Here is a 240318-nt window from a genome sequence, read left to right on the forward strand (position 1 = left end):
TTTCTTTAACCCTGGACCAAGGGTCAAATTTGGCCAATGTTAATTAATGCTAAGAGTAGGGTTATTGGGTTCTCCAGGGTTAAGCACCATTGGAGCCATTATCCACTGTGGATCATAAATTAATACTGATGTCTGGTGAAACTTTCATGTGAATAACATCATTGGAAATATATGTAATGCATAAATTGTTGATGCGTTCAATACTTATTTCCCCCACTGTAAGATCATTATGGTATGTGTTTATATTGGAACATATTATTCTGTTTACATGGGTCAATAGGCTGTTTCATGTGAGACACACACAAGTTGCCACAGTTATGTGCCTGGCCCAAAGTTAACTTCCAGTCTGTGTTTGTTTACCATATGGCTAGTGGCTAAACTGACATCTGGAACAATATCTTGTCAAAAGTATAATTGTTTCCATTTCCCAAAAATGAGGGGAGACGACAAGCATTGATTACCGCTGTGCGTTAAGAGATTTGGCAGCCAGTCAAGAATTCAAGGTAGTTGTATACATTAATTTTACACAGTAACGTTAGCTCAGTATAATAGTTAATACCCTAGCTATGATTTGAACTAAAGTGATCTACTTGTTATTTATTTCGCATGTTTTCAGAAATAATCTACTCTAAACCGAACTCCGTTTGTTACTGATTCTTTGCAGAACTGGAACTTAAGTTTGGGCCACAACATTTTAGGGGATGGGGATGTGATGTTATGTATTTTAAAGTTGATGTACAAAGTCATGTTCCTAAATTTAATTTCATAGTAAAGTTAGTTTCTTTACAGTAATGTACATTTTTACAATGAAAAACATTTGTGTTCTTCTCATATATAAGCAATTAAAATTGTACAGTATTACTACTAAGCTACTGTCTGAATCCTTTTATGTCATGTGATTTTGTTTTTGTTGTGGTTTCTCTTTTAAATTGTTATTGTAATAAAGTCCTGTTTAATATATTAGAGAGTTGTTATGTGGTGGTACTTTAGTAAAACCATGATTAAACTGTAGTTCAATTGTAGTTGAACCATGGTTTCAAAACTATAGTTACTACAGTTTTACTTTAGTATTACTACAGTATTGCTATAACAGAAGCATGGTTTTTGAAAACCATGGTTTTTTGGTGCAAACCATGGTTGTAGAAAACCATGGTTGTAGAAAACCATGGTTTGCACCAAAAAACCATGGTTACTACAGCCATGGTTACTACAGTTTTACTGCAGTAAAACCATGGTTAATTTTCGTAAGGGATAGTGAAAGTGTTAAAAGCATCTTGAGTAAGCAGCACTTATATATTTAACAAAGCACACAGCCTACAAACCACATGAACCGACACTGGTGCATCCTGTTTTACAGAATACTGAAGTTTGTTTTGCATAAGCCCTATAAAAAGGAAAAGTCACGTGTCTTTGTCCCTTTAACAGGGCTGCGTTCAGCCCCGACAAAACGTTGCACAACGTTTATTAAACTGAAACGGTGATGCATTGAACACCCTGTTGTGATGACGCAAGAGTTGCAACTACGGTAGCTGAGAGGCCATTCTTTGTGTTCTTTTTTAAATGTTTCTAAAGCCTGATGAAATCGTTATAAATGTGTGTTTAATACTGTAAAATACCCTCGATGTTACAATCACTGACCTTGCTGTCCAAAATGAAAGACAACATTCCAACTTGAACCCATTGAGAGAGCTGTCTCTTTACTATCGCGTGGTTTTATACATCTTGCCGCTGATTGGGCCGACATTTCTGACACACCCACCAAACAAGAGAAAACGCTTCTAAAACCTGTTGCATTCCGTTGCACACCGTTTCCAGGAAACATGTCGTTCAACCCGGAAACCGTAGCAAAACGTTGCGCACCGGTGTGAGATTGAACATGCCCCTGGTGAACTATGCGTATGCGCACATGTTCCACGGATGACGTTGCCCATTGTATCGGTTCTGGCTAGAGGGGATACAACTATGGTCAAATCTCGCGAGATGTTGTTTTAGGGTTAGGTTTGAGGGTAGTATTAGGAGAAACACTAGGCTTGTTTGAGATGCAGCTTGCCTCGCCTGAAATATAGGCGAGAGTAGCCGGCTGCAGTGAGGGGAGGAGTAAAAAAAGTGGAGGCAAGCCGGACGCTTCATGAATCTCGCAGTGTTGTTGACTGCAAACGTCAGCAATGGAAGAGATCGCGTTCGCGTATTTTATCGCGGATTAAATAGATGCAAATGAAAAACCAACAAATGCATTTACATTAAGATGTTTATAAGGAGAATCAACAAAGCTGAACTGTTCATTATTGGAAAAGGCTTCTTAGTAAATGTTAGGATGTAATCTAAGTCTAGACGTAATACAAATTCGTTTCTGTGTGAAATATAAACAGCACACTGTACATAATACAACACCAATATATAAGTTTAAAGGAATTTATTAATAATATAAATGTCATAAGTCAAGAACAAGTTGAATAAATATAAAAACTACTGCAGGAAGTGGAGTTTTTAGAATTAAAAAGTCATCAGCTGACATTCCCGGGCAAATCAGCATTAAGCTATGTCGTCAGCAAGTCTTTTCCCATCGTGCTTTTCGTCAACGCAGTCGGTGGAGAGCAACTGCGCTCGGCAGTAGAATCCGACGAGCCCGCCTCTCCATCGCGAGAGTTATTTTGTACACGTCAGCGTGACATCAGAGCAAGTCGGACGTAAGTCGGACACTTTTCTAACCGGAATGCATCTTGCGCTGATCACCGGTGATCGATTCTGCGCAGAATTTGCTCATCTCAAACAAGCCTTATGGCTCATCCGGCGAGACTTCACGAGATTTTTGCCGTAGCTGTATCCTTCTAGCCACAACCCATTGGATCCTCCTTCACCTGCAAATATAGCGAAGTAAGCTGCTACCTCGTTATCTTTTTGGTTTTGATTTAGCTTTGTAAGATAAACCGATGCTAGTTAAATTGCCTAAAAACCATTGGAATGTTTCGTCACGTAAAAACAAGGTAAGTTTCGTTTATTGTTGAACTTTTGTTTTGTTGAGACAGGCTGGACGGGAATCGAAACCGTGTATTAGACAAACCAAAAAATTAAATGTTATATAACATGGTTAATTTATAGTATTGTGGGGAAAACGGACATAGTAAGTTTCTCTCCATGTTCCTCTTGACTTTGTCACTTCTCATGTCAGTAGTTGCGTTTCCATTATCGTTAAAATTGCGCAAATTGACATTGCGAATTGAAAATATTGCCAATTCAGAAAACAGCAAAGGAAACCATTCATTGGCATTTTCAGGCAACTGATGCAGTCACATAGTAGTCATTATTTGAAGATGACGCGATGTACTAAAACCTCACAGAAACACCTCAATACGTGTCTGCTGCCAAGGCTTTCCTTTGCATTAATGTTTGGATAATACTCTTATGTCCTCTTTTGTTCAAAATAGCCTATAATGTCTAGTGAGGTGGATGTGATAGTAAACCTACCGACATCAGTCGACGTAATGTTTGGAATTTCTTATCGCGAGAGGAAAACTACATTTCAGTCACATATGGAAACACATGTTCCTTCATTTTTGGCAACATTTAAAAATAACGCTAAAGTTTTGCGCAAATCTATATTTTGTCATCAGAACCTATTTTATTTGTAAGATTTATCGATTAAATCTAAAAAAAAACATTAAAGTGATCATTAAGTACAGTCCATATTTCTTATCATAAACATTATTATTAAACGAACCTACATTTTCGTAATCTTCATAGACCTAAATAATATAATATAAAATGTTTACAGATGCATTTCTTTGATTGGAATTGTGCTCTTTACTTTCATTTATTTACCCATATTCTAGGGCAAGGTGGCACATTTTTATAATTTTCCAGATTTTGTCCTGCAACAACTACATTAGCAAATGGTTATTTTCATTATGCTTGACTAATAATTAATTATGATACAAGTAATCAGTAGCCTATGCATTGCCTTAATAAAAATATATTTAATATTCGCTTATTAACAGGGCATATTCCCCCTCTTTCCTTAAATGGAATAATACATATAGCTTCTCATTCTTTGCAGTTGTACAGAGGATAAGCTTTTGACTACAGAACTAACCAAACAGGAATGTCACTTCACATGGAATATGAATAAGAAAGACACAAACATCACTGATCATTTAATTAAACTAGAGGACAATCTTGACTTAGGTCTGGGTGATAAGGCAGGAACCGCACGCACACACAACTCTGTGGCATACGTTAAGTATTTGTTGGGTTCTTATAAAGAAGCTCTAACAAACTTGAAGAAATCTGTGGAGCTCACTAAAGATTTTTATGGGGACAACTGCGATGAGAAGCTCATTGTCACTTATGGAAATTTTGCCTGGTTACACTTTCACATGACACAGTATGCTGAATGCAAAAGTTACCTGGAAAAACTTAAGGATATCAAAGAAAAAAACTCAGCCGTCTCCCCTTCTGCTCTTCATACTCAAGTTCTTGGTGAGAAGGCCTGGGCCTTGTTTAAATTTTCACGCAAATACTACAGCAGAGCACGGGAGTGTTTTAAAAAGGCATTGGAGTTGGAGCCAGAAGATGGTGAGTGGAATGCTGGTTATGCCATTGTCCTATACAGGACAGAAACTAAATGTGCGAGTCTGGAGGATTCATCTGCCTTAAAACAACTTAGACGGGCGATGGAAACAAACCCTGATAATGATGAACTGAAGCTTCTTTTAGCTCTGAAACTCGCTGAATTTAAGCTGTTTCATGAGGCTGAGGATCTGGTGGAAAGGGCTCTTGAGATGTCTCCAGATAGTCCACGTGTGATTCGATATGTGGGGAAATACCTTAGAAACTATGGGTCTGTAGACCGGTCTATTAGCCTTTTAAAAAGAGCATTGGATGTTTCTCCAAATTCAGCATTCATACACCATCAGTTGGCTCTTTGCTATAAACAGAAAAAAGAAAAATTCAGGAAGCAGCCTGAGAGTCAGACATTTTGTCATTTAAGCATCTCACATTTTGAAAAGGCAATCACTCTAAAGAGTGGGTTTATCATTGCAATGACACAACTCGCAATTCTCTACGGTGAGGACGGACAAATCGATCAGGCTGATGAAGTTTTTCAAACAGCCTTGTTCACAGCTAAGGAGAAAATGGAGGGAGTTCAAGCACTTAACTTGTATTATGGGGAGTTCCTGCAGTACAGAAAAAGAGATAAACATCAGGCCATCAAATACTATAAAGATTGCTTGAAAATGAATCCAGGTACTCTAGATGGGAAGAAAAGTGCTAAGAATCTGAGGAAGATTGCTAACAAGCGTTTATCTTATAACATAAATGACACAATGGCTTTCGAGATACTTGAATTTATCAAGCAGGTAACAGGTAAGAAACAATTCACTGCAGATGGCTGTGAGCATCTTCTGGAATCTACAAGCAGTTAAACATACCTGTAGTACAAAAACAGATTTAAAAGGTTTAAGATGTGTATTATTGGACACATACTGTAGGGGCCTATATATGAGCTGCTATGGGCTTGTTTAGTCTGACGTCATGCACCGCTTCTGGGTACAACTGATCTCAAATGCCATAGGGAAATTACAAAAAATCACGCTAATATTCACTTGTATCATAATGCAAAACTACCAAAAGCACACAATCCTTTTTATATTTCCAAAACAAAATCCAAGATAACCAGACATAGTGATTCCGTGAGGTTATAGACTATTGTGTACACTGCGAGTTTATAAAAGTTCAGCTTAAATGTGTGATATGAATAAATAGTGCTCATTAATTGCTGTTAAAATAAGGCTTGGAGCCAGAAACAGTATTTCCTACAGGATGACCAAACAAGCCCATTGTATTTGAGTTTCCAAGTGCAGTTGTAGACTGAAGACAAGTGAAGCTCATACTGTATATAATCATATATAACATAATCACATGTCAGCTTTCTCTCTAAATCACCTACTAAAACAGCTTTACAGGAAACCATGCCTTAATGGAATATCTTGATTGCTTATAACATTTTATGACATGTCTTAACATCTTTACCTTCATCATAAACTATGAATTCAGATCTAGCTATTTTTTTTGTTTACTTTACTAAAATATCACAAGATGACAGAAAAACAACTGGCCAATTTCATGCAAATGTCATCATTATTATGAAAGATAAAGTCTTTACCCAACGTTTTTAACCACACTGATAATGTCAATATTTGATGGTTTAATGTATTTTGTTTTATTATTTTCCATAGTTAAGTAAGTGTACATTTCAGAATTTACACATCCATAACATTGTTTCTTCATCATAATTGCACATACAAACATTTAAATAAAAAGATTAAATATTCTTTGAAGAGCCTTCTCTTCTTCATTTGTTGGGTATTGTGGCACCTGGTTTGTGCCTTTAAAATCACATAATTCCTACAAAATATTTTGTCTCCCAAAAACGTGTCACTTGTTTGTCACATCAATGCATGCATGTTTCCCTCATCTTAAATAAACTCGTTTATAGACTGGTATTTTTCTCTTATTATCTAGGGGCAGCTTCTCGGACAGGGATTATCTTAAGACAGGACAAGGCCTTAGTTTAATTAACATAACTAGTTTTAAAAAACATGCTTTAATAAACTTAGTTGCATTTTGAGGCAAAACAAAGGGCTATGATGTATTTTAAGATATGTCAGTACAAGTTGTTTTCAGTTTGGACGGCTCTTACATTTAGTTTAGTCAAGGACTAGTCTAATCCCTGTCTGGGAAATTACTCCCTAGGGTTTAGGAAAATATAAACTGATACAAACCGTATTTAAAGACTGCAAATGTTACATCCATAACACTGGAATTGCTTAACTGAGCGTAGTATGGACTAGTGTACTGCTTTTAGCTGAAAACTAGTTGTTTAAAAATGTCTGGTTCAGGAGAATAAGACGGTCAGACAGAATTTCACATACAACAAAATCTTTCTAAAAAGAGTTAAAGTAAAGCAGAATACAGTACAGTTTATAAAGTTGTCAAGAAGAACCTGAATGTTTACAACCTGAATAAAATGAACAAGTGTTATTACATTGTATTTTTAACACGTCCTTTAACATTCAAATATAAGATTTACATCAACATCGATTTACAGCAACATAAATGTTTGATAAATATATTGTATATATTATAATCGGTTATATGCAGTATCACTCAAATATGCTGGGTTGTTTTTCATTGTTGGGTCAAACTTTTTATAGGTTAATCTACCCAACGGCTGGGTTTATCCCTTTTTGACATTATGTTGACTAATGAAAGTATAAAGTGCTAGAAATGTATTTTTGTTTATCAGGTGTTTAGTATTTGTTGTTTGCTGCAGCACATCAGGGCAACTAAAATATTACATTCAGAGTTATATCTGGATATCTGTAGCTACAAAAATGTGTGGAAAATAATGTTTTTTGAACCATAACCACGCAACACATGATATTATATATATTTTAGCAATGAAATAGATGCACTTAAAGCAGATAACAGGTGGGAAGCAAGCAGTCCACATCCAATAAGAAACAAAACAAAAATATAATGTTTGGAGATGTACTAAATGTGTAATTTTGGAGATGTATTGAGTTTGTTATCGCAAATGAAAGTCACTTAACTTTTTTCTATTATGTGCCAATTTAGATATTTTACTTTCAACACATTTCTATATCACACTGCCATCTGCTGGACAGAAAAATGACTTTAATGGAGACTTTATGCAGTATTTGTGAATATCCAGAAAGCTTCTAATGTATGCAACCACAAAGTCATATGCCTTATTATGATTATGTCCAGTGTTATTAACAAAACATATTGCTTCAGAGATATTATACAGAACATCACGTTAAACAAGCCTTTGGGTAACTACAGTACAATAAATCTATTACAAGAAAATAGAGTTTATATCAAAGCACATGTTTTGTAACTGTATAAAGAAACAATAATAATAGACTGAGCAGAGATAAACAGGCAGTGTTGGGCAAGCTACTTGGAAGGGTGAGGGTGGAGCTTGATGCTCGAGAATATCTTTTAAACCATAAATGTTTATGAAACTGTTTCTACAGTTACAAATTCTTAAAATTTGAATGTCTAAGGCAAAAAATTAAAACGTAAGAAAAGGTTGTATTTATAAGCTACTGCTGCTAGAGGAACAAGACAACCACCATGAGGACAGACAGACCAAAGATAAATACCAGTTTTATGTTTAAAATGAATATCAATGAAAGAATTTGCTGTTTGTGGGGGGCCAGCTCCCCTTCCCATCTGACCCTAGCAATGCTTCTGCATCTATCTATAAATGGATATCTATTCTCGTCTCGATTCTTCGTGTAAACATACAGGTATGTGAGAAATGAATGTCTTTGATGAATGTTAAATATGAAAAGCTTGAAAGGAATTTTATTATCTGACGTGTGTAAACTGAAGAGTTATTGAAAACACCTTTAGGTGTGTGTCTCTTACACATATCTCTCTCTAGTTTGTTTTAGTTTCCATTCTGAGTTTGACCCTCCTATCTCCAGGAGAGTATATAAAGCAATATCCGAACCATCTTCCTCAACATTTATGATACATGCATCCAAGATTAAGTAAGTATTTGGCAATAATCTATCATGTATATTTTTATGGTGTAATTTCAAAGCTGAACGTGTAAGATTTTAACTTCTTGCTATATATATACTTTTAAGGTCACCATTTTAAGGACAAACATATAATTGTAAAAGGGAGCAGACTATCATGAAAATGTTTTTGTTTCTGTGGGAGCTTATTTATATGATAGAGGGTTTTCGTGGGGTCTAAAAAAATCTTGCATTTCAAAATAAAAATGTAAGTCTTTAAAATTATATACGTCTTAAATATTTATTATTTTTTTATTAATTTTGCTACGTCCATGAATGCTAATTCTAATGCTGATTAAAATGCTCCAGCAGAGAGTTAAAATGTTTTTTTATATATAATTTATTTTGCTGGAACCGCAGTGATAGTTGAGATGTCATTCGCGTTACTATGGTTGGACTCAACACACACAAAGAGTTTATCTGTGATTGTAAACACAGACTGAGCACAACTGAAAAAACTAGGGATCGTCAGTCGTTATATGATTAATTACATTAATAATTTCTGCGAAAATCATTAAGTGTGTCCCCAGCTTATTTGATGACAAATATAAATTGTCCCTTCTCTCACGTTTCCCTAACGTGCAGACCCATCAAACACAAGTCTGCACATTAACTATGAATTTTTCATTTGCACAAAAGATAATAATTTGTTGATTAATAATAACAATTCTGAATTAAAACTTAGAATAAATAATTACATAATTAAATAATTTCGATTTTCCATAAAATATATCACTACCATTGTTTTGTCTTAAGATGCACCCCAGGGGGCGTATTAAAGAAAACGTTCTCTCTTAGATCTTAACTTCATATATGATATGTTAAATTCATATTACAGAAGCAAATCTTACGTCAATTTAGGATTCTTATCTCATCTCTAGTTAGAAAATCTTAAACTGCTTAATCATGTTTGGCTATCAACTTGGCGGTAACCAAGCAACCAACAATGCGTGAGCTGCTGCTAGGCCTACAGGCAACAAAATAAATGTTATTACATTCATTGTGTTTTTTATAATTATTGTTTAAGCATTAATATTAAACATTATGCAAATGTGACTTACAAAAATGGGAAAACTATCCTTCTTAAGTGCTAGGATACTACATTTTAATGTTTGATAAGAGACATGAGAAGAAACGAGTCGAGTGTGTACTGTATTCATTATGATACTATTCACCGATAAGATAACCAAACTGTTTTGTTTTTTAATATTGAGAGATGACAGAGTTTGAATGATCAAAACATTGAATGTTAATAATGGGAGTGATGTAGTGGCCATTTGTGGTTAAAAAAAAAATCACATTACAATTTTTTATAATGCACAGAATAAAAAAGCAGTGTCATTCTAAATAGCGTTTGTTTTAAATGAGGTCCTAACAGAAATTACCATGTCAACCACGCAGAAAAGAAAGATTTTAAAGATACAATATTTCTGTAATATGCCCCAAGAAATGTATCTTGTAAGGTATGTTTCTAAGAAACTCCTTAATTAAATAATGTAAATAAGAACTAGTCCTAAAATAATCTAAACCTTGTCTGGGAAACACCACTATACATTTTAATATTTTGTTGTTAAATAGTCCTGACTTGAACATGTCAATAGTCACTTATGGTCATAGCGCCACCAGCCGGTAACAGGAAGTGACATGTTTTACACTGATTATGCAATGTCCAATCTGCCCCACACTTTACATGATTGATAGGAGTCCTGACCATAACACATCTACATGCCAATATTCACTTAGTCATAGCGCCAACAGCTGCAAACAGGAGGTGACATGATTTACACTGATTATGCAATGTCTGATGTGTCCCAAACATCACGTGATTGATAACATTCAGGACCTGAACACAACTACAATATTGTCAATAACAATTTCGATATTCAGTTACAGTCATAGCACCAACTGCTGGCATCATGAACAGGCATGTTTTACATTACCTTAAACATACGGGGTGGTTTCCAGACAGGGTTTAGATTAATCCAGGACTAGGCCTAAATTAAGGTTACCATTTCAAGGACAAACATAAAATTGTAAAAGGGAGCAGCAGGCTATCGTGAAAATGTTTTTGTTTCTGTGGGAGCTTATTAATACAAGGTTTCCGTGGGGTCTTAAAAAGTCTTGCCTTTTAAAATCAAAATTGAAGTCTTAAATTAGCTGTTCCAGGTCTTAAATAATTTTAAACACGATTACATTTTCCTACGTCCATGTAAGGCTAACCCCGCTGATTAAAATGCTCCAGCAAAGCGTTAAAATGTTTTTTATTTTGCTCGGACCACAGTGATAGTTGAGATGCCATTCGCATTACTAAACTTACTGCCGCCAGCTAATGCTATAGGGACACCTAACACACCTACTGTAACAACTTGCTGAAACATTCCAAGACTGGACTCAACACACATAAAGAGTGTTTCTTGCACAAATGATTTTTATATGATTAAATTACATTAATAATTTCTGCGAAAATCATTAAGTGTGTCCCCAGCTTAATAGGTGACAAATAAAAATTGTCCCTCCTCTCACGTTTGCCAGTGCGCTCTTTCTCAAGATGCGTGCGTCACGTGCAGACCTTATCAAACACAAATCTGCACATTAAGTTAACTAAATTAATTTCCCATTTGCAAAAAAAGATAATAATTTGCTGATTAATTATAACAGATCTGAATTAAAACTTATAATTAATAATTATATAGGTGTAGACCCTTTTACAGCTCACATGATCAAATAGCCTGCGCTCGCATTTTGGCATCAGAACCCGGAAAGTTTATTAAAATGGTTTCCCAGCATCAAAATGTCTGGTTGATGCATTTGGTTGCACTAATATAATATACTAATATACGTATATATGTATCTGGCAACTTTATTTTTGGTCATCTGCTAACGTCTTCTATCGACTCCACTATAGTACACAGATCTGGTAGCTGTGTTGAAAAAGTTGATAAAATCAACTTTTTAAAATAACTTACTCTGTGTTGCTTCACTGCTGATTTTTGCCGTACTTCCGTTGCCTAAATGCGCGCGCATACGCTGCCACGTCATCATTGTGTACAAACAGTAAAAGGGCCTATAATAACTATTATATAATAACAATATAATTAAATTATTTCGATTTTTCCATAAAATTGTTTTTTCTAAAGACGCACGCCAGGGGGCGGATTACAGAAACTTTCTCTCTTAGGTCTTAACTTCAGATAGGATATGTTAAATTATCTTATCGTTAGTTAGGAAATCAAAAACCCGATTTCTGATTTCTTAAATCTTAAAAGTTTTCTCACTGGTGAATGAGACATGAGATGTGACAGTCTGATCTGTGCGTGTTCATGTGTTTTGAAAGAGGCGTGACTTTGGATGGCGATTTGACTGGGGGGTGGGATCATGATTTCATTGCTAGACAGCTACCATGTGATACCCTACCTTTAATCATGTTTGGATATTAACTTGTCTGTTACCAAGCAACCAACAATGTGTGAGCTGCTGCCGTATAGGCAACAAAATAATTGTCCTTTTCATTTCAATGTGGCAAAAAAGTTATTACATTCATTGTATTCATAGTCTGTGTATTTTATTATTATTATTGTTTTAGTGTTACTGTTAATTTTAATCATTTACCAATTGTGACTTACAAAAATTAGAAAACTATCCTTCTTCAGTGCTAGGAGACATGAGAAAAATAGAAGTGAGTGTGTACTTTATGATCACCGATAAGATAACCAAACTGTTTTTTAATAATGAGGGATGACAAAGATTGGATGATCACTCGGGTGCGAGGGGCCTTGTATGCAGCTTTAATTTGGTTTTAATACTTATTTGAATCAATTATTTTTCTCTCATAAATAAATCCCATTTCTTTACCTGATATTTTTTACCAGTATGGATCGTGACAGAATTTTAAAACCAAAACTTCACCAGCTGGAATGCCACTTTACCTGGGCTCTGATAAAAGAAGACATAGATCTACTTGATCTTCTCATCAGGCTGGAAGAACAGCTCAAGTTAGATTTTGGAAAAAAAGAAGCACTTGCACGTGTTTACTGTGCTATAGCATATGTTAAATTTCTTCAGGGGTTTCAGGAAGAAGCACTTAACAATTTGATGACATCTGTGAAGCTCTACATGGAGTGCCATGAGGAGGAATTCCACAAAACTCTCATTGTCACCTATGGGAATCTTGCCTGGTTAAACTACCACATGAAGAACTATACAGAGTGTGAAAGTTACCTGCAGAAACTACAGACGATAAATGAAAAACATTCAACTGAGGCTTCATCTGTTCCAGAGGTGCTTGGTGAGAAGGGTTGGACCTTTCTTAAATTTGCTCGCAAATATTATGGGCGAGCCAAAGAATGTTTCAAGAAGGGTTTGGAGCTGGAACCAGAAGATAATGAGTGCAACGTTGGCTATGCCATTGCTCTGTTTCGGACAGAATACAAGTATTTCAGTTACACAGATTCACCCACAATCAAGCAACTTAGACAGGCCATCGAAACAAATCCTGATGATGATGTTCTTAAAGTCTTTTTAGCAATGCGACTGATTAGATACAAGAGATATGATGAAGCTGAAATCTTAGTAGAGAAAGCTTTTGAAAGATCTCCAGATCACCCACACGTCATGCGATATGCTGGAAAATTCTTCAGGATAAAAGGATGTCTACAGGATGTGGACAGGTCTATTTTTCTGTTGAGAAAAGCCCTTGAGCAGTCACCCAAATTAAGTTGCATACATTATCAGTTAGCGCTCTGCTATAAGATAAAGAAAATACAACTGCTGCAAGAAGGAAATCATCATTCTGAAACATTACAGGTTCAACAGATTTGTGATCAGATCCTCTATCATTTAAAAATGGCTACCACCCATGCACCCTGCTTCATTCCTGCAATGAGAGATCTTGCACTACATTATGGTGAACGGCGTGAAATTTCACGTGCTAAAAGAGTTGTTTCAGAAGACGTTTCGAACAGCCAAAAATGATAATCTATACCTGGTCAGTTTTTACTGCGCTGAATTCCAGTTGCACTGCAAAAGATGTGAAGCTTTATCTATCGAGCACTACATGCAATGCCTGAAGTTGTGCCCAGGTTCACCTGAAGGGGAAAAAAGTTATTACAGATTGAAAAAGATTGCAGAGAAACGTATTCGTGAAATCACCCAGGATGGTGAAGCTTATGCTATACTAGGATTCCTTCACAAAGAGAAAGGATAAAAGCATGAAGCCATTGTGTGCTATGAGAAAGCTCTGAGTTATGTAGATAATGATGAGTACCTCAGGAAGCTTTGTGATCTCAGGATGTCCATACACTAAAGTTACATTCAGTACAATCATACAGTGAAGACATATGTTTATGTCATCATTGCCTTTTATTATACGTTTCATAACATTGCACTTTAATTACTTGCACCATTTTTGATTCTTTATTCATTAAGAAGGTATTAATTTAAGACCATTTTTATTGTTAGTCTTCTGTCTGTTTTTTAACTATGTGTAAGAAAATAGCATACCTGTTGCACAATATTAACCTGAATAGTTAAATAGTTACACAAGTTTTCTATAGCCTATTAAGCACTCTATATTTGTAAAAAAAAATGGAATTCTGTGAATTAATAAATTGTTGTAAATTATTTTTAATGCCTTTCCCAATAACATAATTTTTTTCTTGTGAAAAAAAGCTTTGGTATTATAAAAAATGGATATTATTTTTTTTTTTTTACAATAGATTAGACCAGGGGACCTGCTGATATAAATAAACCAGCCATGTTATTTACTTTTACATAATTGCATATACAATTATAAGAGATTACATTGGTGAAACTTCTGTTTATAAAATATATAACAATAATTTTAATATAATTTTACAATAGTTCTGAAAACATTGCAGTAGAGATTTTAAAAACTGTTATATTATGTTAATATAAATTATGTAAATTTATACAACTGCATGCAATATTGTACTGATAACATAACAGTAGCCATGTTTCCATCACCATGATTTTATACGGATTTTGAAGTATCGCATCAAAAACAAGTGATGGAAAAATCACTTAATGGAAAATCAATAATATATAAATATGGTTTTATTAACTTTTACCTCACGCCAACACAATAACAAAGACAAAATATGAATAAAAGTGACAAGTAATAGATTCATGAGACCAAATACTGATAGTTTGATCAACCCAAAACAAATAAAATTTCATTTTTGACCATCAAACACAGCTACATCAGAGCTAGGGATGTAGCCCAGATCAGGCAATGGTCAGCGCGGAAGGCGAACTGACTGTCTCTGGTTTTCACGTCCGAAACTTTCTAAGCAAATGTTCAATTAGGCGTTGTCTTTACTAATCGACCGCAGATTTGAATATTATACATACATATTCTTGCCTGAACTAATCTTAAAACTACACTTTGTGACCAAGAAACAAACAACCGAAAGGGTCATTCTGTGCCTAGTTTCATGAAAGTTCTTAACCTCCTTAGACATGTTGTGTCCACATACGTGGACATCAAATTTTTAGTTGTTTGCACCATAATACTTATAATACACAAACATGGACAATAACACTGCTTCAAGTTCAAAGGAAAATATTTGGTTATTATATTTATTGGTTCTTCCTAACCCCAAATAGCTGGAAGGAAGTTTTAAATGCTAGCAAAACCAAAGCTCGGATCTTAGGAGGTTAATCCAAGAAATCCCATAGATATAAGGTTAAGGCTACCCTTAATGGAAAACCACCACCGTTTTTCAATATTTTACTATATTTTTACCTCAGCTTAGACGAATTAACATACCTATCTTTCTATCTCCATGACTTAATCTTTGTACAGCGCGTTGTGAATGTAAGCATTTATCTTAGCCCCATTCATTCCATAGGATCCAAACAGGGATAAATTTAGAAGCCACCAAACACCAGGTTTTCCCTATTTAAAGTTATATACACTCATCTAAAGGATTATTAGGAACACTATACTAATACTGTGTTTGACCCCCTTTCACCTTCATAACTGCCTTAATTCTATGTGGCATTGATTCAACAAGGTGCTGAAAGCATTCTTTAGAAATGTTGGCCCATATTGATAGGATAGCATCTTGCAGTTGATGGAGATTTGTGGGATGCACATCCAATGTACGAAAGCTCCCGTTCCACTACATCCCAAAGAAGCTCTTGGGTTGAGATCTGGTGACTGTGGGGGGCATTTTAGCAGAGTGAACTCATTGTCATGTTCAAGAAACCAATTTGAAATGATTCGAGCTTTGTGACATGGTGCATTATCCTGATGGAAGTAGCCATCAGAGGATGGGTACATGGTGGTCATAAAGGGATGGACATGGTCAGAAACAATGCTCAGGTAGGCCGTGGCATTTAAACGATGCCCAACTGGCACTAAGGGCCCTAAGTGTGCCAAGAAAACATCCCCCACACCATTACACCACCACCGCCAGCCTGCACAGTGGTAACAAGGCATGATGGATACATGTTCTCATTCTGTGTACGCCAAATTCTGACTTTACCATCTGGATTACATTTATCTTTTTTATTTCAATTGTTACATTACCTCCATTGTTTCCCTAGACATATAGAGTGGTATTTAACATTAACCGATTAACATTGTGTGTAAGTCAGTGGCGGCTGGTAACTGCTCTTCCGAGGGGCGTAAATTCCAATGATGTGTTCGAAATGTGTCACACAAAATATGTCTTTGTTGCGTCATGTAAACCATGTGCATCACGTGTTTTGTCAAAATAAGTGCCAGCTGCAGACGCGTCAAAACCGCTTATGATAAAAAACACGTTTTGAATGACAAACCACACACATGGTGGACTACACAGATGTTGTGACGAACTTCGCATTGTGCACCCTTGAAAAAAGAAGTCACCGGCCGCCACTGGTGTAAGTTGTAAAAAGTTAAAGTTTACATTTTAAGACCCCCCCAGAGCCGGCGCCAGACCATAACTAACAGGGGGGCATTTGGCTTCCAACGGGGGGGGGGGCACGCAATAGCAACAATAACTTGCAAAAACAAGACATTAAACAACAAATACAGTGCAAGCACACACTCATACAACTGGTACAGACTGTCAGCTCATTTCCTGTATAAAGTGCAAAGACCACAAACTATGCACAAAACTATTGAACTTCGACCGCGGCGTGAGCGCAAGCTGAGCTATACTGCGCTCGCGCTTTGCTCTACGCAACAAAAAACCGCCCTCGCGCGGCGCAAGCCATTGAAATGAATGGGTTTCATAGCGCAGCGCACACCGCGTCCTGGCTTGAAAAAAAACGCTTTACCATAATCACGTCGTAATGCTGTTAACGGTCTATAGCCACACTTCACATTTAAGCTTACGTAATTTAAAACAACGCTAACTTACCTTTAAAATAGCTGAAGACGGCGTGTACGAACAGAAACTTCCTTAAAACAGTGTCCTGTAGATTTGTAAATTCCACCTCGACCTCTAATCTCTGAGTTTGAGCCAGTCTGTGTTTGCATGAAGTCAGATGAAGCAGGGCAGGCGGTGCTGATTCGTTCTAAATGTTCTAATATCCATATTTTACACGATCCATAAAATGCCACGAAAAAACACGTTGCTAGTATCAAGTCACAAAAGACGTAAGACGGGTGAGACGCGGCAATACATCCAATCAGAGAAACTGGTCTATTTTAATTATAGAAAACATATATCAACTATATTTTCCTCATTTGATTACATTACAAGTCACGAAACATTCAATGTTTAATTTAATTGAATTATTCTTGATATATATTAAAGTAATAAAAAACTTTTTAGGGGGGCACAACAACCTGTTTAGGGGGGCACTGCCCGCGAATGCCCCCCTTGACGCCGGCCCTGCCCCCCCCTAACAATTAAGTGTAAATACATGTGCACTTGTTTTTGTCAAATAAAAAATTCATTAAACGTGTGTGTGTGTGTGTGTGTGTGTGTGTGTGTGTGTGTGTGTGTGTGTTATTTTAAAAAACATTTTAAAACTGCAAATAATTGTTACTAGTTAAAATGTTAATTCTTGATATCAATAATTTGATTGTCACTAGTGACAATGTTAATTTCTGTTATCTGAATAATTTACAGGGAACTGCTACAGAGCACTTGATCAGGTAAGTTCATATTAAAACATGTATCTTGAGTATAGAGTTTCATGTTTGTGTGTAAAATAGTAATTGGGTGATGAGGTTGTATAGTACAGATTCTTTGTCCACTGTGATGTTTTTTTGGCATGACATTTATTATCCACAGTAGCCTGACAAGCCAGACCTACATTAAAATGTAGGGTCAGGAAACTCTCCATAGGCAGGGCTCAATCGAAGGGGAGCCAGACCTACATTAAAACTGTAATGTTGTACACACTAACTAATGTAACATCAGCCCCTATAAAACTATGTATAAAACATCAGAGCATTTTGATGATGAAAGAAAGGGTTTTGTACGGATTATCCCAAGCACAGACAAAGATGGATAAACACTTTATTAACAAAAACAGGAAAATAAAACCCACGAGGGGACAAACAACTATAACAAGATAAATAAAAAACTAACAGGACTTGACTAGGAATTGGACTTGACCTACACATTAAACATACAATAAAATTGACTTGACTAGACTATAACTCGACTTGACTTGACTAAAACTCGACTTGACCTGACTATAGCTCAACTGAATACTCGAGACAATACAAAACAAACCTGTACTTAACAGCAAACAAACAGACTTTAAATCAGGACAAAATAATGAGGGCAACAGGTGAAAACAATAAAGACAAACGAGGATCACAAGGGAGTGGTGTAAAAGAGACGAGACAAGGAAAACACATGGGCTGCGTCCGAAACCGCATACTGTATAGTAGGTACTGAATTAGATGAAGTGCCTACTTACTTGGCGTTAAAACAGTAGGTACTGTATAGTATGAATCCGGGTAGTATGAATGAGATTCGGACGTACTACATCCGCCATGTTGCTACATCACGTGACATACGTCATCATCACGTCATGTCATTTCAGCGCGAAAACAGCCGCGTGCCTCTTCTTCTTCGTTGGATAACTCCTCGTCCGGGGCATCATGGGATAGTGAAGCGTCCATCGTATGCACACTGCAAAATCTAACCGGAAGTAGTAGGTCATCCGGGTACTTTTCGCATACTGTTTTTCGAATACTATGTATTCGGACATACTACTCGCCTCGCCTACTGCTTTTCGCGTACTATATAGTATGTAGTAGGCGGTTTCGGACGCAGCAATGGCCTGATACAAACAATGGCCAAGTGTTCCCACACAAAACATGGTACCATCAGACCCCTGCCACAATTAACTAGAGCCGTTTCTCAATATGCGTTCTTGTCTGTACTTGTAAAACGTCATCAGTCGCGGCCCAAGTACTGTTCCAAATCAAAGTTCGCATCAAACCAAGTTCACATAACATCCCCGGATGTGTTCTTGATCCGCCCATTTTATCGAGGATGCATCAGGAGGTGACTTGTGGGGACTTCTGACAGCCAAGTTTCCCAGAATGCATTTCGCGTCAACTGCAATGAATTCAAAATATTTTAAATATAACTTTTTCTGTGTCATAAAATTAAGTTTTAAGAGCTGTTTAGTCGAAAATATAGATGAATAAATGTCAAATATGTGGTCAGTTAGTAAAGATAGCGCCTATATTAAAATTTCCTTTTGGATATGTGAGTTCCGGTGACTCAGCGGGTGGCCAGCAGTGTATACACCGACGAGGGCAGCCTCATCTCGGCAAGTCCTTCTGAAATTTGTCGTGATCTCAGTGCAGCTGCTCTGCCCTCCGGTGTCTGTCAAACATAAAATATTCTCTTTGGATATATATTTCTCTTTATTATTCATATGAAGTGTTATTTGTTATCCTTTTAACTGATGGTAAAGTTTCATAACTTAAATCACATATATTTTTATATAATCTTAACACTGTATTAAATTACTGCGCTTTACTTTAACTGGGTGTTTTTCTTGTGTTTATTTCATGTTGTACAATCGTATATTATAGTTTAGTAGTACTTAAATAGATGGTTTTATAATAAAATAAATAAATAAATGTGTTTTATATCATATTTTATTTTGTAATAAATACATTAAGCTAATCAGCGTATTCACGTGTTGCAATAAGCACATATTAGGGTTTTTGCATTTCATATATTTTGTTAAAAATACATTAAAATAAGTAGGGATGGGCATGATTAATCGACGATCGATAATTGATCGTTAAGAATTTAGTCGATGACGTTGATTTGTTATTGATTAATCTAATACTTTTTTTTATCTAATGCAGGTTGCGTTGCCTAGCGTAGCGTGTGTCTTGAAGCAATTAAATAAATTTCACTGTGTGGCAGCAATTCAACATTTTACCACCAGGGTGCAATATTTGACACCATACTCCGTTATCTGTGACCTTCCGTTTTGATTTCAAAAAAATAATCATGAAGAGGTCATGATTTTTTGAACAAATGAGGTCTCTGTTTAAGAATGTGGCTCGCAGCTGCAGGTTCCGCTGCTTTAGAGCGCCGCATATTCAAGCGCATAATATGGTCCGTTTGTCTAACTAAATGTAGTTTAACTGTTTGCCACAAGTTGATCTTGTAATAAAGTTCTCATGGAGGAAAACAAGCTGTATTTTTGTATTCAACATTTTTGAATAATAAGTTAAATAATTGTTATTTATTATAAAAAATTAATGATTAATCGATAGTCGATCGTTAATTCTCCCGACAATCGACTAAAAAAATTTAATCGAATGCCCATCCCTAAAAATAAGAATTGCCAGGACTCCACGTATTGACGACCTCAAGTACTGTTCTGTTCCATTTGCAATATAACCGGACTCTCGTCCTCCCGTCCTCGGTTTCTATATTTAAAATACGAACGTCAAGTCAGAAACCAATGTGTGTGTGTGTGTCTGTGTGTGTGTGTCCGTGTGTGTGTGTGTGTGCGTGCGTGTGTGCGTGTGTGTGTGTGTGTGTGCGTGCGTGCGTGTGTGCGTGTGTGTGTGTGTGTGTGTGTGTGTGTGTGTGTGTGTGTGTGTGTGTGTGTGTGTGTGTGGGTGGGTTGAAGGATGACATCAGAAAAATGTGCAGTCTTTTCCAGAGCTGTATTTTTGCAAAGGTCATAAAATCCCGTATTTTACATACTGAATATAAGATATTACCATGTGGGAGGCAGTTTAGAGCAATTAGTCACAAGTAGCAAGTCATCCAACCTTTTAAGTTTTGGACATTTTTGACTTAAGTTAGGCAATCGATTGTTGTCAATGTCTTCTTGTGTCTGTGAATAGGGTTAAAATAGGAAAAACATAAAATTAAATAGCAGAATTTAAATAATTATTTGCATGCACAGAAGCACAAAGCATGTTGTTGATCTAACTGAAAGTTTGCTTAACCCCTTAGGCGTCACATGCAAAACACTGAAGTAAACGCAGTGTTTCCCACACATTGACTTTACTTGGGCGGGCCCCCAGGTATATTAACAAGTATATCTGGCATCACATTTTGTCTTTTTTGTTTTTCTGTGATAATGCCATTCTTTAATAATGACATTTTGTTCACGTTTGACCGCTTCTGTCCTGAATACTGTGAGGGGGTGGTCTGTCGAGACTGTGGGCGAGTCTCTTGTTATTTAAACGGGAGCAGGAGTAATGACGATTTATATGGACGCAAACTAATATTATGTTGGAGTCCGCTGCTTGTGTTGTAAGTAAACATACTGCACCAAGAAGGGCACCTCCCTGCTGAAAAAAACAGCATACCAGCAAGATCAGCATATGTTGTGTTTTGGTGCTGGTTTGCTAGTGAACACCAGCTACCAGCACCAGCATTAGCACCAGCTAAACCAGCACCAAACCAGCATTAGCACCAGCATCCCATGCTGGTCATACCAGCATATGTTGTGTTTTGGTGCTGGTATGCTGGTGACCACCAGAGGTGTAAAAAGTACTCAAAAATGTTACTCAAGTGAAAGTACAAGTACTGAGTGTAAATTTTACTCAATTAAAAGTAAAAGTATCTGGCCAGAATCATACTTGAGTAAAAGTAAAAAGTACCACATTTAAATTGTACTTGAGTATTAAAAAAGTAAAAGTAACAGGAAAAATTTAAACTAGAGTTTCTTGTTTAAGCTTTTAATCTCTAAAAAAATGAAGTGAATGCACCACATACAGGGTTTTATCCTGCTTTACACTGTTTGTATTTAATTGTATTTCATTATCAAACTATAAAACAACCTAATTTCAGTATGCAACATGCTACTCAAAGTTTTGAAACCTCGAATTTAACTAAAGCTGATTTTCAAAATTGAGTATCAAGCATCTCACAGACAGCCAGTGCAGAAAGAGTTATTAGTTCTTGTTCACACTGTCAGTCCAAATCTGATTTTGGTGCATATTCGATTGGAACCCAATCACATTTAGAACGTGTGAACGGCCAAAAAACACATGAAATCTGTTTTTTTCTTTTCTGTTTCAAGCTATATCCAGAGGTGGTTTGAAATACTTTTCAAATCACATTTCCAGAAATACATTTAAGTCTGACCGCTCTGATCGTATTTTTGTAGCTTTTCGGTTACGTCATGCTGTTGCGTCACGTAAAATGTAAACACGATTGTTGTGCCAGTGTGACGTCATTGCCATAGAAACAGTGCAGATAATCCAGAAAATTGCAAAACCCTACAAGAAGCACAGATCGGATCTAAACAGTTGTTATACACAATGTGGACAGTGAGTCTGTCCAGTCAGACATGCAACAAAATCAGATTTGGACTGACAGCGTGAACAAGGTCTTAGTCTTGATAGAGAGGCTGCAAATAGCAGGGAACGTGAGCAGAGACTTCCTGGTGTCTGAAACTCAGGCCAGATATCCATCCAACTCTTTGCTGGCTTAATGTGTTGTCGCTTTCAAAGAAGCGAAAAAATCTTCTTCCGACGGGCCCAGTCGCGAATCTCTAGCCCTTTCTCGGGCCGAGATATGGTCAACCCTTCCCGGATTTTTCCTTGGTCTTAGCTCAGGCACCTTAAGTCCAGGGCGTTCGCCCTTCGGGTCCCTTATCCTACCCAAGAGGGCCTTTCCAACAAGCCACTCACGAGTCTCTAGCCCTATCCCCGGCCGAGATACGGTGGTCCTTTCCCCGATTTTTTCCACGGCTGTAGCTCGGGCACCTTAAGTCCCCTCGGGTATAAGCAACCCAAAGGCATCCAAGCTACGGTTGTGGGAAAATCAGGGGAATGACCGCTGTATCTCAGCCGGGGAAAGGGTTAGAGCGTCAGGTTTGGCTCATTGGAAAGGCCCTCTCAGGTAGGATAAGGGACGCCAAGGGCAAATGCCTAGGACTTAAAGGAGACCGTCGGCCACAGAAAGTGTTAGAGAGTCGGGTGAACACCCCGGACTTAAGGTGCCTGAGCTACGACCGTATGAATTTCAGGGAGTGGCACGCTGTATCTCGGCCAAGGAAAATAAATAACATTTAAATTAAACTGGCCATCAGCACAATTCAATTGGTTTGATAAGAGTAAGGGAAAATAGAATAAAGTGATCTCTAAAAAATAAGTACTTTTTGACTGTAAATAAAATTGTAAGGAGTAAAAAGTACTTTTTTTTCTTAAAAAATGTAATTAAGTAAAAGTAAAAGTACTGATTTTAAATTGTACTCAAGTAAAGTAAAAATTCCCAAAAATAATACTTAAGTACAGTAATCAAGTAAAATTACTCAAGTACTTTACACCTCTGGTGACCACCAGCTAAACCAACATAGACCAGCATAATTCCCATGCTGGTTTGATGCTGTTTTTTTTCAGCAGGGCTTGTCAACAGGCAAGGCAGGCAACTGCTTGGCCCCCTAGACTATTAGCACGTTTGCCTGTGGGATAAGAGAGAATTTTCGCCCATAGAAATTCGCCATATTTTATCATCTGAAGTGCAGTCACACTTTGCCTAGATATTGCAAAACTGTACATGTGTCATTTTTTTCAAGAAGTGTCTTAAATTTTCAATTTAGGATGAATTTTAAAAAGTATAAAAGGAGTTCATATTTAATCTGGGCTCTTATTGGCTGCCTTTTCTTCAATATTCAGTGATAGTCATAATAATAAAAATAATATTTTAAAATAAAATGTTAGTTTTCTAATAACAGAAATTAATCTGTTTGGCACAGGTATATTTTTGTAATTTAAAGCATTTAACCATACACATTCAGAATAAATGATTTTAGTTAACGTTTTCATACATTTTTGACACTGATCGGAAGGGCCCCCTAGGTCTCTAGAATCGCCTCTGACTGCAGTGTTTTGTACATGTATATGTTAGCGCTTTCTCTGAATTTTCAGCGCAATTGATGAAATAGGATCGCGCAACTTTCACACTCTTGCAAAATGAAACTGCGACGATCAGCCGCTTTAGTTTTATAAATGAAAGGCTAAAAATAGCGCTGTACACCGTGTGTTCATGCCAGAAGTCAGAAAAAAAAGTAAAACATTGTATTTAGTCCCAACTCTCTGTTGCCTGCTGGCCTCTGTTGTCTCTATCTATATATGCAGACGGTTGGTCTGGGAATGCCCCCAGGAACGCCCCTTCAAGTAATGTGAATTAAGCCCATGGGGGAAAACTTTGCCTTGGCGTCAATAGAGGGTATGCATTGACGTCACTTTTCCATGTGACCACGTAGGAATCACCCTGTTGAGTGGCAAAAAATTCAACAAAATGGCTGATTTTCAAATTGGCTGCGGCGAAAATGCCAGTAAAACGGACTATTATCAGCTTAAATTGAATTTAGTTTGCCTTACAAACAACCATTAGTCTGTGGACATTGGCATATGGCCAGACATTGCTTTTCCTGACATACATGTTGTCTTGCATAACACTATGGACTGCATTTATATAGCACTTTTGTAGCATGTAACGGGTTTAGCGTATACACACGTATAATGTTCAAAGTGGGCCTGTAGTCTTGGTTTCTAATTATTTGAAGATTTATATTGGAAAAATTAATTTAAGAAATTGTTTCTCTTTTTTGTAACTTGCTTTAGGTATATAAATCTCAAATACAAGTAACAATATGCAATAAATCCCAATACATGTAATTAACACTCTCTTTGAATTTACCAGGTACCTGGATTTAGCAGATTGAACCATTCAACTCAAGATAAAAATCACTTCTCATACACTACAGTGCAATAACAAAAATAAAATAAACTACTTGTAAAAATGTAACACTGTTTCAGTTTGTTTGTAAACCAAATTCATACATTTGTAAATTTTATAACACAATAAACAGTATTTTCAAAGACAAAATATTGCACTCAACATTTGCTCAATATTTGTGTCAGAATATTCAATTCACAGTATGTAATTCTGAACATTTACTTCTCCTTTAACAAAACAATACAATACAATAACACAAATTAATTATTTCTTCCTCAAAACTCAGTCGTTGTTTCAGTAAGACAAATCAAACACTCAAGTTTCACTTAAATGACTCAGTTGAGTTCATGAATCAATTGATCAAATTGAAAGGACCGTTTGTTCATATAAATCAGTGTTCTTCTCTCCCAACCCTGGAGAGCCAGGGTGCGTTCCACTCCAGTTTTAGACACGCACTCGCAAACTTCCCTAAACACTTCCCCTCGGGGGAATCCCTGTCGGCATTTTGAAGTGCGTTCCACTTCTTCAAGTGAACGAGGGAAGTTTATATGGACAGACTCTCGCTCCCTCGAGTCTACTTCATATGTACACTTCAGGTAGCTTCATATACCACAATGCAACACAATTGTGACGTAACTTCAGCAGCTCGCGCTTTGCAAAGTTCAAATGATGGAGGGGGCGGTCTCCACTTTCCATGTGATCAAGGGCTTAGGGCGATCCATTTGAACCCACTTCAAGTGTTCCACCAGTAGTGGGCACTCATACAACGTATGCAATGACGTACATATGAGTGAACGAGACTGAGGAAAGCAAGCGAGGGAAGGTCATAAAAAAACGAACTGGAACACAGGGCGGTTCTTCAAAGCAACTGTTAACTTCCCTCACCACAACGTAAGGCCCGCCTCTCCCCTCATTCGATTGGACAGTGGAAAGACGCGAATGACCTCAGGCGCTTCTCCGCTCTCAGCGCTCCTGCAACTGCCATAAACGCCTTTGGTGTGATCAGCCCCTAAATGTGAATAATGGGAGATGGAAAAGCATTTGCCGAAATAATTCTGACGTAGCAAACATTAAACCCACGTGACTCATCGTCTAGCTGTATCAGCTGATGTTGTCTTTACCATATATGGGGCTGGACGTCATCGCAATGTCCTGCTGCTAGTGCCTTCATCAAAAATGCTGCATTCCTTCTTGATGCACAGCATTCAGTTTGGCAATTACAAGCTGCACTGCTAATAAATTAATCACTACCCAGATAGCAAAAAATAGCAATGAGTCGGCGGACCACCGGCGGTGCTCTGGCGGCAGTAAGCGTCATAAGGGCGTAATCGCAAACAGGTCTGACGGCGGACCACCGCGGCAGCCGCTTTTGCATAAATTAAGCAGTCGGTCCGCCGGCTGCATGCTGGCGGCATCTCGCAACAAATGAGAGTGACGTATTCAGCGGCAAAAGTTTCATCCCTGCCAGCGGGACGCACCTATAGCCGACAGCTTGGGGCTGGCGGCATATAGAAGCCATGCGGATATTTTTTGCTATCTGGGTAGCCCCTTCGTGACTAGATGCAGTCCTGTCTCCATTTACATTGTTTTGTTTACAGTTGGTTACTAGGTTACCAATACCACCATCAACAACTTATTGGAAACGTACCTAATTCGCATTTCTGTGTTATATTTTTTAGTGAATTTTTGAAAACATTCGCTTCACGTTTGGATGGAAACCCAGCTAGTAACCGCTTTGTATCATTCTGCCACCTACTGGTCATTTTAGAATTAGCGAGGGAGGCTTCTTTAAATACGTGAGCCATATGTTCACTCATATCTCTGACCGGAAAAAGCTGCCACCAGACAGGATGCTCACACCGCACACATTCACGTGCACAAACGCTGTTTTTAAACACTTTCTGTGTGTCTCAGTAAGTTCCCTAGCTAGTAAATCACTCTGAGAAACCCAGTGGGAAGAGCATTATTCCTTTGCCATAATCGCTCAAAGATCAGAGCTGGATGTAAACTTTTGAGGGAGTGCCGCAATAATGTCACATCGTGTGACGATTAAAACACATGTCAAATAAAGCAATGAAAACAATAATTTTCTCTTCATTCAACGCATCTCTCCTTCCCTTAAAAGAATGCAAAACACCATTTGGAACTGGTAATGTAGGGACACTGGCTCAATATTCATTGGGACACTTGGTGACTTCTGTTCCTGTGATGTGACTACAGTGTTTTAAAAGCAGTTCTGCTTACCGTACGTCCACTCGCTTCTTTCTCATCTCTTAATTTACAGATGCACATTGCTCCCAAAGAGCCTGAAAAGTTTTTTAAAGCTGCGATTGGGCTAGTCAAATGTCAAATAGAAAAGAACCAGTGGGCTGCTGATTAGATGTCTCATGGGCCGGTCTGTCCGGAAAAAAAACATCTTGAAAATTCAGAAAAGAAGATCTTGAAAAAGAAAGAAATTGGCAGTGATGTGCCATGTATGGGCTGGTCAGACAAAAATATTATGAGATGTATCCACCCAAAAAGTACGTCGGCTCCCCGAGAAATTGCCTGGTCTGCCAGATGGACAGTCCACCCCTGATTTAGTCATTATTCTTTAAGATGTTTACAAAATATGTAGAACAACCTCAAATAAATGCCATATTGCACTGAGATCAGTGCAAATACCAATTCAAAACGCATCTGGTATGCGTCAAAACCATAAACTTGACTCAAATTAAAATTCCAAGATAATCCATTGATCCATAAAATTCCATTGACCATGACACAAGTCTAGTTCACTACCAAAAAAGTGATGCCGGTCAGCCTCCCTAGACTTGGCGATGCCTTCTTTGAACTGATATGCACTACACCTTAGCTATCCCAAAGCACTGACCAACACTTTTGATTCAAAAGAATTCACTCAAGAATTCATTTGAATTCACTCAAAAGATATTACTTGGTCTAGAAAATGGTTAACTGTCACCCAGGTTGCAAACCCTCAAGAATGACTTGATGTAGAAACTCATCTGAAAGAAGCCTGTGGGGTAAAAGGCTAGTTATCTCCTTTTGTCTACATAATGCCTCAAAAAGTTACTGCACTACTTTGCTACTGTTTAGTCAGTAGGCCGAAAGCTACACAATATGCCCTTGTTTTCATTAATGTAATGCAAAAGTAATGCTAATGTTTTGTAGGTTTTAATATTTTTATCAACCATTGTGGGATGTGCAAGATGACCCACATTTCACTGTGCATTTGAAACTGGTTAATGTAAAACATTTACATTTTAGAGTTTTAGGTGAAAATCTTCTTAAACAGTCTATAAAATTTTTGTAATTTCATCCAGATTGCTAGCCTGGCTAACACCAGACCAGTCTCATGGAGAATGAGACGTGGTCTAGGAACCATATGCTAATTTTCTCGTATTTGAGGCCCAGAGACGTTTATTGGGCGCTACGAATGTCTATCAAATGCGTCTGTACGTAGCTCATAGCCAATCGTTTCAATTATACCAGATGACGTATGTAGAGTGACATCAATTCAAACGTAAACAACTTTTATCGGTAGGTGTGCACACAGCTGACAGCTATACAACTAAACCGAGCTGTATTGATATTAAAAAGCAACACAATTTAGTGGAACTGTGACAACCACAGTACAGGCATAATGACAATACGATATTAATAAATACCACTTACCATTTATAAGTTAATTGTACTTCGTCTACGACGATGCCTAGCAGGTTGGTCCTATAAAACTCAGTGTCTATCATGTCTTGCCATACATACAAACATCCTTCTTGGATATGAAATTGTTTAACGCCAAAGTTGCTCTTTTTTTTTAAACAAACTTGTGTTCAAAACTACTTAGAACACTATCTTAGGCTGCATTGAAAAGTAACTTTGTGTCTGCTCCTGCGTTGAATAAACAAAACTGCTTTGGTGTGGACGTCGACATCGTCTGGCTGCCCCCTTCCCGTTCTATGATTGGTTCCCTATTTCAGGGGCAAAAAAGGTCCATAGTTTCCATGCTAGACTTGCAGCGTGAATAAATTTGTGTGCAAGGCAGCATGGGGAAACCCAGGCTACCAAATTGCTGCCCTGTTACATTACTGATGAATTAGTCAGAAAAGCCAAAGTGTTTATTCTCTTATAGCTACAAGGGAAGATATTAATTTTGGTATTATTTATAATTGTTTTTGACTACTCATTGTTTTCCTGACAATCTGATTAGTTGTCTGGTCAATATGAAGAATAAATAGAAGATAAACATCAATATTGTGTTCTTCTTCTTAAACTCTCAAATTTGTGAATACAATTAGTTAAAATAACCAGTTAATCTGTGAAAACTCAGAGCTTTAAGTCATAGTAACTGAAGATAATTTAGTTACCCTAGCAGAAAACATTGAAGTCATATTAAGTCAATGTCTTCTTGTGTCTGCAATAGAGTTAACAATGATGATAAAAATAGGAAACATACAATACCAAAATTTTAATAATTATTTGCATGCACAGAATCACAAAGCATGTCACTGGTCTAACTGATAGTTTGCTTACACTTCCAGTAAAGTGGAAATTGTTTTAAAATAACTACATAAGGCTATACAGACCTTGTTTTAGTAATGGTAATAGTTAAAGTTATGGTATTTTCATTAGAAGCATGAACTTGCTCATTATCAGTAATAAAATCTCAACAAGTTATAATACCTTACGATTATAAATACTTCTTAAAACAAGTGAAAAGCTCTTACACAAAAACTGCTGGTAGGAAGAAATATCTTGGCAGACAAGCAAGCAAACTTGGCATAGATTGAACATTTCTAATCTTAGTTATATTTCAGTTTTTGCAGTGTGTATGTTAACATTCACGATGTTAATATTTACCATTCTGTTTTTTTATGTATGTTGTCAATGTCTTCTGAATGGACTTGTGTCTGGCAATAGAGTTAATGATGATGATGATAAACATAGGAATTATAAAATAAAATAGCAGAACTTATTTATTTGCATGCACAGAATCACAAAGCATTTTATTGAGCTTACTAATAGTTTGCTTACACTTTCAGTAAAGTACAGTTGTGAAAAATCATTTTAAAATCACTAATAAGAAGGCTGGATACAGACCTTGTTTTAGAATATTAAGCTATAATACAGTTGTTGCTGAATGTAAATGCTTCAGTTAGACAAGTATGTCGATGATCATCTCTGAGTCTTCGGCCCATCTGTGTGAAGCCTTAAGGTCCAGGTCATTCCTGATCCAGTGATGTGTCCCCTCGTTCTTCCCATTATAGTCAACGTAGCAGTAGAGCTCGGAGTAGATGTTAGAATCACTAATCATACTTTTGATGAGGGTGACACTCTCTCGCACTTCAGACCACGACATGCCAAACTTCGCTGCTATCTTGTTATTCGCCTCAGTATTGTCACTTGCTTTGACGGTTATATCCTGACCGATTTCAAAGTTTGAGGAGTTCTGTTTGGTGACCTTGTAAGTCCACTGGGATTCAGCCACAGTTTTCTTGAAGACAATGCGGCCACCACACCCCACCGCTGCACCATCCTTCTTCTCCAGTCGTATCATGCTGGTGGTCGTGTCCACAATCTTTCCAGACTCCATGTAAGGGATCCCATGGTCCAAGCTGGTTGGGTGGTGAATGGTTATGGCAGCGTTGCCCATTCTAAACAAAAAAGGAAATGATTGAATGAAAATGGGTGTGGAATAATACTCAATGATGCTCAATAAACCTGACGACCATGCAACCCTTCCCAATTGACTAGTTGCACAAAAGGCTCTCGATGAGCTCAATTTTTCCTGTAGAGCCAGGTGTGTTTGAACCTGCTGCTAATCTGAATGTAGTTGGTGTCTTCTATAGCATTTAACCAGACCCAAAAGTTACACACACACACACACACACACACAAAACCATGCGCGGGCGAAAGATACGAGCGTGCAGAACACTATTCGCGGAGGAAAACCACCTCAGCTCGCTAGATCAAAATGACTTTTGGGACTTTGGGGCAGGACATTTACTGATGTCCCGGTGTTGTGTCGAACTCAGTTCCCCCTATGTTTCCCTTTAGTGTAGTGCTTTTATAGCGTTTTCATCACGTTACATTTAGAAAGATTAAAGATTTGAATTGGTTATACTAAAAAGGCATAATATCATGTATTTTATAATACAATTTATTAAATATTTCATACATTTGACAGTTTTCTATTAGGGTATTTATTTTAAAATATAGTCTGTCTTTTTCTTTTTTTTCCTTTACTGGTTGTTTTAAAAATGTAATGTTTGCATACATAATTAAATAAATATTATACATATAATATGATTCATACTGTAAAAATAATTGACTTACCATTAAGAACAATACAGATACATTACAGAAATGCACACATATAGATCTCAGTAGCCATTAAAACTTTAAATATATAAATAATAAAACCTATAACGTGATAAAAACGCCATAAAAACACTACACTGAAGGGAAAAATAGGGGGAACATAGGGGGAACAGACTTCGACACAACACCGGTATCTGTGATTAGTTGTTTGATTTAATCAGTGACACGCATAATCTTCTGTTTCTCAATTCGTATCCTGTCAATCTAGGTAGAGAAGACATGTTTTAATATGACCTATGTCAGAGAAGGTAATTTATTTTAAAATATTATGCAAACAATAACACTAATTTTAAGGTATTCATGTTGTTTGTAGACAATAGATATAGAAAATTTCACAAAATTAACCATATTATCAAATAAAACAAGAATAAAAAAGTTATTTTGACTCTGAAAAGGTACAGAATACTTCTTTGGCAATACATGTACAGTCTTTGTCATGCTAATAAGGTACACTAAAATTGAAATGGTTTGATAATATCACCTTGCAAAGCTTTGTACAGGACTATACTAAAGCAGTTTGCGATTGCTAATTTAGTCTGAACCAACTCTGTGACGTGACAATTTCAATAGCCTACAGTATATATTGCAAAATTATATTATCTAATTAAACAGTAAACAAAATATATAATACCTTAAAAAGACTAATGTTTTAAAATGAATTACCTGCTTCGACATTATGGTCATATTAAGGCTGCATCCAAAAAATGAGGCAGCTTGTTGCCTCGCTGCCTCACGGAGTCCTCACGAGGCACGAAAGCAGAAGAGAAACGCTTTCGGACACACTTCAAAGTCAGCGTGTTTGAAATATAAACAAACAGCGTGATAACTAATCACATATTTGAACACTGCAATACTAATTTCTTGCTAGAAATGCAATTAAAATGTGTAAAAAGTGAAAATATACACTTTTTAACTCGATCAATCACATTCCCTATGCGCGCACACGCATAGAATTGTGGGACAACACATGATGCCTTGATGTCTTCCTGCCTTGGAAGTTTTCGGACCCTTGCTCGTGTGACTACATTTGTGGGCGCTGGGCGGAGGTGCGCATACTTCCCCGCACGCGAATAGTGTGGGCGCTTGTATATCTCGCTCGCGCGTGGTTTTTGTGCCCGCGATTTTTTGATCTGGTTAAACGTCACAGTCTACACGGACCCGGTTCGGTGTGAATCGCGTTACGATAAATGGACGTGAGTAGACACACTATACATTCAGAATAGCAGGTCACAGAAACGTCACTCAAATGACTCCAAAATAGTTGTAATCATTTGTGTTTTGTTTGTACACGATTGTGTAGGCAAAAAGCATAATTGTTTCATATGTTATGAAAGTTATTTGCTGACACGTGACGTCACTCGGCACCCAAATGACTCAAGTGGTTGAAATCATTTGTGCAGGCAAAACAATATGCTTAATTTAATTTCTAAGCAAGGACCCTTTCAAAAACACAGAGACCGCTGCACATTTTCCAATATCATCCTACGTTGCTGAGCGACATTCAGATGAGTCATATTTAAATGTGCAGTAATAGACACAGGCACGCTTAATTATATGACCGTCAACTCCTAGAAGTGGTGGCGTGCTTTACATGTTTTAATATGAACTTACCTGATCAAGTGGGCTGTAGCAGTTGCTTGTAAATGGTCAACGGCAGCTCTCTGTTGGCTATAAATGGTCCTTTAGTCCCAGGTCTCTGTTGACTGCTGGCTTCTGTGGTCTCTCTTTTAAAGGTCTTTGTCAGGTGACGTCACGCTCGCAAAAATTGAAGTAAATTATGGGTGTCGCCGCCGTTTGTAAGGTATCAAAGTCGAAGAGTTCTATAGACCATTTCAAAAAACGTAAACAACACTGGTCCAGAAGCACTTCCTGTTTCATTTTTTGAACACTAGATAAACATTGGGATTAAATACGTCCAACAGTATAGAACTGAACCAAAAAGTTAAACAAACATCCTAAAGATAAGGATATATGTGAAATGAATAAAAACAGTCACAAACTAAAACAGGAAGTGTTTCTGGACCAGTGTTGTTTACATCTTTTGAAATGGTCTATAGCAGGAGAATTGTCCTTTTTCATTCACTTTATTTCAATGATAAAATGGTATATTATTTTTGTATTATCAACTGCAATTTAAGTCTCATAATAGAGGAGGTTAACTTACCAGTTTTAGGTTTCCTATGAGCTTGAGGTGTATTGAATTGGGGTTGGAGCTGGCCTCGTGACACAGCTACGATAGCAGGATTGGACACTGTAGTATTATGTATATTTGATACATTTATTCTTATTATTATACATTTTATTTAATCTAGAATACGTCTTATGCTAATACTTTTTAATGCTTGACCAGCCTTGCAATCATGTATACGATTGTACAACAATTTGATGTTTTTTATTATTATCTTACTTATTGTCTTCACTTCACTATGCATACCAAGCATAGTATGGTAAGCTAAGGTTTAATGCTTGAGGCGTTTGCGTCATATGGTGACGATAACTACAAAAGTGCAAACTAAAACAATCTGAATTGATACGAAACAGAATATATATTTAAGCCCTATTATATTAAAATGTCACGAGAACAGCAAAAACAATTATAGATGTGAATTATAGAATTTGTAAGGATCCTAATTCCCAGGCTGATGATAATCCTTTCAATCATATGTGGACTTTTAATCAGCTACTCTGCTTCATTGAAGTTTGGGTCTATTGTAGGACTACTGTCACATGTTTTTCACGTGTCCACAGAAGTTAACTTGGACCACCAAATGTAATCAAATGTATTGTCATGTCTTGATTGATTCACTTTAATGCTCTCACTACAACAATGGGCTCAGTCTCATCAACAACTCACTAAGTGGGGTTGGTAAAGTAGGCTACATCGCCACGGCGATCCTTTACCCCATGACCACGAATGTCATATTTCTTTTATACAAGAGTTTCACTACCAAAACACATTTAGTCTTAAGATACACATTTGTTTTTTCTATTGTAAATTTGTGTTTTTGTTTATCCTTCTCTCACAAAAAATATTTCCAATCTTAGCCTTAGTGTTTCTCATTGCCAAGCAGCATAACACCACTCGAGAGTCAAGTCCAGTGAAAGGGCAAACTCGAAAAAATAATACAAGATATGGCGGAGGTAACTCACAGCAGTATTTCTGTATTAACAAATAAATTCAGGGGTTGTGCCCTTTTATTTAGTTTCGTGAGAAATAAGCACTATTAAAACTAAAAATGTCTGTGCTTATTTACAATCTATCTGCCAGCCACCTACACTGTAAAAAGTGAAAAATTGGATTAACTTAATAAAATTGAAGTAACCATTCACAATAAAGATTTTACATTTACCTAAGGTCCAGAAACCATTTAGTTCAAACTACTTTTCTTTATGCAAACTCTTTTCTGAATTTCAAAAATTCATTTGAAATGCACTTCTCATACTAGAAATTCAGTTAGAATATTTTTAAAGCTTAATCTTACTGTTTAATAGTAATTTAGCATATTAGAAATATATTAGCATTACACTAAGAGAAATAGCATTACACGAAGAGAAATACTAGCATTCAGAGGCGGACACTTAAGTAAAATTTCCAAGCATCTGTGCTTTATCAGAGTGTTTGTCTTGGGAAAAATTTTACTTTACTAAAAATTTTTCACTACATTCTAAAGCATAGAATCATACTGTATATTCATTTTATATTGCATATCAAAATTGATTTAATACCTAATTACATAAAAATTTTGTGCTTTTACTTTTCTTGAGTAAAAGTACAAAAGTACTTTTTACTTAAGTAAAAAAAATACTAGATGTTGAATGTACTTAAATATTAAATATAAACCAAAAACTTGAAATTATGAAATGTAGTGGAGTAAAAACTTATGAAAATATGCTTTGGAATGTATGTTATAATCTCTTGACCAGACTGGCATTCTATCCAAAAGGCATATGTTGAAAATGTGGAAAGCTTAATCTATTTATAACACAAATAAACACATGCATTTCAAAATCTTGTATAAATTGGTACAAACGGCTCAATAGCAAAACCAAATGGGTACAACAGGGCATGGTTCCTTAGTCAACTTGAAAGGCAGTTTGGAAATTCTAAAAGGAAAGACAATTTTAGGAGATACCACATGAACCTGCGGTTACAAATTGCTTCAACAAACTGATTCAAATAATTCCAGCCATTTCATTTACCAGATGATTTAAATATATATATTTTTAATGTTTATAAAAGGTATATAAAATATTAAACCATGATGTGATGTCTATACAGTATATAAAAAATGATACAGTTTGAATAATGCTTAAATGTGTGTGCGCGCATATGATTATGGCAAATATAAAAGAACCAAACATTTAATTTTCAAAAGAACGGTGTGAATGACACATCAACAAACCGAAAAACTGGTCTTACACTATTGCATCCGTTTGGCAGTTTGTTAAAAGCATCTAGAGTAAGCACAATATATTTAACAAAGCACATACAAAACATCTGAATCAACACCGACGTATTTTGCTATACAGAATATTGAAGTTTTTTTTGCATATCCGAAAGGAAAAGTCACGTGTCATTGTCCCTTTAACTTGAACTGTCCCTTTAACTGAAATAATTATGTGCATGCTCACGTGTTTCACAGATGACGTTGCACATTCCTCACCTGCAAAATTATCGACGTACATCTCTATTTTTTTGGTTTTAGCTTTGTGCTGGTTTAATTGTCTAAAACCATTAAAATAATTGAAGGTCACAAAAAATGAGGTTAGTTTCGTTTATATTGTTAAGCTTTTGTTTCGCTTTAACCCATAGCCTACTGTAAATTGGACACGACGAATCGAAACTGTTGCCGTTTCTCAATACGAATGCTGCATTCTACGGAGGTCGTATTTGCAGGCTGCATACGTCATCAAGCCTTGTTTTTTAACTGAGCATTACATTCGCAAGTCATAAGCATATTACAACAATTTACGAATAACTAAGAATAATTGTCAGCTTTATAATTGTTAATATTCTGAAATAAGCCACTCTTTATGACGTACGCAGCCAAATACGACATCCGAAAGCTGCAGCCTTCGGATTGAGACGGCCTGTATATTTGACGAACCAAAATATTAAACATGTTATGTATAAGCTGTTTATTTACATTGTGGTGAAAACGGACGCGGTAAAAGTGTCTCAATTTTCCTTTGACTATTGTTGGCACGAAATCTCATGGGCACAAATTATTAAATGTCTGTTTCCTTATTAATTTAGTTAATTTAGTTATCAAACTTAAATTTTCGTAATAAGTAAGCCTATATTCATTGACCTATACAATACAACTGAAAATGTTTAATTACAGACACATTTCTTTGAGTGGAATTGTGCTCTTTCCTTTCATTCTTATTCTTTTATTTTAAGTGTCATCTTACCCCATTTGTAGGGCATGGTGGCCCCTTTTCATGATTTTCAATTTTGTCCTGTAACAAATGTTCCCATTTATTTTCATTGCATCAAACTATTTATTAAATATTTTACAATTTATCAGTACATATTGCTTAATAAATTCACTTTTATAGAGTAAATATAGCTTCTTATTCATTGCAGTTGCACAGAGGATAAACCTTTGATTACAGAACTGACCGAGCAGGAATGTCACTTCACATGGAATATGAATAAGAAAGACACAAACATCACTGATCATTTAATTAAACTCGAGGACAATCTTGACTTAGGTCTGGGTAATAAGGCAGGGACCGCACACACACACACACACAACTCTTTGGCATATGTTAAGTATCTCTTGGGTTCTTATGAAGAAGCCCTAACAAACTTGAAGAAATCTGTGGAGCTCACTAAAGATTTTTATGGGGAGAACTGCGATGAGAAGCTCATTGTCACTTATGGAAATTTTGCCTGGTTACACTTTCACATGACACAGTATGCTGAATGCAGAAGTTACCTGGAAAAACTAAAGAAGATCAAACCAAAACATCCACCTTTCTCTACTTCTGCTCTTCATCCTAAAGTGCTTGGTGAGAAGGCCTGGGCCTTGTTTAAATTTTCACGCAAATACTACAGCAGAGCTCAGGATTGTTTTAAAAAGGCATTGGAGTTGGAGCCAGAAGATGGTGAGTGGAACGCTGGTTATGCCATTGTACTATACAGGACAGAAACTAAATGTGTGAGTCCGGAGGATTCATCTGCCTTAAAACAACTTAGACAAGCGATAGAAACAAACCCTGATAATGATGAACTGAAGCTTCTTTTAGCTCTGAAACTCGCTGAATTTAAGCTGTTTGATGAGGCTGAGGATCTGGTGGAAAGGGCTCTTGAGATGTCTCCAGATAGTCCACATGTGATTCGATATGTGGGGAAATACCTTAGAAACTATGGGTCTGTAGACCGGTCCATTAGTCTGTTAAAAAGAGCATTGGATGTTTCTCCAAATTCAGCATTTATACACCATCAGTTAGCTCTCTGTTACAAAAAGAAAAAACAAGGAAAATCAGAAATTTTGTCAGTTATGCATATCTCATCTTGAGAAGGCTATCACTCTGAAGAGTGGATTCACATATGCAATGACAGACCTAGCATTTCTCTATGGTGAGAACGGACAGATTGATAAGGCTGATGATGTTTATCAAACAGCCTTGTCCATGGCTGAAGGGAATACTGAAGATCTGCAAGTAATATATTTGCATTATGGGGGGTTCCAGGAACACAGAAAAGGATGTGAGCCAATTGCTGTTGACTACTACATGAAATGTTTTAAAATGGCACCAAACACACGATACGGCATTAAGAGTGCTACGACACTGAGAAAGATTGCTGAAAGACATTTGTTTAAAGCACAAATGACACAAGCGCTTTAAGGATAGTTGAATTTATTGAGCAAGTAACAGGTAATAAACAAACCACTGCAGAGGGATGTGATACAATGGGGAGTATTGTAACTGTTTAGTATAACATTGTTTAAGAGGTACAGTAAGATATTGTAAGATGCTGGAATTTATTTGAACTTGTTATTCTGATTTTTTTTTCTAAGTGTAGTTTTCATCATTAAGCTTTTACAAAGTTTAGCCTTAGTCTCAAAAATGTGTTTTTTAAACAAGAGAATACATCAGTAAACTTTGTTTTGCCTCAAAATTCACACAAGTAATGTTTTTATTAAGGCAGGTTTGATAGAACTAGTTATATTTCCTAATTAAACTGGGAAAACCACCCCAATAACTTTAAATTAACAAATAAAATATGCATGCCACGATATATATATATTGTGTGTGTATGTGTGTGTGTGTGTGTGTGTGTGTGTGTGTGTGTGTGTGTGTGTGTGTGTTAGGCATTTTGTGTACAACAAGTGTTTCGAAAGTTCGGTATAAAGGCAATCCCGGGTTAAATACTGTAGCCTATTAGCGCTATTTATTAGAAATGTGCCTGTATGCCCTAATCTATTGTACCAAATTACTTTTTTTGTTTCAACACACTTTTTATTTCTTAAATAAAATCTATATTGTGACTGACTCTAAATTTGTTCGTTCAGTGTCTCTCTGTGATGAAAAGCAATGACTGTGGTGAAAGATCACGAGTTTATTCTGCATTTAGAACTGTTAGTTGTGATATAAAACCTTATTCCTAGTACGATTCAACACCTTGCCCGACCAGTAGATGGAACTGTTGTCACGCCGCAGTCCGAGTAATGCTCTTAACTATCCACTCCTAAGCAAAATTATTTTAAAGAAGACTTTATACGTATTTGGGATAAATTATGAGAGTTAAAACGTATGTAAAAAAAACATCTATTGAACATTGTTCTTTTATAAATGTAGATGTTAGATATTAGAAGTAGCCTATTATAGGCTACTGATTTTATGTCTGTATCAAGTTAACACTCTGATGACGTAATTTGTAATATTTAATAACAGTGTTGGGCAAAACAATTGTTTTTTAGGCTGGCATGCAAGGTAACTCATGAAGCTGTATTTAATTTAATCATGACATCTTGCCTGAGGCCTACCGTGTTTGGAGTTTGCTACAAGCAGAAGGCTATCACTTCTTAAAGCATTACTGTAAATAATTTCAGATGTGAAGTCATAGACAATATCATAAAGTTTTTTTTTCTAATAAAATTTAAAGTAAAGAAATAAATCCCAATCAGGATACGGCTGAAAAAAGAAATCAGAAAGTAGGAAAAGACAAGTTTAATAATGACATTGAAATTGGGTAGACCACATTATTGCTGTTATTTTTAATGTTGTTTAGGCCTAAAAAAGCTATTACTTAGTTGTGTTTTTCAGATTTAGATTACTCACAAAATATTTCTCAAAAGCAAAAACGTTGGTTATCCAGCACATAAAACTAAATTAAAAACGAATTGAACTTCAAAGATAGCATATGCACACAGCAGGAATAAACTATTAAAATAAAGAATAGCCGGAAATATCGTCTACATTTATAGCGCAGCAGACTTGGATGCAGGTTCCGGCCGTTTCTCGATCAGCCTCCGGAGGTCGTATATGCAGGCTCCATGCATCATCAATCCTGGTTTATTTTGGTTAACTGAGCATTACATTCCCAAGTCATAAGCATGTTACAACAATTTACGATTAACTTAGAATAATAGTTAACTTTATAATTTTAAATATTCTGAAATAAGTTTAGATGACGTATGAAGCGAGCCTACATATGCGGCCTCCGGAGGCTGCGGCCTTTATTGGGTTGAGAAACGGCTTTGCATCGAATTCACTTTCGGTTTCTAAATAATTGTTTACGCAGGATAAAATGGTTAATTTATGGATGAATTGTTACAGTTTGATCTAACATTTGATTTTCACCGAAAAAATGAGGTAGGTCATTGCACTTTGTCTAATCCTGTAGATTGTCGGAAAAAAGGTTTAGCCTAACTGTACCTTTTCTGTCGTTTGGGTGGTACCATAAGGTTCCGTTTTGTAGCTGTACCTTTACAGGTATTCAAAACAAAATACAATGTTTTTTGTGTACATTACTGTACTTTAATGATCTTGTATACCAAAGGTATATCAAAGTGGTACAAAATTGGTCCTTAAACGCACACAATTTCAATGTGTTGTCACACATGTAAAAAAAATAACAGTTGAGGACACCACCCTCACCGTTTAGACCTTTTTCTGACAATGTAGATGTTGATCGAAAGTCTGAATTACTAAGAAAATATTGAAAGAAATGTGGCCTAATATGACTGAATAGATTAATGCAAGACTTTAGTAAAAAGACTCTGTGTAACTGATTAAATATATGAATTTAATAAATATATATTACATTTTAAAACAGTTAGCCTACTTAAAGGACAAACCTGCCTTTATGGAACTGGATGAGCTGGAATGTCACTTTACTTGGGTTTTGAAAAAAGAAGACACAAACATCACAGATCTTTTAACAAGACTGGAGCAGCGTCGTGACTTAAATCTGGGGGATGAGGCCGGGACCGCACACACACACAACTCTTTGGCATACATTAAGTATCTCTTGGGTTCTAATGGGGACGCCCTAACAAACTTGAAGAAATCTGTGGAGCTCACTAAAGATTTTTATGGGGACAACTGTGATGAGAAGCTCATTGTTACTTATGGAAATTTTGCCTGGTTACACTTTCACATGGAACAGTATGCTGAATGCCAAAGTTACCTGGAAAAACTGAAGGAGATCAAAGAACAAAAACCACCCGTCTCTACTTCTGCTCTTCATCCTGAAGTTCTTGGTGAGAAGGCCTGGGCCTTGTTTAAATTTTCACGCAAATACTACAGCAGAGCTCAGGAGTGTTTTAAAAAGGCATTGGAGTTGGAGCCAGAATACGGTCTCTGGAACGCTGGTTATGCCATTTTACTGTACAGGACAGAAACTGAATGTGCGAGTCCAGAGGATTCATCTGCCTTAAAACAACTCAGACAAGCGATAGAAACAAACCCTGATAATGATGAACTGAAGCTACTTTTAGCTCTGAAACTCGCTGAATTTAAGCTGTTTGATGAGGCTGAGGATCTGGTGGAAAGGGCTCTTGAGATGTCTCCAGATAGTCCACATGTGATTCGATATGTGGGGAAATACCTGAGAAACTATGGACCTATAGACAGGTCTATTAGCCTGTTAAAAAGAGCATTGGATGTTTCTCCAAATTCAGCATTCATACACCATCAGTTGGCTCTTTGCTATAAAAAGATAAAAGAAAAATTCAGGGAGCAGCCTGAGTGTCAGAGATTTCGTCATTTAAGCATCTCACATTTTGAAAAGGCTATCACTCTAAAGAGTGGGTTTATCTATGCAATGACACAACTGGCAATTCTCTACGGTGAGGACGGACAAATCGATCGGGCTGAAGAAGTGTTTGAAACAGCCTTGTTCATAGCTAAGGAGAAAACTGAGGGACTACAACATCTTTCCTTGTATTATGGGGAGTTCCAGCAGTACAGAAAAAGATGTCAACATCTGGCCATCAAATACTACAAGGACTGTTTACAAATGGCACCTGATACACGAGATGGAAAGAAAAGTGCTAAAAATCTTAGGAAGATTGCTGACAAGCGCTTATCTTATAACACAAATGACACAAGGGCTTTAGGGATACTTGAATTTATTGAGCAGGTCACAGGTGAGAAACAATTCACTGCAGAGGGCTGTGAGCATCCTCTGGAAACTACAAGCTAAAATTAAGTTTGGTACAAAAAACTAATTTTTGTGGTTTAAGATGTGTATTATTGGACACATACATATTAGCTGCTATTGTGTTTGTAGTTAGTGTGTTTCCTTTTGAGTTTCCAAGTGCAAGTGTACACTAAAGATAGGTGAAGCTCATACTGTATATAATCAAGTCTAGTCAAGTCTGCTTTTATTGTCAATTCTTCCACATGTACAGTACATACAAACAGAGAATTGAAATTGATTCTCTCCCTTGGTGCAAACAGAAATCACTAACAGTAGAATATTTAAATACATAATACAATATAAAGTACAACTATACAAATACAAATAAAGAAAGATAAGTAAAGCAGCATGAGGCACATGCTATATAAAAGTGCAAACCAGTAAACAATGCAGGTGTAATCTTATAACATAATCAATGTCAGTTTTCTCTCTAAATATCTACTGGCCTGACTTCTACAATACCGTTTTAAAACGGCTACATGAAATCATGCATTAATGTCTTTAATCACACTGTAAAAAGTGAAAAGTTTGATAATTTTTTATGTTAATCCAACTTTTCACTTTTTACAGTGCAGTCTTAAACTATAAATTAAAACTGAATATCTTGATCTATGCATTTGACTGTAAATAACATTTTAATAATATAACATCTTTAGGAATTCAGTTCTATTTTTTTGTTTCACACAAATTAATATAAATAAAAAAATACATATATCATAAGATGAAGAAAAACAACAAGTTTATTCAGCATGGACAAGTGGTCTGCTTTAAGCTGAAAACTGGTTGTTTAAAAATATGTGGTCAAGAAAATAAGATGGCCAGCTAGAATTTCACATACAGAAAAATCTTTCTAAAAAGATTTAAAGTGATGCAGAATACAGTTGTACAGTATATAATGTGTTCAATGTGGACTTGAATGTTTTCTACCTTAACAACATAAACAAACATAAGTGTTTACTTTTTACATTGTTAAATGTTCAAAGGACATGTGTTTAAATACATTCAAATATGAGATAAACAATAAACATTTTTTACGAATGTCACAAATGTTTGATGAATATATTGTTATAATCTGTAATTTTATACAGTGTTACTTTAAAAAAAATCTGTGTTATATTCAATAAATTGGGTTGTAATTTAACTGGTTTGTTTTCTATTGTTTGGTGAAATATGAACATTTTCTTGGTTATTTTAACCCAACGGCTGGGTTTGACCCAATTGAAAATAACTCGGAATTGTTTAAAGTGATACATGACTTGCATAATGTTTGCAAGTGACTCATGAAAGTATAAAGTGTAAAATAATAATTATTTTTTTGTTTTAATTAGTTGTTTTTTTTAAAGTGATTAGTTTTTGTTGTTTGGTGCAGCATGTCAGAGTTACTAAAATACCTTGAGTTTTTATATTTTGTTGTAATCCTTAATGCCTGCTTGAGCATATACATGTGGTTTTGTTATACATTAAAGGGATAGTTCTCCCAAAAATTAAATGACAGAATTTTCCTTTTTGGGTGAACTATACATATACACTCCAACTTTAGGCATATAAACATACAAACGGTGCTAAATAGCACTAAAAGTGGTTCTTGGCTCGTAATCATAGAGGAGCCATTTTAAGTGTATTATAGCACTTATGAAGAACCATATGGAGGCCATATAGCACCACTATAGCACCACACATGGTTCTACATAGCACCTTATGGTTCTTCACAGGTGCTACACAGGTACTTCATCAGTGCTATTACTGTACAATACTTATATTTAGCACTGTTTGTTTTTAGAGTGTATTGAGCAGATGGAAACAAACCACTGACTATAATTTGCAGTGCACATTCAATAAGAAACAGAACAAAATAATACAATAATAAATGAGATGTATTAAATTTGTGATTGCCAATAAAAGTCACTATACTGTTTTCCATTATGTGGCAATTTGTTTCTATATCAGCAATGCCCTCTGCTAATGTGACAAATTACTTTTATGGGGACTTCCAGAAAGCTTCTAAAATGGATGCAATCACAAAGTCATATGTATTATGATATACACTCTTAAGAAAAATGGTTCTATATAGTACCAAATAAGGGTTCTTCAGCTCGTAACAATAGCAGCACCCTTTTTGGTACTATATAGAACCCTTTTTTAGATGGTTCTATATAGAACCTTGCCTTAAAAAGTGTTACATAGAACCACAGTGGTGCTATAAAGAACCCTTTCTTTTATCAGCAGTCAGGAGGATTATTTTTGTTTATATTTTGTTTTGTTTTTTATTTATCACTTTATAAGGTTTAACAGTTTAAAAACAGAACTGCAAGACATCAGAAAAATACTTTTATTTTCACTTTTTCATTACATGAGGTGTCATACAACAATAAATACGTCTATTAAATCACAATCAATATATATGAAGTATTATGCAAATGTAGCTAATCACTACTTAAATGAGATATGGATGTTAAACAACTGCTTTAAAATTAAATAAATTAACAATAACATTTGGCAAAGACAATAACTCTAAATTGACAGCAATTACGTGAAATCATTATATATATATATATATATATATATATATATATATATATATATATTATATATATATATTTCTATCTCTGAAAACCATGTGGAATACTGTATTGAAGTCTGATGAGACCAAAGTTGAACTTTTGCCGTAATACCAAAAGTTATATTTGATGAAAAAAACCCCACAGCACATCACCAAAAGAACACCATCCCACAGTAAAGCATGGAGGTGACAGCATCATGCTTTGTGGCTGTTTTTCTTCAGCTGGAACTGAGGCTTTAATCGGGGTGAATGGAATAATGATTAGCTCCAAATCCCTGTCAAATACCAAGATCAAGGTTTTGGAAAGCCCAGCCAGAGTTCAGATTTAAATCCCATCGAAAATCTGTTGGGGTGATCCGAAGAGGGCTAAGCAGAAGACGCTTAACCAATTTGACAAATTTTTAATGCTTTTGACAGGAAGAATGGCAAAATATTGAATGATGAACACTTACTCATTAAGATGCATGCTGTGATAAAATCTAAAGGTACTTTAACTAAGTATTAGTTTAGGTGTGTGCACACTTATGCAACTACATTATTTGAGGTTTTTATTGTTACTTCCCCACCCCTAAAAGATTTCAGTTTGTTTTTCAATGGCATTGTACAAGTTAGTTCACATTAAAGGTGGGAAAAGTTATGAAATTATTTATCTTGGTCTGCAATTTTATCAGGGGCGTGTAGACTTGTTATATCCACTTTATATACCTCTCTAACCTACCTGGAGACGTATGTGAGAAATGAATGTCAAAGACGAATACCTTGGCATGAATTTTTTGTTATCTAAGTGTAAACTGAAACTTAGGAGAAAGCCACCATTTAGTTAAACATGAAAACATTTCACAACAGCTTTTAAGATGTGTGCTGTTCTCTTTTAAAATTTTATGCATCGATTTTACAGTCATGGGGCTTTTCAAAATTATCAAGAAGGGATTATGAACTTATGGGTGTAAAGAACCCTTGTTTTTACCCACTTTTTAAAGCCATTATCAGTTTCTGTTATTAATATGTTTGTAAATGCAGGAATAACTATGGACCTGCTTGATATAAGAGGTCAGTGGCGCATGGCTCAGTCACTTGCTGATCAGGTTGGGGTCAGGTCAGTGAGAACCTGATTTCTGTTGAAGGGTTATGAGTTTTTGGACTTTCAAACTATGGAGAAGAACACTCCTTTTCATATTTGTGTTAAATCTGAGCATGCTTGTCAAAAAGGATAGGTAGCCTACTAAATGTAGGACTTATTTGTTTGCCCTCAAAGATGTTAATCCCTCCTTGTATAAGCATCCTATTCCTGAAATGTGGTGATTACTTTTGTGGTGATTAAAAAATACTTTTGCTGTTTTTGTTTCAAAATTTTATGAAATTGTGCTTTAGGTTGGTTCCACTTTTTGTACTTTTAGAAAAAATAATCTTGTTTTTTTTCCTATACAAATACCATTTTAACATGTATGGCGTGAACAATGTGTGCTAGCCAACTTTTTAGTAGTTCAAGCAAAATTAGCCATTCTAAAAACACACCAATGTAAAAACTTAGGTCAAGATGTCGACTTGTGAGTTTTAAATCATTAGTAGAATACAGGGTAGCTATTAAATATGCATATTATTAAAAAGATTGTTGAAATTGTATTTAATTTTTGTACTTGATTTTGTAAGTTAAAATGGTGTAAAAGAGCTTTTAAATGTAAAAAAGTCTCTCTTTCTTTCTCTCTCTCTCTCTCTTTCTCTCTCTCTCTTGTTGGTTTCAGTTTCCATTCTAAGTTTGACCCTCATATCTCCCCTCCCCTCCTATAGGAGAGCATATAAAGCACCCGGACCATCTTCATCATCATTTATGATTCAGATATTCAAGATGAGGTGAGTATTTGGCTACAATTTAGTTTCATAATGTAATTTAAAAGCTGAAAGTTTAAGATTTCAACTTCTTGCTAAATATATTCTTAATGTTACCATAATAACTTTATTTCATTGACAAACTTCTGATTGTAAAAGAGAGCTGGCTATCATAAACATGTTTTTGAGGGAGCTTGTTTATTGAATATCACCAAACATAGGCTATTTTACGAATATAAAAGTCAAAGCTAGATATTTCCAGTGATATTTCTTTGCATCCCTTCTCCTATTTATCTTTAGGTGCACTTTATATTATGTTTAAACATTTTATTAGGTTATTACAGTTCATTATTAGAATGATGATAATGAAAACATTTTAAATAAATAACAAATAAATCCCATTTATTTATCAGTATGGATCATGAAATAGTTTTGAGAACAAAACTTTACCAGCTGGAATGTCACTTTACCTGGGCTCTGATAAAAGATGACATAGATCTACCTAAAGTTCTCAACAGCCTGGGCTTAAGTTGGATTTTGGAAAAAAAGAAGCACTTGCACGTGGTTACTGTGCTTTAGCATATGTTAAATTTCTTCAGGGGTTTCAGGAAGAAGCACTTAACAATCTGATGACATCTGTGAAGCTCTACATAGAGTGCCATGAGGAGGAATTTCACAAAACTCTCATTGTCACCTATGGGAACCTTGCCTGGTTAAACTACCACATGAAGAACTATACAGAGTGTGAAAGTTACCTGCAGAAACTACAGACGATAAATGAAAAACATTCAACTGAGGCTTCATCTGTTCCAGAGGTGCTTGGTGAGAAGGGATGGACCTTTCTCAAATTTTCTTACAAATATTACAAGCGAGCCAAGGAATGTTTCAAGAAGGGTTTGGAGCTGGAACCAGAAGATAGTGAGTGTAACGCTGGCTATGCCATTGCTCTGTGTCGGAGAGAAAATGAGGACTTCACTATTGAGAATTCACCCACAATCAAGCAACTGAGACGGGCCATCAAAACAAATCCTGATGATGATGTTCTAAAAGTCCTTTTAGCAATGCGACTGGTTATATACAAGAAATATGATGACGCTGAAATCTTAGTAGAGAAAGCTTTAGAAAGATCTCCAGATCATCCACATGTCATGCGATATGTTGGGAAATTCTTCAGGAATAAAGGATGTGTGGACAGGTCCATTGCTCTGTTTAGCAAAGCCCTTGAGCAGTCACCTAATTCAGGTGTTATACATCATCAGTTAGCTTTCTGTTATAAGCTAAAGAAAATCCAACTGCTGAAACAAAGAAATTACCATGCTAACACATCACAGGTTCAACAGATTCGTGATCAGATCATCTATCATTTAGAAATGGCTACCAACCATGCACCCTGCTTTATCACTGCAATGAGTGATCTTGCACTGCATTATGGTGAACGGCGTGAAATTTCACGTGCTGAAGAGTTGTTTCAGATGACGTTCCAAACAGCCAAAGAGAAAAATTATGATCTATACCTGGTCAGTTTTTACTACGCTGAATTCCAATTACACTGCAAAAGATGTGAAGCTTTATCTATCGAGCACTACATGCAATGCCTGAAGTTGTGCCCAGGTTCACCTGAAGGGAAGAAAAGTTGCAACAGTTTGAAAAAGATTGCAGAGAAACGTATTCGTGAAAACACCCAAGATGGTGAAGCTTATGCTATACTAGGATTCCTTCACAAAGAGAAAGGAGAGAATCTTCAAGCCATTGTGTGCTATGAGAAAGCTCTGAGTTATGTAGATAATGATGAGTACCTCAGGAACCTTTGTGATCTCAGGATGTCCATACAATAAAGTTACATTCAGTACAATCATATAGTGAAGACATATGTTTTTCATCATTGCCTTTTATTGTGTTACATTACCCTTTAATTACTTTAATGCACTAATTTTATGATTCTTTGTACTTAAGATGAATGCATTGATTTATGATTATTATTGTTAGTGTTCTGTCTTCTCTGTTTTAGTTTTAAATATATTTAAATATATCTGTCAGAATATAGCCGACCTTCCTGTTGAATAATATAAACCTAATACATTTATCTTGTTTAATAGTCGCACACTTTTCTATATAAAGCACTCTGTAAGGTTGCAATATATAACATGCTTATACAACCAAGAAAAAAAATGGAATTTTGTGTGTTAATTATTTGTTGTAAATGAATTATTTAAAGTCACAATTAAATTGAATGGAAAAACTGTAAATTTTTTGGATTATTGTGGTATTTTTTGACAAATTACTTATTTGTGAACTTTATTATTTTTGTTAAAATTCATGTTCCCATATAATCTTTTATCAAAAATGTAAATCTCCTTTCCTCCTCGAAATGATCTCTGTTTACTTCCAGTCATGTGGTATGTGTTACGGATGTCAGCCTCAATTCCCCCGGTTGTCAAAACACTCAGTCACCCAAAAACTTACATGGACTTAAAACCATAATGCCTTGTGCACTGCGGTTTGCCCGTCACCTGTTCCGTATTATCGGGCCTACAGTCCTGCCCAAGAATATTGGCCCCCTTGGTAAATATTTTAAATAAAAAATCAAAAGGATTAACAATGTAGATACATTTTCCTGCCTTATTTGATTATATTTATTAAGGGTGGCAATATTCTTGAGCTTGCGTGTATATAATCTGGGACTCACACACACACACACATTTTTTTGCAAAATCAAATCAATTCTTGATGGATGAATTCAAGTCCAGCCCTACCATGTTTCACTCGGATATACATCACCCTGGGGAATCTTAACTTCCATTTTATGGGAACTTTAAAACATCCTCATGTGAATGAAAAGCTTGTTATATAAATGTGTCTTAACTATTACATAAAATAAAAAAAAAAACGAGTCTCTCATTTAATTAAACTAGCCATGTTATTTAACATAACTGCAAATAAAATTACAGAAAATAAAGTTAAAACTCAAATTTCATAAGAGCTATTAAAATTTAAAGCTCAAATACAACTGTTGTATCGTGTTGATATAAATATAAATGGTGCAAATATTTTTTATTTCTTAATATAAAATAACTTCAAAGGTCATGTGTACCTGTCTAGACGATGTCCATTGCTTCCCCAAAAATCCCAAAGCTGACCCTTTGTGCTCATAATAAAAAATATTTACTCCGCATAAAATTACAAATCCGTTTGTCAGGCAGAAAAAAGGTCTGTTTTTGTCTTAATTGCTCCACTTTGATTGAGCTAACATCATAAACTCTATAGTAAAACTGTGTGTCCCAGGGACATGTGTCAACAAATGTATTGAATGCCTGTGTTATTGTTAAGTTATACGTTTTATTCATATCTGCATTTTAAAAAATTGCACTTTCAAAAAAAATGTACAAAAATGTTATATATGGTAAACTAGTAAATGTATTGAAATTATCAGAACACACTTATTGTTTACAATAGGGGCAACTCCCAGTTCCCTATACAAATTTAATGAATGCACCCCTATTTTTATTTAATCCAGTTGTACATATAACTCTCTTAATACGGAAATGGCAGAGCTGGAAGGTCACTTTACTTGGGATATGAATAACAGAGACAAATATCACAGATCATTTGACTAGACGGAATCAGCACCATGACTTAAGGCAGGGACCGCACACACATAGACAACTCTTTGTAATACGACGTCAAGTTGGGCTGGATTGTGGGTCCCTAGGCTAGATCATGAGGATGGGCCTCAATGGTAGCACTGTAATTCTGTATTTATTTTTGTCAGTGACTTGTCATGTGTGGATTACTCATATCTGATCTAATATTAAATATTTATAAGGCATGCAGGGCTCAGTGCAAGTGTTTTTTTTTTTTTAAACCATTACGTCTCTGGAATGTCCCCACAAAACATGAAACCTGTGTGTGCGTGTGTGTTTGTGTGTGTCTTTTCTATATTACATTTGTGCTCTAGTACCAGGCCTTCTTTTCTGCGTGGAGATTTTCAGAGTTATTCTGGATGCATTGATTTTTTTTACAAATAATAAAAAATATTTTTTGCATTTTCCATTGAATTTCAATTGGGGTCATTTTGACCCCCAGCCTCTTTTGTAAAAAAAATACACATCTTCAGAATGACCAAATCAAGCCCATTTTTTATATGACTTTTGACAGAAGATGTAGAAAAGTCACAAAATTTATTCCACTGGGAAACATTTTATTTTGACAAAATAAAAGTAGCCGGGGGTAATTTTGAATGCATATCATGTGAAGATGTGACCAGCAGAAAATCGGTACATCACGGCATGATCTTTCTCTACTGAAAAGCAAAGATGGATGAAGTGCTCCACACTCACATTCACAGTATTGTCTGAAAAATATTCAAACACTCAAAGTCTGCTGTGACCACACCCTTAAGTCGCAAGAGTAACGCATCTTGACCCTGTTTCCTTAAACCACCTCAAGTTTGATAAGAAAATACAGAACATTTGAGACAATTCCTGTTTATCTGATTTCGGCTGGCATGATGTAATTCCTCGGCATGGCAACATCCAAAAACTATTCATCCTCCTTCTGACCATCTGAACTGAAAGCTGTTTTGGTGCTGCTTTTCTAAGACTACTGTAAAAATAAACTTACAATGTCTGACATCTTTGCATACAAAACAAAAACAAATCAAAACACTCAGACATAAAACATGTTTGAAAAAAAGGTCTAGCTAGCACATATAGCAATGCCCCAACAAATGTGTTACAATAATGTAATACACAGTAATTGTCAGCTGAATGGAGATCAGCTGAATGGATTTCAAAACTGTAAGAATCAAATGTTTAACTCTAGGGAGCTGAAAAATTAGTATATATTTCAAAAAAAGTGGAATGTCCCTTTAAGTGGTAGTGCTACAGAAGCCTAAGGTAAAAGCCATGTTTTTGCTTTTGATTTTCAGATCATTAATTAAACTTTATTCTTACTTCAGAAGACAAATCCATGAGCACAGGGATATTGTGCGCACACACACAAGGTTAGAATTTTTTTAAGTTTTATAGTTTTTTCAAGAAAACCTTTACATTTTTTTTGTGTTTTGATGTAGCAATTGAATGAACCGTGCATAACCGGGAGGTAGAGAATATAATCATTTCAGAAGATTAAGTCATAAACAGACGTCATGGAGGCTGTCTGAGGTTAACTTACTTTCTCTGAAATGCTATTTGAATACAGAGCCTGATACTGTAATGTAAACCAAATCTCCAAAATGAAAATCTTGTTATCCAAAAACGTTTGCATAAAGGCTATTGCGTCATGATAATTAATGTAGGATATAAAAGTGGAGATTAAAGTAGTGTTAACAGTTTGATCTTCAGTCCCGACTATTGATGCAGGTGATCTGAAATGTTTTCTTTGTTTCTTGAGTTTGTCGTGTGTGTTTGTCATGATTCAGTTTGTTACGCGTTTTAGATGTGACATACTGTAAATCCATCACCAATGGAAATTCTGATTCATTTGCTGCTTTTCTCAGGTCAGTGTGAATATTTACAATGTCTGTTTGTATGCACACATGTATTTATTTGTATATGTTAAGACAATGGTACACAAGTTTGGCATGTACCCTGGTTTAATGTCAGGGTTCAGTATGATTTTAATACAGTAAAGACAAAAAAAGAATGTGCCTTCGAATTTCCATATCTAAAACCTGTAAAATAATTTAAAGCATTTGAGTTATTTTTAAATTGCACCAAACTTTGAGGTATCGAGCTTCCACTTTTGTTTGCCATTTGCAGCCCTACTTTATAGACCTAATATTTATGATCTAAAGACTATACTGTTTAAACTGGATTGTACTAGTTTAATTTGTTTTGTAATTTACTTACAAATTTAGTACAGTACACTTCAAACTGGACTGGACTGGTTTAATTAGTTTATAATTCAGAAGCATTTACCAATTACTGGTGCTTACATTTACTGTCAAACTAATATTAATAATAACAAATTAATAATAAAAAGTAGCAAATTAAATAAATAAACATCTATAGTTGTCATAATTAATGTGTTACCATACGCCGTCAATTAAATGTTTCACGTATAAAGTCTAAAATAGTTTTTCACTTTAATGTTTACTGTTGTTATTCAATTTTATTTTAACAACAACAACAACAACAAAAAGTGTTATAAACTGGTCAACATTCATAGATTTTTTTTAATTGTCTAGAGCTGCAGGTCAGATATTTCAGACATAGTCTCCATAAAGTTTCCTGTAAAGCTTTACTGGGATTGTAGAGTTTTGTTATCTCTAGTGCTTGGCAATATGGCCAACAAAAAAAATCATCACAACAATGTCTTTAATATCAATTGAAAAAAAAGTTTATCATCATGTTTCATTTGATTCTGCAACATGATCTTACGGAAAGTCCTGTTATGTTCACAAAAAAATTTGATTTATTTATTCGTGTCCATGGCACGAAATTCAGCTTTTTTTGTGCTTTGAGCACAAATGTCTTTTTCGTGTCCTTCAGCACGAATTTCCATAATAGTTTTTCGTGTCAGTGGCATGACTTTTTGTGTGATTTTATGTATTATTTTCTCTTTTTTTTCTCTTTTTAAATCATTGTCTCTTGGGGTTTGGGTTAGATTTGGGGTTTGGGTTAGGATGTACTTTTATGCATTGATTTCTATGTGTTTTTCTTCTGCTTTTAAAACTATTCTTGCCTGGAGTTGGGGTTAGAGTTGGGGTTTGGGTTAGGATGTCTAAAAATGTAACAAAAAGTAATTCTAACCACAACTGAATTTAATGAAAAATCCAGCAAACTGCAAAATTTTTGACAGTAATCTAGAAACTTATTCAGATTGTTTGCATTTGGACCGAGATGCACTGTGTCATCACATTGTGCGATGTAGTTATGTAGTTGTAACTGTTTTCGTCAATTGTTTGTACATTTTTGTAAAAAGTGGCTATTTTATTTAATATAAACAATTGACCATATATACTATGTAGGCCATAGCACTTTAAAATATTTCACCGTACATAGTTTGCCAATTAAGTATTTGCATCTGTTTTAAATTTTGCTTTTAACAGAATATTTAAAACAGATGCAAATACTAAATGGGCAAACTATGTACGGTGAAATATTTTAAAGTGCTATGGCCTACATAGTATATATGGTCAATTGTTTATATTAAATAAAATAGCCACTTTTTACAAAAATGTACAAACAATTGACGAAAACATGTTTGCACATTATTTAACGTGCAATAAAGGCAAAGGGAAAAAATATTTAAAGCTGCAAAAGTGCAAACTATATGCAAAATGTGCAAATCATATAACCTGTGCAATAGATGCAAAAATATTAAAAGATGCAAAATTATATACATAACCTGCGCAGTACTTGCAAACGGTTCATTTTTGCTGCCGCCACTTGAAGAGTCCCTTAAACACATCAAATATTGCCTGCACCCTAGCTGTGTTCCTTAGATCAGCAACAGTGTGCCCAAACCGGTCACTCAAATAATTTCCATGACACAGTGTTTGTTGCAGCTCCACCATCCGGTCCCCTGACTGAGCCTCCAATCGAGCAACCAGCAATTTGCATCCAGTCATCTTTTCCTTCCTCTTCCTTTTGTACAACTCATTCTCACTCTCAAAAATTGAAGGAGGGTCAAAAGAGGGGTGGCACAGTAGCTCTGTGGGTATACAGTTACCTCACAGCTAGAAGGTCCCCGGTTTGAGCCCCGGTCAGGTGGTCTTTCTGTGTGGAGATTTTGTGTTCTCCTGTCAGTGTGTGGGTACTCAGTTTTCCTACAACAGTCTGTGAATTTAAGATGTTTTTCTTTAAGCTAAGAAGATGTTAAAAACCAGCATCACTTCAAATAAAAAGACAGACCTTATAAATAATGGGTCTGAACTACTGTAAATTGCAACAATAGATCTTCAATTCAATGTGATTTATAGATTACTTTATAATGGATGTTTGTGTATTTGGGGATTAAAAAATGTGCACTGTAACATAAATATTCACTAAAATGACATGTTTATGACTAGTTTCTAATCATAATTTTGCTTTTAACAGGACTTTGTCTATTTACTCAAGGCACCACATTTAATTATGTTCTGGTCTTGGGGGACAAGAACTGGACTGACGCACAAGCTTACTGCAGACAGAATTTCATCGATCTGGCCACTGTTCAAACCACTGAAGATGTGACAAATGTTGCAACGTTACTACCTCAATATACATCGTCTTTAGTGTGGACTGGAATGTACAATGACCTTAACAGCTGGAGATGGTCCTATAAGAACGAGGCTATAACGTATACGCACTTTTATTCTGACGCACCAAACAACAATGGAGATCAGGAATGCGTAGCATCTTATTATGGCCACTGGAATGACTTGGCGTGCTCTTCTGAATTTGAGTTTTTTTGCTATGATGGTAAGAAATAATATCAACATGTTAAAAACTTAAAGATTCTCTCTAGAGGATTTGTCTTCAGTTGAACTGGTTTTATTAACCCTTTGAACACAAAGGATTAACAGAAAAGTAGCATTTTGTCACCGTCTTTATGTCGTAATACGTAAAACTCTAGAATTCAAAGAGGGTGTACTTTCTTTCGCACATAACTTAACATAAAATTTCAAGTATAATACACTGGTCACAATCACTGTTGGGGTAATGCATTACAAGTAACGTGTATTACGTAATAATATTTATTTTCTGAAGTAACAAGTAAAGTAACGCATTACTTTATAATTGTACACATTAATATTTGAGTTACTTTTTTTAAGTTTTGCAAGTTACTTTTAAGTTTAATTAATTTGATAAAAAAATAATAAGGTACTGAATTAAACTGAATGTAGTCACATAGAATTACACACTCTGAGCGAGAACAGTTTGAATCATAAACTGTGATGGCAGGCCAGAGCTTGACATTTTTGTGATGGAAATATGCAATTTCTGAATGCAGAACTTCTCAGTCATAAAAAACACCTGCAAGGTGAGAAAAAGTATTAAGAAAAAGTATCTTAAAAGTAATGTAAGTATTACTTTCCATGAAAAGTAACTAAGTAACGCAATTCATTACTTTTTTGGGAAGTAACTTAATATTGTAATACATTACTTTTAAAAGTAACTTTCCCCAACACTGGTCACAATCTATAATGCATACTAAAGAGTGTATAAAGTGAAACTCAAGTAGCATTATGTTGCAGTTAAAGGGGACAGAGAATGAAAACCATTTTTACCTTGTCTTTGTTGAATAATGGTAGTCTACCCGCATTCACGAACATACAAAAAGTGCTAGACATGCTAAACATCTCAGTCTCATAGAAATTCCTCTTTTAGAAATGTCAGCCAGAAAACGGCCCAATCTGAAAAACTGATGCTTATGACATTACAGGCATCTAACTGTCCCTCCACTTTAAAATAATTGGCTACATTTTTTGAGTGGCAGCAAAGTCAGCCAATCAGTAATGAGATTGCAAGTTAAGCCAGTAGGGGGAGCCAAATAGGTGCAAAACCACTTGTTTAAAAATCCCCCACCCTAATAGAGCTATCTGAGAGAGGTTTTTAGGAAGCTTCTAAGGCATTACAGACCCAAACAAAATTTTTTTTGTCTACATGTCACATCACAGAACAAGGATAAATACTCCGTTCAATCATTCTATGTCACCTTTAATGATATAATGGAGTGATGATTGAGCAAATGTGATGATACAGTTGCTCAGTAGCCTTATATGCTGGCTTATCCTGTGCGAATGCACCACATGAAATTAAGATGTGTGTGTGTGCGTGCGTGCGTGCGTGCGTGTGTGTGTGAGGGGGTAACTTCTAAATAACTTCAGCATAGATAAATTAATATTTTTTTCATTCTCGTCTTATTACAGATACTCAAACAGGAGCAGCTAGGTTTGTTTTAGTCTCAGATGTCTTAAGGACATGGCACGATGCTCAGATTTACTGCAGACAGACTTTCACCGACCTGGCCATCATTCGAAATAAAACTGACAATAACGTGCTGAATGTCGCTTCCAATTACGCATGGATTGGCATGTTTAGGGATTCATGGAAGTGGTCAGATGGAACAAATGTCAGCACTTACCCCATTAACTGGGCGAGTTCTGAACCAAACCTAAATGGGATGAACCCAATTTGTGTTACTGCAGAACTTGATGGGTCATTAGATGATCAGCTCTGCTCTTATACCTTTCCTTTCCTCTGCATGTACAGTAAGTTTTATGTGTCAGCTAGTTATTTGCATTATAAACATCATAAGTACACATTCTTCTATGTAATATGGTGGTAAAAAGTATATAGTAATGACATACACTGTTAAAAAGTTCTGTAGAAATTACAGTATTACTGGCAGCTGTTTGCCAGTAACTTACTGTAGATTTAAATTGATGTTATTTACTGGCAAGTTAAATGAACATTAAACATTAACAAGTCTTTGTCTTTATATGCATGAGACTGTTTTTAGTTGTATTCTGTAAAGATAAAAACGTGTTAATGTTTAATGTTCATTTAACTTTGAACAAACTATTGCCAGTAAATAACATCAATCTAAATCTACAGTAAGTTACTGGCAAACAGCTGCATAACTACAGCAAACATTTTTACAGTGAAGGAAGCACATTGTATTTATCACCTATAACATCACATGCAGACAATTTATTTTCAGATATTCCTGCTCCTATACTTGCTACTGGATTTTATAAATATTTTAAAGAATAGGACAGAACAAATAGAGGCTTTACATGTAATTATATTTCATTTAAAATGCTCTTTGAATCATTGACCGCTCATCTGTTTGTAACTTCTTGCGGTTGTTTTTGTTTCATGCTGTTAAAGATGCAACAATTGTTACAACTCCAATGAAGGTAATACATTTAGTGAATTTTACGGATCCAAAGCAGCAGATTTTGAGAGTGGAGATAAAGGCTGGTCAGAAACTAAACAACCCTACAAACATGCAGTTCATCTTGCAGTGGGTAAGTATTAAACTTGAAAACATGACAGAAGTGTTAGTTGTATTATTAATAAAGAAGAGTGTGTGCGTATGCCAGCATAAATAATAATAATAATACTAATTGCTTTTGTTCTTCAGATAAAGCATAAACTGACAGTAGATGGAGTGATCATCGCAAAAATGACATGGAAAACACAACCAGATGGAAATGTTTTCTCAATCAAACCTGAAGAATATCAACCCACCCATCAAGCTTGTTCTTCTATATAACAATGCTAGCACATCTAGTGATGTATCAAATTGTCCCGACCTTTTGTCCTCAAAAAGTAAACGTATGTTTTCGACTGATTTAGAAATCTTATTTTAATAGATTTTAATGTGCTGCGACCATTTAACCTCAGAAGACATGGACATCACTTTTTTTGTTGTTTGCACCATAATAGTTACTTCCTAACTTCCTTATTCATTTAGCTGACGCTTTTATCCAAAGCGACTTACAATTTATGTCAGAGGTTGCATGCCTCTGGAGCAACTAGGGGTGAATAAGTGTCTTGCTCAGGAACACAATGTGGATTCGAACCCGGGTCTCTCACACCAAAGGCGTGTGTCTTATCCTCTGTGCCATCACCACCAATAGTTAATTCTGCGTAACTGGAACCTGTTGTTTACAACGTGGACAATTACACTGCTTCATGTTCAAAGAAAAATATTTGGTTATTATATTTATTGGTTCTTCCTAAAATAGCTAGTAGAAATCTGAAAAAAAGACAAACCAAAGCTTGGGCCTTAGGAGGTTAAAGACAGATAACCAATAGACTCTAAATGAGTCTTTAAAAGTCAAAATGTGTGTTTTTCCTTATAGGCTTGACCAGCATACAGTCAAGAGGAATACATCTGCGTTTGTAAACTGAGTTGTATAAATAATAGGATCTTTGATTAATCTTTATACCATTTCCATACATTCAAATGTAGTTTGTGTGGGTTGTATAAATTCAGCATTTATTTTGCGTGCAGACTATAATAAAATGTTTGAGTTAATAACTATTCATAATAATTTCTTTACAGTATCTCCTAAAATGTTTTATGATGGATTAATGCAACTATGAGTTGTCACTATTGTCACTAACATTTTACTTTCGCCAGGGCCGTGCAGAGACCATTGGAGGGGCAGGTGCTCAAAGAATAAAAAGGGCACTTTACTCGCTGACACGCAAGCACACAACTGAAACAAATAATAAAGTAATACAGAATAGAAAGATGATAAGTCTAACGTTTTCTTTATTTTCCTTGCAAATAGAGTGAGACAGAAAAATCTATATAGACTGAGTTTTATATCTATATATTTATGCATTTGGCAGCAGCTTTTATCCAAAACGACTTACAGTGCATTTCATTTAGTGTTTGTGTGTGTCAACACAGTATATGCAGTTTTGAAATTATATGATATTATATATTGCATTGTGACATTAAGATATTATTACGTTTACAGGCTTGTGTTTTTGTTGTCATATTTAATATAATTCTATTCTATTCTATTCTAATCCTGTTCGAAATTTGTATACAAAGAGAGTAGCCTACATATTTTAGTTTTGAATCGTGTTTGTGTTGTGTTTTTGCACACTTTGATGCCTTGATGACAGGGCAATAAAATAATGACATTCATCTCTCCTTTCATTCATTTCATGAAGACTCTAGTACTTTCTTTATTTTCAGGTAAACTAAAACTGGTTGCAAAGCTGGAGAGTTTTTGACTGAGTTAATAATTTAGCACGAGTATGGCTATATTACCCAACAACAGCTCACATTGTCTTTTATCAAAGGCGAGTCCAGGAACCATAAATTCAATGTGATACAAAAATTAAGAGTTTTTTACCGTATTCATCGGATCTTGCTCTTCCAACAAACTCCGCGTGACAAGTGGATGACATTAGAACAGCGCGAGAGCGATTTGAAATCAAACTCCTCCGTATGATTTCCCGAATATTTCTCGCGGTACTTTGATGTCATATGCGTTTCGGTTCTTGCATTGCTGCGTGAAGTTGAGCACACCTAAAAACTCGAGACAGCTACCTGTATGAACTCCCGGCAGAGAACGTCCCTGCCTTTGCCTCATCCATTGTTTTTATATGGGAAGAATGTTTTATTTTCAGCGTGAGAAATACAAGGTGTGGCGTGTGAACTGTCTGAAATGCGTGAGACTTGAGAGCCCTGTTTGCATCTAACGTTCTAGAGATGTTAATACACACAGACAGCAATAAACAAAAGCTGTGCATACTCTCCTCACGTTGTTCTTGTAAAATAATAATAATATAACAAGCATACTGCTTCGGTTCAATGCCGGCTCGAGGGGGATCCTCCCTGTACTGCGCACCGACGTCGTGCACGTGTGGGCGCTGCCGCGCTGCTAGCGCTGTGAGCTTTCCCTAAAGAGATTGTCCAATAAACGGTCAATACGTCATCATGTGACTAATTTTATTTGCGGCTACTTTTTTTAATTAATTTTACTAATAGTTAGATTGGGCAGGCCTTCACAAAAGGGCATTTAATTACAAAAAAATGCCTTGACAAAAAGGGCACTTTGGTCATCCAGGGGTAAAGGGGCAGGTGCTTGGGCACCCGCCGCCCCCCCCCCCCTCTGCACGTGCCTGACTTTCGCATTAACACTTTCAATGCATTTCTACATTAATGACATGTTTGATAATATCACAACTGTAGACATTAAACACGACTTCAGCAAATTGTCATAAAACATGACTATGGTAGTAGGACTAAGTTCGAGAAATGTATTTATTTCTTATAGCCATTCCTCCATCACATGCATTCCAACATTTATTTATTCAGCACAATTTAAGCTTGTTCTGAAATATATTCATTTATTGTGATATTAACGAGTGTCTTCCTCATTACATTAGACAGGACTTGGTCTAGCATATTGCCTTATGGTGGAGTAAGTTTTGTGCCATATTTAAACAAACAAATCCAGCATGTTGCAAAAAAAACTCAATCTGCTTTGCAAAGGGTAAAGCTCAACTCACAAACAAACAGAGAACACTTTGCAAATACAAAAGGCAATTTGAGCTTGGGCTTCAAAAACACAGGAAGAAAAGGACCTTTAAGGTCATAATCCGTAATTTCATAATCCATAATTTCCAGTGAAAGGTAAGTCCACATAGTGATGGTCACTTTCGAAACATGACTTCATGAGGCTTCGAAACATTTATAAATCTTTTATATCGAATCATTGTTTTGGAGCATGTTTCAAACTGGCCACGTCAAGTGATTTTAGCAAATTAAGCTTTATTACGTCATAACTGTTTCAAAACGTTTCGAAAATCCGATGATTCACCACTAGGGGGAGTAAACATAGACTGTAAAAAATATGGACGTAGTGTAGGCCTACGTGACGTCACCCATTGGCTTGTGAAGATCGTTTTTGAAGCTTAAAGTGGCCGTTGCCTGACGTCGCCATCCTGGCAGGATATGGGTAAAGCTGAGGTGACTGGTTGCTGAAACCACGCCTGCCTAGCTCAATTCTAGTGACAGCAGTGGCCGTTCACCCCTCACTCACGTGGCCACGCTCTCAATTATGCAGACGTTTAAGGCTTAATATAATTTAAACGAATGAGTAACAAAAAAAATTCACCCCCTCACAGTTGTCAAGAAGGGCAAAATTAGCTATACAGACCAAAAACTATTTTTGTACCAGGCTGTAGACATATTATTTTCTGCTGTAAAGTTGGGCATTTTAACATGGAGGTCTATGGGAATTGACTCCCTTTTGGAGCCAACCTCAAGCGGCCAGTCCATGAATTGCAGTTTAAGTCACTTATTGGCTTCATCAGAGAGATTGGAAGGTTGCCCCTCAAGAGTAATTCACAAATGACCAGTGTCTAATATGGTTAGGGGAACGCGGGAACACTACCATTTTGCCTACTTTTTGTTTATAGAGAGATTTAATGACAAACATGTGCATAATTAAGTAAGTTTTTAATGATTTGTTTACCCTAAATAAAACTATAAACACAAAATACTCTTTTAAGTATGGCTTAATTAAGTTAAATAATTATTATATAAAAAAAAACATATTGGTATTATTTAGTAAAACTGTAAAATGTTTGGACAGATATTGTTGCTTTTACACTGTTTTTATCAGCAGGTGTCGCCAGAGTGAATGCTGTTTTGTTAATTTATGTAAAGTGTGTGTATATTAGAAACTACGTATTATTATGTGTATATTAGAAACTATTATTATGTGTATATTAGAAACTATTATGTATTAGAAACTATAACGATGAACATGTTCATGTATATGACTACGTAGATTCTAATACATAGCAAATAGTTGTATGTCTCTGACTTTTGAAATTAAAAACTTATTTTGCTTTGTGTGTTTGTGTGTGTTTTCTCATGTGCTGTAAAATAGGTGTTCAACTATGGAGGACCACAAGAGTCATGCAAAATGTAATAAAGAACTTAAATATTTAATAACTACCTGGACAATAAAAATAGCAATTAATAGATTTGTTTAAAAAAATCATTAATTAATCTATAAATAAATAGACAAAGTTACAAAAAAATCATTATGTAACATTTTATTAGGCAATAAAAAGTGAGATTTTAAAAATAATGTAGAAATGAAATATTTATCCATAAATAAATAGTTCAAAGTAATATAACAATTTACAAAAACAACATTAAACACTCAATAACTTCATCATTTTAAATTGCATTTATAAATTCTTAATTAAATAATGGAATTTCAAAATGTATTTCAAAAAGCCATTTAAAAAGAGAAATAAATAACTGGATTTATAAATTGAACTACAAATACAGGTTTAAATTAGGCATTTAAAAGGGCATTTCCGTTTAACATTTCTGTTTTCATTTTCCCGATGCTTCTTCTTATTCTTTTGGCTATTCGATTTGCTTTTCGTTTTAGCCTCTCTATTTAGCTATTCTGTGACTCTTTTTGTCCTTGCAAATGGTCAAATGAGAAATGCAAATTAGCAATGGCCAGGTGGATGTAACAAGTTCGCTGATTGGCTCTGATTGTACGTCATGCGCAGATTTATAGATCTCGGATGAGGACCCAAAGAGTCACGGAAAAGCTTAATAGAGAGGCTAAAACGAAAAGCAAATCTAATAGCGAAAAGAATAAGAAGAACCATTGGGAAAATGAAATGCCCTTTTAAATGCCTAATTTAAACCTGTATTTGTAGTTCAATTTATAAATCCAGTTATTTATTTCTCTTTTTAAATCGCTTTTTGAAATACATTTTGAAATTCCATTATTTAATTAAGAATTTGTAAATGCAATTTAAAATGATGAACTTATTGAGTGTTTTATGTTGTTTTTGTAAGTTGTTATATTAATTTGAACTATTTATTAATGGATTAATATTTAATTTCTACATTATTTTTAAAATCTCACTTTTTATTGCCTAATAAAATGTTACATAATGATTTTTTTGTAACTTTGTCTATTTATTTATAGATTAATTAATGAATTTCTAAATAAATGTATTAATTGCTATTTTTATTGTCCAGGTAGTTATTAAATATTGAAGTTCTTTATTACATTTTGCATGACTCTTGTGGTCCTCCATATTCAACTGACACAGATGAGGACTGAAATCTGGAGTCCATTCCTGAGGGACCACATTCAAACAACAAATAGCCTATTTTGTTATAATGTGCAAATGTTTTTTTTCCTGAAATAGTTTTTACTATGTGTTTTGGTGGCCAAAGAAGTTCTGAATTAATATACATCATGAGGTGTTGACACACTCTCCTTCGGTTATCATGTCATTGTGTTATCTACTTGGAGTCTTAAAAGCTATAAAGCTCACAGAAACCACATTTTTTGGAGAATTTGAATCACAACTTGGTCAGACATTCAGTTTACCTCTGATATCCCCAGGTATTTGACATCAAAATATCATACATTTTTTGCTGAAAGTGAAATTTATTCAAAGAAATCGGAAGTCATTTTCATGTATATTTTACCTTGTTTTACTCTGTTCCTACTCTAAGCTGTTATGACTATTGGACAACAATATGTCAAGTGTCTAGTGTCATACAAGACCAAGTTAACTCGTTCATCCAGTAACTGTACATACACACATTTCACAGACATTACAAGTTGTACATCTATATATATACACACATCTGTGAGAAATGAATACTAAAGATGGAAAGCTTGGCAGGAATGTCATTGTTAACTGAGGAGTGTAAACTGAAAGTTAACAGAGTTATAGGAAATCTGTATTTAAACAACATTACCCAACAGCTTTAAGATCTCTCTCTCTCTCACTCACTCTCCTAACTCTCTCCTTCGCTCTCGCTCTTTCTCTCTCTCTGGTTGGTTTCAGTTTCCATTCTGAGTTTGACCCTCCTACCTCCAGGAGAGCATATAAAGAAATACCCAACCTATCTTCCTCGTCATTTATGATACAGACGTCCAAGATGAGGTGAGTATTGAAAAGATACTAAATATATATATATATTTATATTTTTTTTTTTTCATCGAATAGAGCTCTTATTTGTTTATCTGATCTTTCTTTATCAGTATGGATCGTGAAAGGGTTTTGAGAACAAAACTTCACCAGCTGGAATGCCACTTTACCTGGGCTCTGATAAAAGAAGACATAGATCTACCTGATCTTCTTAACAGGCTGGAAGAACAGCTTAAGTTGGATTATGGAAAAAAAGAAGCACTTGGACGTGGCTACTGTGCTTTAGCATATGTTAAATTTCTTCAGGGGTTTCAGGAAGAAGCACTTAACAATCTGATGACATCTGTGAAGCTCTACATAGAGTGCCATGAGGAGGAATTCCACAAAATTCTCATTGTCACCTATGGGAACCTTGCCTGGGTAAACTACCACATGAAGAACTATACAGAGTGTGAAAGTTACCTGCAGAAACTACAGACGATAGATGAAAAACATTCAACTGAGGCTTCATCTGTTCCAGAGGTGCTTGGTGAGAAGGGATGGACCTTTCTTAAATTTTCACACAAATATTACGAGCGAGCCAAGGAATGCTTCAAGAAGGGTTTGGAGCTGGAACCAGAAGATAGCGAGTGCAACACTGGCTATGCCATTGCTCTGTTTCGGACAGAACACGGGGGCTTCACGTACACAAATTCACCCACAATCAAGCAACTGAGACGGGCCATTGAAATAAATCCTGATGATGATGTTCTTAAAGTCCTTTTAGCAATGCGACTGGTTATATACAAGAGATGTGATGAAGCTGAAATCTTGGTAGAGAATGCTTTAGAAAGATCTCCAGATCATCCACATGTCATGCGATATGTTGGGAAATTCTTCAGGAGTAGAGGATGTGTGGACAGGTCTATTCCTCTGTTGAACAAAGCCCTTGAGAAGTCACCTAATTCAAGTTTCATACATCATCAGTTAGCGCTCTGCTATAAGATAAAGAAAATCCAACTGCTGCAAGAGGGAAATCACCACACTAAAACATCACAGGTTCAACAAATTCGTGATCAGATCATCTATCATTTAGAAATGGCTGCCACCCATGCACCCTGCTTCATTACTGCAATGAGTGATCTTGCACTGCATTATGGTGAACGGCGTGAAATTCCACGTGCTGAAGAGTTGTTTCAGATGACGTTCCAAACAGCCAAAGAGAAAAATGATAATCTATACCTGGTCAGTTTTTATTACGCTGAATTCCAGTTGCACTGCAAAAGATGTGAAGCTTTAGCTATCGAGCACTACATGCAATGCCTGAAGTTGTGCCCAGGTTCACCTGAAGGGAAGAAAAGTTGCAACAGTTTGAAAAAGATTGCAGAGAAACGTACTCGTGAAAACACACAGGATGGTGAAGCTTATGCTATACTAGGATTCCTTCACAAAGAGAAAGGAGAGAATCTTCAAGCCATTGTGTGCTATGAGAAAGCTCTGAGTTATGTAGAAAATGATGAGTACCTCAGGATCTTGGGTGACCTCAGGATGTCCATGCAGTAAAGTTACATTCAGTACAATCATACAGTAAATAGATTCTATATGTTCAGATTATCATTGCCTGATATTATATGTTACACAACATTGCACTTTAAATACTTTAAGCACCAATTATAATAAATATTAGTTTTCCGTCTTTTTTTATTTTTATCTGTGTCAAAATATCCTACTTTCTTGCTGCACAATATTTTAACCTGATATATTTATCTTGATGAATAGTATAACACTTTTCCTATATAGCCTATAAAGCACGTTGTATTTGTAAAGTTAAATACTGAATGTTTTTTTCAACCCCTGGGGAGTCTGCTGACATTGACTTAACTTAGCACCCTCTTACATGTTACATTTTTACTACACTTGCTAGTATGGTTAATCTTAACCGCTGTATTGTTCTGTTTATGTTTTAAGATTTTTCTGTATTTTCCTGCATCTATTAATGTAAAGCTGCTTTGAATCATGAATCAATTAAACAATTGTGAAAAGCGCTATATAAATGAAATTTTATTTAACTGAATAACACCAAGAAACTTTTTGTGTATAAAATAATCGTTGTCAATACATTTTTGAAAATGTTGTATTGCCTTATCACAACACCATTTTCATGGGGATGAAAATCTTTGGTAAATAAATGTGTGGTTAATAATTTTTAAATGAAATGAGGGAACCTGCTGATATAAATAAAACTAACCATGTTATAATTGCAAACACAATTACAAGACAGGCATAACATAATACCTAACACCTAACAATTGGTTACATAGGTTAAACTTGTCCTGATTATAAAATATTTTACAAGATTTTTAAACGTTTCCTTTTATAAAAATGCGGTAAGAATATTAAAAGCTGTATAACTGTATAACTGTTGCTTAACTGTCAATATAAATATAAATGATATAAATACAGAGATGGACAGTAGCCTACCAAGTATTTTACTTTCTACTTAAAGGTCATTTTTAAGTATTCGTATTTTATCAGTTTGTTTATGAAAACATGCATTCCAAAGCATATTATATTTTTTACTTCACCACATTTCATCAAAGCACATTTTTGTTTTACAATTAATATTTAAGGACTGCTTTCTTACTTTTAATCAAGTAAAAGCACCCAATTTTAATGTAATTAGGTAAATACATTTTAATATGCGATATAGTCTACAGGAATAGGCTACATACAATATGATAGAATGAAGTGCAAAAACGCGTAACGTAAAAGGTCGCGTGTACCTGCCGATTGTGACAAGCAGAGATACAGCTACCAAAATCGTGGGAAATCTCGCCGGATGGGCAGTGTTTTCATCCTAATCTTACCCCTAAACCTACCCTAAAGCCAACATCTTGTGAGATTTGGTCGGGGCAGGTATCCTCTCTAGACAGAACTGTACCTGTCCATTGGTGAACTCTGCGCATGCTCCTGTTACATAGACGCTAGCTGTGTCCCAATTCAAGGGCTGCAACCTTATAAGCATTAGACCTTAAAAGGTGAGAACTCGGTCTTTCAAGGTGGAAGCCTCAGAAGTTTGCGAAGAGAACTGAAATGAGGCGGTCTAACCTTTGGGTGGACCCATATTGGCGTCACCTGCAGCACGCGCCCACCGCGCCTGTCAGCAGGACACAGCGGATGTTTCTGACTTATTAAAATAAATATTAATTTATTTAAAAAAATATGACACGTTGATGTAGATTAAACTATTCAACAGTATATCAAATTAATCAACCTTAGAAATATACGCAACATAAAAAGAATAATATTAACACAAAACATAACTTATACTAAAAAGTGACAAGAAAATGTGTTTTCTGATAAATACACTTTTAAGTAATAAAGGTTTTAATTTTTATTTTAGAATATCCAGCCATTATATTTAGCCGTTGCAGACGCGCAAGGCCTCTCGGGATATCCTTGGCTGTTAAGGATCCATTCGTTCTATCCTTAAAAGCGCGGAGAAATGAGGACGCATTTTGAGGCTTCATTCCAAGCATCCTTTGAATTGGGACAGCCTTACCAGCCTCAAGTCGCGCTGCTGTGACGCAATCGGTCTTAAAATACGTCCTTAGAAGATCGCAGCCTTTGAATTGGGACACAGCCGATGTCCATCGGATTATTATTTCCCACAAATCCCGAAGCTGACCATTGTACTTTCGTTTTTGGTTCTGCTGCGCAACCGACCCCATTTCCTCTACGCACGAAATTACAAATCGGTTTGTCACACAGAAAATGAGGTTTGTTTTCGTCTTCATTGCTCTACTTTTGTTTGTAACCTATGTAGTAAAAAAAAACGTGTTTGTATTATGGTCACGTATCAGCCTGAGATACGTATCAGCAAATTGATTGAATGCCCGTGTTGTTGTTTATCTTATAGTTTTATTAAAATATCTGCATTTAAGAATTCAACTTTTTTTAAATGTACATTTATGCTTAACTAGTAAATATGTAAAAAGTTGTCAGTATACACTCTTTTTATATGGGGGTAACTCCCATGTTCCCTAATGAATGTATTTCTATTTAATGCAGTGGTACAGTGGATAACTCTCTTAGTACGGAACTGGACAAGCTGGAATGTCACTTTACTTGGGATATGAATAAAAGAGACACAAACCTCACAGATCTTTTAACAAGACTGGAGCAGCATCGTGACTTAAATCTGGGTGATAAGGCAGGGACCGCACACACACACAACTCTTTGGCACACATTAAGTATCTGTTTGGATATTATGAAGAAGCCCTAACAAACTTGAAGAAATCTGTGGAGCTCACTAAAGATTTTTATGGGGACAACTGTGATGAGAAGCTCATTGTTACTTATGGTAATTTTGCCTGGTTACACTTTCACATGAAACAGTATGCTGAATGCCAAAGTTACCTGGAAAAACTGAAGGAGATCGAAGAAAAAAACCCACGCGTCTCTACTTCTGCTCTTCATCCTGAAGTACTTGGTGAGAAGGCCTGGGCCTTGTTTAAATTTTCACGCAAATACTACAGCAGAGCTCAGGATTGTTTTAAAAAGGCATTGGAGTTGGAGCCAGAAGATGGTGAGTGTAACGCTGGTTATGCTATTGTCCTATACAGGACAGAAACTAAATGTGTGAGTCCGGAGGATTCATCTGCCTTAAAACAACTGAGACGGGCGATAGAAACAAACCCTGATAATGATGAACTGAAGCTTCTTTTAGCTCTGAAACTCGCTGAATTTAAGCTGTTTGATGAGGCTGAGGATCTGGTGGAAAGGGCTCTTGAGATGTCTCCAGATAGTCCGCATGTGATTCGATATGTGGGAAAATACATGAGAAACTATGGGTCTTTAGACCGGTCCATTAGCCTGTTAAAAAGAGCATTGGATGTTTCTCCAAATTCAGCATTCATACACCATCAGTTTAGCCTGACGTTGTCATACTCAATTCTAGTCAGAATTTGAGTCTGATACCGCTCCATTGAGCTATAATTATGAGGCGTGTCTCAACCGAAAAATGCCTCTGCACTCAATTGGATAGACCTACGACCAATCAGAGCAACGGGGTGTGAGACGTATGTTGAAATGACGTATTTGCAGCTTGACCGAACTGCTAGTTATTTCGCTACGACACACACTACAAGTCTGAGTTTGCGAACGTACATCAACACCTACTATGTTTACAACATTTCATTTATATCACATTAAGTCATACAGTAAGACTATCTCTTACCATTTGTACATTAGTTGAACTTCATCCACGACGATACCCATTACGTTTGCTTGTTATATCCATCTCGTCGTGCACACCGAGTTGCATCGCCGTGATACCCATTTTAGTTGCTTCTTTAACTTGATCTTTCATAAGTGCGACAACTTTTGTCGAATCCCGTAGGACGGCAAAAACATCAACAAATGCCTTGCTCGCGTTTCTCTGTTCCTCTTTTAAAATCAATGCTCTGTCGATATCTTTTAGAACAGACTCAATGTCAGAGTCCACACATCTGATTTCTACCGCGGCAGCCATTTCGTTGTAAACAACAGATTCAACACACGCGCTCTTTGGTGACGTGGTTGATTTACGTTACTGATCATCTGTCCATCATCATATAAAGCCCGCCCTGACAATTTGATTGGTTCGACCAGCTTTGGGTCGAGCATAGTAGCAACTCAACGGTGAAACTCCAGACCGATCTTCCCGTTCCTCAAAATGTTGTGGGCGGGGCTAAGATCGGCTGGCACCCAGGCTACCATCAGTTGGCTCTTTGCTATAAACAGATAAAAGAAAAATTCAGGGAGCATCCTAAAAGTCAGACATTTCGTAATTTAAGCATCTCACATTTTGAAAAGGCTATCACTCTAAAGAGTGACTTTATTCTTGCAATGGCACAACTGGCAATTCTCTACGGTGAGGACGGACAAATCCATCGGGCTGAAGTAGTGTTTGAAACAGCCTTGGATAAAACAGCTCAGCAGAAAAATGAGGGAGTTCAAGCACTTTACTTGTATTATGGGGAGTTCCTGCAGTACAGAAAAAGAGATAAACATCAGGCCATCAAATACTATAAAGATTGCTTGAAAATGAATCCAGGTACTCTAGATGGGAAGAAAAGTGCTAAGAATCTGAGGAAGATTGCTAACAAGCGTTTATCTTATAACATAAATGACACAATGGCTTTAGGGATACTTGAATTTATTGAGCAGGTAACAGGTGAGAAACAATTCACTGCTTGTGAGCATCCTCTGGAATCTACAAGCAAACATGAGTAGTACACAATCTATAATGTATCAGGAGGCATACTTAACAAATTAATATTAGTTGCTATTTACAGCTCATTACAATAACAATCATCAAAAGTCAGCTTAGTTTTTCTCTATAAATCAGTACTGCCTAAACTTTCAAAGCAGCTTTACAGTAAATCATGTTTGTCTTTAACTATGAATTAAAGGTGCATTGTGTAACTTTTTTAGATCTCTTGACAGAAATGCAATGTTATATATGTAACTGTATTATCAGTGCTGTATAAAGACCTTACATAATGAACTGTATTGTTTTATTACCTCAGAATGAGCCGTTTTTATTTACATACACCGCGGATCTCCTAACATGGAAGTCATCGGCATGTTTGTACAGTAGCCCTAAACGGACAAACTGGTCTACAGAGTACATTGTCTAATGCCTTGTTTATACTTGACGCATCTCCATGAGGACGTTGGTGTGCGGCAAAAATTATGTAAACATGGAGTAGGCGACATATTTAAGAGATTGTTGTTTTATTTTTGTTCTCATATTTATATATCAAGCTCTGATGTACCAGGGTTGACTTCTGTTCTTTACTTTTTGTTGGTTTTGGACTCGATTGCCCAAGCTGGCCCCTGTCTTTTCCAAAGAATTTGGAAGTATATAAACAAAGCTTAAGATGCCATGTTTGTCCTGTGGCGGCTACACATGTGTTTTGAAATTGAGGGGTGAACTGTTGTTTGCAATTCGCAATCTCATCACTAGATGCCGCTAAAATGTATAGACACCACCTTTAAATTATACATTAAATTATACACTCATTAAAATCACTCCCAATTTGAAGTGAGCCAGGGTCCTTACCAGTGCCCGAAACTGTACACGATACTGATTCACTACCTCCAGAACTATAGGGAGCTGATTGAGATGTTATGTCTGAAGGAAACCAGGCATTGTTCATCACATGCACAATTTCACCCCAACAGCAAAGCATTTTGATGTTGGGGTGTTTTTCAGCAGCAGGAACTAGTAAGAAACTTTTTTGTTATTGCATGGCACAACAGTATTGTGGTAAATGACTGCCTGGCACCTGTTGTCTCACTAGTAACAAAATAACATTAGGCTACAAAATAATCCAGAACTTTGTTTTTGTCATTTATAAATCAAGCAAACAAAAACACCTCTAAACATTTTATTTATTTTAAGGGCTTTTGATATTTTTATAGAAACAACCTAAGTTGCTTAAATGCTTCATGTGAACTGAACATTATTAAAATAAAGGACTTTTAGAAAGATTAGAAAGAAAAAACGTATGTGTACAATAGCCTATCACAAAATTAACATTAGGATATAGTATTATTACTTCCTGTAAACAGACATGCAGGAACATTCTTACATAAATTTTAGTTTGTGTACATAGCTTTTTCATGAAACAGCAAAGCATTCGTGGCACGTTAAGTTTCGGTTTTTAATCGTCATGGAAACAAATAAGGGCGGGGCCAAGTAACAGATGCTTGCAAAAACGAAAGTTAGTCAATAAACAAAGTGAAACGTGATGTATAATACTAGACAGCTTCGAAATATCTGTTTACTGTACAGAGGCGTACATATCACTTTGCCACAAGGTTAAAGAAAGAAATCGGCAATGAGGTATTCTACATAATTAATCCTAAAATTTATTTGTGATTCTGGGAACTAAAAGGCTTTGAAATCAGGTCGGGGAACTCAAGTTTACCGGTTAACAAATAAATAAATAAAATTACATTTGTCGTGATTAGCATCGTTTAGCTGACAATAAGCCTGTGCCAATGAAGTCAAAGCCACAGACGTCCTCCTTTGGTATTGAAATGCTTATTTTTTAATTTCCCATGGGTTTTTCATATAGAACTGAATTTCCGAACCCAGTAAAGAAATAAATATTGATTTAGTAATATTGGTTTATAGTACTTTTATTAATATATTATTAATTGTAAGAAATATTAAATATGTTGCTAAACTGAAAGAAATATTGACACAATCCGCTTGTTAGGTCTGACGTCACGTTTTTAATAATATTTTTTTATATATTGATTTCAGTGATTTGGTTAACCTTGACTGCTGTGTACACTTTGAGTTTTTAAAAGTTCTTAAATACGTGATATGAATAAATATAGTACTCATAAACGGCTGTTTAAATATCCTCCATTAAAATGACTGGAGGCTTATTGTTGAAAATGTTGAAGAAAATATTATTTTACAGTAAAAAGATGTTCTTTTAGATATTAATCTCCATGATGAACAAACTACACTTATTTTAATAATATTTTATATTGATGGCAAAATCTCACATTCATAAGTGTACATTTTCAGGAGAAATGTTATATTGAATCAATATTGCCCTCGAAAAACAAAAAGCTATATGTATTTTACAAGCATATAAATTCAGTAATAATAATATTTTTATTAATTTAATTGTTCAGTCAAACACACTTTTTTGTTTTGTTTGATTTTTACAAACGTTTTGTTTTCTTGTCAGTCTGTCGCAGGAGAATTTAAAAGCAAAGCTCAACCAGCTGGAGTGTCACTTCACATGGGAACTAAATAAGGATGATGTAGATATACAAAATCTTCTCAATAGGCTAGGGGAGGGGGTTGAGCTGGATCTAGGGAAGGAGCAAGGAGTTGCCAGAGCTCACAACTTTTCAGGATATGTGAAATTCCTTCTCGGAGATCAGAAAGAGGCCCTTAGCCACCTGCTTGAATCTGAAGCACTCTTTGGAGACCACTGTGACAAACTTCTGATTGTCACCTATGGAAATTTTGCCTGGGTCAATTACCACATGGAAAACTATACAGAATGTGAAGGTTACCTGCAGAAAATTCAGGAGATAAATGAAAAATTCTTAACTGAGTCTGTTCCTGAGGTGCTTGGTGAGAAGGAGTGGACGTTTCTTAAATTCTCTCGCAAATATTATGAGCGGGCCAGAGATGTTTTTAAGAAAGCTGTAGAGATGGATCCAGACAACAGCGAGTGGAACGCTGGTTATGCCATCGCTCTGTATCGCACTGATACTGAACCTTGTACAGTAGATTCACCTGCAGTCAAGCAGCTTAGACAAGCCCTTGACATAGACCCAGATGATGACGTCCTCAAAGTTCATTTAGGACTAAAACTGTTGTTCTGTTCTAAGCAATTAATGAAAGATTCTGAGAAACTTGTGGAGGAAGCTTTGAATGGGTCTCCAGACCATCCACACGTCATGAGATATGTTAGTATGTTCTTCAGGGATCGTGGGTCTGTAGAAAGGTCCATTGAACTGCTAAAGAAAGCTCTTCAAAACTCACCAGGTTCAAGCTTTATACATCATCAATTAGCACTATGCTACAGAAGCAAGAAAATTAATTTACAGAAAGAGAAACAAGACTCAGAAGAAGTAAATGAGGCTCGTGATAACAGTATCTACCATTTAGAAATGGCAACCTCTCTGAAAGCTTCCTTCATTATTGCAATGAGTGAGCTGGCACTTCAATACGGTGAGAGAGGCGATCTCCATATGGCAGAGAATCTATTTGAAGAAACATTTAAAATCGCTACAGAGAAGAAAGATAACCTGAAAGCTGTCCATTTCCATTATGCTCAGTACCAGCAGTACAGTATCAGAAATGAGGAACAAGCAATCTATCATTACATAGAGTGTTTGAAAACAGCTCCACTTAGCAGCGAAGGAACTAGAAGTGTTCATAAACTGAAGAAGATTGCTCAGAATATTCTTAGAAAAAATCCAGACGATTGGAATGGCAGTAAAATAATAGGATTAATTTTTCAAGAAAGGCCTGATATGTGTCAGGACAATCCAAACGCAAGCACTGAGGAGGCCGATGAAGTACGCAATAATCTAAATGAGATTATGTTTTTTTAGTATATATGAACCTTCTATAAAACCATCATGTAAAAATAGTTATTTATTTATTACTTTGTTACAGTATTATCTCTGATATCTTACTTGTTTTTCACATAGATATGTCTACGTTATCTAGTTTGTATAATTTTTTACTTTGTAGATTTGTTTTAGTAAGCAGATTAGAAAAATTAATTAATTACACTTTTTTGACAATTTAAAAAAATATAAGGGCAAAACCTGGCAAACTCATGTGATGGATTATATTTTTGTGTTGAAGGAAGCTATGGTGAAGTGGTAGGCTATGTATTTTAGGATTTTAACTAATGTTTCAAACTTTCGGAGGTGACTGAAATCAAAGAGGCTGTCATCAATATACATGTATACATATCATAGCATGTACTGTATTAGCCCAATGTTCAAAGAAAAAAAATCTTTGCCATTATATACATATATAGCCTACTACAGTACACATAACTTATAAAATATGTGTAGTTTTTGATGCATTTTGAAATGTCTGTTTTTACAAAATGCCACAGAAATTTGACTGAATGTAAGTGTGTGTGTACATGTGTGTGTGTGTGTTTGTGTGTGTGAGATTGAGCATGTCTTTTTTGTATTGCATTTGTGCTCTAGTACCAGGCCTACCTTTCTGTGTTAAAATTTTCAGATTTATTCTGGATGCATTGATTTTTTGACAAATAAAAGGGGATTTTTTTGCATTTCCCTTAATTTCAATTGGGGTAATTTTTACCCCCAAAGGGCCTCTTTTGGTAAATTATTTTACACCTCTTTAGAACGACCGAATCAAGCCCAGTTTTTTTATATGAATTTTGACAGATAAACTAGAAAAGTCACAAAATCATATTCCACTGTGATGAAGGGAACCATGCTTTTTAACTAAAGAAAAGTGGCTTGGGGTAGGATTGACACCAAGGGACTTATTAGGGTTAATCATGCATGTGCAATAAAAATGACTCTGTATTTAGATTTATTAGACTTTTTAAAATTTATTAGACAAAACAAAATTGCAATAAGCTCTGTTCACAGGATGGGATTTAATTTTTTTCTCAATTCATGCATTGACCTTTGCACGATTTATTCTCTTTTCGTAAACCAGAATGAATACCATGGTAAAATTGAGAACAAAATACGCAACAATAGTTTCACTGTCCCTTATATTGTGCTTCGACTTTTAAGCATTACTTGCATAGAACAGTAAAACCTACATTAATAACCAAAACAGAAATCTTACAGATATATTTATAAAAACACAACTCAATAATTTCATGCTATAACAAACTAAGAGCAGGGCAGGAGAAAATGTGCATAGTGGCTACCTTATACTGATTACAGCAGCTTAATAAGCTGTTTAGCAATACGTGAAGCACCACTGCCCTCTGCTGACATAAAAAAATCTAACTGGAACTTGAGTTACAATGACCTACATTCTGTAATTTTATGGTCCACAGAAAACCTCCTACACTCTAAAAACAAACGGTGCTATATAGCACCAAAAGTGGTTCTTTGCTCGTAATCATAGAAGAACCGTTTTTAGTGCCATATAGCACCGGTGAAGCACCAGTAAAGCACCTGTGTAGAACCAAATAGGGGCCATATAGCACCACATATGGTTCTACATAGCACTATTTGGTTCTACACAGGTGCTTCACCGGTGCTATATGGCACTAAAAACGGTTCTTCTATGATTACGAGCAAAGAACCACTTTTGGTACTATATAGCACCGTTTTTTTTAAGGTGTACATATGTGACCATGGACCACAAAACCAGTCATAAGGATAAATTTTTTGAAATTGAGATTTAAACATCATCTGAAAGCTGAATACATAAGCCACTGATGTATGGGTTGTTAGGACAGGACAATATTTGGCCAACATATAAATGACAAAATCACATTTAAAGTTAAATTTATGGTAGGAAATTGACAAAATATCTTTATGTAACTTTATCTATAATTAATAACCTAATGATTGCTATTGCTACAAGTAAACCTGTGCTACTTACGACTGGTTTTGTGGTCCAGGGTCACACTACACAAATAAAGCTTAACCACTGTTGAGAAAATATGATGAGAAATGAGACACATAAAAAATACCTAATATGTAATGTGCAACAGGTTGGAGTCTCTCCTTTATAAAGTTGTCATTCTAGATGAGAATTAAATGCGTTTCAGAGAGAAACAAAGTAAAAAGTAATACAGTATAAGAATTTTTACAACAAATTTGTTGCTAATTAAACAATATCTGTAACTCTATGGGGTGGTTTGCCGGACAGGGATTATCTTAAACCAGGACTAGGCCTTAGTTTAATTAGGAAATATAACTAGTTTTAACAAACATGCCTTACTGAAACATTACTTGTGTGCATTTTGAGGCAAAACAAAAGGCACTGATGTATTTTAAGATATGTCAGTGCAAGCTGTTTCCAGTTTGGACAGCTCTTATATTTATTTTAGTCTAGGATTAGTTTAATCCCAGTCCGGGAAACCGCCCCTAAATAAGTTTCTGCTAATAAAAACATTTTTACAATAAAAAAAACCTAATACAAATCCCTATCCCAGTACTATGATGTGGCTGGGATAATTATCGTCAGGTCTTTATTTTTTGAAGAATAATAGTCCACTTGATTGCCCTCACATGACTCCAGTTTTGGGTCTTCGCTCGGATAGTTTTTTTGCTTTCTCTGGCAGTGGCGAATGATGAAGGCCACGAACAGCAGGAGAGAGCTTGAGATCAGAGCAAATCCACTTAGAAAGAATGTTGCTGTGTAAGTTCCTGTGGTGTCTACCAGCCAACCTAAAACAAAATCACCAAGGCACATGATTTTATAAGCTGATCATATTTTCCTCTTTTAAAAGTAGTCTGTATATTGGACTATAGAATGTTAATGTCTCAGACCTGTGACCGTGTATGTGAAATCCAAGCTAAAGTTTCATAATCTAACAAGATAAGGTGCATCAAAGTTTGATTTCAATCACATGACCTTACTCAGTCAATATTAAAGAAACCAATGTTATATTTTTACATTATATAGACTGATTGTATGTAGAAAACAATTCACATCAAATCACATTAAAACAACATTCACTGGGTTTTCATTAGCATGAGTCACATTTTATTCGCTATTTTATAAAAGTTAATTAATTTGAATAATATTACAGGTTACACTGTAAAAAGGTAAAAAGTTGGTTCAACTTAAAAACGCAAGTTACCTGGTTGCCTTACAATTGTTATATTAATTTATATATTAATCAAAAATATTAGTTGACACAAATTTTACACAACTTTTTAAGTTAACTGATATTTTTATGTTGAATTAACTCCAAGCAACTTATTTTGTAAAGTTTACTGCAGTTCACTCATGGAAACATGCAAACATGTAGTTATAGACAGAATTTTGTGGCTCATACCTCCAATGGGTGGGCTGACAAGATAAGGAACCGCATGGAGGAAGTACACAACCCCCAGAGCTGAAGATAAGTACGTTGTTCCTACAACATCTGATGTTACCACAGGGATAAGAGCAACATAGGCTCCATCAAAGTACCCGTAGAGCACAGAGAAAGGTATCAGCAGGACAAATGTGCGTAAGAGTGGAATAAAAAGACAGCATAATCCTTCCATTCCCACTGCAAAAAGGTAGCAAATATTCCTGTATTTTTTAAGAAACCTATAGGAGAGATATAGAAAAGGTTAGTCAGCATTCTTGTTTGTCTTTGACCTCAAATCATATATCAAGGCAAAATCCATCTGCATTCTCCTTAACTGATAGCCGTTTATTGAATAACAAAGTCAGTGCTTTGAAAAAGAAAAATTAATAAAGAAAAAATAACATCTGTCTCGGTCAATAAATGACTTATTCCTGTTTTTGAATTTAAAGGGTCACTCCACTTTTTTGAAAATATGTTCATTTTCCAGCTCCCCTAGAGTTAAACATTTGATTTGTACCCTTTTTTGTAATCCATTCAGCTGATCTCCAGATCTGGCGCTAGCACTTTTAGCATTGCTTAGCATAATCCATTGAATCTGATTAGACCATAAGCATCGGGCTCAAAAATGACCAAATAGTTTCGATATTTTTCCTCTTTAAAACTTGCCTCTTCTGTAGTTACATCGTGTACTAAGACCGACAGAAAATTAAAAGTTGCGATTTTCTAGGCAGATATGGGTAGGAACTATACTCTCATTCTGGTGTAATAATCAAGGACTTTGCTGCCGTAACATGGCTGCAGGAGGCACAATGATATTACGCAGTGCCTGAAAATAGTCCCTAAATAGAGACTACTTTCAGGCGCTGCGTAATATCATAATTTTTCAAAAGAAGTGGAGTGTCCCTTTAATGTTACACTGTCTCAATGCGCAACATACCTCCTGTCGGTGAGCCAGCCAAATGAAATGTTGCCTATAATGTCAATGACTCCCAATATTGACATTAGGAAGGCAGCATTGTGATGACTGACGCCTACATCCAGGGCATAAGGCACCAAATACACAAACGGCAGACTGCAGCCAGTAGCTAAAAGAAAAAAGGACCCTGCCAGCACCAGGAAGTCGGGCATGAGCAGAAAGCTGTATTCCTGCATGGACTGAAGGCAAGGCAGGTTACCGTCTGCTTCTGATTTGATGCCTGCCACCTTCCCCGTAAGCATACTGTTCACCTCAGACGGCTTGCCGTCATAGCCACACTCCGAGTCCACTGGAAGAGGACAGGCCTCTTCTTCCTTTAAAATGATGGGCCGTAACAGAGCTCCACATACACATAGGTTAGACACGAAGCCACCAAGTATAAGTAGAGCCCCACGCCACGAGTAGTGTTCGATTAACAGCTGCACCACAGGGGCCAAGATGAAAGTCCCGATGCCACTTCCAGACATGGCAATGCCATAGGCCAAAGCTTTCCTCTCACAGAAATACACACCAACCATGGCAATAGCAGGTGTGTAGCAGAGTGCAAACCCAAGCCCTGCAATGAAAAAGAAAGATACTTGGGGATTTATCTGTTATAATATGCTAATACGTGCCTATTTTACGAAGTGGCTGATTCGTATAAATTTGTACTATTTTTTTTTACACGCTTTAGTATGATCCGCCAATTTACTGACAATCCTGCCAATTTACCAGTAAGAGAGGTAAGCTAAGTAAGATTACCAGTAATTTACTGTAAAGTACTATGTGTGAACAGTGAATAAGGATTATCGGCATTTAAATGGATGATGTCAGAACGCGACAGCGGACGTTTCCACACACATGCTGCTTAAAGTCAAGCACACCTGAGGTTAACACCCACATTTCTTCACCAAAGTTAAAACAATTTACCATATATTTGCTAAATATATGGTTCTTAGCACACCCTCCGTGAAGCCTATATTATTGCTGTTCAAGACGCAGGTTGCGACTCTTCCCCCTTTCAGTTTTGTTTGAAGTCACCTAATGCAATGTTTGCCACACAAGCAACTGTCAGCGTTTACCACAGAAGTGAAAACAACAAAATACGAACAAATACGGACCATGGATATGAAGTCATAACCCCCCATTGTTTACAAACACAACTGACCCTGCCACAAGCCAGTTAAGAGGTAACTTCTGCCTTTTTTATCGAGTTTACCAGTATTTTGGTACTGATGTGTGAATGATAGCTTACTGGTACGAAGATGGAACGTCACTGCGTGTGTGAAAATCACATTTTTGCATTTACTGGTAAATTCATTCAGGTAATTTCATAGTAGTTTACCAAAATTACTGTGTAAAAGAGGCTACTGAGTGGTCAGATATTTTTAGAAAATGGTGAAAAAATGTTGCACTTAAATTATTATGTAATGTCAACTTGCATTTATAAGTCAATTGAATTTTCAATTGAAGTCATTTTTTCTTGACTAGTTAGGAGTTGGCTTAACTTATTTCAACATTATTTTATAAGTTACAGCAACTCAAAACAAGTCATGATAAAAAGTTGAACTTACACAAAGTGGCGGCCTATGACTTCTTTTTTCGAGGGCGCTCGATGCGAAATTCATCACAACATGTATGTAGCCCGTCATGTGTGGTTCATAATTTCAAAATATGTGTTTTGCGCGTCGAGAGATCCTATGTGCTTTACGTGTCTTAAGTGCCTGCTGCAGACGCTTCTAAAGGGTTTATGATAAAAGAGACGCTCACGTTTGCCAGATACTCGCATAATCTCATGCATAATCAGAGTTTACTGTGAAGGGAGTGTCTTGCGTGTATTTTGTGAACGTGAGCGTCTCTTTTATCATAAACGCGTGCAGCAGGCACTTATTTTGACAAAACACGTGATGCACATGGTTCACAGGACTCAACAAACACATTTTGGAAACACAAGCAACACACATGACAACACACATGAACACTTCTTTGAATTTGCGCCTCTCGGATGAGCAGTCACAGGCCGCCACTGCTGACACTTTAAACCTAAGTTGATTAAACTTATAAAATTTAAGTGCAATTTTTTTACAGTGTTACAAACACAAGTTAGAAGGTAGAGGCAGGCCAAACGAAGGACAAAAGACACAAGAGAAAAACACAATTTATAAAAATATAATATGTAAATTATCATCGTATTATTCTAATAATACTCACAATATTTGTGTTCTTTTTGATCTATTGTAAGCTTTGTGCTAAGAAAGTGATAATGTACAGACAACAGATTGTTATCACAGATTGTTATTATCACAGAATAAATCCTGATGTGCTAAATCCTGTATGTACTCTAAATTATCTTGTTTATTACAAAGCTATACTTGCCACATGAGTAAATGTTATTATTACACAAAATATAATTTATTAATATAATATTTTTAATAATTAATAATTATTAAATATATTTTATTAGCTCATCTGTAACAAATGCAAATCTTTTGTGAGAAAAACCTGCGATTTATTTTAATCATTTGTGAATCTCATACAAGCTTATAAAATTATGCATATTTACATTTAATTCATTAGTAAGTGTAGAAGTGTTCCAGTCAAGACGACTCACAGTACTTGGATGAAACTGTGTTATTAGGTTATCTAGGAATATCAAACCTCAAAATATCACCACTGGCCAAACAAAATAAAGGATTCCAGAGCGCCGCGTAAGAATCAATAAATGTAAAGGATTGTTAAAAAACGTATTATTCCATGTATTTACTTAGTACATAATTATAAATATTACTGGCTGAGTGTACCTTATCCCCTTTTTTAACTTTATATATTGCTTGTACAGCAGTGCAGTATAGACGGCATCATCGGACGCACGTGCGTTGTTCGCAATTACACGTCTGAGCGGAACTTTACTTTTGTTCTCTGTTTGTTTAATGGTCTGACTAGTGGCTAAACTGAACTCTGAAACAAATACCTTGTCGAAAACTACCTTATACATGTCGTATACATTGTATATACATTATACATTAATACATTTTAATTTCGCTTGTTATCAGAAATAAACAACTCTTAAATGACTCTGTTGTTATTGATTCTTTTTGGAAGCTTACCGGAAGTTACGTGTGTTCCACGAAAGCAGTTTGTTTATGTTGTTACGGCTGAAACCGTCTATATGGGTCTGTAGGTTTGATTCTCAAGTTTCTTACCAGTTAAGATTCCCAGAGAAAGATAAAGATACTCCAGACTGGTTGCGAAGGAGCTGAGAACTAATCCTATAGAAGCCAGGAATCCTCCTAGTATTACAGCGATGCGGCATGACAACCGATTCCCGATCAGGCTTCCGAGTGGAGCTTCAAGAGAAATGTGTACGTGTGTTAAATATATGTAATACATATAACACATGGCACAGCATTGGTAGACAAATAATATGCACTCATGATCAACCTATAAGTCATGAACTTTTTCCTTTTATGCTTCAACCTGGCATCTCTTGTAGCACATAGTGCCAGCAACACCAAGGCCATAGGTTTGAATCACAGGGAATGCAAATACTGATATATGTCCTCAATGCACTCTAAGTTGCTTTGGATAAAAAACAAATATGTACATGCAAATGTAATGTAAATATCCAGCAATGCCCCAGAAACACAATAACCCGGTGATAAAAGTGAACAGGTCAGTCAAACCTGATTTTGGATCTTCACGTCATGTGTTTACTAGACAGCAGTTACTGGCTATTAATGGCCTTTCCTTAGCAATGTAATTCCTAAGATTGCTGTACTGTCAACAGCAACCAGCACTGGGCTGAATGAAAGCAAACGGGGCTGTTTTTTATGGGTTGGGCTTGAGACACCGGCATGTTCTCTCAAGATGTTCACTGTGTGTTGCTGACATCAAGAGAACGTTCTGAACCTCCCACAGGCTATTTGTCTTTCTGGTGTTTTATGCAACAGTATTGTCTCTGCATCTCATTTTAAAACAGATATTCGGATTAGCTAGCTGACATTCATTTGCTTAAGAAAAGACTTTGCATTGTCTTTTGAAAATAATTCATTGTTGGTGCACCTATAGATTCTTCTAACCACATGCAATTGAAGAGCTCAGATGCAAAACCCTGACAGTCCATCTGACACGTTTTCTTGCAAATGAGCATTTTTAATGGATTTTGCTAACAATCCCTTTTTTTCTGAATTACCTGATTAAAAGGATTTAAAGTGAAAGTATTTGATGAACGTATACTTGCCGAGAGCATTCAGTTAATATCATTATCTCATTTTTGACGTAGGTGGCATTTGGAGTTTTTTGCATCTGAGCTTCTCAAATATAGGCCTACATTTTTATATATATTTGAAGAGCTGTCAAGCTATACATTTATCAGCTAATGCATTCCCAGAAATTTGAACCAAAGACCTTGTGGTTACAAGTCCAATTCTTTTCCTGTTGAAAAAAAACAGATCTCACAGCCTGGTTTCAGCTGCTAAAACCAGCTTGGCTGGAAGTTTGGCTGGTCTTAGGTGGTTTAAAATGGAACGCCATTTTCTAAACTAATAAAAACTTCCTCGTATGATATATGACATACCACAGAGCATGGTGGTGCAGTCCACTAATGAATGAATCCATGCTGTCCCCGAGTAATCTTTTGCAAAGTGCATTTGAAATTCAACAAAGAATATAGAGATGCACCTGGAACAGAAAAGGGACAACAAAACTCATGATACAGTACGAACACAACACAATGTACAGACTGCATGCATTTTAAAAATCACATTTCAATAGAGAATAACAACACGCTTTAAAGTCCAATGCTGAGGCTGCAAATTTCAAGAGGCCCGAGTGCCATTCGCAGCCTGTAAGAATGAACAGCCGTGCAAATCGTGAGTGTTTGGACATGAACGGGGTAATGGGGCTCTATAGTGCCTCGTCTGCACCTGAACAAACACAACTAGATCACCAGGCAGGTCACCCGGGTTAAGCACTCAGTGTGGGTACGACAGCCAGCGACTCACGTCTTGAAATCTCACATTCACAGGCATGATATAAAGAGCTGCGCTTTAGTCAACCACTTCACAATCATTGGGAAAACATTGAGCTCACAGAGGTAGAAACTCAGTCCAAGTCTTGAATAGTATACTGTATGTCAATACATGAATGATAAGGACTCAAAGGAAAACAGAAGATAAAAGGGGGTTGAAAAGGCAGATTTTCCATCATTGGATCGCTGACTGCACTTTAAGCTCTGTTGAAGGTTTCATAACCTTCCTCTACAGGTTGATTATTAGCACTTATCTCTTCAGAAAAGGTCAAAAAGGGTTTGTTTCAGAGGTGAGAGGTCAAGTGAAAAAGTTGTTTTGTTCTCGCGTCTGTTTGCCTTAATTCTTGAAATGCGCTCTTATTACAGGAGAGCAGCAGGTTTGAGAACCTGCTCATCAGGTTCTCGTGCGGCACACCTAGCTTGACATGTTAATCTTATAATGATTCGTAATTGTAGTGTTTACAGAGGAAGGCCAAATTTGGTAACAATATGTACCATGTTCATCGGTACCAAAATGTACTTTTGAAGTATTAATAAAAACTCTTTAGGCACAAAGTGTACAGTGTTTTCTTTTTAAAGGGTACCACCCAAGTGACAGCTAGCAACCAATTAAAAAATATATATTCTGACGGTGCATATAGCTGTAATAGATGCAGATAAAGTGTCACAAACAGCTTTAATAATCTAAAATATAACTATACTGAACCCAGTATGACATTTTCAAGAGGGAAATTATCAAATGTCTTACTTTTCACCCATGCAGAACTACAAATTCTGCCAAAATTTGTTTACCCTCAATAACCTTTGGTTTAATCCAGTATGGGAGAATTTCGTGGAAAAACCGTTACAGAGTAACAGCCTCTGTGTCTGCTTACTTACAAAAATTAGGACACCCCATTACATTTTCTGTTCTTTATTAAGAAATATTTCATATCACTGGTTTTCATCTTGTTTTTATTTTTGTCTGGAAAAGAAAGTGATTTAATTGCAGGTAAACAACAAAAAACGACCTAGTTTTACTCATTAAACAAAAGATTGACAAAAATGTGAATTGTCACGAAGGAAAAAGTTAGGACATCCCAACAATTATTCCCACTTATATTGGCTAAAATCACACACAGGTGTATCATAACAGGTACACATGATTAGAACATTGATATGAGGAGGCTTGCCCTATTTAAATCTACTACATTTGGTTTGGTGTGCTCTTGGCTGTTAATGTGAGAGTGGACACCATATTGAGATAAAAAGAGCTATCCGAGGCCTTCAGACAGAAGATTGTAGAAGCTTATGAGTCTGGAAAGGGATTTAAAAAGATCTCCAAAGACTTTGAAATCAGTCATTCCACTGTCCGGAAAATAGTCTACAAGTGGAGGACATTCAAAGCAACTGTCAACGTGCCCAGGTCTGGCCGTCCAAGCAAGTTCACCCCGAGAGCAGAAAGCAAGATGCTAAAAGAGGTCACCAAAAACCCTACAATTTCATCACAGGATCTGCAGGCTCTTGCTATTGTTGATGTAAAATTGCATGCCTCTACAATTTAGAAAGAGACTACACAAGTTTAACTTTCATTGGAGGTGTGCAAGGAGGAAACCCTGCTCTCTAACATAAAGGCCAGACTGAAGCTTGCCAGAGAGAATGTAGACCATTTCTGGAATAATGTTCTTTGGACAGATGAGTCTAAAACTGAATTATTTGGACACCACAACAGAGGACATGTTTCACATAAACCAAATACAGCATTCCAGGAAAGGAACCTCATACCAACTGAAAAACATGGAGGTGAAAGTGTCCTGGTTTGGGTTTTTTTGTTGCAGCAGGACCTGGCCTGCTCACCATCATGAATTCTACTGTGTATCAGGGGTTGCTTGAGGAACATGTGAGACCATTTGTAAAAAAAAATTAAGCTGAAGCGGAACTGGATCCTGCAACAGGACAATGACCCAAAACATACCAGTAAATCCACCAAGAACTGGCTTAAAACAAAATGGAGAGTACTGGAATGGCCGAGTCAAAGCCCAGATCTGAATCTCATTGAGATGTTGTGGGCTGACTTGAAACGGGCTGTACATGCAAGAAACCCATCAAATATCTCACAGCTAAAAAAAATGGCATTGAGGAGTGGGGCAAACTTTCCTCAGACCAATGTCAGAGACTGGTAGATGGCTACAAGTAGCGTCTCACTGAAGTAATTTCAGCCAAAGGGGGTAACACTCGCTATTAGAGGGCAAGGTGTCCTAACTTTTTCCTCTGTGACAATTCACATTTTTGTTAATCTTTTGTTTAATGAGTAAAACTATGTCAGTTTTTCTGGTTTACCTGCAACTAAATCACTTTCTTTTCCAGACAAAAAATAAAAACAAGATGAAATCCAGTGATATGTAAATATTTCTTAATAAAGAACAGAAAATGTAATGGGGTGTCCTAATTTCTTCACATGACTGTACATTAACAGAACAGTGATGCAGGGTTTAAACATAAGGGTAAATAAACAACAGACTTTTCATTTTTAAGGAAAAAGTATAGGATGGCATTTAATCATAAATAAAAAACAACAATAAATAAAAAAAGTTTCTCACTTTAGATGCATTTACACAATGCAGTAACAATTCACACTACAATAGCAAGGTTATACAAACACACAAATGTTAACGTACATCAAAGTTCTCTTTTGCCAACAGTTGTACAACAACACAGTGTAATGTATATCCAGGATGACTTCGGGTGTGAAGGCATGCAGGTTGGTTGTTTACCAGTCTGTCAAATGTAACTTGACCTGAGAGGCTGTACCAGATAGCTCTTGTCACTTTGTTAACCAATGACCAATGAAGTATTTCTCAGTGTGGAATGGACTAAATATAACAATGTGTTGTGCTTAATGTACTCTTAATGTAAATTACTTTAACCTCTTAAACCTATATGAGAAATAGGACACTTTAAGAGTAAATGGATGTTGAATAATAAACCTGCTTTGTTGAATTTTGAATAGCCAAAAATGAAATAACTATACTTACATTTATGTAACTGGCAGACAATTTTATCCAAACTGACTTGCGCTAAATTTAAGGTTGATTCAGGAAATTCGTTTTTTTTGTGTGTGTGTGTTCCTTAAGACCCAAACCCACGATATTTGCGTTGCTTGCACCATGAACAACAGTCACAGAAATTGACCGTCATGTAGTTTCACACAGGTACGATCTACATAAATGGGAAGCTTACCTCGTGACAGCTCGGGTGCATACGGTTACTACAAAGCAGCCAGCCACGATCATCCATCCCCAACCGCCATCAGGAGGAAGGACTCCTCCTTTCTTCTTTTCCAGAGCCATGGGGTCTGTCCTTCCCACCACTTTAAATCCCTTTCAAACTCCAAAAGCCCTGCAGCAAGTCCAAAACACACGTTACACCACCCTGCCGCCACACTCACTGCTCATTGAATTCCTTCTGCAGATGTGAGGCCCACATTTAGAGACTCTGCTGAGAACACAAAGTAGATGACACACAGAGCAAAACAACCAGGAATAAGTACAAGCTCGACTAAAATGATTAACAGGCAAGATATGGGATGTATGTTTTCTGTAAGTAGTACGACAGCTACATTTATGCATTTGGTAGATGCTTTTAACCAAAGCAACTTACAGTGCATTAGAAGGTATAGATATTATTAGTTTTATTTTATTTATATGTGTTCCCTGGGGATCAAACCCATGACTTTTTGTGCTACTAACACAATTCTCTACCATCTACGCTATGTATAGGTTACATACCATATAGGTATTTGCTAGACACTGTCATCTAAGGTGACTTACTGAGCTATAATTTTAAGAATCCATACGTTTTTTAAGAACCAAACGCCCAACCTTGTTGTTGTAGCACCTTGCTCAACCAGTTGAGATAAAGCACACTTTAGGTGCTGAAAGTGCCTTAAGCAAGTGAGCCATGCATGCAAATAATTTACAACAAAACATGAGATGACTTTTGGGTCCTTATTTAGTAAAGTTTAGAAGAGAGTGCCAATTCACCCAGAAATTGTTAAATAAACCTGGGACCTTTGACATTTCAACTCTGACCCAGTTTAAAGACCCACTGAAGTGCAGAAAAACAGAGCTTTGTTTGACGTGTTGCTAATTTCTACTGAAATTACTGAAAAGTTAGGGCGGAAAAACAATATTAAGTGTCCCTTCCCCTTTTAGCCAATAATGTTTCGTTTACATTACCTGACAGCCTTGAATCTGATTAGTTGATAAAGTGCAGAATGATGTCATAAAAATTGTTGATCCATATTGGTGGAAGTAAGAGACTGTAAGTTTTGAATGCTAATACACTAGAATAAAAGGTACAAGAATTGTCACTGGGATGGTAAAAAGGTCCTAATATATACCATTTTGTTTACAGATATGCACCTTTAAGGTACTAAAATGAGTGCATCTTCTAAATGTGAATTTTGTTTGCGTTTTGTAGCACTACTGCTGCACAGATATCCTTCTGTCAAACATATTCTTATTAAAAGATTTCATTTTAAAAATGTAGATTTTATGCAGACTATAAATCTTGAGTCTTTCTTTAAATTATTTTGTCAGAGAAATTGGATTGCAGTTTCTACCATCTAAGTTTGACAGTAGCTATTGTATTGACAATCTAATAAAATCAATTGTAAATGTGTGCAAATGTGTCCAATCTGATCTTTGATATGCAAGCACACGCAAGAACGGGTTTGGGGCATTTTAATTCTTCAGATGTTTTTAAAGGTCATTAAAAGACATTTAAAAAATGTTCCCTTTATGCACGTAGCCTTTCAAGGCGCACCCAGACAAGTTTAATGTGAGTGTTTATATAACCGAATTAATAGCGAATAAACGAACGTGATTGAAGAACAGTTTGACTAGCAGCGGACAACAGAGTGCATCATAAAACAACAATATACTCTAAGAAATGTTTTAACACAAGATGTGTTAAAACAACACAAAGTGTGTTTTTCCAAAAATAATACAGATGTGTTAAGTTAGGACAACACATTAGATGTTTTGTCTAATCGTTCTAAAATGATTATTTAATTAACCACATAAAAATACTGCTTAACCTATGTACCGCTAGAGTAAACTGATTCAAAATGTAGCACATAGAGAACAACAAAAATCTAAGAATATTACTTTAATGTACAACAGCTACTACAGTATTTTCTCATGTGGGCTATAATAATTTTAATTTAACAAAAAAATAACATTTAATGCACTACTTGTATCATAAAATATTAATATCCTTTCTTTGAAGAATTAAATATCTGTGAAGTTTTTTCCTTCCAGCTGTTTGAAAAACTCCCCAAGCCGGTCAATTTGTCCGAAGTACTTACCATTTAAAACATATGTACTGCAGACACAATCCACACGGTCCCCATTCAGTTAAGAATCAACTTTACGATTCTTGAATCGCATTAACCTGCCAGGACGATTTAAAAAATTACGCGCAGTGGATTAATATTAATATGGGGCAACATGTCCATCATCTTCCTGCGGGTTTCTTTACGTAGTAAGTTGGCATTACTGGGAACATCCCGACCCCAAACATGTTTCAGCGTGCTAGCAGTGAGTGAACTCACCTACCTCTCGATCCACTCCCCTTACCACGTCAAGGAATAATTATGCAAGTATGCATTGCAACGTATAGGATTTGTTCTTTTCTATTGTAATGGTGGGAGTTAACTCAGCTTGCAAAAGAAAATTGAGAAATGTAAGTTAAACATTTTTTTTTGCCGTTATTGAAGTAATTTTTTAAGATGACCCAACTTTTCTTTTTACTGTGTGTGGAAAAACGTCACTGTTTACCAAAACTGCAATGTCTACCTTACAGTGTGAAACCAATATTTCATGAACTATGAACCAAACTTCTGACACATTTATTAATCTTAGTTAATTTTATAGCAAATCCAGATTTTAATCATACCAGATGTTTAATGTCTTATTTATATATATTTATGTATGTTACTTTTCCTTTCTGTCATTTTTCTTTTCTGTAATTGTAACAGGAAAGCAATTTTCCACTTGGACTAATAAAGTTCTGTGAATTAAAAAGGTGTATGCACAATGAATTAACATGAACAATGAAGATTTGTATTGGTATTAACTAACATTCACAAAGAGTAAGAGAAAAATATTGTAAACATATTGCCTATTGTTAGTTAATGTTAGCTAATGCATTTATAAATGTTTATGAAAAAAACCTTACTGTACCGTTATTGCTTACAAATATTTATTAAATGTCATGCTTAAAGTCCTAATGAAACCAAAACTGACAATTCTTGATTTTAATTTAATATTGCATTGTTTATTATTAAGAAATTATCTGTGTAAGTCATTATTTCTATTTTTTTATTCATGTGCCCAAAAACTTAAATCAAAATCAAAAAAGTTTACTTTCATCCCCTTGCAGCGATCATTCGCAGATGATGACCCTAGACATTATATACATAGACACATCATAAACTGACGCTGCCTATTGGAGCTGACATATCAGCATGGCCACCATCTTGGATGGGTCCCATAATGCACCCCCCGCATTTATTTCTACTGAAGGAAGGTGTTTCCCAACTACAATAATCATAACTGCCCAGATTTTTTTACTGGGTTTTCACACGGTTTGGTTACACGTAAGTAACGTTAGTTACAATGACATAATATAATAAATCTATATGATAATATAATAAACCAAAATTATTGTTTAATCTTACTTGTAAAAGTTAAACCCATGCGATATGGTGTCAATACTGCACCGGTTATTGCAACTGTAAGCTGCACAAAATACAGGCATAGTTTTCGCTCTCCATTGACTCCGGTGCTAGCTTAGAGTGAGGATACCCAACCAATATGGCGGTGACGCTGGCTGGATCACATTCCAGCATGTCATGAAGCATCTACATATATAATGTCTATAAGTTAGCTTGGGCGAAGCATCCGTTCCACCCCTCCAACTGTCAGTCTGCTGCCAGTTCTGTTTCTGAATGAAACGCCTACTTTTCTATATCTATGTAAAACACAGTGGAAAACACAAGCCACACCCATGATTTTCCTCGCATGATATAGGCTGAATCCGAAAGCTCTAAAGGCAGCATTCAAAGCCATCAAGGCATTTCTGAATCCAATGTTAGGTTTACTTCTTGTCTCTTTAGATACCTTCATTGTCCTGCCCCACAATTCTATAGATAGGTGTGCATAGGGAATGTGATTGGTCGAGTTCGAAAAAATTAAATGGTGGGCAAGAAGCAGTTGGAGCACAAATTTATTTATTTTTTATCATTTTTACAATTGTGTTTTATCACCAAGGTGCCCTTTATATTAATATTTCGAACAGAATTCCATTACACTGCCTATGAAGGCTGTCCAATTGAGTTTCTTAGAGCTGCCTTAATGCTCCAAAGTCATTGCCTCATGAGGCAACAGGTCAGCTGCCTAAGGTTTCGCTTGCAGCCATAGAGTGCTGCAGGAATGACTTTTTTGTAGGCTAACTCAGGATTACCAGGATTCTGGTTACCTTGCAAAAGCCCATTCATTTTCCACATGGATTAAAAAATAAGCTCTGTGTATAAAAGCAATTTTAGCTTCAGTGTAGAGGAATTCAACAATAAACCATTTTTCATAATTAACACATTTATTAGATATTTACAAAATAGTTTTATTGACAAATGAAATTAGCTGTTTGTGTTATACATGAAAACTGATAGAAAATCTCTATGTGACATGGATTTCAGAGCCAGTAATGCAAACGGTTTGTCCCTTAGGAGGCATAAATAAATTTGTACATTAACGTCAAATGTTGTATCAATAAAAACACACTTACAATTGTGTGCTGATACTGTTTGAGGATTCTACGTTTGCTTGAACACTGAAAATAGAGACGTTAAATAACATTTGAATTAAACACTCATTTAGATCACAACATATCTGACAAATCTGTCAAAAGACTGAGGTCATTGGATCATTAGCTCATCACATCTAAAGTTACTAATAAAGTTAAATTGAGCTCTGGAAAAAGCTGATAGTTTAGCTGAAATGACAGTTTAGCATTTACAAATTACAACATGCTTCCTGAAAAAAGGGTTGTCAAAAATGTACAGAATGCGCTCCTTGTATAAACAATGAGATTAAGTTCATTACAATTTAATTCACGTGAGGACTGAACATGCACTGACAACATTTGAGCCGAACATTGAGCTGGTTTACATAAACCTCAAAGGCATTTAGATGAAGTTTCTCAAACCAGGGGAATGACACATAAAAGTCGCTTACATGCTTTGCATTGGCTCAGTTAAAATACAACGTACCAGCACATGCATTCTGTCTACTGGGGCATTTTCCAATATAAAAAACAACCCTCAAAATGAATGTATACAGAGACATCTGGATTTAGCATTAGGAACTACAGAGGAGAGGATACAGAGATAAAGCCTTGTTTCCATCAGTTAAAGGCACCCCGTAACACATGGAAGTTACTTTAGTGGCTCAGAGAGACGTTGGGGTGCCATTGTGCATAACCCAGACATCCAAAGTCAAAATGGCACCCCATTGCATAAGGCAATTATAAGGACTAAGGACTGAGCAGAAGACATACAACATGTATTAAGAGAAAAATGGGGGAGACATGAAAAGCAAGTGCTTGTACGGTTTGCGTATGCAAATTCCAATTGGCATCGAGTTGAATAAAGGCAGAGCGTTTAATTCACTGTTACAGATGTTAAGAGCAGCTAGAAGACATTAAGTCAGCACAGGTCTAAGCTGTTGAGCTACAGTAGCTGATATATACATGCTTACGCTGATGCTAATACAAAAAATAAATTATCCAATGAAAATGGCATTCTGATTTTATTCATCGTGGAAATATTATTTCCTCTTTAAAGTTTTGGTCTTGCTTGCCTTCGCAATGATTCAAAGAAAAACTTGTGCAATGGATTAGGGGGCAGTTTTCCTATTCCCAGACTAAAATGCATGTTCATTTAAAAATATCTTGCACTGACGTATCTTAACATATATCAGTGCCATTGTTTTGTCTAAAGATGTACACCAGTATTGTTTTTTGTAAGGTTTGTTTGTAAAAACTACTTAAATGACCTAATATAACTAAGGCTTAGTCCTGGATTAATCTAAACCCTGTCCGGGAAACTGCCCCTAAGACTGTAAACCACTGCAAGCTGGATATACTTGGTTAAGTTAAAAAAATATAAGACTGAAATGAGGATATGTAATTGCTGTGTGCACAATTGTTTACAACCAGTGACAACAGAAACCAATGTCGACAGAGGGGTCAACACAGGTTTTACTTGGAAGTGCTTTTGTTTTCGGATTTTAGATATTTAAACAGATTATAATAAATCAACATAATTACTTTTTGGGGGAATTTAAGATTCAAGCTTTAGATGATGTTAACTAGTTCTGAACAACAATTTGGAGCTTTTACAGTCATACCCAACCTAACTTAATGTCACTGTGAAATATTGCTGGGCGATAATTCGATAACGATAATTTTACCGATATAAACTTTTTCGATAAAACGATAAGGACAGTTCGATAAGTGATCGATAATGTTTACGCACTGTGCGTAATGTTGCGCGAGCACTTCCGGATGCGGCACGCGCTCTTGGTTTACAATCACAGTGTCAGTTAGACTTGAAGGAGTGGAAGATGAGGCAAGTTATTAATTTATTAGTAGAGACCTATGATTTTCGCCATGCGGATGACGCTGACGGAATCACGGAATCCAAATGCGCGGAAACATTTTCTTGTGTGTAATGCTGGACGCGCAAACAGGGTTCGTCAAACACAGCAGACACAATAGGTGCAGTATACTGTACTTTCATTCAGCGTCCGCCTTGCGCACGCACACATCCGCACAGCTTTAAAAGTATATTTACAGGACATTCACAAATTCAGGAAACTGAGGAAAAGCAGCAGATCCAACACTGCAGTGAATATAGTGTTTGCGTATGTGCGCTCCCACAGCAACGTGACACTCTTGACATCCATTTATCAGCGTGTATAGCTCGTATATGTATAACACACGCATGATCACTGAACTAAGTTTTCTTTTTTGTTTAAGTGAACATAAACAGCTGTTACTCAGTATATTGAAACTTAAAGCAGTCTGTCTTGGGTCTTAAAGTGACAGTAGTCTGCTGCTTTTGTGTCAGAAATGTGTTGATTTCATAACAAATAGATTTACATTTAATACAGATGCATTAAAACAAGATTTTAGTATTTGTATTTGTCATGTTCTGAATAAAAAGTAGTTCAAAACCATTATTAACTGTCTGGTTTTTACAATTTTCATTCAGGAGCAAAAATCTGCCTTTAAATTTGACAGGAGTAAAGATTTGTTATTTATCATGATAATTATCGATATCGACTGATATGGAAAACATTTTCTCGATAATTTTTTGGGTCATATCGCCCAGCCCTACTGTGAAACATCGAAACCTCCCAGCGTCCGACTACTGATAAGAAAGTATTAAAAAATGCTGAAAATGTGACAAAACTTGCTAAGGCAAAATATTTTCACAGATGATGCCGTTAAGCTGAAAATGTTCAAAGGATGAAGGCAATGACAAGTCTTACTAGACTTTTGACAAGGAATTAAAGTTAGCAGGCCCAAATGAAAATTAAGACGCTACTGCACAATGACATGTATATGATAAGTGACTCAATAATGGTTTGTGCAAATGTAAAAAAAAAAAAAAAATACTACAGTGTATATACAAAAAGTAAGAAAAATCAATAACACATTCAGATCAGAGAAATCTCAGCATTAGGCATTATAACCCCATTCACCAAATCTAAATGTTTATCTTTTCATTTCACAGATAAAATCCTTATGTAGTGAGCGAAGATCTGTGGATCATACTGTTTTCCAGTCAACACTAACCATTTGGTCCAAGCACCGTTAGTGTCAGTTCAGACCAGGTAAAATCATCTTGGGAACTACTTGAGTCCTGAACAATCAAACAATCCTAAAATGCCCAACAAAAATAAAATAGGTCCATTTCTTTCATATGTTTGTTTAAAATAATATTGACATCTTTGATAATGTTAAATCTACTGAAATTCAATTGGCATTTGGAAAAGGCTGATTAGTACAGAATTATGAACATACGGTCAGTAATACTCAACTAGAGCGCAGAAAGCTCTTTGTAAATTACTTATCCTATGTAGTTATTTTTAAATAAATCTGATGACACAAAATTAACAGTTAAAATAAATTGAGGACCCCTCAATAACAAATTTAACCGATTTAGAGAAGATTGAAGGAATATGTACACTTTCATTTTTAACTGCAGACTGTACCGCAAATAGACATCAACACACCTTCAAATCTGTTTCATTTGTTACAATTACTTGCATAACGCTAACAAATAAAGAGTGGAGGGAGGATAGGAACATTACATTTCATTTTCTTAATCATCTTGCTCTCAAATCATCAGCGTCGGAAAAGACGATGCTATGCTGAATTTAAGCAGTGATGAGGCACATTTAGCTTGAGGTGCTCATTGCACTGTTAGACAAACTGCTCTGTTCTCGTGACACCTTTTTCCATCAGAAATGGCTTGGTAATAGAAGGGCAGCGGTGTTGACGCTCTGAAGAGGAATTCGATCATTATTACATGGCTTTTTTATTAGAGGATAGGCTTTCCTGAAATCTTACAGCAGCTTCTGGTTTGACAGTTGGGATGTCCAGTGTCTCAGGAGTCTTCAGTCATCTTCAGCAGCTCTAGGAAGGCACCAACAGCTCCAAAATAACCCTGCGGAAAAACAAAAAGTGCATTTAATTTATGCACATGGTTAGTTTATCCAGTATGATAGCATCTATTGAATGATAGTAGTATGACGGTATGAAGTATTATAGAGAGGAATGACATATTTTGGTAGGAAAAACCCTAGCAGTTAGCATTTTGTACCGAAGTTAGGGTGGCCATTCGTGCCAGTTCCGCAGGACACTGTTTTTGGGTGCGTTCTCCGGAAGTCGCGTTGCTCGACCGCATACATCATCAAGTCCTCACATTTTAGTTAAAATACATACCTTGAAATGTAACTTTTCGGAAATAAAACCCGAAATATTACACCTTGATGACGTATGCCAGGGGTGGGGAACCCTGGTCCTGAAGGGCCACTGTCCTGCAGAGTTTAGTTCCAACCCTAATTAAACACACCTGAAAAATCTAATTAACGTCTTCAGGATTACTTGGAAATGAAATTCAGGTGTGTTTGATTAGGGTTGGAAGTAAACTCTGCAGGACAGTGGCCCTCCAGGACCCAGGGTTCCCCACTCCTGACGTATGCGGTCAACCAACGCGACTTCGGGAGGATGCACCCGAAAACATGTTCGGGACGTGTCCGGCGGAACTGGCACGAATGGCCACCCTAACCGAAGTCAATGGCTTCTTTTGAATGGGGTTTTGGTTAAATGTCTTAAAAACAAGTTCCTACATGGGACTACAAAGGATGACAGGAACTTTAAACGTCATCACGCATGAAAATCTCAAAAACAATACAACATGGGCAAAATCAGAGAACATGTTTTTAAATGTTTTGCAAGCTTGTTGACCATGGTGTAGTTCACTTATAACCTAAGGTTTGCTTTTGTAAATGCATTTAGACTTAAAAATTCATAAAAGGTGTGTTAATTTGTGAAGATTCTTGATGGACAAAATGTGTACCATAACCATTTTTTTTAATCCAAAAGCTAATGGAAAAAAAAAAAAAGAGTATTTTAAGTGCCATTTAGCATAGTTGAAGTAACTGTGTAGCACCAGTATAGAACCATATAGTGTTATTTAGAACCATATGTTGTGCTATATGACCCCCGTATGGTTCTTCATTGGTGCTTCATAGGTGCTATATAGCACTAAAAATGGTTCCTCTATGATTACGAGCCAAAAACCATTATTATTGCTATTATTTAGCACCGTTTGTTTTTAAAGTGTAGATTTTGAAACTTACAAAGGGGGGAGCTACTGTTTCAGTTCACCAGGGCTGCGTTCAGCCCCGACAAAACATTGCACAACGTTTATTAAACTGAAACGGTGATGCATTGTACACCCTGTTGTGATGACGCAAGAGTTGCAACTACGGTAGCTGAGAGGCCATTCTTTGTGTTCTTTTTTAAATGTCTCTAAAGCCTGATGAAATCGTTATAAATGTGTGTTTATTACTGTAAAATACCCTCAATGTTTCAGTCACTGACCTTGCTGTCCAGAATGAAAGACAACATTCCAACTTGAACCCATTGAGCGAGCTGTCTCTTTACTATCGCGTGGTTTTATACATCTTGCCGCTGATTGGACCGACATTTCTGACACACCCACCAAACAAGAGAAAACGCTTCTAAAACCTGTTGCATTCCGTTGCACACCGTTTCCAGGAAACATGTCGTTCAACCCGGAAATCGTAGCAAAACGTTGCGCACCGGTGTGAGATTGAACGTGCCCCAGGGTTCAAGGGCATACAGCTATGGCCAAATTTCATGAGATGTTGGGTTTAGGGGAAGAATTAGGATGAAGACAGCGCTCTTCTGGCGAATTTTCACAAGATCTTGGCCATAGCTGTAGCCACAAATGTTTATCAGCCAGATCAGTAATAATGCTAATGTAAAAATGCCAAATACTGGTCAATTTGCTTGGCTATTATATAGTTTGACAACAGGAACATTACAGTATCTATGTCTTAAATGGACAAACATGACAAAACTCTAGAAATATAAAAGAAAGACTTACTTCATGTTCTAAGAAAAGGGCTTTCAGTTGTCCATCAGACCAGAAGTCCATGGCATAGGCTAGCAGCTTAGTAGATACTGTGTTTATTCGAAGAAAATTCCCAACAAAAACCACTCTATCAATTTTCTAAAAAAGACAAAAATGACAAAGTGTTTTTTAATATTGAAAACAAGCTTTATATGAGATGATTTTTAAAAAACAACATAATGCTTTAAGTTTTTTTATTTTATTTAAATTACATTAGAAAATGATTCTGAAAATTAATAACCAGCAAACATGTTACACATTGTTGTTTTTTTTATTCTTATAGAAAACAACACTTGCTCTCTTTCACCAGTTTCTCTGCTGTCTGTATCAACCTAAAAGTTTGATTATACAGAACTTTGTTGACGCCTGAAAGTTATTCAGTTACCGCACACCATTGCTATATGCATATTGGAATACTAGCATATGAGATATTATGCTTATTTTAATTTATCTTAATTTATTTAATTTATCTTAAGAGAAGCTTAAAATGATTTATAAGATGAGTTGGCAGTGAAATTTTTGCAGGAAATGTGGTTGTCATTAAAAATTAATCCACAGAAAAATAAATCCATAGTGTTATTGATTTAAACTGACATGCATGATGACAGAGAGGCAAACATTACAGACTGAAGTTTTATCATCACAAAATTAACCATGATTTTATAATTGTTAGTGGGGTTTTTCTGGAATATTGATTACAATTAGTAAAACCATAGTTAATTTGTGGTAACCATGATTTAACTAAAGTAAAAAAAATCCATAATTTTTATAAGGGGCCTGGCTAATGAAACAATAAAATAGGCAAAGTACAGAGAAAACTCCATGACCATTCACACAATTCCTCTTAATATAAACAAATTAAATCAAAACAAAGTTTTTTTTTTTAAGTTTAACGTAGAGTTCATCTTGTGGCTGTTCAGTGTGCTGTGATAGCCCTGTACAATGCTGCTTGATCTCCATGCCACAAGGCAACACTGTAAAGAAGCTCACAGCACACAGAGTTTATTCCCATTCTCATCATTCCAGACACTGTTTTGATACTGTTTGTTCTAACAGGCACATTACAAAATGAATGCGAATTATGTGCGACAAGTGTTACTTATAAAGGGAAACCGTTTTCAAACCTCATTCACTGCACACATGCGCGCGATGGAGCCGATGTTGTTAGTGATGGTGACAAGAGTGGCCCTGGCCAGGTCTTCTTTACTTATACTGTCACGTTTCTCCTTGCTCATCATATGACAGAAACTAAAGGATTCAAGTGAAATGGAAAAAATATAGATTTATTTATCACAAAAACATCATCACCGTTTAACCCAAGCAAACAACCTGCAATTTGTTTGTACCTGGATGCAACGGCAGAGCCCTGGAGTCCAAAGCGTTCGTAATCGCCCCCATAAATGTCCTTCACCAGTTTGTCCACATTTGTGCTGTCTCCTTTAGTTGCCATCTCCAAAGCCTCCTCAAACGTCTCGCAGCCAGTCAGTAAGCAGCAAAGGCCGAGAAAAGTACCACCTCCTAAACTGATGCACATCAGATGGGAGGAATTTGTGTCATTTAAGAAATGTTGCTTTGCATCAGGATCAGTAGAGATCATGTTTTTATAATGTGGCATTTTTATGGAAATTGCAAAGGGGTTTGCAAACCCTGCTGTATTAAACATATATGATATTATTTTTGCTGTGGAAAACAATAGTGGGAGTTTATCAAGAATCTTTGCACATGTACTCTTATTATGTTGGCTTGAGAAAGCCAACATACTGTTGTTGCACTTAAACTTATTATTATTATTATGTTGGCTTGAGAAAGCCAACATACTGTTGTTGCACTTAAACTTATTATTATTCCCTCTTCTTTTCTTCTGAGACTAAAATTTCTAACTCTAACTCGTCCTAGAGCTTTCAAGCTACAGCCATCAAACTTTGGACAGACTTTCGGTCTGATCTGACGAGGTGTGCTATATCTTTTCTAACTGATGGGACCTTCCGAATTCCTAAACGGGGCGCTGAAACACCCCAAAATTTCCATTGACTTAACATTGAGACAAACTTTGACGGGTCAAAGCTGCGAGTGAGAAACTTGTAGAAACTTGTGGCTTACCACATTTAAGGAGGCTGACAGGCTGTGTAAGAACATACCTCACAATGGGGTGTAAGCTGTACCCCTGGGGTGTAAGAGGCCCCCAAAATTTCCCATTGACTTATAATGGGGCAGGAAACATGCCCATAAAAGGGAATAAAAGCGTCCCAGATGGAATATCTTCACTTTAGAGGGTCTTAGAGACATGGGGGTGGGCTCATTTTACTCAAGCATCCAATCAGTCTCTTAGGATCACCCCAGAGCTATTAAGCCACGCCCCTAGCAACAATTTTGGGTACCCTAGCAACATCTCCCATAGACTACCATTATAAAAAGCCCAGATGGATATCTTTGCACCAGAGTGTCATAGAGACATAGGGGTGGGCTCATTTTACTCAGGCATCCAATCAGTCTCTTAGGATTCTTATTGAGGTTTTAAGCCACGCCCCTAGCAACAAAATATGAAGACCCTAGCAACATAATAAACAAAGCCTTATATCTCTGGATCTGAACATCGTAGAGACACAGGGGTTGGACCGTTTTTCTTGTGGTTTGACGTGTAATCATTATGGGATGCCAATTTTCTCCCTAGCAACCAAACTTAGTACCCTAGCAACGGAATAAACAAAGCCTTATATCTCCGCTTCAGAACATCATAGAGACACGGGGGTTGGACCGTTTTACTTGTGGCTTGAAGTGTGATCATTATGGGATGCCAATTTTCTCCCTAGCAACCAAACTTAGTACCCTAGCAACGGAATAAACAAAGCCTTATATCTCCGCATCAGAACATTGTAGAGACACGGGGGTTGGACCGTTTTACTTGTGGCTTGAAGGGTGATCATTATGGGATGCCAATTTTCTCCCTAGCAACCAAACTTAGTACCCTAGCAACGGAATAAACAAAGCCTTATATCTCCGCATCAGAACATTGTAGAGACACGGGGGTTGGACCGTTTTACTTGTGGCTTGAAGGGTGATCATTATGGGATGCCAATTTTCTCCCTAGCAACCAAACTTAGTACCCTAGCAACGGAATAAACAAAGCCTTATATCTCCGCATCAGAACATTGTAGAGACACGGGGGTTGGACCGTTTTACTTGTGGCTTGAAGGGTGATCATTATGGGATGCCAATTTTCTCCCTAGCAACCAAACTTAGTACCCTAGCAACGCAATAAATGTTAGCTTCATGCTAGCTTCCTGCTAATAATGCTAGCTTCATGCTAGCTTCATGTTAATCATGCTAACATCATGCTAGCTTCATGCTAATCATGCTAACTTCATGCTAGCTTCATGCTAATTATGCTAACTTCATGCTAGCTTCATGCTAATCATGCTAACATCATGCTAGCTTCATGCTTATCATGCTAGCATCATGCTAGCTTCATGCTAATCATGTTAGCATCATGCTAGCTTCATGCTAATCATGCTAGCTTCATGCTAGCTTCATGCTAATCATGCTAACATCATGCTAGCTTCATGCTAATCATGCTAGCATCATGCTAGCTTCATGCTAATCAGGCTAGCATCATGCTAGCTTCATGCTAATCATGCTAGCATCATACTAGCTTCATGCTAATCATGCTAGCTTCATGCTAATCATGCTAGCTTCATGCTAATCATGCTAGCATTATGCTAGCTTCATGCTAATCATGCTAGCATCATGCTAGCTTCATGCTTATCATGCTAGCATCATGCTAGCTTCATGCTAATCATGCTAGCATCATGCTAGCTTCATGCTAATCATGCTAATATCATGCTAGCTTCATGGTAAATCATGCTAGCATCATGCTAGCTTCATGCTAATCATGCTAACATCATGCTAGCTTCATGGTAAATCATGCTACCTTCATACTTAAACATACTAACAGCCAGATAGCCTACTAAACTAAACTTATGTCAAACCGTTTTAAACGTTCAGGCTACGCTTTCTCAAGCCAACATAAAGTTTGTCTTCAAACTTTACTATCTTTATTATGTTGGCTTGAGAAAGCCAACATACTGTTGTTGCACTTAAACTTATTATTATGTTGGCTTGAAAAAGCCAACATACTGTTATTGCTTTTAAACTTATTATTATGTTGGCTTTGAAAAAGCCAATATATTGTTATTGCTATTAAACTTATATCTTATTATTCTACCCCAAATTATAAACACTAACTCGTCCTAGGGCTTTCAAGCTACATGCACCAAATTTTCCACAGACCTTCAGACTGGTCTGACTTAGTGTGCTATATCTTTTCTAACTGATGGGACCTTCCAAATTCCTAAACGGGGGGCTCGAACACCCCAAAATTTCCATTGACTTAACATGGAGACAAACTTTGACGGGTCATAGCTGTGAGTGAGAAACTTGTAGAAACTTGTGGCTTATCATATTTAAGGAGGCTGACAGGCTGTGTAAGAACATACCTCACAATGGGGTGTAAGCTGTACCCCTGGGGTGTAAGAGGCCCCCAAAATTTCCCATTGACTTATAATGGGGCAGGAAACATGCCCATAAAAGGGAATAAAAACGTCCCAGATGGAATATCTTCACTTTAGAGTGTCGCAGAGACATGGGGTTGGGCTCATTTTACTCAGTCATCCAATCAGTCTCTTAGGATCACCACAGAGCTATTAAGCCACGCCCCTAGCAACAATTTTGGGTACCCTAGCAACATCTCCCATAGACTACCATTGTAAAAAGCCCAGATGCATATCTTTGCACCAGAGTGTCATAGAGACATAGGGGTGGGCTCATTTTACTCAGGCATCCAATCAGTCTCTTAGGATTCTTATTGAGGTATTAAGCCACGCCCCTAGCAACCAAATATGAACACCCTAGCAACATAATAAACAAAGCCTTATATCTCTGGATCTGAACATCATAGAGACATGGGGGTTGGGTATTTGGGTCATGTTAGCGTCATGCTAGCTCCATGCTATGTCATACTAGCTTCATGCTAGTTTCATGCTAGCTTTATGCTAATTTCATGATAAATCTTGCTAACTTCATGCTAAATCATGCTAACTTCATGTTAAATCTTGTTAGCTGCACACTAAATAGTGCTAGCTTCATGCTAATCATGCTAGCATCATGCTAATCATGCTAGCATCAGGATAATCATGTTAACTTCACGTTAAATCATGTTAGCTTCATGTTAATCATGCTAACCTATGCTTACTTCATGCTAATTATGCTAGCCTCATGCTAGCTTCATGCTAGCTTCATGCTAACATCATGCTAGCTTCATGCTAATCGTGCTAGAATCATGCTAGCTTCGTGTTAATCATGCTAGTATCATGCTAGCTTCGTGCTAATCATGCTAGCATCATGCTAGCTTCATGCTAATCATGCTAGCATCATGCTAGCTTCATGCTAATCATGCTAGCTTCATGCTAATCCTGCTAACTTCATGCTAGCTTCATGCTAATCATGCTAGCTTCATGCTAATCATGCTAGCTTCGTGCTAATCATATTAATGTTAGCTAATCATGCTAACATTATGCTAGCTTCATGCTAATCATGCTAGCATCATGCTAGCTTCATGCTAATCATGCTAACTTCATGCTAGCTTCATGCTAATCATGCTAGCTTCATGCTAATCATGCTAGCTTCGTGCTAATCATGTTAGCATCATGCTAGCTTCATGCTTATCATGCTAACATCATGTTAGCTTCATGCGAATCATGCTAGCATCATAGTAGCTTCATGCTAATCATCCTAGCACCATGCTAGCTTCATGCTAATCATGCTAGCATCATGTTAGCTTCATGCTAATCATGCTAGCATCATGCTAGCTTAATGCTAATCATGCTAGCATCATGCTAGCTTCATGCTAATCATGCTAGCATCATGCTAGCTTCATGCTAATCATGCTAACATCATGCTAGCTTCATGCTAATCATGCTAACATCATGCTAGCTTCATGCTAATCATGCTAGCATCATGCTAGCTTCATGCTAATCATGCTAGCATCATGCTAGCTTCATGCTAATCATGCTAGCATCATGCTAGCTTCATGCTAGCATCATGCTAGCTTCATGCTGATCATGTTAACATCATGCTAGCTTCATGCTGATCATGCTAACATCATGCTAGCTTCATGCTAATCATGCTAACATCATGCTAGCTTCATGCTAATCATGCTAACATCATGCTAGCTTCATGCTAGCATCATGCTAGCTTCATGCTGATCATGTTAACATCATGCTAGCTTCATGCTGATCATGCTAACATCATGCTAGCTTCATGCTAATCATGCTAACATCATGCTAGCTTCATGCTAATCATGCTAACATCATGCTAGCTTCATGCTAATCATGCTAGCATCATGCTAGCTTCATGCTAATCATGCTAGCATCATGCTAGCTTCATGCTAATCATGTTAACATCATGCTAGCTTCATGCTGATCATGCTAACATCATGCTAGCTTCATGCTAATCATGCTAACATCATGCTAGCTTCATGCTAATCATGCTAGCATCATGCTAGCTTCATGCTAATCATGCTAGCATCATGCTAGCTTCATGCTGATCATGTTAGCATCATGCTAGCTTCATGCTGATCATGCTAGCATCATGCTAGCTTCATGCTAATCATGCTAGCATCATGCTAGCTTCATGCTAGCATCATGCTAATCATGCTAGCATCATGCTAGCTTCATGCTAATCATGCTAACATCATGCTAGCTTCATGCTAATCATGCTAGCATCATGCTAGCTTCATGCTAATCATGCTAACATCATGCTAGCTTCATGCTAACTTCATGCTAACTTCATGCTAACATCATGCTAGCTTCATGCTAATCATGCTAGCATTATGCTAGCTTCATGCTAACATCATGCTAGCTTCATGCTAATCATGCTAGCATCATGCTAGCTTCATGCTAATCATGCTAACATCATGCTAATCATGCTAGCATCATGCTAGCTTCATGCTAATCATGCTAACATCATGCTAGCTTCATGCTAATCATGTTAGCATCATGCTAGCTTCATGCTAATCATGCTAGCATCATGCTAGCTTCATGCTAGCATCATGCTAATCATGCTAGCATCATGCTAGCTTCATGCTAATCATGCTAACATCATGCTAGCTTCATGCTAATCATGCTAGCATCATGCTAGCTTCATGCTAGCTTCATGCTAATCATGCTAGCATCATGTTAGCTTCATGTTAATCATGCTAACATCAGGCTAACTTCATGCTAATCATGCTACCTTCATACTTAAACATTCTAACAGCCAGATAGCCTACTAAACTAAACTTCTGTCAAACCGTTTTAAACGTTCAAGCTACGCTTTTTCAAGCCAACATAAAGTTTGTCTTCAAACTTTAATATCTAGTTATTATTCTTTCTTCTCCTCCCAAAATTTCTGACACTAACTCGTCCTAGAGCTTTCAAGCTACATGCACCAAATTTTCCACAGACCTTCAGACTGGTCTGACTTAGTGTGCTATATCTTTTCTAACTGATGGGACCTTCCGAATTCCTAAACGGGGGGCTCGAACACCCCAAAATTTCCATTGACTTAACATTGAGACAAACTTTGACGAGTCATAGCTGTGAGTGAGAAACTTGTAGAAACTTGTGGCTTACCACATTTAAGGTGGCTGACAGGCTCTGTAAGAACATACATCACAATGGGGTGTAAGCTGTACCCCTGGGGTGTAAGAGGCCCCCAAAATTTCCCATTGACTTATAATGGGGCAGGAAACATGCCCATATAAGGGAATAAAAGCGTCCCAGATGGAATATCTTTACTTTAGAGTGTCGTAGAGACATGGGGGTGGGCTCATTTTACTCAGTCATCCAATCAGTCTCTTAGGATCGCCCCAAAGCTATTTAGCCACGCCCCTAGCAACAATTTTGGGTACCCTAGCAACATCTCCCATAGACTACCATTATAAAAAGCCCAGATGGATATCTTTGCACCAGAGTGTCATAGAGACATAGGGGTGGGCTCATTTTACTCAGGCATCCAATCAGTCTTAATAGGATTCTTATTGAGGTGTTAAGCCACGCCCCTAGCAACAAAATATGAGCACCCTAGCAACATAATAAACAAAGCCTTATATCTTTGGATCTGAACATCATAGAGACATGGGGGCTGGGTCTTCGGGTCATGTTAGCTTCATGCTAGCTCCATGCTAAGTCATACTAGCTTCATGCTAGTTTCATGCTAGCTTTATGCTAATTTCATAATATAGCTTGCTAACTTCATGCTAAATCATGCTAGCTTCATGTTAAATCTTGTTAGCTTCACGCTAAATAGTGCTAGCTTCATGCTAATCATGCTAGCATCATGCTAATCATGCTAGCTTCACGTTAAATCATGCTAGCTTTATGCTAATCATGCTAACCTCATGTTTTCTTCATGCTAATCATGCTAGCCTCATGCTAGTTTCATGCTAATCATACTAGCATCATGCTAGCTTCATGCTAATCATGCTAACATCATGGTAGCTTCATGCTAATCATGCAAGAATCATGCTAGCTTCATGCTAATCATGCTAACATCATGCTAGCTTCATGCTAATCATGCTAGCATCATGCTAGCTTCATGCTAATCATGCTAGCATCATGCTAGCTTAATGCTAATCATGCTAGCATCATGCTAGCTTCATGCTAATCATGCTACCATCATGCTAGCTTCATGCTAATCATGCTAGCATTATGCTAGCTTCATGCTAATCATGCTAGCAGCATGCTAACTTCATGCTAATCATGCTAGCAGCATGCTAGCTTCATGCTAATCATGTTAGCAGCATGCTAGCTAGCTTCATGCTAGTCATGCTAGCATCATGCTAGCTTCATGCTAATCATGCTAACGTCATGCTAGTCATGCTAGCTTCATGCTAATCATGCTAGCTTCATGCTAGCTTCATGCTAATCATGCTAGCTTCATGCTAGCTTCATGCTAATCATGCTAGCTTCATGCTAGCTTCATGCTAATCAATGCTAGCATCATGTTAGCTTCATGCTAATTTCATGCTAATCAATGCTAACATCATGCTAGCTTCATGCTAATCATGCTAACATCATGCTAGCTTTATGCTAATCATGCTAGCATCATGCTAGCTTCATGCTAATCATGCTAACATCATGGTAACTTCATGCTAATCATGCTAACTTCATGCTAGCTTCATGTTAATCATGCTAGCATCATGCTAGCTTCATGCTAATCATGCTAACATCATGTTAGCTTCATGCTAATCATGCTAACATCATGCTAGCTTCATGCTAATCATGCTAGCTTCATGCTAGCTTCATGCTAATCATGCTAGCTTCATGCTAATCAATGCTAGCATCATGCTAGCTTCATGCTAATCAATGCTAGCATCATGCTAGCTTCATGCTAATCAATGCTAGCATCATGCTAGCTTCATGCTAATCAATGCTAACATCATGCTAGCTTCATGCTAATCATGCTAGGATCATGCTAGCTTCATGCTAATCATGCTAGCATCATGCTAGCTTCATGCTACGCTTTTTCAAGCCAACATAAAGTTTGTCTTCAAACTTTAATATCTAGTTATTATTATTCCCTCTTCTTTTCTTCTGAGACTAAAATTTCTAACTCTAACTCGTCCTAGAGCTTTCAAGCTACAGCCATCAAACTTTGGACAGACTTTCGGTCTGATCTGACGAGGTGTGCTATATCTTTTCTAACTGATGGGACCTTCCGAATTCCTAAACGGGGCGCTGAAACACCCCAAAATTTCCATTGACTTAACATTGAGACAAACTTTGACGGGTCAAAGCTGCGAGTGAGAAACTTGTAGAAACTTGTGGCTTACCACATTTAAGGAGGCTGACAGGCTGTGTAAGAACATACCTCACAATGGGGTGTAAGCTGTACCCCTGGGGTGTAAGAGGCCCCCAAAATTTCCCATTGACTTATAATGGGGCAGGAAACATGCCCATAAAAGGGAATAAAAGCGTCCCAGATGGAATATCTTCACTTTAGAGGGTCTTAGAGACATGGGGGTGGGCTCATTTTACTCAAGCATCCAATCAGTCTCTTAGGATCACCCCAGAGCTATTAAGCCACGCCCCTAGCAACAATTTTGGGTACCCTAGCAACATCTCCCATAGACTACCATTATAAAAAGCCCAGATGGATATCTTTGCACCAGAGTGTCATAGAGACATAGGGGTGGGCTCATTTTACTCAGGCATCCAATCAGTCTCTTAGGATTCTTATTGAGGTATTAAGCCACGCCCCTAGCAACAAAATATGAAGACCCTAGCAACATAATAAACAAAGCCTTATATCTCTGGATCTGAACATCGTAGAGACACAGGGGTTGGACCGTTTTTCTTGTGGTTTGACGTGTAATCATTATGGGATGCCAATTTTCTCCCTAGCAACCAAACTTAGTACCCTAGCAACGGAATAAACAAAGCCTTATATCTCCGCTTCAGAACATCATAGAGACACGGGGGTTGGACCGTTTTACTTGTGGCTTGAAGTGTGATCATTATGGGATGCCAATTTTCTCCCTAGCAACCAAACTTAGTACCCTAGCAACGGAATAAACAAAGCCTTATATCTCCGCATCAGAACATTGTAGAGACACGGGGGTTGGACCGTTTTACTTGTGGCTTGAAGGGTGATCATTATGGGATGCCAATTTTCTCCCTAGCAACCAAACTTAGTACCCTAGCAACGGAATAAACAAAGCCTTATATCTCCGCATCAAAACATTGTAGAGACACGGGGGTTGGACCGTTTTACTTGTGGCTTGAAGGGTGATCATTATGGGATGCCAATTTTCTCCCTAGCAACCAAACTTAGTACCCTAGCAACGGAATAAACAAAGCCTTATATCTCCGCATCAGAACATTGTAGAGACACGGGGGTTGGACCGTTTTACTTGTGGCTTGAAGGGTGATCATTATGGGATGCCAATTTTCTCCCTAGCAACCAAACTTAGTACCCTAGCAACGCAATAAATGTTAGCTTCATGCTAGCTTCCTGCTAATAATGCTAGCTTCATGCTAGCTTCATGCTAATCATGCTAACATCATGCTAGCTTCATGCTAATCATGCTAACTTCATGCTAGCTTCATGCTAATTATGCTAACTTCATGCTAGCTTCATGCTAATCATGCTAACATCATGCTAGCTTCATGCTTATCATGCTAGCATCATGCTAGCTTCATGCTAATCATGTTAGCATCATGCTAGCTTCATGCTAATCATGCTAGCTTCATGCTAGCTTCATGCTAATCATGCTAACATCATGCTAGCTTCATGCTAATCATGCTAGCATCATGCTAGCTTCATGCTAATCAGGCTAGCATCATGCTAGCTTCATGCTAATCATGCTAGCATCATACTAGCTTCATGCTAATCATGCTAGCTTCATGCTAATCATGCTAGCATTATGCTAACTTCATGCTAATCATGCTAGCATCATGCTAGCTTCATGCTAATCATGCTAGCATCATGCTAGCTTCATGCTAATCATGCTAGCATCATGCTAGCTTCATGCTAATCATGCTAACATCATGCTAGCTTCATGGTAAATCATGCTAGCATCATGCTAGCTTCATGCTAATCATGCTAACATCATGCTAGCTTCATGGTAAATCATGCTACCTTCATACTTAAACATACTAACAGCCAGATAGCCTACTAAACTAAACTTATGTCAAACCGTTTTAAACGTTCAGGCTACGCTTTCTCAAGCCAACATAAAGTTTGTCTTCAAACTTTACTATCTAGTTATTATTATTATTCTTTTTCTTCTGAGACTAAAATTTCTAACTCTAACTCGTCCTAGAGCTTTCAAGCTACAGCCATCAAACTTTGGACATACCTTCGGTCTGATCTGACTCGAGTTGCTATATCTTTTCTAACTGATGGGACCTTCCGAATTCCTAAAGGGGGCGCTGAAACACCCCAAAATTTCCATTGACTTAACATTGAGACAAACTTTGACAGGTCATAGCTGCGAGTGAGAAACTTGTAGAAACTTGTGGCTTACCACATTTAAGGAGGCTGACAGGCTGTGTAAGAACATACCTCACAATGGGGTGTAAGCTGTACCCCTGGGGTGTAAGGGGCCCCCAAAATTTCCCATTGACTTATAATGGGGCAGGAAACATGCCCATAAAAGGGAATAAAAGCGTCCCAGATGGAATATCTTCACTTTAGAGTGTCTTAGAGACATGGGGGTGGGCTCATTTTACTCAAGCATCCAATCAGTCTCTTAGGATCACCCCAGAGCTATTAAGCCACGCCCCTAGCAACAATTTTGGGTACCCTAGCAACATCTCCCATAGACTACCATTATAAAAAGCCCAGATGGATATCTTTGCACCAGAGTGTCATAGAGACATAGGGGTGGGCTCATTTTACTCAGGCATCCAATCAGTCTCTTAGGATTCTTATTGAGGTATTAAGCCACGCCCCTAGCAACAAAATATGAAGACCCTAGCAACATAATAAACAAAGCCTTATATCTCCGCATCAGAACATTGTAGAGACACAGGGGTTGGACCGTTTTACTTGTGGCTTGAAGTGTGATCATTATGGGATGCCAATTTTCTCCCTAGCAACCAAACTTAATACCCTAGCAACGGAATAAACAAAGCCTTATATCTCCGCATCAGAACATTGTAGAGACACGGGGGTTGGACCGTTTTACTTGTGGCTTGAAGGGTGATCATTATGGGATGCCAATTTTCTCCCTAGCAACCAAACTTAGTACCCTAGCAACGCAATAAATGTTAGCTTCATGCTAGCTTCCTGCTAATCATCCTAGCTTCATGCTAATCATGCTAGCATCATGCTAGCTTCATGCTAATCATGCTAGCTTCATGCTAGCTTCATGCTAATCATGCTAGCATCATGCTAACTTCATGCTAATCATGCTAACATCATGCAAGCTTCATGCTAATCATGCTAACATCATGCTAGCTTCATGCTAGCTTCATGCTAATCATGCTAACTTCATGCTAGCTTCCTGCTAATCATGCTAGCTTCATGCTAATCATGTTAGCTTCATGCTAGCTTCATGCTAATCATGCTAACTTCATGCTAGCTTCATGCTAATCATGCTAGCATCATGCTAGCTTCATGCTAATCATGCTAACTTCATGCTAGCTTCATGCTAATCATGCTAGTATCATGCTAGCTTCATGCTAATCATACTAGCTTCATGCTAATCATGCTAACATCATGCTAGCTTCATGCTAATCATGCTAGCTTCATGCTAATCATGCTAGCTTCATGCTAATCATGTTAGCATCATGCTAATCATGCTAGCATCATGCTAATCATGCTAGCATCATGCTAGCTTCATGCTAATCATGCTAGCATCATGCTAGCTTTATGCTAATCATGCTATCATCATGCTAGCCTCATGTTAAATTATGCTAGCTTCATGCTAGCTTCATGCTAAATCATGCTAACATCATGCTAGCTTCATGCTAATCATGCTAGCTTCATGCTAGCTTCATGCTAATCATGCTAGCATCATGCTAACTTCATGCTAATCATGCTAACATCATGCTAGCTTCATGCTAATCATGCTAACATCATGCTAGCTTCATGCTAGCTTCATGCTAATAATGCTAGCTTCATGCTAGCTTCCTGCTAATCATGCTAGCTTCATGCTAGCTTCATGCTAACATCATGCTAGCTTCATGCTAATCATGCTAGCTTCATGCTAGCTTCATGCTAATCATGCTAGCATCATGCTAACTTCATGCTAATCATGCTAACATCATGCTAGCTTCATGCTAACATCATGCTAGCTTCCTGCTAATCATGCTAGCTTCATGCTAGCTTCATGCTAATCATGCTAGCACCATGCTAGCTTCATGCTAATCATGCTAGCTTCATGCTAATCATGCTAGCTTCATGCTAATCATGCTAGCTTCACGCTAATCATGCTAGCTTCACGCTAATCATGCTAGCTTCATGCTAACTTCATGCTAATCATGCTAACATCATGCTAGCTTCATGCTAATCATGCTAACATCATGCTAGCTTCATGCTAATTATGCTAGCATCATGCTAGCTTCATGCTTATCATACTAGCTTCATGCTAATCATGCTAACATCATGTTAGCTTCATGCTAACATCATGCTAGCTTTATGCTAATCATGCTAGCTTCATGCTAGCTTCATGCTAATCATGCTAGCATCATGCTAACATCATGCTAGCTTCATCCTAATCATGCTAGCTTCATGTTAGCTTCATGCTAATCATGCTAACATCATGCTAATCATGCTAACATCATGCTAGCTTCAGGCTAATCATGCTAGCATCATGTTAGCTTCATGCTAGCTTCATGCTAATCATGCTAGCATCATGCTAGCTTCATGCTAATCATGCTAACTTCATGCTAGCTTCATGCTAGCTTCATGCTAATCATGCTAGCATCATGCTAGCTTCATGCTAATCATACTAGCTTCATGCTAATCATGCTAACATCATGCTAGCTTCATGCTAATCATGCTAGCTTCATGCTAATCATGCTAGCTTCATGCTAATCATGTTAGCATCATGCTAATCATGCTAGCATCATGCTAGCTTCATGCTAATCATGCTAGCATCATGCTAATCATGCTAGCATCATGCTAGCTTCATGCTAATCATGCTAGCATCATGCTAGCTTTATGCTAATCATGATATCATCATGCTAGCCTCATGTTAAATTATGCTAGCTTCATGCTAGCTTCATGCTAAATCATGCTAGCTTCATGTTAAATCATGTTCGCTTCATGTTAAATCATGCTAGCTTTAATTTAAATCATGATAGCTTCATGCTAAGTTGTCAAACTCTACTCTCAGACTAGGCTTTCTCAAGCCAACATAAAGTTTGTTCCGACGAACTTTTCTATCTAGTTGTTTATAAGACTGTATGAGACTCTGAATAATGTGAAAAATCATTACAGGACATCCTTCTGTGTTCTTTTCAGAAAAAATTTATATGCAATGACACTTTAACCATGCTTTCAAAATAACACTGATTAAAAGACAACTAATCTCTTACCCAGAATTAAAATTTTTACTGTCATGGTTTACAGTTACAATGTTGCCGGGGCATTTCTGATTAAAAAACACATTTACCTGGTGCCTGTGACCCGCTTGTAATCATCCTTGGAATAGACAGCAAGGATGCTCACCCCCGATCCAATGTTTACCAGCAACATAGGAAAAGGGTTTTCCAGGCTACATGGACTTTTGACACAGTTTTCAGGGTCAGAGGGATTTTTGAAAAAATAACACTCTGATAGGCCGTTAAACCCAACCGAGTCAACGTACAGCAAGCCGTGAATGAGACAGTCCAGTTCATCCAGCTTCTGTAGCTCCAAGGCGGCCACCTGGGGGAGACATAAAAATGCATGATCAGAACTTTGAGATCAGATGATAGCAATTTATTGTCCTGTTAACAGGAACAGTCATTATGTCAGCAAAACACTATATACACTTATATAGAACAATAAATGTTTGTTATTGAACATGTATAGTATGGTTTATCTTCATGTATAGAAAGAATATAAGTAGTACCGTTCTAAAGTCTTCCTCGAACTTGTATGCGCCCCCACCCGTTGCGCACAGTGTGGTGTGCAGGCTGGAGAAGTTCTTGTCTCTGCCCATCTGGATGAAGCGGTGCATATCTTGCGTTGGAAAGCGGATGAAGTGCAGGTTGCCTTTGCGACCGCACATGGTGAGGTTCTTCAGCTCCAGGTGTACATCACGGATACCCGTATTGCCATAGGCGACATTGGAGGTCAGGTAGCGGCGGATGCTCTTCAGGCTCTCGACTTCCTCCTGTTCTTCTTCGGCTGTGATGTCCTTGGGTTCAAAGTAAACCAGCTTTACCAGGGTTCCTCCAATATCCATACCAAACCACGGAAAGGCTGGAAAAACATATTTTAGATACTGTAAATCTGCTGTTCTTGCATAACCTGTTTAATTCTGTAAGACACATCTTGTTTGTAAGTCACTTTGATTAAAAGCATCTGCTAAGTGTTCAAATGTAAATGTCAAATTGTATGTTATGCGTCGTGTGAGAAATGTAATTCCTGTCACCTGATTGTGAGATGTTTAAGGGCAGCATGTTATTAAATACTAGGATTTGAATACTAGCGCATGATGCTTTTTGTTGCTATGGTAACAGCAGCTTCTAAGAGATTGGCTGCCTATTCAGAAATGTACTGTTTCATATGAACATATAGCAAAAATGTAACTTCTAAATAAAACCATTTAGGCATAGTAACAATGCTAAAATTTGCCTTTCAATTTCAATCCCACACCCTCAGTCTGCGCATAGCTCAGAAGTAGCGCATTTCGGTGTCTTTGCAGCTTGTAATAAAACTCAGTTTTTTAGATTATAGAATACTTAAACAAGTCTTTGCTTAGACCAGTAATAATAATAATATAACTGACTGCAGTCCATGTAGGTAAAAGGTGTGTGTGTTCCTTGTCATGAGGCTCAGAGAGCAAAGTACTCTAAAACCACCAAGACCAAAGTGACATTACAGCTGTTTGACATAAAAGTGAGGTTACAGAAGTTCACACCAATGAGGTTTAAACATTTATACATTTAGTAGAGCCTTTCTTTCAAAGTAACATTCAGTCGAAGCCAACAATAAGTTTTGTCTTATGAACAAGAACATTTAAAGCAATGCAATAAATATAATTTCTAAAGTCAATATTGCACTGGAATGTGCAGCTAGATACTGTTTCTGCAAAGAGTGTAAAGTTTGTGTTTTACTTACAAAACAGAGAGTAAACAATCCAACAACAACAACAATATAAAAACACTGAATCACATCTTAAATATTAAATGTTTACTGATTATACTTTTTTTTACTCACAAATATTTCAAAAGAAGTTACCTGATTTTTTTACTATTAGCTTCATACTTGGCAAGCCAGTTAGTTTTAGAATCTGAGCAAGCCAATTTTGTAATAAATAAATATCATTTACAATCCTCCGCCAGATGAATGAATGTGTTAATATCACGTCAGTGTTCTGTATTGACTTCTCGTGTCAGCTGTAACTGTACAGGCTGCTCGTTCATATTGAACGACATCCCTCCCCTTTCTGTGATTCGTCACGTTCATTGGTTAAACACGGTTGTCCGTCATATCTGGCGTTCGTTGGTCACACCCTCTAATTCTGACTGGCCAATAAGATCCCCACAACGAACAGCACATTGATTTCACAACACCAAATAGCCCTTTCTTTCAAAACAAATCAACCTCTCAATACGGGGATTTTTAAATCTGTTATAGACGATAAATGTTTACGCGTTTCCTTTGCCGAATGACAGCCTCTTTAACACAATCTAGCTGAAAAGTGAAGTAAAACAAAGGAATTGTAAAATAAATGTGGAGATACTTCCGGGACTTAGTGACACAAAAAAATCCCACCTTTCGCGTTCTTGAAAGGAAATATGAATAAAACCCTAATATGAAACACAGTTGATGCCTTGCTAATGCTACAAAAAACACACATTTTAATATGCAAACGAAATAACCTTAAATTAAAATAACCTTAAATGATTGTGACAATGCGCATTTTTTTATATCTGTGTTGGTCAATGTTTTTATTCCACAAATAGCCGGCTCTTTATTAAAAAATAATGCGCTAAAACCTTGTTGTCTAAATTATATTTATTTACATAAAATAGCCATACGCAGCTATGTAGTTAGCTACGAATATCGCAGAATACCGTTTTCGCATTACTATGATAATTGTCATCATTCTCTAAAGTAATTTAAGATATTAATAAAACAATATAGGCTGCACTTACGCGGTCGGTTTTTTCTCCCTGAGTCCACGCGTCTTCTGAGTCTGCAGCGCTTGGCAGTAGAGCCATTGTTGTGTGAATCCTGGTGATGAAGATGGTGGAAATTTTCAATACCATTATGGCTACCGCTACTGTCACTACCGCCGAGACCACCAATGTTAGACCCGCAAGAAACACAATCCTCGTTATCGGCCGCTGGTGTGTGAAATCCGTTGGTTAAACCGTTCGTATAACGCTTCGTTCCGTTTTCATCTGATGTTTCAGCATTTTCCATCATTCACGTAACGTAAGCAAATGTGAATGCGCGGAAGATAGACAGATAACCAAGAATCCGTTTCCCGCTCGACGTTTCGATGGCGCGCTGAAATCGACAATCGTTATTTGAGATTTTTACATTAATGCTTATGTTCAGTGAAGAGATGAAGACAAAGGACGGCCCTCCAACATCTTATTTGAGGTCACTGTCGGTCATTTTGTGTACTCGCTGTTTCCGAGTCAAACAGCCGGTATATGCGACGTCACCAAAGAAAATGCCTCCACTCCCTTTGCTGAAACGTCATGTTTCAGAGCCGCCTACTTGGATAAGACAAACTACTGCACTATATAAATCTGCATATACACGTTACATAATGTTCAACTAAATTTAATTATAAAAGAAATATAGTATCGTGTAAATGCCACTGGAACGCATTTTGCAGCAGATTGTGTACTCATACTTAACGTTTAGAGTTTAAAAAGGTAAAGTAATGATATAGCCACAATTCAAACTAAGGTACAGTTTAACTAAAATAGCAAAAGTAAGAGGTTCACATGAATGCAATTGTAGTATGAATTTTAATCTTAAAAATAGAAAATAATTAGATAAATAATTGTAAATAAATAAATATTTGCCCTGTTCCACTTCAAGATGTATGCATAAAAATTGTATATTGTCAACACATTTTTTTTTCTGAGGGTCTCAGAAGGCCTGTTAAACTACTGTAGCAGTCACACCAGAAAACTACAATTATTTCATAACTGGGTCTCTAATTTAAGCTAAAAGAAAGAAACATTGCAATATGTACATTACAGTTTTTCTCAATTGCTAAAACACTGAAACCTTGCTCCAATTTCTGAAAACATCAAACACAAAACCTCTTCTTCAAGCACTATTTGGAATACCTCTGACTCCTCTAGCAAAATGAAACTTTCGCCCCAAAACCGTTTTACTTGTGTTCAAAATCAAACACTGCTCTCAATTCATAAACAAAGTGACTATCAAATAGTGACTACACTACACAAAAAAAAAAAAAAAATAGAAAACACATAGTTCAAAACATATAGGCTAGTTCTCACGGAGAAGTACATTTTTACAGTTTAATTCTCATTGACTGGACAAATTGTAAATGCTTTGATGAAAATACATTATACTGGTTTCTGTTGAATAGTCTTACACCTCAAAACATTTAGGAATTAGTTCATCGTGCAATGCTTGTCATGCAAAATTGTTGACCATCTGTTCCTGTAAGCATGAAGCATGTTTTCTATGTTTTGTTTTTTTTTGTAAATGTGAACTGAATTGATAAATTCCTGTCAAGTGAATCTTGAAATTTGGATTTTACCAAAAAATGACCTTTAAAGTGAACCTTTCTATTTTTTTTATGTTTTATTTGTACTGAATTTTTTTCAAAATCACAATGTGTGTAATTTGTTTACAGTAAAAAAGGTGAAAATGTAAATTCATCCACAGTTTACATAAAAAATACTGACACATATAATTGTGTACACTTGCTATATTGACAACATGGCTAAACACTTTGACTGTCTCGTTCATGAACAATGACACGCGGATTGCCATTTTGATGGGACTGACATGTTTACTGATGTAAACATTTACATTGCAGGCTTTTGCAGGACATCCATGATACAACAGTGAACTGGCTTATATTGGTTTTGTCACATCATTTGAAACAGCTTAAATAAATTTTCAGTGGTTGTGTTTAATCAATGACATGTGTGCTCATTTGTATTTGATTGTTGCTGCTTGTTTACCAGTATGCATGACGTGCAACAGAGTGCAGAATGTGTTTTGAGAATGAGTATGTGTTTGGAGTTTTGCTGAAAAGTCGAAGTGAGATCTGCAAATTGTGTTTTATCATGTGAAATGGTTTAGGTATAGACAACAGACTGCACAATTAGATAAATGAGTTCAGGCAACTGAGAACTTTGTTCAGCCAATGGGTTTTAGAGGTGGTTTCCCGGACAGGGATTAGCTTAAACCAGGACTAGGCCTTAGTTTAATAATAAAATATAACTAGGTTTAACAAACAATGCCTTACTAAAAAACATTACTTGTGTGCATTTTTTAGGCAAAACAAAGGGCACTGATGTATTTTAAGATGTGTCAGTGCAAGTTGTTTTCAGTTTGGACAGCTCTTACATTTATTTTAGTCTAGGACTAGTCTAATCCGCAAAACTGCCCCTTAGTGTTTTATCAATTGAGAAAAACTGTTACACAAACTGTTATGTTTACCTTTAAATACACGCTGCTTAAAATAACTTTACACTTATTACTTTTACAAGGAAAATGTTTCCGTGAAATTAAGTTTTATTGTAAAAGATGCATTTTTTCATCACATTTTGAAGACCAAAAGTAAATCTTCAGTAGTGGATGTACCATTGATTTACTGAAGTGGACACACGAGAGACAATCTCCAAAACAAAAATACTACACTTTAGTAAACCTTTAAATAGTTCTAGGTGTACTTTAAGAGGGACCTTTTCCAAATATCTAAAATAATACACAGGCATGTAGTAAACTTTTAATAAAGACTAAATGAACTTCAAGAGTGTCTATCTTTATATCTAAAGCACTTCACAGGAAATGTAGTAAACTTTTTTAACCCAAATCATGGGTTACAAATAACCTGAGCATTTTAAGAGAGCAGATTAAGGGTAGGCAACATGGATCCTGGAGTTCCGATGTCCTGCAGATTTAAGCCTCAACCCTTATAAAACATTGTTACCTGTAGTTTTCAGGTGACTCTTTAGACCTTGATTAGTTGTTCAGGTGCACTCAAGGACCGACATTGCCTACCACCTGGCGTGGACCTTCAATGCAGTAATTGTGAGGGAAATCTTCCTGCCCTGTTTACAATGTTGTAATAACTAGGTGATATTGATATTTATCATGCATTAAGTTGACTAGGAATTTTCTTTTAAATTATGAAATATATAAAATTGCATAATATTTATTATAGAAATTGTATAATGTTAGAAAATGTGATACGCAATGTGTGTATGTATAGATGCAATGTGTGGACAAGGCAGGGAAAGGCAGTGGATCCAGCAATGCAGCAATGGTTTAATAAAACATGGGCAAAACAAAGCATAAACAAACAGAATCATCAACAACAACAAAAAAAACTAGGGAAGACAACAAAAAGAACCGGGACAAGAATTTTCAAGAAACATCCACTCACAATGACAGACAAAAGAAAACGAACATAGGGAAATATTATATACTCATGGGTTATCAATTAAGACATACCTGGAAAAACAAAATCAAATGAGAACCAATAAAAAAACTACAAGAACTACAGACAGGAAAAGGAACTCAAAATACAAACTGAAAGTCTACAGAACTTCAAAATAAAAGTACAAGACAAGGGAAACACAAAACAGGGTCATGACAATATAGAGGACAAATAAAGAATTTTCCATTTTGAGCAAAAGTCTGCTGCATCTTTCTAAATCACCAGATTAAAAGTACCTAATAATCTCACATGTGTCACCAAAATCTTCTTATCTAATTCTCAAACTGAATAAACCTATGAATAGCTATAAAAAATTATGAATAAAATTTTCATATAGTTACTGTGCTTAGTGCCAGTTCTCATTCTTGAAGCTATTTGATCTTGGACAAAAGAATCATAAAGAAGAACGCAAAAAGTAGGCTAGACAGTGTTTGCTTTAATCACCTTTGGCCTTTCTTGATTTCTAAAACAGAGACAGACAATGTATGAATGAGTTTCCATGAGACCTATAGGCTTGAGAGAACAATATTATTAGACAAAGAAGAATGTTTGTGTGCTTCCCACCCTTTTTCACATTGTTGCTGGGGATTAACTTTTCATAAACAACAATAAATACAATCACTATTTGTGTGGCACATACATTTTTTGTTAATAATGCGTGCATGTTGTCAGTCAATTCAAATTTCAATTCAGTTTTTTTATTTATTTGTTTAATCCTTTAAGAATTTCAAACAATGTCTGCTGTGTGCTTAAGCAGGAAATACTTGTACTAGAACAACATAATAACTGGTCTGCATTATCTCAGCAAAGTGTATTTCATTTTTTTTTATTGAATAATCTTTATTCTAAAAACATTAATTTAACAGTAAACTGAATGTTTGCAATTTTTCAAACAGCATATACAGTACATACAGTATATTATCAGCTGCTCGTATTGTTAAGAAAGTTCATATAATAAATAATAATTGAATACTTTTATAATAAAATAGAATTACCTGATTAAACATATGTGTCCACAAAACTTTAGTCAGTAAGTTAACATTATTAATACATATTCTATTACCATTTCTCAAGTTTAAACTCTGTTTTTACATTTCTAGTATTTCAAAGGATCAAGACAACAATACAGATTTTAGTTACAACACTGCCATTGAAAAAGAGCAGACAATTTATTGCAAAGTCCAGTTAAGCAAGACAAACAACTTAAGAAAGAAACAATGAAATATGGTCTCTGATGTCACTTATAAGCCATTGTTACATTCCATTTAGTAACAAACAGTTTTCAATTGGTTTGTTGGATTGCATCTGGGTGTTTGTTAGGGAACATAAATCTTTATTTTTCTGAGTAACATGTTAAGGAATCCATATTCTCATTCTCAATCCTTAATCCTTAAATTCCATGTCACGTTTGATTCAAAGAAACATATTATTGTATAGAGTGATTTATGAGCTTACTTTGGTGTCAAACAGAAAGACATCCAAAAACGTTTGAGAGGGGGCTTCAGGAACAATATTTTACACTGTATAGGAATTCTAATGTTTACACATTTGCTTCTAAAACTTTATAAGCATACATTATAGAATGAAGCAACAATATCTAAAAGCAGGTCTAAGGTTTTGTTTCATGTTACAAAAAACGAAAGGAAAACTGGTTCATGGTTTTTCTTGAAATCATACCTGTCCTACCTGTATGAACCAATGAAAGATAAAAGGCTTAGATGTATATTTCAGCATCACTGTATGCTGGTGAATGTGACTATAAGAGAGAGGTCTTATGGTACTTAATGCAGTGATATTTCATCTGAGGTAAAGTTATGCATTACTGTATTCTATGCTTGGGTAATTCACTTCTGATGCATTAACAATTAAGTCTGTAATAATTGTATAGAAATGTCATATTCTGTGTTAACCGGATATGCATTGTGTAACTAATGCAAGAATGTTTTTTATAAATGTACATTCTTAAAATGGCTGTGTTCTTTTTAACCCATGTTGTGTAAATATTGGACAGAACACACCGCTGGGTTAAATTGACCTAATGCTGTTTTTTTAACCCAATTTCTGGGTAATGCTAACCCATGGTTGCAAAACAACAACCCAATATTGGGTAATTTTTAACCAAGCATATTTTGTCCAATATTTACCTATTATGGGTTAAAATATCCCAGCCATTTAAGTGTATACAACAAACAACACAGTTTGTAGATTTATGAAAAAAAAAAACTTTTTACAAATTTATTTATATTACATTTTCAGTGGCTTCTTGTTTAAAAAATACTGCACAATTGATATTAAATAATCAAACATGTTTATAAATTATGTATTTTTATTTATGAATTGTGGTAAAACTGAATTCCCATCATAATGTATTTGAGAATTTAGAAATACTTAGACAGCTTATCTGTTTTTTTTCTTCATTATTTTTTAATAGATCAAGTCTGCAGGTGCCAGGTGAAAATGGGCTTCCTGATGTCATTGTGTGTAGCGCTTCTCCTGATGAATGGTATGACTTTGGTGCCAGCTTCACTCTAAATTCTGCTGAGTTGTTTTTAACCCAATGCTGGGTAAATATTAGACAGAACAAATGTTGGGTTAATAAATAAACCTATGCTGGGTTGTTTCAATGCAATGCTGGGTTGTTTCAACTCATGGTTGGGTTAACAGCAACCAAAAATAGGTTTATTTATAACTCAACAAGTGTTTTGTCCAATATTAACCCAGCATTGAGTTAAAAAAATAACCTAGCAGAATTTTGAGTGTTTTCAAAATAATAATATTTATTTAAAGCAGTCCTACATTAGCTTTTAATTAGCTTAGACCTACCTTTATGTGAATGTACAATCTTTACATTTGGGCTTACATGATTATAACAATAGCAGGTGTGGCTAGTATTCAGTTTTTATGAACATATTGAACAAGTTATATATTACTGCCACACTTTGTAAATATGAACAACATATATGTCTCTTCTTATCTTTTATTTGAAAAATTCACAAAAATTCAATGTTTTATAGATAAAAAAATATTTGAAAGTGGGGGTTGGGGGGAATCACGTCATAAGAAAATGTTTTTTACACATTGAAGAATTCATGCCAAGTAATTCCTCCAAACAGAATTTCTCCAGACCCTTCAAATGTTGGTCCTCTCTCCTCTTCAGTTCACTCCTCCAGTCATTTTGACAAAACATACAAAATAATGTTTCGAATACTTGAATGATTTTTTCTTTTAATGCACTTTTTTAATAAACAATAATATGCCCCAGTTTAATCAACTCTGATTTACATGTCATTTTAACGTACCATCATTTATCATGACAAGAGATGAGTTGCTACAACTTATAAAATGAAGTTATATTTACAATATTTTATAAATTATACCAACTCATCTCTAGTCGAGTTAAATAAAATTAGGTTAAAATGACTCTTAAATCAGAGTTGATTAAACAAAAAAACATTTGATTATGACTGACAATCATTTAATACTCTTCTCCATTTTAGAAGTCAGAAGCCTTAATCCCTCAACAACTTCAACTACAACAACAGAATCTGCTTCATTTTTGCCCATCACAACTACTGGTAAAATATTAAACTAAATTACACAGTAATGTGTTAGTAAAATTACACATTTCTATTCATAATATTGTAACATTCTCTATGCAGCTTCCGTGGACAACCTCAATTATGATCCCTGTTATAATTATACATCACTGGATCGTCCCTGGAGGGCCACAAATGAAAGTGGATTGTACATTTGTGATGAAAGTTTTTACTGGGAAGGCTGGTACAGACTTTACTACAACGGGATGAACATCCGTATGTCAGAGAGCTGTGTAAGTTCATACAGCTGTAACACTTACGTAAGTCTGTGGCTCAGTAGCGGTCACCCTCAGATTGAAGATGGAGTGGTTACCAGGCAGTTGATGGCGAATGCCTGGGGTTACTGTGGTTATTATTATTATAACTATCTCCAGTCAATTCAAGTCAAAGCCTGCCCAGGAGGTTACTATGTCTATGAATTGATCAACCCACAGTTTTGGTGTTCAGCTTACTGCACAGGTACCATGGCTTGATATTATTTTGTAAAATGTTGTTTGAATAGCCTATAACAATTGTTTTACTTGTTTTATTCCATGTTAAATATTTCCTGTCTTTCAGATATCAACACTTTAACTGAAGCAGATCCCTCTACAAATCCAGATATGGTTAATGGATACAGCACAACTCTGCGTAGGTTGCATACAGTTGATAAATTAACATGTGCTAAAGATTTGCTGTTTACTCTAATGTGCATAAAATTGTGTTGTTGTATGATTAAGAAATCTTTGTTCATGTGTTTCTTTTCTTTACAGCTTTCACCATCACCAATTATGACCCGTGCTATAATTACAAAACCCTTGACAATGAATGGAGAAACACACGCACTTACTGTGGTGTACAATATGATGACACCATGACTGAATGGGACGGCTGGTATCGACTCTTTATTAATGGCATGAATGCTGAGATTCCTGAGTGGTGTCTGAATGATATGACGTGTGGAGGTTACAGTCCTCTGTGGCTCAATGACTCTCATCCACGTCTAGAAGATGGAGTTGTTACTCTTGAAGTCTACAGCAGCTCTAGATACGGACAGTGCAGTTCATACAGATCCAACTCAATTGAAGTCAAAGCTTGTCCTGATAATTATTATGTCTATAAACTCACCAGGCCAAGTGTGACAATCCCAGCCCCTGTATATTGTGCAGGTACACAAGCATATCCCCTTATTCTAACAATATATTTCACAATATTTATGTATTTATCATTATTTTTGTTGATGTTTTTTAGAAGAAACTGACTGTTATATCATTAACTTTTTCTTGCTTTTTACACTTCCCAACTAATTTTTAGTTGCTTTCACCAGTCTGAGTATCGACCCATGTGACAACTACACCAGTCTAGATGATTCTTGGAGATCCAGCAGCAATTATTATTACTATTACTCTTATTACTATGGTGTTATGTGTGACTATAACATGAACTGGAATGGCTGGTATAGACTTTACTATCAAGGACAGGATGCTCAGATGCCTGAGTCATGTGTAAATTATGGCTCGTGTGGTACTTCTCAACCACTGTGGCTCAATGGTCGTCACCCACAGCTGGAAGATGGAGTGGTCACCCGGAAGATCTGTGGCTCAACTGGGATTGACTGCTGTGGTCACACATCCCAACCCATACGAGTAAAAGCTTGTCCAGGGAATTATTATGTCTATGAATTTGTCAGTCCAACGTCCTGCTCTGCGTACTGCACAGGTAGAGACATTCACATTTTTTATAGTTACAATCTTTAAAAATTACATTTTATTTACATTTTGGTTAACATTTGAAAATGACTGTTGGTCATATAAAATCTTTCAGAGGTCAGAGACCTTAACCCCTCAACAACTCCATCAGCAACAACAAAATCCACTACACCTGTGCCCATCACTGGTAAAGTATTTTACTATTTTCCAAATCTCTGACAAAAATATTTGTTTATTAGATTTATGACATACTCACACTTACAAGGCCATTTTAATTAGCACTGTTAGCAGTACTGTAATACAAAATACAACCAAGGACATCAACCTCACCACACACAATGTAAATGTTACCTCTTCTAAATAGATAAAGCAGGTTCTCTTTTTAACATTTACTCACTGTGTTGTGTTACCTGTGTTGGTGTGGTGACTATAGGGGTTCACTCTTAAGAGCCTCAATTACCTCTATCTTACAATAAAGGCCAAATGCTGGGGGGAATTTGCATGCCACTCTCCATCCTGGATGTCCAGGCATAAAGAGTTGTTGTGAAGCCAATCACTCAGACTTCTTCGAAGGCAAACATATATTAATCCTATAATCTTTATTACAAGACTGAATTACTTTTCTACTTCATTTGCTGCTAGAAATATGGTGCTTTCAGCAGTTTGCTCTTGTTGTGCTGACAACAACCCATGGGCTTTGAAAGGTTCATGAGTGCTAAAAGAGAGAATTTCCTGTAAAAAAGCTAACACAAACAGCTGGCCATTATATCTCTCCATAAGATGGCCATGATTGGTGTTTCAAGTTTTTGTGACAGGTAATGCTCACATGAGGATGAAGGCTTCATCTCTATGTAGTCCAGCTGATATGGGAGAGGTTTGGTGAGGCACAGGTGGACCAGTTTGCCTTGTGGGCAAATCTCCCATTGCCCCTGTAGTACTGCCTGTCCAAGGCTCCCCTCGGCACGGATGCTCTGGTGCACAGGCATCTATCTCCCTTCACTCTTAAACTGTATGTGTACATATATATACTGTAGTCATGCACAATGATACACTGGTGGAGAACTCTTTGGGGCACCACAGCCTGGTCAACATGTTCCTTCAAGGGCACAAAGAAGTGGCTAAACCCTTCCAGAAAGTGCCTTTCTCTACTATACTGTACTCTCCTTACAGACCTACATAGAGCCTTTTTGAGCCCCTTGAGGAAGGTTTACTTCAGCTCTATTGTTGAAGGTGATTCTACTGGTGGCACTCGCATCATAAAGGAGGGTGGGAGGCTGGCATGCACTCTCTCTCACCAGCGAATGCCTGGATATTGGGCCTGAAGACTCTTTCTGGGACCCCAGGCTGCCAATGTGCTAAAAGTTTCCACCACTCCTCTCAGGGATTATTTCATGTACTTGCAAGCACTTTTTTGGGGGGGAGAAAGACCCAGTCCTTTTATTGATGGGTTCAGTATGTGTTCTTGGATGTAGCATCAAAAGTGTACTTACCAACCGGGATACATTTGGATCACATACAGAGCTATAGACATCCTGAGCAGCTCTTTATCTGCTTAGGGGGACAGTGGAAGAGGAAGGGTGATTCCAAACAAAGACTGTCTCATTGGGTTGTGGACCTTTTTACTTTGGCATACCAAATTGCAAAACCTGCTGCAACCTTTTAGAATTTGGGCGAACTCTGTCAGGATGCCATCACCTTCACCATCAACATTCACTCCTCCCACTCATTCCCATTCTTCGGAATACTAATCACCACCTCCTGTGTCCCATCACCAGTCATCGTCTGGTCTCATCACAGTATGCTAGACCAGTGGTTCTCAACTCCAGTCCTCGGGACCCACTGCTCTGCACATTTTGGATGTCTCTCATATCTGACACACTCAGTTCAGTTCATGGAATCTATCCTAACAAGCTAATGATCTGAATCAGGTGTGTTAAATAAGGGAGACATCCAAAATGTGCAGAGCAGTGGGTCCTGAGGACTGGAGTTGAGAACCACTGTGCTAGACTCACCCGCTTCCCTTACCTGGAACTCCTATGATCTTCATCCGAACCCATTCGAACCTCCAGTTTTCATCACCTGCAAAAGAGACATTATTACCAATAAGCTAAGTGCAAACAGAACCACCTATTACCAAATACAAGTTCGTCATCGTCTACATTGACGACATCCTGACTTATTCTACATCTCTCTCTCAACATCAACACCATGTTACCCTGGTACTGGAGAAACTACGAAAACACCAATTATACCTTAAACTGGAAAAGTGTGAGTTCCATACCACTTCTGTCCAGTTTCTAGGATACTACATCAACCAACATGGAGTACAAATGGACCAGAGGAAGGTGGAAACTATTCACAACTGGCCGCTACCCATCACGGTGAAGGACCTACAACGGTTCCTAGGATTTGCCAACTTCCATCATAGGTTCATTAAGAATTACAGTCACATCAGTGCTCCCCTCATCCTTAAAGGCCGCTCCCACAAATCAAGAACTATCTCAAAGAAGCTTTCCTGTCAGCACCCGTTCTCGTTTATCTTGACCCAGATATCTCTTTCCTTGTTGAGGTAGATGCCTCATCCTCAAGGATAGGAGTCATACTTTCTCAGCGGCAGGGGAATCCTTCCAGACTCTATCCATGTGCTGCCTTCTCCAAAAAGTTATCTCAGGCGGAGCAGAACTACGATATAGGTAAACAAGAGCTGCTCGCCATCAAGCTAGCTCTAGAAGAATGGAGACATTGGCTGGGGGGGCTTACCACCCTTTTGAGGTAATAACCGATCACTGTAACCTGGAATATGTTTGTGAAGCAAAGAGGTTAAACCCACGCCAAGCTCGTTGGTCCTTGTTCTTCACTGTAACCTACAGACCTGGAAGCAAGAACACCAAGGCAGACACTTTTTCTCAACTTCATGGTTCCACCTCAGAGGATCTTCAGCCAGAACCCATACTTCCTCCAGCCATGTTCATCAGTCCAATAATCTGGGACATTGATGAACTAATAACCCAAGAGAACCGCAACAACCCCGCTCCGCGAGAAGTCCCAGCAAACCTCACCTTTGTACCTGTTCACCTCGGGTCTGATGGCCTACCTTCTCCCAAGACGTCTCCCGATATGTGCGAAGTTGCTCAGTTTGCGCCATCACCAGCACCCCTAGAAAGCTTCCTGTAGTTAAACTAGTACCCCTACCCATTCCTTGACACCCATGGTCTCATTTAGGAGTCGATTTTATGACTGCAAACTGATACCTTTGCCAAAACTCCCTATTGCCTTTGAGACTGCTGAGGCCCTATTCAGTCACGTATTTTGAAACTTTGGCATCCCCGAAGATATCGTCTCCGATAGAGGGCCTCAGTTTATCTCAAAGGTTTGGCGAGCCTTTTTCAAACTCCTTGGAGTCACCAAGTTTGTCTTCGGGATACCATCCTCAGACCAACGGCCAGACTGAGCGTAAAATTCAAGAAATCAGTCGTCACCTCTGTAACTACTGCCATCAGTACCAAGAAAGCTGTACCGCTATCTCCCATGGACTGAATATGCCCAGAGTTCCCTACCTCAATCCACCACTGGACTTTCCCAGTTCCAATGCACTCTGGTTATCAACCTCCTCTTTTCCCCTGGACCGGTGAGCAATCAGCGGTTCCAGGCTGTCGATCACTGGTTTTATCAGAGTGAGGGGGTTTGGAACTCGGCTTTCGTGCATCTCCAATCCTCCAAAAATGTACACATGAATTTGTTGACAGAACTGGCGAATACAGAAAGTTATTTGGAAACAATGTCAACTGAGCAGGTAAGGTAGCCCGTAGAGCTGTAAGCTGCAAGTCTGTGTGCCTACAGTGTGGTTGTAGCAGCTAGGAGGCTAATTGCAGCAGCAGTAGAATTCGTCCCGTTAAAAGGTGTTCTCCCACTGAATTCATTTTAGAGGCATTGTTTTAAGGTGTGTACCAAAAGTTGTTGTTGATAAGAGAGGAAATGCAAGAAATTGACAGGAAAATGCAAGAAAAGTAACTTCTAAACCCATGTCTGCTGTCAGGAGGAGCCAAGTCGATAAATAAAATATTTAGGTATAATTATTTATGAAGATATATTATAGATATTATATTAAAGATATATTTAAAACAATAGATTATAAAAACAAGACACTAACACTTGACATTTGGGAGAGGTTAACCTAATAATGTAAAGTAAACAACTGTAACGCTAACATCGAGAGGCGCAAAAGAGTTGAATGTTTGTTACTAGATTAACTAACTCAACAACAAAAAAGCTTGTGGAATGATTATCCTTGTGGACTGAAACCAAGGTTGTTGACCCAACCACTAACAAAAAAGTTGTATATCTTCATACTTTTATATGCTTAATTTGATTTCTGTAGTGGAAGGATGTCTGGAGGACAAAGTAGTTGCTCATTGTACTTACCTCCTCAATGGTAGCTTTGCTTGCCCTCCATCTGAATTTCACGAGTCATCAAAATCATCTGACACAAACAAGCTATAGATTTGATCCTGCCTTTGAAATACATTTCTATCCATAACTATATTGTAACATTCTCTATTACAGCTTCTATGGACAATCTCAGTAATGATCCCTGTTATAATTATACATCATTGGATCGTCCCTGGAGGGCCACAAATGAAAGTGGATTGTACATTTGTGATGAAAGTTTTTACTGGGATGGCTGGTACCGACTTTATTACAATGGGATGAACATCCGTATGTCAGAGAGCTGTGTAAGTTCATACAGCTGTAATGCTTACGTAAGTCTGTGGCTCAGTAGCGGTCACCCTCAGATTGAAGATGGAGTGGTTACCAGGCAATTGTTGGCAAATGCCTGGGGTTACTGCGGTTATTATTACTATCTCCAGTCAATTCAAGTCAAAGCCTGCCCAGGAGGTTACTACGTCTATGAATTGATCAACCCACAGTTTTGGTGTTCAGCTTACTGCACAGGTACCATGGCATGATATCATTTTTTTACATTTTTTTTTAAATAGCCTATAACAATTGTTTTAATTATTTTAATCCATGTTAAATATTTCCTGCCTTTCAGATATCAACACTTTAACTGAAGCAGATCCCTCTACAAATCCAGATATGGTTAATGAATACAGCACAACTATGCGTAGGTTGCATACAGTTGATAAATTACCAATGTGCTAAATATTTGCTGTTTACTTTAATGTGCTTTAAATTATGTTGTCTTATATACTAGGGGTGGAACGGTACACAGAAGTCTTGGTTCAGTTCGTACCTCGGTTCAGACGTCACGGTTCGGTTTATTTTTCGGAACAAAGGACGGAAAAGCAAAACAAAAATGCAGAAAGCACGTTTTTTAGTACTTAAGATAATCTTAAAAACATAGGTGTCCTAATCTGTGTTATTTTGAGATGTCATGAATATGTACTGAAAGGCATTTAACATACTATCTCGTATAACAAAAATGTATAAACTTGTACTAATCTTTCATACAAAGATTTCAATGTATTACAAGTTACCTAAATACATTTTTAAATTACATTTAAGCACTTTTATTTAATATTAAATGTACTAAAGAACAAAAAAATGTAGGCTTGTAGGATGCATTAACAGGTGTGTACGACTTCATGAGGCGCTGCAACAAACGACAAGTGGATGACGTCAGAGTAACGCGAGAGCGATTTGAAATCAGCCTCCTCCGTAAGATTTCTCGCGGTACTCTGACGCTGCGTAAAGTTGAGCACACTTAAAAAACTTAAAGCAGCTGAACTCGACAGAACTGCCATGCGTATGCATGTGCTTCGTCCATTAATTGTATATTAGCAGGACAATTTATCTCCTACTTCTCAGCGTGAGAAATACAAGGTGTAAATGCGTGACACATTAGAGCCCTGATTAGATGTACTTCCACTCACATAACCAACAACTGCCGAACAACGCCGACACACAGTCCTTGTCTTTTCCACCACTCTCTCGCCTATACTACTGTTACTGACTGGAAAAGTGAAGTTTTGCCAAACTTGCGATCTTAAAGAGGCCGGCGGATCCTCACCATCATTTGCCATACTCGCTGTCGCTGCTCACTCACTCACTAGACCGTCAATCTGACAAAAAACTGCAGAGTGCCAGAGAATGTAGACGGGCTCTGATAGAGCGCATACATAGGCGGAGCTCGGCTGCATCGCGCCACTCAGAGCTTCAGAGCTAAAGTGGGGCTACAGATTAGCTGTCCCTAAAGAACCCGCGTATCTAACAGTAGTTCCACATTACATTAATTATTTTGCACGCAAGTTTTTTTTATTTTCATACCGTGTATTCTCTGTTTAAATTCATGCACCGAACCGTGACCTAGATTCGAAACGAATACATGTACCATTCCACCCCTATTATATACGTGTTTCGATTTGAAAATGCATCAGAAACTGAAACATAAATTGTTATAATATTGGTAAATTTTAATGAATATGGGATAAAGCTCAAAAATACTGGAGGTTAAATGTTCATGTGTTTCTGGTCTTTACAGCTTCCACCATCACCAGCTATGACCCGTGCTATAACTACAAAACCCTTGACAATGAATGGCGAAACACACGCACTTACTGTGGTGTACAATATGATGACACCATGACTGAATGGGACGGCTGGTATCGACTCTTTATTAATGGCATGAATGCTGAGATTCCTGAGTGGTGTCTGAATGATATGACGTGTGGAGGTTACAGTCCTCTGTGGCTCAATGGCTCTCATCCACGTCTAGAAGATGGAGTTGTTACTCTTGAAGTCTACAGCAGCTCTAGATATGGACAGTGCAGTTCATACAGATCCAACTCAATTGAAGTCAAAGCTTGCCCTGATAATTATTATGTCTATAAACTCACCAGGCCAAGTGTGACAATCCCAGCCCCTGTATATTGTGCAGGTACACAACCATATCCCCTTATTCTTACAATATATTTTATAATATTTATGTATTTATCATTATTTTTGTTGATGTTTTTTAATACAAGAAGAAACTGACTGTTGTATCATTCATTTTTCTTACTTTTTAAACTTCCCAACTCATTTTTAGTTGCTTTCACCAGTCTGAGTATCGACCCATGTGACAGCTACACCAGTCTAGATGATTCTTGGAGATCCACCAGCCAAAATTATTACTATTATAATTATGGTGGTATGTGTGACTATAACATGAACTGGAATGGCTGGTATAGACTTTACTATCAAGGACAGGATGCTCAGATGCCTGAGTCATGTGTAAATTATGGCTCGTGTGGCACTTCTCAACCACTGTGGCTTAATGGTCATCACCCACAGCTGGAAGATGGAGTGGTCACCCGGAAGATCTGTGGCTCTACTGGGAATGACTGCTGTGGTTACACATCCCATCCCATACGAGTAAAAGCTTGTCCAGGGAATTACTATGTCTATGAGTTTGTCAGTCCAACAGCCTGTTCTGCGTACTGCACAGGTAGAGACATTTACAATTTTCAATTACTATCTGGTTTACATTTTAAAATGATTGGTAAGTCATATAAAATGCAATTCTTCCAGAGGTTAGAGACCTAAACCCCTCAACAACTCCATCAACTACAACAGAATCCACTACACCTGTGCCTATCACTGGTAAAGTATTAACCTATCAAAGGCTATTTTTCAAATCTCCCATTAATGCTTACAGGAGACTTTTTTACTACATAGGCCATTTTAATTAGCACTGGTAGCAGTACTGTAATACAAAATACAACCAAGGACGTCAACCTCACCACACACAATGTAAATGTTACCTCTTCTAAAAAGATCAAGCAGGTTCCCTATTTATCACTTATTCACTGTGTGGTATTACTTATGTTGGTGTAGTGACCATAGGTGTTCGCTCTTGAGAGCCTCAATTACCTCTGATCTTACAATGAAAGGCCAATTGCCCTGCTGAAAAAAACAGCATACCAGCAAGACCAGCATATGTTGTGTTTTGGTGCTGGTTTGCTAGTGAACACCAGCTAAACCAGCATCAAACCAGCATCAGCACCAGCATTAGCACCAGCTAAACCAGCACCAAACCAGCATTAGCACCAGCTTAACCAGCATTAGCACCAGCATCCCATGCTGGTCATACCAGCACATGTTGTGTTTTGGTGCTGGTATGCTGGTGTTCACCAGCTAAACCAGCATAGTCCAGCATAATTCCCATGCTGGTCCATGCTGGTTTGATGCTGGTTTGATGCTGGTTTTTTCAGCAGGGTGGTGGGTGGAATTTGCATGCCACTCTCCATCCTGGATGTCCAGGCAAAAAAGAGATGTTGTGAAGCCAATCACTCAAATTTGTTTTTCTGAGGCGAACATATGTTCATTCCATTTACATTTAGTCATTTAGCAGACAGTTTTTTTCAAAGCTTTTCAAAATGTGGTAAACAATAGAAGCAATTAGAGCCACACAAGAACACCAATACATAAGTGCCCTAGAACTAGTCTTATCAAGTCACAGTATACACAGACAAGAGTTAGTCAGTATTTTTTTTCACAGAAAATGAACAGATAAAGATGGAAAATAAAAAAATATCAAGCTCTGTATTAGTAAGGTGTTAGCAGAAGAGATGTATTTTAGCTGATTCTTAACACAATGGTACACTGCTTGGGAAATCTTTGAGCCTGATCAACAGGTTCCTCAGGGGCACAAAGCAGTGACTAAACCCTTCCAGGAAGTGCCTTTCTCTTCTTGAGACCTCTTTGTGGTCCTTACGGGCCTACAGATAGCCTTTTTGACCTCGCTAAGAGAGGCCTGCCTCAGCTTTCTATTGCTGAAAAGTTCCCACCACTCATTTCAGGGATCTTTTCATGTACTTGCAAGCACTTCTTTTTGGGGAGGAAGACCAAGTGCTTTTATTGCTGAGTTGAGTATGTGTTCTTGGATGTGGCATGAAAATTGCACTCGTCAATTGGGATACATTTGGATCACATATAAGGCTATATGCTCTGAGCAGTTCTTTGTCTCCTTAAGGGGACAGTAGAAGAGTAATGGTGTTTCCAAACAAAGACTGTCCCATTGGGTTGTAGACGTCTTCACTTTGGTGTACCAACTGTAACCTTTTAGAATTCGGGCGCACTCTACTACAGGTCTTGCTTTTTTTCTCTTGCATAAAGCAATGCACTTTCCTAGCACTACTGTATACCAACAGGTGTTTAGTGGGAAATCGCTTGAAATGAAAGCAAGAGACAGCCACTGCCTGTGGTTATCTAGTTAGGGCTCTCTCCCACCAAAGGGGTATCATAAGACTTGACCGGGACTCACTCCTGAATCTGAATGAGTGATTGCACAACATCTCTGTTTTTATGCAGATATGAAGTGTGGAGAGTGGCAGGAAAATTCCACTTGTCAATTTTTTTTGGTCTTAAAGAAAATGATCAAAGGCCACTGGGGCTCACAAAACCAAACACCTGTCACTTCACCAACACAATGTCTTGTTTCCTTCAGTAAAGTGATAGTTCACCCAAAAATTTAATTCTATTAAATTTTCTTACTCTCATGTTGTTCTAAACCTGTATGAGTTTCTTTATTCAATTAAAAGAAAATAATATATCTTGAAAAATGATAGTAACCACACAATTGATGGTACCCATTGACTTCTATAGTAAAAAAAAAACAAATACTATGGAAGTTAACTTGTACCGTTAACTGTGTTCGAAATCATGTGACTGCAATATAGATTTGATCCTGCCATTAAAATACATTTATATCCATAACTATATTGTTACATTCTCTATGACAGCTTCTATGGACAATCTCAGTAATGATCCCTGTTATAATTATACATCATTGGATCGTCCCTGGAGGGCCACAAATGAAAGTGGATTGTACATTTGTGATGAAAGTTTTTACTGGGATGGCTGGTACAGACTTTACTACAACGGGATGAACATCCGTATGTCAGAGAGCTGTGTTAGTTCATACAGCTGTAATGCTTACGTAAGTCTGTGGCTCAGTAGCGGTCACCCTCAGATTGAAGATGGAGTGGTTACCAGGCAATTGTTGACGAATGCCTGGGGCTACTGCGGTTATTATAATTATTATCTCCAGTCAATTCAAGTCAAAGCCTGCCCAGGAGGTTACTACGTCTATGAATTGGTCAATCCACAGTTTTCATGTTCAGCTTACTGCACAGGTACCATGGCATGATAAAGTTTAAACATTTTTGTTTGAATAGCCATTTACAATTGTTTTACTTGTTTTAATCCATATTAAATATTTCCTGCCTTTCAGATATCAACACTTTAACCGAAGCAGATCCTTCTACAAATCCTGATATGGTTAATGGATACAGCACAACTCTGCGTAGGTTGCATACAGTTGATAAATTAACTATGCAGTAAACGTTGGCTGTTTACTTTAACATGCATTAGACTGTGTTGTCATATGTTCAAGGGTTTTTGTTTCAAAATGCATCTAAAACATAAATTGTTATATTGTGTTAAATATTGGACGTAGCTTAAAAATGCTGGAGGTTAAATGTTCATGTGTTTCTGGTCTTTACAGCTTCCACCATCACTAATTATGACCCGTGCTATAACTACAAAACCATTGACAATGAATGGAGAAACACACGCACTTACTGTGGTGTACAATATGATGACACCATGACTGAATGGGACGGCTGGTATCGACTCTTTATTAATGGCATGAATGCTGAGATTCCTGAGTGGTGTCTGAATGATATGACGTGTGGAGGTTACAGTCCTCTGTGGCTCAATGACTCTCATCCACGTCTAGAAGATGGAGTTGTTACTCTTGAAGTCTACAGCAGCTCTAGATACGGAAAGTGCAGTTCATACAGATCCAACTCAATTGAAGTCAAAGCTTGCCCTGATAATTATTATGTCTATAAACTCACCAGGCCAAGTGTGACAATCCCAGCCCCTGTATATTGTGCAGGTACACAAGAACTTCCCTTTATTGTTATAATTACTTTTTGTTGATGATTGTAATACAAGAAACTGACTTTTGTATGTTTTATATATTTCTTGCTCTGTTTCTTGCAAATAATATTTTTTTCTTTTTATTTTTTACTTTGCTACACATTTTTAGTTGCTTTTACCAGTCTGATTATCGACCCATGTGACAGCTACACCAGTCTAGATGATTCTTGGAGATCCAGCAGCAATTATAATTACTATTACTCTTATTACTATGGTGTTATGTGTGACTATAACATGAACTGGAATGGCTGGTATAGACTTTACTATCAAGGACAAGATGCTCAGATGCCTGAGTCATGTGTAAATTATGGCTCGTGTGGTACTTCTCAACCACTGTGGCTCAATGGTCGTCACCCACAGCTGGAAGATGGAGTGGTCACCCGGAAGATCTGTGGCTCTACTGAGAATGACTGCTGTGGTTACACATCCCATCCCATACGAGTAAAAGCTTGTCCAGGGAATTACTATGTCTATGAATTTGTCAGTCCAACGTCCTGCTCTGCGTACTGCACAGGTAAAGACATTTAAAAAAATTTAAATACTTGCACTCTTTTTTAAATTTAGAGGAAGTCATATAATATAAATTCTACTTTTTAGAGGTTAGAGACCTCAACCCCTCAACAACTCCATCAACTACAACAAGAACCACTGCATCTGTGTCCATCTCTGGTAAAGTACTCTACTAGTTTTTAAGTTAACAAATCTTTAGCGATCTTTTATACAAGAACACAAATATGAAGAGTGGTTGAACAAATGAAATCTCTCACTTTAAAAGTAGTTTTATAATTTTTAGATGTACTCTATTAGACCATTACAGGTGTAAAGGCGAATTCTGTGCTAAAACAGACTTCAAGCAAAGGCTTCAGAGACTTCTTTTTAATTGCATGTCAGACTAGGAGAATCTTAAGTACACTAAATAAGCTGCTTAAGTGCTTTTTACTTAATTAAATGTGGAATACGTAGAATTCACCCCTAGAGGGTGCCAAAACAATCAAAAAAATAATAACAATGACGTAATTTAATGACGCTCTGAAGCAGCGTGGAATTATGGGACTTGTAGTCTTTAACTCAACCACTGATGGCCATCAATCAGACACAAACGAGAAATCATGTCGACAGATAAGGTAATCAAGACTTATAAATGTTGCGTTTGACATCGTTTTATTTCATTATGTAAGGTTTCATGTAATGTTCAAAACTAAATTGTAAGTCATAGATGTTAGTCCAATTCGATGGTGTGTTAACAGCACAGTCTACAATGATTTTTCACATAATGTATTGACAGTTCAAATCTTTTTGTGAGGTTATGATGTAAAATTATGATAGTCTGTACAGTACCAAAGTCTAGTAGTAAGTGTCTGAAAATTACCATTTTGACATGACACCTTTGAATGTTATATTGCAGTACAATACCTCTTGATGTGCATTATATCGTCTGCAGGAAGATGTACTGTTTAGTCTACACACCAATCTTGTGATCGCTATAATAGCACATGATTTTTGAAGGGTTACGAAACAAAACAACTCACCTGTCGTGTAAAACACAAACAAGATCAGCATCTCTGTCTAGTTAAATGTTGCCGTCAAGCTTTCTCCATCCAAATAGTGCAACACCGATATTGATCATCATTCTTTCTCTCGTCTTGTCCCAAACTCTTCTTGGGTCGTTTGGTTGGCCTGTACACTTACAGGAGCTGTCTTTAAAGACAGCTCCCATAAGTGTACAAGCCAACCAGACACAACCAGCGGCACACGGTAAAGAGTTGTAAAACCCATTGATGAAACACTCGTTGATGTTTTGGTAATGCTGAGTGTATCATAAGTTCAGTTTTGATCATGACATGACCACACTCTAAAAATGGCTGGGTTATTTTTGACCCATAATGGGTAAATATTGGACAGAACACGTGCTGGGTTAAAAATCGACCCAATGCTGGGTTATTTTAACCCAACTGCTGGGTATTATACCCAATGGATGCATAACAACAACCCAACATTGGGCCATTTTTAACCCAGCACGAAGTAATTTTTAACCCAGCACGTGTTCTGTCCAATATTTACCCATTATGGGTCAAAAATAACCCAGCCATTTTTAGAGTGCATGCTTTTTAAAAACCTAAAATTATGAATGTCTATTCAAAATAGTAACATTCTTCTTTTATCTCTATGACAGCTTCTATGGACAATCTCAGTTATGATCCCTGTTATAATTATACTTCACTGGATCGTCCCTGGAGGGCCACCAATGAAAGTGGATTGTACATTTGTGATGAGTATTTCTCCTGGCATGGTTGGTACAGACTTTACTATAATGGGATGAACATCCGTATGTCAGAGGACTGTGTTAGTTCATACAGCTGTAATGCTTACGTAAATTTCTGGCTTAGTGGCGGTCACCCTCAGATTGAAGATGGAGTGGTTACCCGTCAGGTCTTTGGGTCGTATTGGAGGTACTGCTTTTATTTTATGCTCTCCATTCAAGTCAAAGCCTGCTCAGGAGGTTACTTTGTCTATGAACTGGTCTCCCCACAGTCTTGGTGTTCAGGTTACTGCACAGGTATTGTGGCTTTATATAAACTTGTTCTATGTAGCCTATTACAAATATAGATTTTTAGATGCAAAACCCTCTAAGTGCGTCTTTCACGTTTTATCAGGCTTTTATGTTTAGGTTCAGTAATTTCACTTTAGTGGTAATAAAGAAGGTTATTTGTCAGTAACTGAAATGCCTTATTTTCACAAATGTCACTTTAGTCATTTCATTGGTATTTAACAAGTTTGACTGTCTTTCGCTGCAAAACCCTCTACTTGCACGTATGCTTTTTGTCAAAAAACTTCACTGCACCAGGAAAATCCATTTCTTTGGACAAGACATAGCAAACATTAGCAAAAACACTAAAGACACAACCACAAACATTGCAAATAATGAAAGTCAGAATGTAAAAACGAAGAAACTGAACCAAACATTAGGGGGCGCTGTGATCATGTGACTACCACATTCAGGTTATATTCAGGTCCAGGTACTCACAAGGGAGTCAAGTCTAATTTATTTAGTTATTTTTCAAGCCATCATTTATCCAATTCATTTTCTGTGCACTTAGAGGACTCTGCAAAAAATTGATGTGGCTCTCAGCACCCCTAATGTGCCTTGCAGAAAAATCGATCGTTAAACAGATTATGCCAACAAAGCATTATTCCTGATTGGCCTGAGGTCAGGATTTAGACGATTTGAAGTGAAAGTATTTAAAGAACACATAATAATTGGCGAGAGCATTTAGTCAATATCATTTTCTTTTTTTGGAAGTGTCATTTAACGGGTTTTGCATCTGAGCTCCACAAATCTTTTACTGTTTTAATTCATGTTAAATTTCCTGTCTTTTAGATATCAACACTTTGACAGAGGCAGATCTCTCTACAAATCCAACTGGATACAGCACAACTCTGTGTAGGTTGCATACAGTTGATAAATTAACCATGCGCTACATATTTGCTGTTTACTTTAACGTGCATTAAATTGTGTTGTCATATGTTCAAGATATCTTTTTCCAAAATGCATCAGAACCTAAGAAGACATAAACTGTTATAATATTTATAAATTCTGAAGAATAGGGGATACAGCTTAAAAATGCTGGAGGTTTAATATTCATGTGTTTCTGGTCTTTACAGCTTCCACCATCACCAGTTATGACCCGTGCTATAACTACAAAACCCTTGACAATGAATGGAGAAACACACGCACTTACTGTGGTGTACAATATGATGACACCATGACTGAATGGGATGGCTGGTATCGACTCTTTATTAAAGGCATGAATGCTGAGATTCCTGAGTGGTGTCTGAATGATATGACGTGTGGAGGTTACAGTCCTCTGTGGCTCAATGGCTCTCATCCACGTCTAGAAGATGGAGTTGTTACTCTTGAAGTCTACAGCAGCTCTAGATACGGACAGTGCAGTTCATACAGATCCAACTCAATTGAAGTCAAAGCTTGTCCTGATAATTATTATGTCTATAAACTCACCAGGCCAAGTGTGACAATCCCAGCCCCTGTATATTGTGCAGGTACACAAGCACTTCCTTTTATTCTTATTTTCAACTTTTTTATTAATGGTTCTAATACAAGAAGAAACTGACTATTGTGTCATTACATATTTCTTACTCTGTAATAATTAGTTTTTCCTTTATAAATTTTTTACTCATTTTTAGTTGCTTTCACCAGTCCCAGTATCGACCCATGTGACAGCTACACCAGTCTTGATGATTCTTGGAGATCCACCAGCAATTATAATTATTACTATGGTGTTTGTGACTATAACATGAACTGGAACGGCTGGTACAGACTTTACTATCAAGGACAAGATGCTCAGATGCCTGAGTCATGTGTAGATTATGGCTACTGTGGTACTTCTCAACCACTGTGGCTCAATGGTCGTCACCCACAGCTGGAAGATGGAGTGGTCACCCGGAAGATCTGTGGCTCTACTGGGAATGACTGCTGCGGTTACACATCCCATCCCATACGAGTAAAAGCTTGTCCAGGGAATTACTATGTCTATGAGTTTGTCACTCCAACGTCCTGCTCTGCGTACTGCACAGGTAGAGACATTTACAAAATTTTACAACTACTCTCAGGTTTACATTTTGAAATGACTAGTGGTTACAGTATGTGCATGTTTTTCAGAGGTTAGAGACCTCAACCCCCCAACAACTTTATCAACTACAACAACAGAATCCACAACACCTGTGCCCATTACTGGTAAAGTACTATTAGATTAACACAGAATATAGAGGTGCAGAATAGGGATTGACCGATATGGATTTTTTTGAGTGCCGATGCCGATACTGATTTTTGTTTCATCAACCTTAGCCGATTAGCCGATACTGCTTTAGCTCACTCAATTTACATCATAAAAATGACACAATGATGTCAAATGTTAGTCTCAATTTAAAAAAGTAACATTTATTAAACTTAAAAAATATATCTATTTAAGAAATTGTAAAAACAGGTGTGGGTGATATGGAACCATGAACTGCACTCTCAACAATGACGAGGAACTATCAGCAAAGGATATAGATTTCTAGCACTTTACTACTACAAATATATATATATATATATATATATATATAGAGAGAGAGAGAGAGATGAGAAATAAAAACCCACTTTGTCCAGCTATGATAAGCTAGGCCGAGCTTTCGATGTTGTCATGGAAATGTTGGTTGTTTTAAGTCACATGACCTGCAATCACTTGCAGCTTCCAACGCTCTGTCTGTAAATAATGCCGGAAAAAATCTGCGAACACATCAGCCACGTATCGGCCGATGCCGATACACATAAAACTCGCAAAAATCAGCCAAATATATCGGCCGGACGATATGTCATATGTCGGTCTATCACTAGTGAATATTTTTATCCTGCAGTTACAATAGGTATAGCCTACTCTTTAAAAAAATGAGCTTGAAATGTTTTTCATAGCGATGCCAAAGAAGAGCTATTGTTGATTCCTCAAAGAAACATTCAGTTAAGAGTTCATAAAATAACAATTTAATTTAATCTAAAGAACCTTTTTGAAACTTTATGGAACCAAACAGACAGAAATGGTTCTTTTATAGTATGGTCAAGCACCTTTATAACAGTTTTGTGCTCTAAAAAAAGCTTAATTTAAGGTGTAAAAATTAACAAATACTAAAATTTATTTGAGGTCTAATGTGGAGTTTAGGGGCATCTTGCAAATTGCAACTAACCTCAATTTCCAAACACTAAGAGAAGCTATGGTAGCCACCACAGGATAAACTTGTCGTTGTCTAAGCCAACGTAGGGATGAAACTAGAGGTCTTCTCAGGTCCAAAGAAATGTACCTGACTCGAAAAGACTCTAATCACTTTTTACCCAAACAACGGGTACACTGTAAAAAAAACTTTGCTGCCTTAAAATTCTTTGTTAAATCAACTCAGATTTAGTCATCTCAACAGAAATTAGTTGTCACAACTTATAAAATATAGTTGAGAAAAGTCAACTTAAATTTATAAGTTATAACAACTCATCTCTAGTCAAGATAAATAATAGTAAGTTGAAATAACTTGTAAATCCAAGTTGATTCAACAAAACATTTTAAGGCAGAAAATAATTTTTTACAGTGTAATAAATACATTTTTTGGCCACATGTCCAAGGCACACATGAGACTTTTAGACCTGAACACGCTCGGGTCTAAGTAGACCTGTGAAGACCTCTACATGAAACATGTTTAAAAACATCTGAGCTTTGTTTTTAATTTATTAAGAAGCATTAAAATGTCTTCAAATTATGTAAGTGCACGCATTTTGTATTGATGCTTTATATACACTGTAAAAAAATTCTGTAGAAAATACAGTATTACTGGCAACTAGCTGCCAGTAACTTACTGTAGATTTTACATTTATGTTATTTACTGGCAACAGTTTGTTCAAAATTAAATGAACATGAAACATTTTTAGTCTTTATCTTCTACAGTACAGTAAGTTACTGGCAACCAGCTGCATAATTACAGCAGATTTTTTACAGTGTAGGCTAATGCCGTATAAAAATAAAAAAGAGTACATTCTAAAAAATGCTGGGTTTTTTCAACCCAGGGTTAGGTCAAATATGAACAAACCCAACAGTTGGGTTTAAATAACCTAGAAATTTCAGCTAATTCAAGAAAAACTTTAAATGACTAAAATACACTTGATACAAAATATTTGATATATGATAAACCTTAAAAAGCTTTAGTTGTATAAAGGCATAGCACAGTGTTAAAATCAACATTTGTGACCCTGCATGTGAACAGCCAGCTAAAGTTATTTTATTTGTGATTTACTGTTTATAATCTTCATATTTTTAATATTGACAGAGTAAGACCAACCATGTCAAAGACCGAAATCAATATGAAATCTTATTTGTTTCACTTTTAAAAAGTGTTTTGCAATTTCAAACACCTTCCAAAATTTTGTTACAGTTGCCTTTAACAGTCCGAGTATCGACCCATGTGACAGCTATACCAGTCTGGATGATTCTTGGAGATCCACCAGCAATTATAATTATTATTATTACTATTACTATAATTACTATAGTGGTATGTGTGACTATAACATGAACTGGAACGGCTGGTACAGACTTTACTATCAGGGACAAGATGCTCAGATGCCTGAGTCATGTGTAAATTATGGCTCGTGTGGCACTTCTCAACCACTGTGGCTCAATGGTCGTCACCCACAGCTGGAAGATGGGGTGGTCACCCGGCAGGTCTGTGGCTCTACTGGGAATGACTGCTGTGGTTACACATCCTATCCCATACAAGTAAAAGCTTGTCCAGGGAATTACTATGTCTATGAGTTTGTCAGTCCATCGTCCTGCTCTGCGTACTGCACAGGTAGAGACATTTGCAATTTTACAACTACTCTCTGGTTTACATTTGAAAATGATTGGTGGTTACAGTATGTGCATGTTTTTCAGAGGTTAGAGACCTCAACCCCCTAACAACTTTATCAACTACAACAACAGAATCAACTACACCTGTGCCCATTACTGGTAAAGTACTCTTCTATTTAATAGACACAGAATATAGAGGTGCGGAATATTTGTTTCCTGAAACTTATTTCATTGACACATTTAGTTTTATCCAGCAGTTACAATAGGTATATAGCCTACTCTTTAAAAAAATTGCTTTCAATGTCTTGCATAGCTATGCCATAGAAAAGCCATTGTTGGTTCCTCAAAGAAACATTCAGTTTAGAGTTTATAAAAGAACAATTTCATTTAATCTAAAGAACCTTTTTAAAAATTTATGAAAAAATACAGACAGAAATGGTTCTTTTATATTATTGTCAAGCACCTTCATAACAGTTTAGTGCTCTAAAAAAGTTTACATTTAAGGTGTAAAAATTAACAAAGGCTAAAAAAATTTCGAGATCTAATGTGGGGTTTAGGGGCATCTTGCAAATTACAACTAACCTCAATTTCGGAACACAAATGGAAGCTATGGTAGCCACCACAGGATAAACATAGGGATGTAACTAGAGGTCTTCTCAGGTCCAAAGAAATGTACATGAACCGAAAAGACTCTAATCACTTTTGACCCAAACAACATAAATATTTAAAAAAAAAACAAAGACCTGACCTTAGACAAACCTGAAAAAAGTATAGTCCGACCCGAACCAATGGCAAATTTTTTTACCTGACTAGATCCAAATGTAAATGACCCTATGTATATGCAGTCTGCGTTCCCGCATGCACCAGTCAGACAGAAAGAAACTCTGTTGGCCTTGCAACCAACTTGGCCCGCTGCTACATTTATATTCATTTGTTATCTGATGACGACACCAAGGTAACCACTAAAATGTGCATTCAAAATTAATTGACAGGTGTCTCAATGAATATTAACCTACCGCCAGTCACACGATGTTGCAAGCGTTCTTGGCAAACAAAGGGGGGGGGGGGGGGGTGCTTGGAAAAGGACTTGATGCACACATGTGAGATAGTTTGGGTCACCTCTAGTCCATTTGGCAAAAAACACATTAATTTTAAATAACCTGGTTAAGCTATTATTATACATGACTAACGTCCAAGGCACACATGAAACTTTTAGACCTGAACCCGCTCGGGTCTAAGTGGACCCGTGAAGACCTCTACATGAAACATGTTTTAAGACATCTGAGCTTTGTTTTTAATTTATTAAGAAGCATTAAAATGTCTTCAAATTATGTAAGTGCACGCATTTTGTATTTATGCTTTATATAGGTTTATGCTGTGAAAAAAATAAATGAAGGGTACATTCTGGAAAAAGCTGTTTTTTTTTCAACCCAGGGTTAGGTCATATATGAACAAACCCAATAGCTGGGTTTAAATAACCTAGAAATTTCAGCTAACTCAAAAATACTGTAACTTTAAATGACTAAAATACACTTGAGATATGATAAGCTTTTAAAAGGTTTAGTTGTAGGCATAGCACAATGTTAAATCAACATTGGTGACCCTGTATGTGAAAAGCCAGCTAAAGTCATTTTTTTGTGATTTACTGTTTATAATCTTCATATTTTTAATATTGACAGCATACGATATCAAAGACCGAAATCAATATGACATCATATTTGTTTCACTTTTAAAAAGTGTTTTGCATTTTCAAACAGCTTTCACATTTTTTTTCAGTTGCATTTAACAGTCCGAGTATCGACCCATGTGACAGCTATACCAGTCTGGATGATTCTTGGAGATCCACCAGCAATTATAATTATTATTATTACTATTACTATAATTACTATAGTGGTATGTGTGACTATAACATGAACTGGAACGGCTGGTATAGACTTTACTATCAGGGACAAGATGCTCAGATGCCTGAGTCATGTGTAAATTATGGCTCCTGTGGCACTTTTCAACCACTGTGGCTTAATGGTCGTCACCCACAGCTGGAAGATGGAGTGGTCACCCGGCAGGTCTGTGGCTCTTCTTGGCTTGGGTGTTTTTGTGACACATTTTTTCCCATACAAGTAAAAGCTTGTCCAGGGAATTACTATGTCTATGAGTTTGTCAGTCCATCGTCCTGCTCTGCATACTGCACAGGTAGAGACATTTACTACTTACTCTCTGGTTTACATTTTGACTGGTGGTTATAGTATGTGCATGTTTTTCAGAGGTTAGAGACCTCAACCCCCTAACAACTTTATCAACTACAACAACAGAATCCACTACACCTGTGCCCATTACTGGTAAAGTACTCTACTATTTAATAGACACAGAATATAGAGGTGCGGAATATTTGTTTCCTGAAACTTATTTCATTGACACATTTAGTTTTATCCAGCAGTTACAATAGGTATATAGCCTACTCTTTAAAAAAATTGCTTTCAATGTCTGGCATATGCCATAGAAAAGCCATTGTTGGTTCCTCAAAGAAACATTCAGTTTAGAGTTTATTAAAGAACAATTTCATTTAATCTAAAGAACCTTTTTAAAACTTTATGAAAAAATACAGACAGAAATGGTTCTTAGTATTGTCAAGCACCTTCATAACAGTTTAGTGCTCTAAAAAAGCTTAAAGTTAAGGTGTAAAAATTAACAAAGGCTAAAAAAAATTTGAGATCTAATGTGGGGTTTAGGGGCATCTTGCAAATTACAACTAACCTCAATTTCGAAACACAAAGAGAAGCTATAATAGCCACCACAGGATAAACATGTCGTCGTCTAAGGCAACATAGGGATGTAACTAGAAGTCTTCTCAGGTCCAAAGATATGTACCCGAAAAGACTCTAATCACTCTTTACCCAAACAACAGGTAATAAATATTTTTTTTTTTTAAACAAAGACCTGACCTTAGACAAACCTGAAAAAAGTTTAGTCCGAACCAGTGGCAATTTTTTTTACCTGACTGGATCCAAATGTAAATGACCCTATGCAGTCTGCGTTCCCGCATGCACCAGTCAGACAGAAAGAAACTCTGGTGGCCTTGCAACCAACTTGGCCAGCTGCTATATTTATTTTCCTTTGTTATCTGATGACGACACCAAGGTAACCACTAAAATGTGCATTCAAAATTAATTGACAGGTGTCTCAATGTAAATTAACCTACCGCCAGTCACACGATGTTGCAAGCTTTTTTGGCAAACAAAGGGGGGGGGTGCTTGGAAAAGGACTCGATGCACACATGTGAGATAGTTTGGGTCACCTCTAGTCCATTTGGAAAAAGACACATTTATTTTAAATTACCTGATTCCGCTATTATTATACACGACCAACGTCCAAGGCACACATGAAACTTTTAAACCTGAAACCGCTCGGGTCTAAGTGGACCCGTGAAGACCTCTACATGAAACATGTTTAAAGACATCAGGGGCCTCATGTATAAAACTGTGCGTAGGATTCTTACTAAAAGTCTACGTACGCACAAAAGCCAAAAATGGCATACACCAAAAAATATGAAGACTTCTAAAACAAAGCAATATTCCCTTTATAAATAACAGATCACCAAGTGTGCGTACATTAATCATCCTAATATCCCACCCTGCAAGCTCATTCTCCCATCAGGTTAGTTTTTTTATAAATCACAACCTTTGCGTGGGAACTGGCGTACGCACATTTCCGGCCCCGTTTTGTGCGTACGCACGCTTTATACATAAGGCCCCTGAGCTTTGTTTTAAATTTATTAAGAAGCATTAAAATGTCTTCAAATAATGTAATGGCACATATTTTGTATTTATGCTTTATATAGGTTTATGCTGTTTTAAAAAAATAAATGAAGGGTACATTCTGGAAAAAGCTGTTTTTTTTTCAACCCAGGGTTAGGTCAAATATGAACAAACCCAATAGCTGGGTTTAAATAACCTAGAAATTTCAGCTAACTCAAAAATACTATAACTTTAAATGACTAAAATACACTTGATACAAAATATTTGAGATATGATAAACTTTAAAAAGGTTAAGTTGTAGGCATAGCACAGTATTAAATCAACATTGGTGACCCTGCATGTGAAAAGCCAGCTAAAGTCATTTTTTTGTGATTTACTGTTTATAATCTTCATATTTTTAATATTGACAGCGTAAGACCATGTCAAAGACCGAAATCAATATGAAATCATATTTGTTTCACTTTTAAAAAGTGTTTTGCATTTTCAAACAGCTTTCACATTTTTTTTCAGTTGCATTTAACAGTCCGAGTATCGACCCATGTGACAGCTATACCAGTCTGGATGATTCTTGGAGATCCACCAGCAATTATAATTATTATTATTACTATTACTATAATTACTATAGTGGTATGTGTGACTATAACATGAACTGGAACGGCTGGTATAGACTTTACTATCAGGGACAAGATGCTCAGATGCCTGAGTCATGTGTAAATTATGGCTCGTGTGGTACTTCTCAACCACTGTGGCTCAATGGTCGTCACCCACAGCTGGAAAATGGGGTGGTCACCCGGAAGATCTGTGGCTCTACTGGGAATGACTGCTGTGGTTACACATCCCATCCCATACAAGTAAAAGCTTGTCCAGGGAATTACTATGTCTATGAGTTTGTCAGTCCAACGTCCTGCTCTGCGTACTGCACAGGTTGAGACATTTACAATTTTACAACTACTCTCTGGTTTACATTTGAAAATTATTGGTGATTACAGTATGTGCATGTTTTTCAGAGGTTAGAGACCTCAACCCCCTAACAACTTTATCAACTACAACAACAGAATCCACTACACCTGTGCCCATTACTGGTAAAGTACTCTTCTATTTAATAGACACAGAATATAGAGGTGCGGAATATTTGTTTCCTGAAACTTGTTTCCTTTACTCATTCATTTTTATCCTGCAACTACTATAGGTATATATTATTAAAAAAAAAAAACAACATGCTTGAAATGTTCTTCACAGCTATGCCATAGAAGAGCTATTGTTGGTTCCTCAAAGAAACATTTAGGTTTATAAAAGAATAATTTATTTTAATCTAAAGAAACTTTTCCACCAACCTTTTATGGAAACTTAATGGAACCATACAGACAGAAATTGTACTTTTATAGTATTGTCAATCAACTTCATAACAGTTTAGTGCTCTAAAAAAGTTTAATTTGAAGGTGTAAAAATAAACAAAGGCAAAAATTTATTCAAGGTCTAATGTGGGTTTTTAGAGCATCAATTTCGAAACACAAAGAGAAGCTAGCCACCACAAGACAAACATATCATCGTTAAACAAGGCAACGTAGGGATGAAACTAGAGGTCTTCAAGGGTCTGAATAAATGTATCCAACCCGAAATGACTCGAATCACTTTTTACCCGAATGCAACATGCATAAATAATGTTTTTAAAATCCACTTGAGACAACTAGAGAAAATTGGACCTGAGTCCGACCCAAATCAGTGGCCATTTGTATGTGCAGTAGCTGCATCCCTGCATGCACCGGTCAGACAGAAAGAAACTCTGGTGGCCTCGCAACCAACCTGACCCGATGCTCCATTTATTTTCCTTTGTTATCTGACAGCTACACCAAGGTAACCGCTAATATGTGCATTCAAAATTAATTGACAGGTGTCTGAACCAAAATTTGCCTACCGCCAGTAACACGATGTTGCAAGCGTTCTTGGCAAACAAAGGGGGGGATTGGAAAAGGACTTGATGCACACAGGTGCGATAGTTTGGGACACCACAGATCCATTTGGCAAAAAATACATTAATTTTAAATTACCTGATGCCGCTATTATTATTTCCGACCCTTGTCCAAGGCACACATAAAACTTTTAGACCTAAACCCGCTCGGGTCTAAGTGGACCCGTAAAGACCTCTACATGAAACATGTTTAAAAACATCTGAGCGTTGTTTTAAATTTATTAAGAACCATTAAAATGTCTTCAAATAATGTAAGTCCAGGTGTTTTGCATTTTCAAACAGCTTTCACATTTTTTTTCAGTTGCATTTAACAGTCCGAGTATCGACCCATGTGACAGCTATACCAGTCTGGATGATTCTTGGAGATCCACCAGCAATTATAATTATTATTATTACTATTACTATAATTACTATGGTGGTATGTGTGACTATAACATGAACTGGAACGGCTGGTATAGACTTTACTATCAAGGACAGGATGCTCAGATGCCTGAGTCATGTGTAAATTATGGCTCGTGTGGTACTTCTCAACCACTGTGGCTCAATGGTCGTCACCCACAGCTGGAAGATGGGGTGGTCACCCGGAAGATCTGTGGCTCAACTGGGAATGACTGCTGTGGTTACACATCCCATCCCATACGAGTAAAAGCTTGTCCAGGGAATTATTATGTCTATGAATTTGTCAGTCCAACGTCCTGCTCTGCGTACTGCACAGGTAAAGACATTTACAAAATTATACAACTACTCTCTGGTTTATGTTTGAAAATGATTGGTGGTTACAGTATGTGCATGTTTTTCAGAGGTTAGAGACCTCAACCCCCCAACAACTTTATCAACTACAACAACAGAATCCACTACACCTGTGCCCATTACTGGTAAAGTACTCTTCTATTTAATAGACACAGAATATAGAGGTGCAGAATATTTGATTCCTGATTTTTAAAAAGTGTTTTGTATTTTCAAACAACCCCCAAAATTTTGTTACAGTTGCATTTAACAGTCCCAGTATTGACCCATGTGACGGCTATACCAGTCTGGATGATTCTTGGAGAGCCACCAGCAATTATAATAACTATTTTGATGATTACTATGGACAGTGTGACTATAACATGAACTGGAACGGCTGGTATAGACTTTACTATCAAGGACAAGATGCTCAGATGCCTGAGTCATGTGTAAATTATGGCTCGTGTGGTACTTTTCAACCACTGTGGCTCAATGGTCGTCACCCACAGCTGGAAGATGGAGTGATCACCCAGCAGGTCTGTGGCTCTAGTTGGGATGGGTGCTTTTGTGACACGTTTAATCCCATACAAGTAAAAGCTTGTCCAGGGAATTATTATGTCTATGAGTTTGTCAGTCCCAGAAGCTGTTCTGCGTACTGCACAGGTAGAGACATTTACACAATCTGTACACAATTGCTGACTATCAGGTTCGTATTCAACAATAATTGAAATGTAGACATATTACATATTTCAGAAGTTAGACAGTTGAACCCCACAGCAGCTTCAGCCACAACAGAAGAGTCCACCACATCTTTATCCATCACAACCATTGGTAAAGTGCTTTACTCATCTGGCATTGCTCACAAAACTTTTTCCTGTCATTAACAACGTCACCAGTATGCAATAATTTTAATTACAAGTAGCCTATAACCCAGAATAGATGGAAACTTCTTCAGTATTGTTTAAAAAGCATCCCATTGTGAGACCACAAGGTTCTTGATAAAATGCCATTTTGCTAATTGTAGGGAAAGCATGGCTGCCTTGAAGAGGCTAAAATTTAACATAGTTTTGATTCATTTTCGATTGTTTCAGTCAAAACATAATTCCCATAGCCCCTTTATGTCATTGCATAGTTTTGATGAGTTAACTATTAATCTAAATTATGGAAAACTATGTATAAAAAAAGTAAGTCACACTTAACTTTTGAATGATAAAGTGCAGAAACTAAATACTACTACATGTTATTCATGACAGACCCCTGCACTGAAATCAACTGCACCGAAGAAGAATGGTGTGGAGAGAAAGACGGGATCTATGGCTGCTTTTGTAACCATCCCAGATCTGACACTGACTCTTATGGTTGAATGTTTTCTATTTACTTCAATAAAAACAAGATTACCTTTCCTGAATTATAATGTAGTTTTATATGAAATAATTTTATTTTCTTTTAAATCAGATTCCTTTGAAATTTGTGAGAGCAGTTCTGGCTTCCTCTCCTTATCCCGTTGTCAGCTTTTTGAGGATGGTTTTTCTGCTGAAATCCTTCACCTCCGCGATGCTCGTTGCAAAGGAACAGTCCAGAATGGCAGAGTGGAGTTCCATTTTGATAACAATAATATGTGTGGTACAAATCTTATGGTAGGTTAGATTAAGAGTGAAAACATTGTGTATTTATAAATCCTCCTTAAGATCTACGTAATACATAATAATTCACCAATCTCTGTTAATTAGTCTTTTGAGTGATTTCTAACTCAAAAAATTAATACATTTAAATTTGTATCCTACTACTATACAGGCTAATGGCACTCACTTCATCTATGAGAATATTATTTCGGGGGAAGTGAAGTCAACTCAACTCATTAGCAGGAAGAGTCATTTGGACCTGTCTTTCTCCTGCATATATTCACAAACCCAAACAATTTCCATGAATGCACAGATTAACCCTCTGGAGAGGTAAGACTCACTTCAAGGAACATATACTCTAAAACATTTATTGTATCTTTTTTATTGTTGTGTCAACTATTTTTTTAAGTTGAACTAACTTAAAATTTTATGGAAACCAGGTAACTTATTTTTTAGGTTGAACCAACTTTTTATCAGTGCGGTAGGTTTTTGGAACAAGTAATGTATTAATTGAACTAAAAAAGGAGCAGTACACTAACCCACAGTTAGGTCAAATATGGACAAGCCTATAGTTGGATGCCTGCAGCGGGCAAAAAACATAAACCAGGACTTCTTCCATACAGGTCACAACCTCTTTACTTTGTTGCCATCTGGAAGTTGTTCTTTTTGAATAACTTTCTATCCAAATGCTATTAAACACCTGAACTCATGACCTTTTTGACTGCATGGTATCTGCTTTTTCTATGTTATATTTTTTTGTATTTACTTATGTATTAGTCTTGCCATATTATGTGTCACCATCATGGGAAGTATAATTGAAACAAAGAAATCAGTACATTTAAGTATACAAGTTGAGTCATAATAAATAAAGTGAAATGACACAGGGAATAAGTATTGAACACATGAAGAGAACAAGGTGCAAAATGCATAGAAAGCCAGGAGATCGCCTGAAATCTGTCAGTATTGAGAGAGAAACCCTGCCCCCTATCAGTACTAATTGATATCAGCTGCTGTAGTCCTAATTGATGGCCTATAAAGGCTTCTCATTACCCAGGAGGCACACAGGAAAGACTTCATGATGGGTAAAAGAACTCTCTCAAGATCTTCATAATCTTATCGTTGAAAAGCATTTTGATGGGTATGGTTATAGGCGCATTTCCAGAATGTTGAATGTTTCTGTGAGCACTGTGTTGGCATTATCTGGAAATGGATAGAGCATCACTTCACCATAAACCGGCCAAGATCAGGTGCTCCACGTAAGATCCCTGTCCAAGGAGTCCAAAGAATAATCAGGAGAGTTCTCCAACAGCCAAGAACCACTTGGGCAGAATTTCAGAAAGACCTTGCATCACCAGGCACTGAACCGCCGTTGCATCCATGCAAGAACACCACGCAAGACTCCATTGCTGAACAAAAATCGGTTAAGGTTCGGGAAAGAGTATTTGGAGAAGCCTGTGGATTATTTGGAGATTATAATATGGTCAGATGAAAGCAAAATTGAACTTTTTGGCAGTCATTCTACACACCATGTTTGTAGAAGAAATGGCACTGCCCACCACCCAAAGAACACCATACCAACAGTTAAGTTTGGGGGAGGAAGCATCATGGTTTGGGGCTGCTTTTCAGCAAGGGGTACTGGCAGACTTTATATTATTGAAGGCAGGATGAATGGAAAAATGTATGGGACATTCTGGATGAAAATCTGCTGCCATATACCAGAAAGCTAAAAATGAACACACAAGGCCAATGAAACAATGAAGTGGTTTCAAAGAAAATCAAGTTGCTTGAATGGCCCAGTCAATCACTTGACCTAAATCCCATAGAAAATCTATGGAAAGAACTGAAGATCAAAGTTCATAAAAGAGGCCCAAGGAACCTTCAAGATTTAAAGATCATTTGTGTGGAAGAATGGGCCAGAATCACTTCTGAGCAATTCAGACAACTGGTCTCTACATACAAGAGGCATCTAGAAGCTGTAATCACCAACAAAGGCTTTCTACAAAGTATTAAATAAAGGGTGTTCAATACTTATTCCCGGTGTCATTTCACTTTATTAATTATGACTCAACTTGTATACTTAAATGTTTTGATTTCTTTGTATGAATTCAATATTTGGCTTGATGGCTACATCTGGTGCACATTTTGTGTCAATAGCCCACTTAGAAATCCCCTTACTGATAAAATTTAAAATTTATTTAAACTTACTATTTTATATATCTTAAAATTTAAGGCAACCAGAAATTGTTTACAGTGATAAATTATATATTGTAAAAATGTGATCAAACTTTTGATCAAAATTACTTTGATTGGTATGATTTAACATAATGTGTGTGTTCTAGATCAACTTAACAAAAAAGTAAAAAACAAAAAACACAGTTTTAACCTGTTTTTATAAGTTACAGTAGGTTAACTAGTTGCAAGAAAAACCTTATAACTTGCGAAACTAAGTTGTTTTAACTTCATGCTGTTTTTTGACGGTGTAGGTTTTAGTCATTTTTTTCTTTTAAGTACATTTATTTTTAAGAATGAGGTTGATAGTATCTGCTCATATACCATAACCGCATAATGTTTACCCTGAACATTTCAACAGCCATTTGCACAGGACGATTCCTACAGGTGAAGGCACATATAAGGTCAGAATGGTTCCGTATCAGGATCCGGACTTTTCCCAACCCTTTAATGGTAGTGTGAATATAGAGGTGGACCAGCCGATTTATGTGGAACTTAATGTGGAGGGAATTGATGGGCAACAGTTTGCATTACTGATCGACACATGTTGGGCAACACCTGTGAATGACCCACTTTATAATGTCCGATGGGATCTGCTTGTTGGAGAGTAAGAAAATGTTTTTTGTTTTTATGTAGCTGTTTTATTGGTGTGTCTTTAAAAAATTTAATGAGGAGACAATGTTCTCAGTTGTTTTGTAATTAGCATCTTGAATAAACATGAATTAAAGAGATTACAATATTATCCCAATATTTTCAGGTGCCCCAATCCAAAAGATGACACAGTTGTTCTGCTGCAGAATGGTGTCTCTACATCAAGCCGTTTCTCCTTTAGGACGTTTGCCTTCACTGAAAACTCTGAAAAGGTCTTCTTGCATTGCTCCATTCACATTTGCCTTTTGATGGGTAATGACTGCTCAGCGGTGAGTTTGAGAAACCCTTTTAATCTGTAATTCTTGGCTGTAGAAAAAAATGGCCATACAAATGGTCCCTAGCTGTCACTGGGACAGTACTCTTTCAAAAAGTACACCTTTGCACATACAGTAAAGAGTTAATATTAGTACCATAGAGTTACATATTGGTACCAAAGAGTGCATACTGTATTAGTACCTCAAAGTTATACCAAATACATGTCTGTACCTAAATGGTACCTAAATAAACCTTTAAAAAGGGAACTGCCCCAGCAAGAGCTTGGTTAGCGCAACACACAATGTTAGACTGCTTAAATTACTTGATTGGTATGCTTGATTTAATTCTTCATTACTTCAAAACATCTTGAAGGTATATAAACTTTTAATTTAAACTTTTTTTTAGCACTGTGAGTCTGGTTACCATAGAAAACCCAGGTCTGTGGACTTTCATGACAGCTCGTCCATTTCTATGGGTCCTCTGATCTGGTCTTAAAAAGACTACAGGTACAAATTTTTACCTTTGGGAAACTTATACATATTCAACTTAATTCATTTTGTTTTCATCTTTACATGGTTTGTTCTTTATATATCACTGTTCACAGATACATGGGTGACTGACCAAGTGAAGGTGTCTGGAGCTTTGTAGTTCTTTGATTCCATTGCTTGTCTTTGTCTTTAGCATCTTTTATTTGTTGTAGTACATTTTTGTTTCACAAACAATAGAAATAATTTTACTTTAACTGTTATTGACATTATTAAATTGTAATCCCCAATATCTCTGATTTATGATTACTATTATGCATTTATAATAAAATGGGGTAAAGGGTGTGCTGCAATATGTTGCTTTGGTATGTGTTGTGTAGGGAATATGATTGATAAATACATGGTTAGTTGGGTTATTTCAAACATTAACCAGCAGGTGACACTGTCACCAAATCCACCAGTCTTAGTGCTTTTTGTTGTCTTTATGGCTCTCTCAGGTAAAAGCTCACAGGTAATAAAGCATACACTGACTACAATTTTATCTGTTATTAATATTTGTTGATCCTTTAATGAATCTTCAATAAAATATTTGAATAAAGAGCAAAGATTTTGTTATTGTTTAAAGTTGAAATTGTTTTTGGCTGCTACTGTTTAACGAACAAAAAAACAATGAAAGCTAATTATGTTGTCAGTTTTTAGTTTTACATGAAAAACGAATTGATCTGCAGAGAGATGCAGTTGAGTTAGTTTATTTGATTCAACCATGGGTTGAAACAACCTAGCGCTAGTGTATCAAAGTTTTACCTCTATCTACATGCAGATTAATTGATTGATTAGTTGCACGGTATATGTAAGTGTATAGTTCACTAAAGAAACAAGAGTTTTTTTTAATTTTCATTAATGTTACAATTATTTTTTATCATTTTGTGTTGTGTATCTGGTTTGTTTATTTGTTTCCTCGTTGATTGGTTTTCTCAGCTGACACATTATATCAGTGTGGTGTAGCCTACTCAAAAGCTTTTGTGGTAATATTGTTTCCTCTCGTCGGCACTGCCATGCGCTTGTGCACAACTGAATGCAGAGTGCTCAGTGAATAAATGGGGGGCAGTGTGGGAATTTTGATTCTTATATATACATATACATATATATATATATATATATATATATATATATATATATATATATATATATATATATACATTTCAATTCATTATGATCTTCACAAAATCCTTTGGTAACCCATGATATGGGAATTAATGCAGAGATTGAGTCTCCCTATTGAAACCATACTGTATGTTTCTAAATATATTTATCTCACCTTAGTAAAAAACAGATCAGGGACAGATGAATAATTTCATGTTGCTGATTCTCAGGTGTGAAAGAGTGATAATGAACAAGCATACTGTATATCTGTAGACATTTTGTGTCGTGCCAGCCTTAATTTTTCTCCATTATCCTCATGATTAGCTTGGACCTCATAATAAAACATCAAAATAGTAAAATGTATTCAAAATAGCTTAACACACAGTACTTTCTTCCTATTTTACAGCCAACAAGCTGTACAACAAAAACAAACAAACGTTTTGGTGTTATGCTATAATAATGATTTGAAAAACATTTCTATTTTACTTTGGCCAGCTAAGCCCTATTTCAGGCATCTGCATCTTTCCAGGGCCAATTTAAAAGCCAGTTTAAACACCAAGGGTACAAAATGTCCCCACCTCTCCAAATCCAGATTTTAAAGTATAAATATCAAAAACATTCAGAATTTTCGATGTCTGCATTTCCAAACTAATGTTTAATAATTTTATTTATTTAGCAAATAGCTAGGCATCAAAAATATATACTGTACTTAAATACAACAGTCTTAGTTATAGCCACGACTAACAAAACTGAGAAAGAAAAAATGCCAGTGATGCCCATCATTACCAGAATACAGCAGCACCTTGTCATTATCCTCTGTAAGTGTCATGCTGTTGACAGCAGCAGAACTATGATTATAATGCAATTCAAGTAGGCAATCTGGAATTTATTGTTTAGAACAGCTGACAGGATCTATTATTGTCTATCAACAGTATTTGAAATCAGGGTGCTTCTTAATAATTTATCTTTCCATTACTAAAGCAACACATGCATTTACTTTTTAAAATAATATACATTTCAAAAGGTTAACACTGTTCTCAAGGTTAAGTAGTATAGTCTAACACAGCAACACATCTGTTGTTCATAAAATCATCTATCAGTTACATTAGACATTTTTATCCATGCCCTTTGAAGCATCCAAACACTGTGTCCCTGATTTCATTTATTTCTCTAGTCACTGTCCTCTTCCTCCTACCTGGCATCACTCTCCTCTGCTCGCCAATGTTTTTACTCTCATCCTCTTGAATAATACATGACCTCACCTCTTTATTTCTTTGCTGCAGGCTTTTTGGGACCGCCATACATCTGTGCTCTTCTCTTTGTGTTAGATGGGTTCACTCTCTAGAGAGAGAAAATATCCTCACATGATGAGTCGATGATAACTGTAGGCCAGATGCATTTTTTATGTGCCTTAATATTGAGAAATTAAAAGTATGAAGTAAAGAAGAAACACTTAAAAAAATTTAAAGAAAATTATTAAAGTAAATGACAATAATATGACATATGCAAAGATAAAGAAATATTTAAACAGAATGGTTCAAAAGTTTAATTTCACTTACTCATTCTACTTTTTAATACATTTCTGAATAATAGTGAACTTATCACAATGAAATATACTCCTTAAAAAAAAGGTGTTTCACAATGCCATAGAAGAACCAGTTTTGGTTGAATGGTTCAATAAAGAACATTTAACATAAAAAAACTCTCTGTTGCAAAAAGGGTTGTTAGTAATAAAGGTTATTTAGATTATACAAAGATTAATAGTTATTTAGATTAATTAGTTCTTCTAACTAAAAGGTTCTTTGAGAAATCAAGCACCTTTGTTGAATGTACACTATGAAATAACACAAATGTAACTCTGGGAATATGTTGTGACTAAGAAATCCAAAGTCAAAACTATATTTATTTGTAGCATCTATATAGTAGTCAGCTTTTGCCCAGAATTTGTAATAATTGTACTATTTGTAACAATTGCAATTTTTCAAGGTCTTACTGTCACGGTAGGATGAGTCCATCGTGACTTTCTGTGTTGTGTTTGTTTGGATGACTGAAGTGTGCATGTGCGTGTCTGATCACTAACGATCTGAGTGAGTGCAGGTGTGCGTGATTGCTTTACTCCAGCTGGCGGTGGTTACCCAGACGGCTTATATACTCACTCATTCTCTTCTCTCACTGCCAGATGATTACGCTACATGTCTCGCCTGTGTTCTCGTGTTCGTGTATTCCTGTGGTCTCGTCTTCGCGTGAAGATCTGCCTGTTTGTGTATCCGGTTTCATCCGTTCACCTGACTTCACCCAAGAACGCCAGGATTCGTCACCGCAGCCTTTGTCTGTCCAACCATATCACCCGTATCATCTGTGTCATTTTCTGAATAAACTGTGTTTAATTCATTCCTGCATTTGCTTCCTGATTTTCACATACAGTCATCACAGAATCATCTGGCCCACATGGAAGCAGCAGGAAAAGGTTCCCCGGCACGGTTTGAGGAATTTATCTCCGCTGCCATACAACCACGACCCGTGTACCCAGACTTTTGAGGCGCTCTCTTCTATGATGCGTAAAGTGTTCGATCGATCTGCAGTTGGAAGAGACGCCGCTAGGAAGCTGGCTGATCTGCGTCAGGGTACACGGTTGGTGTCGGATTACGCCATTGACTTTCGCACGCTAGCGGCGGACACGCACTGGAATGAGGAGGCGCAGTGGGATATTTTCCTGCATGGGTTAACCGGCCGCATTCAACGAGAGTTACAACATGGGGAGGTCCCATCCTCCCTAAATGGACTTATTGATGCTGCCATCCGAGCGGACATTCGATTGAGAACGATTCCTGCTTACGACGATGAAGTGTTGTCCCACGCTGTTCCGGAAAGAACGCCCTCCTCGAGGGAGACTGCGGCCGGTTCCTCCCTGTTCGATCCGGAGCCCATGCAGGTGGGTCGAGCTCGGCTTTCCCGGGAGGAGAGGATTCGCCGTCGATCACTGGGGCTTTGCCTGTACTGTGGGGAGGCCGGACACCTACTCCATCGGTGTCCGGTAAAAGGCAGCGCCCGGGAGTAAATATGGGGTTACTTTCGGGCGGAATCTCTTCGGCAAAGACCCCTCTAACATCTACCCTCCTCCCGGCGAAGCTGCGGTGGCGTAACACACATCTCACCTGTGACGCACTATTGGACTCGGGAGTCAAGGGGAATTTAATCGATCATCACTTTGCACGTAAGCTCCAAGTTCCGTTGTCTTCTCTTTCTAAACCCATATCACCCTTCGCACTCAATGGAAGTGAGTTATCTGTCATCACCCACGTCACAGACCCAGTCACCATTTGTATTTCTGGCAACCACTCTGAGACTTTGCAGTTTTTTGTTACGGTTTCCCCTCTGGCTCCCATTGTACTTGGACATCCCTGGCTGCTCAAACACAACCCGTCTGTCAACTGGAGGCTGGGTACTATCACTGGTTGGAGTGAAGCTTGTCATAAGTCTTGTCTTGTCTCTGCTTGTGTACCTGTCTCTGCGTCTGTGTTTCAGGAGGAGACGATGGATTTAACTAACGTGCCCGCTGAGTACCATGATCTGAAGGGAGTGTTCAGTAAGTTCCGGGCCGCTTCTCTACCTCCACATCGTCCCTACGACTGTGCCATAGATTTACTGCCAGGTACGTCTCCGCCTAAAGGCAAACTTTACTATCTTTCTGTTCCTGAGATGGAGGCCATGGAGAAATACATTTCTGATTCTCTGGCAACCGGGTTCATTCGCCCTTCTTCATCTCCAGCGGGGGCGGGGTTCTTTTTTGTTGGTAAGAAGGATGGGTCCTTGCGTCCTTGTATTGATTACCGAGGGTTGAATAACATTACGGTAAAGAATACCTATCCTTTGCCATTAATGTCTTCGGCCTTCGAGAGGTTGCAAGGAGCCTCCGTCTTCACAAAACTGGATTTACGTAATGCTTATAATTTGGTCCGCATAAGGGAGGGGGATGAATGGAAAACTGCTTTTAACACCCCTCGTGGCCATTTTGAGTACTGCGTGATGCCTTTCGGATTATCTAACTCGCCAGCAGTTTTCCAAGCACTCGTTAATGACGTGTTGCGAGACATGGTCGATCAGTTTCTGTATGTCTACCTGGACGACATACTGATTTTTTCTACGTCTCTCCAGGAACATGTGCAACACGTACGACGAGTGCTTCTTAGGTTGCTAGAGAATGGGCTTTTTGTCAAGGCGGAGAAATGCGAATTTCATGCACAGTCTGTTTCCTTTCTAGGGCACATCATTTCGACTGAGGGTGTCCGTATGGATCCGGAGAAAGTTAAGGCTGTGGTGGATTGGCCATCCCCAGAGTCTCGCAAGGCCCTGCAGAGATTTCTGGGGTTCGCCAATTTTTACCGGCGTTTTATTCGCAATTTCAGCCAACTAGCCGCACCTCTGACCGCCTTGACCTCCCCTAGTACGGCGTTCAGGTGGTCGGATGCAGCCCAGACTGCATTTGCCAAACTGAAAGGCTGCTTCGTTTCAGCCCCAATTCTCGTGGCCCCTGATCGCAAACGCCAGTTCATAGTGGAGGTCGACGCGTCAGATGTGGGGGTAGGAGCCGTGTTATCCCAACGCACATCTTCAGACGGAAAGGTGCATCCCTGCGCATTTTACTCCCATCGCTTGTCGCCTGCTGAACGTAATTATGACATTGGTAATCGAGAGTTGTTGGCTGTTAAACTAGCACTGGAAGAATGGCGTCATTGGCTTGAGGGGTCGGGTGTGCCCTTCATAGTCTACACTGATCACAAGAACCTAGAATACATTAAATCTGCTAAACGTTTGAACTCTAGGCAGGCTCGGTGGGCTTTATTTTTCGGTCATTTCGATTTCACATTGTCCTACCGTCCAGGTTCTAAAAACACCAAACCTGATGCTTTGTCCCGCATTTTTGAGCGTTCCGATCGTGTTTCCTCTCCCGAGCCCATTTTACCGGAGACTCTATTCATCTCCGCGCTCTCATGGGAGATCGAATCGAAGGTAACTAAAGCCTTAGAAGGGGTAACGCCCCCGGCCCGTTGCCCACCGAACCGATTGTTTGTGCCAGAGGGACTGAGATCAGAGGTACTTAAATGGAGCCATAATTCCAGTATAGCTTGCCATCCAGGGGTCAGTCGAACCAAATTTTGGGTTAAGCAACGATTTTGGTGGCCAGGGATGGCTCGTGACACACACGACTTTGTGTTGGCTTGTTCGGTTTGTGCTGTTGGTAAGTCGTCTAATCGTCCTCCTGACGGATTACTTAGACCGCTGCCTGTCCCTTCGAGACCCTGGTCCCATATCTCGCTCGATTTTATTACCGCCCTCCCACCCTCCCAGGGCAATACGGTGATTTTAACCGTAGTGGACCGATTCTCGAAGGCGGCTCATTTTATTCCCTTGCCCAAATTGCCTTCTGCCAAGGAGACAGCGGTCGTTATCGTAGACCACGTATTCCGGTTACATGGCCTCCCGACAGACGTGGTCTCCGATAGAGGTCCCCAATTTATATCTAAATTTTGGCGAGAGTTCTGCAGGTTGCTAGGGGCTACGGTTAGTCTGTCTTCGGGGTTTCATCCTCAAACCAATGGTCAAACCGAACAAGCCAATCAGGACGTGGAGAGAGTGTTGCGATGTTTGGCTTCCAAGAATCCTTCCTCCTGGAGCCAACAACTCTCTATGGTGGAGTACACGCACAATTCATTACCAGTGTCAGCTACAGGCCTATCTCCGTTTAAGTGTAGCTTAGGGTACCAACCACCTTTATTTCCCAGTCTGGAATCCGAGGTCGCGGCCCCCTCCGCACACGCTTTCGTCCAGAGGTGCCGTCGCACTTGGAGTAGAGCTCGTGAAGCTATACTCCAAGCGAGACTGCGCACCAAGGCTAAGGCTGATCGCCACCGGTCGAAGCCTCCCGTTTACGTCGTGGGTCAAAAAGTGTGGCTTTCTACTCAGAATATTCCAATGCGTTCCGTCTCGAATAAATTGACTCCCAAATTTATCGTCCCGTTCTCTGTTGCTAAGATCATTAACCCAGTAACAGTCCGCCTTAACCTCCCTCCTGTGTACAGACGAATTCATCCGGTTTTTCACATTTCCAAAATTAAACCCGTGTTTAAATCTCGTCTTAACCCGCCTGTTCCGGTTCCCCCCCGCCTCGTATCGTAGATGGGGAACCAACTTATTCGATTAACCGTATTCTGGACGCTAGACGGAGGGGACGCGGATTTCAGTACTTGGTGGATTGGGAAGGTTACGGTCCGGAGGAGAGAAGTTGGGTTCCTGCCCGGGACATATTGGATCACTCCCTTATTGATGATTTCCATCACAGGTCTAGGAGCCCGAGAACGTCAGGTGACGTCCTTGGGGAAGGGGGTACTGTCACGGTAGGATGAGTCCATCGTGACTTTCTGTGTTGTGTTTGTTTGGATGACTGAAGTGTGCATGTGCGTGTCTGATCACTAACGATCTGAGTGAGTGCAGGTGTGCGTGATTGCTTTACTCCAGCTGGCGGTGGTTACCCAGACGGCTTATATACTCACTCATTCTCTTCTCTCACTGCCAGATGATTACGCTACATGTCTCGCCTGTGTTCTCGTGTTCGTGTATTCCTGTGGTCTCGTCTTCGCGTGAAGATCTGCCTGTTTGTGTATCCGGTTTCATCCGTTCACCTGACTTCACCCAAGAACACCAGGATTCGTCACCGCAGCCTTTGTCTGTCCAACCATATCACCCGTATCATCTGTGTCATTTTCTGAATAAACTGTGTTTAATTCATTCCTGCATTTGCTTCCTGATTTTCACATACAGTCATCACACTTACCCTGAGATGTTTTTTTTTTATTGAAGGAGTCCCCATCTATTTTGGTCTCTTATTTCTTTATTATTCCATCTTTTACTTTTAAAAATGTTTCATTGACATTTTTTCACAAAGTTTTATTTTTATCTAAAAGTCAATTAAAATACTTAAGCGTACAACTTCAACTTCATATCAATGAGGAACATTTTAGTTAAGTGACTTGAAATTTGAACTTTTACTGTACATGAATCAACTAACTAATGCTAAAAAATCTCAAATTGTTATGCTGACCATGTAAAATAATTTTCACTAGTAGTATTTGAAACAATATTGTAGATGATAATCGTTAATAATCTTTGTAATTCAACTTATATTGTAAAATATGATTTATAAGATATGACAGGCTTTACTAATTTTACCAACAAACAAACATCTACTTATAACTAATACATTACAACTGAGTGAAGGTCAACGATTTCTGAAAATTTAGTGAAATGTTATTAGCCTGTATGCAATAAAGTAAAGGTACAGCATGGAAGATCAAAGTTTCTAAAAAATAGCAAAACCATTTAACGTTTGTTCACACTAACTCACACAATAGATATATTAATTGCTGTTACATTATGCATAAGATGTAACCTTAAACTCGGTAAAAACTAATTTTCACACAAATGATATTGTTTTGTTCGGGCTCGTCTTACATATTTAATACAGATCATATTCGTGTGTCTTAACAAGACAATTAGCGAATCCGACACCAAACAAGTCAGCAAATTAAATCAACCACACCCACAAACATACGACGTCACTACGCACAGGCAAGACGGCAATAAAAGAAAGAGCGCGCGGTTAGACCTTCAGTGTGAAAGTTAACCTGACAGCGGTGTTCAGCTCGTGCAGTCGTGACATTTCTCTAAAAAGTAGCCTAAAAAACCAACGAACACGCATTCTATATGAAAACATATATTTGGTATTAAATATCATGTATTTAACATGGGATAACTAATGGGTACTAAGAACAAAATAGTTTCAGAACCACGGACAGCAGCTCAACTCAAGTCATCATGATCTCAACGCTGATGAAGGATCGCGTGCACGTGTTCGTGACTAGTTTGACATCTGAAGTGACGGACAATAAGATGCAAGACACGACTGCAACTTTGCCCACGGCAAGTTTTCTGGATAATGAGACCAGATGCGGCGAGCAGATCTTGAGTTACGGACACGTTGAGAAAGTGCTCATCGGAGGGGTTCTTACCTTACTTACTTTTCTAACAGTTTGCGGAAATTTGCTGGTGGTCATATCGGTGTGTTTTGTCAAGAAGCTGAAGCAGCCTTCAAATTATTTAATCGTATCTCTCGCTGTTGCGGACCTTTCGGTGGCAGTGGTCGTTATGCCGTTTGTCAGCATCACTGATCTCATAGGTGGACAGTGGATCTTTGGCCGGGTTTTTTGTAACGTTTTCATCGCCATGGACGTAATGTGTTGCACCGCTTCAATAATGACCCTGTGTGTTATAAGTATAGATAGGTAGGTAAATTTACACTAGGAAAAAGTGTACAAAAGCTGCCACTGGGACGATACCATTTATAAAGGTCCTATTTAATATGTAGCCTACAGTCTAAAAAATGTGCTAAATGTCACTAAAAGCTCGTTATCACAGGGGAACCATTTTATTGCTATATAGCACATGTAAAGCACCCATGAAGAACCATCCAGGGGTGATGTAGCACCAGCACCAGATATGGTTTTATATAGCACAATATGGTTCTACACAGGTACTGCATAGGTGCTATATGGGTTCCCTATGATTACGAGCCAGCAAACCACTTTTAGAGCTATTTAGCACTTGTTTGTTTTTAGAGTGTATATGTATACTGTTATGTATATGGGTAAGGGTTAGCTTTGATGTACCACCAGAGTGACAGCTTTTGTACCTTTATTTCTGAGATAATAACTAACAACTAAATTGTATAGTGTCTATATATACAGTGGTATTCACTGGTATTATTATTTTCAACATTTATGTGTTTCCCAGAAGACAAAAAATACTTGACACACTGTAGTTCATGCTGTTCAAAATGTAGGCTACACCTGGCTTTACACAAAACTAATTGTGCTACAAAAGGTTCTTCATAGAAATACAATAAGAACCATTTTTGGTTTCACTTTCAGTCAAAAGTACTTAAAAAAAAAACATTTCTTTCTGAGCATGTTTCCAACAAAATAACCTTTTGTAAAACATAAAGGTCCTTTGGATATTAAAGGGATAGTTCACCCGAAAATGATGTCATAATTTACTCACCCTCATGTTGTTCCAAACCTGTACGAGGTTTTATATTTTATGAACACAGATATTTGATAAATGATGGCAAACTCACAGCTGCCGTAATCATTGACTTCCATAAGAAAACAAATATTAATTGATTTTTTGATTAATGATGGTAAGTACACATTGACGGTACCCATTTTTCCTACTATAAAAGTCAATGGTTACCATCAGCTGTGTGCTTACCATGATTTATCAAAATATCTTCTTTTGTGTTCATCAGAAAAAGAAATTCATAGGTTTAGAACAACATGAAGATTATTTTATTTATTAGTTTATTTAACAGGGACAATGCAGTATAACATTGCTACAATTTCAAGCAGCCGATGCTCCACATATAGGCTTCTAGCCAAAGGCTAATTTGCAGGATGAGAAAATGATGACAGAATTTTCATTTTTGGGTGAACCAACCCTTTAAGGGTCCTTTATGGAACCATATAGAGTAAAAAAGGTTCTTCTATAGCATCGTGTAACAGTTATATTTTGTGTGTATATACTAAAACAAAGGTTCCTAAAATGTTCTTTATTTGGTTGTATGGTTCTTTAACACCCAGAGAACCTTTCTGTTACTTACTGTAAATGGTTCTTCATAATGGACAAAGGTTCTTTAGACTATAATAATGTTTTTTTTTAAAGAAACTTTTTAATTCAGTTCATTTTTATCACTTTCTAAATTCTGCATTGTTGCAGAGCAGCTTTGCAAAAATAATATTGTGAAATGAACAGACAATAAATATAGATATTTATTAAAACAGGAAAAACAGAACAAATAAAATATATTGTATTTTATACCACGGGTCTATTGAATGCTGTATTCTGAATGGTTGAGAAATGGTCCACGAGTATGCATTATTTTTCGATAACAGCACACCAAAAAATGGGCACCAGAGCAATGTTTGTAACCGTGGTATAAGCTGAATAATTGACTCCGGTCCTTTGAATTATTTGAAAATAATGCACCCCCTCTTCACATCATGCCACATTACCAACTTGGGTCTGCATTGTTTTCTTATAATTCAATGGCCGTCGTTAATTATTCCTTACATATATATAGGCTAAAACAGAATAACTTAAATGTTCTTCTGAAAGGGTTTTCTTTGGTGTTACTGTATAGAAGCCTCTTTTTGCACCTTAGACCACCTTATATACACATTATAATATTTAAAGATTTAACAATGATGTATGACATATACACTATAAAAATGCTGGGTGACTTTCAACACAGCATTGCATCAAAAAGAGAAAATCGGGTTAAATTAACTCAGAAAATGTTTACATTTGACTCAACAAGGGGTTAAAAAACAGCATAGGTTACATTAAAACCCAACAGCTTGGGTTCATCCCTTTTTGACCCAAAGCTAAACCATTTTATACACACATACAATTATTTAAGTTTTATTGGTACCAAGTATGTCACTGTGAAACCGTCCACCTTGATGCATTCTTTGACATTGATGCACTTGAACAATTTCTTTTTCCTTTGTCCCTATTCTCCTCTCCATTTTCTCAGGTACCTGGGCATCACTAAGCCACTGACGTATCCCGTGAGACAGAGCGGAAAGTGCATGGCCAAAATAGTGCTGTCTGTATGGCTTCTCTCTGCTTCCATCACCCTTCCCCCATTGTTCGGATGGGCTCAGAATGTCAACGATGATAAGGTGTGTCTGATCAGCCAGGACCTGGGTTACACCATATACTCTACAGCCGTGGCTTTCTACATCCCCATGTCGGTAATGCTCATTATGTACTACCGGATATACAGGGTGGCAAAGGTGAGCGCCGCCAAGCACACCTTTGCCAGCTTTCCCAAAACCGACGATGAGGACAGCGTCAACTGCGTGACCGCGGCCCTGAAGCTGCAGAGGGAGGTGGAGGAATGTGTGAGCTTTTCTCGCCTTCTCAAAAATGATCGTAAAAACATCTCCATTTTCAAAAGGGAGCAGAAGGCAGCAGCCACTTTGGGGATCGTCGTGGGAGCTTTTGCCGTGTGCTGGATGCCCTTCTTTCTGCTCTCCACTGCACGTCCGTTCATCTGCGGAGTGCAGTGCAGCTGCGTGCCTCTGTGGGTGGAGAGGACGCTGTTGTGGCTGGGCTATGCCAACTCGCTTATAAACCCCTTCATATATGCATTTTTCAACAGGGACCTCAGGACCACCTACCACAATCTTATTCGCTGCCGATATCGGAACATCAACCGGAAGCTGTCTGCGGCCAGCATGCACGAAGCTTTGAAACTGGCTGAAAGACCTGACCTGGTGAATGTAGGCTGGTCTCACTGTTCATGAAGACGAGGAGAAATGGGACTGATCTAATCCCACTTTGTTTTTGATAAATTCTTTATAGCACTCACAGAAGCGCTTCAGTCACCTCAATTAAATTAAACTGAATCGTTGTGAATCATCACAGACTTTTGTAAAATTCTTTATAAATAAGATATAATCCGTGTACAGTGCTCTTTATGAAGGAGAAGAAAATTACAATCAATAGAGCTGATTTTTTTTGTATGGTTATATTTGCAAATTATACTCAAATTATATTTAAGTATAATTTACTGTGTATTTACAGTATGTGATGTTTATGTGTTTATATTAGAGGTAATATTTATCTTGTTTTAGGAACAACCTAAACTATAAGGTAAAAACCTGGGGCAGTACCCATAGGGGTCCATTTTAGTACCTTTAAAAGTATATATTGGTACCTTTAAGATACATATTTGTCTCTAAATTGTACATATTACAAAATTTTTTAAAGTTACCATCCCAGTCACACGGCAGTATTCATGGATGTAAGAATTCTTGAGTTATAAGACATATATTTACCCAAAAATGACAGATCTGTTATCATTTACTGACCCTCATGTTGTTCCAAACCCATATTTCTTTTTATGAAATGCAAAAGGATAACAGTTAGTTATTGACAGCCTCGGGTACCATTTCTTTTCATATCTTTTTCCATACAATGAAACTTGTCTTGTTTTGTCAAAGAAAGAAGTCTTTGAACAACACACGTTCACAAAAAAAAAGTACAAAAGCGGTCACTGGGACAGTACTACCCCGGTAGGTCCTAATATGTACCCTTTAGGTAGGATTATGTATAGATTGGTACTACTAGTGTGTACATTTGAGGTATTAATATGCACTCTTTGGATCCAAAGATGTAATTTTTAAAGGAACATGCCCACATTTTGGAAATTTACCTTTTTCACCGTATCCCCCAGTGTTAGATAAGTTCATACATACTTTTCTGATCATCGTGTGTGCTGTAACTCTGTCTGACGCAGCCCCCACTAGCACAAAGACTGGAAGTGAATGGCTCCAGCTAGCATACTGCTCCCAATAAGTGACAAAATAACGCGAACATTTTCCTATTTATGTGTTGTGATTTGTATAGTCACACCGTGTACAAATAACAAGGTCATATGAGACACAGCCATCTTTTAACAGTAAGGGGCAGAGTGATTTACTCGCAGCACCTGAGAAGCCCCCTGGTGAGGAGCAGAGAGTTTGGTCAGAGTTGTGCAAATCACTCCACCCAGTAGCAGTGCATTGCCTTCTGAGCATATAGTTCCCAGTATGTAGTGTTAAAAGATGGCTGTGTCTCATATCACCTTGTTATTTATACACGGTGTGACTATACAAATCACAACACATAAATAGGAAATTGTTCGCGTTATTTTGTCACTTATTGCAAGCGGTATGCTAGCTGGAGCCATTCACTTCCAGTCTTTGTGCTAAGCTAAGCTAGCGGGGGCTGCGTCAAACAGAGTTACAGCACGCATGGAGATGAGAAAGGTATGTATGGACTTATCTAACTCTGGGGGATACGGTGAATAAGCTAAATTCCCAAAATGTGGACGTGTTCCTTTAAAGGGTACCGCCCAGGTGACAGCTTTTGTACCTTTTTCTGAGAGTGCATGAGTAAATCCAAATTATCAAATTTGTGTGAACTGTCCGTTTAAGTGATACAAGAATTGTTAACATTTTGTTGTGTTAAAACCAACCCTGTGTCACGAAATTATGTACCTATAGTCATGTAAATTTGTGAGCCTTTTCCGTGACACTGACACATTATTTCCGCCTTTTTGCTTGAACATGTCACGCATTTCTGTTTACGTGTCATTGTCACGTATTTGTTACTCAACTGTTTGGTCCTATTTTAAAACCATTGACACTTTGGTTTAGGGTTAGGATGTCACTTTAAGTATTGGTTTATACCTTTTTTCATGAATTTTTTTTTATATTTTATGATTTTTAAACCATTGTCGCCTGCCATTATGGTTAGAGTTGGGTTTGGGTAAGGATGTCATTTTTTGTAAATCTAACCCTAAACCGAAGCGACAATGGTTTGAAAATAGGACAAAACATTTGAGCAACAAATACGTGACAACAGAAATGTGTGACATGTTCACGCAAAAAGGCGGAAAAAATAAATGTGACTATAGGTATGTAATTTGGTGATACTGGGTTGGTTAAAACTGATAAAAGCAAAATAAATAAATAATAGAAAACAGAAATAGTATGCAGTGTTATACAGTCAATCATAATGACATGCGCTTTGCAATTTTTCCGTTTATTTTTGCAGTCTTGCACTATCATCACTTTTTGTCCTCCAAACCTGATTTTACGGTCAGTGATATCCACTAATAATGTGACAGCAGTCTGTGCCTGTCTGGACCTGTAGTCTTATTAACAGAAGCAAGGTATTTATTGTCTCCTAGCTGTGAGAAAGACAGTGGAGGGCAAAGACAATGCAGGTGCATTTAATATCTGTCCAGATGCTTTGCCAGCAGATGGTAAACAATACATCAACACTGATTGCCCCTGCAGATTCACGTTTAGAAAACAAAACCTGCATATGAATTTACAATATCTGTGGCATGAAAGAGTAATAATAAACAACCATCAATGATAGGGTGCATTCTGGTATAATGAGGATACATTCTAATAATTTAAACCCTCGAACAATGCCATTAGAATTATAAGATATATCTGGAAGATTCCCATTACACTGTACAGAGGTTAATAAAGGGCTTTAGGGAAAAAGTCAGCACTGCAGCAAGAAGAATGATGATTCAATTTTCTATCATTTTACGGTTCATGTAGGATGATCTGTTTTCATTAAAAGGTCAAAACTCAGAGCAGTTATCAGCAGGTAAATAGTTTTGGTTTGGAGGTGAGAACTTAAACTTTTAGAAAATGGTCCCAAGGTGTCACTGGGACTGTACCCTTTAAAAAAGTACTAATATGTACCATTTTATACCACATATGTGTATACATTTAGCACCAATATGTTCCTCTCATATGCAGATACTCATATGCAGTCTTTGGTATCAATGTGTAACTTTGAGGTACTGATGTGAACTTCTTTTCGAAGCATACTGCCCTTGAAAGCTAGGGATCATTTTTAACTATTTTTTTCTGAGAGTGTAGATCACACAACAATGAAAGGTCTGTTGTTTATGTAATTTGCACGATATTGCAAACCCATACAACTTTCTTTTGTGAAACACAAATGAGATGTCAGGCAAAATATTAGAGACAGTCAACACTTCTCAAAATTTCATAGTAGAAACTCATGGAGGTTCAAAATGGGATGAGGGTGACAAATTTGTTTTTGTTTGTTTGTTTAAGTGAACCATGGCTATAAAGGTCCTGTTCTTTCTGTATTTTTGAAGCTTTGATTGTGTTTACAGTGCGCAATATCACATGTCTTCATGTTTCACGTGTAAAAACGCGGTATTTTCACACAATTTACTTCTCAGCGCTGTTTTCGCTGTCCTAAAAACAGGCTGATGTCTTCCTTGTTCTATGAAGTCCTTCCTTCAGAAACAATCAAGTTCTGATTGTGTAGTTTGTTTAGTGTGTTGTGATTCGATAGCAGCTTAGCCTGCCGTTAGCTTAGCTGGTCACTGACGTATTCCTGTGGGTGGAGTTTAGTCAGAAAACTGTTCTACTGATGTCATTAAAGCAGGAAGTAGAGGGCTGTAGTCCAAACCGGCCTTTCGCTGTAGGCTTCTAAGGGCGAATTCTGTTAAAGAAAATATATCGCCTGGCAGTGAACTTTGAGCTTTATCATTTTACAGATATAATTCATGCTATTATATAAACAATATACACTAACTAGGGTTTAAAAAAATGGGATCAGAAAGAACGTGACCTTTAAAGCCATGCAAGACCACCAAATTGATAGAAAATGAACCGCCTAATCTGATAGATGTTGAACATTAATTGCATGATGCAAGTGAAATTCATTCAAAAATACAGATATGGTGAAACGGCATACAGAAGTTAATGGTGCATGCACAGCACTAAACAAAATTACAGGCTTGGAGAAAATGAGAAGATGGTAGATTGAAATATGAAATATTATGAAACACGAAATAGGCAAAGTGCAATGAAACTGCTTTGATCAACAAGCTGTCATTTGGATTCATGGAAGATACCAAATTATGAGAGCTCACCTTGTGAAGCAAATACATTTACAATGGCCTTTGCACAATGGCATCAACAAGACTGCTATGCTTTAAAAGGATTTATTATAAAAACATTAACCTTGAGATTGTCCTTTAACATTTGTGTTTACTATTGTAGAGAAATCAAACTCAACGTTCTATTTACATTAACTGTCCTTGCATATCATTTTAAAGCCTTGCTTTTTATGCATCCCATGTGAGGTCACATATTGTCCTATGTCAAATAAATAGAAGGGAAATTAATGGGAATGTCATCAGCAGAATATGTCTGTACACTTGCAAGACGCATTACAGAAACAAACAGTAACTGGCCAGGAGGATTTCTTATTAAGTTATGAACATGAACAGGTTGCTCTATAAATTGTGTCTCTTTCTGAATGCTAAGACTCTGCACCCTGCTGAGTTTTTCAGTCATCTTGCTTTTCCATTTAAAGTAGCACAGTGTGATTCTGCTTCCCATCCATTTCCTTAGGGGCTATTTGGAATCAATGCACTTGCAAATAATTTCAATGTAAAGCTTCACTCTCGTATTTATTGAGTAAATACTTATATCCTGCTGTAAATATAGTTTGACGTAGAGCACTGGTTCTCAAAATAGGGGGCGTGCGAGAATGTGCCAGGTGGGCCCCAGTTTTATGACATTTTATAAAATACATAAACTTAGCATAATTCTGTGTAATTAAACCTAGAAAAATAAGGCTTCAACCAGTAGCACTACACTGTATCATTTAATATATTTTATTTAATTCAAAATTTAAGGCATGCGATTTCTTTATGGGGGGGGGGGTGCATCCTACAAACACCGAAACGTTTGAGAGCCACTGCTTTAGAGTATCATTGTGAATTTCATAATTTGACCCTTAGAGTACACACACTGTAAAAAATACTTTGCTGCCTTAACATTTTTTGTTAAATTAACTCAGATTTACAAGTCATGTCAACAGAGATGAGTTATCACAACTTATAAAATATAGTTGAGAAAAGTCAACTTAATTTTATAAGTTATAAAAACTCACCTGTAGTTATAACAACTCATCTCTAGTCAAGATAAATAATAGTAAGTTGAAATGACTTGTAAATCTGAGTTGATTCAACAAAACATTTTAAGGCAGCAAAGTATTTTTACAGTGCAATGTTTTTCGCAATGCAGTCTGATATTCGTTTTTGCATATGCATATAAATATAAAAAAAATTATATCAATTTACATTTAAAAATGTATTTTTAAAATTTACATTTAAAAAAATGCATTTAAAATGTATATGACAGGAATGTATGCAAAAACTGTAATACAAGTATAATGTTTTGTTTATTAAAGATTGTTATTAAACTGTTATTAAACAGTTTATTAAAGTGTATTAGACCTGTTTATGACAAGCAACCTTTGGAAATGTTTTATTATGACCTATTGCTAATTAATTATTATTAATTACAGACCATTTGAGGTGTGAAATATGAGATATGAATGAATTGGCTGCTGTTTATTATCGGTTCTTTTAGAATCTAATACACAGTACGGTGCAAAAGTCTTAGGCCACCACCACCAGACTTGTTGTTTTAGAAGTTTTAATGTCCATCCATATTTATTTTTCAATCTATTTTATTAAGATACAAACAGAAAATACAGGAAATGTGTCCAAAAATAAAAAATAAAAATTTCAGCACTAAATGTCTTCTTTAAGCATTGTCGGTATTTAGTGTGACCTCTCTTGGCACTAAACAGATTTTGAGCGTTTTGAGCAGAATGAAGTAAAAAGACTAATTTCTTGAAAATTAGAAATTAGGATTTAATTTGATTTAGGTCTAAGAGATCCTGCAGTTTCCTGCTATTGCTTAAGTGGAAGGGGTGTTTACCCTAAATACTTGACACATCAGTTAACATTTTTATACAGTTTTTAATAAACATTTCCTGTATTTTCTGGATGTATTCTATTAAAAAGACAGAGAAACAATTATATATGATCACTATAATATTGCAAATACAACACATCGAATTCTGGCATGGTGGCCTAAGACTTTTGCATAGTACTGAATATCAAATCTGCAAAAAAAATGTAAAATAATTACACACAGTGCACATACATAAATTATGCAAAAAAAGTTTATTTTGTATGCGATTAATCTTTTGACAGCCCTAGAGATTTCATTGTGAATCTATTTCCAGAAGTGTAAGGAGAGCGAAAAGACGTGTCCTTCAATCTATACCAAATACAATGTTTTTAGCAAAGACAGTCTTTAGATTCTGATCTTGTGAGTGGGCTGGAATAAATAAAAACACTTTCTCCATGTTTAAATCCACGAAACTGTACATACTTCAGCTACAGAAACACTAAACATCATTATTCAATGCGAAAGAATATATACAAATATTCCTGCTTGTTCCGTTATACCAGACTGTTCATTAAAGATGTCTTTGAACACTGACTTCACCTGGCCTCTTTATTGCAGCCTAAATTAACAAAGTACCATTAAGAATGACCCTGACTTGGGTTCGGACCTCCCCTCTGTTGTTTCTTAGAGGCCCCATGCAGATTTAACACAACTGACCTCTCCATATGAACATGTTCTTCACCAGATTGTTACCTCTGAAAGAAGAAGTCTCAAAACGAATAAATCATATAGTCCTGAAGGACAGTCCTATAAGCGCTGAAAGTTAGAGCAGAGGATATTATTAGCCTGACATCATCAGGGGTTCAGCCACACAAAATGCACATGTAGACTATGACATCTACACATTTTATTTTGGTCATTTTATTAACCTGTGGACATTAAAGTATTATTTCCACCAGTTTGGACTTCTTCCGTGATATGGAGCTGTAATTGGCCAGCTGTCCTTGTATAGTGAAAGTATGGCCTTTTGATATAATCGGACAGCATCATTAATTAAACATCACAGTCGGTCAAGAATTACACCTTGGGGATTTTTCCACAGCATGTAAAGTTATTAACAAGAAGTCAGGGATTAATAGATGACAGAAATTTCAAATCGGTGTGAAACTGCCTGTGAACCATTGAATTGAACATAACATAAAATTGTTTTTTTATGTGGCATAAACTCATGATAGAGGATGAGTATTTTTGGGTGAACTGTCCCTTTAATGCCCTAAGGAATATTTTAGTGTAACTATTTTAGTATAATAAAGTTTCAATTTTTTTATTTTTATAGCAAATGAACATAATTGCTTATAGAATGGTATAGAGCATGGTGAAGTTGGTTGATTCTTTGGTTTCAATGTTATTTTAAGCTCCTCGGCTTTTGCCAGCTTCACAGCAGGTGTAGCTGATGTCCTGTGCTAATGTGGAGATGCTGGCTGCGATTGCACTAATCTCACTCTTGAGTGAACCTTGAGACTCAGATACTCTATCACACATGCATATGTGTTGGTCTCAGATAGCAGGTGGATTAGATAACATCTCTCACTTCATCTAACTGTGATGGTGCATCACATACTGACCCTTTTATATAGCAAAATAACTAAATTAAAACCTTAAGAATTTTTTTTATATAGGCCTAGAGTGAAACATGCAAGCATGAGATCAAGGTAAAAATAAAAATAGCTCCTTTATCTCACACCTGATCATATGAAAGGATGTTCAAAGGACATTTTTTACACTCACTGATTTTAAAACAAACAGTGCATTTAAAATTTCATAGAATGTACTTTATATTATGTAGGATGATTTTATGTAAAACAGTAAGTCACAACAAATAACATTAGCTGGGTTTTCACAGACAGAGTTATAAATGTAACACAAGTTGATGACCTGTGACCTGTCATTTTAACTTATTTTGTTTAAAAACTTTTAAAACTTAAAAAAAATGTAAAACTTTATTATCATAATTTATAGCAACTCTTCACTAGTCAAGAAAGTTGAAACGAAAAAGTAAAAGTTGGATAATGTCTAAAAATTACATTAATTGGTAACGCCCAAAAAATGTTTTCAACTTAAATTTACTCACCTTAAGTGAAAAATTTAAGTTGAAAATGTAAAACAAATTCTCACTTTAAGTGAGAAAATTAAAGTTGAAAATGTTTAATTTTTTTCTCACTTTAAGTGAGAAACTTCAAGTTTATAAAACTTAAAGTGCACCTATTTCATTGCTAAAAAAAAACGTTATTTTGTGTATTTGGTATAATACAATTTGTTTGCATGGCTTATAATAAAAAAAAACATTATTTTCAACATAACGTACATTTTTGTAGCTCCAGATATCCTGCTTTCCTCAAATGCATTGATTTTGTACAAAACGATTTTGTATATCAATTTGAAAGCTCTGTGTCCCTCATTGGCCAGCTAATCTGTACGTTGTGATTGGCCCCTTACGTCAGCCAGAAATGTGATGCTCCTTACCATGTTTGAAAGATTCGCTCACGATGCAATGCTAAGTAAGGGATAATGTAGAGGCAGCCGGTAGTTATCAGGAAATAAGCCCCGACAGTGTGATCAGGACCCAACGCGAAGCGGAGGGTCTTGTGTCACACTGAAGGGGCTTATTTCCCGATAACTACCGGCTGCCTCTACATTATCCCGCTTATTACACGGCTACTTGCCACATAAGAAAAAAACTGGACATAATATGAATTTGAAACATTTTATTGGCATATTTGTTTTAAATTAACATTTTTATCCTTCCGCGAAACTTTGCACAGATGCATAAAATGATCGTTATACCTTATAAAGATCCTCTGCTTCATACTTGTCTGTCTCCATTTTTTTCTCTTTTAACCAGTCTTTGAGAAGTTTTAATGCCCATTCTGTATTTTTTTTGTGTGTTGGCTTCATAGCTGTCATGCTCTATTTTGTCAAGTTCAGTCTCAGTAAGCTCTCTGTGTCTTGTCGTTGTTCGTTCTTCTATCCACTGTTTAAATGTTTTGTGTTTTCCGTACATGTTAAAATTAATGTCAAAATGTTCCATTCTTAATTGTGGTTGTCCAGTGTTTGTCACAAGATGGCGCCAAACAGTAATCTTTATTGGCGCGGAGCGATTTAAATCGTACAAGTAGTACCGGCTATGCGTTTTTACTTTGGAGCGGTTTTATTTGAAAAGAACGAACCTGCAAATGTCTCAACTGACCAATCAGAATCAAGCATTCCAAAGAGCCGTGTAATAACAGGAGTTAACTTACAGGCCATTAGTCCAAGTGGGAGGAATATGATAATGTCGGTCTTGTCTACATCAACAATCCCAGGAAGTAAACTGTTGCCTACAATCCATGTGTTTGTTTAGTTCAAGAAAAGAGATTTATGTTGGAGACAATAAAACGTCATCGTTTATGCTGGGGGTTGTACCTTTTGCATGTTGTGAACATGTACTAATACACACCTACACACAAAGGAAATTTAAAATCGTGAATCGGACCATAGTTGCTCTTTAATTGTTCAGTTGTAACCAATTAAAGTAAAAAAGAAATTGTTTCTCACTCCTTAACTTATCCTTTAAAGGGGCCATGGCATGAAAATCTGACTTTTCCATGTTTAAGTGCTATAGATCTTATTACAATAATACCGCCCCTTATTCTGCACTATCCAACCAGAACACAGCCATTTAGTTCAAAGGGAGTTTTAATTTCACAAACCACCATCATTGCGATCAGTGTTTGAATTTCATCCGCTCATTTGCATTTTAAAGGACACACCCAAAACGGCACATTTCACACACATACAAGTGTCAATTTTAACATGCTATAATAAATTATCTATATAGTATTTTGAGCTAAAACTTCACATACTCTGGGGACATCAAAGATTTATTTTACATCTTCAAAAAGTCTTGTGACATGGCCCCTTTAAATAGTTTCACTTATAAAAACTATGGGCCTGGTAGACAAAAAGTCTTTTTTACTTTGAGATGTACTGCAGAACTAAAACTTCACTTTGCTTGACACTATAAACTTGGTCGATGCGCCCGTTTGCTGACACAGTTATTCACCAGGGTACCACTTTGCAAGGGTGCTTTATCTGTCAAAAGTGTCAAGGATTTCTGTACAGAAAGTCAGTGTATCACGTTTATTGTCTATGTTAGAAATCCTCAGAAAACTCATTCACATCATGTTTTTCAGTGAAGTCCAAAAGTGTCATAAATCTTTTTAAATAGTGTCAACTTAAAGACTTTGTTTCTGTATAGCGTGCATTATCTCAGAGATGCAGTCAATAATAAATCAGTGAAGGACTAAGTTGAGATTGTCGGACAAAAGTATTACTATTGAAGTGCTAAACGTACTTTTGGGACTGTGAATAAGAAACAATAATTCCTGCTTATAAGACTGAAGTCAAGGGCATAGATTTAGTTTGAACATGGGAGGGAAGTGGCTGAAGTGTCAACTGTACATATATTTTCATTAACATATTTCATGCTGATTATTGGGGCTTCCCTTAAACTCCGCCCCTGATTGAAGTGAAAATGTGTGTGGTGCCAGTCAGAAACACAGGGTGTAAATTGCAATCAAATAACACATTTGTCTCCGTCATGTTTTATAAGTTTCATCTCATTTGTGGAATTATTCACATTCAGACCCCCTTATGGGACATCACTTTTAAAATCTGAGAATTTTTGAAAGCAGTATTTTTTTGTGCTTCAAGCAAGACATTTCCATCTGAACCAGCCCAGTACACTAACCATTGCTTTGGGTCACGCACTTGTCTCACCCTGTTTTAAACATTTTAATGGAACAGACATCACTGTAAGAAGCAGAGTCATGTACAGTCATAATGCTTGAAAAATTATTCATAGATGCTTATGTATTCAATCCCTGTACTTCAGAAAATTCAAACCTTAAGTTTATGCAGAGCTGCAGAACTTGAAAAAATTACACGGGCATTGCCAAATGCTGCTAATGTTTACACATGATTTCATTCATTTATGTGATTTGTACACTGTCAGAAAAATGCACACTAGGGTGATACCCTTTCAAAAAGTATGCATTTGCACCTAAAGTGTTAATTTTATTACCTTATATTTGTAGCAGCAAATGTACCTAAATTATACATATTAGGACCTTTTAAAAGGGCACTGCCCCACCTTGGGACCAAATATTTCCAATAGTGTAAAATGGTTTGCTTCATCTGAGGCTTTATTGCAGATTTGAGCTGTTTAAATATGTTTCTTTGAGAAATCTGCCATCACAGCTGTTTCAGTTCAATTATTTGCTGACGTTTGAGGAAAACTAAAACTCATTCTCAAACACAAAACGTAATCATGTTCATTCACAAGTGTGGCATGCAACCAGACCAATTCAATTTCAGCATTCATTATAGTACAGGGTCTCCTCATCTAACCTGTTTCATGCCGCTCCATCAGAAAATAATTCAATATGAGTTAGTTAACAAGAACAAAGAATGCTCAGACTACCCGAAGCAATATTTTATTGCTTAGCAGTTGGACTTTTATAACTCAGACAACGTGAGTTACGCATGTTTCATAGAAGCATGAACTAATCTCAAATGTTAAAATGAGTCAAATTAACATACAGACAAATAAGACAAATGTTCACATACCCAATTCATACTCTGGATAACATACAGTACAGTACAGTTTTGCCTCAAAAAGAATCATTGAGTAATATGAGTTTTAAATTGCAAACTTCTTGGCGAATGAAAACCAAATAAGATATAAATAACAGCTCATATTTATACGCTTTTCATTTAAAACAAATGCAGGCCAAGAAACTCACTGTGATGAATTCCATCACTTCAACAATCAAAAACCCAAATGCGTTTTTTCCAAGAACTGTTTATGCATGTACATGTCTCTTTGTGTTAAAGGTCTTTCTACACACTAGGATCCATATATTAATATAGCCAGTATGAATTCAATTCCAGACGTGATGGTTTATTAAGCGACGGGCAAGGCACAGCCCCCTCATCATGTGTCACATTAATCACACCATCTGTAGGTGGAGGTCTGAATCAGTGATTGAAACCGCCAACAAGCAATCAACACAAAAGATATATTTTGATTCGCATGTTCTCTGGTCTTCAGAGGAAGGTCACCCTCACAATACTTTCAATACCCTCAATATTTTCCTCATCAAACAGGGTTTTCACTTAATAAATGAATCGTGCTTTTGACTACTGTGTTTAAATGTATCATATCAGTGGCCTAAAAAAGCTGTTTCTGCAACATGCAGCAGGTTGCCATGACCAGCTCAATCCTAAAATGTCCTATATCAGTTTTGTATGGTTCCATATAGAAGAACCTTCTAGTTGTCAAAGAAGTAGTACCCTTTAAAAAACTACACGTTTGTACTAAAATGTTCATTTTAGTACCTAAAAGGTACATATTGCTACCAATGGTACATATATATGTACCTAAATGAGATATATTAGGACCTTTTTAAAGGGCACTGTCCCAGTGACAGCTAGAAACCATTTTTGTTGAGAGTGTATAAAACATTAAGAAACCAAAAATAGTTATTTTATGGCACTGCTGCATCAAACCCTTCACAGCACCTATGTTTATAGGAGTTAATGCACTTCATGTAACCCTCATTTTTGGAAACTTTCACTCTCAGAAAAAATTTATGGATGACTGTGAATAATGAATTGTACACTAATTGATATGTGATGCTGTATTCATGTCACAAGCTTTCAGTATAACTATGCTCTGCAGTATAATTAGAAATTTTAAATACATTTAAAAGTCATATGCTTACATACTTTTGAGTAAATTGATAAAAATGGTCTTATTTGACAGAAAACTTTGTGCTACAAAACTTATATATTTCAATGAATTTGATGATGCAGTTTTTAACCCCCGATGGGTCCGCAGAGTTTATGGGGATATTAAAACAACCTTCTGCAACATGATCTCGTGAAATTCGTGTTATAGTCACGAAAAATTTAATTAATTTATTCGTGTCATGTTATTCGTGTCCTTGAGCACGAATGTCTATTTCGTGTCATTCAGCACAAATTTATAAAAATAGTTTTTCGTGTCCGTGGCACGACTTTTATTTTGTGTCATTTTATGTTTTGTTTTCTCATTTTTCCCCCTATTTTTTAAATCATTGTCGCTTGGGGTTAGAGTTGGAGTTTGGGTTAGGATGTCTAAAAATTAGGGCTGGGCATAGATTAATCTAGATTAATCTCATACAAAATAAAATAAATTTTTTGCCTAATATATGAGTTTGTGCTGTGTATAAATATTATGTTTATTTAAACACACACACACGCACGCACGCACGCACGCACGCACGCACGCACACACACACACACACACACAAACATATATATAATAATAATAATATAAATTATTTTATTTTGTATATGATTAATCTAGATTAATCTATGCCCAGCACTACTAAAAATGTAACAGAAAGTGATTCTTACCCTAACCCCAAGTGACAATGGTAAGAAAATAGAAAAAAAACTATGAGACAACAATACATAAAATGACACGATAAAGAAAGTCGTGCCACAGAAATTTGTGCGACTGACACAAAAAAGACATCCATGCTCATAGGTGTCATTTACACTGGGGATGCTGAGGACATGTCCCCACCACTTTTTAAAATGGCTGATTTTGTTCCCACCACTTTTTGAAAGTATTTGGTTAAAATGTTCTGAAAAATCAAGCGAACCAAGAATTATTAAAGGTTTATTTGCACAAAATAAAACATGCAAGCAGTTTAGATACAGAAAGAAACAATGTATATTGTCCAAAAAAAGTGACTTAAACAAAATAAACTACAGTATTACTGATTCTAAAGTGATCCAAAAACATGCATGCGCCGATCAGTAACTTGAACAAATTCTTGACACAGTTTCATCTTCTCCAAGTTATACATTCTCTCTCTGTGAACATGACAAACAGCCACACTGTTGAGGCAGATTTGTGACATTGAAGAGCGCAGCCAGGTGTTCAGGCATCTCAAGGCACTGAAGCTTCTTTCTGCTTCAGCAGATGAGGCAGGAACAACGAGCAACAAACGTAGAAGTGCCTCAACTTGAATTGTTGGCAATTGCTAAAAATTTACCCGTGCGACTTGTGACTGGTTTTGTGGTCCAGGGTCACATATGTTGGGTTGTATGCTTATGCCCTACTGATAAATCCAGCTAAGACCAACACCATAAGCTGGTGAGCTGGTTTTAGCTGGTCTCCCAGCTTGGTTTTAGCTGGTATTGCTGGTGTAGCAAGCTGGTCTGTGTTTTGATCACTTTTTAAGCTGGTCTAGCTGGTCATGCTGGAAGACCAGCTAAACCACCAGCTTTGCCAGGCTGGGAGGACCAGCTTAGACCAGCTACTGCCACCTTAAACCAGCTGAAAACAGCTATAAGCTTATGCTGGTCTTTGCTGGATTTTTCATTAGAGTGGTGTGTTTTCTTTTACATACACTCTAAAAAAACAAACGGTGCTATATAGCACCAAAACAATTGCTTTGGATCGTAACGATAGAAGAACCATTTTAGTGCCATATAGCACCAGTGAAGCACCAGTGTAGAACCATATAGGGGCCATATAGCACCACATATGGTTCTACATAGCACTATATGGTTCTACACAGGTGCTTCACTGGTGCTTCACTGGTGCTTCACTGGTTCTTCACCGGTGCTATATGGCACTAAAAATGGTTCTTCTATCGTTACGATACAAAGCAACTGTTTTGGTGCTATATAGCACCGTTTGTTTTTTAGAGTGTATGTAATAGATTTCATTGTAATCACTGACTTAATGCGGTTTTCAACAGTATGGTGCTTTGGCACTGTTCAGTTGAGCTGGTGTTGCAGGGACTGTTACATGTGCAGTCGACATTGTTGAGGTATTTTCGTGTTGCTGACTGGCCTATGCTATGCCCATTTTTGATGCGCCGTTATTTTCCCATCCTGCTGTAATGTTTTTCATCTGATCTTTTGTCCACACCACTTTTCAACACAAACTGACGCCCCTGTGCTCAAGGCACAAAAAAGCTGAATTTCATGCCATGGACACAAATAAATTAATATTTTTTTCGTGACTATAGCACGACTCGTGTTACACTTTTTAAAATAAAGTTTTCGTCCCTACATCTAGATCTATATTAAAGTACCGTATATGGATTGAGATTGTGAGTAAATTCAATATTTATTTGGTGGCTAAAGGGAAGAGTGATACTACAGCTACATTTCTATATGCAGTCGCATTTAAAAAGCCACTTTGCAGAAAATGAAAGATTTGCATGTTTTGCAGATTATCTCTCTTGTATAAGTAGTCGATGAGTGAAGTTGGGTGGTGCAGTGACCTTTTCTGATAAGGGAGTAATGAAGTTCAATATTGCAATCCTGTAAAACTAAAGAAAGCGGTCGGAGGAGGATGATGAGACTTTCATTCTGAAACAAATGAAGTAGAAAATGAAAACGGACATGCTTGCGCTGATTTCAATATTTAATGCCACTTTCATGAGTCATATTTTCATCTGCCGTCTCTTAGACCAGGCTTCACGACAGTGTTTACATTAAACCACCCAAGTGCTTTGTAACTCGCAGCATGGTATAAACTCAATAGCACTCACTCCTGTCAAGCTTACTGTAAGAGCATTTTACTCTTATAATCAAAACCGTTCCTATAAATTAACACCAGTATGTGTTTGTCACCCACAAAAGACAAATGAATACTGAAATCCTTCGCCCTTGGCAGTAAGTGGAAAATTCACTTTAAAATAAAATAAATGAGTCTTTGTCGAAATGAACCGAATGCCCTCAACCTTCAAAAAACCAAACTGGCAAAGTAAACCCTGCTGAAAACACAAGCACTGTCCTCAACAGACCACTCGCTGCCTAGAGAGAGAGAGAGAGCTGATGAACGATCACGACAGACATGAGATGTCAATCAATTCATCACAATGTGGCAGGTGCAGAGACCAGAGCCAAATACTTTCTACACTCCCACTTCCCGCGTTCCTCGACAATTTGAGGCTTTCGAACGTATAACACATCCCAAGGCATTGTAAAGAAATTAACATGCATTCAAATTGAATCACACGCTGAGGACAACCATATTAAACAACATCATAGGACAACCTAAAGGGTACCAGAAGAAGATGCTATTGCTCAGAAGAGATTTGTTGAAGTTCTAAGTTGTGTTTCAAAGGAAAATTGCTTTTAAGAAATAAAAATAGAAACAAATAAGACAATTGTTAAAATACATCAGGGGCGGTTTCCCAGACAGGGTTTAGATTAATTTGGGACTAGGCCTTAGTAGGAATAAAAAAAATTCTGAAATTTAATGAGTACCGTCAACTGTGTGCTTACCATCATTTATCACAATACTTCCAAAATATTTTTTTTCTACTATGGAAGTCTATGGTCACTTACTGCTGTGTGTTTACCATCATTTCTCAAAATATCTTTTGTGTTCATCAGAAAAAAGAAATTTATACAGGTTTACAACAACATGAGGATGAGTAATATAAATGATGACAGACTTTTCATTTTAAAGTGAATTATTCCTTTAAGTGCACGCATTGAAAAAGATAGGTATGTATTAATTTTCATTTTAAAGTTGAGGTAAGAACATAGTAAAATATTGAAAAACAGTGATGTTTCCTTTAACAACTCATGGGTGAGAAAATGACGACCGAATTGTTTTTTTTTTGGGGGGGGGGGGTAAACAATCCCTTTAAGCCTTGTCTGCAAAACCAGAGGTACGTGTACTGCTTAAATAATCTGGATTTGGGTAAATTCAACAAGAAATGTTTGAGTAATGCTTAAAAGTTTTATTAATATTGACTGATAAATCTTGAGCTTAGTTTGTGACACTGTTGAAATTTCTTTTGGAGACATTTGTGAGAGACTTTATCTCAGGAGAAATATCTGGACACAGGATACTTCAGCAAAAGTTTCCATTTGCTCTCTATTTAACCTCATTGATGTCTAAAATAACCTGAAAAAATATCATTTTTCTTTGTTATCGGATGCCTTGACAGATATGTGGGCAGCGGAGTTGTAAATGCATTGACACTTACATCCATCCATAATTGCTAGAGTCATGACACATGCAAACACTCCAGGGTTTGTTTTTAATGTCACATCTGTGAAAGTGAGGAGTGTATTAGTACAGATGTGACCTATCTAGTGTAAAGTACACAGATCAGGAGGTGCAGGTAAAATATATGACTTACTCTTCTTTGATGACAGCCACCCTCCATATACTGACAGTGGTAATAAATGACTATCATACACGCTGACCCCAAACATTTATCTGAGAAACTCTCTATCTCTTTCACCTCTGAATGTCTAAAATAGCTTTCAACACCAAAATGTTTTTATATTGTGAAACTTTAAACGATAACAATATCATACTGATCAGATATTTCTCCCGTGTATTTAAGTAGAATGCTACCAAAAATGTTTTCTCTATTTTTTAATAGTTGACACAACAGTTTGTGTTTGAGTCAAAATGTGTCAAAGTTACAAAAGCTGTTATGAACAAACATATTTACAAATATTTACAAATAGATATTCAATCATATTTTTGCAGTCCTCGTTCTCAGTTTTCTCTTGATAATCAAATGATCGCTTTCTTTGTCATCTTCACAGCCTCCAATCTGTAAAACAATTTACTGAATTAAATACACATCAAATCCAGCTGTCAAAATATAACAAATGGCATGCTTCTGATTCATTCACATTAAAGTAGCACCGATATATCGGTCAATAATCGGCATCGGTCAATAAAAGCCAATTTTCACACTATCAGTTGATAGATTAAAAACAGCCAATAGCAATGGACGATATATCCTGTCAATCAAAGCTCTGTGTATAAAAAATATGTTCAATATATAAAAGAATAACATTTAGAAAATGTAATCCTCAGATTCAAGTTAATGCAAGTTAATATAACCACCAAACTATCAGTATCAGCATATATCAGTGGAAAAATTCAATATGGACGCATCTCTAATGAATAAATTCATAATGCTTTCCTGATTCACTACTCACAGTAAACATTACTTACAGGATGTGAGGGAATGTCAAACGGGGAGGAAACATGGGTCTTGAAGAGCTTTCGTTTGGATCTCTTAGGTTTGTTGTTTTCAGTTGTTTTTAGTGGCTCTGGGGATTTAACCATGCTCATGATCTTTTTGGCTGTTGAAGGAGTTCAAAACTTTGAGATACAGTATGAAACACTTTTGGCAGACACCTGCAATCGATGTCATTGACTGAGTCTAAAATGATGAGCTACAGCTGACCTTTGCTTCCAAAGAGAGTCGGAGAACTCTGAATAAAGTCACCGATCTTCTGCAGGGCTCCGTCTTTTCTCCCTTTAAGGCTTGCTGGAGAATCTTGACTCGCTATTTTTCTCTGCACTTTTGGAGTCTGGGTACAAAAACAAAGAACTCAAATAAATGTTACAGAGAAAGAGATGTCACATCTGATGACGTATGATGTCACAGGAACAAGAACAGTAAATTCATGTAGCTGGCACCTCAACAGACTGTATGTTCTCCTTGTTCACCCTGAGCCGTCTGTTTTTACGATTTTCCGACTCCACCGCCTTCTAAAAAAAATAATAAACATAAAAAATATAATTATTATGCTTGTGTCATGTACAGAGAAATTCATGTACTTGTGAAAAATTGTTGGACTAGTTTCTGCAACAGATACTGTGAGCAAGAAGAAAAAAAGTGGACCGTTTGACATACTTGAACGTCAAGGGCACATATATGGCCATAATAACAAGATGTAATGTAAGTCTTAGGTGAACATAGAATGTGTCTGAACTCTGAAATTTAGCTCAAAATATCCCACAAATCATGTATTTGGCCCTATTTGGGTGGGAGCAAAAAAGTGCTGTTTTCATGTGTGTACCTTTAAATAGAAATGAGCTACTGCTCCTCACTCCCCTACCAACAGACAATGAGAGCTTTTGGTGAAAAATAGATCTGATTTATTTTAATACGGTCTGAGACAACAGTATATTTAGCCGCATTAGCACTACAATGTCAGTGGCCGTGGTCAGGGCTTTATCAGTGTGATGTCACATTAACAACAGAATCAAAACAGCATGTCTAATAAGACTGCTTTGGTTTAATGAGGATTAAAAAAAGGAGAGGATGGATTTTTTATTGTAGGTTGGTTTTGTTCACACAATGCCAACACGTTTATGTCCAAACATTTTGTAAAAGTGTATTTTGCATAATATGTGCCCTTTAATCTTAGTTTTTTCACTTCCCCTGAAATGAAAAAATTGATATGATAATGATAAATTACTAATTCTTATGTCGCCCCCCACAAGTACGACATTCCTTCATCTTCGAAACACAAATTAAATGGACACTTCACTTTTTTAAAAAATATGCTAATTTTCCAGCTCCCCTAGAGTTAAACATTTCAATTTTTGTTTTGGAATCCATTCAGCTGATCTCCGGGTCTCTCTGTTCCACTTTTAGCATAGCTTAGCATAATCCATTGAATCCGATTAGACCATAGTGACAGACCGATATATTGGCCGGCCGATATATCGGGCCGACTTTTGTGAGTTTTATGTGTATCGGCTTCGGCCGATATGTGGCTGCTGTGTCCGCCGATTTTTCGGCATTATTTACAGACAGAGTGCTGGAAGCCGCAAGCGATCGCAGCCTGCAGGTCATGTGACTAAAAACAACCAACCTTTCCATGACAACATGGAAAGCTTGGCCTAACAGCTGACTATAGCTGAACAAAGCAGGTTTTATTTCTCATCTCTATATATATTTGTAGAAGTAAAGTGCTAGAAATCAATATCCTTTGCTGATAGTTCCTCGTCATTGTGGAGAGTGCAGTTCATGGTTCCATATCACCCTCACCTGTTTTTACTATTTGTTAAAAATAGTTTTTTTTTAAAGTTCAATAAATGTTACTGTTTTAAATCGAGACTTGTAACATTTGGCATCATGGTGTCATTTTTATGATGTAAATTGAGTGAGCAAAAGCAGTATCGGATCCAAATATCTGCTCAAGAAAATCGGCAGCATGTATCGGTCATCGGTTAAGGCTGATGAAACAAAAATCGGTATCGCCATCGGCACAAAAAAAAATCCATATTGTCGATCCCTAATTAGCATCACGCTCAAAAATGACCAACAAGTTTAGCAGTTCCCGAAAATAGCCCCCTGCTATTGAAAGTTACGAAGGGGACTATTTTTAGGGGGAGTACATTTTTAAATAGGAAAAATATACAAACTCTTTGGTCATTTTGGAAAGTCAGCTGGAAAATAAGCCTATTTTTGAAAAAGTAGAGTGTCCCATTTTTAATGAAATTCAAGAACTTTCTGAGACCCCATAGACAGCAACACAAATTTCAAGGTCCAGAAAGGCAGTACAGTAAAGATATCGTTAAAATAGTCCATGTGACTACATTTCAATCTTTAAAGTTAACCACTGCAGTCACGTGGACTTTACTGTACTGCCTTTCTGGGCCTTGAAAGTTGTGAGCTGGAGGGGAGAGGCGGGCCTTGCGGCCATGCATCGCGCCTTGCGTTTCCAAGCGTTTAACACGCGTTTGGTGTGATTAGCCCCTAAGGGGCTCAGAAAGGTCTTACGGTTGTAGAACGACATGAGGGTAAGTGACAACATTTTTATTCTCCGGTGAACTATCCCTTTAATGCACAAACAAGATGTTTTGAATAATAAATATTTTAGCAAAGGACACCTCTGAACCCACTAGTAATAACATTATCTGATTTCAATACCATATACAGTACACATTTCCAAATCGAAGGTGTAGGTAACTATGAAAACTAAATAAACCTTGTTTCACTCCAATTGTTTGATTGACAGGTAGGGGGCCTTTACTGTTGTTGATGCTTTAGGACAGATTAGCATGTACACACTTAAAGCAATGTGCTCACATGTGTTTTTGACTACCCCTGAATGTGGTCCATGTGATCAAATGACAAAACATTTTGGAACTCATTTACATCTGAATGAAATGCTTTCTACATGTGATCAGAATAAACAGATCTTCATTTCCATAAGTGTATTTAGACACGGTTTCTGTGTACCTCCATTTCTGGGCTCTTTCTCTTTCTGGCTGTACGTCTGAGTTTAATTGTGACGGATTCTTCTTCTCCAGGTTTTCTGACATTTATTCGATCAGGTTTAAGTGGGGTGAAACTGATTTCCAGCTCAGGTTTAGGGAAGCGTTTGTCTCTTAGGCTCTTTGTGGAGAGAACAGAAGCGTCCAGTAGGGCCACCTGTTGATCAATAATACTGATTATCATGCAAAACAAAATCATTTTCATTTGTACATGCCTTATTGTTTGTTTGATAGGTTTAATATCACTATACTGACCTCTTGTGTTGCACAGTAAGAGTCGCCTTCATTTGTTTTCTTCACATCTGAAGGCTGTTTGGAACGGTTATCTTCCTGGGTTTCAGATTTAAGAGAAGTAGTCAAATCATCCTTCTGATTTTGTAGTTTTGAAATGACATCTGGACTCTCAGCAGGCTGCTGCTGTAACATTTTCTACAATCAGAAGTGAAGAACATTACAGACAGTGTTAAAGAAGAGGATACTCAACAACTCACAATAAATGCATGGCCTATATATAATGTGGTGGAGGTTGTAACTCTTTATTGGTAACTTATCTAAAAATGCCTGTAATTTTATTACCTGCACAATGAAGGATAACAGAGAAATCGGAGCGTGTTCACATACAATATGCATGTTTCTGTTACCACATTTATTTTTAAAATAATCTGAAGTGCATTTTTTTGAAAAATAATTTTTTTCTTTTGAATTAGTTTAAGAAAAACGTAAACATATTTTTAGATTTTTTTTCTTCCCACATTGGCAGATATTTTTGATTGTTTTAAGCACAAGTTCACCTAAATTTGATATTTTTTGTCTAAAAACTAAACTTATTTTCTTGGGTCATTTTGCTCAACCAGAAAATACATCTTGATTTAAGAATTTTTAGATATTTGTTCTGAAAACAAGACAAAAATACTATGCAAGAAAGTCATTTTTAGCATTGTATCTTTAAATGCAAATGAGCTACTGATCCTCACACCCTTACCAAAAGCGACGGTGAGGTCTTTTAGTTACAATAGATCTGATTCTATTGAATACAGATTGTATCTCACTATTAAGATATGGCAGACAATGTCCAACACCATGAGGGCAGAAACTTTGGTAATGCAGGACCGTCAGTTAGTGGCTGTGGGCGGGGCTTTATCAGTGTGAGGTCAGAGTAACAAGAGAATCAAAACGGCATGTCTAATGAGACTGCTTTGGTTAAATGAGGATTAAAAAAAGCAGTGGGACAATATTTTTCATTGTAGGGTGGTTGTGTTCACACCCATTTATGTCCAAACACCTTGTAAAAGTGGATTTTGCATAATATGTGCCCTTTAACCTTCCCAATCTTAAGCAGATGTGTGCAGAAAACATCAAATTAACCAAAATACCTAACAAATAAACAAGAAAGACGAGATGTAAAGAAGTGTATGAACGATAAATATTTTGCAAAGTTCTGTGTTGGCCTGGTTTAAACTCACTTTTAGCTTTGCTATTAACACACTCCAGTCCTGCAACTCCTTCTCATGGCAGGTCATTTGAAAAGCAGGAATGATATTAACTCAGAACCTGCTGCGTAAAAAATTACTACTCTGGGCTGAAACCTCCCCTCAAGCTTGCGAGAAAGAAAATAACTAGATGGGGAGAGTGACGAAAAGGCCAATCCTATTAACAGCACTAGCTGCAGCATGCCATGCTGGTCGCCCTCAAGTTTCCCTGACGCCCGGGCCGCTCTTACCTCTTCCCCTGCAGCTCTGTCACTATCCTTTTCCCGCAACCTTTCCTGGTTATCATCTGAAGGCTCATTAGACTGCTGAAACATAAAACAAAGTCAAACTGCTATCAAATCTCACATAGTTGTGGAGAAATCGATCCAAAGCTTGTAGATTCTTACCTTTGTGCTTTGCTGCTGGGGTTCACCAGCGCTTCCAAAACAACGGATCTCCTGTGAGTTTACACGATCTGAGAAAAACAATGAGATGCTTGTTGTGTGAAGAGTCAATTATAAAATTACTGAAATCTGTGTGATGTATTAAAACTAGGGATTCACCAATATATAAGCCTATAATCGGTATTGGCACTGGCAGAATAAAGCAATTTTATCCACAGACATCGGCCGACTGTTTAAAAACACATCAACACTCCTACTTTGGGATTATTTTGATTTGGGTTACAATGACAACCAAGTTGCAGTTGCGGCACAAACAGGGAGTAGAAATAAATCTATCGGTATCAGTAGATGTCATTTTAAGGCAGCGAATATTGATATTTGCACAGAAATCAGTGCATCCCTAATTAAAACAAACTCAGTCACCTTCAGTTTTAGATTCAGCCCCGTCCATTCCAGCCTCCAGCATTTCATCTTGATCTATCTGTGCACGCTCTTTATTAAACTTTACATGTGTCGCCTCAGTCAGCTTCTGATCTGACGAAAGATCTGCAAACAAAATCTTAATAAGATCCAAATCTAAGCCGATTTTTAAAATGGGAAAAGGGGTTTAAGATGTGATGATTACCTTGGCAGGTTGTTTGGCAAAGCTGTACACTTTCTTTGAAATGGATAGGTCGTGCCTGCGATTGAAATGTAAGAGTGTAATTCAGCGGTCTTAAGATCTGATAACATCACGCATTTAAGAAAGCAAAGGTGGAAAAGTCACTCACAGTCTGCAGTGGATCGATACTTTGCTCTTTATATCTCAAACTGTGCAGAGCCTGATCCCTCATCTCCTCTGCTTTACATAGCCTCTGCTGAAACGATCCGTTTTCTTCACTTAACCTCGAGATCTGAAATGAAAAAAGCATTGTTTAAAAGAAATGTAATATAGGTTACCATTAAAATGTAATTATTGAAAATGATAAAAAATATTTACCTGTTCCTGTAATTGTTTAACCTGTGCTGTAGAGTCACATAATTTACGTCTGATATCTGATCGCTCTTTCTCCAGCTGCTGCAAATCACAACTCATGGTCTTTATTTTATTGAGTCCATCATTCACCATTTCTCTCGACCTGTAAAAATTAAAAATGAACTCTTTTGACTTTCAGCAAACTTTCTCCTATGTTTATATATATATTAGAGGCTGTCTATTATAATATAACTTTGTTGATGTTCTACACATGTTTATTTATATATGACCTTTCTATCAGAACCAGAATTCACTTTTTCAGAAATGTCAGCTACAGTAACTCGTCTGTTGGATCGGACCACACCGGCCAGCCTTCGCTCCCCACATGCATCAATGAGCCTTGGCCGCCCATGACCCTGTTGCCGGTTCACCGCTCTTCCTTTCTTGGACCCATTTTTCCTGCTTCTAACAAATCAACTACACTTGTCCTCGAAGTTGATGTGTTAGAAGCAGGAAAAATGGGCAACCATAAGGATATGAGTGACTCTTGACAAGGGCCAAATTGTGATAGCTAGACGACTGGGTCAAAGCATCTCCAAAACGGTAGCTCATGTTGGGTGTTCCCGGTCTGACTCTGCAGTGTTCAGTACCCATCAAAAGTGGTCCAAAGAAGGAAAAGCGGTGAACGGGCGACAGGGTCATGGGCGACCAAGGTGTATTGATGCACATAGGGAGTAAAGGCTGGCCCGTGTAGTCCGATGCAACAGACGTACTTATGCAATACGTGAGGTTCCGCTGGTGGGTCCCACAGCTAGTGCAAGATGAGAAGTTGTTTTGCTAGATATGACCCTTATGCCTTGTTTGGAATCGTTTAGACCTCTTGAAGCTCCATTGAAACTGTAGAGGTCCACTAAAGTCTATTAAATTGAGAAAAATCCTGGACTTTTTTTCCTCCAAAAACTTAATTTCTGAACAAATTAATCAAGTTTTATGAAAGTATAATATTCCTTTAAAAGAAAAAGAAAACTCTACCAAGATACATATTGTTTTCATGATATAAAATAAATTCTATTGTGATAAAAGATTTTGGTCATATTGTCAACCTTATGTATGCTTTATTAGTAAACATTATCTTACAGCTAGTCAGTTGGTAAAAAAGTACCTATGCAAGCCCAATTGTATACCAAGCATGAATTTCACACTAACACCTGCTTCCTAGTGTTATCATAAGTGTCTGAAGAAAAAACATGGACCTACTTTAACAGCTCTTGGGTTTTATTCTCCAGTTCTTGGTCTTTGTGAGCCAGACTCTTCTGCATCTCATTTATCCTCTGCTCTGTGTCCTCTCTGGCTTCAGAAAGGTCCTGCTCTACAATCGCTCTCGCCATATTTAAAACCTCATCGTTGTGGTTCAGTTCGCTGAGTATTCGCACAAGTTGTTCTAGCAGAGTTTTCCAGCAATCATCTCTGGAGCCCTGCTCCGGTTTTTGCAGCATCCCCTGTTGTTGTTTCAAAGTCTTTAGCAGTTCCAACAGCTCAGAGTTGCCCCTTATTCCAGCCATGTTGAGCTTCTGGGCTTCATAATGGCTCAGTAGGTTCTTGTGTTCCTGCACCTGGGCATCACGCTCGAGTCTAAGCTGACAGCAAAGTTCCTCCAGCTGGCACATTTTTACTTTGGTGTGGCTGACCTCTTGCTTAAGGTCAGCGATTTGTCTATTCTTCTCCTTAGATGACTCCTCCATCTTCTCACATTTATGATGGAGAGTCTCGGTTTCATCACGTGATAACTGGTCAGCACTGAGTTCCAGACGTAACTGGTCTAGCTCTGTCATCAAGGATTCAATGGTTTTGGACTGACTGTGAGACTCTTCCTGATGTTGCTTTATCAGAGCATTGGCCGCATCAAGTTCTTCTGAAAGCTCATTGGCCACCTTCGTCTGAATGTTCAGCTCCATCTGAGTAGTTTTGAGCTTTGAACTCGTGTCATTGGCTGTTTCCTGAAGCACATGCAACTCATTGGCGATGGCCTTGTTTTCATTTGTGACTTTGGTGACCTCAGCTCTCTCCATTCCCAGCGAGGAAACAGCGGCTTCGATTGCACGCGTCCGCTCTGCCAATCTATTAGAAAGATCATGCACCTTCTTCTCCAGCGCACATTGCTCAAGTTTTAGTTCATTCAGCTGGTCATCTTTCATTTTCAGCTCTTGCATGAGGTGTTGAATTTCCTGGGCTCTTATTTCCTCCTCTCTAGGAGTGCCATCTTGATTTGGCATGCACTTACAGTTGTTTTTGAGATGAAGGATTTCTTCTTTGATAGTGGTAATTAAGGTTCTCTATACGCGTATGAAAACAAAAGAAGGAGAAGGGTTATTACAATAAAAAAAGTCATGCTAAGTGGCATTTTTAAGCAAATTTGCTAGATATTAGATGTACAAAAATCTGAAATATTGTATAAAAGATATGTGTATGCATTGTATAACAAATGTTGGAAGAACATGATGAGCTCCATTTACATTTATGCATTTGGCAGACGCTATCCAAACCGACTTACAGTGCATTTCAAGATATACATTTAAATAGTGTGCTCACTAGAAATTAAAAACATGACCTTTGCGGCTGCTAACGCAATGCTCTACCAATTGAGCCACAGGAACAATCAATCTTATCAATGAGGGGCAGCCATGGCCTACTAGTTAGAAAGTCAGACACGAAACCCAAAGGTTGTGACTGAGGTGACCTTAAGCAAGGCATCTTTTTCTAGAATCGATTAATATACATCCTGAACTTACATCTTTAGTAGCTGCCTCAACATTTTCGTCCAAAGCAGTCTGTAACTTGGAGATCATGTCATCTTTCTCCTGACAGATTGACATGAGTTCCCGACATCTCACTTTCTGGTTTTCATAATTCTACAAGAGACAACAAGAAACATCAGTATACAAGAAGTCAATGTGGTTCTCGGAAAAAACTAAATTTTTTAAACATATGGGAAGTTACCATTTTTGCCTCCAGAAGTTGGTCATTTGATTCCCGTGTCTGAACACACATTGCTTCAAACTCTAAAAGGAGAAAACAGAATTAGTCTTATGTCATATAAGACATTACAATTTTTAATATTAAAAGAAAAGTGAACGTACCCTTCGTTTTAAGACCAAGTTGTTGTTGGCTTTTGTGAAGCTGTTCTGTCATATCCTCCAGCTGTGATCTCAGATGATTGACTGTTTCTAGTGGGTCAGGGACGTTTGTCAGACACATCTGCACTGCCTCTGCATCTCCCTTTATCTTAATCAGATCATCTCGCATTGCCTCGATCATGCTGTCCAAATGCCTAATCTCAGCCACCTGAAATAAAAAAATATTTTATTATATTTTACAATTTGTCATTTCGAAATAGTGTAGCTACAGATCTGGCAGGATTCCTAATGGTCAATAAATTATGAAATGCTGATGAACAGCTGAAGCTGGAAGTATAGTTAATTTTTTATGTGTACACTGGCAAAGTCGAACGCACAGCTTGCAAAGCATACTTAATTTGACTCCAACGTGTGCATAGGCGTTGGATGTCACTAGCCTACAGGAGTCAATAATTAGGCCTAAAGAGGTGATGCCGTAAGAGTGCAGCATACACTAGACAGTTCGATTGGAAATATAAAAAATAATAGCACACAGGAATAAGCTTAAATGGAAGCAAATTTATGGGGTTAAAATCTATGGCCAAATTCTCCAACAGAAAGCTCAATTTTTTTCAAGTTTCAATTTTAATGTATTTATAATAAATCTATTGCTACTGTGACTAAACCAACACCATTTAATAAACAAAACCATGTGTTATAAAGAATGTGAAGAAAGTTCAACCCCCCAACAACACTGTTATTGGATGATACTTGCATTTACCTTTGCAGCGTTCTCATCGGAGCTGTCGGTGGTTATTTCCCTGATGCTTCTGTTGACCAAATTCTTGAGTATGTCCAGCCTCCTCTCTGCTCTTTCCTCAACAATTTCCTTCTCTCTTTGGAGACGTTCACTAAAAATATTGATAAGCAACACCACAAATGAATGCACCATCAATGAATCAACTAGTATGACATTTTCTGTGCTAATAAAAGTGTTGGCTTTACTTGTAATCTTTTTCCATGTTGGAGAACAGCTCCATGAACTCCGCAGTGACCTCCTCACGAATTTGAGATTCCATGGTCAATTTTTCAGATTCTTCTTTAGAGAGCTTCTTTTTGAGCTCTTCGATTTCCATCTGAAGCTGCGGCAAACATGTTACAGTTTAAAATTATAATAAAAACTTAAACATTATGAGGGATTTAAGGGACACTGTACTTTTTATTTTTAAATATGCTCATTTTAAAAATGTGCCACTTTTAGCATAGCTTAGCACAATCCATAAAATCGGAATTAGAAGTCCATTAGCATCATGCCTAAAAAGATAACCAAATGGTTTCGATATTTGTCCTATTTAAAACCTTACTTTACTGTAGTTACATTGTGTACTAAGACTGACAGAAAATTAAAAGCTGTGATTTTCTGGGCAGATATGGCTAGGAACTATAATCTCATTCTGGCGTAATAATCAAGGACTTTGCTGCTGTAACATGGCTGCAGGAGGCGCAAAGATATTATGTAGTGCCCGAAAATAGTCCCCTGCTATTGAAAGATACTAAAGGTACTATTTTGGCTGCTGCATAATATCATTGCGCCTCCTGGCTCCTGCAGCCATGTTACAGTAGCAAAGTCCTTGATTATTACGCAAGAATAAGAGTATAGTTCCATATCGGCCTAGAAAATCAAACATAATTTTCCGTCGGTCTTAGTACATGATGTAACTACAGAAGAGTCAAGTTTTAAATAGGAAAAATATCAAAACTCTTTGGTTATTTTTTAGGCGTGATGCTAATGAACTAATCAGATTCAATGAATTATGCTAAGCTATGCGAAAAGTGGTAGTGCCAGACCCGCAGATCAGCTGAATGGATTTCAGAATGGTAAGAATCAAATGTTTAACTCTAGGGGAGATGTAAAATGAGCATATTTTCAAAAAAACGCTGAGTATCCCTTTAATAACAAATACAATCTTTGGTTTACCTCCTGTAGCTCTTGACTATCTTCAGCTTCTAGCACAGTTTGTTCTTCCATGCTCTCATCTTCGCTCTCTACTTCTTCCTCACCCATGTCATCATCATCAACATCATCATCATCATTTTCATCTTCTTGCACATCCTCTAAGCTCATCTCCCAGGCCATTAGTGAACTTCTCCTAGTCCAGTTCTTCTGGTCAGCATTATTGATCATCATGGACACATCCCTTGCAGATCTCTTAGCAATGATGGTAGGAGCTGGTTTTGGATTGAGGACCACTACCTACATGGGTAAACAGTAAGTGGAAAATAAATAGACACAAATCATCAGTGGTTCTGATCATGTGAAGGTGTAAAATATTTAAAAAGTCCAATCGGTTCCTACTGACCTTCTGAGCCACTGCTGAAAATTTGAGGACATTAAGGGTTTCATCGAACATCGAGGCACACTGGTTTATGTTGATGATCATGCAGGCTTTTCCACGGCCACAGAAGAAACCCTGCAAATAGTGTGTCAGCTTACTCTCTCTGAAAGGGATGTGCTGATGAAACCTGTTTGAAAACAAATATCAGAAAGTTAAACATTAAAAAAAATTTTACTTTGTAAAATGCGTATGGTGAGAATAGTGTAATGTACACATATTTCAGACTTACTTTGACTGAGTTTGATTGAGCCTCAGAGCATTGATGCATTTTCCTAGAGTTAACAAGGAAGTGTTGATGTTTCCAGCTTCTTTTAACCTGTCTCCTCGGTTCTGAGTCTTTGCGCATCGCTCAGATCCAGCCAAATCACATAAAGACAACCTTAAAAAAATACAATGCAAAACTAATCAATACATTTACTGTAAAACAGGGCCCTTCAATACGAAGCCTACAATGGTACTGCAGGAAGACTCAAACTAACTTTGTCAAAAATTATAAAGGACTGCACGATTGTGACAAAATTAAATGTTGATTATTCACTAAGATATTGTAATTGCAAATATTATTATTGATGATTAATAGATTTTACATTGATGTTTTGAAATGTTTTATAATTTCTGTGATACAAAGAAATTCTAATTATGCTAAACTAAATAATATAGTGTAAATAACAATTAATATAAGAGTTATGTTGTCAGTAAAAAATTCAAAACTAATGGCTAAAGGATTTTTAAAATCTCTGATTTGGTTTCCAAACATATTGCCAGAACACACAGACATGAGCACAAATGGGCAGCTGTAATTAATTGTGCAGCCCCTATATGATATATGTGATGAACGGTTTAAAATTGTATACAATATGTAAAATGCTGCCTGTGTACTTGTATTTACTTTTATCCACCAAGAGGGTTTTAAGGATTTTTCTTCCAGTAAAATTTTACCCAGAATTAAAACTGAAAGTTTAATATTAAGGCATGAGGTCACTTACTCGCTTATTGTCTGAACTCGAGGAACACCCACATCTTCAATCCGCAAAATTCGGATGGAAAATATACTATGGCTATAAAAAAATCAACATGGTATATTAGGTCATTTAGATTTTCTTATTAAAAACACATGATTTTTATTTAAATAAACTAGTTCAAGTGCCGTTACTTCATTTATAAGTATAAAATATTATTTTAACCGGAAAAAAACACTGGATTGTGCAACAAACAGTATACAACTCATTAGTTTGTCATATCGGTCCTATTCAGGCTATATTCAATGGTTTTAAATTCCTGTTATATTGGTGCATCTCCAGTAAATGTTAAAATGATTTCAAATGAGATACCTTCTGCTAGAGATGTTGTTGAGCTTAGTGGATGAGCAACTTTGATTTTTCCTTCCTATTTTCATTACTTTGAATGCCTCTTCAGCACTATTCACTTGAACCCATTTCAGATCTGAAATAGAAAAACACCATTCAGATAAATGCAGGTGCCACAAAGCTAATAATGTGATAATGAAGAAATTATTTAGCATAAAAGTACAGTAATACTATATTTAGGCTAGTAGTAATATTGATACACAAGTATTAACTGAGTAAATTATTCTGGACTCAAATCATGATTTTAAGTGCCGCTGTGTTGAAAATCAAGTGGTTATTGTTGTTTATATGTCTATGTGGTGTGTTTTTATTCATATGATTTAAGACAAACCAAGTGCAAATTGATTCATAATATTTGAGTTTTCCAAAGACATCTCATTATGGCAGTTTGAAATCACCTTGGTTTGCTACATCACACATGTTTAACCAATCAAATTATCACATTTGAAAACATACAAAAGTGTACAATAATCTAACCTGTTAACATCAGTGCTAAAACATTTAGTGGGTCTGTGACTGAATGTGTCTGAAACTAATGAAATGAGCATCTTTTATGAAATTAGTATTTTTCTCCTATTGTGGAAGTGAATGAAATAATTATCAGTTTTATTTACAAACATTCCTCAAAATATCTTCCTTCATGTTCATCAGAACAATGAAAATGTATACTGTACATGTTTGTAACAACAAGAGAGTGAGTAAATGATGAGAGAATTTACATGTTGGGATGAAGTATCCCTTTAAAATATTTTACCCACAAAATAATGAATTTACCTTTGACAAAAGCATTTCCTTTAATATCCTGGGCTAGTCGCAGAACATTTCTCTTGTGAGAGCCATTCGAAACAAGATCAAGCAGGTCATGGATGTTTTCATTGTAAATTTCACAAAAAGAGACCCAGACTGAGAATTTAACACAAGATGTCTCATCCAAACACAAGCTGTCCTCATCCATGTTACTGGAGGTGGAGCCTAAAAAATAAAAAAGAGGAAGCTCCTATTAGCTAAAGACAGAAAAATCAAATGCTGAAGGAAAAAAACATTTGTTTATTCTTACATTCAAATGATGAAGAACTGGAGGTACTGGAGAGGGATTTCTGTGAGTCATTCTGGTAAACAAAAACAAAGCTGTGATGGATTTTGTGCATAGTAATTTACACCTAACAAGTACATAAAAAACATACATACATCTTTACATCGGCGAAGAAGGTTTCTCTTATTTGTAGCTTCCTCATCCTGCTGCTCTTTAGTGAGTCTTGTAAAGTCAACACACCGATGAGGCTTGATGTTATTTTGAGAATAAATTCTGCCATCTATGCTGTTAAAAATCACATTGAGGGACCTCGGCAGAATTCCACCATCTGATTCAGGACCTGTAAAATAACAGTAACAACATCAAACAAAAGATTACAGGGCAAATACAGGGACAGTGCAAAACTTTATATATGCAACTTTATGTAGTGCATGTTTTATTTTATTAATTTTTTACATTTTAACTACTACTTTTACTAATTTCATTTAATACTTTTTATATCAATAATATAAAATAATGACAAGATTCTGAAAAATTCATAAATAATTGATTAGAAAAATATAAACAATTAAACTTTTGACAGGTAACATCTTCACATAAACAACCTCCAAAATCCTCACCGAGAAATGTAAATGTCTTCCCAGCATTAGTAACTCCATAAGTAAAGATCAAGGAATTCCCTCCGTGCAAGACTTCTTTCACAAGACTCTTTGTTGTTCCTTCAAACATCTGTCTCTGAGTTGTTTCTGGACCATACACCTAAAAAAGGATTTTTTCTATTAAATGGGAAGACAGTCACAGCCTGTACCATCAATGATGGTAACTGCGGTCATCTCGTACCTGTGAGAACTGAAACCGTTGTTCAAGCTGTGGCCCGAGTCTTTCACTTTGTCTGGCTGTCATAGATGCTCTTGGTGCCTTCAGGATCACAGTATCGGGTGGCTCAATTGAGATGCACGCCTGTATGTGGAGAGGATGAGAGGCAAACAAAATGCAGTTGGGATATTCGGGCTGCATCTTTAAACACAAACAACCAATCTGACAGTATTTTTCAGGCAATCATATACTAGGCAGCAATGGTATTAGTACCAAAACCACTATTATTTCACCATGTAACTTGTATGTACTTACATCTGTCATATATAGCACGCAACAATAATGTGCATAAGGTGCTACAGAGTAACGCAAAGGACATGGGTTTGATCCCAGGGAAAACACATACTAATAATATGTTTTGCATGGATGCATATTATGTCGCTTTGGATGAATGCATTTACCACATTCGTAATGTGACATAATCTTTGAAAAGATTACTAGTGAAATCACCTGCGATTCGCCTTCTGCTTTCTCCGCAGCAGTGAACGGACGGACACGCAGATAAACCTGCAGATGCTCTTTCTCCATTGATACAGAGTCCTGTAAAAAAAAAAAAAACACGGTAAATCACGACTGATTACATTTGCCAGGTCTTTAAGAGCTTGAAATATGTCTGAGAGTGATATTACCCTTGATAATTTGGAGAACTCTGCAAACAGATCTTTCCTCAGGTCTTCAACCGTCACTGACCCAACTCGCTCGGGTTTGTAATTTAAACACGACTCCATTGTTCTGCAGAAAATGCATAACGGTTAAGCTAATAACAGAATTAATTTATATGTTATATAATAAACATATTATTACATTATAATAACGTATTGTTTAAGCGTCTACAACAACGATTAGGAAATATGTACCCATACCTTCGACACGAATCCCTTTAAAGTAAAAACAATGTATAATTACATTTAAAATAAATGTAAAACTAGTGCCGTTACGATAACTATCCCGTATCTCACTCTCGCTTTTTGTGTAATTTTATTTGTTTACACGATGCTAACGCGAGTCAATCGTACTGTCGCGCGGCTTTCTGTTCAAATCGGACCAATCGTAGCGTTTGCTAGGATCTGGCCCTGCCCCTTAAACGGAAGTTAAACGTATTGTGTTTTTTTGCGGTCGGTTCGACATCTTACAGCGCTGCGCAGAAGGCTGACATCAAAGGACCGCGAGAGTGATTCGAAAGCACAGTTCTCGAGTGGATCTCGCGGTACTTTGATGTCACAGACCGATCGGTCAGCGAACAGCCCGAATGAACCACATTACCCACAATACTTCAGTAAGTCACATGTCCACGAAACACGTCCTGTTGCAGAAGGTTGTGTACGCGCATGTGGCTTACAGTACACGAGTTTAAAAGAATTGAGTGATATTAAAAACACTGCAGATCAGCGTTAGTGGATGAAAGATGTCTGTATTTATGGATTTAAACATAATCAGTAGTAACGATAAAAGCAGACTAAGAAGTATAATAGAGACAGCTGCTCACCGTAAGTACAAGCATTAGCAGATTTATTTACTGTTCACAAATCATCACTGTTGGTTAAATCGATCAGACAGTGACGAATGTGCTGTACTTTTAAGGAAACCTAATGCATTTAAAACGTTTAATTTTTTAGTTGGATACTCAACAGTGGCATTAAACTATGTGGTTGAGCCGAAACAAAAGAAACAGGTATGATGTAATTTTATTTAAATGTGATGTGAAAAATAAATACGATATAAGTTTTGAGAACTTTACTTGACTCATTACCTACTACAGGAAATTCCTAAACCACAGAGTATATCAGATATATTTGAGAAATTCCCCATAGTACAGGTAACTTATATTAACTATTTGTTTGTATTTAAATTGTTTGAATAAGTGAAATATTCTAATTAAATAACAATCCCTGCTTTATAGGGCAAGTCTACACCCATCAAAGTATTAAATCGATTAACTATCGTGGCCACTGATGCATCTCATTTTGTAAGTTTACAATTAAACAATGTAAAACATATGTGCTGCATTGTTATTTGTACACTGATATGTTGATGTTATTCTCCTCAGAGACCAACAAATGAATACAAACTCTTTGACATCGTGGCTGTGTACCCTAAAACAGAAAAACTCTTTCATGTAAGTAAAACTGGATTACTGATTTTTTTTTTTTTTTTTCATTTTATACTGGTCAGTATGTTGAACAGCTGTGATATAAATGTTTGTGCTATCTCTCTCTGAGCCAGGCTGCCTGCATGACATTTGATGTTGACATCATTTGCATTGCAGTGGCTGAAAAACAGCCCTTTCATTTTAAAAGGGCTCCAGTTTATGGGGTGAGTATTAGGTTTTTACATTCATACCCAACAAATCTGCTTAGGCACTGATGTGTGTCATTTGTTCAGGAATAGTAATAAAAATTGTAATACTGTGTGTATTGTAAAGGGTTAAAACAACCCAGCATTTTGGGTTGAAACAACCCAGGTTAAATTACAACCCAACGGGTTGGGGTCATCCCTTTTTCACCCAACGCTGGGTTGAAAATAATCCCATTTCAAGAATGAAAGTTATGTTGGTTGCACTTCATAAAGTGTTACTATTATGTTTTCTGATGATATTTTGGTTGACATAAGATGTTTAATGAATGAGAGAGATATGTCTCTTATATGAGGTATTAATAAAATGACTCATCATTGTTGTCTTGTTTAATGTTGGTCACTGCAGGCTATTGACAGGGGAGTGTTTTTTGAAATAAGTTATGTGGCAGCTATTAGAGACTCCACCATGAGGAGATACACCATTGCCAATGCCATCAGCCTTATAGAAGCCTGCAAAGGAAAGGTGTGTTAATCAAACGTTTTCGATTAAAGTTTTGTAAATGGATATTAATGACACGTACAGCATTCTGTTAATGTGAATGTTATGAACAAATTAAATTGCTTTTCTACAGAATATCATCATATCCAGTGGAGCAGAGAAGGTAAAAAGTCGCAAATCCTTGTTAATATAATTCAGTACAGGCTTTAATTAATTTGATGTAAAGTATTGAGCATGTGTGCAGGGCTCAACATTATGGATTTCTTATACTGCCCCAGATTTCAATTTTCCAGACCATTTTAATTGGTGCCTCCAAAAATATACATATTTATTATTTTCATAAAATGTCAGTCATTTTTACTTTTGTCATAATATCTGAAAATTTGTATCAAAATAGAAATATATTCATTAACCTGTTCAAGGTTGTTAAAAATTCATCATTAGTGCTAGATTATAGCAATAGGTTAAATTATCAAAATTTATAACTGTAAGTTTAGCGTGTCACATGAAAAGTTTTCAAGGCATTAAACAAGTGTAAAATGATCAAATGGAATAAGTGATTGTTTAGGAACTGACCCTGGACCTGCGGTTCATTTTTATTGTCGAGACCTGTGTGTGGTCATTATGACATGCTGTGAAGTAATCTTTCTTTTCCGTTCCTTAGCCTCTTGAGATGAGAGGGCCATATGACATTGCCAACTTGTATCCTTTTTAAATGAAAATGTATTCCCTCTGGTTACTGCTTTGTATGCTTGTGTATTGGTATATTCCTTAATAAATCTTACAGGGGGCTTGTGTTTAGCCTGTCTGAGGGAGACGCCAAATCTGCAGTTTCTACTAACTGCAGATCTGTCTTGTTGCACGGAGGTAAATGACTCGCAGTAGATGCGTTATTTTCCATTTCAGTGGTATAGGCATAAATCTATACAGCATGGTGTTGTTTGCAGTTAGATTGCTTGTTGGTTTGCTTTATATGCATTACAGTGATGGGTATGAGATGGTGTAGTATTGATCCTGCAATCTTCTTTTGGTTATCAGATAGAGATGGGGTTTAAATGATATATGAATGTTCACAGATGCTTTTCTTGATTCATTTAAAACAGAGACGAGAGCCACTGCTTCTGGTGTTGTTTTCACTATGAAGAAACCACAAGCTCTCAAGGAGCAAACAGAGGACACACCAGCATCTAAAAAAGCCAAAACAGAAGCGTCATAGCCATATTTCCAGTAGAGGGAGTATACATGTGTATTATCTCTGTGTTTGTTTAACATTAAATGTGTTTTTTCTTTCACGTTTGCAATCCACTTTGCATATAAACATGTTAATACAGATATGGTAAAAATTCAGATTTATTTAGCTAATGTTTAAAAGAATTGCAAGCAAAATGTACAGATGAAATAAACAAAATACAAAATTAACCATACAACCCTGAGAACATTTTGTAATACATTTTTAATATAAAAACATCATCATGCTCAAACTTAGTTTAAAATATAATCTAATGTCAGAAATAGGAGTTATGATCATTGTGAAAAGAGAAAGCGCAAATCTCCCATTAGATATCTCTGTCTCATCTATGATTTAATAAAAAGCAACTTTACCATGCTTTATATTTTCACACTTTCAATAAACATTTTCTCTTATGAACATGTAATACCATGCACAGGGCTATAATGCACCTTTCTGAGGTATCATTCAAATATGCAACGTATTTAGGCAAATCCTTTCTCATCAATAGATGTAGTTTACAATTGTTGAAAACGTTTCAATTTTTGCTATTCTTCAAGTTGTTAAAGAGGTTTTTAGCTCCATTCTGCCACTCGTAAACACTGTCCATAGGTGTCTTTCCCTCCTTAAAGAAGACAAAGCATTGGTAAGTGTGCATAACATTATTGAAGTACATTACATAAAAGAAACTATCAAAAATGAATAATTTTAATTGCTACTAAAATTTACTCTGGAGAGCTGTTGCCCCATTAAAATATTATGTGAACTTAAGTACCAGTAGATGGCGCTATGCTCAGTCCAAAGAAGCACCTGCATAATCCATTTTGACCCGTGTAAGTTGTCTGCATAAACCTGTACCTATGCAACTTTCATTATTATAACAGTATACTTACCCAGTTCTTATGTTTTATGTCAGCACCATGCAACAGGAGGAGCTGTATGAATTTAAAGCGATTCAGCCTGACTGCGTCATGCAATGGTGTGTCACCCTCCTGGGACGTAAAATATTTAGTGCATCAACTGTTTATGGTCCAAAGTAAAAAGTACAAAAAAGGTAAAGAAAGTTACTTTTCTTACCACGTCTTTGGCATTGATGTCTGCGCCACAGTGTATGAGATGTTCGGCACACTCGTAGTTTCCGGTTCTCACCGCCACGTGAAGGGGCGTGCTGTGAAGCTAAATAGATTTTCATTGTCAGAGTTACCAAATTGTTAGCTTAAGTATTAAAGGGATAATTCAGCCAAATGTCAAAATTACCCTATGATTTACATACCATCAAGCAATCCGAGATACATAGTCCATCATCTTTCAGGCAAGCCATTTGGAGTTACTTTAGTTAATGTCCCTGCTCTTCCAAGCTTTATAATGATAAAACGCAGGAATCGGGGAACAACTTCTGACTTTAAACCCAAAAAACCTGCATTCACAGAGGTAATCCACACGGCTTTAGTGGGTTTATAAGGGTCTCCTGCTAGTAATCAGTGCAAATTTGTAAGAAAAATATATTTCAAACTTTATAAACTGTAATTAGCCTACTATCTTACGGTATCAGTGCCATCTTGGACTCAACGCAAGAGTTTTATGTAGTGATCGCTCGTTGCCATTGGTACATGACCGTTAAATCACATGAGTCCAATTTGACGTCAATACTGCAATCTAATTATTGTAGTTCATAGTTTAAATATGGATATTTTTCTTACAATATCACACTGATTACCCGTAAAAGACCTTTATGAACCACTTGGAGGTTTGGGGGTTAATTCTGTGAATACTGAATGCACTTTTTTGGGCTTCAAAGTCAGAAGTTGTTCGCTGATCTTTGTTTTTTTATTCCATAATAACCTAAGAAAAGCACATTTTCTAAATTAACTCCCAATGTGTTTGTCTGAAAAATGATGGACATATGTGTCAGTTTGAATTTGTTGTGAAAGAGATACATTTTCTAGTCAGTATTTTGTGTCCTGTTATTTACTCATGGAACAAGTAGCCCTGTAATAGGCAGGATAATATATGGTAGAGCAAAAGTGTTGATGGTCTACCAAGGTAGAGTAACAGCGTTGACAGTCATGTATGTGTGTGAGAGAGATGGAGAGAGAGTGTGCGTGCGTGCGTGTGTGTGTGTCAGTTCTGTTACATGCTGTCAAAACTGCTACTCTAACTTGGTAACAGAGTTTGACAGTAACAAATTATTGACAATGACAAATTCAGACAGGAAATTTAGATTTTCAGCTATATAAGAAACATGGAAAATATATAATGGCCTGTAGCATCTTGTCATCCATGACAATCAGTAATTATTAAAATTGTAAGAAGAAAATGTGATATTTGATTTTAAATAAATAAGCTTTCTATTGATGTATGGTTTGTTAGGATGGGACAATATGATTTTTGACATTAACAAAAAATATTATTTTGACCCATACAATGTATTGTTGACTACTGCTTGTGTACCCGTGCTACATATGCTTGGTTATGTGGTCCAGGGTCACATAATGACACCAAATTTACCTGCAATTATATAATCTCCTGTCAGGGTTATTTAGCAATTCAACCACCTGCACGTCATCGTTTAAATAATCGCTTTTTACCTTGTCTCTTGACTCCAGCTTTGCCCCGTGGTTAAGTAGCACCTCAAGCACAGGCAAGCTGCCACCGCGACAAGCCCAGTGAACTTCAGTTGCTTGAAGCTGGATGATAAACACAAACATGAGCATAATCTAATTCAGACACCATCAACACCAACATTGTCAGTTACTGGGTTTTGCTGAACCAGTGTGTTAACCTTAATGCGGTTTGCTAGGACTATGTTAACATGACGGGTACAAATCCAACTTTGGAAAGTTGCATTTGTAAATTTACCTTACTGTTCATCCATATAATGCTATGATTAAAATTTTATATAAATTCTGATTTGGTCATGCTGGTTCACACAACAAACATTTGATGTTGAATTGTGAAAAACAATGGAATGTCACAACATAACATCTCATGTCAATAAAAATATGATGTTGGATTTTGGACAACATAATGGTAACACTTTATGAAGTTAACCAAACATAACTTTCATGCTTGAAATGGGATTATTTTCAACCCAGGGAAAAAGGAATGACCCCAAACCGTTGGGTTGTAATTTAACCTGGGTAATAAAGTCAAAAAAATTTCAACTTTGTGACGCACAACTGGACACGCCCCAATCCAGTCACCAATGGTCACTGTCACTCCTGTCGTCGGAAGTCGCCAAGCTTCCATTGAAATCAATGAAATGGCGTCGCCTTTTTCTTCTAGTCGCTGCTAAACTGAATGCAGTTTAACTCACCAAACAAAAATGGGGTTTACTAATACAAAAAAAACCCCCAAAATGTTGCAATTAGTTGCTTGTTTTAGGAACTTGACCTTTTTGGCACATAATTAAGTCACATATCTTCTATGTCGATATCAGAGAACAATTTAACATAATGCATTCTTTGGCACATTTAACAATAGGGTATTTATAACAGGCTCTTTATAATAAAGTACAGTGAAAGTGCATGCTTCTGGGGGAGTAGGAAGGGGGGACAATTGCGCTCGGGCACGGATGGGTTGTGTTGGGTTAGGTGGATATGAGCAGTGTTGGGGAAAGTTACTTTTAAAAGTAATGCATTACAATATTAAGTTACTCCCAAAAAAGGAACTTATTGCGTTACTTAGTTACTTTTCATGGAAAGTAATGCTTACGTTACTTTTAAGTTACTTTTGCAATACTTTTTCTTACTTGGCTGAGGCTTGATCTGTTTCAGGATTTGCAGGCAGTGGCGTAACGTCTGGGCATGCAGGGTATGCACGTGCAAATGGGCCTGGGCCAATAGGGGGTCCAGCCCTGAGCCCGCCCCAGCTTTTAATTTTTTTTTTTTTCAATTCAATTTTTATTTGTGGCAGCAGTAAATATATTTTTGTATGCATACCATGTGTAGTGATTTCTTATTTCTCCATAATTTCTAATTTCTCCGTCATTTCTTGTTTGCGTTTATTTTATTTTTTTGCACTACTACGCCATAATTTTTTTACCTGACGCATCGCCGCGAAAAAAAAGAAACACAGTGTGAGAGGTTACTATAGCGGCTATCTACATGAACATTAAGGATGAACAAATATAAACATAAAAGGGGGGCCTCAAAGAGAAAAGAGAAGGCGGAGAAGTTAGTCACGAGTCAAAAACTACCCAAAACATTTTGTTTTTCTTTATTTAAATCTGCCCTTTAAAGTAAAAAAGTAAAGTAAAAATATTTGACTACCTTATTAAAAGTATATGTTGTTAACAGACCTGCGCGCCACAGTTAACAGTGCCAACGGGCAAGGTTGGGAGGGGGCTTTGGCTTAAGGGGGCCCGTACATTTTTTTTGCATATGGGCCCGGGATTTACTTGCTACGCCACTGCTTGCAGATGTTTTTTATGATTGCAAAAATCTCAAGCCCTGACATGCCATCTCCGTTTCTTACTCAAACTTTCAAGACTCCGTTTCAAAGTGTTTCATTCTACGTTAATATGTTCAGTTTAATTCAGTACATTATTTTATTTTTAAATTGAATTAATTAAACTGAAAAGTAACTTGCCTTACTTTTTTTTTAAAGTAACTCAAATATTAATGTATACATTTATAAAGTAATGCGTTACTTTACTCGTTACTTCAGAAAAGGAATATTATTACGTAATGCACCTTACTTGTAATGCGTTACCCCAACACTGTATATGAGGGCACACTAAATGTGTAATGTATTATTTGGACTATTAAAAGCCCTTACTAGTATTCTCAGTTTGTGAATCTGAATGGCAGTATATTTGTGTGGTTTTGTAAATAAAATATTAAAATATAAGTAGACATGCAATACCTTGTCCATATTTTCTATTGAAGCGCCTGCCTCCAGAAGCGTTTTCACTATCTCGACATTGCCTTGAGAGCAAGCTCTATGTAGAGCCGTACGGTTGAACTAGAAAGAACAACAAATGTTTCTGGTTTTAGTTACTTACTGTAAATATTGGATATTAGTCTATACTTTAGAATTGTTAAGTGTGTTTGGAAAAATACTCACATTATCACAAGCATTTGGATCTGCGCCTCTGGCAAGGTAACTCTTGATCATCGGCAATTTGTTTTCTAATGCCGCTCTTAGGAAGTCATCCTCATCGACAAAATCATTCTGTGAGATAAAATGGGATTACTTTGAGGTTTGCCCTCTTGTTAATGATGATTATTTTGAAACCCATTACCAGTGCAGGCACACTCATATTTACCACTATCTCTCGTTCAGGCTTTGTTTTGTAGATTGGTGTTCTTGTATTTATCCTTTGACTGTCTTCTGGGACCTGGAGGTCATTAGTGTATAGATATTAGTCTGCAAAGCTTTTCATGATACACTCTTATAGATAATAGTGTGGCTGTATGAAATAAATAATTAAATCTTACATTAAAGCCATTGAGAATAACTTCACTATCACGCTGAAGGCTATTAAGATTATCTTGTGTCCGTTTGCCAGCAGAGCTCTTGCATTCTTCAGATGAATATGTGTGGTCCTGCGGTTTGTTTCCACTTGTAATGCCTGTAACCTAAAGGAATACGACAATATAATTAAAACAGAAAATGAAACGGACACCCCAAAATGAATTCTCAATAAAGAACTGAAAGTATAATTTATGTATAAATAGCACAATACATCTCTTCAAATTTTGGGCAGTACCCTTTGAAAATGTCCTAATCGTTCCCAATCCCAATTGGCATGATTTGTTTTATTTAGTTTTTATTTATTTAATTTGGAGAAGCATAAAACCTGAGCGGAGATAAAAAAAAAAAAAGTAACACAAGAGATAATAAAGATGACCTACAGTCTAAATACAAGATGCAAACTGTTGCTATACTGACAATTAAACTTTTAATACCACATGTTTGAAAATAAACATTTAAAAAGTGCCTACCAGCTCATCAACCTGTAGGATTCCCATTACTGGATCCCGATAAAATGTATATAGTATTCCAATTCTCCTTGAAATATTCTGTTTGTTAAACCTAGAGCATCTGAGCCAAGCATCACTTATATATGTTGTGGTGACGGTTAAGACCGTCTAGTCCAACCTTGATGTTCAATCTGACCCTCCCACATCTAAACAAGTATTGAAACTATTGGAGTCATGCTCTGTGTGTCACTCAGTATGTGTATGATTTAAGGTCAGGTGCATTTTGGTGGAGGGGTGAGGGTACAAAAATGAACCATTTTCAGAAGTGAAATGCTTTATGCATTGGAGCTGTAACCTGAGCGGAACATGAAACAGACTTAGAGGTGCCTGTCATAGACGTCGTAGTACTTACAAGCAAGGATCACCGGGGCCACCAATCCATATAAGATGACAGGAAATGTATATGAAGTTACACGATGACATAAAATATCACAATCAGCTTTGACTGGCTCGTGTATTAGCAATGATGTCTTCATTTAGGATGTTATTTTCTTCATTGCTTCTCTTATGAGAGCAAGTTACAGCCACACATCAGCCTGAAACTATTTTCACTCGAGCTGGCCGTGAATCACTTTGGACTAAGGAGTCACATGAGTGGTCTTGCATGACAGCTGCCGTTTTATTAGCATGACACGTGTCCAAGGCCTATAAAACTTCAGAATAATGTATAATGTGTAAAGATATAAGCTTGTAAAATTAGTGGCCAATACATACATTGCTCTATGTCTAAGTGAGTGTCATTTTAAAAGCTTGTTTAAGCCCTGTAGGCATGTTTTTAATAAACAGAATGTATCACTGGCACATAGCACCTTATATTTGTTTGTAGCATCAGCACCGACCAAAAAAAATAATACAGTAGATGATTGCGTGCCCCAGGTGTTACATTGTAGCCTTTTTATTCAACCCTTCAAGAATGATTCATTTCTTTATTTTTTTACATTGTTGTGCACCAGTCTCAGGAAATCTTTAGGTCAAGAAATAATATGATGTATAACAATTCTGTAGCTTGCTTCTATTTTTATAAATGTATGAATTTAATCTTTCATGATGAAGGTTGGTTTCAGACATCAAACAGCAACTATATTTCAAATGCTTACCATGAATGCCTCAAATTTTGTCAAGTATTTTATGCATGCTTTAGCACGGATAGCATCCAAAAGAATTAATATTACAGATATTTAATGACCCATTCAAAATAAATGAAAATATCATATACGTCGAGGTACTGATGATGAAATATGATTTTGTGTAAAATGAGGTAGGTCGCTATTTGCAAATATTTTTACCTTTATTACCTTTTTATTTATTACCTTTGTCTGAAATGCTGTGTGCTTAATTCACCGTCCAGTCAGAGAGCTCCTTTTATTACATATCTGACTAAAATGCTATCTCATCTGAATGTTGTGACATGTCTCATCTCATAAATGTGAGGATTTCATATACGAGATACACAAGACAACACATTCTTATGTTGTGATGTTGTAAAGCTTTACCAATCCTTTTACAATATTTGACATGAGGAATGTTTAAAATATTGTATCATTAAGTTCAGTCATAAAATGTAGCAACAGTCACATTCATTTTTAAACTTTTTTTTTGTGGACCATTACCTTAATAAACTCCTAAATACTGCCTATTAATGGGTAGTTGTGAAATTAAGGTATGGGGATGTATGGCAATGCAGAATAAGATATTTGTATGTGCTTACGGTATAATAAGCAGCCTATATGCTTGTAATATGCATGCAAATAAGCAAATAGTTAATAGTAAGAATTGGTTTCCTAAGCTTAAGTGTTACCTAATATATTTAGAGCATAGGTCAGGATATCTGATATATGAGTGGAAGCTTGAACTGTGTTTTTATCTGCATTCTCAGTGTGTTATGAAAATGCTTGTAAAACATGAGCTGTAACTCACAGCACATTGGCTGAATACCTATAAGCCATTTCTAGACTCATTTCCTTGTATTAGCCTACCTGATCCTTTCTGTTTTGCTACGGTTAATGCTGTAATGGGTTTATTTATTTTTTAAATGACCACTAATTCTTTGTAGGTTTTACAACCCCAAATCAGAAAAAGTTGGGACACTGTAGAAATTGTGAGTAAAAAAGGAATGGAATAATTGACAAATCTCATAAATTTATATTTTATTTACATTAGATTATAGATAACATATCAAATGTAGAAAGTGAGACATTTTGAAATGCCATGCCAAATATTGGCTCATTCTGGATTTCATGAGAGCTACACATTCCAAAAAAGGTTGGGACAGGTAGCAATAAGAGGCCGGAAAGTTTAAATGTAGATATAAGGAACTGCTGGAGGAGGACCAATATTTAGGAATGGGAAAATTGTCCCAGTCTTGTCTATCAAGCCGGCATCTAGTTGCTCAGCTGTCTTAGGTCTTCTTTGTTGCGTCTTCCTTTTAATGATGCACCAAATGTTTTCTGTGGGTGACAGGTCTGGACTGCAGGCTGGCCATTTCAGTACTCAGATCCTTCTTCTATGCAGTCTTGACATTGTAATTGATGCAGTTTGTGGTTTGGCATTGTCATGTTGGAAAATGCAAGGTCTTCCCTGAAAGAGACGACGTCTGAATGAGGGCATATGTTGCTCTTAAACTTGTATACACCTTTCAGCATTGATGGTGCCTTTGCAGATGAGCAAGCTGCCCATGTCACACGCACTCATGCAACCCCAAACCATCAGAGATGCAGGTTTCTGAAATTGAGTGCTAATAACAACTTGGGTTGTCATTGTCCTTTTTAGTCCGGATGAAATGGCGTCCCAGTTTTCCACTTTGCCAAAGTCCATTTTAAATGAGCCTTGGCCCAGAGAAAACGCCTGCGCTTCTGGGTCATGTTTAGATATGGCTTCTTGTTTGACCTATGGAGTTTTAGCCGGCAACGGTGAATGACGCGGTGGATTGTGTTCATCAACAATGTTTTCTGGAAGTATTCCAGAGCCCATGTTATGATTTCCATTACAGTAGCATTCCTGTATGTGATGCAGTGCCATCTAAGGGCCCGAAGAAGATCACGGGCATCAAGTATGGTTTTCCAGCCTTGACCCTTACGCACAGAGATTGTTCCAGATTCTCTGAATCTTTGGATGATATTATGCACTGTAGATGATGATAACTTCAATCTCTTTGCAATTTTTCTCTGAGAAACTCAGAAAACTATTTTTCGCCGCAGCATAGGGGGAATTGGTGCTTCTTTGCCCATCTTGACTTCTGACAGACACTGCCACTCTGACAGGCTTTTTTATACCCAATCATGTTGCCAATTGAACTAATAAGTTGCAAATTAGTCCTTAAGCTTTTCCTTATGTGTACATTTAAATTTTCTGGCCTCTTATTGCTACCTGTACCAACTTTTTTTGGAATGTGTAGCTCTCATGAAATCCAAAATGAGCCAATATTTGGCATGACATTTCAAAATATCTCACTTTCAACATTTGATATGTTATCTATATTCTACTGTGAATAAAATATAAGTTTATGAGATTTGTAAATTATTCCATTCCTTTTTTACTCACAATTTCTACAGTGTCCCAACTTTTTCTGATTTGGGGTTATACAAGAACATCACTTTCTCTTGAATTGTAAACTGGTCTGCGGGAACCAACCAAAGTTTTTAATGAGCATGGAGGCTGTTGTTTTTATGGTAAAAAACTGACAGCTGTGGTTGCCAAAAAACTTCCATAAAAATACTGGAAACATCTTTGCAGTACTCTTGATGGCTTCTACCTAAAAACTGTATTTCTGAATGGGTCGGCATTAAGTGGATTTGACACGAAATATCTGTTAATATAAATCTGATTTGTACTTAACAACATAATCTTGTTAAAAATTATAGCGACTTCCACCTTCAAATATTATGGTAATTCACACCATTTTACTTTGAAAAAGCGCAGATTTAACTTTTTTACTGTAAAATGACAGATAATTTATTTGTTAAATCTCACAGTTTTAACTGTACATGTTAAGAGTTAACCAATTAACAGGTAATATGTCAGAGATGCGCAAGCATGATTTCATCAAACCTTTCATCACTCTAAGTTTCACTAGATATAAGAAATGTATATATCACAATAAAAGTAGGCTTAAATTTCAGACTTTTGCAAAAAATCTTTTGTCAAACCATTAAAACAACAACGATCCTTGCAGAGATGTCAGTCATGACAGATATTCATCTTTTACAACAGCGTTTCCTAATCCCTCGAGTACCTCCTCTCAGTATGTTTAAGATGTCTCCTTATTTAAAACACCTGATTAAACTCATCAGTTTGTTAGGGATACATGTTAACCATTCTGCAAGGAGGCTCATGAGTTTAATCAGGTGTTTTAGCAGATATCTAAAACATTCTGGGAGGAGGTACTCGAGGACCAGGATTGGGAAACACTGTTGTAAAAGACGGATATTTGTCATGACTGACATCTCTGCAAGGATCGTTGTTTTAATGAGTTGACAAAAGATCTTGGAGAAATCTAAAACATTCTGGGAAGGGGTACTCGAGGACCTAGAAACCACTGCTTTATAACAAATTACACTGCTGTCCCACTTAAATCTGGGGCTCTTGCTTATATAAACTAGTTCTAGTGTTTATCCTGTGGTGTGTTACCAGGGATTAGAATGCATGCCTGTTTATTTCGGAGCAACTATTCGAGCTACAAACTTTTTTAAATGAAGACTTTAAGTGAGAAGTTGCGAAGAGCTTCAATTACTACAATGGCCTCATACTGTCTGGGCACCTAAATGAAGGTCATTGAATAACATAAACAATTAAGGGTAAGTATTTGTATGAGTAACCAGCAGTAGTTTATCATAGTTCCACTATTGTAACAACAGCTTGTGGACATTTTAAAGGGCCCATGACACAAGACTTTTTTAAGATGTAAAATAAATCTTTGGTGTCCCCAGAGTACTCATGTGAAGTTTTAGCTCAAAATACTATATAGATAATTTATTATAACATGTTAAAATTGACACTTTGTAGGTGTGAGCAAAAATGTGCCATTTTGGGCGTGTCTTTTAAAAGTGCAAATGAGCTGATGAAATGCAAACACTGATCACAATGATGGTGGTTTTATGCAATTCAAACTCAGTTGTGCTGTCAATTATTTTCTTTCTCTCTGCACTAAATGTCTGTGCTGTGGTTGGATAGTGCAGATTAAGGGGTAGTATTATTATAATAAGAGCTCCTTATGACATCATAAGGTGAGCCAAATTTCAATGACCTAATTTTTCACATGCTTGCAGAGAATGGTTTGAGAATGGTTGTTCTTTTCACATTTTCTGGGCTGATAGAAGCACTGAGGACCCAATCATAGCACTTGCTGTAAACATGGAACAGGTCAAATTTTCATGCCATGGCCCCTTTAAATAATTGTCAAGTCATTAAGTTTTTAAATATGACTTGGGTATCAAGATACTTTTTGGGACCACACAAAGTCAGTTAAAGTGTGGAAGAAAAGTGGAAATTAGGTGAATCAAATCTTGTTTCATCACACAATAATATTGATAACTGCAGTAGATTACTTGTATCCTACCATAGTGAAACCCAGATCATTCTCTTTACCAGTAGACAAGTCCATGTCATGCGTCTCCATCAAGAAAGCACGTGTCTCACACCTGAAAAGTGAGGGAAACAGTTTTAATGTGGTTCAGAGATTTTAAACAGGTTTTAATGTTTCTGAAAAAGCTACGCTGTTTGATGGCTCACAGTTATTGTTCCATCAAAGTCAAAAGAGTCCAGAAAGATATTAACAGCATTTTTCATTTTTGCATTGTATAGCTTTAGATTTCTCATTTATACATATTTTTTCTTTCTGATAGTTGTTATAGTATGTGAATGGTCTGATGATGGTACAGTAAGTGATGTGAGGTGATGAGTGCACACAGCAGTGGGACTGGAATGTGTGGTATGACTCCTAATGAGGCGAGCCACTGGGATTTGGAAAAGAACAGAACTGAATGTTCACTACATAAAACTGGCACAAAATATGTCTACTAGTACTGCCCAGTTTCTTTGAAAACATTTAAACTGCTGGCTTGCCTTTACAACTAGTTAATTTCGATGAATAATTACATATATCTTACAATTCAAGTTCTGGATTCATTAGGACAAACGTTAATTGTCAGGGGCATGCAAATAGATCAGCTATCATTACACCTATTTAAAACCGGTTTGCATTGTGCAAATCATAGATTTTAAATAGTCAGGCTTAGTGCATTTATCTAACTACAGTACTCTATAATGTTTTGTCTGATTAATTAAAATCTGATTCATTCTCACCTTTGCAGTTCCATGACAGGCACAATTCAGTTTATCTATCAAGTGGCTGTGAGGTATTATCCCCTTCTTCCTTAGTTCTTACATGTGAACTATCTTCTGTTGGTCACTAAATGTGGAGACACGATACACATTTGTCACATTTGGGTCGATGTGTCAAAATCTGTCCCACCCACCATTTGTTTGACAGGCTGCTAGGTTTAAACACCAACTGAGCATTGATAATCTATGCCGAAATTATAAATTACAATGCATACTAATCGCATTTTTTAACAAATATATTTCACAAAACTGTCCTTACCTTAAAGAAAAGAAAAACTTTATTTAGAGCATGTTTTCTAAAAAACAATAATATCTTAGCATAACTCTTCAAAGGAGAAAAAGTATACAGAAAGTAAATTGCAGTTTTTTAAAGCCTTTGTTGAATCAATTTAAATGCAAATATGCATCACAAAAAGCATAATGTAACACCCATACATGTGATATGCAAAAGACACCAACCCCTAACCTAATATTTCATATAACATTTTATGATTAAAATTATTATGTGTAAGCTATTTAAGCATTAGAAAGATTACATTAAAATACAATGGCATCCGTATGTGTTAATACTTAAATGCACCTGTCTCTTTCCAAATGAAAAAAAAATGCTGTAGGCTACTAGACTAATTACTATAGTAATACTGTAGTATACTACAGTAATTACTATGCTTTGGTAAAGTATTGAACTATGTAAATGGTAGGCTAAAAAATACTGTATTACTTTCTTCTTTACTACAAAAAACTTTAGTTTTTTATGTATTCTTTTTACTACATTTTACTATAGTAAATACATAATAGCTTACAGTATTGTTTTGTGTTAATGTCTAAAATGAATCTTTATATGAGCCTATTACCGCTTATCTATGTGCTACTTTTGCTCTGTAGATCTAATTTGAAAATTTCCAGTGCAAAGCGGTCTAGTACCAGCCTAGCTGGCATATAAAAACATATAAATGGGAAGGTTATAATTATATGAACCACCCATAACTTGACAGAGTCAGCACTCTGATAAACTGGTTCCGCTGGACTGTCACTCACATCTTATAATGCTCTGTTACTGGACTAGTTAGTAATTGAAGGCTGCGCCCTAGTTTGTGTCCAATCAGAGACTATATGCCATGGGATGAATAAAACAGCAATGCGTAAACAAGAACTGGAAAGTCCTCCGCCCCCTTCCCCGTACCATCATCAAATGAATCCAGTTCCGTGTTCTGTGTCGCTTCCACAACCATTAGTTAAACCAGCTTAAATACTACGTTTATTTAAATCAATGCGCATAATCATCATGGACCAGTGATATGAAAAAGGTAAGAGCTGGTCGCGATGCAGCTGCCTGTCGCTTTCTGTTCTCCGGCATCGCAAAGTTTCGGTTGGGATGAGAATGCAGTCGTGTATGTATCAAGTTCGTCAGCGTGTCTCTGTAGGATAGTTGTCAGGGTAGTGCTGGTTATTTAGTGCGCACTGGTGGTGAACGATAAAACACTCTGTACATTACGGAAAGTGACACTTGTATGGTGCCAAGTTCAGCTGTTAGTCTGTTTGATACGCCTGTTTGTATCGTAGCTAGAGACGAGTGTCAGTCAGATACGCTACGATGTTTATGGTTATAATATCTATCTATCTAGGTAAATGAAGAACAGAACTAAGATTAGTTAACAGGAACATGACGGATACATGAGGGTGATGATGGACATGGATCAACCGCCTTGACCTGTAAACCAGTGGTCTTGAAAGACACGTAGGCTATATTTCATCCATATCGATATACAAGGATCAGTTGGGACATTCAGTGTAGATAATAGACCACCGTGGGTGGCAGTTAGTATTTCTCAAAATATCTAATTTCTATTTAAGTCTGATCTTAACCGATATTAGCCTACAAGTAGTCAAACTAGACAAGGTATGGCAGTTTTGTGTTACAGACCCAGTATTCTGGTCAAATGGCTTATTACAATAGTACACAAATCATATGTCATGCTTTCCTTAGGTTACACGTTAAGTTTAATGAGTTATAATGTAAAGTTTCTATATTGTTGTCATTGAATGAAGCGAACGTCTCTGCACTTTCACTTTGAAAGTTCAGGGGCGGGGCTTAACTCGAACCTAACGATGCACCTGTAGACAAAGGTTGTTCAGTTCTCAATGTAAGTTAATAACACAAATTACATACAAACTTAACCAAATAAATCAAATGAAATAATTAATACAAATAAAATATAAAATAATTAAAGATGCAATCAATAACAATTTCATCTGTACCGCCATCTCTGTTTGAAACATAAAATTGCAGTTTACTTTCATTAACCCAAATATACTATGCAGAAAATGTACCCAAATATTTCTAAGTGTACAAACTGTTATTTTTTTATCAAAAACTGTATGTTTATGAAAAAATGTGTTGTTCTGCAAACTGGTCTTCTAATGAAAATAAATTAAATCTGGATTGGATGCTTACAATTTCTTATGTATGTTAAAATGTTCCTAAATAATGCAATTAAATTTTACTTACCTTTATGTAGATTTAAGTCAAATGCATCGAAGTGACATTCCAGTGAAATCCCAACAAATCAAATTATATTATTATGAGCTTGTGAATCAGACTAAATAATATTGCATCAAATTATGAAATAAGATTATTAAATTCATTTGGACAGGTCTGTACCCATGATGTCACGAAGGAAGAAAATGCCAGGAGCTCTTCAGCAGAACAGTGCAGTTGAACCATAAAGTGGTTAAATCTGCATTCCACTTGATCCTCACATCATCTTTTGTCATCTGTGACAATGACATTACAGAAGAAACATCTGGTGAAGGATTTCAACCATTTCATAACCTGTTATGTCTGTAAAGGATACCTGATAAAGCCCACCACTGTGACAGAGTGCCTACACACCTGTGAGTATCTAAGTGAAACGAATACTAAGTGAAACGAATGTCATGTCTTAAAGTCATTCAAAATACATTGGAGGACTATCTAACTGAGCATCCCACACAGTTATGACCTGATTGTGTCTTCTGCTATATCAATGTCAATGTCATTTGTGTGTGGGCAGTGGCTATTTCTGAGAGAGTAAGTTCACTCATAATAGCATATCAGTTTGTGTGTGTTGAAAGCCTTGTGTGTGAGCACAGATAAATAAGGTAGTTTCAACGCTGTTTTGCTGGTGGGATGTTAGGTGTTCGTCTGGTCACGCAGCAGAAGCTTTATCTATATGCCATTGTGAAGTCTTGATTTTAATTGTAATACTGTATGAGGGCAGTCTTACAGAATTTTGGTGAACTTCAAAATGTAGGAAGAGATCAGAGAGATTGTGAGCTGCAAATGTAATAATCTCTCTTTCTTTCTTTCTCTCTCTCTCTCTTTCTCTCTCTCTCTCTCTCTCTCTCTCTGTCAACAGTTTGTAAAAGCTGTATAGTCCAGCATTTTGAAGACAGCAATGAGTGCCCAAAATGTGGTATCCAGGTTCATGAAACAAATCCCCTGGAGATGTTAAGGTAAACCGGATTGATTCTCTATCCTGCTACAAATACATCAGCAAATCTGCTTTGACTGGTCTGGGATCAGTTTCAGTGCAGCATTGTAGAGTATACCCCAATGCAAATTAATTAGTGGTTCAAAGCCAGTTGTTTAGGTGATCCAGAACACAACTGGCTGTTTCGCCTTGTAGTAGATCTAAGAGATTTTTGCCCACAGTTGCCTGGTTTCGGGTAGCACAGAGTTGTAGAGTGACAGTGAATTTAATCCGGGTTGGGCAGCATTCCAGGCAACAGCCGGACTGTTTTCTGGAGCCAAAGTGTCAGCTGTGAGACTGACCCAGTGTGGTTTTGCATCTCCACACCTCTGATGCATCTCTACCCCTACACCAGACATAAGGATAGCATGATAACAAGAGCAGTATCATTCTGATCTCTGCTAACAGATGTGTCAGTGGTCAGTGTTGAAAGGACTGGTAGTTCACATGTCTGCACTATGTTATTGGTATCAATTTTGTCTCATCATCCTTTTTCTTTATAGGCTCGACAACACTTTAGAAGAAATCATATTCAAACTTGTGCCTGGTCTTAGAGAAAGTAAGCACTGATATTACACACTACTGTATTGTCAGTAGTTTGACATTTTTTATTCTTTATTACTCAGTTCATATCAAAAGGCATTACATTTAATTATTTGTATTTTTTATTTAGAGGAACAGCAGCAAGAAATTGAATTCTGGAGAAAAAACAAGTCAAAAGAAAATATTGGTGGTAAATTACATTTTTTTTTACTAATTTTATGTTACCTTTTTAATTGTTTGGGTATTAAGGTGTATTAAAAAAACATTTCACTCTTCTTTACATGAATCATGGGAGATCTGGTTACTTTGTTGAACCAGAATTGTAACTTTCGTTTATTTTATCAGACTACTTAATTTGTTGGTTCAACTTAAAAAAGGAAGTTACCTGGTTGCCTTTCAATTTTGAGTTCATTCAACTTAAAAATATAAGTTGGCTCAAAAAAATATTTTTGAGTTGAATTAACTCTTGAATTAATTTTAAAACAGCTAACTAACTCAACTTTTTTACAGAGAACTAACCATTCAACCCAGTATCACGAAATGACGTACCTATAGTCATGTAAATTGGTGAGTTTTTTCCGTGACACTTGACACGCTTTTCTGCCTTTTGCGTGAACATGTCACACATTTATGTTAACGTGTCATTGTCACGTATTTGTTACTCAACTGTTTTGTACAATTTTCTTACCATTGTCGCTTTGGTTTAGGGTTACATTTACATAATATGACATCCTTACTCAAACCCAACTCTAAAGCCGCATTCAGACAGCCAGCGATATAATCGCTGTGTGTCGCCCGTCTCTTTCAATGAGGCGTTTCTAAATCTGCGTGTCATAAACAAATGAGTACCATCCATGCCAGTAACTAACGAGAGAAGGATGACGTGAACTCCACTGCTTCGTTCTCATTGGTAATCGCTCATGAAATTCGCTCGACATTTGCATAAAGTTAAACTTTTCTTAACTTTCTTGCGCCGCTGGACACGCCCATACGGTCGCCAACGGTCACTTTCGCTCGTGCCGCCGGAAGTCGCCCGGTTTCCATTGAAATAAATGAGATCGCATCGCTCTGCTACTGCTGGTCGCTGGCTGTCTGAATGGGGTGTCACCCTAGTGCCAGGCGACAATGGTTTAAAAATCAGAAAATCTAAAAAAATAAATCATGAAAAAAAGGTTTAAACCAATACTTAAAGTGACATCCTAACGCAAACACCAAATCTAACTCTAAACCAAAGCGAAAATGGTTTGAAAATACAAAACAGTTAAGTAACAATACGTGACAGAAATGTTCACCCAAAAATGCGGAAAAGCATGTCAGTGTCATGGAAAAGACTCAAAAATTTACGTGACTATAGGTACACAATTTCGTGATACAGGGTTGAACCATTTTCACAATACATTATGGTGCAGTTTCCCGGACAGGGATTAGACTAGTCCTAGACTAAAATACATGTAAGAGGTGTCCAAACTGAAACCAACTTGCACGGACATATCTTAAAATACATCAGTGCCCTTTGTTTTGCCTCAAACTGCACACAAGTAAAGTTTTTAGGAGGCATGTTTTTTTAAAACTAGTTACTGTATATTTTCTAATTAAACAAGGTCTAGTCCTGGCTTAAGCTCATCTCTGTCCGGGAAACCACCCCTATATTTGTGGTTTTCAACCTTTTTTAGGCTAGGTACCCCTTAATGGATATAGAGGTGGAGCTGTATTTATTATTATTTATAATAAATACTTTGCTATTATGGTTATGTTACGAAGAGACTAAAATAATAATATTTGGCAAACTACATAACAGTTTTATTTAACTGAACAGATTATATTGTGGGAAAGTTGTGCTTTTCATTTTAAGTTTCCATGTTTTATTATTAGCCTATTAATCCAATTTTGTTTGATGCCTACTTTCATTTTTCCAAAAATATTATTTTACATTCAAACTGTATTTGGAGGACCCAGGGTATTATCACCAAGGACCCCCAAGGGTCCCCGGACCCCCTGTTAAAGACCCATGCATTACATATATAAATATGGCAGACACTTTTAATCCAAAGTAATTTACAGTAAATGTAAGCTTTATATGAGCACTATTATTTAATGTACAGAGTGTTATACAGGTGTGAGGCTATTGTCATCAGTCCTTTGTTGCGACTGGTAAACTAAACACATAGCATTGCATCAGCAGTGCAAAAGATTGTGGATTCGATTTCCAGGCCACACAAATATTGATAAAAATGTATATACTAAATGCATTGTATGTGGCTTTGGAGAAAAGTATCTGTTGAATGTATAAATGTAAATGTGAATGAACATGTGACAGGTCAAACATTTTTTCTTTGTGGTAAGCCATATATGCCACAAATGCTGTTAACTTTGCCTAACTTTTATTGAATGGGGAATATACCTTAACATATAAGTAACACCCTGTTCAGCAAATAACATATTTACGACATATTTATTACACACTGGAATATTTTGTCAATGTAACAAAAAGGAGAGCTATACATTCATTTAACTCTTTTTTGCGTGCGTGCACCCATGTGAAGAGTGCATCCCATTGCATTAGTTAGCTTTAGTTGTTTTTTTATATAGATTTAAATGCATAAAATTTATGAGGAAATTATGTATTTTAAAAAAATTTATAAAACTGTATGGCAACATCTCCAGCCCCACAGTTTGAACCACTGATTTAACTTAAATGACTAGTCCTACTTGTGCAGTAGGTTGTAGTGTACAGAGTATAAAGGTGTGGTGTACCACAAACTTGCCAATCTTCAGGTCTTTTGCTCAATGTATTTACCAGCATGAATGACTTTCATAATGGTTGGAGTCTCCAAGGCAACTTGTAAGTGTTTGCAGCTGTAAGCCGCTCTGAACGATGAGATAATGAGCACGTGCATTCGTAATTTTCCCAATAGCATCTTTTGGAAAAGGATCTATTTCATATAAAAGAAAGACTGAGGAAAGATGCAGATGTTGTTTTTCATTAGTTTATCTATTCAGTGTTTGTCTGAAATGTTTGCTTTTGTGCTCCGAATTTGTCACGAAAGCAAATAGTGTAGCACATAATTAGTATAGAGTAAATCAAAATGATGTCTGTTGAGTGTTTCTCAAGGAAATTTTATATTTTTCTTTTTTTTCTGATATTATGATAGGCTATACATTTACTGGATACTCTTGGAGTTTACAGAGATGTTTTGGCAAGTTTGTGAAGGAAAACTTGCAAATAAAAATCTGTTTAAGAAAATTCATTCGACAATTAAATGTAAAATTATTACCATTAAACTGTACAACAAAAATTTTATGTTTAAATTACAAAAGTTAGCAGTTGTTTTGTTTTATTGCAGAAGATGGCCCTTTATGTAAGAAAGCCAAACTAGATGAAGAAGATGATAATATCGGTAATGGAGACTACCACAGAAGTGATCCTCAGATAGCCATCTGTCTGGACTGCTTGCGAAACAACAGCCAGATGGGAGAAGCCATTGTTAAGGTCAGCCATCTTGAATTATACATTTCTCCTTTTCCTGTTTGTCTTTTCCAGTGTCACTTCGTCTTTTGCTTATTTCTGTATGCTAGCCTTTCCCTCCTTTAAAAAAGCATATTTTCCTACAAAATCCTTGTCGTTGACATTTGAAGATTAAAGGTGAAGCAGATTCTTAGGCTTTATAAAGCCTGCATTTAACCAGTTAACCTCCAAAACTCAGTCCTCTCTATCATCTTTTACATCCTTGTTAATTGACAACGTGACTTTTTTACTGTTAATCTTACAAATGCCTGTCACTACAGTTACACAGTCATGTCATAACCATGAAATACACTTTTACTGAAGCCGACATGACATTAAAATTGAGTCTTGATCTTGTTGCTTTTGATTTATTTGTGCATGTTAAAAAAATATTTTAGTATATTGCATTATTCAGTCTTTAAATACATTTTGGTTACAAATTGTTTCGTTTTGGTTCGAGGCAGAGAACCCAGATGCACAGCGCCGGTTTAAAAAAAAAGTCTTCATAAGCAAAAACTAAAAACACCAAATCAGGGCCAATAACTAAAAGGCTTAAAGCAGGACTGACAGAAAATCAGAAGATCACAGAAAACCTCTAATGACATTAGAAATACAAAAGAAAAAACACCATAAAGGTGCATTGTGGGACTTTTTGCAGCACCTAGTGGTGTGACTGTGTATTACAACCAACTAAAATGCTTAGTGAAGCTACGGTAGCCGCCACAGGGCAAACACGGTATTGTCTGAGACAACATATAAGCAAAACGCACTCCGATAGAACCGTTTGTCCATTTAGGGTTACTGTAGAAACATGGTGGCGACTACCATATAAGGGGTGTATGTATATAAAAACGGCTCATTCTAAGGTAATTAAACAATACAGTTCATTATGTAAGGTCTTTATACACCACTGATAATATAGTTATGTAGATTATATTGCATTTCTGTCAAGAGATCCTTCTAAACGTTACACAATGCACCTTTAACTTAACTTGGCTGGACTGGACTTGACAAGAAAACACAGCAACAACAACAAGGAAACAAGGAGGTGGGGCTTTCACAATGAACACAGGATGAAAGAAAAGTAACATACAAAACCACTAAAGACCCAGAGAATAGGTTTAGATCATAATACAATGAATAAGAACCAAGACAAGAACTAAAGTTTCAGGATCCAAACATGAACATAACCATATAGCATTTGAGTCTGGATCACATGGCAAACAAGGACAATCTAGAAGTTGTGAAATCTAGACTTTATGCTCCAGCCTAACAACAAGACAAGAAGCACAAATCACCAAGGAGATATCAAAGGCAGTGTGCTCACAACAAGACAAAACCCAGAGCATGAGTTCAGATCCTAAAACCAAGGACAATATCCATCACAAGACTCAAGACCCTAACATCATGCGTCAAGACACAAAACACAGGACTGTCACGATCCTTTCATAACACTCAAAGACCTAAAGGGCTGACAGGATGACAGTTTCATGTTCATTTAAGGGTTGGTTTGTCAACTACTCAGTTGTTAATAAAGTATGGCAGTTTCTAGCTTCTTGTTTTGTTTTTTAGGGCTTAATGAAGAAGTTTATTCGCTGCTCAACAAGAGTAACTGTCGGAACAATCAAAAAGTTTTTAAGTCTAAAGTTAAAGCTTCCAAGTTCTTATGAGGTAATACCTGGATGTCTTTTACCCCATGTCCTCTAAACAGATTTCCTCTAAACTCAATCATATGATTTGGTGTGATTTACTGTACAATTAAATGGGTGCCTCTTTCTGCAGCTAGATGTTCTATGCAATGGTGAGATCATGGGTAAGGACCACACCATGGAGTTCATCTACATGACCCGCTGGAGGCTTCAAGGAGAAAATGTAAGCCAATCCAGTATGTCCTTCTCTTGACTCGTGTGTATGATCTATAAATCCTCTGCACTTTGAAAATGCTGAGATCTTTCAATCCATGGACGAACTATAAACAAATATGCATAACTACATAGCAAAATATTTAATAATTCCAGTAAAACAATATTAAACACATTTATCAAGTACCATAATTTCAGCAGAAGATACAAATAATATATATGTGTTATAGATTGACTAATGTTATTAATTTATACATTATATTATGCGATTGTTTAGTAATAACTCTTTCATGAGCATACTGCTGATTCCCTGTTGAATCCATTGAACTTGACAGGAAGTTCATGCTCTTTATGGTATTTACAATTTTACAACTACAGCAATGAACTTAAGACCTGAGCTTTACACTCACCTCATAATCTTAGCAGAGAAGTTCAGAGTTAATTCTAGCATTTGATTGTCACTTTTACACGAGACTGTCATGCCTTCTAAAGCTATGGGGTCAAAGGTCCCTGTAGTTGTAAAGGAAGGGACAGCTGCCTCACCACAGGCTTCATTCCCTGTGTCCGAAATCGTAAACTGTGACAGTAGGTACTGAATTAGATGAATTACCTACTCATCGACCGTTAAAACAGTAGATACTGTATAGTATGAACATGCATAGTATGAATGAATTCGGACGCACTACATCCGTCATGTTGATAAATTAGGTGACATACTTCATAATAACAACAAGTTAGTCGTTAATGACGTCAAACAAGTGCAATTTAACAATTTTTTTAATAAAACAACATCTCTACTTCTCCTTTGATTGATAACTCCTCTCCTGGAGACTCACGGGATAGTAAAGTGCCCATCATATAAACACTTCAGGATCTTTCCTTAAGTAGTAGGCCATTGGGGTACTGTTTTTCGAATGCTATGAATTCAGACATACTACTCGGCTCGCCTATACTGCTTTTTATATTGGATATTAAGTGGAAATCAAACACAAAATATTTACTATGAAATCACATAACATTTCCCTATGTGTCACCTGAGTTATAACATTTTGAAAGATGTACAAAAAATTAAAATACTATTTATTTGTATAGTTAAAAATGATAAAATCATAGTTCAGATTAAATTAAATACAGTTTAGATTTTGCCTCATGGCTGCATCAGATCAACATTTGAATAAGTCACATAATGAGCTTTTGGATTCAATTTTTCTCGGGCTCAAACAAAAAACACACAAATCTTTTTCTGACAAGCTCCTTAGTGTATGATAGCTAGGTGAGCTTAAAAAATAATTCATTGTGCAATGAAATGGCACAGAACTGGGTCAATAGCCCTATACGGCATCTCCCTGGTACATTAGAGAAATCTCCTTCCCTTTCTAAAAATAGATCTCTGATAGGGCCAAATATGCTGTACAAGTGAACTTGTGAGGGCGCACTTTACATCACGTATGTTGGTAATGCTACATTCTCACATATGCAGTTTTGCTCAGATTAGATAACATCCATTATTTATATTGTTGAATGCTCTATTCTGATTGATTGATCAGAATAGATTTTTTGATTTTTCGATAAACTCACACCTAACCTGTCAAATGTCTTAAAATAACCACAAGAGCAATGTCTGTGGTAACCATGGTATAAGCAGAATAATTGAATAATTGTTATTTGAAAATAATGTACACCAGCGGTGTAATAATGGCACGACGCGAGGGGTGTGCGTTATTCCATCAATAATTATTCCTTACGTATCACCAGTTTATCAATTGCAGTCTGTTGAAGGAATAGTCTACCCTTTTGCCATATTAAACTATGTTATTACCTCAAATTAGACGAATTAATACAAATCTATCTATTTTCAATGCGTGCACTGTACAGCGCGTCGTGAATGTGTTAGCATTTAGCCTAGCCCCATTCATTCCTATGGTACCAAACAGGGAAGCCACCAAACACTTCCGTGTTTTCCCTTTTTAAAGACTGTTACATGAGGAGTTATACCAGTAAGTATGGTACCACAAAATAAAACTTTTTTTTGGTACCATAGGAATGAATGGGGCTAGGCTAAATGCTAACACATTCATAACGCGCTATATTGGTCCGAGTTGCTGGCGGGTTAGTTGAAAATGTTAGTTAGGTGCTGGTTGTTTATACATTGACCCGCGCATCACTGGTAAGTGTAAAAGAAGATTGTTTTTCTTTAAGTAAAAAGTCTTATTTTGTGAACAACTTAAAATTGTTACGTTTAAGTAACATTGCCAAGACATTTATTTGACATCTGAAATGCAATTAAGTTGGTTTAGTTGGACTCAACTAAATTAATTTAACCCAAACCAACTAAATTGTGTTTACTCAACCAAAAAAATAAAAATTATTGAACTAAATTAGGATAGTTGCTTTCTTTATGGCACTCGATGCAATCAATGCATGAAAAGCCTTTTACAGTATAACATAATATAAAAAACATTGTCCTATTTGCACAATGTGCTTTTATTTGTAAATACTGTCATTTACAATCTACATATTGTTTTTTTTTTAGGTCTATCCAATGGTACTTGAATATCGACCACGTATTGACTTCGGCTAGGTGGAAATTTCCTGCACTAATTTCAGCCCTTCAACAGACAGCAAATTGAATGAATGTGTCTAGGTTAGAAGATGTACTTTTCTGTTTAGGATCTGACAGTTTTATACTACAAACTCCTTGTTCTCACCCTCAAAGAAAGACATGTACTGTTGAAAAAACCTGGTTGTTTACTGCAGATGTGAACAAATTGTAATGTGCCACAAGGATGCCAAAGTGACACAATTGTCATGTTTAATGGCCTTCAGTCTGCATATAATAATTGCTCAGTTTCACATTGCTACATGATAGAAAAATCACATCTATGTTTGACAGTGCCTTTTCATCTACACTTAAGTAAATTTGCAAGGGGGCAACCCTTTGCTTGACAGGGGTTATTCGGTGAAACACCTGTCTTGATAGCTTATATTTGTTAGCAATGGTGATATAAAAGTGTCGTGTTTTAACATTATGAAATTAAGTGATTTATCTGGGCAAAAGATTTCAAAAGCTGGATCTGTTTTTTTATTATTTTCATTGTAAAGGCGTAATTAAATGCCTTTTTTATTTGAAGGTTTTGGTGAGTTTTCCCCAGTCGTGCCTACTTTTATAAAATTACATTAATAGGTGAATGTAGTTAAACGCATTAAGTAAGAGGTTTGTGTTGTGAACCTTTTTTACGGTACATTTACACAGGGCGAAAGCGATAATGCTTGACGAAAGGCAACGTCACAGTGCCCGCAGACATGCTCCGTTCTTGCATAAACATAATTGGCTGGCTCGCACTAGGTTATTTGCATAAGGCGATCTGATTGGCTGACCCACACCTTGGCGCTTGAAAAGTTGAGAAATGTTCAACTTCTGCCGCGAGCAACGGCAGTGACAGGACGTTGAGGGATCCACAATTCAGTTTGGCAACGCATGACGTCACCCATTAAAAGTGAATGAGGAGCGTTAACGCTTTCGCCCCATGTGAATGTACCGTTATGGTTGGCATTTTCTGTCCTGAATTGAGGTTTTAGTGAGTCATGTTTGCCTATGTCATGTCAAAATAAATCCTAAGGCTAGGGGTTTAAAAATAACTTTAATTCAATGTCAAAAAAAAAATTTATTTATTAAAAAGTTCAATTTTGCAAGGTAGAAATAACAGATTTGGTTGACCACATACAAAAGCATTCATTACAGAGTATAGGTCTGGCATTTTACACCAAAGACAACCTCTACAACATCTGACCACACTGGACTAAAAATTGTTTGTCTTGCCTTACAACCACAATACTCTGATGTCATGTGGTGAAGATAAAGCTTGAATTTTTGTACATGGAAAACTACCTAATCTATCAAACAACGAGTACAGAAGGACAATAATTGTGATTTTTGTCTTTGTGAATGTTTTTAAAAATGTTTCTGTAAATGCTTTTGAATTTTGACAGAATCCTACATTTGATGGAAGCCTGTTTAGATCTCAACTGGGTTCCTTCAAAATTTATATTGCACTTGTGTTTGCAAAAAGCTTAATATTTTAGAGATTAAAACATTGTTTTATGTGGTAGATTAACAATTGATGTTATGAATAGACCCTGCCGTCGCAATGATCAACATGTATTTTTGTAAGAGGCCCTTGTATATTTTTGAAAATATAAATATATGTTATGTAAAAAATGTAAAATGCTGCTTAGAATATTTTTATTCTGTTATGTTAGGTCCCTGAGGTGATTCCTGTAGAGATTAGACTTGTATATAACATATGCAAGGTATTGTATTTGTGTATTTGTTCAGAAGAATAATACCGTTATGAATATTGATATTATTGGTTTCTGTTCCTACAATTTTTATAGATTTTGTCTCCTGACTTGCAGCGGACGACTCCGAGACAGAGCTGCACCGGATTCGCTGACTTTGGTGCAGATCCGGTGCGGAGTTTTCCACTGTTTATTATGAGACAAATAAGAAATAATCAACTGTTTATTGTTTTACATTTGTCACACTCAAAAAGTATTTCATATAACAAACAAAATTGCTAAAAATTTAAATGTTTATCCTCTAACATCTGTCATTTGTTGGCCAAAACAGATCATCTTCCCCTAAACTCTCACCAGGTTAAGTTAAAGCTGTTCTGTGCAATGTGTGAATGGCACCACAGTGTTTAAAGGTGCCTAAGAGTTCATTGAAATAATATGTTAAATTGTTATTTGATACTTACATAGAAGGTATGAAACTTTATTAAGTGCAAAAAATCCAGAAAAGTTTTTACATGTCCATTTACAACCCTAGGATTTGTCCTTTGAATGAAATGAACTATTTTTTGCCCTATTTGAAAAGGTCTTGAATAATAATGTTGAGCTCTGCTCTGATTGCTCTGCTCTAAGGCTCATGCCAGTAGCTAACATTAATAAACACATGTTTGAGCCTTTATTAGACAAAAATACAGATTTTGAGGAACAACAAATTGTTTTGAGATTGTTAACTCTTTCCCCGCCATTGACGGGTTATCTCATCAATTAAGAGAAAACGTTTAGCTAAGGCAAAAAAATATTTATTAATTTTACTCTTTGTTCATGTTTTTATAATCATTCTGAATCTGATCTCTAACAAAATTCCTTCACAAAAAAATTCAATTATTTCAGCTTTTTGCCAAAAAAATTTATTTTTGAAGAAAAATAACCATATTTAAGAGTTTATAAGCAGAGGAAAAATATAGATAGGATGAATTTTTTTTTTCGTTTTGTTTTTGTTTGTTTATTTGAAAGCAGAGGGTTTGATCTTTTATTTCATATATATTTGTATGTTTATATATTTCTAGAAGGCATTTTTTGAAACTTTTGTGAAAATCCCAAAAAATGCTGTCGGGCAAAAAAAAAAAAAAAAAGGTTTCAGTATGGACCAGAAAAACATAACTGTAACCTCATAAGTATAAATTTGGCCTAAATGCTAGCATATAGCTTAGCAGTCACAACTTTGTTTTTAGCATTTTAAAGGGGTGATTCAATGGTATTTCATGCATTCTGACTTATTAACACAGTTATAGAGTTGTTTCCTCATGCTAAATGTAGGCAAAGTGTCAAAAAGTAGTTGGATGTGTAACAGTGTATTTCTGTGCCGAATGCACTTCGCCAGGGTTCGTACAAGTTTCGGAAAGTTTTTTTCGATTACAGGTCCAACTGACGTTTCAGGGGTTTTCTATATGTATCACTTCTTTATATGGGCACTTCCCCAGGAAAACCCCGCCCACCCGTCAATCAGCGGGAGACGCTAGAACTTACAAACATTCACATCACGCGACAGCTTTGTTTAATTTCAAAACTTAACAATGGCACGAATGAAGAAGTGTGTTTTTGGATGTAAGGAGAAGAAATCCAGCCTTATGGAAACAATGGATATAGTTTATTAACCGGGGTCGCAGCGGAGTTTGCGTGTGTGTTTGATGCACTGGATTTTCCCAACCGGGTCAGGAGTTGCATGCGGTAAGTAAGACTTCTGTCTTATGTTGTAAATAGGAGGGTGCATATTATATAAATGACACGAACATGTAGTAAGTCATAAGTTAAACACTGAGTGTTGTATAGTGTGGCATGACTCGTACTCGCTCCACCCGCAGTAGTAACTTCTTCATTGTTTCGTACGTTATCGGAAAGATTCGGTAAAGCTAATCTTTCTTTTATAAATCTGATTAAACTAAAGACTCTTCGGAGATATAAAGGATGTCATACTACTCTTTAGGTACTCCAGATTAACATCAGAAATGCAGAAACAGCGTGTGTTACGTGAGCTTTAACAACTTTGTAATTCATTTAATGTGTAATTTAATGTTGGGGCGTACATCTCGACAGTGATGTCACAGTCTGTGTTATGTTGAGATTGGCCTGTTTTCCAGCAGTTTTTGCGTCCATGAGGTTTACATAAAAATTAGGAAATAGGGAATGTTAAGGTACGTCACCGCAGTGTTGCATTATGGGACGTGGGCGCCATGTTTAGAGGCACCGCCGACCGCTATGCCATTTAATTGTAGGTGTGTTAAGCTAAAACTAGGTACACTTGAAGAAGAACCGAAGAAATTGAGGAGTTTGAAAGAAAAAGAGAAGGGACCCTATCGGGAGAAACTAAGTGCTACTGCCAAAAAACTTTATTTGGACAAATAAACAACAGATCCATATGATTTAGCAGCCCATGACTGGATTACGAATCCAGACGCACTACCTCCGCTCACATATCTGTTATTATTACCTTGTTTTTGGATTGAGTGCATACACTTTGCAGGAGTTTAAGAGCTATAAATCCCTTCAAGCTCATTGTAAGATGACACTTCTTCTTTCGGAGTTTTATGACGGTTGGCAAACCAGCTAAAAGAAATATGCCATTTACTTACAATGTATTAATACCTAAGTATCTTAACGATTCTATAAAAAAATATCCGTTGTATTCTGTGCAATGAATCAACACATGTTCATAAGTTGGCATTTCTGTTCTTGGCCAAGTTATTAAAACAAACAAAATGCTAAATATTAAGCTAACGTTATGTCATTTTAAAGAGTCACAAGCATTGGGTTTGAGCAGTTGCGTTTAATAAAAAATATTTTTTATAATCGTCAAAATTGTCTAAAGATTTATTTTTATAACTCATGTGGTGAGGTTGATCAGAAATGAATAAATAAAGTTACATTTACAAGTTAGTTTGACAGTGTTAGCATAAAAACAAGACGATTTAAGTGGTTCTGCTTTTATTAATCACAAATTACTGAATGACTGAAAATGCAGCAAACACACTCTCGCTGATGCAGGGATTTTTTTTGAAAAGTAAAAGTTTTTCTCCTGATTGCGGCAGGCAAACAACGCGATCCGGCGTATTTTCGTCAGCTCCTCCACCGACTTCCCCCAAATAAAAGCTGAAAAAACGTATTCCGTTGTTCAGTTTCCTCCCTGAACGATCGTGTGACCTGCTGTGGCAGTTCTTGATCGAGCAGTACTGACCAAACATATCGAAGTTTATTAAAATCTCGACAGAAAATACAAAAACAACCTCCAACACACTAAATCAAATACAGCGGGATAGGAGGCGATCCTGCAAATATGGCGGATTACTCATAATGCCACACGGCGTGACGTCAACTCCACATTCCCTATAAACGCGTTTGAGGCTCATTATCATGTACAGAACTATTATTATTCATCTATGTCTAGGTAAATACAGTTTTTTATTCTATGGCACCTTTTTGGAACCTTTTAGGAAAATCAGCCCTCCAACATATTTCTTGTCCTTTGTCTCAGCACATTATGCGATGATGGGATCAAGAAATTGTTTTAACATTAAAAAATACACACTTCAGCTTCAAGTTCTCTCCTGAAAATGGTCTTGTTACATTGCGGTGTGTGCAGCTCTGGGCGCGGCAATGCGGCCTCATATTTTCTCTGTGACTTCATCGAAGGCTCATCTGCCAAGGATGGAATTTCTTCTCTGTTAAAATCCATCGGCTTTTCATGTGTATCAGCTTCCACTGCTTTTGATGAGAAGAAAATGCTGCCAAAAGATAATTTAAAAATTGAACACAAATGCACGCATATTTTTTTATGTCAATGAGAAAATGCGACCATAAATTCTCTAAATGTGTGTGTGTCCATCAAAGATCAAGCTTGCTGTGAGTTAATCCTTTAAACATTTGTCTGCTCTCAAGACAAGTTTTGCCTTGCTTTTGCACACATGAAAGTGGGTTTTTCTCCACTTTTCTTCAAATGTCCCGGTGTCACCACCTCATTTTTACTCTTGGCTTCAGGCAGGCAGTCAGTTTTTCCAAAAGCTCTTTTCTGTCTAGCATCTGTTGTAGGACAGTGCATGTCTTTTCTCACCTGTGCCAAATGCACTGACCGTCTGGCCAATATAGAATTACTTTTTAACCTTTGTGTCTTTTTTCTGTTCCTAACTCCATTATATAATAAAGATTTTAAGACACCAGTGACTAAAACAAGACTCCATACCCTACACCATCAGTTTGGTCGAATTAATATCATTGTTTGTTCAGCTGTAAGCATTTATATGTCTGCATTGGCTTGCAAAATGTTTAACCAAACATTTGTTTCACACTTTTCACTGAAGTTCTTTTCACGATTTGACTGCGTTGAATAAACAGTCGGGAACATTTTTCAATTTGTGACGGCTCTTTGAAAAACCAACCTTTGCACACAGAGCCCAAGGTATTGCGCAACAGCAGCATTTCTCTAAGATTTGTTGTGTAATCAATCATTAAGGTTCAGTTTTCATTAGCAACAAATCGGTTTCTGTTTTGACATTTGCCAGTTTTGAGCATTGAAATTCATCATACTCACTGAGTTATGTTTGTGTTAGTGGCCTCTGTCAGTAGCCACAGTAGTCAGACTGTCATAGGTGGTGAAGTTTAATTCAGGGGTTGTCAAAACTGAGATATGGAAGGCCACGAGGGGATGCTAGGGTCTGCAGTTTTCAACAGTAAGAAATACGCAGTGGGTTTTTTAAATTAAAAATGTATTTCATGTACCAAAAAGTTTCTCAAAAAATGCTGGATTGGACCAACCCATGGTTTGGTCAGAGTTAAAATAAACCAGAATGTTGTGCCTGCATGCATGTGTAGCTTTAAGAAGGATCTCTTGACAGAAATGCAATATAATATACAGGTATAAAGACTTTGAATGAACTTAATTGTTTTTTTTTACCTTAGAATGAGCCTCGATCTACATACAAACTGTTTTACAGAGCGTGTTTCGTCCCTATGTTGTCTTATATGAAGACGTGTTTGTCCTGTGGTGCCTATTGTAGCATCTTTTGCGTTTTAAAAATTGAGGTTGGTTGCAATTCACAATCTCACTACTAGATGTTGCTAAAAAACCCACATTACACCTTTAATTTCTTAATATGGTTGCATTCACACACAGTTAATTTACAGGGTTGACAACCGCATTCTATAACCAAACTCACACCTGTACATTTTCGGGGCTCACAGCCACATTTATGAAGTCCTGCTGGGTGAACGAAACCGAACTTGACAAACAGTTGTCTATGACATCACCTGTCACTCTCGTCACTGTGTTGATGAGGTGCAGTGCATGAAGATGACAGTAAGATTTGCTTTGTAATGTTATGCACAGCCGATCTTACTACACAGCCTTGCTGTAATGCAATATTTTTATAGTGTTCATGGATGCTGCAGTGCAATGGCAACACAGGCATCACCCCAAAGTTGCATTTGGTATTTTTTTTACAATGTGTGGATTTACAGAAATGGCTGCTGATTTTTTGGGTTTAATGCATAAGCCTCAATAAACTTTTCTGTCGCAAAGAAAGTATTTCTGCTGTCTCCAAAAAGCCACTCAATAAAAGCTCAGTGCATTTGTCACTGGTACAGCTCTTACATATTTCTTGTTGTGCCCCAGGCGAGCAAATGACCAGACAAGAAAGACATTTCACTTTCATTTTTCATTTTCTTTCATTTTCAGTTGAAGATACAACATAAAATTGCAGCATCTTCTTCTGAAATGTCAGCCAAGGCCTGCAGACACACAGACAAAATACATTAAAAACACCTAGTCTTATAAAAAGCAAAATGAGATTTGCAGAATAAAAGGAATTGTTGTAAAGCTTGCACTGTCAGAATAAATGGTCCCAAGCTGTCACTACGGCAGTTCAAATGGGACATTTCACAAGACTTTTTAAGATGTCAAATAAATCGTTGCTGTCTCCAGAGTATATGTGAAGTTTTAGCTCAAAATATCATATAGATCATTTATTATAACAGGTTCAATTTGCCACTTTGTAGGTGTGAGTAAAAATGTGCCGTTTTGGGTGTCTCCTTTTAAATGCAAATGAGCTGATCTCTGACCTAAATGGAAGTGCTGTGGTTGGATACTGCAGATTAAGGGGTGGCATTATCCCGTTCTGACATCACAGGGGGAGCCAAATTTCAGTGAGCTATTTTTCACATGCTTGCATAGAATGATTTACCAAAACTAAGTTGATCTTTATCACATTTTCTAGGTAGCTAGATACACTGGTGACCCAATTATAGCGATTAAACATGAAACAATTGAGATTTTCAGGATATGTATGCTTTAAAAAGGTCCTAATATGTACCATGTAGGCACAGATATGTATACATTTGGTACCAATATGTACCTTTGAGGTTCTATATGAACTCTTTAGATAAATGGTGTACTTTTTAAAGGGTACCGCGGCCGCCCCAGCTTGGGGCCATTTTCTGAGCATTTTTTCTGACATAGACAAAATATAAAAATATTAAACGGATCCACGTATAAATTGTGGTGAAGATTGGTTACATTGGTTCCCTTCATTTTGTGACACTTTTTATTGTCCCATCCCGTAACCTTATATTATTAAACAAAATTGTGATTATGCAGATTTATGAGTTTTCGTATTTCTATCGTAATTTTATTTTAATTGTTTTTAGTTGTTTTTTGACATGTTCTACTACACTTTTTCAAAAATCACAAGTATAGCCAAACCTGAACACACTAAAGATGTACAGTTTGTGATACATTGATCTGTCAGAACCACAATTTAACCTCAGAAGAAACCACAGCTGTTTTTGAAGACTGTAATCTGAAGTTCATGTTGGAAATTTTCTTCACAACATGTCAACTGCAATATGTACAAAACTGCACCGGTCTAGACTGAACAAAAAAACTAAGAAAAATCTTTCATAATACTCACCTGCATGGTGTTGTATGGAAAAGAAACAAGGGCTGTCATATGCCAAAAAACTAAACAGAATGAAGCTTCTTTGGTTACACAGACTAGAGGTAAAAAAATTCAGCTTCATACTCAAATGTATTGGGAATGCAATTAGTTTCATTTGACAGCAAATTTGATTTGACAGCAATCATATGGTTTTAAAGGGGGCCTGGAATATATATATGTAGTACTTTTTGCAGCCTCGAAGACCCAGTTCTTGCCCATGTATTGGAAAATAATATTAAAAGGAAAAAATATGGATAATATAAAATATATGTGTACACATAGAATAAAGTACATTCAAGGTTGCACAAATTGGTAAACCAAAAAAGCCAAGCCAAATTGTATGATTTTTTTTATTTTATCTTAAACTCTCAGAAAAATACAAAAGATATCACTGGGGCAGTACCCTTATAAAAGGTACACATGTGTACCAAGGGGTGCGGTGCACCTAAAAGGTGCATATTGGTACCTTTTTAAAGGGGACAACTTTTACCTTAATTTCTAACAGTGTTGGTCTGCTTGAACAAATGATTTCAGCTTCACTATGTTCCACCATGTTAAATCAGAATTTAGCATCAAAAAGGATCACTTACTTTTATTTGAAAATGATTTTAACTTGATAGCCCTTATATGATAATGCTTTTAATGTTGAAAACCTCAACCTGGGTGCCTTAAATTAGTTGGTTGTTCAAAGAAAAAATCTATCATCTAAAGGGGAGGAGTAGGAATTAGTCTTTGCATGCTTTTTTTGACAGTGATTTTTTACTTTGCTTTTTTCATGACTGAATTGACCAGCTCAACCTAACATTGCAACCTCCAGGCAACTGAAAGCAGGAAGAATGTCTTCTGGACTGGAGCCGCATGCTGGGTTTGGATCACTCAGCCGGGGTCCAGCATGACTGTGGAATGGCATCCAGCCAGACAGGATACAAATCAAGCATCAACGTGCTCATGCATGGCATGAAGTTCCTCGTGATGCAGACAATAAATGAGGCTTTGTGACACATTTGTGTCATGTTAAGAGCATGCTAACAGAAAGTTTATGCACATGTATAGATTATGGAGGTCATATTGGATCTGTGGATTTTATACTTAAAGAAATAGTTCACCCTGAAAGAAAAATTCTGTCATCATTTATGCTTACTATATGTTTTTTCCAAACCTGTGTGTTATTTTGTATTAGTGCCATGCACAGACCTCCTCAGGGGCATGGGTGGACGGACTAAAAAGGGCATAACAAAATTATTACACCAAATAACAATTACATCATTTTTTTTTTACAAAATTTAAAGGCAATTATTTATTAAATAAATCACCTGTATTTAACCCTTTATAAACTGGATTTGGAATTGTGTGCAAATTTTTATTATGAACACATCACCGTTTAAAGCACAGCAAAGTTAGAAAAGCAATTGGTTCTATTGCTAAAAACCCAAATCTCCTGCTGACAGTCTTTTACAGTATAGATTACTTATTAAACCCAAATCATTTGCGAAAAGCTTCAAAGGTAAGAATGTTGCACTAATGACAATTGAGCTTTAATACCACTTTCACTAGCAGTTTCTTCATTTACTTTGCCCCATTATCATCTTCTTTTGAGATTTTGTTATTCTTTATATTTCCTATCCTTGATAAAGCACCACACATTTAACATTTTCCGTCCACATTTTAGTTAATTTTAACATTGGACCATAAAAGAAATTTCATAAAACAGACTTATAACGCACTCTCATTAGACCAATCAGAGTTAGCGAAACTGTGATAACTAATACGGATTACTGAAACATTTATAAGATGGTTGGAGTAACACAAGACATTTCTTGGAAGCTCATGGCATTGCACCATATAGTAAATTATCACCTTCCAAACAGTCATGCATGTTACATCACTTTGAATCATACAGCTGTACTACTAAATCAATAAGGTTATTAGTTGAATAAAATATCAACTATTATGAGAATAATAGAAAGAAATGTTTGTTATAGGGCCATGCACTGTCAGAAAAGAAACAGTCAAACATTGTCCCTAGCTGCCACTTTGGCAGTACTCTTTTAAAATGTACACCCTTGCAACTAAAGAGTATATGTACACCAAAGAAAGCATAAAAATACCAAATGTATCTGTACCTATTAAGATTTTTTTAAAGGGTACCCTCCAAGTGACAGCTTGGGACCATTTTTTCTGACAGTGTGATTATTGGGCAGCGTGTTTGGGGGATCTGAAGTATTCCCTTTATTGACCCCAATTTAAGAGGCTATTCCAGGATAAGTATAATGGTGTCACTCTAATTTGTAAGATGTGGTTTTAGTCTTAATGTCATGCTGACAGGGATAGTTGTACGACAGGGTGTCTATCAAATGGCACCTGATCCATATTTGTCAATGCCAGCCACAGAATTTAAGTTGTGTACTCAAACGCTCATGTTACTGTACAGGAATGACTGGTAGGTGGAAGAGACACATGTGCGTACAAATCATCGTTTGGTTTTAGCAATTACAAAAAAGCCATTCTTTGTATGTTTTTCATTGAAGAAAACTATAAATGTTTTTTTTTTTAATAAAATTATATTTAGACAAATAAATGTACTCTAAGATGTTATAGCGTATTTAACTTCTTGAGAAAGAGTATTTTGTATGTGTTTCTTATACAGCAATAGGCTTTATGCCCAGCTGAACTACTTCCTGAACTTCAGCCAGCTCCTTGTTTCATGTCTGTCATTATTGGACAAACTGATTAATCCAGGTGTGTCTGATTATTGTTGTTGTGACTACTAAGGTCAGGCACATCTGGATTAATCAGTTTGTTTGTGACTACTGAGGTCAGGCACACCTGGATTAATCAGTTTGTCCAATAATGGCAGACAGGAAACAATGAGCTGGCTGAAGTTCAGGAAGTAGTGCAGCTGGGCATAAAGCCTATTGTTTGTACACTTCCAGGTTTAGGGTTATTTGACTAAACTGTTTTCATAATCGTAAACAACACTCTTGATCTGAAGAATTTGTCTGGTTGTTTGAAGTACTGTAAGTTTGTATTTAATTAATTTATTTTATTACAAAACAAAATGTTTTTGAAATGGGGGACTTGAACCAAATAATAAAGATGTCCCAGCAAAAAGAGCCTAGAATATATGAAAACAACAGTGTTTAATACTGTGTAAAATGCCTGTCAGGCTGAAAATTAAAGTTGAAAATGTTAAAATATTTTAGTTGTTACTAATTAAAGTAATTTTTTAAACTTTAACTAAGCAAATTTATAGAGTATAAAAAAAGTATAGAACAGCATTCACTTTTTACAGTGTATTGTCTACTTTTAAGATGCTAAAATATAACATTATGGATTTATTTAGGTTTTTTCTTGTTTGCAGCACAATCCCCATATTAGTTACATTTAAATTCTATAGTGATGAGTTTTATCCTAAAATGTGTAAAATACAAATAATTAATGAGTATCTGCTCCTAACCTTTTGAATACATATATTCTGCACAATTAATGGGCACTGCAGCCAGCATGCGTGTATTACACTTCTCCAGGACAGATCTCTTCCTCCACCTTGTGGTTGAGTGTTATAGTGTAACTCAAACTGATGTTCAATATGTTCAAATGATATACCATATACAGTGCAGAACTATAAAATACATGTACAGTACAGAACAATATAAAGTAAAAATCTACTGTGATTATATAACAGATCAGTTTGATTAGACATACAGTGGTTAGACTTTTAAACATCACTTAATTTACATTTTAATATCTACATCAAATCTGTAATGTTGTTAATTTATATTCTTTGTATCCATTTCATACATTTTGGCAACTATTATCTGTTTTCTTTGAAACTCTACTTGTGAGCGCTACTCATTCATGTTTGTTTTTTTCTTGCCTATTACTCTGTAAATATTTATTACTAGAAAACAGAGTACAGATTGAGTAAAAGAGCAATATTGTTGGACAATAACTACATTGTTCCCTCAGAAACCACAAGTGTGTACCTCATCGAAAGAAAAAGACTGCAGCAGCAGAAGTGATTGCAGATCAGGGATAATAACGGAAAGCTTACACACCTGACAACGGTTATATTCCCACGAGACTGAAAGTAGTTCACATCTGTATATTTCCCATGCAAATCAGACAGACACACCAGTTAGATTTATAGAGATGTAGATATAGCGATCCATGTTTTATTTCTACATTCATATTCATTGTTACACTTGAATGCATGAAAGTATTAAATTGTAGTAAACTTCAGTATATATTGTTATAAACTGTAATAAATTGTTGTTTACTAGCATAGTCATTTGTACATTTTGTTAATGTAAATTAGTGTGTAGCATTAAGTATAGTGAA

General features: G+C 36.7%; 13 protein-coding genes, 1 long non-coding RNA gene and 3 pseudogenes across 19 annotated transcripts; 13 read left to right on the forward strand and 4 right to left on the reverse strand.

Moving 5' to 3' along the window:
* Positions 1-2831: 2831 nt before the first annotated feature.
* LOC135720455 (interferon-induced protein with tetratricopeptide repeats 5-like) lies at positions 2832-6836 on the forward strand. The gene is made up of 2 exons (XM_065242585.2): positions 2832-2984; positions 4055-6836. Exons 1-2 carry the CDS (start codon positions 2962-2964, stop codon positions 5421-5423), a joined length of 1392 nt encoding a protein of 463 aa, XP_065098657.1. The 5' UTR covers positions 2832-2961; the 3' UTR covers positions 5424-6836.
* Positions 6837-8113: 1277 nt separating this feature from the next.
* Positions 8114-16577, forward strand: LOC135720456 (interferon-induced protein with tetratricopeptide repeats 5-like; annotated as a pseudogene).
* A 19158-nt stretch (positions 16578-35735) lies between these two features.
* LOC135720625 (interferon-induced protein with tetratricopeptide repeats 5-like) lies at positions 35736-38607 on the forward strand (annotated as a pseudogene).
* A 1249-nt stretch (positions 38608-39856) lies between these two features.
* LOC135720457 (interferon-induced protein with tetratricopeptide repeats 5-like) lies at positions 39857-43606 on the forward strand. The gene is made up of 2 exons (XM_065242586.1): positions 39857-39976; positions 40440-43606. Exons 1-2 carry the CDS (start codon positions 39923-39925, stop codon positions 41808-41810), a joined length of 1425 nt encoding a protein of 474 aa, XP_065098658.1. The 5' UTR covers positions 39857-39922; the 3' UTR covers positions 41811-43606.
* Positions 43607-46608: 3002 nt separating this feature from the next.
* Positions 46609-48973, forward strand: LOC135720627 (interferon-induced protein with tetratricopeptide repeats 5-like; annotated as a pseudogene).
* A 7089-nt stretch (positions 48974-56062) lies between these two features.
* Positions 56063-58141, forward strand: LOC135720628 (uncharacterized). Its single transcript, XR_010521320.1, has 3 exons — positions 56063-56392; positions 57015-57154; positions 57271-58141. It is a non-coding gene; the product is annotated as an uncharacterized lncRNA (long non-coding RNA).
* A 5326-nt stretch (positions 58142-63467) lies between these two features.
* On the forward strand, positions 63468-65603 carry LOC135720458 (interferon-induced protein with tetratricopeptide repeats 5-like). Its single transcript, XM_065242587.1, has 2 exons — positions 63468-63602; positions 63701-65603. The coding sequence occupies exons 1-2, from the start codon at positions 63580-63582 to the stop codon at positions 65127-65129; spliced, it is 1452 nt and encodes a 483-aa protein (XP_065098659.1). The 5' UTR covers positions 63468-63579; the 3' UTR covers positions 65130-65603.
* Positions 65604-67641: 2038 nt separating this feature from the next.
* LOC135720459 (interferon-induced protein with tetratricopeptide repeats 5-like) lies at positions 67642-70794 on the forward strand. Its single transcript, XM_065242588.2, has 2 exons — positions 67642-68488; positions 69323-70794. Exons 1-2 carry the CDS (start codon positions 67702-67704, stop codon positions 69841-69843), a joined length of 1308 nt encoding a protein of 435 aa, XP_065098660.1. The 5' UTR covers positions 67642-67701; the 3' UTR covers positions 69844-70794.
* A 436-nt stretch (positions 70795-71230) lies between these two features.
* On the forward strand, positions 71231-75568 carry LOC135720461 (interferon-induced protein with tetratricopeptide repeats 5-like). The gene is made up of 3 exons (XM_065242593.2): positions 71231-71461; positions 72327-75189; positions 75449-75568. The coding sequence occupies exons 1-2, from the start codon at positions 71457-71459 to the stop codon at positions 73708-73710; spliced, it is 1389 nt and encodes a 462-aa protein (XP_065098665.1). The 5' UTR covers positions 71231-71456; the 3' UTR covers positions 73711-75189; positions 75449-75568.
* Positions 75435-89409, reverse strand: slc16a12b (solute carrier family 16 member 12b). Of its 3 annotated transcripts, none has more exons than XM_065242589.2 (7): positions 88476-89409; positions 86345-86599; positions 82673-82776; positions 81300-81443; positions 78079-78673; positions 77121-77380; positions 75435-76506 (listed from the first exon to the last, which is right to left on the reverse strand). In XM_065242589.2, the coding sequence occupies exons 2-7, from the start codon at positions 86452-86454 to the stop codon at positions 76274-76276; spliced, it is 1446 nt and encodes a 481-aa protein (XP_065098661.1). In that variant the 5' UTR covers positions 86455-86599; positions 88476-89409; the 3' UTR covers positions 75435-76273. The 3 variants fall into 3 exon arrangements, with proteins under 3 accessions (XP_065098661.1, XP_065098663.1, XP_065098664.1); XM_065242591.2 differs by having other exon boundaries at positions 86345-86602; XM_065242592.2 differs by having other exon boundaries at positions 86345-86503; positions 88476-89408.
* Positions 89410-90648: 1239 nt separating this feature from the next.
* pank1b (pantothenate kinase 1b) lies at positions 90649-115285 on the reverse strand. 2 transcript variants are annotated; one of them, XM_065242595.2, is made up of 7 exons: positions 113838-113994; positions 112504-112856; positions 112063-112316; positions 98249-98425; positions 98027-98150; positions 96876-97001; positions 90649-94904 (listed from the first exon to the last, which is right to left on the reverse strand). In XM_065242595.2, the coding sequence occupies exons 1-7, from the start codon at positions 113860-113862 to the stop codon at positions 94845-94847; spliced, it is 1119 nt and encodes a 372-aa protein (XP_065098667.1). In that variant the 5' UTR covers positions 113863-113994; the 3' UTR covers positions 90649-94844. The 2 variants fall into 2 exon arrangements, with proteins under 2 accessions (XP_065098667.1, XP_065098666.1); XM_065242594.2 differs by lacking the exon at positions 113838-113994 and adding an exon at positions 114758-115285 and having other exon boundaries at positions 90654-94904.
* Positions 115286-119989: 4704 nt separating this feature from the next.
* On the forward strand, positions 119990-154126 carry LOC135720463 (uncharacterized). The gene is made up of 40 exons (XM_065242596.1): positions 119990-120075; positions 120701-120772; positions 121767-121844; positions 121929-122324; positions 122424-122495; positions 122618-123013; positions 123159-123563; positions 123669-123740; positions 128117-128506; positions 128607-128678; positions 130056-130451; positions 130602-131000; positions 131084-131155; positions 133297-133689; positions 133788-133859; positions 134061-134456; positions 134610-135014; positions 135098-135169; positions 136674-137057; positions 137880-137942; positions 138164-138559; positions 138704-139093; positions 139179-139253; positions 141470-141883; positions 141967-142041; positions 143659-144072; positions 144144-144218; positions 146145-146558; positions 146642-146716; positions 147905-148318; positions 148404-148478; positions 148591-148992; positions 149083-149160; positions 149583-149687; positions 149785-149966; positions 150124-150281; positions 152542-152787; positions 152938-153100; positions 153492-153592; positions 153691-154126. The coding sequence occupies exons 2-39, from the start codon at positions 120727-120729 to the stop codon at positions 153579-153581; spliced, it is 8820 nt and encodes a 2939-aa protein (XP_065098668.1). The 5' UTR covers positions 119990-120075; positions 120701-120726; the 3' UTR covers positions 153582-153592; positions 153691-154126.
* An 8288-nt stretch (positions 154127-162414) lies between these two features.
* On the forward strand, positions 162415-166932 carry LOC135720629 (5-hydroxytryptamine receptor 7). The gene is made up of 2 exons (XM_065242830.1): positions 162415-163053; positions 165363-166932. The coding sequence occupies exons 1-2, from the start codon at positions 162587-162589 to the stop codon at positions 166135-166137; spliced, it is 1242 nt and encodes a 413-aa protein (XP_065098902.1). The 5' UTR covers positions 162415-162586; the 3' UTR covers positions 166138-166932.
* A 16746-nt stretch (positions 166933-183678) lies between these two features.
* Positions 183679-199946, reverse strand: kif20bb (kinesin family member 20Bb). Of its 2 annotated transcripts, none has more exons than XM_065242598.1 (31): positions 199795-199946; positions 199561-199663; positions 199382-199471; positions 198896-199015; positions 198676-198814; positions 198211-198395; positions 198080-198131; positions 197797-197994; positions 196987-197098; positions 196642-196713; positions 195885-196034; positions 195620-195782; positions 195238-195513; positions 194265-194401; positions 194041-194170; positions 193284-193488; positions 193144-193205; positions 192936-193055; positions 191404-192479; positions 190171-190309; positions 189962-190084; positions 189817-189871; positions 189615-189737; positions 189195-189262; positions 189039-189110; positions 187574-187747; positions 187284-187475; positions 184727-184798; positions 184491-184617; positions 184256-184386; positions 183679-183845 (listed from the first exon to the last, which is right to left on the reverse strand). In XM_065242598.1, the coding sequence occupies exons 2-31, from the start codon at positions 199657-199659 to the stop codon at positions 183765-183767; spliced, it is 4743 nt and encodes a 1580-aa protein (XP_065098670.1). In that variant the 5' UTR covers positions 199660-199663; positions 199795-199946; the 3' UTR covers positions 183679-183764. The 2 variants fall into 2 exon arrangements, with proteins under 2 accessions (XP_065098670.1, XP_065098669.1); XM_065242597.1 differs by having other exon boundaries at positions 189039-189113.
* A 283-nt stretch (positions 199947-200229) lies between these two features.
* On the forward strand, positions 200230-203152 carry rpp30 (ribonuclease P/MRP 30 subunit). The gene is made up of 11 exons (XM_065242599.1): positions 200230-200418; positions 200548-200603; positions 200691-200747; positions 200832-200897; positions 200979-201047; positions 201155-201244; positions 201633-201749; positions 201859-201888; positions 202390-202427; positions 202513-202592; positions 202829-203152. The coding sequence occupies exons 1-11, from the start codon at positions 200337-200339 to the stop codon at positions 202939-202941; spliced, it is 798 nt and encodes a 265-aa protein (XP_065098671.1). The 5' UTR covers positions 200230-200336; the 3' UTR covers positions 202942-203152.
* A 121-nt stretch (positions 203153-203273) lies between these two features.
* On the reverse strand, positions 203274-215458 carry ankrd1b (ankyrin repeat domain 1b (cardiac muscle)). The gene is made up of 10 exons (XM_065242600.2): positions 215241-215458; positions 214495-214576; positions 208395-208535; positions 208223-208294; positions 208021-208128; positions 207820-207918; positions 205542-205640; positions 204031-204129; positions 203847-203945; positions 203274-203578 (listed from the first exon to the last, which is right to left on the reverse strand). The coding sequence occupies exons 1-10, from the start codon at positions 215252-215254 to the stop codon at positions 203492-203494; spliced, it is 900 nt and encodes a 299-aa protein (XP_065098672.1). The 5' UTR covers positions 215255-215458; the 3' UTR covers positions 203274-203491.
* Positions 215459-216428: 970 nt separating this feature from the next.
* pcgf5b (polycomb group ring finger 5b) lies at positions 216429-229613 on the forward strand. 2 transcript variants are annotated; one of them, XM_065242601.2, is made up of 9 exons: positions 216429-216586; positions 217934-218174; positions 218678-218774; positions 219295-219350; positions 219465-219524; positions 222679-222824; positions 224412-224510; positions 224622-224711; positions 227235-229604. In XM_065242601.2, exons 2-9 carry the CDS (start codon positions 218063-218065, stop codon positions 227280-227282), a joined length of 708 nt encoding a protein of 235 aa, XP_065098673.1. In that variant the 5' UTR covers positions 216429-216586; positions 217934-218062; the 3' UTR covers positions 227283-229604. The 2 variants fall into 2 exon arrangements, with proteins under 2 accessions (XP_065098673.1, XP_065098674.1); XM_065242602.2 differs by lacking the exon at positions 224412-224510 and having other exon boundaries at positions 227235-229613.
* Positions 229614-240318: the final 10705 nt, after the last annotated feature.

The sequence above is a fragment of the Paramisgurnus dabryanus genome, chromosome 1 (assembly GCF_030506205.2).
Source record: "Paramisgurnus dabryanus chromosome 1, PD_genome_1.1, whole genome shotgun sequence".
Classification (NCBI taxonomy): Eukaryota; Metazoa; Chordata; class Actinopteri; order Cypriniformes; family Cobitidae; genus Paramisgurnus; species Paramisgurnus dabryanus.

Bases quoted from the DNA above. Each gene is read 5' to 3' on its own strand.
- LOC135720455 (XM_065242585.2), top strand. From the start codon at position 2,962: ATGTTTCGTCACGTAAAAACAAG. The intron at 2,985-4,054 runs GTAAGTTTCGTT...CATTCTTTGCAG, and splicing joins TTTCGTCACGTAAAAACAAG to TTGTACAGAGGATAAGCTTT.
- LOC135720457 (XM_065242586.1), top strand. From the start codon at position 39,923: ATGGATGAATTGTTACAGTTTGATCTAACATTTGATTTTCACCGAAAA. The intron at 39,977-40,439 runs GTAGGTCATTGC...ATTTTAAAACAG, and splicing joins ATTTTCACCGAAAAAATGAG to TTAGCCTACTTAAAGGACAA.
- LOC135720458 (XM_065242587.1), top strand. From the start codon at position 63,580: ATGATACAGACGTCCAAGATGAG. The intron at 63,603-63,700 runs GTGAGTATTGAA...TTTCTTTATCAG, and splicing joins ATACAGACGTCCAAGATGAG to TATGGATCGTGAAAGGGTTT.
- LOC135720459 (XM_065242588.2), top strand. From the start codon at position 67,702: ATGAATAAAAGAGACACAAACCTCACAGATCTTTTAACAAGACTGGAG. The intron at 68,489-69,322 runs ACCATCAGTTTA...GGCACCCAGGCT, and splicing joins TCCAAATTCAGCATTCATAC to ACCATCAGTTGGCTCTTTGC.
- slc16a12b (XM_065242589.2), bottom strand. From the start codon at position 86,454: ATGGCTCTGGAAAAGAAGAAAGGAGGAGTCCTTCCTCCTGATGGCGGT. The intron at 78,674-81,299 runs GTAAGAAACTTG...TTTTCATTGCAG, and splicing joins TTCTCTGGGAATCTTAACTG to GGCTTGGGTTTGCACTCTGC. The intron at 77,381-78,078 runs GTATGTTGCGCA...TCTCTCCTATAG, and splicing joins GGCTGGCTCACCGACAGGAG to GTTTCTTAAAAAATACAGGA.
- pank1b (XM_065242594.2), bottom strand. From the start codon at position 115,031: ATGATGGAAAATGCTGAAACATCAGATGAAAACGGAACGAAGCGTTAT. The intron at 98,426-112,062 runs GTAAATGTGTTT...GATGTGCATCAG, and splicing joins AAGCGGGTCACAGGCACCAG to TTTAGGAGGTGGTACTTTTC. The intron at 98,151-98,248 runs GTACAAACAAAT...TGAATCCTTTAG, and splicing joins GGCTCTGCCGTTGCATCCAG to TTTCTGTCATATGATGAGCA.
- LOC135720463 (XM_065242596.1), top strand. From the start codon at position 120,727: ATGGGCTTCCTGATGTCATTGTGTGTAGCGCTTCTCCTGATGAATG. The intron at 123,741-128,116 runs GTAAAGTATTTT...TCTCTATTACAG, and splicing joins TACACCTGTGCCCATCACTG to CTTCTATGGACAATCTCAGT. The intron at 137,058-137,879 runs GTATTGTGGCTT...CCTGTCTTTTAG, and splicing joins GTGTTCAGGTTACTGCACAG to ATATCAACACTTTGACAGAG.
- LOC135720629 (XM_065242830.1), top strand. From the start codon at position 162,587: ATGATCTCAACGCTGATGAAGGATCGCGTGCACGTGTTCGTGACTAGT. The intron at 163,054-165,362 runs GTAGGTAAATTT...CCATTTTCTCAG, and splicing joins TGTGTTATAAGTATAGATAG to GTACCTGGGCATCACTAAGC.
- kif20bb (XM_065242597.1), bottom strand. From the start codon at position 199,659: ATGGAGTCGTGTTTAAATTACAAACCCGAGCGAGTTGGGTCAGTGACG. The intron at 187,748-189,038 runs GTAAGAGCGGCC...TTCTGATTGTAG, and splicing joins ACAGAGCTGCAGGGGAAGAG to AAAATGTTACAGCAGCAGCC. The intron at 183,846-184,255 runs GTAAGTAATGTT...ATTGTTTTACAG, and splicing joins TTGACATTCCCTCACATCCT to ATTGGAGGCTGTGAAGATGA.
- rpp30 (XM_065242599.1), top strand. From the start codon at position 200,337: ATGTCTGTATTTATGGATTTAAACATAATCAGTAGTAACGATAAAAGC. The intron at 200,898-200,978 runs GTAAGTTTACAA...TATTCTCCTCAG, and splicing joins CCACTGATGCATCTCATTTT to AGACCAACAAATGAATACAA. The intron at 201,889-202,389 runs GTAAAAAGTCGC...TCCGTTCCTTAG, and splicing joins TATCCAGTGGAGCAGAGAAG to CCTCTTGAGATGAGAGGGCC.
- ankrd1b (XM_065242600.2), bottom strand. The intron at 208,129-208,222 runs GTAAATATGAGT...TTTATCTCACAG, and splicing joins AGCCTGAACGAGAGATAGTG to AATGATTTTGTCGATGAGGA. The intron at 203,946-204,030 runs GTAAGAAAAGTA...TTTACGTCCCAG, and splicing joins ACATCAATGCCAAAGACGTG to GAGGGTGACACACCATTGCA.
- pcgf5b (XM_065242601.2), top strand. From the start codon at position 218,063: ATGACATTACAGAAGAAACATCTGGTGAAGGATTTCAACCATTTCATA. The intron at 218,175-218,677 runs GTGAGTATCTAA...CTCTGTCAACAG, and splicing joins GACAGAGTGCCTACACACCT to TTTGTAAAAGCTGTATAGTC. The intron at 219,351-219,464 runs GTAAGCACTGAT...TTTTTTATTTAG, and splicing joins TGTGCCTGGTCTTAGAGAAA to AGGAACAGCAGCAAGAAATT.